Source organism: Grampus griseus, assembly GCF_964374135.1.
Source record: "Grampus griseus genome assembly, chromosome: 16".
Lineage (NCBI taxonomy): Eukaryota > Metazoa > Chordata > Mammalia > Artiodactyla > Delphinidae > Grampus > Grampus griseus.
The window spans coordinates 84548864-84837221 of NC_139010.1; the positions used below are offsets into that span (position 1 = coordinate 84548864).

At 48.9% G+C, this 288358-nt stretch overlaps 1 protein-coding gene across 1 annotated transcript; it reads right to left on the bottom strand.

Annotated features, from left to right (window-relative positions):
- Positions 1-21193: 21193 nt before the first annotated feature.
- On the bottom strand, positions 21194-214776 carry TCERG1L (transcription elongation regulator 1 like; the record flags this gene model as incomplete). The annotated part of the gene is made up of 12 exons (XM_082673840.1): positions 21194-21350; positions 24963-25081; positions 28974-29063; positions 40771-40906; positions 62672-62741; positions 75374-75528; positions 85789-85877; positions 89451-89542; positions 175011-175196; positions 211339-211519; positions 212268-212414; positions 214447-214776. The coding sequence occupies 12 exons, from the start codon at positions 214774-214776 to the stop codon at positions 21194-21196; spliced, it is 1752 nt and encodes a 583-aa protein (XP_082529966.1).
- Between the last annotated feature and the right edge of the window lie 73582 nt (positions 214777-288358).

A 288358-nucleotide genomic window follows, 5' to 3' on the forward strand; every position in this document is an offset into this window, starting at 1 on the left:
TGGCGCAGTGGTTGGGAGTCCGCCTGCCGATGCAGGGGACGTGGGTTCGTGCCCCGGTCCGGGAAGATCCCACAAGCCACGGAGCGGCTGGGCCCGTGAGCCATGGCCGCTGAGCCTGCGTGTCCGGAGCCTGTGCTCCGCAGCGGGAGAGGCCACAACAGTGAGAGGCCCACGTACTGCAAAAAAAAAAAAAAAAAAAAATTAAAAGAGCAATGAAGGGAAACATTAGATATTAAAAATATGATAAAGCATCTATGATTAAAACAGTGTAATATTGGGACATGAATCAAACAGATGAGAATAGAAATCTATACATCAACACAATTATATGTGGAAATTTAGTATGTTTTAAAGTATATTTGACTATCTCTCAAGTCTCTGGGGAGAATATAAATGTTGTTTAGTGATTTTAGGGACTTGACGGCCACTTGGAAAATGTGGCCATCCCTCTCATCTTTCATCATAACACAGTTCAGATAGATCTGAAGATAAAAATAAATATATGCAAACATTAGGGGAAAGCAGGGGTGAACTTCTTTGTAACCCAGAGATGAGAAAAGCTTTTCAATTTGGAAATAAAAATTTAGAAACAATAAAATGAAAGATTGATAAACGCAGCAGCATACTTTTAAAATTGTGTGGTACAAATCCCCATAAATAAATTCAGGAAAAGAGCAAACTGTGAAAATGTATTTCCAGCTTTACTCATATAGGAGAGTAATACGTTAAAACAATGTGTTGATCCCATTTCTCACCTCTCAGATTAACACGAATTCATAAGTTTGACGACACTCCCCTTGGCAGGTAGGGGGAGGAAGGGCCCCTTTCCCAGTGACGGTTGGTGTACAGAATGCTGCTTCCTTGTGGCGGGGAACTAAACTAAATGTCTAAGAAAATGGCATAACCACACAACTTGGCCTCAGGGTGCACGTCTAGGAATCCCCTCAAAGATGAACCCACCTTTGCACACATTCACCAGGGCAGCGTTTTTCCCTCTGGGAATAGTGGAAGCATCCCAAAGATAGTCATGTGGACCACAGCACCTCCTGCTGGTGGGAAGTCAGGAAACTGGAGAAATGACCAGGGGCCTCTCTACGCTGAGAGGGCAGGACCTGTTCTATTATTACTTTTACTTTTTAAAAAAAATTGGAGTATAGTTAACATACAATGTTGTGTTAGTTTCAGGTGTATAGCATCAGGTTTATATATATATATATATATATATATATATATATATATATATATATATATATATATATTCTTTTTCAGATTCTTTCCCATTATAGGTTATTATAAAATACTGAGTAGAGTTCCCTGTGCTATACACTAGGCCCTTGTTGTTTATCTATTTTATATATAGTAGTTTGGTAATACAAAACTCCTAATTTGTCCCTCCCCCCGCCTTTGGTAACCATAAGTTTGTTTTCTATGTCTGTAAGTAAAAACAAAAAGTACAAAAAAATGCACATAGTACACAATCACTTATTTTTTTTACAAAAGGAAGCCCAGGAAGACTGAACTGTGTGGTGTGGAAGGACACAGGGTGAAGGGGCAGGAATGGGTGTGAGGTTCCTCTGATTAATCTGTTTTATGATTTTAATTTTGAGCCATGTAAATATTTTCCATATTCAAGAAATGAAATTAGTTAAGAAAGAGGAAATAAAAGCAGCCATAAAACTGAATTCAAACAGAACTACATGGGCCCAAGTGTATATCAAATTTATAACAAAAAACAAACAGGAAAATAATTCAAAGATCTTTTAAATAGTGCACTCTGTCTACCCTTAGTGGGATATATTTTGAGAACGAAAATAAAAAAGTTTTAAGTTTAGTTAGGTTTATTGTTGAAAGTGGCAATGATGTAGTAATTGTGAAATGATTTTGTGTGCATTGTAGGAGAGAGCAAATGAATGAGAGCTCTCACTGTGGCGGAAGGGAAATAAAATGCAGAACGACAGAGGGTGTAAGAGAAACCTGTGATGCTGGCTTTGAAATAGTCGTGTCGGTATAGCCTATGATCTTAAAGGTATACATTCTATAATTAAAAATATAAAAATAGGGGGCTTCCCTGGTGGCGCAGTGGTTGAGAGTCCGCCTGCCAATGCAGGGGACACGGGTTCGTGCCCCGGTCCGGGAAGATCCCACATGCCGCGGAGCGGCTGGGTCCGTGAGCCATGGCCACTGAGCCTGCGCGTCCAGAGCCTGTGCTCCGCAACGGGAAAGGCCACAGCGGTGAGAGGCCCGCGTACCGCAAAAAAAAAAAAAAAAAAAAAAAAAAAAAATATATATATATATATATATATATATATATATGAATAAAATTCCATGTATCTCTGGTGTAATCGGGTGCATATATGTGTGATGTGTGTGCCTATTCGTGTATGTATATATAATCTCCTGTATCTGCCCAGTAAAAGGAATCAGCATTCCTTGGAGCCTGGTAGAGGGACAGTGGCACATGAACCCAGGACACCTCATTCTCCCAGAAATAAGGCAGAGCCCGAAGCCAAAGGACTCCATGGCAAAAGGACACAGATGCCGATTTCAAGGGCATCTGACTGGCCACATCTGAGACCATTTGAGCATCAAAAAGGATACTGGTGATAACGCATTGAGAAACCTGTTTGTACAGAAGACCACGAGAGAGGAAGAGACAGAAAGGGATATTTCTCTTCACCAGTGTAACACACGTGTCCCACTATTCTGCCGCCTGTCGTTCCCTAAGTGAAGGGTCGTGACCCTGGGAGGGAGGCGGCTGGAACCAGGCGTCCACGCAGGCTCAGCATCGCCCACTGAGTGCCCAGCACTGCAGAGCGCGTTTCCAAGGACACCTCCCACCTTGGGGACCGATGACGGAGCAAGCGCCATCATGCGCCTCCTGACAGGAGGCAGGGGGAGGATGACATAGTCGCGTTCTGGGCGAAAATGCTGATTCCGTAGTTAACCACGTGGGACGACCCGACAATCCCAAGTGCCGCTGCTGATCTTCCAAAGAACCAAGGTCCTGAAAAATAAACAAAATACTGGGAAGCAAAGGGAGTTCCGGATTTTTAAATGTCCAAAGACAACTGACCAAATCCAGTGAGTGAAATTGATTGTATCCTGAGGGAGGAAAAAGTCCGACTTTTTTTTTTTTTTTCCGGTACGCGGGCCTCTCACTGTTGCGGCCTCTCCCGTTCCAGAGCACAGGCTCCGGACGCGCAGGCTCAGCGGCCATGGCTCACGGGCCCAGCCGCTCCGCGGCATATGGGATCTTCCCAGACCGGGGCACAAACCCGTGTCCCCTGCATCGGCAGGCGGACTCTCAACCACTGCGCCACCAGGGAAGCCCCTGATGTTTTTATAAATAGAAAAAACTTGAATGTGGACCGTGAGCTGATGTTATTGCATTAATGTCAAGACGCCTTACGTGTGACAATGGCATTTCTGGCTAAGTGGGCAGAGTCCTTATTCTTTGGAGACTCATGATGAAGCATTTAGGGGTAAAATGTCATGATGTCTTAAATTCACTTTCAAATAATTTAGAAAAAAGGTAAGTGTGTTCGTAGATGTGTATGTGTACGTATGTGTATACATATGTAAAGAGAGAGCACAGATATGACAAACTGCTGAAAACTTATGAATTTGAGAAATACAGGACTGTTTGTTTTACAATTTTTAAACTTTTTTTGTAGGTTTCAAAATTTAAAACTAGAAGCCAGGTAACAAAGAATAATTCTATGTACACAAAGCTAGGTCATTTCTTTAATCGCTAATATGAAAGGTGAGTCAGAGCTGATTCTAGCTGGAAAAGAAGGAATCCCTCAGAAAAGCAAGTGTCTCAGGCCACCACCCGACAGGGACCGGAATTGCCTGTGGCCCTCTGGGACACGGGGGAAGAGTGGGCTCTGGGCACAATGTGGACGACGGCCGCATCCTCCTCCAGTCCTGGGCAGAGTGTCCTGGTCTCTGCCCTCCCATCCCTGGCTGGGTGGTTTGTTTTCAATGCCCAGAGATTCCTCAAAAATACCCCCTTCCCTAAGCTGTATCCCTCTAAATACACGCTTGTAAAATTTTTCAGCACGAATCTACTCGCCCATGATTCCATTCATGCAACAGCTACGTGATGTCCGATGTTTATGTGCTCGCTACGAAATATTTTTATAGCAAAATAAAATTCATATTTCAAAAGGAAGTAATGCCTTTAATCATTTCCGTACCCAAATTATCTCACACTTGCATTTCCCAGCGTGTGTGGGTGTGTGGACACAGGGTGCGCTGGGTCTTGTGTTGAATGAACACACATCCAGGGCTTTGTTCTCCCCATTGTCAGGAAACCATAGGCCCCGTCTTGCTGCTGCCTGCCATCCAATCCTGCAGTCCAGGTGTGGACAGATCACCCACCACGTGGCACTCTTCTCCTTTCCTTTCCATGCACACACACGTGCACACGCGCACACACACACACACACACGTGCGTCCTTGCTCCCCAGGTGCTTTCAACTCTACGTTGCATGTTTAACCCTCATAGCTCAGACCGTACAGCGGGTCCCTACAGCATCCATGCTTCCAGAGTGTGAGAGCTCAAAGCATCCCAGCCCAATGGGTCAGTGGTCCCTGCATCCTGGTGGCCCACACAGCTCGCGCTACCTCTACCCTGAGCACCCCTGCACCCAGCCTGGCCTGGCCTCCACTGCTGCCTGTCTATCCAGGCTGAGCTCAGTAAATGTCGTCCAGGTAATTGAGAAAAGCAGAGTGAAATTGTTGGGTTGGGGCTCATGGCAACAGGCATGAGTGGCTGAGAGCCACAGGTCAGCAAGGACAGAAATGACCCTGACCCAGATGGAGAGACCCCATGTGTGATGTTCCAGGGGAGGGCCCACCTTAGAGCCCCGCTGGGCATGTGCTCTGGCCATGGTCTCAGCCCCCAGGGACTCTGTTGGAGGGAAGGGTGTGGCATGTGTCCCTGCAACACAAAAGGGGCTGCTGTGGCCCCTTGAGGACCGGCACCAGGCTGTCTAGAACACGGGAGGAAAGAGCCCAGGAACACAGAAGTTTCCACCCAGAACCAGGCGGCTCTGTGGGGTCTGTGGGACAGCCTCGGGGCTGTGCTCCTTCCTGCACATGACCCCATCTTCAGATCGCTCCCTTCTCAAGCAGATCCCCGGCCCCTCCTCCAGATCTCTGCAGCCCATTCCTTTCCTGACGGCAAAGCACCCCGAGCACTCCCTTACAGAAGACCCTAGTCACAGGGAGAGTCCTCACGTCACCTCCACGAAGGCTGCTGAAGCCAGAGGCGCACACGCGTCACCGTCACCGGCACTGTCCCTCCAGCCTCACAATGGCACACACGACCCTCCCTGCAGGGCTGCACCCGGGCAGGGAGCGTGGCCTCAGTGAAGGGCCTGGTTATGATGGGGGGAGCTCATCCGGCCCTGGCTGCAGAGTAACCACCCTCCAGTCCACTCAAAGCACAAGCTTTTCGGTCCAGGGGTTTCGGGAGACATTCTTTTCCTGCGTTTCTGTATTGAGTCTGACCAAGAGAGTTCTCAATACCTCTCTCGTAGAAAGAAAAGTCTTTTAGTTAATCAATAGTTGTCTAACGACTCTGCTGAGACTATCAATAAACTTCTAAAGATGTAGGTTTTGTCCTAAGCTCATTATTGGCCCTTCATCCCAAATTTCTATTTCGAGCAGCTGATTCTAAACTCAAGGAACAGCAGGAAGGTCGGCTGACCTTGAGCAGTGCGGGGTCAGGCCCTTGATGACCGAGGACCCAGCAGGACCTGAGAGGCTGGGCCCACGCGGACGAGCGGTTTCTGCACCCGCTGAAGCTCGTCTCCCCAGGAGAACTGGGCCGGCCACACCCAGATGTCACCTCCATGGAAACTGGTCCACACGGCACAACGCCGCCCAAACAAGCGCACGCAAAACCGAAAACGAAAAGAAACATCAAACCAGCCGGTGCACAGAGGACCCGGCGGGCCGAGAGGCTGGATTTCCGCGGGCCTAGGGAGGAGGTGGGCTTTGCTGGGAGGTAGACTTGGGCTGGTCATCCCTCGGCAGCACGAGGCGGGAGCAGGGGCCTGGGGGCCGGACTGTTTCTCTCGTCATGTCACAACCACAGGGTCAGGGCCGTCTCCACTCCGGGCAGGGCTGAGAGGGGTGCTGATGCGGGCCTTGTGCCCAGGAGCCCTCCTCCGTCACCTCCTGACCCTAGGTGCTAGCTCTGTGGAGTCTGAAGTCTGGATCTGGAGGAGGACGGGGCACCCAAAGGCTCAGCTGTGGGGACTGGGATTTGGGGTCCTGGGGGTCACTGCTTTCTCTCCACTCTTCTACATGTTTGAAAAATTCCATCTTAACTTTTTTTTCTTTTTTTGGCGGTACGCGGGCCTCTCACCGTTGTGGCCTCTCCCGTTGCGGAGCACAGGCTCCAGACGCACAGGCCCAGCGGCCATGGCTCACGGGCGCAGCCGCTCCGCGGCATGTGGGATCTTCCCAGACCGGGGCACGAACCCGCGTCCCCTGCATCGACAGGCGGACTCTCAACAACTGCGCCACCAGGGAAGCCCGGCATCTTAACATTTTTTAAAGGCCTTAATTCATCCAGGTCAGCATCTCGTCTAGGTCCGTCTGAGTGTTGCTCAGAAACAGGGAAGGGTGAAGGTTAGGATGTGTAAGGACTTCGCCTTTCATTCTTCTGGTGCTGAGTCAGCCCTCGTTCCCTCCTGGGACCTTGCTTTCCCCGTCCTGGTCTCCAGCCGTGCCTCCATCCGCTTCGGGCCATCACTGCTTTGCCGAGAGGAGACGTGTTACTCACCATGCGGTCCCAGCCTCGCTGCCTCCTGGGTCCATCCGCTCCCGGGCTGAGCAACCCAGACGCGGCCAGAGCCTGCTGTGAAGGCGGCCCAGTCCTGGCCTGGGCCCCTCGGTCACCAGCGTGATCTGACCTGGCAGCGTCCCTTGCCTCCCTGCCTTTGCTCCCAGACAGCCTCTCTCGGTTTGGTGCCAGGACTGCTGAGAAGGTGACTAATTCATGAAATACGCATAAAGGTAACGAGAGGCTCCACTAAGCTCGGAGCATTCAGCAAGGCCTCTGCGGCGACCTCCTTCACAGCCCGGGGACGCTGCCAGAGGCTGGGAGCAGCACAGAACCCACAGAAGGAGGCTTGGAGATGATGGAACCCAAACCCTCACCTACGGGTGGAGAATTACAGTCCCACAGAGGAGGAGGGATCGGCCGGCTTGTGCTGCTGGATGCCGCCCCCCACGCCAAGCCCGGACCAGGAGGAGGCGGTGCTGCTGGGGGGGGGCGGAGCACAGGCGAGGACACCGCTTCCCCCCAGCCACGACCCCCCACCTGATCAGAGGCTCTTTAAAAAGCCACCCTGCGCCTGGCCTGCTTTCTCAGCCTGTGGACGAAAGGAGCAGTTAAATCCTAAATATTTTCACATAAATTTGTCTTTAGACTTAATACTAAAACCACAAATGATCGTGGAAGTGAACACCATAGCTGAAAGGCTGATTTTTTTTCTGGACATATTTTCATTATTTGATAAGGATATAAATGGATTTTAACTACCTCCCCAGATAGTTCTTTTTAAATGTTTTAATTTTAAGAGCTTCCTGGCTTCATATATTATATGGTACATAATCAGGTTACATATTCTCTATCCTAACTCTGCCTGAATAATAAGAAAATGGGATTATAATAGTATCTCTGCAGGGGCGATTAAATGCAGCAAGGCTGGCCTCCTCCCCATCTGAGCTGAGCGGGGGGAACCTTTGTCCCCATACCTGCCACCTCCCCGACCTCCTCTGCCCCGCTTCCACCGTCCGCCTCCGCAGGCCCAGGGTCCTGGCCACGCCCAGTGCAGTCCAGACCCCAGGGTTCCTTCCCTGAGATAAGGACGTCTTGGAGGCCTAAGATGTTTTGTGCCTGTGGCATCGGCTGGGCCTCTCTTGTGCCAGCCGCCTGCACGTGTGACCCCCTCGCCCTGCAGCCCTCACGAGACGGGAACCGCTATCTGGCAGCAGAAGAACCGAATTGCCTCTTCCGAGAGTTTGCAGGGCCAGCCCTAGCTTACTGGCTGCCCGCCAGCCCTCGCTGACCCTCTGGCTCTATTCCAAACAACACTGGACCTGAGTCAGCCCTGGAGGGACCACGAGGTCGGGTGTGGGCTAGGTCTGTGGCCCTAGGTATGTGCCTTCTGTCTGAGCCTCAGAAGGCCTAAGAAAGGACTCCTGAGACCTGGGTGAGTGCGGGAGGGGAGGGGTTAAAAGGATTGATGGGGCTCTGGGCCCAGAGTTGTCATCACAGGAAGGTCTCTCTCCCTGGAGGTCACCTCCCGTACTGATTGTGAGGGGGCTGGGTGGAACGGTGGCTGGACACCCAGGTCCTCGAGACAGCCCGCTGTGCTCCAGTCACCACCCCAGTGCACACGGCCTCTCCTTGACTCAGTCTGTCCATCTGTAAAATGGGGCGATAATCTTGACCAGCTCCTGGGTGCACGTGAGGATCGCAGGAGTCTGCAGTGTGAAGCAGAGAAATGCCTAGCAGGGGGTCTGCACTGAGGGCACTGAGGGCCATTGTTGCCTTCGGCCCATAACACCCTGGCCCTGGTTGCGCTAGGTCAGCAGGGCCCCATCTCACCTCTCCCTTGTCTCCACCGTGAGCCCTGGATGCAGAGGCTGGGTCTGCCCCTTCCCTCTCCAGAACGTAACAGGCCCTGACACTTGGTAGGGATGCAGCATCTGTTTTGCCAAGTTGCCACGTGGGACCTAGTTGTCCCACCGTCCACAGCTAGAGATAAAGGTGGTGGCAGGATTCGGACAGACGACAACCCCCTGGGCAAGGGGCTCCTCAAGTCGAGAACCCAGGGTTTGCTGAGCTGACCTCACGGAAACTGTCCCGGCTGCCGGAGTCCACAGTCCCCTGAATTGGCGCCAGGAACACTTTACGCTTTACTGCGAGCAGCCTGGAGAGAAGCAGCCCTTCCCTTTGCCTCCCCGGCTATGCTGATGCGTTCATGGCGGACTCACCGGCTTCTTTATGGGCTGTTTCCATTTCTAAAATATGGTGTCAGCTGACAAGTGACAATGCATGTGACAAGAAATATTTAGTATGTGCAGGACCGTAACAAATATTTCTTTTATATCCTAAATAAAACCTAAAACTCCTGAGCATTTTGTGGGCCTATTTTATGTCTTCCCATTATGGACCTTGTCCTGTGATTTAGCCAAAATGTAGTGGCCTTGAACGTGAGCTACCGTGGGGCTCCCCCGACCCCAGGCACTGTCAGCACTTGGTGCCCAGAGTAGGTTCCATCACCTTTGTCCCGAAGGGAGACCCCTAGGGGGGCGGAAAGCAGGGGGGCATGGCTGAGAGGGACAGCTTTCAAAACACGGGAAGTGGGGTTTCCCTGGTGGCGCAGTGGTTGAGAGTCCGCCTGCCGATGCAGGGGACGCGGGTTCGTGCCCCGGTCCAGGAAGATCCCACATGCCGTGGAGCGGCTGGGCCCGTGAGCCATGGCCACTGAGCCTGCGTGTCCGGAGCCTGTGCTCTGCAATGGGAGAGGCCACAGCGGTGAGAGGCCCGCGTACTGCAAAACAAACAAACAAACAAACAAAAAACATGGGAAGTGGCCTCTGATATGCTGATTCCTGACTTCAGGAGCCATGGTTAGATCAGGATTTCTGTTTTCAGATCTCGGAGGGCAGTGTGTTGTGTAAGAGGTAAGAAAGGTGAAGACAGTATGTTTGCAAATGCAGCTGGATTCAGAGAGCATCTCAGCGCTGTCGGTCAGACCTACAAAACGGGGGGTGCTGGTGTGGGCCTCAGACTTGCACATGGAGTGTGGGTATTGGCGGCAAAGTGGTAGAAGTTGTAAGGGGTGGAAGTGTGTGTCATTCCTCGACACACCTGGCCAGAAGGTGATTTATCGTAAGAGGCATATGGGACGCCCACATTCTAAGGTTTCACTGGCAGAATAGGAGGACGGGAACGGAGAGGTTCACCTCGGACGACGTGGAGATGAATTCCGATGAATCCAGCAGCGCTACCCACCAACGCCACCACCCAGTCCACCTGTGACTGTAGGGAGTGTCTGTCCTCCCCGGGGAACCATCGTCCTGTCTGTGGTCGTAGGGTCCTGGCTGTTATCCCCACGAGGTGGCAATCATCTCCCTAAGACTGGTCCACACAGGACCAAGACAGGGCCCCTGGAGGACGGCTCACGGAAGAGAGTTCAGAGAACAGACACATCCAGGTGGGGCACAGGGGAACCGGAAACGCTCATGGTCCCCAGCATCCTGCTGAGACGCTCACTCTAAAACAGCCTCTGAGGGGACGGACTGCCTCAGGACAGGTGAGCGGGCGACAGAAGGTGCAGAGAGACGGCGCTGTTTTGGTGCACACTTGTGCTCCAGGCGCTGTCACGGGGCTGTTCACACACACACTGCACACGCGTGTACACACAGAGACACGTGCACACACCTCACACACGGGGACACACACTCACTGAGGCGGGAGCAGCACGGGCTGCTGGGACCTCCGCCGCCGGCCACCGGGCACACAGAGGCCTTGATCCCGGCTCTGCTCTCCAGGGCAGCAAAGCCACAGGGCTATTTCTCCTGATACTGCAATCAATCCTCTTGAAATGAAAATGTTTCTACTCCTTCTCGCCGCAGCTGGCGCCTCGACCCCCTCTGCCTTCTCTTAGACAATCCCCTCCTGCGAGGGGTGGTGGAGGCAGTGAGGATGGTTCCGCGACCGAGGGACGACACGGAAGCAGGTGGAGAGTGTCCTCTTGCTCTGACCGGTGTCCAGTGAGCCCGTTTCCTGTAGCTCACAAGGTCATAGCCCAGCAAAAGCAGAGAAACAAGAATCCAGACCAAAGGACAGGAGTCCCCCCGTCCACAGAGACGTTGTTTTGGACCATCTGAGCCAGGCCTGCGTGAGCAGTGGATGGCGAGTAGGTGCCCATCTCACGGATGTGAACCTACCAGTGGAGATACTCTTTAAAATCCCGCCTCTGGTTCTCGCAGAAAACACACGTTCTCGCATGGAAAAGCCCTGCAAGGGAAGAAGCTGAGCTGCGCGGTGAGCTGAGCACAGAGGCTGTGGGTCCCCGTCTCCTCCCGGCAGGTGGAGGCTGAGACAGACGGTCCTGGAGGAGCTGGTGTTTGGCCCTGGAGGAAAGAGGTTCGGGCCGCGGTGGAGGATGTGACACGGGCAGGTGTCCCCCAGGCTGGCAGGCCCGCCGGGCACATGCACTCCCAGGCAGGGGCACCTGGAGCCCAGGGTCCCCGCGAGAGCAGGTGAAGGGGCACATGTGCTGCTGGCCACCAGGCAGCAGGAGGGTCACCTGGGCTCTTCCCATCAGCTCCGTGGCATTTCTGAAAACAAGGGACCTGCCGATATGTTACTCAATCCTTATTTCCCTTTCCTCCCGACCCCCGATCCACCACAAATTGAAAAGTGACAAAGTTCAGTGTGTCCTCAGAGAACCAGCTGGGTGGCCTGCTGGAGCCCGCGTCTGGGGCATTCCCACCAGGTGTGCGGGGGTCTGCTGACCTGAGTGTCTGGAACTCCCAGAGGATTGACGATATCCGCAAACAGAGTCCACCAAAGAGGCGGGTGGAGGGCTGGCCTGGACAGAAGGTTGGCAGACAGCTGGCTGAGGACTGACCGTGAGAGCACAGCAGCGCTGGCATGAGGCTTTACCTGCTGGGGACAGTGTTCCTGGAGAACGTGGAGGAGGGCATTCGGAATAAAGGGGGAATGGGGACGGCAGCCCCCAAGGACATTCTCCATGAGCAGCGGCTGGAACCCGGCCGGGGGGCTGCTAGGGTCGCCGGGAGAGTGGTACCTCCTGGGTGCTGCATGGGACACCCTCTGCTGTTCTCGGGGCGACAAGGATATCCCAGATCATGCCAGCCTGGGAATAGAGCCAGGATCCTGGGGACAGGGGCAAAGTGGAAAAATAGGGACCCTCTGGTTTAGGCCCAACCTGCTAAGGCATGAGCACCCTTGTCGCCCCCCCTCCACAGGGCGACATGGGCCATTTCTAAAGGTGTCGTCTGGCTTCACAGCAGCTCCGGGGAGGGTCTGTCACCCATGTGTTCGGGTGCGTCCGATGCCCTGGGCGGGATGGAGATGGAGTTGAGTTTCGGCTGAGGGCTCGGCTTCTGCACACTCCGTTCTCAGGTTATTCTCTGTGTTCACAGCAAAACGCGTGTGCCGGGCTTTGAAGAGCATGAGTTGATAAAGTCATCTGATTACAAGTTTTCTGTGTCGGGGCGAGGTGTTACGGAGCAGGGAAGCAGCTGTTTTCATCTGTGGTTTGCAGGAGGTCACCAGGTTGAAGGCCTCGGGGTGAGGTGACCGGGCTGGGAGTAATTGGTCATTTCAGGACGGTCTCGGCCAGCGCTGCAAATTCACAGCCGCCTGACACCAACTGCATCTGCAAACCCGGAGCCTGTGTGCTGGGTGAACGGGGAGACTGCACAGCTCATTGGCTTCACCGTTTCTCTCACGTGATAGCAGGGAGATGGGCGGAGCTGAGGAGCTGCCAGCTGGTGTCACCCAGGCCAGGGACACAGTGGATTTAAAGTCACCCCTTCCCTTTCCTGGGGTTAGAGGGAACTGACGTCCCAGCCCCCGGGGCCTGAGCCTATGAGACCGAGGGCAGGGCAGGGACCAGATGAGAATGGTCCCGTGACTGGACCCAAATCAGACGTGAACTGGAATCAGGGTAAGGGCAGAGATGAGACGAGATCTCGGCCAGTGACCAGCGAGGTCTGGCTCCGCCGGGATGGAGGGCTCCATGCTTCTAAAGAACAAGGGGGCGTGAGGCTCGGAAGACCTGGGAGAAAATGGGGCAAATACCAGTGGTGCTGATTCAAGTACCGTCCAGGGTAGAGGCTGGGTGAAATGACCCTGAGGACCATGGGCGCCTGGGGAAGGCTGTCCCCTCACAGGGGTGAAGGTGCAGCCCTCGCACCCCTGTGGCAGATGCACCACCTACAGAAGGTGCTCTCTGCTCCCGCCACAACCGCCGCATCCTCCCAAGAACCACGGCGCAGCAGGTTCACCGGCCCTGGGGTTCTGGACCCGGGACCCGCCCCCTCCCGTGCCTGCCCAGCCCCATCTCTGCTCCCTGGGACGCTCCCCGTGACTATCTACACTGGGCACATGCCCCTGGACCTCTGTCCCAGCCACGACCCCTCTGTGACCCCACAGACGGGCCAGGTCATTCCCAGAGGGCGGGGTCACATCTCTTCGTTTCCCCATTTCCTGCCTGACACCTCCTAGAAGCTCACCAATATCTGTGGGTCAAATGAATGAATGAGACCAACCAACAATATGACCTTGCTCTCCATGGACACACATGTGGCAGACTTTGAAGAAGCCTCCCGGGCCATGTCACTGACTCAGCCACTTGGTGTGTTTGTGCTCCATGCTTCCCAGGAGGGGCCGGGAACTGGGTCTTCCCTGGGCCTCAGGTGCGTGAGACATGCCCTCGCGGGGTCACTGATGCTGGGGCAGGATGTCGCGGGAAGTTCCCGGGGCTGACCTCGCCCCCCTCCTCTGAGCCTTTGCTGAGCTCTTCCCTCCCCCTCCAGCCCTGCCCCTCCTCACGCTGCCCTGCGGCCTCTCCTGCAGCACCTACCTAGCTCTGCATTAACCGCTCCATCACGGGCTGACCCTCCTGCTGGCCTGGGAGCCACTGCTGGGGTTTCCTTCCCGCAGGGCCTGGTGCGAAGACACACAGTACAATGTGAACGTCCCTGAGTAAAGCAAGGAATGACCACTTCCGACCACAGGAGCCTGAGTCCCACGTGCCCTGTGGGGGTCGGGGGTCAGGGAGGGTGGTGGTTTAGAGCACAGATTCCAGAGTCAGACCGACTTCTGTGCAAGCCCTGCCCGCGTGGCAGTCTAGGTGCCTTTGGGCAAAGTGCTCACCCTTCCAGACCTGAGATTCTCCTGTGAACGGAGGATGGTAACAGAACCCACCCCAGAGGCTGCCGAGAGGACCCGTGAGGCCCTTGGCCAGTGCCTGGCACGGAGCAGCGTTCGTGACATCAGCCACCATGATTGGCGTCTCCGTTATCTGCACGTCAAGTGTGCCGGTCACTTGGAGCCAGGAGCTTGTCCCGGTTACCGAGTCGCTCTGAACCGCGGCGGCTCCCAGCAAGGGCATGTCCCGATTTGCTCCCAGGCCTGCAGTTTGGGGGAGGCTGGTGTCTGTTCCCCCCAGGGTCAGCTGCTGCCTCGCTGAGGCCGGGAACCACGTGCATGGCCCCCAGCTGGGGCCGTGAGTGGGACACCCGCTCCGGGCCTTTCCCAGGGGCCAGGGCTTCCGCACGGCACGGCGGCTCCCCGGAGGAGCTAGGAGAGGCGGCACCCTCTCCCCTCCTGGCCCGGGGAGGCTCGGCACAGAGGCTGTCACTCTCTGCTGGTGCAGGCGGGTGCAGCCTCCCACCAGCTCCCACCTTGTTGGGAGCGTCAGGCAAGACGAGCAGGTGGGGCGCGAAGGGGGGCACTCATTTTGGGGAAACACGATTGGCCACAAAACTGCACCAGAGGGAAGTGTGTGGACTAAAAATGTCACTGCCATACCAGCAAACAAAGGATGTTGCTGCCATCAATCCGTCACATGGCAGCCGCCCCATGGTGAGCCCGAGGGAACTTGGGATAGAGGCAGGATTTGTCGCCCACTCCCCCACCTAGCTGTCAGCCCCTGCAGCCAGCGGTGCCCCGAGGGCACTCAGGATGGAAAGCACAGGACGCTGGCCCCAGAGAGCTGAGGTGCACATCAAAGGAAGGATTTCAGTGAGCCCGGGCTCCCGCATCTTCTCACACACAGAGAAGTGCTCCATTCCTTAACCTGAGATGTGTCTGGTTTTCTTTATTTGACAGTAATCTTTTGATGTTCTGACTGCCTGGTCTTTGTTGCAAAAACTCCTCTGTATCCTGGCTTCACCCTTACCTCTTCAGAGCAGTCCCTCAGGGCGATCTGAGATGCTGTGTCCCGGGATTAAGTCCTCAGTTTTGTCCACCGAATAAAATATAACTCGCATCTTCTAGGCTGTGCGTTTTGTTCAGTCGACAAGAGGATGCTGCTGGGCCCTGTGCCTGGGAAAAGCACACCCAGGTCCTAGGAGAGGTCAGAGCTCCCTGTTCTCCCACTTCTGCAAAGAGCATGGATCCTCTTCATGGTCATAAAAACAGTTTTAAATGTAATGCAATTTTTAAAGATTGTTTCTTGGGAAATAGAAAGTGGAGGAGGAGAATGATCACACGGCAAAAATCTCTAACGTTCCATTTAAACAACCCTGTTTGCCCCGCATTCCATTCTCCTGAGAGGCTGTCTGAGCCCCTCCCTCCTCTCGCTCGTGCCCACCTGCCCTCTTCTCTCCCCACATCATCCCTCTGCCCCCCACCCCCCGGCTCTGCCTTTGGACCTTCTAATTGTCTGCAGAGGCGAGCACGGTGGTTTTTCAAAGGCTTTCCCCTAAGCATCCTCTCATAGCAGTGACCCCCTGCGAAATCATCGCTTTGTTATCTCAACAGCTGTTTCATGAATCGTCAGGAGGCTTTAACCTAGTTGACACTTCAAACATTTTATGGGGAAAATATAAACAAAGCAAAGTTTACGTATTTGGGGGGAAAAAGACACAGGAACAACTTTCCCTCATTATTGTTGATGAATTGTTTGAAGCATGTCATCCCAATGAAGCAACCAGAAAATGAACAGTAAAGACAGTAAACATTTAGTAAGAAAATAAACACTCAGCAGATCAAGGACAAGAAATCTGTCACAGCTGCCAATAAGGACACAAGTGGGAAGGAATCCACTCGTGTTTGTCATTCTCGTTCGTGTCAGCAGACAGTTCAAAGGTCCATCCTAATATCACTGCTCCAGGCCAGTAAGACCCAGGTCCAGGCCCGCTGCCCGCCTTCCAAGGACCCTCCCTGCGGGGCTGGGGACCCGAGGAGGGAGATCAAAGGGGCTGAGCTCTCCCAGGACGTCTGCCCTGAGCGAGAGGTCCTAAGTTGATGAGGAAGTGAGGGACGTGGCATCACCAAGAAGGACTTGAAAACTGTCAGCTGGAGAGAGGAAGCGGGTCACTGCCGACCCGAGGACCGCAGACAGGACCCCACCTGTGAGTGGTGTGTGGCAGGATAGCGGGGGAAGCACGGTCTGGAGGACAGGTTCTTGTCTGGGTGACACACGGGAAGAGAAGCAAAGGGAGGGGGTCAGGTTGAAGCGGAGCAGGACCCTAGGGTCCTTCCCCTTCTAATCATCCTCCGCCTACCTTTGGTCTGTGGAAAAACTTTAGCCAAAGAATAAGTTTAATCAGAGAAGTGAGAAAATGCAGAAACAGAGGAAAACAGCCCAACAAGACTAAATAATAACAGTTTAGTCATTAAGCAAAGTCAAGGACCTTTAGTTCCTTTTCATGGGCTATAGATCATATTCTGAGCCATATCCCGTGAGCTGCCTTGTAGATACTGAAACCCTCCACCCACCAACTCCATGATGACCAGGCTGTAGCCGTGGCATAAGAGGCCACGATCCTGAGAACTGGCCTCAAGGAAATGGGAACAAACGACCCTGGAACTGAAGAGTCCCTGTACCTAAAACAATCAAGATGACGCTGGTCAGACCACCGATGACCAGTTTCAAGATGGCTGTCAGAGCTGCCTGGGCTGTTTCTGCGCGCAGCCTCCTCCCTCCGCCTGTAAACGCTCTTGCCCCCTGATGGGAGGGGGAGGAGGAGGGATGGCCGGGGCCGGGGCGACCTTTGGACAGGAGTCCGCTCTGCAACCCCACCCCCGCCCCCGGTTACCGGCATACAAAATAAAGCAAACTTTCCTTTCCACCAACTTGCCTCTTTATTGGCTTTTGAGCGTCGAGCAGCCGGACCCCACTTCCGGGTACAAGGTGACAGGGGACCAGGATCGGAGCCACGTGTCCTGAAGCTCTGGTCTCTGGGGCGTGAAAGGAGGTTTAATGCAATGATCAATGACAGAGAGACCCACCTCTTCTTCCAAAACTCACCTTTGTCCTTTGATTGGCTTCGGTGTTAACTGAGTGACATGCTCACAGTTTCCTGCTAAATTTTTTTTTAAGAGAAGACACGAATGAGGTTTATGTTTTTTCTCTACTTTTCACCCATTTCTCCCACCTCTACCCCTTGCCCCTGGCAACCACCAATCAGTGGTTAGTTTCCTACTAATTTTTAACAGCTGAGAAGTCACTACTGCGTTAACCTAATCTATGCTAGTGGCCTTTAAAACGAAAGTGAAATGTGCAAAAATTGAAATTACCATTTAAAAGAAATCTTTGTCTACTGTATTTTTACAATGACTTAAATATATACAGAAGTCTAAAAAATGGTGACTACTTCTGCAGCCCTGAAAAGGAGCAAGTATTTCAAATATAGTCCAGGTACAAAGATAAACCAGCTTTTTTGAAACTTGTGTTTCTCCTAGAGGGCTTGTCTGATTAGACCCTAGCTGCCCTTTCCCCTCCTGCAACATACTGATTGATAAGTGATAGGCGTGAATCTAGATGTAGATATAAAGACAATCATAGAGATGATCTGTCTATCCATCTACAACTTTAAACCATTTAATTTTCTTAGATTCAAAATCACGATTATTATGTGAACGAAAATGTAAGCTTCCAAATACTTGGGTGAAAAGCAAAAACGTCTAGAAATTTTCCTACAGGCCATCAGGCACTAAGATATGTATAATTTAAGCTTATAGGCAACATTCCTTTAGTGATTAACTTGTAGCAAAAGCAGTAGAATACAAAGGTTAAAGTAAAAGAAACAGATCCAATATGGAGTCAGCTTTGTTCTTCCCTGTTACAGTTTCAGTTCCAAGAGGAGTCAACATGGCCAGAACCCAAGCGCCTAACTGAGCAGAACCAAGGCGCTGGGTTCTGCCCTTGGGCACCAGGCCCTCCAAACTTACCAAGCTGTGGGCAGTGGGAGTAAGAATTCCCTGCGTGGGTAACTGAGAGGGGGCCGTTCCCCTTTTCCTCCCACTGCAGTCGACACGGGGAGACAGCCCCACACCCTAGCCGCGGGCTCACCACCTCCTGTGGGAATCACCCAGCCTCACGGGGTCTGTCCCTCCAGTGGCATCGTGTCCACACCGTCAGCGGGCTGTCCAGCACTTCAAGCCAGCTGCTTCCGGGGGATGAGACCCACGGTCGCACCAGTGAATTTGGCGGGCAGAGGCCCAGTGTTGCATTGTTTCCCTTAAAAATATTTCCGTGGTCAACAGGACGTTCTGTGGGAAGCCAGGACGATAGACAAGTCCTCCTGCGAGAGCGTGGACTGTAATGATGGCGGAAGCGCTTTGGGCAGGACAGGAATCTACATTTAGGGATTCATTTCTGCACGAGGAGAAATTGCTACCCCGTTAACAGCCGGAGGATCCACGTGATCTGCCTGGAAGGGGGCTGCAGTGGGGACTCAGAGCCACCTCTTGTGGCAACAGCTACGCCACGGTGACAGCGATGTTGCTAAACTCTCACACACACCCAGCATCGCAGTCTCTCTGCAGGTTGGACCACGGAGCAAGGATCCAGGGGAGGACGTGGCTGACATCCTGCAGGACTGCCCACCTGGCCCACCTGGCGTTGAAAGCTCTTTGTGACGCTCGTGGGGCATCAGTACCCCCAGCTCTGTGGTGACCTCATCATCACCCATCACCCCGGCCGCTGGTGCCGCATGAACCCCAGCCCAGAGCAGCGTGGATTCCTGCCTCGGGCCACCTCCCCCTAGTGCAGCGGATGACGCAGTTTCCAGAACGGTTGCTTGGAACAGCCTCAAGCTCCCCACAGAGAGACTCTACCTCCACTGGTGCTTTTGGGGTCTCTCCTGACCAGGGCTGCGAGGGGCAAACAGCAGCTCATGGCTGGGGCCAGCGGCACGTGAGTTAGATCACTAACCCAGGCTGCACCTTCTAGGTGATGCGCAGGAGGCAGGAGGCAAAGCCGTAGACGGGGAGAGGCAACCGGAGGGGGCCGTGGGTTCTCTTATGCCTCCAGAACGGCTGAGGCCCGGTCTCGGCTATAGTCGTTCATTTTATTTATTTATTTTTCTTTTGCGGTACGCGGGCCTCTCACTGTTGTGGCCTCTCCCATTGCGGAGCACAGGCTCCGGACGCGCAGGCTCAGCGGCCATGGCTCACGGGCACAGCCGCTCCGCGGCATGTGGGATCTTCCCGGACCAGGGCACGAACCCGCGTCCCCTGCATCGGCAGGCAGACTCTCAACCACTGCGCCACCAGGGAAGCCCTGTAGTCGTTCATTTTAAACGACGCTGTCATGCACATCTGGCGTTATGCTGCGGGATCAGACGGCAGTTCATGGAGGGCGACTCGGGCTGCAGATGTCTGGTGTTCCGTGGTCAGGTGGCCAACACCTCCCCACACCCCGGGCCAGAAGCAAGCAGCTGGCTTGCAGATGGTGCAGGTGGCAGGAGAGAGCACAGGTTTCGTGCAGAGCCCCAGGGCTCCCCGGAAGCCCCTTACTGCAGCTCCCAAGGGCTGGGGAGCCAGAGCCTCCCCTCCCAGACACCTTTCCTGGTGGTTCTGGGCAGAGTGCAGCTAATGACACATGGCCACAGGGCGACCTTCCCCCAGAGGGTGGCTGACCAGCAGCTCCCGTCGGCTTCCTGGCAGTCCGCTCAGCTGAGCTGTGCCCTCTCTGGCTGTGTCTGGACCTCTGCGCTGGTGGGGAAGCTTGTCTGAGCCGGGGCAGTGGGTGGGGATGGCCGCTCCTACCTCTGCTGTTCCCATGTCCTTCAGACCTGTCTCTACCCACAGCCCTCATCACCCCAGTTCCCTTTCTGTTCAGTTCCTCCCTTCACATTACAAGGGGATTTCTATCTCCTGAGGGATCCTGTCTGATCTGCCATGCATGTCAGAGCCCATTCCTGCAGCGCCGCAGACGCCCAGCCCCACCGGGTTATGGTCTGAATCTGAACCACAGCTCCGGAACCCACAGAGGTCGCTGGCATAGAAGGTAACCAGTTAACAAGACGGGCATTAAGACCAGGGCGTACCCCAATAAAGAGAGGATCCCTCCTTGCCCACTTCCCTCCTAATATGTGTGGCAAAAAGTGTTCTTTTTTTGGGAACTGACTGATGAGAAAAAGGGTAGGTGTGGAGGAGGTGCCACTGTGAGCTGGGGACAAAGACAGCGCATCCGACAGTGACTCCATGAACCTGAACTCTATGGACAGATGCTCAATAACTTACAGAATGCAATTAATTAGCTGGAGTTCTACCAAGTACGGTTCCACCCGGAACTCGTAATTTGAAAAGCAAGATTTCTATTTGAGTAGTGCTTTCACAGCCCTTACGTGCAATCGTAAATATTTGTATGAATCTTTCCAAATAGAGTATCTTTAGCTGAAACACAGTTTTGTTGCTTAAGATTGTGTTGGAAGTCTAAGCCACAAAAATACACCGGTTTAAAATATTTATTAATTCAAAAAAATTTTTAATTTTTTATACAAAGATGGTGAGAAAAATCTCATGCAAACTCTGGGCATACAAGAAAATAACTTAAATATTAATAGGATGATTTTGTACAAAATAATTCTTTTTTAAGTAGGACCTCCCACAGAAAGCACGGCCTCCTTCTCCAGGCCCGATGTCCCCGGAGGGGCCTGGGGCGATCGCCCTTTGACCTGTAGGTGGTCCACGGTCCATGTGTCCAACGGTCACAGGTGTCACTATGATGATGAACAGTCTATACACTACTACTCAGAAAACTAGACCCGGGGACCCGAGCCGGGACATCCCAACACCACAGAACTCCTGAAGGATGGAAGGAACTCATGAAGATTTTCAGAAAAGTTTCAGATAATCAGCTCGACTCATGAAAACACCTTGAGATGGTTAGAGATGGTGTCTGTCTCTGCTGAGGTACAAACCCGCAGCAGGTTTAGAATCTGTCTATATTACAAGTCATTTGCATAATTAAAGCAACGAAGGGAGCAACATATCATGGCAATTAGAAATGCATCAAACTCGGAAAGTTGTACCAAAGAGAGCTTCAATATGAAACAATAACCCTCTGAGAACGAAGCCCACGGCCCCTGGGGCTCCCGACCCGGCTGCGTGGGCGTCTGTCCGCCAAGCCCCTGCCATGCCCAGCCTGATGGCATCTGCACACACTCATCTCATTTTCCGCAGCCTGAGTCTGTTTTCCTTGTCCCGTTTCTTGAGAATAAGGATGAACTGGTTGAAAAAATGCTCCTGGTCCTTCCGTTTTTGGACAAGTCGAAACCTCTGATCCCGGCCGTACTTCTCAGCAAACTCCTTAAATGTGGTCCTGAAAGACCAAAAGCATCCTGTGACCCCTTCCTGGAGAAGAGCGGGTCCTGGGGCTCTGAGTACCTCCTGCCTGAGCTCAGGGTGGCGAGCTCCCTCTTCCAGACCTGGGAGCAGGACCCTTGGCAGGAGGACGGGCGGAAGAAAGAGCGCTGGGCCTCCGACACCACCTGCCTGCTCCCTTCACGGGCTGTTATTCCCCACTCGGCCCGGCAGGGGCCTGAGCCACGTAACTCACACACTTGCCCATCTCTGCATCCAACCGGCCCGTGGGCATGAGCCTGGCCTCACCTGCCTCCTGGGCCTGGTGTCACTCCGAGCTTCTCACTCCCCGGCCCCGTCCCCGCTCCGGCCACACAGGTCTTCTGTCCGCTACCTCACTGTGCTGCAACTTGCCGTGGTCTTTGCCTATGCTATTCCCTCTGCCTGGCACACCCTTCCCTCGTTTCTTCACTCACCATGTGAAGCCCTCTCCTCATTAGATGTCAGGACCAGCCTGTCTTCCTCAGGGAGACTCGTCCTATCTACGGGTCAGAGAACTGGGTATCATCCTGATGGGCCTCAACTGTGCAGTGTTACTCGCCTCTCCCTGCTCGAGTAGAAGTGTGTCACCTGCTTTGTTTTCTGTGGAGCATCTCGAATGTCTAAGCCCAGTGCCGGTGTGTGCTCAGCACCCAGATACTGACTGAATCCATGACTGCCAGGCCAGGGAGTCCCCCGTAAGAGACTCAGTGGCACCAGCCAGCCCAGGCCAGAGCGGGTGGGGCAGCTCAAAGGGCAGAAGGAGTGGACGTGGCTTTGCAGACAAATGGAACCTTTGCCGGCAGCAGCTCCCCATGGCTTCCTCTTCTCCCAGGCCGGAGCTTGAAGCCGGTGGTTGGGGCGGCTCCAGGCGGTGGGGCGGGGGCGGGAGGGGAGAGCGGAGGAGCCGGTTCCTGCAGACGCTTCCGCCTGCCTTCTGCTTGCAGAGAGCTGGGCTGGAGCTGCAGGAGGGGCCCTGGGTGAGCAGAAGCGTGCTCGCCCTGTGCCCGGGGAGGCCCCTTGCTCCTCCTATTTCTCTTTGTGGAGAAATGTATATTTCACTGCAGACATTTAATGGTTGCATTAAATTATTATAACTTAATGGTTCTTTCTTTATACGTGAATAACAAGATTATACTGACATGGCTGTTAGGAGACAAGATGAATAATTAGTAGACCCATCCTCACTGCTGTCACTAAACGATGAGTCTCATTCCTTCCTCACCAAGCACTGCTCTCCTCCCTGCACACCCCGGGATTCCGTGTGCCAGACGCTTCCCGAGGAGAGAAAACTCTTCTCTCCGGTTTTCAACTTTCTCCGTTCGTTCTTTCCTTCTTTTCCTCCCTCCCTCCCTTCCTTCCTTCCATGATTTCACAATTGCCATGAGGTGTGACTAACACACACTTATTTGAGCTTCCATCGCTGACCTTCTTGGGAAAAGCAAGATGCTGAGAGACACAGGGGGCTTGTTATTTTGGTCGCGTGTCTAGGGGGAGCCCGAGCACCTTCAATCAGGGGCTGGGCGGAGCCCCTTCTAGAGAGGCCCTATTCTGGGCACCTCTAAACAGAAGTATCCCTGAAAAGAAAAAAGAAAACTCCGACCCTTTAGCCGTGCCCACGGGGACAGCCTGGCTTACTGCTGACCCCGGTGGACCGTCCAGTGAGCCTGGGGAAGTCCTCTGAGTCACCTGCACTGCGTCTCCCTTTCCCCTGGGGACGAGGCCACCCGCAGTTGAAGGAGGTGGCCGCTGTGGCCAGAGCACCAGTCCGCCAGCCCACGGGGAGGTCCCCGGAGGCTCCTCTCCCCTCTCCAAGACCCCGAGAGCTGGGCAGGGCTGGGATCTGGCCCTGGACTATCCCCACGGCTAGGATCAGAGCCAGGATGACTGGAGGTGGGGCTGAGGGTACTCAGGACGCCTGCGCTGAGCCCGCTGGCGACCGGTGGACGCCTGCGAAATGGCGGGAAGAGAATGTAAGGAAGACCTGAAGAGGGTTGTGAAATGTCGCAGAATTAGCTACGTTTGAAATAAAAACTAGTTTTATAATTATAAAAGCAATATATGCCCAGTGTACATTTCTAACAAATGGCAGGCAATCAAATCTAACTTCAAAGAAGAGTAGCTTCATTTCTACCGCTGACTTTCCTTCTCTGTGTGCGTAATTGTTTTCGCAATTGCTGAATACATTCTGAACATTTCTCCTTTGCCTTCATAACATATTCATGGGAGGGGGACTAGGTTGGCTCTTGTTAACATTTTACCAATGGATGGACACAGACAGCACCAGTGGTAATGATGGGAGCTCTCCAGGACCTGCCAGGAAGCCCCACACACCATCCTCCTAGTGGCCCGGGGGGCAGGGCGGCTACACCCCCTCAGATCAAGACACCTGAGCTGTGAAGGTCCAGTGCCTGACCCTGCAGCGGGGGCCAAGGATGGGCAGGGCTGCTGTGCACTGAGGCAGGGGCTCTGGATCCAACTCCCCCCTCCCACCCAGGGTCACCAGCTGGGGGGACAGGGCAAAGCCATGGCTAGAACCCAGAGTTCTCACAGAAAATCACAATTTACAAGTCGTTAGGCCCACATTTGCTTTCCGAGGTTAGCATTTGGTGATGGGGACGATTCATGTGAATTTTTTTCCCATTCAGAAAGTATCTATCCTTTAAATAGTCGAAGCAGTTTTCTGAGGCCTATGTTACCAACACTGAATTATATTATCCAATTATTGGCCAATGAGTTAAGCAATTATTGATCAAAATGTAGATGGCTACATCTGCATGGAAGGCAAACATCAATTAATGTTCATTTAAATATGATTTATGCATTATTATTAAAAATGCATGATGTCAGCCTTATTATTAAAAATCATAATGTGTAAATGTCCATTTAAAAATAATGTCCCAATTTAAAATAAAAATACATCAAGATCAACCATTTTTCGCTCTTAAAAGTTGTACTTGTATAATTAAGTAGTTCTTGTGCATTAATTTTTAAAGTCAATTAAAGTTAATTTTAAAGTCGAGCTCAGCTTATGTATTCTTCTAGTTTCTAACATCGTTTTCATATTAGTTTGTTGTATTTCATGGGAATAATGCCTGAGTATCTCAGGTGAGGTTGACAGCCAAGTTCACTCAGGCCCTTTGCTGGTGTGGAACGTCTTCACTTCACACTCTGGACAGCTGCCCAAGCGTGTGGAACCCAGGGGCTGGTGGGGTTTATTTTGCTGTTGCTGTGTATCGTTTGTCTTGCATTTGTACCCCTCCATCATTAGATCAGGGGAATCAGGCCCCATCTCACGAGGGCTGACCTATTGATGAGTTATTTTGGCCTTAGAGTCAGGGCTGCTGACCTGTGGAAAACCACCACGTAAGCTGGACAGAGCTGCTGGGATGCCTTTGGTTAGCAAGCAGGGCTGGGAGGTTTGCTCACGGCCGGCACAGGGGAGAAGGGCTTACCTCTCCAAAATTACATGTTTGATGTCTATGGAACATAGGTCACATGATTTAACCCAAACTGACTTTAAAAGACCCCTTACAAAATTTGGTAAATTCCCAGCCCCAGAAATCGCCTGGCCTTAACTCACTTTCCATACCTGGGTGAGACTTTAGATTCCTCTAGAAGTTTTTTGAATTCTTCTTTGGCCAGCAGCAATTTGCTTTTCTTTTCCTTGTATTCTTCTTTTATTCTTGTCTTGACAAACTGTTCAAATATCTTAAGACACACACAAAACAGAACTATTACAAGAATGCGTATTGGAAATGAACTCCTGCGCTTCAAACACCACACAAAACACAGCAAGAATCTGAGATAAGCCTGTCTTTTTCACAGTTGCTGGAGCTAAAAACCAGAGCCTTTAATCTGGCCTCTCCGTGAAAGCAAGTGTCTGGACAATTACACCTGCTCTCCCACGAGGCCAGTGCGCTTTTCCACGTCCAGACACCATCTGGGGGCCAAACGCTGAATCAGCCTGCTTGGAAATCCTGGGTATGAGTGGGCGGCCCCCTCTAGAGGTGTGGCGGGAGCAGTGGACAGTTTGGAAATCCCAGCTCCAGTGCTCCGATATTTCTTGTTTTGGAACCTCTTGAGCACCACTTACCTGCACGCACTGTCTCACCGACTTTCACATCCTGGCCAGCGGTACCATGACACGTGAGAGTCTGTACTTTGTTCTAGTAACCCCTGTGGCAATGTAACTGGCATTTGAGTCTCCAAAATGACTTTGAACTTGTGAAAAGAAAGTCAACCCAGCATCTCTCATTTCCCACACTCTAGTCTTCAAGAAGACCCACTTGTGAACAAGGGTCTGGTTCCCCAGGGGCTCCTGTGGGCAAGGTGAGCCTCTCCTTGGTGTCATGGAAACACCCAATGAGGAGACCCGACCACCGGGCACTGCACTGCCTCTCCCCAGCTCGACGAGGATGGGCTTTGAAGGCTACCTCCACAGGAAAACCAGACCCTTAGCCCACAGGATATCGATATTGTCTGGTAGGCAAATCCATCCAAGACCCTGGGAAGGTTTCTCTTGGGTACTGGCAGCCGACATGACAAAATGCCAGCAGGGAATCATCCTTTGCAGTAGACCATAGAGTGAGCCTCCCTTGCTTGGATTAAGACCGCTCATTGTTCTAATATCAGAAAATTGTCATTTGTAGACTAAAGCCAAAGGGAGGTGGAGACAGCTGTTTCATTCCCAAAGCTCTCCAAGCCTCGAAAACGTTGAAAGGAGAATAAACTGGAGAAAATTTAGATGTGTGTACGAACGCAGATAAGAAGATCGGCAAAGAGCCCACATCTGATCCTATGAGGCCAATGAATAGCAATTCTGTACCAACCCAATCGGTGGCCACTGCAGATACTGGGATCTGACGAAGAGCTCAGGGAAGCTCCCGCCCTCCTGCCCAGGACATGGAACCAGGCGGTGGCGACTTGGCCGAAACCCCATCACTCCCCTGCAGAACGGGTGTCCCGGCTCTGCCTGATGGTTTCAGATTCCATTTCAGTCACGGCCAGCCTTTACAGGAGTATAAATACAAAATGCTACTCGCCTCCTGAAGAATCATCAGCGAAATGAAATATTCAGGAAGAGGCCTTAGATGGAGAGCGTGCGTATATATTTAAGTAAGAATATGGTTGGCTTATTTCACCTTCAAGGCAAGCGGTCATGTAAACTCTCCAGTTCTTCTATAATTTAAGCTCATAAAGAAGGTAAATGCAGGGTTATTATGCAAATAAAAGCGTGTGGGTCCATCATTAGTCAGAGTTTTGCTCTATTAATTCTAAATCTGGATAGAAACCCTGGCTGGTGGTGGGGTCAGAGCTGGTGAGAAAGGCCTCCTTCTCTCTCTGCCTGGAATCATTTATCCCTCTAATCAGATTTGCTCTCTCCTCTGCCTTTGCTCTGCTGCTTTATTTATGCCGCTATAATTTAATGTAACAGTTTTTTTCCCCCTCCTCTTTAACAAATTATACCAGTTTTATTCAAAATGGGGCATGACTTTTTAAAAGAGAGACCATTGGCCATTATCTCGTCATGGCGTGTCCCAGTGAAATAAGATGGAACACTCTGTGTTACCATAGAAACAGGTCTGACGAGCGCTCCCAGGACCCCTACTCTCTACTTCGGCTCAGTCACATCTCCTCTGCAGACCCCGTGGAAGGATGGATGCAGTGCACACACCATGAGCCTCGGCTTTTCCCACGAACACTATGTGACAGTAGGTCCCACACAGAGTCCATGTCTGGTGTTGCCGGCCCAATTCATTCATAAATAGGACTGTGTTTTCTGAATGGGGCCCAAATATTGTTTCCTTCATCAGTTCAGCTTCAGCCCCGTGCCTCTTAGAAACCACAACACTGTCGATTTGCTGGGGTGGGGTTTCCCTTACGATGCCGGCATGTAACCTGAGGCCTTTAGCTACGGGGAGCCCTGCTTCCTCCTCCTGGTGGGGCTCTGGGACCACGCTGTGGTATGAACACAGGCCTGCTGTTTCCTCTGCACGATTTCCCAGGGATGTCTGAGGGCTCCCCACCAAACGGCGGGCTCTGGCTGTGAGCTGACCTTCTAGTCTGATCTGTCTGCCCCGAGAGCACCCTGGCAGTCACAGCCCCTCTCGGTCAGCGCCTGTCTTTCTCACCAGGGCTGTGGGAGTCCAGCTGCCCTGCTCCCGTGGGTGAGTCTTGTGCCATGACCACCCCCCAGACACCCGGAGGGCAGGAGACCCTGCCCTGCCCAAGAGCCTGGTCCATTCCAGGTAAACAGCGCCCTGAGCTCCCTGACGTCTGAGAGATGGGGCTTAATAACTGAATCATCAGCTCGGCTTTTCTCGGGGGTGTGGTGGGAAGGGTCTTACTTCTTCACTTCTTCAGCTTCCTTTAAAGAGGCTGATGGCCTCTAAAACCATCCATGGACTAGAGATGGAAGAGCGTTGATCACGACAGTCAGTGACAGAGTCTGCAGCTGTGCTGACCTTTATCTGTTACGGTTTAAAGTGATCTTGCCACCAAAATAAACGGGCTTCCCTCTGGTCACAGCTGGAGAGCTGAACTTTGTGATTTGTAACAGGGCAACAAAAGGGTGAGATATTACCAATGGTTAAAATCACCGAGTTTCCTCGGCTGTGGGGAAAACAGATATAAAACACCCAAACACAAAGCGAGGCCCCGCCCGCCTGGCCTGCGTGCAGCCCCTTGGTCTACACCTCAGGGAATTTCACGAGTTGATGACAGAATTGAAAATAAAATTGCACTTTCCATCCCCCTGGCCCGGGCTTTCCCAGACCCTGCTGTCTGAAATCAGACGGATGCCGCCAGGGCCGCGACATCGGAGGCGAGATGACCCTCGTGGGCTTGTGTCTCCAGCGATGACGCCTGGTCACCCACTTTCCACATGTATCTGCTCAGCACGCAGAGGGCAGAGGGAGGGAGACGCGTGGCTGGGGCGGGAACGCAGACGCAGACGCAGAATCTGGATCCTTCTGGAATTTATCTCGGGGCCCTTGCTGGATGTGCCCCAGGAGCCACAGATCCTGGCAGGGTGTGAAAACTCAGGCGTCCCCACCGGTCAGCACAGCCCGTCCCTCTGTCTGCTTAATCCGGGAGACAGTTCTGGCTCCGTGACTTGACTTCTCAACAAGCCAGGGCGGACCCCTGTCACGTGTCCATTTAAAGTGACCTCCGGGCCAGCTAGCTCTAATCCATTCTTGCTTTTCTGGGGACCCACTTTCTAGAAAAGTCCATCCTTTACTTTTGCTACTGTTGTTCCCCGGACCCTCTCCGATTTCACTTTTATTATATCAGATCTTAAGTCTTTTTAATACAGTCACCCAGGATGTGGTCAATGTTCCCCAAAGCTGAGTTTTCACCTCTGTGTTTGTCTCATGGGGTCATGACCAGGCGGCTCGCCAAGAGCAGGCGCCAGGATAGCCTCCCGCCGCACCCGTAGCTCTTCCCGTTCACAAGCTCACAGGCCAGCAGTGGATTCTCATGGCTTCCCCACTGACACGGCAAAGGTGACAGGCACCTGCTCGTCCGCAGAGCTGTCAGGACGGAGCATCACTTTAACTCTGCGTCCCCGAGTCCGTCACCACACCTCCTACCACCTTACCTGTTTCCGCTCCTCGGAATTTAGCAGGAGATAGCGCGGATCAAACACGATTTTATGTAATTCTTTCTCCCAGGTAGAAAACGCTGACACCTGAAGAAAGATAGTCAATAGAGCTGCTTTTAGCATCTCATGCTGAGCCTGGAGTCACACTGAAACGATCAATGGTGAGACACAGCACTAAGGAACCGGGGTTGAGGGATGTAGCATTGTTTAAAAGTGTTCAACTTGTCAAACTTTTAAGAAAATCAATATTTAGAGCATTTGAAAATCGAATTTCTAGACTCATGACACTATTTCCTCCCTGGATATCTTCCAGAGCCATGCGTCCTGATCTAAAACCCCAGCTACGCCTGTGAAGCTGGGACATTCTGAAATGCCACATTGTGAAAGGACGTATTTGTAAAACTTTTCAGGACACCGCAGGTCGTAACAGAGGATAGTGTTTTAGAAATAATCAGAGTTTGGCACAATTTCAGTTGATTTTTAATCAACATTTAAACCTTCTTTAGGTAGGTCACCTTTTTAAACAAACTACCCTACTTTCTAATAGTTTTAGATTTATAGAAAATTTTCGAAACTATTAGAAGCTACCGTCTACCCCATACCCAGTTTCCTATATTGCTGACATCTTAATGTTAGTATGCTACGTGTCTACACTGTTATTAACAGGAGTCCACACCTTACTCAGGTTTCTTTAGTTTTTCCCTAATTTTTTTTTCTGTCCCAGGATTCCACGCAGGACACCACATCACTCACGTCTCCTCGGGCTCCTCTGGGCTGTACAGTTTCTCACTCTCCTTGGTTTCGATGACCTTGATCGTTCTGAGGAGTACTGGTCAGGTATTTTGTGACATGTACCTCTGCTGGGATTTGTCTCAGTTTTTCTCTTGGTTCGATCAGGGCTGTGGGTTTGGGGAGGAAGACCCCAGAAAACGTGCCCTTCTTGTCACATCCTATCAAGGTCCATACTGTCAATGTAACTTATCGGAGCTGACGTTGACCTTGACTGACCAGCTGAGGTCTTTCCTCTATGCATTTATCCCATGCTGTCCTCCTTGGAGGGAAGTCACAATGTATAGCCCACACTTAAGAGGTCCGGCTCCACCTCCTGAGATGGGAGTATCTGTATAAGCTCCTTGGCATTCTTCTGGATGGGATATTTGTCCATTCTCTCCCATTTACTTATTTGTTCAATCATTTGTTTATATCAATATGACTCATGGATATTTAGTTCATACTTTGGGTTATAATCTAACATGATTATCGATCTGCTCCTGGTTTGGCTGTCGTGGTTGGCTCCTGTGTCCCTGGGACGTACCCCATCATTTTGTTTTCTGGGCCCTTCAACATGCTCCAGGGTCATCTCATATCGCTCCTACCTTGGCCCTAGAATCAGCATTCTCCAAGAAGCCCTGGTCCCTCTTACTGGAGACCTGGGTGCCGGGTGAGCTCACTGCTGCTGGGATGTTGTTGATCCAGACTCCCTCAGCTGATGGAGCAGTGAAACATTTAAGTCATCCAAAAATAATTTATTCATTTAAAAGCATTGACCAAATATTGACTGTGCCTTAGGCCCCATGCTGGGTGCTGAGGGTTCAGAGAAAATAAATCAAGGCCACTGACATAAGGAGGCCCATGGTCCAGGGTGAGGCAGAAAAGCTATAACTCAGGATCTCCTGGGGGGCATTAGCGTCCTTCCAGAGACATGCCCAGGAGCCAAGGGGGCACAGAGAAGGGCCTGGGGAGAAGTTGTCTCGCATAATGACTGTGCTGGAACTGGGCCCATGAAGGGCCTGGGAGGTGTTCAGGAGGAGGTGTCTGTGGAGCGAAGGCCAGGCTCCAGGAACTGTGGGGAATGTGGGGATTACAAGGGTGGAACATGGTTGGGATGAAGGAGGCTATGAGGGGCTGGGAAGAGGCAGGAGAGACGGGCAGAGCAGATGTGCGAGACACTCCCAGACCTACTTAGGAACTAGGGCCTTGTCTGGAGAGCAACGGGGGAAGAAGAGCCAGATGTGATGTGTATCTAGGAGCCGGGGCAGGGGAGGGGCTCCCGGGACGTGGGGAGGTGAAGCCAATGGGCAGTTTACAAAACCAAGATCCCTTCACATTCTTACTTTGAGCAGGTTAGAATATTTCTGGTAGAGATATTATTTCAATAGGAATTGTGCTTTGCTTTGTACATCGTAACATAATGACTTTTCAAACTTGACAACTCCTATCTTCAGTAATAAAAAGGAAAGCCCTTTTTAATACTCATGAGCTCTTCTATCAGGCAGGGTGACCCAAACTCCACCCAGGGACTTTTTTCAGTTGACTAAAAACATGGTGAAATTTTGACACGTTACAGGGATTGGGGGTAGGGGCTCTGGAAAAGCGTCAGGGCAGAATGATTCCTCTGTTTTTCGAGAGCTGACACTTGACCACGTGAGCGTTAGGGTGGATTTGGAGAGAAGGAATGGCCAACTTCAATACAGCCCAATCAGGTGGGCATCTATCCACCATGTAGAGACCTGTAAACTCCTCCAAGGTCCTAGTTTTGTAAGGAAGGCCAACAATTGGTAAGAATTGGTGTCACATAACTGATGCCACTAGTTTTTTGAGAAGTTTTGGAGTTCTAGATGTAAAATAAACTATATTTTAAAAAAATAATACATTGTCCTTGCCTCCAGAGGAATTTACAATCTGTATACAAGGCAAGATGAGCCGTCTCCCCAGTGACTGTAATTTATGATAAAACAGACGTCGTCACATAACCTGACAGCCACACTAACAGATGCTCTTGAAGTTCAGAGGAGGGTGGCAGTTCTGGACAGAGGGGCAGCTGGACTTGGGACCTGTGACAGAGGCTGGAGCAGAAGGGAAATCTGGACAGTTGAGTGTGAAACGGGGCCTGTCACTGCCAGCGGGTGGACACAGCCTTGTCTGTGAGACAGACTCTTCCCAAAGAAGGACCCTGATGACTGTCATTCCCTCGACTGTGAGACTCACTCCTGACGGAAGCCCAGCCTCCCTGGACCTGTGTCCCCACGGTCACGTTGTCTGGTAGGTTCATTCCATGGGGCAGGGGCTGAGGCCTTCCCTTTCTTGCTGGAGGCCTGTGGGGAGCCTTTCTCCACTCCCAGGGGTCCCCAAGTTCTCCACGGTGGGCCCTCCACAATAGGCTGGCTTCCTTAAAGCCAGTGGGAGAATCTCTATATATGAGACCCAATCTTACATAACATGGTGTCACACCGACATGGTGGTGGCCCCCCCATCCTATTTGGAGTCCTGCCCACTCTCAAGAGAGGGGATTATTCAAGATGTGTGCCCCGGGGTGGGAGTCTTGGGGCCACCCTAGAACTCTGCCCACACAGCAGGTCCCCAAGACAAATGCATGTTCTTGCCTCTAACTTGGCCTTCGTTTCTCAACAGTGATCTCCATCCCTCATCTGCCCAACAGTCCTTTGAATCTTTGACATTTTACATGTGATTTGGTCCAGGACCGTGGAATTCTTCAGCCAGTTTTAGACCCTTTCCTGCAGAAGTCCCGTCCTTCCCTGCAGCCTGACCGTGTTGTGTAGTGCTTCCATCTCCCTTCCTGGGCCGTGTTCTGTGATGTATACATCATCTCCTGGCACTTGGCAACCTATTCCATCTCAGGGTGCTGACACCAGGTGACTCTGTGCCGTGGGCGAAGGTCAGCAGTAACTGTCTTGGTGAGAGTGTGTTTGGACACTGTCCTGGCCCACGCCGCTGGCCTCTGGTTAACACTCATGCACAGCTTTATTTAACTCCCCTCTGGAACATCACCCCCTATGGGCTGGGAATCGGGACACATGGGCAGCGGGTCCCTTGAGCTGTACTGGAGGCCAGCCTCCTGCAGTCCTGTGCTTCTCCCGCCGGCAGACTCCCCTCTGAGTCATCCTCGGTTGTCTGAATTGTGTTCCCTGCCATTTCTACAACAGAAGACACCAGAGCTGGTGGTCTGAAACACAGGCACAGAGAAGGAGCCACAGAGTGGACCGGCCAGGGCACAGTTCCCAAACCTGGACAGATGCCGCCATAAAGTGGAAACTGTCAGCAGGCGCCCGCCCCCGGCATTGGCCCGAGGCTGCCGCCTGGCTGGCTGACACGTGGGCATCCCGTGTGGCACTGTCTGCACCTACAGGTGTCACTGCTGGAGGCATGACAGTTCCAGCGAGGCTGGAGATCAAAGGGGAGACACGGGTACCCTCTCTGCGGCCACATACACCAGGTCCTTCCTGTCACAGCTGTAGTCAAGGTTCTCCCAGAAAAATAACCTTGTTTTAAAACCCCAAAGAATCGTGCCAGCACAAGTAGCAAAATGACAACGTCATCCTTGTCGCCTTTGGGGGTGGTCATCTCCTGCCTGGACGACCACAGTGGCCTCCTGATGGCTCCCCGCCCCCCAGCATCATTTTCCCTTGACCCGCAGCCCCCATCTTTCCAAGAGTCCTCAGACCAATGGGTCGGCCACTCGGCCAGCACCGAGGCCTCTCGGGTCTGGCCCCAGCTGTCCACCCAGCGTCCTGTCCAGCTGAGTGGCCCTGAGCGACCCCCACCAGCGAGGGTCCCATGCCGGGTGGCTGACCCCTCCACCCCCTCCACCTGCGGGGCACGGCAGGGTGACGCCCCGTCGGAAGCCACCATGAGATGACCCTTCCCCGGATGACACCGCCTCCAACCTCAGCCCCACCTTCACGGAAACCTCTCCAAAGGCCAAGGAGTGGGTCCTGCATTGCTCCTGGGGAAAGGGACTCCGTTAAGTAACGTGGTCTGAGAGCGTTGGGTTAAGGCTAAAAAGCGAGATAATAATGCAAGTCCCGTGGGTGCCACGGGGCCATGGCCGTCCCCTTGGGGTCCTGCCCCCAGGCTGGGCACCCAAAGGAGGCAGGCATGCTTCGTCTCCGAAACCAAAGGCAGTTTTGAGTGCTTGTCAACCCTTGGGTCACAGAAAAGGCCAGGAGCCGAAGGAAGAGAGGAAGGCACCCGTCTGCCTGTCTGTCTGCCTGCACGTGCTGGTCGGACCCTTGGCTGGCATCCTCTCTCCCCTTCCTATCACCTCTGGTCTCTCCTGGTCTCAGGGAAATGGACCAAGGCCTCAGCTGGGAGGTATGAAGGCCTCTCTCACCTGGGAAGGGGAGAAGCAGGTGCGGGAGTTCTGAGGGGGCATGAGGCCACTGGGTGGGACCTGACATGCTGAGCCATGCAGGAGGCCCAGTGGCCCCTGAAGACGGTCCCTGAGTCTCCCTCCAGCCTGAGCCCACTGCCCTCTGCTTCCAGGGGCCGGAGACCGTGGCCACAGCCCCTCCGTGCATTTGCCCAAGTTTGCCCTCCTGCCTTCTCTACCTCCAGCCCCCACCTGCGCCCCAACACCACCTCCCTCCGCCGGTGCTCACCTCACCCCTCCCGAGCCCAGACCCCCTCCCTGCCCACTAGCTCTCCCTGCGGGGCCACCCTCCTGAGCGCCCAGACCCTGCCGCCCTGACACTGCGGGTCACGTGTGAGGATGTGCGCAGCATCCTCTGATCCTCTGCTCTGTCCTCCACGCCGCCCGTAGGCTCCGCTGATGACAGATGGCGTGTTGCTTGTAATTAGCACTCACGCCATTACCCTCTTTATCCAATTTCCTGGAATGCACAGCTGAGTCTTCTATTTCTGGCTCTGGAGCTCCTGACAATTAAAGTGGCCTGAGGTGGACACAGCACAGGACGAAGTGAGCAGACTGTGCTCCTGGCTCATCCCGGACAGGAGGCCGTGTCATCTCCACAGTCATCTAGAAGCAGCCGCAAGAAGGGAGCCTGGGTGACGGCGGCGCATTGGGGAGGTGATGCCAGGCGTGCAAGACACTGACACGTGGAGGGAGAAGAACCAAGGATGGTGCCTAAATGGGCAGGTGGCCCCTGGGGGGCTGCAGGGCGCCGTGTCCCCAGGGAACCATGGAGACTCATGTAGAACACGCTGGAATCTGCCTGCAATTCATCCCACCGAAGGCGGGGGCGTGGGGGTTTGCCTCCCACTCCCACTCTCCCTGGTGGAGTGCTGCCCCTGGAGATGCTCGATCCCTAAATGTAGAGGGGGGAGTGGTCGGCATGTGGAAGGTTCCCCTGAGCCCAGGTGAGCCAGGTGACCCACAGGTGATCCAGAAGTGAGAAAGGGGCTGCGTACTTCCCCCAAACTCTGGGACGTGTCGATTCCCACCCTCAACTCCTAGTACTCATGGTATTTTGCCAATTTTGGCACTTTTTTTGGTATTTTGATTTGATAAATAAAATTTTGTACTGTTATTCCACCGTATCTCAGCTAATTTTGCTTACTTTTCTTTCACGTTAGGGACAGTTATAACCCCTTTCCAGGCATTAGAGTGGGTGGTCCACAACTCCCCCAAGGTCATCTTCATGATTAGACCGCCATCTACGCACTAATAGAGAGGTGACCACAGTAGTAACTGCAGAGCTGAATCGCCAAAGGCCATGAGAGTTAATTCAGGAAAGAAGAACCACAGCATAGAAACCAAGAGAAAACCCAAACCAAAGGTGAAGAAGAATGAGATTCAAAGAATAACAAACAGTAAATATTTATACGTCTTACTATTCAGTGCTGGTGGAGCACGCTGGTCAAACACCGCTGGGAGAATACAGTGTAAGAAAACGACTTTTTCCAAAACAATTTGGTAATATAGGTCAAATGTTGACAGCGTGTAGGAAACAATCCTACACACAAAAAAACCAACATCAAGGCATCGATATGGTCACCAGAATATTATTTAAACTAGCAAAACTGGGCAATAAACTAAATAAATGAAAAAAGGGATTTTTGAACTGACAATGAATTGACTACTATACCCTCATCAAAAATGTTTCCAAAGGTTTATAGTAATAGTTTAAAAATGGGTAAAAGGAGAAAACAGTATACAAATGTATAAGTCAGGTTGAACCTTATGAAATTGACTATATTAAAAAACTTTGGTTCAGCCATGTTCAACTACAGTTCAATCTTGGTTATACTGTATAAGACAAATGTTTATTTTTGCTATTTCTTTGTTTTTTTTTTTCTTTTTTGCGGTACGCGGGCCTCTCACTGCTGTGGCCTCTCCCGTTGCGGAGCACAGGCTCCGGACGCGCAGGCTCAGCGGCCATGGCTCACGGGCCCAGCCGCTCCGCAGCATGTGGGATCCTCCCGGACCGGGGCACGAACCCGCGCCCCCCGCATCGGCAGGTGGATTCTCAACCACTGCGCCACCAGGGAAGCCCTATTTTTGCTATTCCTTTAAAATCTGCTTTTAGAAAGAAAGACTGGAAGGAATGTACCCATTGATGATAATAACTGGGGCGGGGCTTCAGGTGATGGTTTTCGTCTTTCTTTTCTTTGGGTGTTGCCACTCTCCTATGATGAGCATGTGTTCTTCTGAGAGCACGATTCTGTCTTATTAGCTGTATGTGCCTGGTGAGGCTCTGAAGAGCTGCCATCGGAACACGAAGCGCACACGCTTCCCAAGGAGCAAAGATTCACCTCGTGGAAGAGACCCTGCGGGTGTCCACAGCTCCAGAGCTACAGCTCAGGCACCTCACCTCCAGAGCCGTCTCGCCTGTGATGTGTACCTGCACTGCGGGTGACCGAAACCCTCCCTCACACGTCTCGGCCCAAGGGCCGCTACAGCTCCAGGCAACACCACTTCTGCATCTGAGTGAAGGAGCGCCGGCCATCCCCCACCAGGGAGGGGGTCTTCCTGCCACATGGGAGAAGATGCAGCTTCCCTGATGGTGGGAGGACACCTGGTAAAGAACCTCTCCTTCATTTGGACCAACTTTGCACCAGAAACCTCATGGTGGATGCCTCTCTTAGCGCAGAGAGAGACCACCGTGGCTGGGCTGGCGAGGGCCTGCGGCCTGTGGGTTCCATATTTCAACACAGACTTGGACCCAAGTCCAGGGGTCTCAGCTGCAGAGCTGGCCGCTGTGCCAGTCAGTCTCCCCAAGGCTGCCCGCTGCTGGGAAGCTGGCTGGGGGTCACCCGCAGACGGACCCTGGAGTGCCTGAATCAAAGTCCAGGGTATGGAAGAGTCTTTCTTTCTCGGCGCCTGGGAAAGCCACTTCCAAGGGATACTTTGCAGAAGGAAGACACCTTCAATAAAATGTCTCTAATGCATTTATCTAAATAGACAGGGTTAAATTAATCCTCTGCTACTCAACGAATCCTGCCTCTTTATAGACCAAAGTTTAAAGAAAGCCCTACTGTGGTTTATACTAGTGAAACAGTATAAAAAGAAATCTTCCACTTACATATTTCAAAACCACAAAACCGAAGGCCCCTTCCCCAAGCCATAATCCCCATGGAATGCCCCAAACCATGCCCTTTTTAAACTACTAGAAATCCACACACCTAGTGCCATCATTCTATAAGCACATGGGTTTCTGAGCTGAAGCCCTGAACAAATGCAATTAAAAAATCTTATTCATCACCCAACCTATGAAAAAAGGGACCTTTCTCGGCCTCATTTTTAAGCAACTGGGAATCTGATGGGCTTAGCTGTCAAGCCCTCTTGAGCGTGAGTAACTCATGAGATCTGCCGGCACACTTCATAAAGTCCAGAAGTCATAAATGGGGCTTCCCTGGTGGCGCAGTGGTTGGGAGTCCGCCTGCCGATGCAGGGGACACAGGTTCGTGCCCCGGTCCGGGAAGATCCCACACGCCGCGGGGCGGCTGTGCCCGTGAGCCATGGCCGCTGAGCCTGCGCGTCCGGAGCCTGTGCTCCGCGACGGGAGAGGCCACAACGGTGAGAGGCCCACGTACCGCAAAAAACAAACAAAAACAAAAACAACAGAAGTCGTAAATGCTGGCTTTGCTTTACGACATCAGTGTGCATTCAGGTTGGCCTTTTCTCTTCGTGAACAGCATACGGGCTTCTTCTGAAACCCTTGTGAGATAGGGGTCTAGGCTCACCCCAGTGTCTCTCCAGAGAAGACCCAGAGCACTGCAGCTGGTGCCTCCCATTCCCAGGTGTTTTGCTGAGGATCACGCATGAGTACCTATGGAATGGGTGGGCGAATGGAAGCAGCCACCTCAACGAGACAAGAACACACTGAAAATCTCCTTAGTGAAACTGCTCAGCTGAGGCCACTGGGACACAGTCAGAGACGCACATCCTTGGGAAGGAGAGGGAGGCGTCTCCGGCGGCCCTAATCTCCCACGTGGCTTAGTCTGATGCTGTGCCGGGAAGATGGGCCTGGTTGGTTCCAAAACAAAGGGGTGGAAAACTTAGACGTTGATGAGAGGGATGCTGCATGTATTTCTCAAATGCTCACAAGGCCATCACGTCTCACGGAGGACGGGCCATGCCTCCCAGTTAATTCCACTGGGACAGACTGGCTGGGTCCATTCAGATACTCGGAATTATGAATATTTCTGCGCTGTCCTTGCAATCAGAAGAGGGGTGGCAGCAAAACTCGGGAGTGTCCCTCCCAGTGGGTTTGCAGAAGAGCATCGTGTTCTCAGTGGCTCTGAGGGCAGAGGAATCTGCTCCATCACATTCACGTGAGTGGTGCCACAAGCCCTGTCGTGCAGATGCTTTGGGGCCACACGAGTGGGGGAGAAGGAAACAGAAACGGCAGCTGCTCCAGGAGATAAACCCCCTTATCCAGGCTCACGGGCCCACTCCGGGATCAGTGCTGGGCCGGCCCGGGGCACGTGCAGCAAGACCAGAGCTCGGACACGAAGGGAGTCCTGGGAAATCATTGAGCGCCTCCTGGGAGCCAGGCCCTGGGAACCCAACGGCGCATTGGAGAGTCCCGCGTCTCCAGGAGCTGCAAGCCAGCACGGTGACCTGGCGACGTGGGAGGGACACAGAGCAGCCGTGTGGCATCGTGTGTCAGCTGGGCAGCCAGGGGGCGAGGGAGGGAGGGCCTCCCAGGGAAGGGACCCCGTGCCAAGAGTGGAAGGTGGGTGAGGGGGGCTGTGAGACAGCTGAGGGCGGCCACCAGGGATGGTGACCGGTGGTGACACTGGGTACAAGCCTCCAGGACCAGGAGGACACTGACAGCCACGGAATAAGCAACCCCGTCGAGTGGCAGTGACGACATCTAAATGGAGTCAAAGCCCTGTTGGCAGAATCCTCCCGGGGCGGCTGGAGAAGGGAACGCGGGCACTGGACCCATTTCTCCGCTGTAGGAACAGAGGGGCTGGATGGCCAGAGCTCGGAGCCCCGGCCTGTGTTCCTGGCCTCCTCTCCTTAGCCAGGTAGTGACACTGGCTTTGTCTGCACGTCTCTGTTGTTGAAGTGGGAAGGCTGAGAATGGGGCGAGGGCCGAGCAATGGGCAAAGGGAGAGGTCGGCCGGAGCCCTTTCCCAACTGCCACGCGGAGTCTTCAGTGTGTCGGGTAGGGAGCTCACACCACACACACAAACACAAGCATGTGCACTCACAGGCGCACACACACACATACACACAGAGACACACCTCTCACAAGAGTCAGTTGTTTCAAGGCTATTTCATCCTGCAGGATTTGTTTAATCAAATCATCTCTATGTCTTGGTAAAAAATAAAGGAAAGTTGCATGGGGAGGGAGTCTTTTTTTAAAAATAAAATTTTAGCCAAGTAAATATAGTTTTTAAAATTATGTCTTTTTACGAAAACACGTCCTCTATCTACACTAGGGACCACTCCAGTGTGCGTGTGTGTTCGCGGCCTTCCCATTTTGCACTTCTGGGTTACTCGGCATATATGTGAATATAGGCTTAATCCATTGCATTGCAGTTTTAAGCTCACAAGCCTACTTTTCCTTCCAGGTCCTTGTGCCAAGGGCTGTATTTTATTTTTGAGTGAGTCTCTAGACAGATAGAGCAATGCATGCATTAAATTTCATGGTGCAGAGGAAAAGAGGTCTCCCACGGAAGGTGCCTGAGATAATCTCCTTACTCCTAATTCTTAAGCGCTGGCACTGTTTAGTTTCCCTGTAGCCCCAGGGCCTCACCCTGCCCAGGTGCCAGCACTGCTCAGACCCGCTGCTCTGGGGGAGAGGAGGTCTCCCCAGGCCGCCCCCCGCCTCAGTTCCCAGCTGCACCTGCTCTGGGAAAGGCCGCGCAGGAAGCAGCCTTGGGTGGGTGCTGACTGCAGAGGGAATTTGCTTTTGAATTCCCAAGGCCATTTACAGTGTTCATTATAATTATCATTACACACCGGTTCCTATTACTGCCTTCTGCGTTCGGTCTCATTTTATGAAGAAATCCAACTGGGCTAAACTATTGTATCGGGCTCATTTTTTGCCCAAAAGCCAAAACAGGAACTACAGTCATTGGAAGGAGATTCAATTACAAACTGCTTTTTCCTCCTCAATTCAAAATGAGATTCAGACGTCAACTACCATTGAGACAGCCCAGGGGTATGCAAACTGCTGGTTGATACAGAGGTGTACGAGTCCCTCCCCTAGCGAAGGGGAGGGCTCGTCCCTCTGGGGGTGTGGACCCCGGAAGCCAGCAGGGCCCCAGCAGGAAGGCCAGCAACACAGACCAGTCATTTCTCACATGGCCCCGGGGACCGTCCCTTCCAGGTGACCCACACCTGTTCACCTCTCAGCCACCTCCTTGGACAGGTGGCGACAGCTGCCCCTTCAAAGCCTCCCTCCCCTTTCAGGACAAGAGGCGGGATCCATTTTCCTCTGCTTTGGCCTCACATCACGCGGCCCCTGAATGTCAGGCAGCGTGACTGCGGGCTCGGTGAGGAAGGGGAGGGGTCTTGGGCTGGGGGACAGTAGCTCAGCCACTCCCACCGAGGGGCGCTATCGTGTGACATCCTTACCCCTCTCTCCAGGAGCATGTCTCGGAAGTGGGTCACCCGCTCCTCCAGGGGCAGAAGGATCTGGGGCGGCGGCGTCTTGGCACCCGTGTCTTTTCTCTCCGCCTCCTCGGGCCCGGGACTCACGTGGCCTTCCGTCCTTCGGGGCACAAGACACAGAGAGTCAAGCGTGACCTTGGAGACGCAACTGCTTCTCACTGCAAGCTTTCAAAACCCTCTTGCCCCCTGTAAGGGGCAAAGATTCTTTGGACACGTTGCAAAGCCTGGAACAGTCAGCCCAGCAAAGCAGAGATCTTGCTCTTGGGATGCAAACAGCTCTGCTGCCTTCGGGGCGGAAAGTTGAGACTAAAGCCCTAACAGGATGGACGCTCTCGGGAGGGAGGCAGCGCTGGGAGCCCGAGGGCCGAGGGCACCCCGCTGGGCCACCAGGAAGGAGGCTGTGAGTCCCTCACCGTTTCACCGCCAGAGACCGGTCGTCACCCGAGGGAACGGAGCGAGCCTGTCACTTGGACCAAGCGGTGGAGCTTCAACCTGGTTCCGCTTTTGTTTTTAGATACTGTTTCATTTCGGATAAATGCATGGAAGACACTTATGGGGAGACTATTCTATCCACACTCAGGGGACAGAAAACATTGTCCCGACGTCTAACCTGCGAGAGACACTTCAGTGACAGCGGGGAGACGGGATGCCACCTGGGCGATCTGCACAGGGATGGGGACAGCTGGGCAACGTGTGCCCAGAGCCGGTCCGTCCCCCCCCACAGGGGTGGCCGCAGCCAAGGCCCGGACACAAGGGGCAGGGAGGAGGGGTCCCACCGCGGGCCCAGGGCAGGGGCCAGGCAGGGCGGCGGGGAGGGAGGAGAGAGCCTGCTTTTACGAAGCACCGGCGCGGCAACTTGCATACTTCTATTTAACTGGCCATTTGAGAGATCTCTTTATGGTTCTACGCCTTCTTCTGAAAGCATCTGGAAACCTCCTTCTAAAGCACCTTGACGTTTGCTGCTGGAAGAAGTCTTCTGGCCAAATGCAGACGTGTTACCCCCACTCCTGTCCGTCTCGCTCCCCAACCTGGGAGCGGGGTCTGCCCAGCCCCACCCCCGGTCTCCTCCCAGGCAGCCTGTTCTCAGCCAGGATGCACAGACTGGACCTCCACCTCCTAGACAGCAGCCCTGCTTAGACACCCAGACCCCTCTGCGGGGCCTCCTCCTGGCCTAGCCCTGCCCCCCCAGGACCTGGGCCCTCGGGCAGAGACTTCAACAGGCTGGTGCAAACCTGATCCTGAGGCCACCTTTCTGATATGCGCTCAGGCCAAGCGAGGCTGTCAAACCTGAAGAGCAGCCCGCTGGGAAGCACCGGGACCTCGTGTCTCCTGCATCCGCGACAGCGTCCTAAGTGCTTGGAGGTCCCGAACAGCAGGGCACACACACATCAGAAGCCTGGCTTTTCCCCCCCTCTTGGCAAAACCAGCCTCAACCCGGGAATTGCAGGGTTGAAGGTGCTCACGCCACGCACATCCGGGTTTTCTGATGTAGGTCAAGATCAGGGCTCAGGCCCGGGGGGTTTGTTCCTGGGGGACTTGGGCAGAGTGTCTGGAGACATCTGGGGTTGTCACCACTGGGAAGGCGCTCCGGCACATAGGGACAGAGGTCAGTGGTGCACAGGATCTGGGAACATCTGCACTCCCGCATTTCGGGAGAAGGAGACGGCCCGTTCAGCTCACACAGTCACTTAACGACTCAACCAGGGCAGCCCCACCTCCTGACGCCCACCAGATCTGCAGCTTTCTCACCTTTGTCCAGGGTGCTGTGAAAATATGCAGGTTACCAATTTGGGGACGTGATGAAAATGTGGTATCCCATGTGCTACGTCTCACAAGGGTTTTCACGCATCAGGGTTATAACGTGGGTTAATCAAACCTCATACAAAATGTGCAAAGAAAAAAACCTGCTTGCTCAGCCCATTAGGGAATCTTATTTATAGACCGACTATTGCAGGAGAACTTACATTCTTAGCTTCTTATGCAATTATGCGGAATTTTGAAAAAAGAAAATTACCAGTGGATTTGCCATTGAATCACACTCCAAAGGGTATAATTAGGATTTCTTTGTAATAAATTTTCATTAGTTAAAAATAGAAGTGTGGAAACAAGTCTCGCATTGTTGTAACTTGAAATAAGATTAATAGGAACGTTGTGAGTGTGGCAATGATCATGGATTACAGCTTATGCCACAAAATATTGTGTTCGGAACCACTGGGCACCTTCCAGACTGCAAAGCTATCAGTTCAATTAGAATTAATCAAAAGCAAATGAAAACTTGCTAAATATATTTTCAATATTCTTATGGCTGAAATATTTTGGTACAAAAAGTAAATTCCGGGAGGAGCTTCAAGATGGCGGAAGAATAAGACGCGGAGATCAGCTTCCTCCCAACAGATACACCAGAAATACATCTACATGTGGAACAACTCCTACAGAACACCTACTGAACGCTGGCAGAAGACCTCAGACCTCCCAAAAGGCAAGAAACTCCCCACGTACCTGGGTAGGGCAAAAGAAACAAAAGAAAAAACAGAGACAAGAGAATAGGGACGGCACCTGCACCAGTGGGAGGGAGCTGTGAAGGAGGAAAGGTTTCCACACACTAGGAAGCCCCTTCGCGGGCGGAGACTGCGGGAGGCGGAGTGGGGGAGCTTCGGAGCCGCGGAGGAGAGCACAGCAACAAGGCTGCGGAGGGCAAAGCGGGGAGATTCCCGCACAGAGGATCAGGGCCGACCGGCACGCACCAGCCCGAGAGGCTTCTCTGCTCCCCCGCTGGGGTTGGCGGGGGCTGGGAGCTGAGGCTCGGGCTTCGGTTGCAGCGCAAGGAGAGGACTGGGGTTGGCGGCGTGAACACAACCTGCAGGGGTTAGTGTGCCACGGCTAGCCGGGAGGGAGTGCAGGGAAAAGTTTTCTTGCCTCTTTGTTTCCTGGTGCACGAGGAGAGGGGATTAAGAGCGCTGCTTAAAGGAGCTCCAGAGACGGGCACGAGCCGCGGCTAACAGCGCGGACCCCAGAGACAGGCATGAGATGCTAAGGCTGCTGCTGCCGCCGAGAAGCCTGTGTGCGAGCACAGGTCACTATCCACACCCCACTTCCGGGGAGCCTGTGCAGCCCGCCACTGCCAGGGTCCCGGGATCCAGGGACAACTTCCCAGGGAGAACGCACGGCGCGCCTCAGGCTGGTGCAACGTCCCGCTGGCCTCTGCCGCTGCAGGCTCGCCCCGCATCCGCACCCCTCCTTCCCCCCGGCCTGAGTGAGCCAGAGCCCCCGAAGCAGCGGCTCCTTTAACCCTGTCCTGTCTGAGCGAAGAACAGACGCCCTCCGGCGACCTACACGCAGAGGCAGGGCCAAATCCAAAGCTGAGCCCCTGGAGCTGTGAGAACAAAGAAGAGAAAGGGAAATCTCTCCCAGCAGCCTCAGAAGCAGCGGATTAAAGCTCCACAATCAACTTGACGTGCCCTGCACCTGTGGAATACCTGAATAGACAACGAATCATCCCAAATTGAGGAGGTGGACTTTGAGAGCAAGATTTATGATTTTTTCCCCTTTTCCTCTTTTTGTGAGTGTGCATGTGTATGCTTCTGTGCGTGATTTTGTCTGTATAGCTTTGCTTTTACCATTTGTCCTAGGGTTCTGTCTGTCCATTTTTTTTTCTTTAGTATAGTTTTTAGCGCTTGTTTACATTGGTGGATTTGTTTTTTGGTATAGTCGCTCTCTTCTTTCTTTCTTTTTGTATTACTTTTCAATTTTTTTAAATAATTACGTTTTATTTTTTATTTTAATAACTTTATTTCATTTTATTTTATCTTTTCCTTTCTTTTTTTCTCCCTTTTATTCTGAGCTGTGTGGATGACAGGCTCTTGGTGCTCCAGCCAGACATCAGGGCTGTGCTTCTGAGGTGGGAGAGCCAGGTTCAGGACATTGGTCCACCAGAGACCTCCCAGCTCCACGTAATAACAAATGGCGAAAATCTCCCAGAGATCTCCATCTCAACGCCAAGACCCAGCTCCACTCAACGACCAGCAAGCTACAGTGCTGGACACCCTATGCCAAACAAAAAGCAAGACAGGAACACAACCCCACCCATGAGCAGAGAGGCTGCCTAAAATCATAATAAGGTCACAGACACCCCTAAACACACCACCAGACATGGAACTGCCCACCAGAAAGACAAGATCCAGCCTCATCCACCAGAACACAGGCACTAGTCACCTCCACCAGGAGGCCTACACAACCCACTGCACCAACCTTAGCCACTGGGGACAGACACCAAAAACAATGGGAACTATGAACCTGCAGGCTGCAAAAAGGAGACCCCAAACACAGTAAGAGAAGCAAAATGAGAAGACAGAGAAATACAGAGCAGATGAAGGAGAAAGGTAAAAACCAACCAGACCTAACAAATGAAGAGGAAATAGGCAGTCTACCTGAAAAAGAATTCAGAATAATGATAGTAAAGATGATCCAAAATCTTGGAAATAGAATGGAGAAAATACAAGAAACGTTTAACAAGGACCTAGAAGAACTAAAAAGCAAACAACGATGAACAACACAATAAATGCAATTAAAAATTCTCTAGAAGGGATCAATAGCAGAAAAACTGAGGCAGAAGAATGGATAAGTGACCTGGAAGATAAAATAGTGGAAATATAACTACTGCAGAGCAGAAGAAAGAAAAAAGAATGAAAAGAATTGAGGACAGTCTCAGAGACCTCTGGGACAACATTAAATGTACCAACATTCAAATTATAGGGGTCCCAGAAGAAGAAGAGAAAAAGAAAGGGACTGAGAAAATATTTGAAGAGATTATCGTTGAAAACTTCCCTAATATGGGAAAGGAAATAGTTAATCAAGTCCAGGAAGCACAGAGAGTCCCATACAGGATAAATACAAGGAGAAACATGCCAAAACACATATTAATCAAACTATCAAAAATTAAATACAAAGAAAAAATATTAAAAGCAGTAAGGGAAAAACAGCAAATAACATACAAGGGAATCCCCATAAGGTTAACAGCTGATCTTTCAGCAGAAACTCTGCAAGCCAGAAGGGAGTGGCAGGACATATTTAAAGTGATGAAAAGGAAAAACCTACAACCAAGATTACTCTACCCAGCAAGGATCTCATTCAGATTTGATGGAGAAATTAAAACCTTTACAGACAAGCAAAAGCTAAGAGAATTCAGCACCACCAAACCAACTTTACAACAAATTGCTAAAGGAACTTCTCTAGGCAGGAAACACAAGAGAAGTAAAAGACCTACAATAACAAACCCAAAACAATTAAGAAAATGGTAATAGGAACATACATATCGATAATTACCTTAAATGTGAATGGACTAAATGCTCCCACCAAAAGACACAGATTGGCTGAATGGATACAAAAACAAGACCTGTATATATGCTGTCTACAAAAGACCCACTTCAGACCTAGGGACACTCACAGACTGAAAGTGAGGGGATGGAAAAAGGTATTCCATGCAAATGGAAATCAAAAGAAAGCTGGAGTAGCAATTCTCATATCAGACAAAACAAATACTATTACAAGAGACCAAGAAGGACACTACATAATGATCAAGGGATCAATCCAAGAAGATGTAACAATTGTAAATATTTATGCACCCAACATAGGAGCACCTCAATACATAAGGCAAATACTAACAGCCATAAAGGGGAAATTGACAGTAACACAATCATAGTGGGGGACTTTAACACCCAACTTTCACCAATGGACAGATCATCCAAAATGAAAATAAATAAGGAAACACAGCTTTAAATGATGCATTAAACAAGATGGACTTAATTGATATTTAGAGGACATACCATCCAAAAACAACAGAATACACTTTATTCTCAAGTGCTCATGGAACATTCTTCAGGATAGATCATATCCTGGGTCACAAATCAAGCCTTGGTAAATTTAAGAAAATTGAAATCGTATCAAGTATCTTTTCTGACCACAACGCTATGAGACTACATATCAATTACAAGAAAAAATCTGTAAAAACTACAAACACATGGAGGCTAAACAATACACTACTTAATAACCAAGAGATCACTGAAGAAATCAAAGAGGAAATCAAAAAATACCTAGAAACAAATGACAATGAAAACACGACTACCCAAAACCTATGGGATGCAGCAAAAGGAGTTCTAAGAGGGAAGTTTACAGCAATACAATCCTACCTTAAGAAACAAGAAACATCCCAAATAAACAACCTAACCTTACACCTAAAGCAATTAGAGAAAGAAGAACAAAAAAAACCCCTAAGTTAGCAGAAGGAAAGAAATCATAAAGATCAGAAATAAGTGAAAAAGAAATGAAGCAAACAATAGCAAAGATCAATAAAACTAAAAGCTGGTTCTTTAAGAAGATAAACAAAATTGATAAACCATTAGCCAGACTCATCAAGAAAAAAGGGAGAAGACACAGAGCAATAGAATTAGAAATGAAAAAGGAGAAGTAACAACCAACACTGCAGAAATACAAAGGATCACGAGAGATTACTACAAGCAACTCTATGCCAATAAAATGGACAACCTGGAAGAAATGGACAAATTCTTAGAAATGCACAACCTTCCCAGACTGAAACAGGAAGAAATAGAAAATATGAACAGATCAATCACAAGCACTGAAATTGAAACTGTGATTAAAAATCTTCCAACAAACAAAAGCCCAGGACCAGATGGCTTCACAGGCGAATTCTATCAAACATTTAGAGAAGAGCTAACACCTATTCTTCTCAAACTCTTCCAAAATATAGCAGAGGGAGGAACACTCCCAAACTCATTCTACGAGGCCACCATCACCCTGTACCAAAACCACACAAAGATGTCACAAAGAAAGAAAACTACAGGCCAATATCACTGAAGAACATAGATGCAAAAATCCTCAACAAAATACTAGCAAACAGAATCCAACAGCACATTAAAAGGATCGTACACCATGATCAAGTGGGGTTTATCCCAGGAATACAAGGATTCTTCAATATACACAAATCAATCAATGTGATACACCATATTAACAAACTGAAGTAGAAAAACCATATGATCATCTCAATAGATGCAAAAAATCTTTCAACAAAATTCAATGCCCATTTATGATTAAAACCCTCCAGAAAGTAGGCATAGAGGGAACTTAGCTCAACATAATAAAGGCCATATATGACAAATCCACAGCCAACATCATCCTCAATGGTGAAAAACTGAAACCATTTCCACTAAGGTCAGGAAAAGACAAGGTTGCCCACTCTCACCACTATTATTCAACACAGTTTTGGAAGTTTTAGCCACAGCAATCGGAGAAGAAAAAGAAATAAAAGGAATCCAAATTGGAAAAGAAGAAGTTAAGCTGTCACTGTTTGCAGATGGCATGATACTATACACAGAGAATCCTAAAGAAGCTACCAGAAAACTTCTAGAGCTAATCAAAGAATTTGGTAAAGTAGCAGGATACAAAATTAATGCACAGAAGTCTCTAGCATTCCTATACACTAATGATGAAAAATCTGAAAGTGAAAATAAGAAAACAATCCCATTTACCGCTGCAACAAAAAGAATAAAATACCTAGGAATAAACCTACCTAAGGAGACAAAAGACCTGTATGCAGAAAATTATAAGACACTGATGAAAGAAATTAAAGATGATACAAATAGATGGAGAGATATACCATGTTCTTGGATGGGAAGAATCAACATTGTGAAATGACTATACTACACAAAGCAATCTACAGATTAATTGCAATCCCTATCAAACTACCACTGGCATTTTTCACAGAACTAGAACAAACAATTTCATAATTTGTATGGAAACACAAAAGACCCCAAATAGCCAAAGCAATATTGAGAAAGAAAAACAAAGCTGGATGAATCAGGCTCCCAGACTTCAGACTATACTACAAAGCTACAGTAATCAAGACAGTATGACACTGGCACAAAAACAGAAATATAGATCAATGGAACAGGATAGAAAGCCCAGAGATAAACCCATGCACATATGGTCACCTTATCTTTGATAAAGGAGGCAAGAATATACAATGGAGAAAAGACAGCCTCTTCAAGAAGTGGTGCTGGGAAAACTGGACAGCTACATGTAAAAAAATGAAATTAGAATATTCCCTAACACCATACACAAAAATAATCTCAAAATGGATTAAAGACCTAAATATAAGGTCAGACACTATCAAACTCTTAGAGGAAAACGTAGGCAGAACACTCTATGACATAATTCCAGCAAGATCCTTTTTGACCCACCTCCTAGAGAAATGGAAATAAAAACAAAAATAAACAAATGGGACCTAATGAAACGTAAAAGCTTTCGCACAGCAAAGGAAACCATAAACAAGAAGAAAAGACAACCCTCAGAATGGGAGAAAATATTTGCAAATGAAGCAACTGACAAAGGATTAATCTCCAAAATTTACAAGCAGCTCATGCAGCTCAATATCAAAAAAAACAAAGATCCCAGTCCAAAAATGGGCAGAAGACCTAAACAGACCTTTCTCCAAAGAAGATATACAGATGGCCGACAAACACATGAAAGAATGGTCAACATCACTAATCATTAGAGAAATGCAAATCAAAACTACAATGAGCGATCACCTCACACCAGTCAGAATGGCCATGATCTAAAAATCTACAAACAATAAATGCTTGAGAGGGTGTGGAGAAAAGGGAATCCTCTTGCACTGTTGGTTGGAATGTAAATTGATACAGCCACTATGGAGAACAGTATGGAGGTTCCTTAAAAAACTAAAAATAGAACTACCATATGACCCAGCAATCCCACTACTAGGCATATACCCTGAGAAAACCATCATTCAAAACGAGTCATGTACCATAATGTTCATTGCAGCTCTATTTACAATAGCCATGGAAACAACCTAAGTGTCCATCAGCAGACGAATGGATAATGAAGATGTGGCACATATATATATACAATGGAATATTACTCAGCCATAAAAAGAAATGATATTGAGTTTTTTGTAGTGAGGTGGATGGACCTAGAGTCTGTCATACAGAGCGAAGTAAGTCATAAAGAGAAAAACAAATACCGTATGCTAACACATATATATGGAATCTAAAAAAAAAAAAAAAAAAAGGTCATGAAGAACCTAGGGGCAAGATGGGAATAAAAACTCAGACCTACTAGAGAATGGACTTGAGGACAAGGGAAGGGGGAAGTGTAAGCTAGGACGAAGTGAGAGAGAAGCATGGACATACATGCACTACCAAATGTAAAATGGATAGCTAGTGGGAAGCAGCCGCATAGCACAGGGAGATCAGCTCGGTGCTTTGTGACCACCTAGAGGGGTGGGATAGGGAGGGTGGGAGGACGGGAGACGCAACAGGGAAGAGATATGGGAGCATATGTGTATGTATAACTGATTCACTTTGTATACAGCAGAAACTACCACACCATTGTAAAGCAATTATAGTCCAATAAAGATGTTTAAAAAAAAAGAGTAAATTCTAACACTTAAAATAAAAGCTAGCTCAAGCCAAAATTGTATGGACGGTGAGAGGCAGCATCCCCTGGGGCACAGTTGGGTACCCAAGCCTTGCTGGCTGTGGGGGGCTGGGAACAGCTGCAGTGCTGGGGTCTCTTCACTCTGAGGGGCTTCATGTTCCGTGCACCTTGTCCCCCTCTTGGAGACACCATGGTGGCCACACCCTCCTGGAGCTCTGCCCCCAAACACACCCTGCACTGCCCCTCCCCCAGTCCTCTAACTGCCACTGAGCTTACCCAGCTGCACCCCTAACGACGGGTGTGCATGTGCACACGTGTGTCTGTCCCATGTGGGTGATCTGTGGGGCCAGGGTTTTCAGATTCTGCCCGTGTGCACAGTGCAGCACATTATTCTGTCCAACGCACTAGACCACATGCAGTGCAACTGGATTCTAGACACAGCGAGTACTTTTACGAACAACGAACTTTCATTAGTTTATCTGGGGCTGAGGGGACTCGGGCCTCTGGACCTGGCACATCTGCTACCTGTCCACAGGCTACCTCTCCGACGCACAGACACACCTCCTTCCGCCTCCTGAATCTTTCCATGGAGCCATCCTGGGGTCGGAATGGTCACCCTGGCAAAGAAATTATAGCCACTGACGAGGTGCCTGTTACAGTTCAAAGGAAAGTGTTTTTTTTAATTGTCCAGTCTATGAGGGGAGGTGGTGAGAGAGAGAGAAGGAAGGAAGGAAGGAAGGGAGGGAGGGAGGGAGGGAGGGAGGGAGGGAGGGAGGGGAGGGCGAGAGAGGGAGGGAGGGAGGGAGGGAGGGGAGGGCGAGAGAGGGAAGGGAGACATTGATACAGAAGACTGCACTGTTTTTCCAGCAGGTGCACACTGGGGAGGTACATTTCTCAGCAAGTTTGAGGCCCCCCAGTTGACTAAAGTATCAATACAGTTGTGGCCCCTTATCCACAAGGGGTATGTTCCTAGACCCCTTGCAGACGCCTGAAACATTGGCTAGTATTGAATCCTAAAGATATAGATATATGTTATGCTTTTTTCCTATCTAGACATACCTATGACAAACTTTAATTTATAAATTAGGCACAGTAAGAGATTAACAACAATAATAAAATAGAACAATGATGACAATATACTGTAATAAAATTTATGTGAACGTGGTCTCTCTTTCTCAAAATGTCTTATACAAATTCAATGCCTTTTCCATCTTAACTTGAGCTCATCGCGCACTGTGGCCAGAAGTATTGCAGTGTGAGGTGTAATAGCAAAACTAGCATGAATTCCCTTTTTCCTTCTTCACAATTTCATGGATGGAAGATTCATTCTGACCAGAGATCTTAGCAACTTTATCATACAATTTTTTTTTCTTCCCTTATTAAGTCAAGAACTTTCACCTTTTCACTTACAGGAAGCACTTTCTGGCTTCTCTTTGGTAGATCTGAATTGCTATCCGAATTGCCAGCATCACTACTCTTATGCTTTGGGGCAGTTATTAAGAAAAATCAGGGTCACTTGAACACAAGCACTGTGACACTGTGACTGTGGGTCGGACAATCAAGATGGCTACCAAGTGACGACCAGATGGGACAGGCTGGACAGAAGGATGATTCACGTCCCGGGCAGGATGGAGCTGACGGTATGAGATTTCACATTACTCAGAACGGCATGTGATTTAAAACACATGAGTTGTTTATTTCAGGAATCTTCCACTTAATATTTTTGGACCTCGTTTGACCACAGATTAGCTGAAACTGCAGAAAGCAAACGCTCAGGTAAGGGGGGGGACAACTGCATACACATGTGTCGTCATCCCACCACCCAGATGGGCAGGAGCTCAGAGTACAGAGCGGAATGCATACAGAGACAACTGGGGCAAACTGCACACCTTCATGTCCTCATGTGGGGCATCAACAGTGCGCACCTTGTAGGGTCGTTGTGAGAATGCAATGAAGTAATCCAGGCCACTCCCTCAGGGCAGCCCCTCACTCAGCGGGTGCCTCCCTCCCTCCCTCCCTCTTTCCCTCTCTTCTTCCCTTTCTTCCTTCCTTCCCTCTCTCCTTCTTCCTTCTGTCCTTCCCTCCTAATACTATACTTTGAGAGACTTTGAAGAAATAGAAGGTTTTTGATTTGACCATTGCCTGAACGCAGAACTTGAGATGGGAAGAGAAATAAATGCCGACTCAGGCTGAGATGGGCGACTGCAGCCCTGGTGATTCCATCTTCTGTAAAGACAGTGCTGACATCTGAGCATCACCTGGTTCTGGAGAAAAAACCAAATGTGGCTGGTGGGGTTGAAGACGCTCCCCAGGTGGGGACGTCTTGCTGCAAAACCTGGGGCAAATGATGGGAGCGCTCTGGACCTTTTTTTTTTTTTTTGGTAAAACAGATAGTTTGGACAGGAAGCTCTTTACATGTCTCCAGGCACTGCAGTTCTGTGATGCAAATGCGACCCTGTTCTTTAGTCCTGTTGAAATATTTAAACATCTTGATTCTGCCATCAATTTATTAGCTCTGTCTCCCAATTTTGCAGTTCCTATAAATGTGATAAGCGAGCCTCCTGTCTCTTGGTCCAATCCATGCTTTCCTGCTGGTGATGAGCACGGACAGGGCGGCCACCGCGCCCAGAGGTCTGGGGGGCCCTGGTCTGCCTCCTGCACAGTCTGTGTCTGCTCCTGCCATGGCCACCGTCTGGGGTCCCCGCTGGTGGCCGGCCCATGGTGACCTCCGAGGCTGTGCAGCCCCGGGTAAGGAGGGCCACTGAGTGACTTGGGTTTTGTGCCAACCCACACTTACTCCCTCCCCGCCCCTAGGCTGCTCCCTCCCTGCTAGGGATGCCTTCCTGCTTAACCCACCAGCTGTCCATAAACAGTGACCGCTGGAGGCCACAAGCCGCCAGCCCCCAGGGCGGGTGAGCAGAGCGGTGTCCTTGCAAGGATGGTCCTATGAGACAACGAAGAATGTACCTGGTCTTTATCCCCGTTCCTGGCGCAGAGCTTCAAAAAGGTGTGAAAACTGCTGAGTGAAAGGAGCCCTTTTGGCCACACCTGAGTTGATGCCAGCAAGGCAATGCAGAGTGGGCCTGAGATGCTTTCAAAGGAGGGGTGGCCCACCCTGTGACTAGAGGGTTGGAACTTTCAGTCTCACACCCCCCACCTGAGGAAGGGCAGGGGGCTGGTGACTGAGTTCATTCACACAGCCAGTGATTGAAGCGCTCGTGCCTGCTTCACGACACCGGATGTAAACTCTGCAGAATGCGGCTGGGGATCTTCCAGGCGGGATCGCATATCCGAGTAAAGGGAGGGGCTGGCAGGCGCACACTGCGACTCCACGGGGACGGCAGCTCCTGTGCTCGGGCCCCTCCTGGACCTCAACCCCTGCTTCTGTTCCCTTTGGCTGTTCCTGAGCTGTACCCTTTATAACAAAACCGTCACCCTAAGCATAGCGCCCTCCTGAGTTCTGTGAGTCATTCTAGAGAATCATCAAACCTGCAGAGCGGACATGGGAACCCCTGAATTTACAGCCAAGTGAGCCAGAGGTGGGCACGGCCAGGGGACTCCACTTTCCACTGACATCTAAAGTGGGGCGGGGTCTTGTTGGGACTGAGCCCTTGACCTGGGGGTCTGCACTCACTCCAGGGGTTCGGGCCAGAGCAGTGCTGTCAGGAGGAGCGGCAGCTCAGTTTGTATCAACCCTGTGCAGCGGTGTGGCCCTCGTCAGCCAGGGCAGCCGGCACGGCTCCCGGGCGCCACCGTTCCCTCATCGGTGACCCCAGTGACCCCGGCTTGGCTGTAGGGCTCAGCTAATCTCCCTGCCCTGGAAGAGCTCCCGAGGGGCACACTTGTAGGATGGACACAGGCCCCCCACGGCCCCAGGCTCACCTATGTGAGAGAGGGGCAGAGAGCAATAACTAATCAACCTACTAAGTGTGCAGTTAGGTGGGGTATTCAGAGATGTTACCCGACTAGGAAGTTTAACACAAAAAAACCCAGATGCGGGTGGGATAGGGGCCATCATGGGGGCAGGCGGGACCCTGGGGGTCAGGGCTGCCTCCAGAAAAGGGTGCCTGGGAGCACATCCCAGAGAGTGAAGGAGGTCCGTGCACGTGTGGAGAAGGGGACCAGGGCTCTGCTGTGCAAAGGCCCTACAGAGCATCCAGAATGTTCCAGAGACAGCCAAAAGGAGGCCACGTGGCTGGAGCACCTGAGTGCTCACAGGGGCAGTGCTCACAGGTCCCTGGGGTCTCCTGGGCCACAGTGGTGGTGGGGGACACGGCCTGTTACCCAAGTGAAGTGGGGAGACCCGGAAGGTTAGGCGTGGTGTGTCCTACGGTCCCCGCTGCCCCAACCCCTGACTGGGCCCTCTTCCCCTTTGACTGCTCGGCCAGCGATGCCCCAGGTGTGAGGTCCAGGGCCGGCTCAGGCAGCTGACGTGGGGTCCCTACCGTGGCCTGCGTCTGGAGCACGTGGTTATTCATCCTCAAGACTCCGGGGGGCTGAGGTTTGCCAGCCCACATCTTCCCAAACGTTTCCTGGACATGAAACGATTCCTGAATGCCTGTTTCCTCGGTGTGCTTTTCCAGCTCCTTCATTATTCTAGGCGGCGCACAAGATGCTGCTGCTGCCTGCGGGGAAGTACGGAGTTGACAGGTGCAGCGCGTGCACAGAGACCCCGCGTCCCCTGCAGAGGCTCTCGGGGCTGTTAGTACCGTGCATTCCCCTTGCTGCTTTACAGACGCTCTGACCTGCTGACATCACAAGCTTCACGCAGGTTTGCACATGAGGCTGCGCCCTTTGGTCCATGCTTGTCACCCAGTTTGTGCATTTGACCTTGGACGTGTCCCCAAGGCTGTATTTTAGGGGCTCTGTTACCAGACTCTGAGCGATGAAAAGTCCAGCTGAGAGGTATTCATGTCATATTCCCTCAGGCATATTCCCGCAGGCAGAAGAGCCAGGAAGACAGCCCGAGACTCTGACGAAATCTTAACTGACTCTGAAAATGAGCTGAAGTTTTCAAAGCAAATGGTGGATGCCAAAAAGTAGCAGCATATGTCAGACAAATTCAGGGAAAGAAAGGCTATTGGACCAAAGAGAGGTCTGAAAAGACACCTCAGAGATCCAAGAAATTAGAAATAAAAAAGGAAAAAAAACACTTCAGAAATGAAGAATAAACCAGAAGTTGCACGAACTTGAGTAGAATAAATGCCACACAGGTAATGCCTTAAGACTAACAGAAGTTGAGGAGAGGAAAATCAAAAAACAGCAAGAAAATACATAAGAAGGATGCAAAACAAAGTGACACAGCAGAAGGGCAGAGAAGAACCAAACAGCATACTTGGAGCTGCCGACGTGGAAACTCAAAGCAAAGAAATAGAACGAATATTAAAATGTAATTCAAAAAAATACCTTTACATAGAAAAGATGCACACCTGCACTTCGAAAAGGTGCACATCACACCTGGGACAATTACCCAAGAATCACCAAGATAGAGACACACTGTGTCATTTAAAGGCTAAAACTAAAAACTAAGATGGATTGAAACACATCACCTGTGTGTCAATCTAGGGATTCATAATAAATTTGTCATCACTGGAGGATGCTCTTGCTAGAGAGCTGACACAGTATTTTGAAAATCAGTATGAAAGGGAAGGAACCGAGCATCTACCCTGCTTCTTCTGTTTGAACAATACCTCAGTGGAACCAAGTGGTTTATGAGGGTATGTTTTTCTTTATAAAAGTAGTTAAGGTAATAAATGCAAATGAAATAATATAATTAAAATATCAGCACAAAAAAGTCCTTCTAGAAATAGAGGATCTGGACAAGTCACCTGCTCACATCACAAAAGACAGACTACCAGACATCACATGCCTCTCGACAGAAGGAACTTAACACTACCATGAAGAATCCTTCCCCAGACAGTAATCAAACTTGAACTGATACAGCCTCCTGGTCTGACTACAGAGTTACAGAACTTACTAGGGCCGGGAGAACCAGTCAAAGCACACCACGGAGATTCAGTGCTACCAGTGGGTCAAGGTCCAGACTATGGGAAACTCCACAGTTGAGAAGAAATTCTGGTTTCTTTAAACACAAATGAAAAAAAAACCAAAAAACAAAAAACGCTGAGGCAGAAGGAAGGAAACTTACAGATTAAAATAGATTTAGGAGAGAGCCACAGAGGGCTATGTACAAACTTAATTTAGATCTTGATTTGAAAAATAAAATTGTAAAATAAAATAAAAGTCAAGGAAATCTGAACAATGTCTGGGATGCTCTTTGATAATAGAAAGGAATTATTATTTGTTGTTTATTTTTTAGGTGTGACTATGGTTGCATTAAAAAAATCCTTATTGTTTAGTTATGTGCTCTGATATATTTACAAATGAAATTTATATGACAGCTGGGGTTTGTTTCAAAACCATCTGAGTTGAGGGGGCAGGAGAACTAAAGATGAACATTGGCCTCGAGATAGTTGCTGAAGCTGGGGAATGTGTACCTGGGGGTTAAATATCCTGTTCCATTTTTTATATTGAAACTTTTCATAATAAAAGTTAAAAGGGACTTCTCTGGTGGTCTGCTGCAGAGGGCCCGGGCTTGATCCCTGGTCGGGGAACTAAGAACCCACGAGCCATGCAGTGTGGCCAAAAAAAAAAAAAGTTAAAAATGGGCAAATCAACTCTGATCTCTTCATTGGGCACATTGAGCCATTTCCACTGTGTTGGGCCTTTTCCAGCACCATGTCTGACAGTGGAATAAACTCATAGCCGCTCTCTGTCTCCCCTCCCATCATATGAAGATCTCTTTGCCTTACTAGACATCATCTCAGCTGGGCCTTTTGAATTTGCCTGAGCTGCCTCTTCCCTCAGCGCTCATTTCTCCGTGGCCTCTCCCTGCGCTGACAGCAAATCTCTCATCGTCCTCCATCCTCTTCAGGACCAGCCTCCATCCCCATCACTGGGGCAGCAAACATCGAGCTGAGCACGCTTTCCGGCAGAAGGCGTCGCAAGATTGAACAGAGCTAAACCATTAATTACCACAAATAGAGGCCAAATACGTGGAGATATGACGGAAGACTCTCAGCTGACTGCACAGTTATACCCCCAAGGGGCTGTACAGAATGGGCCGAGATTCTTGATAACCAGTCTTGGGAAGAGGATGGGGGGTCGACGTGAGATGTACTCCCCGCCTGGCGATGTCTCTCTGTGTCCCTGCGATGAGGTGCAACAAACCTCCGGCAGACCATAATCACAAAATAAATAGGGATTAACTCGATCACACAGAAGGATTGCTGAAGACACACCTGCCATCTGCAAGGAGGCACATCTCCTCCAGTGCCCACTTCCTAGAGTCCTCTGCTCCCTTGAGAAATCTGTCAAAAACCTACTTAATATTTAAGACTCAACTGACACGTCACCTCCCTGATTGCCTGATGTCCCCATGGCCTTGTCGAAGTCCCCGAACTGCTTTATCACGGATACAGCACTGGCTGGGATGCAATAGCTCCGGTGTTGATGGGAATCTCAGAGACCTGACCCCTGGGCCGTCCCTGCCCACGGCAGGAACTCAAATCAGACAGCAGCTACGGCTCCAAACATGCAGAGACCCAGGCTTGTCCACCCGGAGACCCTAAGGAGAAGCCAGGGGTTCATGTTTTATAATCCTTTTGTGGAGAGAAAATAAATGCCAGGTAATATTTATGCTTCAGTCTGAAAGGACAACTTAGAATACCATGACAAATGACTGCGCACACAGTCTTCTCATGGACAGGTATCAACGAGGCGTCCATCCCAGGTAGGATGTCCTAATGACACAGGGCACAGACTCCGTACGGTTTACAAAACCGCAGGTTTCTATAGAAACTAAAATCATGAACTATGTACAGAGACTCACTTACAAGGCAAGTGGATGTTAATAATTCATTTTCCATGCATGTCCAAGGCCACAAAGAGACGCACACTGCCCCATCTTATGAAGAAATCCAGACTCCGGCACCGGCACTGGACTGTAGATCATTCTCTTGTTATCTTGGGACACATCAAAGATGTAATTTTTTTTTTTTTCGGTACGCGGGCCTCTCACTGTTGTGGCCTCTCCCGTTGCGGAGCACAGGCTTCAGACGCGCAGGCTCAGCGGCCATGGCTCACGGGCCCAGCCGCTCCGCGGCATGTGGGATCTTCCCGGACCGGGGCACGAACCCGCGTCCCCCGCAACGGCAGGCGGACTCTCAGCCGCTGCGCCACCAGGGAAGCCCCCAAAGATGTAATTTTATAGCAATCTTAATTGGGATGCACACACTTCCTAGCATCACCTTATAGCATTTCAGAGGAGCCATGCTCTTACTTTCTCAATAGCTAATTTGTCTGGGATTCTGGAAATCATGTACGCGGAAATGAAAGAGCTGGTCTCACAGGTCATGTGAGGACAGGTGCAGCATGCTGGCGCCTCCTTGCTGCCCACACTCACTGACCATCCTTTGCCTTTGCACCTTGGGTGGCAGCAGCAGCAGCTGTCTATGAACAGAGGGTTTCCTTTCTTCTGTCACAGCTGACTCTCTCTAGGTGTGTGGGCTTGATCTGGGGACAGGCTCAGGGGTGGCGGCTACAAAACCTCCAGACACTAGATTGTTTGGTCTTGTCCTGTCTTTTGGATGGCGGTATCCGTTTTTTGTCCTAGACAGATGCCCCCTGCCCCAGGGGGCCCCCAGGTGGGATGCAGAATTGCAGGTGGATGGATCATAGCCTCACAGCTCTGTGAGGGCACCTCGGTGTCACAGATGGGCGTGGGGGCTGGGGACTACCTCCTCAGGCTGCCCCCAAATCCTTAAAGATGCAGCCTGGTCCAGGGGACACGCTTTCAGTGTGACTTGGTCACCTTGGTTTGTCAAGAGGGGAGTAATGGAGGGCGTATTTGGGGAAAGCAGACAAGGGCCACAAGGTCACTTCTTGCTAATTCCACGCTCTTGTGTCTCCAGCCGTGGCTGTACGTGACTCCATGGAAGCACCTACTGTAGAAGGTCAGCTTTACCCCTTACATCCAAGGCCATCAGCGGGGCTTCCCCGAAGTTTACGCGCTACCACAATAAACAATGTTCCAAACCAAGAGATTTCTTTTAGTCACTTACCGTAAAAGGCTCCTGTACCCAATGGCCTAGAAACATAAACACATTTCCAAAGCCGTGGGGCCGATGATATTGAAAAAGTCAAAAAAGTAACTGCACCCTGTCACACTACAGAAAACCACTAGTTTAGCAGGAATCCCCCGGCTCGGCAACCGGCAGAAACTGGCACCCCGTGAAGGGGCTGGAAGCCATACGTACCACTGACAGTTTCTTTACTAACGGGTTTTGTAAAGAGTGATCATTTCACTCTGGCTTTTAAACCAAATGACATACTTTTGCTGAATCCTTCAAATAATTCAACTCAATGATTTGAAATAAATTCTAAATTCTTTAAGTAGACAGCACGTTTGAAAAGCAGGTCTGAACCAAAAACAACCTACACGTCAGAAACCAGCCGAACCCCTGGGCACTGCACACAGCGGGGAGACGCAAACCATCAATTTTCCGGTCCCAGGGGAGACACACTATCGTGCGTCACAAACACATTCCATTAAACAGTAAGTAACACGCTATCTGGAACCGCGCTTACCAGGCAGTTGAAAATACTTGGGGAATTTGAAAGCTTGTCATTGTGACATATTTCCCTTCCCAGGGAACTTTAGGAAAAGTTATCATCTGGACCTGAATCATATGCACAGCTGATTTAATCCCATCTGTGTAAGAATGTTCAAAATGCACATGAACCGGGCCAGGGTGTGGAAAAGACGCAGGGAGCACAGAGCTGCGTCCAGAATGCGCCCTGTAGTTCAAAGGCCAGGATACGGCCGCTGAAGAGTCATAATTTGCAGAAGCATTTAAGTGCTTTCTGATGTGAAAAATTACACTATGGATACGAAAGGGAAGGTCAAAAGGGACTGATTTTGGCGGGTTCTCTGGAGCCTGGCCTCTTACTAGTTAGGCAGCGTCTACTAAATACACGTGCCCAGAAGCAGCTGGAAGCTTGAGGAGTCCTTGGGCTCCTTGGTCAGTAAGACAACAACCTTCCCCAAAAGGACAAAAGTGCCAAGACGATGCTGGTGTCTGTGCACCCGAGTGAAGAGCTCTGAGCAAGGGGCACGCAGGCCCAGGCTGGGAGGCAGCTTTGGAAGAAGCCACGAGGGCGAGGCTTCCCCTAGAGTGGGCGCAGTGTGCAAAGCGGCTCAGAAGTGAGTGACCAGGACTCACGGAACATTCCAGACCCTGAGTGCAGATCCCCAACTTCCGCTGAAACCTTTTCCCCCGGATCTCAGTGGCAGAACAGAGTGACCCAGGGACCGAGGCCTGAACCATGGCGGGAGCTGGGTGCCTGGGTACCTGAGGGCCGAGGGGGCTTGGAATCATATGATGGCCAAAAGCTTCATGCAAACACCCGTGTTGGTTTCAGAGTCAGTGCTGAGTCATGGAAGAAGTCTTTCAGGTGATGAAAACCGAGACTAATCCTTTGACATTATTTCAATGCCAAGTGTTCAGAGTTTGGGGCCAGTCGCACGGGAAAACGAATAAAACTGGGTGATACAGGCAGACATCCCCACTCCTTTGGAGCTAGCTGAGACCTCCCTCCTGCACGAGTTCAAAACGCATCCAGTAATGGCCAGAGTGCTGCTTCTCTTGTGTCTCAGGAAGCCCATCTTTTTTTAAAATTATATACATTTATCCAAAGATCACAGAGACTGGCTTAGCTGACAACCAGGGTGTGAACATAACAATAAAGAGATGACGCTTGATTTCCTTTCCTGGAGCCCTTGGTCCCCAATGAAGACACTTAGTGTCCATCCTCTGCGGCCCACGCAAGTGTCCTTTGACCCCAAAAGTGACTGTCTAAGCAGAGGATATGGGGGAGCAGAAAAACAGAGGCCTGGGCGATTGGGTGGGAGGTACCTTGCTCCAGCACGGCAGGGAGCCCCCGGTCCCGCCAAACTGCTGCCCCTGGTCTCCTTCACCCGCGGAAGGAGACCCCACCCTCCACCCAGACTGCCTTCCTGTCTTGGGAAGGACACTGCTTACCCTTCCCTGCATTGTTTCCAGAAAGTTCTGTGGTGTCTGCTTGGTACCAGTTAAAATGACAATATACCTGGGCCCTGGTCAGCGAAACAGTTTTGTGAGGGGTGCACAGTGGAAAAAGGCCAAAGGTGTTGAAATAAAAGGAATAATGTACCCACTTAGGACTAATTCTGTAGGCTTGTGTCTCCACAGGCACCCTGACCCCTGGCTGCCAGCCCTGCCTCCACTTCCTCTCTCCCTTCCTCTCCCACCATCTTTCACCAGGAAGCCACAGGGCAAGGGTGGAAGAGGTGAGAACGGGCACAGGTTCTGAGTCCAGACTGCATTTTGCTCCATCACCGCGAACATTTGTTACTGCAAAAGGACTTCTTCTAAGGCACATTTTTTTAAAGAGAAAATACGCACCGTGCAAACATCCTGACAGCTGCTCGGGGATTCCTGCCGCAGGCCGGGGGTGTCCCATGATGGGGGCTGATAAATGGGCACCCGGTACAGGACTGAATGCACTGCTAGGCTGGGATGAGGGCCATTCCCGCCGGGACATGGGAACCACGTTGGCTCAGGAAGTGGCCTCGTGGGTCCTGTTTTAGATTCGCTTTCATCCTTCCCTGCCTCGTGCCTCCCACCTCCCCCTTCTGGGAACTTGGACACACAGACCCCGAATTTTACCCCTTTACGTAGAACTCAGTAGGAAAGGGACCACAGACCGGGCCTTCCAGGAGGGGAAAGCGGGAACCACCATTCCCCGCCCCCGGCTTGAAAGGAAGGGGCGGAGTTCCCTCCCTCCTGTGCTGTGGCCACAGGTAAACCGTAACAAGCAAACTTGGACGGAGAACGTATTCTCCTGGGGCCACAGGAAGTCACACGGGCAACATCTCACCAGGGCATCACCCACTTTGCAGATGAGAAGCCTGATGTGGGAGTGAAGTTACTTTGCCCAAAGTCACTAAGCAAGGCAGACACGGAGCTGGACCTCCAGCCCGGGGCTGCCAGACGCACAACGCACCGCCCACCCAGCGCCACCTTCACCTCCGTGCTCTGTCCACTCCTCAGGGCCCCCAAAGCAAGGCTAGGGGTGAACGTGGCCCCGGGGAGGCCAGGGGAGGGGAGAGGACATCCAGTGTAGACCCGGGGCACCCAGAGCACGTTCTGCTAAGACAGACCTGGGACCCCCGCCCTCTGTTTAGGGGTTGGACCCATTCTTGGATCAGTCAATAGAGTCACAGTGATCCCTTCTCTTCCTCCACCACCTAGTCATCCCTCGAGAAAGGTGCGCAGGAAAGTATGTGGCCACCTACCGATTCCTCTTGGTTCTCACGTGTGGGTCTTCCCTGCCGTCTTCGGAACTTGATCCATCGCCGGGCGTGGCTGAAAGAAAGCCAAGGTCACCTGTTAACACGGAGCCTGTGGCTTTGACAAACCATTGGGAAGCATCACTTTCGAGCAGACTCATCTTGAAATTAAGAAAACAGACTTCCCTTAAAGATGGACCTCAAATCCTGTAACTACGCTCTCAGGGTGCACCCTTTTCATATTTCAGCAGAAGAGAAATCTGATGTGCTTTGGTGCAGAGAAGTCATCTCTAGCTGCTGGCTGTGTAGAGGCTGCTGGACCTTCCAGAAGGGCTGGAGGAGGAAGGGGCGTCCACCTGGCCCCACCCCTCACAGGACTTAGGCCCTGGACCAGCTCTGCTAGCCACGCTGCCTTCACGTCCTTGTGCTTGAACCACAGACCCGGACTCCCCACTTTGTCTCCTGCAATGAACCCGATTTCTCCTGCATGCGGCGTGCCCACCACTGCTGTCTACAAGTCTGCTTTCTAAAAGCTAAATTGATTTTGAAGTCGGGTCCCCTACTTACACCCTGAAGAGGTTGGCCCTATAAATGTTAGATGAGCTTTCGGAATGAGAAAGTAAAAAGGTGCTTTGGTGTTTCATATCTGTCTCCAAAAGGAAAGAGGAAAAATGAGTATAAAGATGGTTCTAGATCATCATTGTTTTGGTGTTGACAGGTTGAATGAGGTCCAAACACTCCCTGCCATCACAACGGCCTCCTTGCCTGCTTTTTATTCTGTGTCTGTCATCCCCAAGAAACCGCTTTCTCATAACCACGTCCTGTGTGGGCACAGGGGCAAGGTTCTGGGCTCTGCAGTGCGTGACCCATGTCCTCACCCGCTGCCCCCGTCCCCCAGGACTGCTTGAACCCACGTCCTTCCTGAGGACGCTCTGTAATGAGCTCATAATGAATGTGAAGCTTATGGGAAAAAATATGAATTTCCACGACTGCAAAGCCCTCCACACCTTTTCTTTCTATAAAACCTGACGGTTCTCCATACGCGCGGTTTGAAATCCCAGCAGTGCCCCCCTGCTCCGGCTCCACCCCCCATCTACTCTCCGGTTCGCTTTCGGTGCATAGCGTGGGGCTGCAGCGAGCTGAGAGGGTTGGGTTCTGGTGGCCTCTTCCCACCGACGGCCCGTCCACAGCGGGTCCTGCCCAGTACAGCACTGGGACCAGTGAGCGCTCCCTCGGCGAGAGCCCAAGCCCAGGTGGGCCTTTCAGGGCTCTCCAGTGGGGCTCTCCCCACCTTGGCTCCAGCGACACGTGGGGCTGGATGATGGGGCGTCCCGTGCACCATAGGGTATTGGCAGCATCCCTGGTCTCTGACCCCCAGACGCCCGGCACCCCTCCCGGTACTGACAACCACAGATGCCTCCAGTAGTTGCCAAATGTCCCCCAAGGGACAGAGCCTCACCCCACCCCCTGCCCCGATGAGAACCAGGGGTCTAGAGAGAGACCTTTGCGGTGACCGAGCTGACGGCCGGGGATGGGCTTTCTTCTTCACTCCCGTGCTCTCTCCCCACGCGCCCATACGTGGCGCCGACAGTCAATCCCCTCTCTGCTGTGCCCCCAGAAGGCGCACTTACCTCCCCGGCTCCTGCCCGGCTCTCCACCTCCGTGTCCCACGGGCCCCTCATCTCAGCACATTCCACCTGGATCCACCCTCGCTCCCACTCTCCCGTCTCAGCCTCCAGTCCACCGACACCCCTCCACGTAGGAGCTGCGACTCTCCCTTACGATGCCCCTCCTGGCCCCCACTGGCTCTGGCTGGCTTTTGAAGAAGGAGTGGGTTGTGTTTGCTTGTCCTTCAGGCGGATACGCAGAGACATCATCATCCAGACATTTACTAAGGTGTAGACGAGGCAGCCCTTCCCCGCACCCCGCACAGGACACACTCGGGAAGACCAAAGGCAAGCCAGGAAAACTGAAGAAATACTGTTTTTACGTGAGGTCACACAATTATAAAGATGTTGGTTACTTTCTAGGGTGTTTTTGTTCATTTTGAAGAATTCTATCACGAGTGAAGTTTCCTGATCAAGATTCAAAATTCAGAAGTCATAAAGGAAAACACAAATTTACTGCCTTTAAAAATACAAGACCAAAGGAATGTCAGGAAAAATGGTGGAATAGGGGACTCTCGGGTCTGTCCCTCCACCAAAACAGCTGCTGAACTGCAAAAGTGACTGGAGTCAAGTATTTGAGAACTCTGGAAGCTTCAACATCAAGGGCAGTGCTGGCTGCGGGGAGAGGCTGCTGTCCTTCAGCTGACCTCAGAGACAACGGAACAGAAACTTCAGTTTGGGGACTGAAAGTGACAAGGAATACACACATAAAAACTAGTTTGGAGGGACTTCCCTGGTGGTCCAGGGGCTGAGACTCTGCACTCCCAATGCAGGGGGTCCGGATTTGATCCCCGCTCAGGGAACTAGAGCCCGCATGCCGCAACTAAGACCCAGTGCAGCCGAATAAATAAATAAATATTTTCACAAACTAGTTTGGAAAAGTCACAAATGGGCGGCTCCAGCCCTCAACAAGCAGGAATCAGAAACCCTTGAGGAGTAGGAGAACCACGTTGCCAGTGTTGCCACATCGTCACACTCAGAAAGTCCAGATCTCGACCAAACCTACAAAGCATACAAAGAAATAAGAAAGAAAGTATGGTCCATTCACATGAAAAAAAAAGAATTTGACAGCAACCGTCTCTGAAAAAGCCCAAGTACCAAAATTCACTCAAAATGGCTGAAAGAGCTAAACTTAAGAGCTAAAACTATGCAAATCTCAGACAAAAACGTAGGGGCTAAAAGCCAAGATGCTGGATTCGAAAATGGTCTCTTAGATATGACACCAAAACACTGGCAATAAAAGAAAAAAAATAGATAAACTGGACTTGATAAAAAATTTTAAATTTCTTGCATAAAAGAACACTATCAACAGAGTGAAAAAGCAAACCACAGAATGGGAACCACATTTGCAAATTAAATATCTGATAAGGGATTCATGATATATATAAAACCCCTACAACTCAGCCACAACAACTAAAACAACAACAGCCCAGTTACAAACGGGCAAAGACTTAAATGGACCTTTCTCCAAAGAAGACACGCAGAAAGCCCATGAAAAGGTGCTCAGCACGGAGTCATTAGGGAAATGGAAACCAAAACCGCAATGAGGTACCACTTCACACACTCTGATGGTAATAAAATAATAATAAGAAGAATTTTAAAAAGGAAGACAAGTGTTGGCAAATAATATGGAGAAGGACGTGGAACCCATGGGCACTAATGGTGGGAATGAAAGATGGGGCAGCTGCTGTGGTAAAAGGTTTGACCGCTACTCTAAGAGTTCAACATAGAATTACCATGTGAGCCAGAAATTCTACTCCCAGGTATGCACCAAAAAGAACTGAAAACAAGGATTCAAACAGATATTTGTACGCCAACGTTCATAGCAGCATTATTCACAACAGCAAAAAAGTGGAAACAACCCGAGAGTCCATCAGCAGGTGAACCAATAAGCAATGTGTGGTTTATCCCTACAATGGAATACTACTCAGCTGTGAAAAGGAATGAAGCATTGACACGTGCTGTAACATGGATGGGCCTTGAAAACGTTATGCTAAGTGAAATAAACCAGACACAAGTGGACAAATACTGCATGATTCCACTTACATGAGGCATATAGAACAGGCTAATCTATAGACATGGGAAGTAGGATAGAGGTTACCAGGGGAATTATCAATAAACAGTTACAGGGTTTCTGTTTTGGGGGAGGAAAAAGATGGGAAATAATGGTGATGGTTACATAATACTGTGAAGGTATTACTGATAAATGCCTCTGAACTGTGCACTTAAAAATGGTTAAAAAGGCAAACTTCATGATATGTGTGTTTTACCACAGTAAGAAAAAAATTCAAGATCAATTCGTTTTATGGAAAAAGAAATCAAAAGAAAAATATTGGAATCACACTATAGACAAAATATCGATCTCCTTGATTTACAGGACTCTGTATAATTCAATACGGAAGACAAACACACACTTCACAGGAATACAGAACAACACAAATGGCCAATCAACCAGTTGAAAGGTTCAATTTCACTCACAATTAAAGAAATGCCAACTGACACAATGAATGGGTCTAAAAACTTAAGATTGGATGATGTACAGTGCTTATGAGAACAGGCAGAGTCTACTAGTGGGCATGTGAACTGGGTGATCTTTTAGGAGGACGATTTAGCAAAATATCTGTCAAAGTAAAATGCATGTACCTTTTGACCTGGCAATTCCAGTAATATGAATTTATACAAGAAAAGTACTCGTAAAAATGCTCCTAAGATAAATATATGTGTACAAAGGTGTTCATATCAGCATTCTGTGTGTGTATGAACAAACAGATGACCTACAAGTCCACCAACTGGAAAGAGTCATGGGTATCCAGCCGAGAGAGAGGGCAGAGAGAGAAAGAGAGAGAAGAGAGATGGGCTATGGGGGGAGCGGGGCTCAGAACACGGGGAGCCGGAAAGATACCCACAATGGTGAAAAGCAGAAAGTGCAACATGTCAATTCCTCAGCTGTCCTACTAAAAATATATTCAATACATACTCACAGACATCTACCTATTTTCAAAATTTATTGTCTTATGCCTTTAACCGGCAAGGAAAGGCATGTACATTTTTTTTAAAAAAGGCACTGAGCGGGCTTCCCTTGTGACGCAGTGGTTGAGAGTCCGCCTGCCGATGCAGGGGACACGGGTTCGTGCCCTGGTCCGGGAGGATCCCACGTGCCACGGAGCAGCTGGGCCCGTGAGCCATGGCCGCTGCGCGTCCGGAGCCTGTGCTCCACAACAGGAGAGGCCACAGCAGTGAGAGGCCCGCGTACGGCAAAAAAAAAAAAAAGGCACTGAGCATACAGTGAGGCTGGAGCAGGTGGTCAAAGCTCTTCTGAGTCTGTGAGTCAAATGTCTTCCTTTGGGCAAGTGGAGGTGATGACCCCTATCATGTTCGGTCCCCTCTCTCAGAAGGGAAGGCACAATGTCTGGTTAAACTTGCTGGAGAACTGCAGGAGCGGATTTGTTGGGGGAGGGCATGTTTGCATTCAGAGGAGAACCCTGGTATGCGGCATACACCTGTGCCCCAGGCAGATGCAACTTGGAAGAGTCCAGGGCTGTAGTTGCCCCCGGGGACCTAGGAACAGTGGCGCTCCGGCCTGTGAACTGCGCGAGTCCAAAGTCACTCCTGAATGGCAAGTGCTGGTCACCAAGGCCGGGGTCGCGTCCATCACCTGAGCGGGCTCCGCTCCTCCGCTTCCAGACTCACTAGCTTTTTCCAGGGGAGCCGTACGCCCTTAACACAGATGAGCTTCCACCTTAACACACGTGAGCAAAGCACGTGACCTCAGATCTTCGGGAAGTTCTAGGGGCGTCTGCAAACATCTGGCTGAAAAGACTGACAGCGGGTCAAATAGCCTTGATATTCAAGAAATGCACCGTCTGCTCAGCGGAACAAGACTTCAAAGTTCCTCCAGCCCTGGGAACGCCCACAGCCCACAAGGAGCTGGCCCGAGGTGGGGCTGTCATAGCAGTGGGATGGCCCCTCCGGCCGAAGCTCGGTCCTTTCACCGGGGTGTCTGCAAACAAGGCAGTCTGGGAACCTAGCAGACAGAATGATGCAGTGCTTCCATCCTGGTCTCTGCGAGTCATCGACCCCTAGTGGGTCGCCTGCCCAATGAGGCAGCGCTGAGCTGAAACCTTCGTCAGCTCCTGAGACTGTGGTCTGGGAACCCTGCCGAGAGAACGTGTGCTCTGCCCACCTGGCACGTTTGGGGAAAATGGCCCCGGGTGGAAGCCTGGCTGGGCCGTCCCAGCTCCACCGGCACAACGGCTGCCCTCATTCCCGGGCCAGGAGGGCGGGGCAGCTTGAAGCACTAAGTTCTGGGGAAACTGCTTTGAAAAATGCTGTCCCTGTCTCACCTGTTTAGCAGTCCTGGGTCTTGAAGGCACAGAGACAGGACATAACCCCTTTACCAGCACTAATTCCGGGTGGGATCCAGAAACCTGCATGAGCCCTGGCCCTGCCCGTCCAGCAAACTGAAGGCGAGTGTTACAGAGCATCGTAAAGACCCCGCGGAGCCTGCCCGTCCGGCTCCTCCCTTTGCCCATCACAGGCTGCCTGGTCAATTCTGTCAATAAGCGATTCTCTGGAGGGATGGCCTGTCTCCACTCACCTCCCTTACTTGCGGTCCTGTTACAGGGGCTGATCAGTGTGGGCACCGATGCTGGTAACGGCGTCATTCATTGTGCAAAGAGGAGGCGCAGGCCAGGCTGCCAGGTGGCGGCGGGCTGTGGACGGAACACAGGTCCCAGGTGATGGTCAGGGTTCCTCCCAAACAGCCAGGGCAGATGACTTCTGCATGGGGAGAGCCCCTCTCACCCACCTGAGTCCTCGCGGATGAACGAGGCACCTGTTTGCCACTTTGGAGAACACCCAGCATCTGCGTTTTCAGCAGTCCTGGGTCTTCTGGAGTACCGGGCACCTGGTCCCACTGTGTGGTGTAGATCAGTGCACCGTCCCTGGGCAAACAGTGCTCGGGATGGTGACCCGTTCACAAGTCCTAGCTGGGATTACTCACAGGGACGGTTTCATGTCCTCCTTGGTGAAACGCGTGTCATTGTCCATGTACATTTGTCTTGAATATAAACGACTGAAATGTTTACAGAGCAACTGAAGCCAAGTGACTTCCTGCCACGTGGAAGCGCCAGGCTCCCCGCACCCGACTGTCCTGTGTCAGGCGCAGGGAGCAAAACGATTTCCAGAAGCTCCTTTTTATCGTATGCTCGTAAGATGCCCGGCGAGGCCGCCCCTCCTTAGATCTGGAGTCAGACCCTCCGGGGTGCAAAACCTGGTCCCCCACTGGATAGAAGTGTGACCTTGAGCACGTCAGTTGGTCTCCTTTCTTTAATTCCCTCTTCTGTAAAACAGGTATAAAGATGATGGATTGCAGAATAATGGCCTCCAAAGATGTCCACAACCTGATCCCTGGAACCTGTGAATACATTAGGTTGCGAGGCGAGGGGGATGAAGGTTCCTAACCGGTCGACCTTGAGACGGTGGTGAGCCTAAGCCATCCAGAAGGGCCCAGTGTCATCACAAGGACCCTGAACAGTGGAAGAGGGAGGCGGAAGACTCAGCCAGAGAAAAGGGCTGAAGATGCATTGCTGCTGCTTTGGAGCGGGTGGGCAGGGCCATGGAGCCCAGGAAACCAGGGGGCCTCTTGAAGCCGGAAGAGGCAGGGGAACGAGTTCTCTCCTAGTGCCTCTGGAAGGAATGCAGGTCCAACAACAGCAGTGAGACGTAAGCTGGGTTTCTGAGCTCCAGGACTGGAAGGTAATACAGTGGTGTTGGTTTACACCACTGAGTTTGTGATGATGTGTTACAGCAGCAAAAGGAAGCTGATATAGATGGTGCCCACCTCCTGCAGCTGCGGTGAGCATGAGGAAACAAGCGCCCCTTTTCCCTGCAGGTTCCCTCCCCGCTCCCCCCTCCGCACTTCTCGCCCCCCCCCCAACGCTCCCCGCCCCCCGCCCCAGCCCCGCTTCCTGTCCTCCTCATCCACTGGGAGGCACCCGAGGGAGACGAAAGGCAGGAGAGAGGGGCTGGGAGACACTCCTCCTAATCTCTGTCCCCGCCTCCTGTCTCCCCCACCCCAGAGGATGGGCCCACAGGCGTTTCATCTGATCGCCCTCTGATACACCCCACCAGACGGCGCCAAACCCTCCCAGCAGAAGGGACGGAACCCCGCTGTGGACGGTGCAGGTGACCAGGCAGCAGGTGCCTCAGCCAGACTGCAGGGAGATTTCTACCTCGGACAAGAAAAGAGGTCGCCTGCCATTGCAGTCAACGAAGAATGTTTGTTTGACCGCTGACAAGCCATGAGCCACAGCAGCTGTCCTGATCGTGGGCCCTGAGGGGACTTCAGGATGGAGAAAAGCAGGATACCGGCCCTAGATAGTTGAGATGCATATCTAAGGAATGATTTCAATGAGCCCAGACTCTGGGATCTTCCCACAGAAAAGCACTGGAATCATTAACTTGAGATGTCTGGTTTTTATGATTAGCTGTAATCTTTGATGTTCCATTAAATGTGTGTGTCGTTTTTGTTTTTCCTCAACAAAACCTCCTACATACGCTGGCTCCTTCCCTGGCCTCTTTGGAGCAGATCCTCAGAGCCATCTGAGAGGCTGTCCCCCTGGCTTTCAGTCCTCAGTAGGTCCTCGAATAAAACGTTAACTCACAACTTTCAGTCTTCCTTCAGTCTACACTCCCCATCGCTCAGAAGAGAGGTCTTTGGTGCTGCACGTAAATACAGTGGAAGAACTGAGTCTCTAAGAGATCTGAGAAATGCTGAAGCTGGCGGAAGAACACACATGGGCATGGTACCCTCCACGCTGCAGAGCCTGTAGCAGCCCCGAGAACATCAGGACACAGAACGGATGCGGGGTGAAGGCGGTACTTCTCGTTTCACGTTAGCTCAACGGGCCCTTATTCCCAACTAGCAGTGTGTCTGCTAGAGACCTAAAAAATCTGGATGTGCTGCAAGATAATTAGGAAATAATTCAGGCCTTCATCTGAACCTCTCAGCAATGAAAACAGGATGGAGAAAAAGGCGACTTTTCCCTTAGTTGCCGAATGATGAACCGCTTAGCACTTTTGGCATCCCTGTATCCTTTCCCCGTAGTTGTCTGACACTCTTAGCTCTCCCTTCCACAGCTGACATTCCTAGTACACACACACACACACACACACACACACACACACACACACATGCCCCTTCAAACCTACTAGCAGTTAAACGTGGCAGTGATTTTGTCAAGTTCATTTATTCCATTTGTCTATTGAAAAATAATCAATATCAACTGGAATGTTTAATGCTTCCATTTCAGGAGAGAAACAGGTTTTAATACTCAAATCTATAATGACTCATAGTTGAACAAAATGTGAAAAACAAAATTCTACACTGAGAACACTCTCTTCTAGAGCTGGTTCTTATAATAATTAGGGTCAAATCATTGGGTGAATCATGATGGATGACCAGCCAGGGAAAAACGCCCCTTGCTGGTGGCCTGAGGTCATCCACTCTGCCTGCTCTTTGCTAATTAGTCCTCCAGAAATACTTCCTGTCCTCTTTCGCAGCAAACAGAACAATTGAGGTGAGTGGCTCTCAGAAAATTAGAAGTAATGCATTTAAATGCCAATTCTACTCTGCAACAAGTTGAGAATTGAGGTCATTTGCGTATCTTTAAGATTCAGGTTAAAATACACTGGTTTAAGGCAGTGTCTTCCTCTTTTTATAAGAGTAAGTAAGGTTAGAGCTCATTTTGTAACTGCTTGTAAGTTTATAATTGCACATCTATCTAGATAGAGTAGTTAAGGGGCCGCCATTATAAAGGCGGCACACAAAATGACTTGATATGTTAAATCTATGAGAATCAGGTATTTCCGGTTGTGTCTGTTAGATTTAAGGTTCCATTCTCCACCTTTTTAAGTGTAAAATGAGATTCAGGTCAGCAGAGTGAAGTGGAGCCATGATCTATGATCCAGATAATTCAATTAACTATACAAGGAGGCCATTGGGCCAACACCTAAGCCAGCAGAAGCCTCAAGGTTACAAATCGATGGAAACGCTAAGGAGGACCAGGCTCGGCAGCTGGCCGGGCTTTACCTGCCGCCCATCAGGTGATCTCCTTTCTCTGCTTCTGCACCTTCACTAGGTCAGCCTTCCCAGGCTCTAACCACGTCCAGCCTGGTGCTGCGGGATTGGAATCGATTTTTGCTCAAATGAACTCCTCGCGTTTCTGACATGCCTGTTACTCTTTTAACGCTGTCTTCCACGTACAGTCCTCACAAGCCTCGAAAGGGCAGAAGACTCAGTGGGGGACTCTGCAGACCCCTCTCTGCTCTCGCAGCCCTGACTCAACTTGGTCCAGAGGAGAGAAACAGGCCAACAACTGTATACTGACCGCTAATGAGTGCCTTCCTTTCTCAATCCTTCCAGGCCTTGGGAAAGAAAAAGAAACAGCACCCAATTATCTCCAAGAATGACAGCTGAAGAAAGGAGCAAGGAATCTGCCTGCATTGTTTGCGTCTACCAAGAAAATAAACATCATGGCTACGACAAACTGCACCCAGGGCTTCCCTGGTGGCGCGGTGGTTGAGAGTCCGCCTGCCGATGCAGGGGACATGGGTTCGTGCCCCGGTCCGGGAGGATCCCACGTGCCGCGGAGCGGCTGGGCCCGTGAGCCGTGGCCGCTGAGCCTGTGCGTCCGGAGCCTGTGCTCCGCAACGGGAGAGGCCACAACAGTGAGAGGCCAGCGTACCACAAAAAAACAAAACAAAACAAACTGCACCCGACTGTCCTTGAGGTCTGTAGGTCTCAGGACACCCCCTCCCAGGGTGTGCTGTTCTCTCTTGCCCCAGAGTGAGGGCCTTGGGATATGGGTGTCTGTGAGGGGTTTGGGGTTCAAGCCTCCATTCAGCATGCAAAGCGCCCCTTTGCATGGATGCCACTGAATCAAAGGAGGAAACAAGATCACAAACCCAATTCTTACTGTCCCTGAGCACAGCTCAGTGTTACAGACTCAGTTGGATGTGCACCTAGAACGTTCCTTCTTCTCCACAGCAGTTGACCTGAGTTGACTCTTGGCAGCAGGTGGGGTGGCGGGTACGGGGGTTTACTCTTTATCTTAAGTGGGGGGGCCTATTAACCGTGTCAATCTCTCCATCCTAGCAAACTGCTACCAGCTTTGCAAGAGCAACCTTTCCCATGTCTTTCAGCACTGATAAAAATGTTAAAACTTTTATGACACCTTTTCCTAAATTCCCATGCAAATGCCTCTGGCTCTCACTAAAAATGGGGGCTGGTCTCTGTCATCTGTGTTAGCCCCACCTGAGGCGGAATCAAAAATGTCACTGCAAACCCAATAAAACACCCACAAAAATAAAACAAACACTTCTTCAAGGGGTCAAGATCCTACGTCCGGGCCTTTCAGCCAAGCTGTGCGGGTCAGTCGGGGAGAACCGCTGATCTCAAGTTTCCCCAGTGAAGCCAGTACTGTTGCAACCCCTGCGCTCAGGGAGTGGGCCTTTCCCAACACAGCAGCTGATTAAAAATGTACGAGATCGAATCGGAAAGGATCCTTTCTGAAAGCGTTAAGTGCTCGCCTCTGACTCTTGGGGCATCATCGGGAGCAGTCAGCGCTCTGCGGGCACCCGAGTCCTCTACAGCTGAGGAGAAGCTTCCTCCTCTCCACGTGCACTTCCACTGAGATCAAGCATCCCTTCAAATAAGGAACGGACGGATTTCATACAAAGCTCTGAAGTGGGAGTGTGAGGAGGAAGGGTTACGTGCTCCCATTCGTGACATGCGGTCTCAAGGGGCGTTCCTGTGACATTTGGAACAAAAATTAAATGCCGGAGAAAAAAAACCAAACAGGAATTAGTACCTCAAAATGACCACCATGCGTGAGCTTGAAGGGTGAGACTTTTCTGCATTTTCTAAAATGTTTAACCAGTACACGCTAATTTGATAGTAGAAAACAGATTTTAAAAGCAAAAAAAAAAAAAAAAAAAAGTTAAATGCAGGCTAATGTCTGTGCTGGAAAGGAAGTTTTGAGTGGCTGACAGATGAGAGGGCTTCCCCAGGTTAGTAACTTCATGCGAAAAGAAAGTCATTAGAGAAATGCAAATCAAAACTACAGTGAGGTATCACCTCACACCAGTCAGAATGGGCATCATCAGAAAATCTACAAGCAACAAATGCTGGAGAGGGTGTGGAGAAATGAGAACCCTCTTGCACTGTTGGTGGGAATGTAAATTGATACAGCCACTATGGAGAACAGTATGGAGGGTCCTTAAAAAACTAAAAATAGAACTACCATACGACCCAGCAATCCCACTACTAGGCATATACCCTGAGAAAAACATAATTCAAAAAGATACATGCACCCCAATGTTCATTGCAGCACTATTTACAATAGCCACGTCATGGAAGCAACCTAAATGTCCATTGACAGATGAATGGATAAAGAAGATGTGGCACATATATACAATGGAATATTACTCAACCATAAAAAGGAATGAAATTGGGTCATTTGTAGAGACGTAGATGGACCTAGAGACTGTCATACAGAGTGAAGTAAGTCAGAAAGAGAAAAAAAATATTGTATATTAATGCATTTATGTGAAATCTAGAAAAATGGTACAGATGAACCAGTTTGCAAGGCAGAAATAGAGATGTAGAGAACAAATGTATGGACACCAAGGGGGGAAAGCGGGGGCAGGGGGTGCGATGAACTGGAAGATTGGGATTGACATATATACACTAACATGTATAAAATAGATAACTAATAAGAACCTGCTGTATACAAAATAAATAAATTAAATTAAATTAAAAAAAAAAAAAGAAAGCCAGAGCCTCCCCCTTGGAAGGATCAGTGTTTCTGCAGAAAGCACCACAGAAACTTAATGACTAAATTCTGAAACAGGGAACACGATTCCTTCAAAATCAACAGCCGACATAACCGGGAGAACCCTGCTTCCCTTTCACGCGCACTGGGAATGTACAGTTCAGACTCTTATAAAACTGGGCTCACAGGGCCCGTCTCTTAGTTACTTGTTGCTGCCTCCAGCTTGCGCTTGTGGGGAGGGTCTTCGATGATCCTGTTGAGGTCCCCGCGGTTTCTCAAGTCCATCGGCTTCTCCCAGACGGACAGCTGCATCGTCGGGTTGAAGAAGAAAACCCGGTCATCGCCCGTCCAGACCACACACCTGTGTGAATCGAGAAACTCCTCTAAGTTTCCCTCGAAGACCCTCGGCATGAGCCCGACCTCAAAAAGCCCTTCAGGGCTGAAATCCACACATTTGCGAAGGTTATTTACGCAAAGTATGAATGACAGTAGCCATGTCTGGCTTTCAGGGTGATTTACAGCTATTTCTCATATGTGATCTCATTTGATTCACAGGTAGACATCGTCCTCACCTTCATTTTACCGGTAAGGACACCAAAGTTCAGAGAAGCGAGCGGCTTAACCGGACCCCAGGAGGTCTGAGCTCTTCCTGTAGGCCAGCTCTCTCCTTTTAGCGGAATTCCCGCTCTGGCCCTGGATCCAGGGACCGAGTAACACGGAGCGTGGTGCCCGGTAAACCTCCCCGACTGGGCGCTGCCCGTGCGGCAGGGTTCACAGGCCCTGGAGGCCCACACAGGCGGGCAGCTCACCCCTGTCCAGCAGACAACTAGCACATGGGCCGCTTGAATCAGCAGCTCAGCCTCAGCTCAGGCCTGGTGTGTTTTCAGAAGAGCAGGGAATTAAGCTTTGCGTTTTCACGTGTAGGATTCTAAAATCTCCGAAAGGAATAGTATGCAATTTTAAGACCTCTTATCTGTGAAAGGTTATCAGGGAGGAGAAAAGGATTACAAAGGAAAAACAGTGAAGAAAAGAAAAACAGAAGAAAGGAAACGCTTCCTTCCTAAGGAATACGTCTGTAACGTGGGAACACACACAGGAATCCGGATTTGGCCTCAATGTATCCCAACAAACAAGGCCAGTTAAGGCCACCAGACCGGCCTCTGGCTGTGTCCTGTGACCAGTCTTGTGATGGTGCAGAGAAATGAGCTCTGTACCTGTTTCTGGTCTGGGCCTTCCAGAAGATTCCTCTTGGGCAAGGCCTCTCCCCCTCCTGGACCTCAGCTTCCCCCAGTGGCCTCTGAGGGCCCTGAAAGCTCCAGGACTCTCCTCAGGCACCTCAGAAGCTGCGGGAAGGGGCAGGACAAGTCCACGTGACCTGAAACCCTCTGATCTTTGATTACTCTCTAGGGGGAGACCAATCAGGGACACTTCTGGGCGGTGCCAGGGCTCCCAGCAACCAGCTCCGGCCTTACCAGACAGACACACGTGGGTGTCTGCCCTCTCTCTGCATCTGAGCCAGCACAGCCACTCTGCTTCCCAAAGAGAAAATCATTTCCACCCTTGAATCTCCATGCTCAGCCCGGCCGGCCACTTCCTGTAGGCCGGACAGAGGGTTCAGGGGATGAGCCTCATGTTAGGGAAACTCTGTACAGACCAGGTTCCTTCGTAGAAATGACCTTGAGATGGTCTGTCTGATTTACTACCCGGCCAGGCCAGGTTCATGGGAGTGGTGGACCGAATAACGGCCCTGAAGAGGTCCACATCTGACTCCCTAGAACCTCTGAATGCTACCTTACATGGCAAAAGAGACCTCGCAGATGTGATTAAGTCAGTATCTTGAGATGGGGTGAGTAGCCTGGACTGTCCAGGGGGTTCAGTGTCATCACACGGTCCTCATAAGAGAAAAGGGGGGGGTCCGAGTCAGAGAAGGTGTGAGGACAGAAGCAGAAGACAGACAGACAGACAGGCAGACACACGCACACACCTGGGGTGGGTGGGTAGAGGGAGAGAGAGATCGGAAGATGCTCCACTGCTGGCCTTGAAGTTAGAGGAAAGGGCTAAGGAATGCCGATGCTTCTAGAAGCTGGGAAGGCCTGGAACAGATCCTTGCCTGGAGCTTCCGGAGGGAACCAGCCCTGCCCACACCTGGATTCAGCTCCGTGGGGTCCGTGTTGGATTCTGACCTCCAGAGCAATGAGATGACAGATTTGTGGAGATGAAAGCTCTGAGTCTATGGTAGGCTACCCAGCGCGCTTCACCTCTGGCCCCTCTCTGTCCTGGGTGCCAGCATCCGGGCCTGCCTCCCTCCAGCAGTGACCCAGACCCCAGCACTGTGCCCACAGCATTGGCCCCTGCTGGCCTGGTCAGCCAGGTGGAAGGCCACGACCCGCCTCTTTGGTGGACACACCCTCCAGCTCTAGACCTGCCCTTGACCTTCAAGTGATCTTGAGAGCCACCCTCACCCTCTGTGGCCTTCGTTCCATCATCTGCATAGGCGGGGGTTGGAATGGAGATTTGTGTTGTTCTGACATGCTCACCGCTGTGGGAAAATTCAGGCAAGACACAAGGGTCCCGCCTTTATTAGACGTTGGGCGGCTCCTGGGCCCACAGGGGCTGGAAGTCGAGGGGCAACGCAGGCAAACTGGACTAGATCCCTGCCTATGGATTGGATCGCCTCCAGCCCCAGCGAGCCCAGGCAGGGGACAGGTAACCTCTCGGGGCCTGGAGGAAGCTGCGTGTCTTTTGGTGCAGAACTCAGCTGGCATAAGACGTTTTTATCGAGTGTAAAGCTGCAGGTAATTATGCTGTGCTGTAGGTTACGTATAGCTCCGCCCCGAGTGAATGTCAAGTAAGAGGCGAGCAGACCGGCAGCAGCACAGGGGTGATGGCAGGTCCCACCCGGGCGCCTCCCTCCCTGTTGAGCTCATCAAATCAGGTTTGTCTGGGGCACAAAGGCAGCTGCCCACTCGCCCAATTCAGGCTTCTGAAGCCTTCTTTGGCTGGGCTGTGGCTGGAAAGATTTGCTCCAAGACCAAAGCTCTTGGCAGCCACCAGGCTCCGTTCGTAACAGTCTGGCTTGAATTTTTTTTTTTTCATGATGTTTGACTTTACTTGGCCCAAGTGAAAACTTCTAGAAGCATCATTGGCTCCCTGCGTCCCTGTCTATACACTTAAAAAATTTAAGAGCTGCTGTGTGGACCCCAGGACCCCTGACCTCGCTTGTAGGACAACGAAGTTCTGCAGTTGATACACCTGACAGGGACCGCTGTCCCGGCAGGAAGTCATCCTGTCCCCACCACCCATACACACAAACACGCACACACCAGAGATCTGGGCTTCACAGCCCAGCCCCCAGCAGCCTCATGCCCACAGCCGACTGGTCTATTCCCTCCTCTAAGAGTCATAGAGGGGAGCTGGGGGCGGGGGCGTGCACGCAGGAGCCCAAGGGCGTGGAGACCTGCCTTCCAGGACGGGGAGCTGGGGGCGGGGACTGCACGCAGGAGCCCAAGGGCGTGGGGACCTGCCTTCCAGGATGGCTCTGTCTCTCTGTGTCTCAACAGCTCAGACAGCGAATTCAGTCTCCTGGGCCTCAGTGGGCGAGGCTCTAGCCCCAGGTGATTTCTTAAATCCCTTCTGACTTGTATTCTAGCTTCTGTTCTTGTCTCCTAATTTTCCAGTTCGGTCCAGGGCCCCAGTCATGGTCAAGTCGGTGCCCGCCCCCTGGATCAACCTTATGGGCAGGTGCACCCGCCCCCAGCCCCCCGAGCTGGTCTGCCCTGGGCTACGGAGAGTCGTGCTCAGTGAGTCACTGCCTCACCTGGAGACCACGCCCACCCCAGGGCCGCCTCCCCTAACAGCCAGGGGGTGATAGCATGGGACAAATCCAGGTGTTCATGGCCCAAGGCACCCAAGGTTTGGCCTCCAGCTGAGACCACATCCTCGCTTAGCCCAGCCCCCTCCTGCCCTGCGTCCCCACTGCCCCCTCCCTGGAAATCATTCCTCAGGTAACTGGTAACTCACAGGCACCCAGAGCGCTGTCCCAGGTGCTGCTTCTGGGGACCCCGACTCAGGACAGACCCCAAAGGTGAGGAAGGACTAAGTATTCAGAAAGACCTTTCGAAAGCAAGGCAGCAGGTGGTGTCTGGGACGGGCCACCCTCCCCCACCACCTCCCTCTTCCCTAAAGACCTGCACTCTGGGTTTTCAAAGATGAGACCCGGTCCCACCAAACCCAGCACTGCCATCGCTACAGCAGCTGAAGGACCCAGGGAGTGATGCGCCTGCTGAGAAAGTGCAGTCAACTAGGATCTGCCCACGTGGGAAATGTGACTCCATCCCACAGGGGACAGGGTATTTCAGCGAGAATTACTGAGGAGCCGGCAGCCTCGGACGCAGAGGCAGGGAGGTGGTCATGCGTCCATGGGCGCAGAGAGAGCAGCCCCAGGGCAACCCCCCAAAGGCTGTGAGAGACCAGCCTCAGCACACCCCAGTCCTCCCACTGGCTCTGCAGGGCGTCCTGAGGTCCTGGAGCTGGGGGTCTGCCAGACATGAGAAGGTTCCGATCGGCAGGGGCAGGGCCTGGGTAATAAGAAGCAGCTGGAAGTAGGTGAGTGAAGGTGTCCCGGCCCCTGGCTGCGGGGAACGGGCCCCGTCCTGTGCTGCTGCGGGGTGAAGAGCAACGGAGTTTCAACTTTCAGCCCCGGCAGATACTGACAGATGTCACCTCCACCTGATGCTGGGCTGAGGGCAGACGGCTCAGCTGGGCAGGTGTCCTTCCCCGAAGAATCGGATACACTCAGACACAGGGAAACATGGGCTCCAAAAAGTCCCCCTGACGCGAGGCCCCACATGTTCTTTATCAGGTGGACACAGTTCAGCAACTCAGTTTCCTGGGTACCCGCCCCTCTGGCTCCAAGCCTGGCTATTAAGAAAGAAGCTTTCCACTGGGGGATCGACTTGGGCCAATTCTTCCCCGATGCTGGATGGGTCTGTGTTGTACCTTCGCTGCCTCGGGGATGCACTGGCTCTGTAAGCGCCCGGGGCTGCGTCCATGGACGCCCACACCACACCTTCATCGCAGGGAAGAGCCAGTGCCCAGGACCACGGTGTAGGAAACATTCACAACCTCCTACTTTCACCACCCACTGAGCCTCTCCAGCAAGGGAAGAGAGGAGCTAATTAGGGACTTAATAGGGGATTATTACCTGGGAGATAGAGGAGTGGCAACAATTAGCACGGCACATGTTCCTAGCTAGGCTACAAAAAACCCAGTTCCTGTGCCGTAGGGACACGTGTGGGACTGAAGCAAGGAGCTGGTGGCCAGGTAAATAAACGTGATTCCCCAAGAGAAATCTGCTTATCCACCTGTTATGGTTGGTCTCAACTAGACCAAGCCAGCTGTGACATGCAAAATTAATTTTATGTATCGTTTTATGCACATTTTAAGTAATATGTATACGTTCCTCTGCTTTAATCACCGCTGTAAAATTTCTGGATGGTTGCCACATTCCCTCTTCTCTTTATCTGTCCGCAGTTCCCAGAGGACATAATTAGTGCACCAGAGTTAGTTAGGTCCAGTACAAAGCATCCAGACTTAGCAGCCCTATTATAGGAAGATCTGGATTTTAGCGCATGGAATCAGGGACTGCTGGTTTGTCATACAAAAGGATCCCTGCACTCACTTTCACATTGCAAATCCAGATGTTTATGGGTTCTGCAAGATGGAAGTCATCTTTGCTTCTCTCTCCAAGCGTCCATCTCAGCCCAGTGGGGAGAGGGGTACATGCCTTGCCACCCCCGACAGAGACACACCTAGGTCCCTCTCTGCACCTGTTGCTTGCCCCCAAGCGCCCTGTCCCAGGAGGAGTGTCCCATCTGCAGGACATTCACTGGGTCACATCCCCAGGGCTGAGGTCTCTGAGCTGAAAAGGCAGCACCTCCGTGTCCTTTGCTCTCTGTTCCTTTCCTCCTTCTGCCCACCTTTGTCCCTGGGAAAGGGCTGACCTGGAAGGACTGAGCAGCCCCGGCTTCACGGGGCAGGTTGGGTGAGGCACACTGGGGCCCGCAGACATGAAGATTTGAGGGAGAGTAGAAACCTCGCTCCCACTTTCCCTCCTGGGATACCGTGATTTATGCCCAGACATGTGTATCTGGTCCCCGTCCCTGTTTCTGCGCAGAGCTCCTAAACTCTTCCCAAGGGAGGAGGGAGGAGGGGTCGAGGTGGGAGGAGCGTCTTCTTACTCACATCCCAGGCTCCTTCCTCCACGCCCGAGTTCATGTCAGTGAGGGACTCTGGGAAGGTCCTTAAGGAAGGGGGCTGGTGACCAGGGGACCAAGCCTGTGATTAGAAGGTGGGAAATTTCTGCCCCCTCCCCAACCTCTGGGGAGGGGAGAGGGGCTGGAGGTTGAGTCAGTCACCACCGACCAATGATTTAATCAACCGTGCCTATGGGATGAAGCCCCCATAAAACCCCACAAGGACTGGAGAGCTTCCAGGTTGGGGAACATGTGAGATCTGGGGAGTGTGATGCCTGGAGGGGCCATGGAAGCTCTGAGCCCCTTCCTCATACCTCACCCTGTGCAGCTCATCCATCTGGCTGCTCCCCAGTTGTACCCTTGTATAACAACCGACGACCTAGTAAGTAGACGGTCTTCCTGAGCTCTGTGAGTCGCTCTAGCAAATTAACTGAACACAGAAGGAGGTGCTTCGAACCTTGATTTAGAGCCGGTCTGTCAGAAGCACAGGTGACAACCTGGACTTTCACTCGGCATCTGAAGAGGGGGTACAGTCTTGTGGGTCTGAGCCCTGAACGTGGGGTCTGACAGTGTCAGATGGGTTGACCTGTGGGACACCCAGCTGGTGTGCTGCAGAACCGCTCCATGCGGGTGGACCACACAACCTGTGTCCGAAGTGAGGTCAAGGTTCAGGGGGGCCTTGAGAGCACAGGACACACCGGCATGTTGTTTTTCACCCTCTAAGCCTGGTCTCCAGCTTGGGCATCTCCGGCTGCCGCGCCCACTGACACCAATGTGCGTTTAGTGACCTGATAACCTGCCGGCTGGAGATGAGGGCAGTGACCAGCCACAGGAACGCCTCGCGTGTGCAGAGGAAGCACCCGCGGGTCCTCAGCTCCCAGCTTGGGACACAGGCGTCTGGAAGGGCCCCAAGACCCTGGCAGTGTGGGAGCTGCCTGGAGGAGGGGATCCACCTGTGCCCCTGAAGACCCCACTTGCTTTAACTTCTTTGTGTAGCTCCTGAAAGATGCTGCCTGCCAGCCCTCAGTCACTGACCATGAACTTATGGTCCCATTTTCAAGTGGTGGAGACAGGGGACAGCACAGAAGCGTCAGGCAGCCCTGCGGAGAGAGTGGCCCCCGCAGGAGGCTTGTTCTCACATCAGAACGTCGTCCAGGACCCCAGACCATCTTCACGGAACAAACGCCTTCCGGGCGGCTCCATCTCGACCAAGGCTCAGGGCGTCCAGGAGAATCCGCCTTCAGGAACAGTCAGTGTTTCCTCCTCTGCTGTTACATCAACCAGCCGTTGCCCTCAACCAGGCAGAGAATGTGCCGGGGACCTGCTGCAGAGTCCAGCTTCCTCATCCTGGGGGTCTTTCACTGCAGGGAAGTTTGAGTGCTGGCTTCCCTACCAGCCTAAGAGGGCAAGATGGGGGTCGGCTCGGCGGGAGCGGGCCCGGAGTTTGACCGGCTAGGGACCTCCATGGAGAGGACGCACCGTCAAGGGAAGAACACAGTGACTTCAGACACAGAGGCACTCCGGGCGCTCGGCTGTGAGAGGTGGAGACCCACTCGGGGAGACAGCCGAGCCCTCCCGCGGCCCTGCCCCCTCCTCTGGTCACCACAGCCTCTGACAGCGCCTGGAGACCCGCCGGGATCCCTGGACTCACTTACTCTTACAGACCCAGTCACCTCCCCCAGTCTCCCCAGTGCACTGTCGCGTGGACGCCCCACTGTGAATCCCTGCTTACCAGAGAGTTAAAGGCAGCGGGTCCCTGGCACGTTCTCGGTCTGGGCGAGGGCTTCCTCAAGCTTCCTGGCCTGCGATGGCCGGCGGGGACGACAGGTGGAGGAGGCAGTGCTTTGGCCTCCCGCACCTCCAGGAGGTCTCTCTGTCCTTCGTCTCCTGAGGACCTGGCTGACCCCAGGCCCAGGCTGATGACTAGCCCGCTCCCTGGAGGGGGTCGTGGTGGGTGACCCGAGCTCACTGGGTGCAACAGGTGCAGCCCCCAGGGCAGAAGAGCTCTTCCCAGAGGCACATTGCAGTCACGCAGGGCGTGTCCTCACCAAGGCTTCCGTGGGTGCAACACCAAGGTTAAGGGCGTGTCAGACCACGCTGCACACAGCCTCCCCCAGTCGGGAGGGAGGGAGGCTGCAGTAGAAGCCGGTCTGGTGCTGCCCCTACGCCCCCCTGCTCCCTGCGAGGTCCAGGTCCCTCTTCCACTTTTCAGGGGATGCACAGACCCAGCCTCCCAGGTGTGGGGTTTTTTACACACTGGCACCCTTTACCCCGGGCTGCTCAGTGAGGCCGGGCAGCCTCGCTCAGGTGGGACTGAGTCAGGAAGGCAGGGAAATAGGGGAGCAGAGGTGGGAAGGATGCCCAGGTCCGGCCGGCGGGCCTAACTCCCACTCAGAAAGCGCAGCACGGCCTCATCTGAAAGTCCGGACCGCGGCCTGGACACGCCTGCCCTGCGGCACGACTGGGGCTGGAAGCCTGATTAATAATTCAAGGCCAAGGACCCACACAGAGGGGCAGCGGCAGACGAGGACGGTGTGACTCCAGGACCTCAGGAAGCATTTTGTGCTGTAACACAGTACTGTTGAGGAATTGACACCACAGCTTCCACAATCAGAAGCTTCTCGGGCCCAAGGTCATGTCTTCTCCCCAATTATAATCCCCAAGGGCAGCATCACGTACACAGTAACAGGGCCACGTGCCCGCATTGAATTTATTCTCACCCCCAGTACGATTTGTGGCAAAGTGAGCTGGCCTTAGAAACACATGTGAGGAGTCTGGTTACAGAAGACCCCAAACAGCATTCGTGGCGTCATAAAAAATAAATCGTTTAATTTTGTTTTGTCCCCCATTCGGTTCCTGGCACCAGGCTCCTAAAGCCCTTGGCATTAGCTAAGTGACTGAGCGTCTGTTTTTACTCACAAGGAGCCCCTCTGAGCACACTCGAGTCTGCTCCCATGCCCCATGTGGTGACTCTTGGAGGACGGGGCTGGGCCCGGAAGGACCCGCTACGGGTCGAGAGGGTTGGTTTGTGGCCTCACCTCACGCCCTCCAGGAGGGGAGAGGGCGTGCCTAGTAATAAGACGTCCATAAAACCTCCTTCAGGTCAGAGAGGCTGAACGTGGTGACCACGTTGGTGTCCTGGGAGGGTGATGCCCCCAAGAGGGAATGGGGGCCCCGAGACCCCTCCCACACCTTGCCCTGTGCCTCTCTTCCACCTGGCTGTTCCTGTGTTGTGTCCTTATAATAAAACCGCTATCATAAGTAAATCACCCTTCTAAGTTCTGTGAGTCGTTCTAGCAAATTCTCAAACCGAGGGGAGGTCGTGGGAAGCCCTGAGTTCGCAATCAGCTGGACAGAGATGCCGGCAAGCCGGCTGGGTCTGAAGGAGGGGAAGAGGGGTGGGACTGAGCCCTCACTCAGCCTGCGGGGTTTTGGCTAACCCAGGAGTTGGTGTCAGAAACCAACTGAATTCATTGCAGGACACTCTGCAGGCGTGTTAGCACAGGGAGCCCGGACCCGTGAGGCATCCTCAGGGTGCCGAACATTTCAGCTAAAGGCAGAGGGCGGGGGGCCCCCGGGTGCCCGCAACACCGACCATTGACCGACCAGAGGAGCGGGTGCCCCGCCTGTCCAGTTAAGAGCACAGGTTCTCGCAGTGAGCAGGTGACCGGGGCAGGGCTGCAGGGCAGGACAGATGCCAGACGTCACTCAGGACACCATGGAGGGCGAATGCCACAGCCTGGGACCACGGACGGCTGCTGCTTCCGCCCTGATGGTGCATTAAACGATGCCAATGGTTCTACTTCTGTTCTCTAAATTAGCTGTTCCTCCCAACTGTATCCTGCAATCTAATCTTCAGGTTTTAAAGCTAATTTTACTATAATAACCTTTTTTTCTGCTTCCAAATTACTCCATTATAAAAGGACATTTAAAAAAGCAAAGCCAGTGGCTCCCTCGTGGAGGGCGCTTTGAGTGTGGCGTACTCAAAGATCAGGAATCCTCACAGGGCAGCTGCAGAGAGCCAGACACATCTTTAATTAACAGCTATTCAGTTACGCTCTTCTTGGAGTAGAGGGAAAGACCTTTGAAGCTCAAGGCGTGCTGCCGTCTCTTCAGACGCTGCCTTTCACGGATACATATGCAACAACATTACTATTTGAATACATATTTGCAAATATATTCGAGCAGGATAACTTATCACTTAAATGCTATTTTTCGGCAGAAGGTGGCCACAGTGTGGAGAGCTGCCTGCCAGGAGCTGCAAGTTAATTTTTTAAAACAGCATTACCGACGGAGTATGCATTTCTCTCTGGTGACAACAAGCAAGTGCTGGATCAGACAGGGCTCCCGGCCTCCGGGCGTCTTACCAGGGGGATCCGGGCACCGGGGTGGAGGCCACGGGTCTTGTGCCTTTGGCCGCTCTGTCTTCGCCCGTCACTAGGATCGATGGAACCTCCTTTCAGCAGAGAGAGAAGGAGAGAACTTTAAAAAAATTAAACAGTCCTCTTCAGCTACAGGCAACCGAGTAAAGAATAACAAGTCTTCTGCAGACAGACCTGCCCACAGCAGCTATTAGGTAATGACCTGCTCAGCAGAGCCAGCTAATGGGACCCGGCAGCCACATGAGAATTTAGAATTAATGGTGCCACTGACCGTGTTGAGTGATTCAGACTAAGGCTTCCCTCTAATTATCCCAAATGGGCTCAGCTGCCTGCTTTTGTAGAAACAGACACAGGTGGTGGTGGCTGAGAGGTTGCTTCCAGATGCCTCAGTGTCTTGGGGGCAGAAACTCCCACTGGATTCGTCTCTGGAGATGGGCTGACCCAGGGGCTGGAGTCACTCTACGGCCAAACACTGCCTTCAGCGGCAGAGAACCTTGGAGCAGTGAGGGTCCCAGGTGTGGCTGGGCTGGGCCGTCCCGTCCCTTGACGGCAGGGGAAGTGACAAGCCTGCGTCCTTGCAGTGACTCCCCCCACCCCCTCCTTCTAGAGCATCCACGTGAGGGCAGAGTTCAGGGCGTGTTCTACATTGTGCAGGTGACTGTGGTGCACAGCTGGGTTTGAAAATCGCTCTGTCTCTGTCTTCAGGTAGAAAATAAAGAATGTTTGAATATGACATCACCCAGAAGAAAATGAAGATTATTCCCTAAAGTTAAAAAAAAAAAAAAAAACTATGGCTGGGACACTTGATCATTGTTCATTATGGTCAGAATCTGGAGAGAAACAGAAGTTGTTTGAGATTAGAAAACATGGGCAATTATGACGCCAACATAAACACGGATCCAAGATTCAGATGAACTTATTTAGCTGCACTGATGTACGACAGGTATCAGATTTTCTTAAACAAAGGGAAACAGAACCAAACTCCTACAGGTGGAACTGAAGAATTACCATGAGGAATTTTTGTTTTTTTAAAGTCAGTGCCATCTCACTTTCGGAACAGCTATAAGAAAGAAATGAAACCGTAGTTAGCACAATAAATTCTAGTGGTGAGGAAACACTGTTTTTTCTTCTACCAGCTGTTTCCATGGTTTTAATCTCAAATTTAGAACAGTATAATAAGGACTGTGTTCTCTTTCACAAAATCAGGTGAGATTAAAAGATACTAGTGCATAATTATTCAACGCAGCAGCCAGGTTCTGAGCTGAGAAAGTCAGGAGCGATCAAAGCTCTAGATTCGTTTTAAAAAAATTAAATGTCACCTAAACTCTGCGGATCTGTTTCTACCATCATCAGTGTCAGCGCTTTATGAGGCGGTGTGGGTGAGGAGACGGTTAGCCATTTGTGCGAAGGATTCAAAGTCAAGGATGCCAATGCTGCCACGCCCCACGTGGGCACCGCTGCCAGGCCGGCTGCACAAGGACAGGAGTCCACAGGCTCGTTCCAGGGCCCCCGAGGGCCACACCGGGACCAGCACTCATGCCCACCGTCCCAACCTCCTTTGAAACAGAATCGTTAGCGAGCAAAGTGCTACGTTATGAGAGCACTGAAACATAAAATTCAAATATAAAGTTAAAAGATCACCAAGGGTCTATAAGGGTAGGAAAACCCCCCAAACAAGTCACGTGAACTCTGGCAAAACCACAGGCAACGGAGTGAACCTGCCTCCTGTTCACTCGGGAGTCGAGCCCGCGACATCGGAGAGAACGGCCAGTGCCGGCAGAGCCAGGCAGAGGATGGATGGAAGGGCCAGGATGAAGAGCTCATCCGGACCAGGTCTAGCGCGGCCTCTGCGCAAGGACCATGGGGAACCGCGTCAATTAAAGGTTAGACAGGTAAGATCCATGACATGAGGGGTGATCTCTTTCACGCCTGTCCATCCTGGTCTCTTACTGGGGGCTTCCTGGGGCCCTTCATTCATTGTGACGTACAATTACACTGACTAAATGATTTGTAATTTACGTGATTATCCCTAAGTTCATAAGTTGAGGAACGATCTTTTTGTAGAATTTCGGGGTGGTAGAAAATGTCTTTGTTTCCTGTGAGAAAATAGCATAACTGGGAGTACTGAGAAACAGTTGTGTTAGAAATATATGATTATATCAAGACCAGAGTTTACATTACTAATCCAAGCAGAAAAACGAGGAGGGATTTTCACTATGAAGCTAACTGAAGAATGAAACCTAACGAGGGGCCTCTGAGTAGTAGATTTCCCCCACTAATTATTCAAGTAAATACGGTGGGACGTGATTTCTGATGGGGACTAACATTTCAATTTGGCAAAGCTGGGGTTCTCTTGGTAATTCTCAAATTACCAAAGTCGCCTTCTTGAGATGCACGCTGGTTATGATTTCCTATGGGTGATAAAAGTGGCTAATCATGGGCTTCCCTGGTGGCGCAGTGGTTGAGAGTCCGCCTGCCGATGCAGGGCACACGGGCTCGTCCCCCAGTCCGGGAGGATCCCACATGCCGCGGAGCGGCTGGGCCCGTGAGCCATGGCTGCTGAGCCTACGCGTCCGGAGCCTGTGCTCCGCAACGGGAGAGGCCACAACAGTGAGAAGCCCGCGTACCGCAAAAAAAAAAAAAAAAAAGGCTAATCATGGCATAAAACTTTCCTTCCACACTGAAGTAATAAAAGTGAATTAGAGGCACAGAGCCCAGAGATGAAGAAAGCAGCTAAAACAGAAGAAAGACGATCTGTTTAATAAACATGTAATTCTGACACGGATGTTAATCTCTTACAGAGAAATCCTACATCAGGGAGCAACAGTTTAATTTGCACTAACGTTCGTGATCCATTTATACCATTTAGCATCGGCACTAATGATGGGGAGGAAGGCGTGGCCCACAGGTGAGTGTGTGCCCAGGGACGTCACTAACAGGGAACCGGTAGGACAACCAGCGGGAACGGGGACGTACCAGGCTGAGGCAGAGACACACCTGGTAACAGCAAAGGAAGAGAGAATGTTCACACGACACCGGGGCAGGCCAGAGGCCAGCAGCGTAGCTGACAGATCAGGCCAGAGGCCAAAGTGCCGTTTGTGACTTTCAAAAGCAGCAATAAACGCTGATTTCTTGGGTTAGTCGTGGGAAGAGAAATGCATCCAACGCGTTCACAGTCTATAAAATGCCGTCTGGTAAACGAGCAAAGGGAAGGACCTGAGACTCTAAGGCGTTCAGGAAACACAAACATGTGCTGGTTTTCCTATAACAGTGAAACCAAACGCAGACCGCAGCCTCGCCTGAGGGGCGTCCAACTGCACGGCCTGGCTGCCCGCGTGCCCGTGCCCGTGCCTGCTGAGATGTGAGGGCGGCGGACCCAGAAGGCCAGGGTCACTACTCCTCTGAGCAGTGCTGGCCAGCGAGCTCTGGACCCAGACCAGGAAGGGAAGGCCAGGCTGCTTCTGCCCGGCTCCCGGATGCCCCTTCCCTTCCACAGGGCTCTGGAGCTGTCCTGCTGGATCCGGCCCTGTTCCACACAGGGGACCGCAAAGCACCACTGCCGAGAGCCAGGTGGGAAAACAGGGACGAAGGCCGTGCGGGCCCCGCAGCCCCCAACCCGGGGTTTCACATCTTCGCAGCCCACTGACCTTGGCTGGTCTGTCTCCCGCCGGGCTCTTCGTCTCCCCGTGCAGCATCAGGGCCGGCGGGCAGGGCGTCCGGCTGTGCTCTCTGCTTTTATCTGCGGGGCCAAAACAACCGTCGTTAGCATCTGTTTGTCCTGCCAGTTTGTAAAACTGAACAAGACAGACAGTGGCTTGGAGAATTCAGAGTGGTGGTGCGCACGGTGCATCCCACGGGAAGCTGTGCCGACTGGTACTGGCCACGCCTCCACTGCGACTCCATGGTGAGGTCCTGGCAACCGCATCTGAGCCTGCACAGCACTGTCCACGGAGCACTTGGCCACGCACGCATCCTGGACCAGGCCACGTGGGTCACAATGGACGGGACTCAGGTCTCCCTGACAAGGGGCCCAATGTGGGCAGCAGAGGCAGGCTTCCGTAGGCTTCAACAGCCAGTGGCCGTGATGGGCCACCCTGAGCCCTGTCCCAACAGGGGCTGGGGGTCCATGCTGGCCAGACTTCCTGTTACCGTTGTTTGCCCATCACTAAAGTGGACTCTGGCGCCCATGGGTGGCCTGCACAGTGCTTTGACTGTGCAGACAGTGACTGTCTGGGAGGAGGGAGGGGAAAGTGGAAACAACCTGACTCCAGATATGAAAACAGACTTAGGCTTCATCTCATTCAAAGGCGTTGTGTAGCCTCAGACGTCTGCGGGCAGTGACGGACAGCAAGATTAACCACGGTGTTAGGAGCAAGGATTAGTGGAAACACCAAGCCACCTAAACACACCAGCCTCACAAATAGATAAATTCACCGAGGAGACCCTGGAAGGGTCTGGAAGGGATTGCTTGACCTGGGGCTCCTGTCTGTGCAACACAGTTGAGCAGGTCCCAGGGTCTCTCCTTCCCAGTGGAAGGGAGGAGAGAACAACAAGCACTGCTCTGTGTGTGTGCGCGTCTGTGTGTTCTCATGAATGTACGTGTGTGTACGTGTCTGTGTGTGTGCGCGTCTGTGTGTTCTCACGAATGTACGTGTGTGTACGTGTCTGTGTGTGCACATCTGTGTGTTCTCACGAATGTACGTGTATGTACGTGTCTGTGTGTGCACATCTGTGTGTTCTCACGAATGTACGTGTGTGTACGTGTGTGTGTGCATGCTTGGGCTTGGCTCACACCTGGGGCCCGGCCATGGTGCCACAGTGGGCATCGGTACCTGGCACCCTAGTGGCTGCAGAGCCAGGTCCAGGCTGCAGGGCAGTCGCCCCAGAGCCTGGGTGAGGGAGCAGGCACCCCACTAACAACTGTACCTCAGAGGTGCAGCAGTGCCCCGGGGCCAGTTCTGGACCTGGACCAAAAGTTCAGTCCCCACAGAGGTGCTGCGTCTGGACGAGGCGGAAGCACGCGGGAGCCAGCCCTGAGGCCCCGCCTCCACCTGTCACGGACATGGATGGACGGACAGAGGTTGTTAGGACCGCAGCCAGGCTTGCTGTCACTCTGAAGCGTGGCCTGGCCTGCAGACTCTCCCCAGGGGCCAGCTGGCTTGTCCTGGCTCTTAAAGGAACCTTAGCTCAGGCTGGTGGCAAACAGACCAAGCGTGGACCCCAGACCTCGCGGCTTCCGGCTGCCCTCACATCTCCAAACCGCGTGCGTCTGGAGCCTGGAACGCACATCCCCTTCACACGGGGGCGGTAAGTGCCGACCACTGGGGTCCCGGGCAGCCGTGACCACCACCCAGAGGCTCGCCTCGGGCCTGGCAGCACCACTTACAGGGCCATTTCACCGTCGGCCTTGGGGAAGGGACTGTAAAGCAAACCTCAGTCAACCAACCACACCCCAGCCTCGAGGAATGCGGGTGGTTCCACTGAGTCAACAGTAGATTCTCTGATACCCTGTCCCCACTCGTCCTGCAGAGCCCGGCCTGTCACGAGGTCTAGAGCCGGGGACCCCCGTCTGGGCTTCAGCTCAGGCCCTGATCCCACCAGCCACCAACTCCGTGCCAGACGGGAACGGGGGTTTGCCAGGGGGCATCCGCAGGGCAGTCCCGGAACCCAGCCCTTCCCGCCGCTGCAGCTGAGGAACAGGGTGGGAGGCTGGTGCCCAAGGTGGGCAGAGGGGCTTTGCAAGGATGCCTGGGTGTGGGCAGCCTTAGCAAGAGGTCTACACCGGCCAGAAAAGCGCAAGGGCCTGCGCCGGGGTGGGGACACTGAGGACAGAGCCACGGAGGGTGGTGTCTGAACAGGCCACCAGAGCAGCTCTTGTGCGAAAGAGAGGCCGGGGACACAGGGACACTGCCTTGCCCAGGAGACCAAGCCTGCAGAACCTCCCCAGAGCCGCCCGCAGGACCTGGGACGCTCGACCCCTGCTCTGTGAAGGAGGCCAGAGAACAAAAAGGAAGCTGAACTCTCCCTGCTCCCACCTTGCCTCCTGGCAAGGCCCAAGGAAAGGGGAGAAAAGCTTGAACTTGCAACGAAGTGGAAGGGCCTGGTTATGACCCTGGGCTCTACTTTCGAGCTGCTGGACCGAGACCTGAGCTGTGAGTAGAAATGAGCAGCTTTCCACCGCCTGAGCACACGGTCTGGGCTCCTTCCCAGTCCGCACGGGCCGTGCCCGGAGGGAGGGGCCGTGTGCCGATGCGGGGTCTCCGCACAGAAAACAAAGCCATCGGGCGTCGCTGGAAATGGGAGGATCTTCTCATCTCATGCAAATACTACACGTTGTAAAAACAGTGCGAGGAAACTGACCGCAAGGCCCTGTGTGCCCACCGTAACGCAGTTCTCAGTGAGAGTAGTCTTGCTTACGTGTGTGCCCTCATGATTCTGAGAAAGTATATTCATTTTTTTCCTTTATTGAAAACACTTGATCTTTGTAAAACTTAGCTCTTCAAATCTGGCATTTGGGCTACATGCACGGCGCTGCTCGCTGTGACGGCTCCTTTGCAAAGACGGCCCTGATCATCACGCTGAAGGCCCTCGCGGCACACGCGCCCCCAGAGCGCCTGTGACAGACGTTGAGCCTCGCCCTGCGCGGCTTCCGTAAGAGCCCACCCCCCTCACAGCCGTGGCTCGTGCAGCCTCGCTGCTTGGCTCAGCTGGGGCGCCCAGATCCCTCTCGTAATAGCCTGGGTCTCCACGTTCGTCCTGGAAGAGCTGATGCTACGTCTCCCCGAGGGCCACTCCGGGGCCCACTCTGACCTGCTGAACCACCCTGTGCTTTGGGCCTCTCCACAAACCCCGATGATGCTGCCATCAGATGCTCCCTTGGATGTCAAAGAGAACTAGTTTGTGGAGGAGAATCAACAAGTCTGAAGACCTGGTGCTGAAGTACTTAGGGGCGTGTGTGATGCCCTTCCACCCTGTGAGGGGGGCAGGATGGTCAGATCTTTGGGGGCGGTTGGTCTATTGATCAAGCCCAGCCCTGGGAGGGGAAGGGCTCGCAGATAGTTTGCTTTTCCTCCTGGCAGGGCTGAGCGACAAGGAGGTCCAGAAAGGTCGCATGGAAGCCGGGAGGAAGAAAGGGGGCCTGTGTGAAAACTGCCTGTACAGAATCCAGCACAACCCTGGCTGTTCGCGGGGAGAAGTGGGGGGAAGTGGAGTGAGCAATCAGACAGCACCTTCCCTCAAAATGCTGCAGGAGTTGGCAAGGGTGACGGGAGGGGATACACAACAACCCTCGGAAGGTGAACAGTCGGCAAAACTTGTCCCATGGAACAAAGGGGACAGAAAAGCCATGCTCCTCATAGGCGAGACTTAGCCGTGGAAACGTCTAGCTCGGCAATCAATCAACCTCGTTTCCCTAGAAGAAGAGCGAGGTGGGCTTGCTGTGTCCTAATCTGAGGTCAGGGGTCCATGTCAGCTTCCCAGCATGTCACCTCTTGGTCATCAGTCCCCATCTAAGCCACCTGTTCCCTTAGAGTCCCGGGGACGTGAAGACTCAAAGTTATCTGGTATCAGGCCTCAGAGCAAAGATAGCTCATATACAATGGTAATGGGACAATTACTATACACCCAAAACTATACTGAATAAAGCACTAGGATTGTCTTAAACATTTAAAAGTTGCTTTCTTAATTATTAACATAAAGAACCACTGCAGACGAGTCAAAATTGTCTAACTTGTCAAAAAGATATAAAAACACGTCCGCATCTTTTAATTCAAAAGGTGACTGAAATTCAATCTCATTTTAATCCAATAAAGTTTGCCCTCCCTTGGTCTAAGTTTCCTCATCTATAAAATGGACCGATCTCCTAAGTTTCTTCCAATTCTGGGATTCTGAAAGTCAACAGGACATCTGCAACTGCTTGGGGTATATTCCCCCAAAATAGAAGATATAAGCAGTGAACTTGGAGGGCCAGAATAATCTTCTGGTTTCCTGCTGGGGAAGAAGGAAATGGATTAACCCCAAGGAAGAGGGCAGAAGAGACAGTTAACCTTTTCTATCCTGAAAACCAACAGTGGCTTCTGACGAATTTGGAATTAGTGGGGCATCTCCTCTTAGACCAAGGGGACCCCTGATCCACAGATGGTCTGCACCACACGACCCTGATTGTGACCTCCTGGGGGAGCCCGTGAGGCTGGGGGGACAGCAGGATGACTTGAGTTCCCTGGTCATTGCAGACCACTGGCCACGATGGGAAGGTTGACAAAGCCAGTCCACGCCACTAAACCCCACGTGCGCACAGGCCTCCGCCTGCAAAGACTGGAAGTGAACAGACGGGACCCTGCCGGGGAATGTGCTCAGAAACAGAGGTTTCTCCCCAGTGACCGCCCCCCCCAGTCCTGGAGAAGCCTGTGTAGGACATGGGGTGCTAGGGGCAATCCTGGAGTGCTGGGGTCCCATTTTCTGTGTCTGCCACGATCTAGTGACCCCACTTCCATACATGAATGTTCTCACCTCCAAGAACCAATAGCGTATCACCCACTTAAAGAAATGCCTTAAGGAGAGTAATGAATGGTATTTTCATCTCGAATACTGTCTCCTGTAAGTGCTGCCTTAAAATAATTTCTGCGATGCTTAAGCAAAGCAGAAACAGTCATCTCATTTCACACCTAAGAAAACTAGACAAGGCCTTCCAGCCTCCACTGTAACTGAATATCATTTTCAGGCAAATGGCGTATCATTTGTGAGTCCCCCTACATTTTTCATACATTCCTGTAGACTGCGAACCATCATTTAAAACACTTCTCTTTGGTTCAGGTAGAGCATATTGCAAAAGTGCGGCGTTCAATCTTTTCCAAAAAGCATAAATCCATTTCACAGTCCCAGGCTGAGTTATGTCAGCAACGCCCACCTTTCAAGGCAGCACAGGAATTACAGCTGCGGAAAGAGGGAAAACATCCTCCCATCACTCGACCTCACCCCGGGGATGCCAGAGAGCACACACCTGGCAGTGCTGCTGCCACCAAAGTGGGTGTCACAAGGGTCACGGCTGGGCTTGTCATGGCGGTTACCCTGAGGACCCGAGCTGGCACCAGGGGCTCAGGTGCCCATCCACCTGAGAGGCAAGGGTGCACCCCCAACACACACGGGCACATGCTTACACGCAGACAGACAGACATACACACACACGTACCCACACACACAGAAAAGACTACTATTTTGATGACTTTCCAGCCATCGCAGCAGTTAAATGCATTACACAGAAATCCACTACTTAGTTAGGTTACTCTCTGGTCCACCCATGTCAGAAAAGAATGACACATGAGTGCAGGAAGTGTGATGACGTTTTCTACAGCTGACATCAAAAATAAGTTGTCTGTTATAAGAACTATATAGACTATGCATTGCTTTCAAAACACGGACAGCGTCTTTGAAAATTGTCCTACGGTCTATCATTTCCCCTCTTCTGCCTCCGAGGGTGCTCTGTCACCTCCTCTTGCTTGGGCGCTCACGCCTGCATGCACGTGACGGGTGGAGTGTGCGCCGTGCCCCCGCCTCCAGCAAGCCTCCCGCGGCCACAGCTAACAGCCACCTCCGGGTCTGGCACTGAGCAGCAGGCATGGGACAAACGTCAGCTGGTGGGCAGGTGAAAAGCTGGGGGGCGGGTTCCCAGGACAGGACTCCCCACGATACCCCCTGTATGCTCCCCCCATATCTCCCGTCTCCACCGACGTCTGACCGTTCTAGATCCAGACTACATTTTCTTTTTGTCTTTAATGACACTTGTGCTCCCAGACTGTAGCCGTCCAGCCCCCAAGCCCCTCTGCCGTAGTCCTTTTCTCTCCAGTAACAGGGCCGGCATGTTGCCATTTTTTACCTAAGTCGCCTCTACCTTCCTGGACAGTTATTAAGTCTCTTCCTTCTCTTTGTTCTGAGGCTTTTTCAAGCTCCCTCATGTCCTTCTCAGAGCTTTAAGAAATCGCGGCTTCCACAGGGGACTGAAGTGACAGGGGAGGGAGGTTCTGACCTAGTGTGGTCAAAATGGCAAAGCCGGACGCCTCCCCGCCAGGCAGGTGCAGACCTCGGCCCATCCCTGGACCCCTGAGAACTCTGCCTCGCAGCCGAAGTCTCCTCGGGAGGGCCGCCTGAGGAAGCTTCGTCCAGCCTCTGCACCCCGAGGTTACCTGTTTTAATAGGACATTGAATTTGAAACCAGACAATGGCCAGAGAGATGCTCGTAGGAGCTTAGTGGTGAGATTCTCGTGGGCTGGTGCGAGAAACGAGAACGCCCGCTGGCTGAGGTCCTTGCAGTCGTTCTGGACAAGGATGACGTGCTTTGCAGTTTGAACGTCTCTCGTTCCATCAGCTGAGCTTCGACGAATGTAACGATGAGCATCTCACGACTGCTGAGAGCTCCTCAAAAGGCCTGAAGGAAGCCCCTCGGGGCTGAGCATGATTCCAGGGTCTCACTCGACAGGCAGGGCTCCTCCAGCCTCGGGGACAGGACCCCCAGCTCTCGCGGGCACTGGCTTTAATGTAGAACCTGGTCGTGGAGACTCTCCCCCATCCCCCAGACGTGAGGTCTCCCCAACGCTGGGGCTCCGGGGGAAGCACACGACACGGGGCGGCCTCCCCCCGCCCCACCTACCAGGTGTCTCCAGATCCCTCAGGATCCAGCATCTGCCTCAGTGTAAACGCTGCCAGGTTGACCGTCCAGTTTCCACACCTGCTGGCTGTCTCTTTCATCAAGTTAAAGAACAGAACCAAGAGACAGGACCCTACTGTACCCCCCAAAGAGCCCCAGATTAGTTGTTTAATGAGGAGACACAGCAGCTCCCAGAGAGAAGCGTCAACTCCTTCACTGGACTCCAGCATTTAATAACTCGACATGATCCCTGACACTGGTTTCGGTCCCTTGGGGACACGCTCCTGTACGGTCCCCACCGAGGAGGGCCTATGATTCTCTCTCGTGGGGACACCAGGCAAACATCTCTCCCTGGGGCACCTGTGTGGGCACCTGGCAACACCTCCCCCTGCCCTCCCTGCGGTGGGAAGGGTGAGCGGGGCCCCGTCACAGAGTGGACAGGTGGGGTCCCCAGGCCACCTGGGTGGGAGCTACACGCGTGAGCAGCCCCAGGGGAGAACCTCTCTGTTTCCTTTCCTGGGTCCTGGTGGCAGCCCACGCTGTGCCCTAGGGCAGGACTGGCTCCAGTTAAAAACACAGAAACATCAAATTGGTATCATTTAAGTTAATTTTTAAACTTTCTTCTTCTCTATTCGAGAATGCACTAAGCAGAGGTGTCAAGACTCCTCTGTTTAAAGCGCTGGGATGTGAAGAGCTCAGCCTGTCCCGCCGCACAGGCCACTGGGTCCCCCGGGTTTCCCTGGGTGTCAACCTCACAGCAGCCAGGAGGCCGAGCCAGCCTAGGCCCAGGAACCTGGCAAGTTCAGGCACAGCCCAACCACCAGTAAGACCACCGTGGAGGGCTGGGAGACGGGGGCTTCCAGCAATTTCTTCAAATCCGAGGTCATTAAAGCAAAAGGATCCCAGACTTTTATTTGATTTGGGTTTTGAGGTTAATGGAAAGGTTACTAACTTCTGATCTACAGCAGACGAACAGAACGTGCACTGGCGCGTCACGGTGACGGGAACAGTGTACACGCAGCGACGGTTTTGTCACACCGCTGATCAGGGCAGGTCCTTCCGTGAGAGGGGGCCCATGTACCCTGATTCCCCAGAAGCCACTTCTGATCTGACCGCAGAGGGGTGACTGCCAGTAGGTTCAGTAGTCACCACATTCTCATTTCTGCACCCGGTGACAGCAGTGCTCCAAAAGGCTCATGACAGTTTCTTCATTTTTTGGTCAAAACATGTGGCAGGTGTGGCCCTGCTCTAAGGTGGCAGGAGGTACAAGGTGGGTAGAGGGAAAAGAAAGGCACGTGAGGACTTGAGGACACAGGGAGGGGGAAGGGTAAGCTGGGACGAAGTGAGAGAGTGGCATGGACATATACACACTACCAAACGTAAAATAGCTAGCTAGCGGGAAGCAGCCACATAGCACAGGGAGATCAGCTCAGTGCTTTGTGACCACCTAGAGGGGTGGGATAGGGAGGGTGGGAGGAAGACGCAAGAGGGAGGGGATATGGGGATATACATATGCATATAGCTGATTCACCTTGTTATACAGCAGAGACTAACACAACAATGTAAAGCACTTATACTCCAATAAAGACGTTTAAAAAAAAAAAAAAGAAAAGAAAGAAAGGCACGTGAAGCCAGGTGAGCTGCAGGCCTCCGGACCAACCAACCCTGAGGCCAGGGGCACCTGGGAGAGGACAGGACAGGTTCCTCTGGAGCTGGCAGGTGAATCGACAGGTGGAGGGAGGGTCCAAAGATGGACAGGGGTTGGGACAAGGGGGCGGGAACAACTTATGGAAACAAGGAATAGCAAGTCCCAGAGCTGAGACCCACATCCGGGACAGGACTCGGACCACAGGTGCCAGGGCAAGTGACAGAAGGCAGGGCCCAGTGGGGAGATAAGGCCACGCAGGCCAGCGAGAGAGCAGCCATCCCCCTCCCCCCCACCACGTGGATATGACAAGGAGCAGTGAAAGCTAAAAATACGCGGACAATGGCATATGAAATTGTCAATATAAATAATGTTATACATACTGCATTATACATAGTATATCATAGAGTGCTTTATACATGTAACAAAATAATTACATTTTATTTTCACACTGAAGATTTTTTCAAGGCTACTAGCTACTGTTACTATTATTTCATAGAAAAGGAATCTCAAGTGAGGCCTGTAGCAGTCCTAGGAGCCTTCTGACAATGCTAAAATTAAGCGTTAGAGTCTTAGAGTTCAGATATCGTATTTAACACATTAGTTACCTTGGCATAAGTATTCATGGCCTCAGATTTTAAAACATCCTCAAAGTACATTTTTTATATAACCGTTAGTTATATATGGAAGAGAAACGCATGATTAATTATATTCATATTCTAAATTACATCATTAAATTTTATCGAATAGGAACATTTATGTAAAAAAATTCAATATTAAAGCAATTGTAATATAAAAGGGAGATTTGTGAAACCCTTGTTGCTGGAATGGGAATTATGATCACTGAGCATGTTCTATTGTTAGCAATGTCCAGCCCCATGAAGAGGAGGTGTGTGGCTGGGCCCTTGGGTTTGATGTAGCCATTGGAGGGGATTCTCATCTTGGGGAACTTTAGGGCTCAGGACAGGGGGGCACAGACTCCCCTCAACACACTGCCCACCATGGAACTGAAGCAGCCGTCCTGAGTCTGAGGAATCTCCTGGGTCTGTGTGGTTGGGACATACCCTCTGGTTCTCCTGCCGGGGTTGGGCCCTCCCCCAGCAATGGGTCCCTGGCCTGGGAGGAGGGAGCTGCAGTGGGGTTCAGTTAGGGACAACACTCTCCCTTCACCTGGTTTGGGAAGCTCAGGGACCAGGGAGTTTGGCACAGCAGCCACTGCCTCCTGGGGTACCAGACTGGTGTTGGGCTCCACACAGAGACTGGGGTTCGGAATTAGGCAGGCCTGGGAGTCTAAACCCAGCTTAGCTACTTATTTTAGGCCTGAAATATGGGGACAATCTCTCACCTCCTTTGAGTTTCAACTTTTCCAACAGAATAGGAAAAATAATACCTTAGTCAGCTCAGGCTGCTATAACAAAATACCACAGATGAGGTGGCTTAAACAACAGACATTTATTTTTCCAGACTCTTCTGGAGGCTGGAATGCCAAGATCAGGGTGCTGGCATTGTGGGGTTTTGGTGAGAGATCTCTTCCTCTACAGATGCCACATTCTCCAAGAGTTTTCATACGACAGAGAGACAGACTGCTCTGTGTCTCTCTTATAAGGGCACCAATCCCATCATAAGGGCCTCACCCACATGACCTCATCAAACCTAATAACTTCCCAAAGGTTCCACATCCAAATCCTATCACATTGAGGGTTACAGCTTCAACATATGAATTTGAGGGGGGTGGCAGGAACATTCAGTCCATAGCAGTACCACATGAAGGTTCTGGCTGTGGACAGAGATACTGAGTATACTATAGTGCTGAGCACAACGTCTGCCAAGGCAGGTGCTCATGAAATGGGATCCCAGCAATAATTGGGGCAACATCGTCCTAAACTAGCCTCGTCTACTGCACAGGGTCTGCCTGCCATTGAGCAGGCAGAGAGCACCCCAGGCTGGATGGAGACCCAGGAGGGGCCCTGTGAGTCAGGAGCAGAGGGGCTCCCTGCGTCCCTGCTCCCCACATGTGTAAACTCAGCCCCAGGTCCAGTTATCTTCCATGCAAAATACAGCTGGTTCTTCTGGCCAGATCTTCAAAAAAATTGTAGTAGCAACTATTCTATCATGAAAATTTTAAGGGAAACTTGTCAGCCCTTTGCAAATACTATAGGAAAGACCATTTATTGCTCCAAAGCATCATCGCTCATGTTAAGATGTAGCTGCAAATCAGAACACAGAAGTCAAAACCATTCTGGCGGACCCACCACCAGTCCCTCCCATCAGGAAGCTTGCACAAGCCTCTTAGATAGCCTCAACCACCAGAGGGCAGACAGCAGAAGCAAGAAGAACTACAATCCTGCAGCCTGTGGAAGGAAAACCACATTCACAGAAACATAGACAAAATGAGAAGGCAGAATACTTTGTACCAGATGAAGGAACAAGATAAAACCCCAGAAAAACAACTAAATGAAGTGGAGATAGGCAACCTTCCAGAAAAGGAATTCAGAATAATGATAGTGAAGATGCTCCAGGACCTCATAAAAAGAATGGAGGCAATGACTGAGAAGATGCAAGAAATGTTTAACAAAGACCTAGAAGAATTAAAGAACAAACACCTAGAAGAATTAAAGAACAAACAAACAGAGATGAACAATACAATAACTGAAATGAAAAATACACTAGAAGGAATCAAGCAGAATAACTGAGGCAGAAGAACGGATAAGTGACCTGGAAGACAGAATGGTGGAATTCACTGCTGCAAAACAGAATAAAGAAAAAAGAATAAAAGAATGAAAAGAAATGAAGACAGCCTAAGAGACCTCTGGGACAACATTAAACACAACAACATTCACATGATAGGGGTCCCAGAAGGAGAAGAGAGAGAAAGGACGCGAGAAAATACTTGAGGAGACTAGAGATGAAAACTTCCTTAACCTGGGAAAGGAAACAGCCACCCAAGTCCAGGAAGTACAGAGAGACCCAGGCAGGATAAATCCATGGAGAAACACGCCAAGACACGTAGTAATCAAATTCACAAAAATTAAAGACAAAGAAAAATCATTGAAAGCAACAAGGGAAAAAATGACAAATAACATACAAGGGAACTCCCATAAGGTTAACAGCTGATTTCTCAGCAGAAACTCTACAAGCCAGAAGGGAGTGACATGACATATTTAAAGTCATGAAAGGGAAGAACCTACAATCAAGATTACTCTACCCAGCAAGGATCTCATTCAGATTTGATGGAGAAATCAAAAGCTTTACAGACAAGCAAAAGCTAAGAGAATTCAGCACCACCAAACCAGCTCTACAACAAATGCTAAGGGAACTTCTCTAAGCGGGAAACACAAGAGAAGAAAAGGACCTACAAAAACAAGCCCATAACAATTAAGAAAATGGTAATAGGAACATGCATATCGATAATTACCTTAAACATGGATGGATTAAAGCCTCCATTCAAAAGACACAGGCTCGGTGAATGGATACTAAAACAAGACCCATATACATGCTGTCTACAAGAGACCCACTTCAAGCCTAGGGACACATACAGACTGAAAGTGAGGGGATGGAAAAGGATATTCCATGCAAATGGAAATCAAGAGAAAGCTGGAGTAGCAATACTCATATCAGATAAAATAGACTTTAAAATAAAGAATGTTACAAGAGACAAGGAAGGACACTATATAATGACCAAGGGATCAATCCAAGAAGAAGATATAACAATTATAAATATATATGCACCCAACATAGGAGCACCTCAATACATAAGGCAACTGCTAACAGCTATAAAAGAGGAAATCAACAGTAACACAATAATAGTGGGGGACTTTAACATCTCACTTATACCAATGGACAGACCATCCAGACAGAAAATTAATAAGGAAACACAAGCTTTAAATGACACAATAGACTAGATAGATTTAATTGAATTTATAGGACATTCCATCCAAAAACAGCAGATTACACTTTCTTCTCAAGTGCGCAGGGAACTTTCTCCAGATAGATCACATCCTGGGTCACAAATCAAGCCTCAGTAAATTTAAGAAAATTGAAATAATATCAAGCATCTTTTCTGACCACAACACTATGAGATTAGAAATCAATTACAGGGCAAAAAACGTAAAAAACACAAACACATGGAGGCTAAACAATACGTTACTAAATGACCAAGAGATCACTGAAGAAATCAAAGAGGAAATCAGAAAATACCTAGAGACAAATGACATTGAAAACACGATAATCCAAAACCTATGAGATGCAGCAAAAGCACTTCTAAGAGGGATGTTTATAGCAATACAATCCTACCTCAAGAAACAACAAAAATCTCAAATAAACAATCTAACCTTACACCTAAAGGAACTAGAGAAAGAAGAACTAACAAAATTCAAATTTAGTAGAAGGAAAGAAATCATAAACATCAGAGCAGAAATAAATGAAATAGAAACAAAGAAATCGATAGCAAAGATCAGTAAAACTAAAAGCTGGTTCTTTGAGAAGATAAAATTGATAAACCTTTAGCCAGACTCATCAAGAAAAAGAGGGAGAGGACTCAAATTAATAAAATTAGAAATGAAACAGGAGAAGTCACAACGGACACCGCAGAAATACAAAGCATCCTAAGAGACTCCTACAAGCAACTCTGTGCCAATAAAATGGACAACCTGGAAGAAATGGACAAATTTTTAGAAAGGTATAACCTTCCAAGACTGAACCAGGAAGAAATAGAAAATATGAACAGACCAATCACAAGTAATGAAATTGAAACTGTGATTAAAAATCTTCCAACAAACAAAAGTCCAGGACCAGATGGCTTCACAGGTGAATTCTACCAAACATTTAGAGAAGAGCTAACACCCATCCTTCTCAAACTCTTCCAAAAACTTGCAGAAGAAGGAACACTCCCAAACTCATTCTATGAGGCCACCATCACCCTGATACCAAAACCAGACAAAGATACTACAAACAAAGGAAACTACAGACCAATATCACTGATGAATATAGAGGCAAAAATCCTCAACAAAATACTAGCAAACAGAATCCAACAACACATTAAAAGGATCATAAATTTGTATGGAGACAAAAAAGACCCTGTTTAAAAATTTTTTCTTAGATATAAATCATGATGTGTGATAAATTCATCCTAACCTAACCCACTGGTGCGATTTAAATGAACAGATACTTACAAGGGTGTATGCCCAATGCACGAACGTGTCCTTATGTTTCTTAAAGCTCTGCATGGCTAAAGCAAAAGGTGATTTGGAAAGAGCTATGCAGATTCCCTGCATAGTTGATGTGGTGGCCATGGATTTATATAGCCCCCGCTTTAGCATTTGTAGGCTGGTTATTCTCCAAAGAGCTCATACGGAGGCAGCTCTGACTTTCTGCAGACTAATCTATATGAACCTTCAGCCCTGGTCGAGCTGATTTATTTTCACATTTAGATGTAATAAAATTAATAATGCAGTTCTATGTCAGTTGATGAAATTAACTCTGACTTTTTTGGGGGGGCAGCCAACATCTTTCAGTTATTTTCTTTATTTTCAAAAGGGAAGTCGTTTCAGTCATTTGATACAAATGGCTTTAATTAGTTTAAGGCAAACATAACCTTTAACAAAAATACAGGCTGGGGACTGCAGGTCTGTGCGCTACGGGAGAAGAAACAGTGCAGCGCCCACAAGTTGGTTTGTCACGGTTGCTGTATAATCCAATTTGGTTCGACGTCAGAGTAAACAGCCCGTTACCTGGGAGAATGGTTCCTCTGTTGAGGCCATCAAGAAGCCAGCCCACTCCCGCACACAGATGTATTTTTATGACAAGTGCAGGTGCCTGGAAGGATGGGGTCGAGGAGACCTACTGCATCCATGTCCTGTCTATTCTGCTCGGTGCCGCCCAAGACAGGGCTTGCACTGGCTGAGAGCACAGGAGAAGTTTTCTAAGGGACTTGCATTTTTAATGACTAGCTTTTTTAAAGGTATTAAAAATTAAAAACAGTCAATCCTACACTTACCATGAAGCACCTGGTAAAAAGAGACCCTTTGTTTTGGAAATACTCAAATGAAGGTTCTTATCCTAGGTTTACCCTTCCCCAGTTCTGTGGGGCTGGTTACCACCTGGATCAGCTCTTTGTCAACTAGAATCAGAATTATTGGTCCAGAAATCAGCCCTTCTGTTGTAAATCTGACCTTGGACCTCCCATGCCCTTCAGTGGCACCCCTTTCTCCACAGGACAGAATCCAATCCGTTCTTTCCTTGTCCTAGGACTTGTCAATCTTGTTCTCTAGGACTCCTGCTGCTCTGAACCCCTCCCCAGAATAAGCACAGGGTGCAGTTTCATGTCCCCGCTGTGTCTGCAACGATTTCCTGCAAAAGGGGCTCAGGGCTCATCCTCTCCGACGCTGTCCATGACTTTCCACGTTGAGCAGAGCATCCTTGCTCTGCCCTGTGCTCTGTCCTTTTCTTATCTCTTTACTGAAATTATTGGTCGATGCATCTCTCCTGGAAGATAAACTCCATAAGGTAAGAGCCATGTACCTACTCTGGCACTGGTGTTCAGCAGGGATCATCTGACCCCTTTGGCCAAAGTCACCTCCCCACTTTGACTATTCCTTCTCTTTGCGTCTGGTTGGGCTGGGATGTTGGCTTTTCCACACTGCCTGTGTCTGTGCCTCTGCACTAGAGTTTTCTGTTTGCTGGAATTTGCTTCCCTCTCTGCCTGACAAAGTCCTTCCCTCCTCCACAATTGTCAGCACCACTGTTCCTTTCTTCTGCACTCAGTGCCACTTGGAGTATAGACTTCATGTCCTTCTGTGTTTGAAAATCCGTGATAGATATTTCTATTCCCGCATATCACTTTTAAATGACTGATTTCATAGCTGTGAGCTCCTTGAAAACAGAAGGAGCTCTTTTTTTTAACATCTTTTTTGGAGTATAATTACTTTACAATCGTGTGTTAGTTTCTGCTTTATAACAAAGTGAATCAGATATACATATACATATATCCCCATATCCCTCCCTCTTTCGTCTCCCTCCCACCCTCCTTATACCTCTCTAGGTGGTCACAAAGCACCGAGCTGATCTCCCTGTGCTATGCGGCTGCTTCCCACTAGCTATCTATTTTACATTTGGTAGTGCATATATGTCCATGCCACTCTCTCACTTCCTCCCAGCTTACCCCTCCCCCTCCCCGTGTCCTCAAGTCCTCTCTCTATGTCTGTGTCTTTATTCCTGTCCTCCCTCTAGGTTCTTCAGAACCTTTTTTTTTTTATAGATTCCATATATATGTGTCAGCATACGGTATTTGTTTTTCTCTTTCTGACTTACTTCACTCTGTATGACAGACTCTAGGTCCATCCACCTCACTGTAAATAACTCAATTTCCTTTCTTTTTATGGCTGAGTAATAGTCTATTGTACATATGTGCCACATTTTCTTTATCCATTCATCTGTCAATGGGCATTTAGGTTGCTTCCATGTCCTGGCTATTGTAAATAGTGCTGCAATGAACATTGTGGTACATGGCTCTTATGGTTTTCTCAGGGTATATGCCCAGTGGTGGTGTTGCTGGGTCCTATGGTAGTTCTATTTTTCATTTTTTAAGGAACCTCAGTACTGTTCTCCATAGTGGCTGTATCAATTTACATTCCCACCGACAGTGCAGGAGGGTTCCCTTTTCTCCACACCCTCTCCATGCCTTTTCATCTTTAAATCTACTTTAAATCAACTGTGAATGACACAAAGTAGGTGCTTGATAAGTGCTGAATGGTTGAGTAAATGTGCACACAGATGGATGAATCTACCCTGGAAGAGGTAAGTGTGCTTGTCAACTGCCCTCTCCCCTGCAGAGAGCAACCAAACGAAGAGGAACAAATCAGCAGACAAGCCTGAGACTGGACACGACGCCTGGCAAGAGCCGAGGCAGCGGGTGTGGGGTTTCTGCTCCAGAGCAAAGCCCTCCGCACCAGTCAGCTGAGGAGCCCACTACCAAGGGGTGAGCTCCAGCACACCCACACCAGCCTCAGGTGAGATCTGTCTACAGAGGCTCTGCGGGAACGCAAGAGACCACAGCGGGAGCTCACTTTTCTACTGGCTGATTCTAAAGTGTGGATGGGCAGCCCAGGACTGCCGGACACCTGAGCAAGTCTGCTGTGTGAAAGAATAAGGTCAACTGTAAACACAGGGCAAAGAGTGGCAGTGGATCTCAGATTACAGAGGAGAAGGCAAGACATCCCACCTAGGGTCTATTCACGTTTACATAGTGTCCTTAGAGGGACCAGAGAAGGTACTTTATCCATGAAACAAGAACAAAGTGCTATCAAAAAATAACAATCAGAAAACGTAAATAAGCTCTAGGAAGCTATATATATATATATATATATATTTATATATACTTATGTTTATATTTCCCAAAGAGAACTTTCTTACTCTATAATGTATATAAATATAATATATGTATATATTTATATTAACATTTGTATATTAATATAGATATGGATATATATCATCCAAACAGAAAAATAATAACTAGAGGTTTGAAAGGCACTATCAAGTAAATATCCCCAACTAGAGAGGAATGTGATAAAGATTTTAAAAAGAGAGACATGAACTTGGACTTGGCAATGGGTTCTTAGATATGACACCAAAAGCATGAACAACAAAAGAAAAAAAGTAGATAAATTGCGCTTCACCAAAATTGAAAACTTTTATGTATCACAGGAGAATATCAAGAAAGTGAAGAGACAACTTGCAGAATGGCAGAAAATATTTCCAAATCAGGTATCTGATAAAGGTGTAGGATCCAAAATATATAAAGAACTCTTGCAACTTAACAAGAAAAAGACAACCCAATTTAAAAATAAGCAACAACTTAACTAGCTATTCCTCCAAAGAAGATACATAAAAGGCCAACAAGCACATGGAGAGATACTCTACATTACTAGTTGCTAGGGAGATGCAAATCCAAACCACGGCTAGAGACCACATCACACCCACTAGAGACCACATCACAGACACTAGAATGATAACAATAAAAAAAGGAAAGTTAAGTGTTGGTCAGGATATGGAGAAATTGGAATCTCTGTACAGTACTGGTGTACTCTGTACAAAATGGTGTAGCTGCTGTGGAAAACAGTTTGGTGGTTCCTCAAAAAGTTAAACATAAATCAACATGAGACCTGGAAATTCCACTCCTAGGTGTGAAATTTTCTCAAAAAATTGAAAACAGGTACTCAACAGACACTTACAGACAAATGTTCATAGCAGCTCTATTCATAATAGCCAAAAGGTGGAAATAACACAGAAGTCTATCAATGGGTGGTTGGATAAACCAAAAGTGGTCTATCCATACAATGGAATATTATTCAGGCATAAACAATAATGAAGTACTGACACCTGCTGCAACATGCTTGAACTTTAAATAGTATGCTACGTGAAAGACGCCAGACACAAAAGGTCACCTTATGTGATTTCATTTACATGGAATATCCAGGTTAGGCAAATCCACAGGACAGGCCATAGCTTGGTAGCTGTGTGGGGCTGAGGGAGGGAGGAGTGGGGAGCACTGACTAACTAATGGATGAGGGGTCTTCTTCTGGGTGATGAAATGGTTTTGGAAGTAGACAGAAGTCGTGGTTGCACATTTTGTGAATGCACCAAACACCACTAAATTGTTCACTTTTAAACTGTTAATTTTAAGTTATGTGAATTTTACTTCATTCAAAAGAAAAAAGAGAAAACGTAAGAAACAAGGAGACATAGAAAATTAATCCAGGAAGTTGAACATCCAATTAATAGAAGGCCCAGAAAGAGAGCAGAGAGTGACGGGGAGGGTTTCTGACAGCTTCAGAGTTAATGGCGACAGAGTTACATCTGTATAGATCAAAGAGACATTTTGGAGCAGCAGTGATAAGGATCAATCTAGAAAGTTCCAGAAAGAAAAATAAAACCTATTTTCCTAGAAAAGGATGAGGACAGGTTGCAGGTAGCCGAGCGTTAAACGTGGTCGATAGGAAGACCCCTGTCCTTGTGCATCAGGTTTGAGGACAGGCAGAACGGCCTCAGCACAGAAGCTTCTAGACCTGGGTCTGCCCCTCTACACTGGGCATCGCACACACCACTGAGATGCCCTCAACATCCTTGTTGCTCATTGGCTGGTTTTTGCCTTTTCTCACCAGTCTCACTGGGATGAAGATAATACTTTTGTTTACCCCACAGGACGGCTGTTAGCCTAATGCAAGGTGATATTTATGCAAGAGTTTTGAAGACCTGGAAGCTGGGGAGGAGAGAGGCATCTGGGGAGCCGCCACTGGCTATCTAATCCCCAACCCACACTGCCAGCTGTAGGCCAGTGGCCCTTCACCCCATGAGGGTCCTTTCCCACCCAGCCCACTCCCTCACTCCCTCCAGCACACAGCTCTGGCCCTGTGACCAGAGGCAAGTCCACCAGAGCTGACACACACAGTGGCTCCAATGGTAACAGAGAAGCATAGGCTGAAAGCTGGACAAAGGACAGAGTCTGGAGATACCAAAGACAGTGACCTCGGTGACGGCAGGGCACCTGGGTCAAGTTCACTGTCACCGCCACCCTGACCCCAGCTCTGGGGGCAGGAGGGTCTTTTGGAAGAGGGGGTGATTCACGGAGGATCAGGTATTTACTAGGGCTGCGTGACCTCGGAGTCAGTGTCCACGCTAACCCACAGCTGTCCTGGACCCTCCCGTCAACCAGGACACGACAATGGACGTCCCAGAGGCCCAGCAGGGAGCATCCCACCTGGCGCTCCGCTCTGCTGATGGTCAACCTGGTGGCCTCACTCAGGACTGCCCGGTCCCTCCCTGTGCTCCTTGTAAGGAGGGCAGGTTTGCAGGAGGCAGCCAATCTCTCCGGCACTGTGTCCTTAACTCCGAGACGGAAAGCCAGAGGCTGAGGTATGTGCCTCTGTGGCCGGGGTCTCCTTGGTCTTCCTCAGGTCCTCAGTTTCCCAACTTCCCGCCAGCCGCCTCCCTATCCCTCACCCACAAAACTGCCCTAAATGGTGGTGTTTGGGTCACTTGGGGACTCTCACGCAGGCCCGTGCTGTGCTCCCCTGTGACATGTTCTGTCCCCTGCTTTGGGGGACTCAAGGTGAACAGGTCAAAAGAAGGAAAGGACCACACGGTCTCCCACAGAGGGGGTGTCCCACACAGCCTACATGGTCAGCACGAGCCCCACAGCTTCCCAGCCTGCCTCCTGCCTAATGGATGGAAGGGGGTCCATTTGGAGGTGAGTTAAGTGCACGCTCTGCATCCCAGCGTGTTCCTACTCTCCTGAAAGGCAGCCTGTCCTTTGTCCCCAGCACACTCTGTGCTGGGAGCCTGCAGACACCTCCGTCGCCCGCCTCGGTGCAATTAGAGCCAGGAGCACACAGCCTTTGACAAGAAGATGGAGGGCTTGGCTGTCGTGGCGGCTAATTGGGGGCGTTATTTATGTGTTTTGAATGGTTGTGATGTTCCCTGGCTGTTTCTGATGCAATTCGTTTCATTGACGGCCAGGTTTACGAGTTGAAATAGTGGGAATCAAAGTACCGCCGGATACAATACAATAAAAATGGGCAGGCTCTGCTGATTTCCATGCAGAACACCTAGAAAATGGGTTTCTAAGTTTTTACAGGGAGATAAAATCTCCCTCTTGCCTACACAATTACTTTATCTACTTTGGAAATATATGGGCAGCAGTCAGGGAGAAATGAGCTTCTGAAATAAGAGGTGAACATAAACGAAAATAACTTTACTGGTAAGGCAGCCGCAACATCTAATTAGTGTGGCAAAAACAGCTAAATTTCTACATTTCACTTACTTCTACATTCAGTAATGGGCACATAATTAACATGAATTCAGGACAATTATTACAGAAAAATTCAAACGATGTCTCACGCAAATGTTTCAGTGGTTTGACTTTGTATTTTTTGCATGTGTAAGTAGGACGGGACTCTTCTTTTTAAATCAATTAAAATTTTTATAGATATACTACTGTGTCTTTGGGATCCAGGTGAATAAAGCACACACTGACCTTTTAAGCAGCTCAAGATACCCATTTCACGGATGCACCAGCGTTTGTTTTCTCTAGTCTTTTGTTGTAACATGCAGCGCTGTACACACCCACCCGGCATCAGGGAGTTTACTGAAGCCCAGTCCCCTCAGGGGAGTAGCTGGGTCAGAAGCTACACGAACTTGTGATTTTGATAACGTGGCCAAACTGACCGTCTCATCTTTAATTGTAATGAATGACTGAGCCTCCCACCTGGAGGCGAGTCCCTGGCTTCCTGCGTCCTGGCCTCACAATGGGACATTCATGACCTGTGCCAACCTGAGAAATGAAAATGCAGGTCTTAAAAGAGATTCACCTAACTTTCACTCCTCCATTCAACAGATACTTTTTGAGAACTTACTGTGTCCCCGGCACTGTCCTTGGCCTGGAAGAGCACAGAACAGATGAAATTCCCTGCCCCGTGGAACTTACATCCTGATGGCGGCAGACAGTGTATCATTGCGATCGAGTCTGAGCACCTCCCCAAGGCTGACAACGCCGCTGTGCTGTGCCTCCTCTTCTGCGACCTACACACTCGTGCTTCTGCTCTTCTCCCTTTTGGGTTGTGGCTCTATCGTCTTATAGATTGAAGGGCCCTTCTGTCTAGGATAAGAATGGCAAAATACTGCTTTCCTTCTGACTTTCCTTGTGATTAGGGTTTCTACGCCCCCAGTTTTTTAAGGGGTTTAATTTACCATTCTTTTCTTTTAGAGCTTCCGGGTTTTTGTTGTCTGGGGAAAGACCTGCTTCACTCCAAAAGTTGGTAATAATTCTCGCGTGATTTTTCTCTGGGAGTTTCACGGCTTCATTCTGCATATGCCATTGTTAGGTCCATCTGGACTTTATTCAGGTGAAGGTGTGAGGTGTGGCTATACCTCTGTACTTCAGCAGGTGGCTTCCCTGTTTCCTCAACACCATCGCCCTGACAATCCATTTCGCCCCTTGCTTTGAAATGCCTCATCGTACACTAATTGCCCGCAGGGACCTGAGTCTATGCCTGGACCTGTACGCACATAGATACAGGCAGACCTCACTTTATTGCACTTTGCTTCACTGTGCTTCGAAGGTGTGGTGTTTTTTTTAACAAATTGAAGGTTTGTGGCAACCTTGCACTGTCAGACGATAATTAGCATTTTTATAACAGAAGTATTTTTAAATTAGGGTATTTCCATTTTTTTTTTACATCTTTATTGGAGTATAATTGCTTTACAATGGTGTGTTAGTTTCTGCTTTATAACAAAGTGAATCAGTTATACATATGTTCCCATATCTCTTCCCTCTTGCGTCTCCCTCCCTCCCACCCTCCCTATCCTATACCTCTAGGTAGTCACAAAGTACGGAGCTGATCTACATTGTTTTTTTAGACATAATACTATTGTACACTTAATAAACTGAAGTATAGTGTAAACATAACTTTTATGTGCACTGGGAAACCAAAACATCTGTGTAACTGGCTTTATGGCTGTATTTGCTTTATTGCAATGGCCTGGAACCAAACTTGCAAAATCTCTGAGGTGTGCGTGTACTGTCCATATATTTTTGCACACACACACATGCATGCACACATGCTACTTTAAGATGGTAAAATGTGGCTGATGATACACGTTACTAAATCCAGCCCACCAAGGTTTTTACCATTCCGTTTCTCGAGGTCCCTGACAGAGGCAGACAGCCCTGGAAAGCCAGCCCTTCTGGTGTCTGTAGAATTCACCTTCGAGACAATGGCCCAGGCTGTGTTTCAAGGTCAAGTGCTTGAGGTTCGTGCTGACAAGTGCGGGGAACAGAGGTGAAATGGGGATTAGCAAACCCACGCGGGAGCCTGATGCTATGAACACCATGCCCGAATCACAGCCTGTTCGTCCTCACCTGGCAGGTGGGCGTGCCGTCTTCCTTCCATGTGGGTGCACATTTCAGTTCAGAAACAAGTGCTGACTGACAGAAGGGCACCTCACCAGATCCCTCGTGTCAAAGGCTTAGAACATCGTGAGTATAACCAGACCGGCCAACGAAATCAAACTGACATTGAAACAAGGAATGCCCCTAATTTCAAGGTTGATTGGCATTGGGAATCCCTTCCTGAAATGGACCACAAGAAGGCTGACTTATTTCTAGAGGCCCTCCTGGATGGTCTTCCCAGCTCCCCTCCCTGAGGGCTGCCCGGGAGGGGCCCACAGGACCAAGACAAGCCCCGCCTGCCCCTGGGTGCCTGGAGCACCCATCAGCGGTAGGATGTGGTCCCCACACACCAGCCCTCTTTGTGGGCTTGGTTCTTCCCCTGGCCTGGGATGCTTCACTGTGGTTCCCCAAGCCTATCCTTTCCTCCTGCTCTATGCACCCTATGAGGGATGCCTGGCTCAAGCGTCGCCCCTCTGCAGAGCCCCCCTGCACAGCCAGGGCCGTCAGCTCTGCTTACGCCTCTCTCATCCCTCTGGCAGTGCAGAGGGGGTGAGCACAGCCGCTTGCATCCCAGTCTCAACTGGACTGGGGGTCCTCGAAGAACCATGTCACATGGGTACAGGAAGCCCGTCCCCAGAGCCTGGCCCGGGGCTGGTACGCAGTGGACACACTAAACCAGGATGAAGGTCAGCCACCCTGACCACTGGCTGTGCCCACATTTTCGTTAGCCCTACGGGGCTGCCAGGTGGTAAAGAGTCCAACACTCATGAAACTCACATTGTAGGGGACACAATGACAAGGGAAAATTAATAGAGAAATGAAAGTGATAAGATGTTCTGAATACAGTATAAACTAATAACAGACAAAGCCAGCTCACGACCCGTCCCTGGGTGGATGCCAGGGTGTCAGGGCTACAGCCTCTTGACAGCCTGCCCCCCGGACAGCTTCAGTTTGGGGGTAGCCTCTGTCTCCAGCAGCTGTGGGTACGGGGTGCTTTATGTCAGGGAAGAGAGTAACTTCCATGCACTGTAAAGTGCGCCTCCGTCTGTCCCAGCAGATGGAGATCTGACCTCTGCCCTGGAGACGGGGCTTTCATAGGCTCGGCGTCATCTGCACACCTGGTGACAACACCCTCCGGTCACTGCTCGTCCAAGCCTGGGTGATCACCGTCTTCCTTGAACCCGAGACAGAGGCGCAGGCATGTGGCCTCTGTACAGTCACCTCCCACGTCTGCAGGTGTGCGGGCCCCTCCCAAGAGGAAGAGGAGGCAGGACGCTGGAGGCCTGGGTCACGGGGGGCGTTCGTGGGATGGGTGCACCCACGCCTGAGGCTGGCGTAGTCCCTGCAGACGGCCCAGATGTGCCGGGGGCGTCTCCGCTCTCTGGGCTCGGAAGGGCCAGGCTCCACGGTCCTGAAAGTCCGTGAACAGGGCCTGAGCTCCAGCGCAGACTTAGAGACAGGGCAGGAGGGGCCGCGGGGGCAGGAGCCCACCTTCCCACCCCTCGGGGTCACTGCCCAGAGTCTCAGCTTTTCTGCGGCCTGAACGGATTCACTTTGCCTGGCCAGACTGGCTGGGATGCCACCACCAAGCAATTTGTAGAGTAAACATTCTAAAGACAAGCACCGATCACTTCTACTAACGTCACGTAGCTTATTCACCTCTCAGTATAAGCGGGTCAGTTTGTGTTGTTGATACCAGCGATACTGAGAGAAGAGAAAGAACTTTTTAGAGTAGCAGGTACTTAGGAAGGGCCCTAATAGGGAGGCAGAATGAGGGAACTGGGCAACAGGACAGTAAAAGAGTCGGGGCTTCTCCAGGGAAGCAGAAGGGCAACAGGAGGCTGCCGATGGGAGCACAGCCCGGTTGGGAGACCCAGCCGCACACGCCTCCCTTTGTGCACACGGCATTTCCCTCCCGCTCCTTCAGCATCGGACACAGCTTTCAGTGGGGACCCAACTCGGTTCCCTCTTCCTAGGCATCACCCAGGGCTTCCCTTCTCCCTCTGTTTTTCTCTGACACTAACCGCAGAACGTTTGTCAAGGATCAAAATGCACAATGAAGCGGAAAAAGAAAACTACCCATAATCCAGCATCAAGAGACAATAACTAAACCCTAGTGAATATTGTGTTTACATTCTAACCTCTACCGATAAACACACCAACCCAGTTGAGATGAGTCAGGGTAGAAGGCTCATGCAGATGCTGGGCCCTCACTACGAAAAATAACATAAAAGTATATGTATACGTATATATATCACCAAATGTTGTATATATGTATCACCAAGTCCAGAAAAATGACATACTATTTACATCAATTCCCTTTCATTTTTCTAAAATTATTTTTGCTCCTACATCTTCAGGCTGCATCCTTGTCAAATGCTGCTTCATATGATCATTTTGTAACATCGTCGCATCGCTCTATAGGAGAACAGAAATGTAATTCCATTGTCCTGTAGTCTCGCCGGTAACAGTCGCCGCACCTAAAGCTGTTTCCACACGTGCAGACATGCTGGGCGGGTGCAGCGTCCCCGCCCAAAGGCGCAAGCGTTCAGGTGAATTGTCTTGTGGCATCCCCGTCACTGGGCACACGCTGTGTTATAGAATATAACTGGACCAGAGAGGACTCGCATTTGAGTGGTGTGGTTGAGAAATGAAGCCTCCTCTCAGCTTCTACGTCATACAGTTTCTATGTCACTGTATTTTGGTCTTCGAGGTACACTGCTAAGTAAAAAGTCAGAAATACATGCACTATACAGCCCCACGCTAGTTTAAAAAAAAATCCTTCCTATTTTTAAGAATACATGTGAATGCCATGAGGAGTAGGAAATATTTGATTATCACCCCAAATTGCTAACAGAAGTCTCCTTTATGAGAAGAATAAGGTGGAGAGGAGCAGAAGCTACATCTAAATTGTTTCCATGTCTGAAACAGAATATATTCACAATTTATTGTTTAATTAGAAAAAATGTAAACATTTAAATCATTAAGTTTCTAGTCTACAGAGACACACATCTCAGCTTAAGATTGCCTTGTGACTTATGTTAATCAGTCTCCATCCTAAGTGGTCGTTTGGGGTGAAGAGGCTTCTTCTGATTCCTGGACGATGAGAGGTGGGGGGCGGGGGCAAAGGCCACGCGGACGCGCATCCGTCTGCTTGGTTTATCGCAACAGCGCTGGGAGTGCCACTTCTACACTCGAGGATCCCTGAGAACAGCGCTTGCAGAGTGTGAATGACTGTGACAGCTTCTCAAGGAGCAGCGACCGCACCTATGAGTGACGCCTGAGCCCCACTGCCAGCCTCAGAGCTCCGCGCACTCCACTCCCTGAGAGCGGCCGTGTGGGAGGAGGGTCTGCCTTACGACTTGCAGCATGCTCCACGGTGACGCCCACGGGGGCCCGGCTCTTCAGACCAGCTCATCTTGGTGAAGGACGGCGTGTTTAGTGAGGTTGATGACTAAGCAGTCCCCAAGCCTGCTCTTCTGTCATAAGACACACCATTTCCGGTGGAATACCCAAGTTGGCGCCAGGCACGCATAGATGTTTTCACCTTAAGAAAATGCAGTCTAGGCCTTGTTAGCTCTGCCACGAAAATGTCGCTCTGTGTCAACCCACTCAGGTTGGAGATTAGTCATCCCGTGTAAGAACCAATGACTCAGGGACATGGTCCCTTCCTTTGGGGGTCCTGCCAGCCCCAGAGTCTCAGAGGGGTTAGAATGAAAGTTAGGTGGGGGACAAGAGTGGAAAAGGCAAGTCCTGTTCTTGGCCACCGTGCCGGGGAGCTGGTCTCACCACTCTGCTCAGTCTGCCGGTGTGTGGTCCACGGTGGATGACCTCAACTCAGGGAAGCAGGGAAATGCAGTCCTGAGCCAGCAGCCACATTCCAGCTACAAGCCTGCACCTGGCAGGGGGAGCAACCTTGAGTGGATGGCTAGTGCCTCAGCACAGCACAGCTGGCACGGAGCGGGGGACATTAAGTCACAGACCAAGAAGTGGGCTGATGTCACGGGCTCCACCTCTCAGGTGTCCACAGATCACCAGGGCTCCTGGGTCTTGGCATCGCTGGTAACCCTCATGTAGGTCCCCTTGAGCATCCAAGATGGGGGTCCGGGGCATCAACATCATGCCCGCAACTCACTTGGTGGCTCTAAGTGCTACAGAGGGTCACTACTGTAGACACTGGCTCACCCAAGGACAAAGTGGATATTTTTGTAGGAGACAATGAATTATAATGTTTGCTTTTTTTTTTTTTTTTTTTTGCGGTACGCGGGCCTCTCACTGTTGTGGCCTCTCCCGTTGCGGAGCACAGGCTCCGGACGCGCAGGCTCAGCGGCCATGGCTCACGGGCGCAGCTGTTCCGCGGCATGTGCGATCTTCCTGGACCGGGGCACAAACCTGCGTCCCCTGCATCGGCAGGCGGACTCTCAACCGCTGCGCCACCAGGGAAGCCCATAATGTTTGCTCTTAATTACTGTCATTTTAATTGGGTCATTTGGCCTTTGGGTGTGCTGCCACCCAGCGTGAATTCTATTACGTCGTAGAAATAAGTGGAATATTTTGACAAAGTCGGCCGTGGGCATGTAGCTAGGATATCCAGCCCTACTGGGCTTCTCTGTTGAATTACGTTCACTTCCAATGTCACGGCACCTTCATGAGCTGCCAGTGCTGTTACCAGACCTCCAACAATAAAAGGTGCTTGGGCCGCAGGTGTGCACCACCCTCTGTGCAGTGGGAAGGGTCCCGCTGGGCCCTGGCTGGGAGGGGCTGGGTCAGCCTGCCTGGAGGGGTCTGTTCCCTCCCATCTACGATAAGCTTTCTCTTCTCTGTGGCCTGTGCAAACTGAGCGTATTCCGGGTGGAAGTGAAGGGGGTGGCCAGGGACGGGTTCCAGGAGAGGATGTTGACCATGAACCAGAGCCACAGAGAAGAGAAAGCTTGTTTTCGGCAGGTTCCGAAAACCCTGCCAAGTGATTTGTCCTCGCCACCTCCATACGCACGACTGAGAAACGGGGTGAGAGGGTCAGACCCGTCCCAGGCGCTAGCAAACACCTGTCCAGCCCTTTCCAAAGGGAGGAGTCCTATCAGATGGCAGCAGAGCTCACGGCTGACCGTCCCTTTAGCTCTGTGGGTGGAAGGATGGGGTGAACCAAATGCACGTGTCCTCAAGTCGAAGGACTTTGGTGGAACATTCTTCCTCTGGAGGATACAACAAACCAATAAACCTGCAGTGTTTTCAGAGCAGAAGCCTTCAGGGAGAGGCCCCTCTTTTTTTTTTAATTGGGGTATAGTTGTTTTACAATGCTGTATTAGTTTCTACTGTACAGCGAAGTGAAGTTCCCTGTGCTATACAGCACGTTCTCATTAGTTATTTATTTGATACATATTAGTGTATATATGTCAATTGCAATCTCCCAATTCATCCCACCCTCCCCCTGCCCCGCCCGTGTGGGGTGTATTTTCCATCAGCCCTTCGCAGCTGGCCTGCAAGGGGACCAGACCTGTGAGAGCCTGGACATCAAAGGGTCTCTGCATAGATAGAGCCGCGCAGACAGACCAGAAGATGCAGCAACACCTGGGGAGTGGGGGGAGATGTCTAAGGTGGGGGGTGGTCACGATGTCCTGTGCTGTGTCATATGCATCACACACACCCCTAACTTTTCCAAACAATGTCACATTGTCCAGTGTATTAGTGTCCTGTGGTTGCCAAAATAAATGACCACAAACTGGTTTAAACAGAAATTTATTATCTCACAGTCCGGAGGCCAGAAGTCCTAAGTCAAGGTGTCGGCGGGGCTGAGGTCCCTCTGAGGACCTAGGGGAGGGTCCTTCCTGCCCCTTCCAGCTCCTGGCCGCTCCAGGCATCCTTGTCTTATGGCCCCATCACCCCCATCTCTGCCTGTCTTCACATGGCCTTGGTCCCTAGGTTTCCGTGTGTCCTTCCTTTTCATGTAAGGACACCAGTCCTTACATTGGGCTTATGGTCCATCCTAAGTCCAAGATGATCTCAAAATCCTTAACTAACGATATTACAAAGACCCTCTTTCCAAATTAAGTCCCATTCTGAGCTTCCTGGTAGAGATGAATTGGTGGGAGGGGATGCTATCCAACCCCGTACACCTTCTGAAATAGATTTCTTCCTAGAATAGGTTACAAGGATGGTTCCTGCTTCCAAGTCGGTATAAGTTGAGACCATCAAGGGGTTTGCACAGGAATGAAAACACTGAGATAGTCAAAGGTGTAAACGTTACTTGGTCCTTTGAACTAAGAAGGGATCTGGGGAATAATGCCGCCCACCTCCTGGCTTTATCAGTGGAGGAAGAGGTTCCTGTCAAGGCTGGAGACTCTTGGACTCCAGGGTCAGGTTCCCGCAAGGCCAGGGCTATATTCGGGATCCAGACTCCGTCTCTGTCTCTGGGACTGACCCCCCAACCCTGCCCCTTTGCTTGTCCGGGGGTGGCTCTGGGAACCCAGCCGAGTCAACTGGCTCATTTTGTTAGCAGACCCATCCTCCCTCAATCCAATCTCATCACAGCTGGTTTATTGCCTTTTGTTCCTGATAAGTGATTCCCTTAAAAAGAGAAAGAAAATGTTCATCTTAGTGCTTTATCCTTTCATCCCAACAGATCTCTTTTGTGGGAAGCTGCATAATTAAAAAGGGAAGGAAGGTCTCATTGTGCAGCATAAATTAGACACATCCTGGCTACTGGCTGTGTCACTTACTTCTAAAATGTGAAGCGATGAAATCTAAACAGGTTTTCAATTTCTCCTAATGTCAAAAACTGGCAATAAAATCAAAAAGTGAGAGAAAACGGGGGAAGGAGAGAGACTTGGGAACACTGTCTGCCCCGAAACGACATCAGTGTGAATTATTCCCACGATGATTTCTCTGTAGAATTGCCTCATTCCTGCCTCTCTCTCACACTGAACTGCTTTCACAGGCTGAAATTTTATTTGGAAAAAAATAAAGACTTCCTCCTAAGGAGCCCAGCTGCAGGGGGCACTGCCTCCTGGGACCGCAGCACCTCACCCCCGACCCAGGGGCCTCCTCGCTGAGGACACCGGCCGTTCAGGCCCAGCATCGCAGGGACTTGACTGTTTCTAACATGCAGTGCCCAAGGGGACCAGAGGCACAGGAGCCCCGGACACAGCGTCTGGCACGTGGCCGATGGCGTAGGGCCCAGGTGACAGCTCTCTCCCCATGCGCCCCACCCCTGAGCCTCTGCGGGGTCTGCAGAGCCCTGGGGATCTCTGCAGGGGCAGAGATGGATGGATGCTGCAGACCCCTGCACCTGCCCTTAAGATTCCCCGGTCTGGAGAACCAGCTGGCAGCCCTGCATTCTAGAACAAAAAAGCACAGACGCACCTAAACAGTGCCTTGGGCACCAACCGGCCTCACAAGAGAGGGGCCTCCCAAGAACGGCTGAGGGGTCCCGCCAGAACAGCTGGGCTGGTGACTGGGGTCCATGACCCAGTGGACTCAGGCGGCAACGAACGGCAGAGGGTCCTCCGGGGGGACACAGGCTGCTGGTTCGGACACGGGCATGTGGATAGAGAACAGTCTCAGGGAGCTCGGACCCTGCCTCCACGGCCCTCTGACGACTGGGACGGACGGGACCCGGCTTCAGGACACGACAAAAGGCAGAGTCGTGGTCCTTTCGTGCGCGTACCGGCATTTGTGGAGGCCAACTGTGAGCCAGGCGGTGGGGCTCGTGGTCCCAGACAGGGACCCGCGTGGCTGAGCTCACGGCCAGTGGGGAGGGCGGCTGTATCCCCAGCGAGTGACCATGATGGGAGCCAGAGAGCCATGAGAAAGTGCTCCCTGCTCCTGGAGCCTGGAGGGAGGGCTGAGATCAACGAGGGGCCGAGGGGAGCCTGGGGCAGCCCCGGGGCACAGACCTCCCGGGAAGCAGCTCGAGGGCTGGGTTCACTGCGCAGAGGATTAGGAAGGTGGGGGAGAGAATGGGGTGCATCCAGGCAAGGGGTGGGGCACTGTAGGGTTTGGGACAATCACTTCGCGCCCAGGGAGGCCACGAAGGGCCAGGGAGCAGACGGTCTGCCAGACTCTCCTAACCGCGGAGAGGTCTATGCGGCACCCGTGGCTGGCGCCTTCCTCAGTGCCCGGTCTCAGACCCGATCCAGGAATCTTCCAGGGGTGCTGTGTCCCTGTCTGTGACTCTGGGACTGGGCGCTCCACACACGCTGCCCGTCGGCAGAGCCCAGAGAAAGCTGCATGCTTATTCGTGGGGAGGTTACCCCTCTCTGATCCCAACACCTGGGTCCCCACTTCAACCTCTGCTCCAGGCAGGGTGATGCCAGCTTCCCCGAAGGAAGGAAGGTTCTGTTGGAGACACGGTGTTGTCACCTGTGCTTTCCAAACCAGCTGAAAGCAGCAGAAGTGTTGCGCATGGAGAGGGGGTTGCTGTTGACCGAGGCCGTGCTGCCAGGCGGGTCCCCAGGCACAGTGCCATCTCAGTTCCTCCACCAGAAGCCAGTCACAAAATGCCCCCTTCCACTCAGGCTGGAGCATTCTCTCGCCTCAGTCACATCCATTTTATCCTGTCCTGGCTGCAACCAGTGGGCGAGGAAGAGCTGCATGGGGTTTAAGAACGCGGACTGGCAAAAACTAAAAATGGAGAGAAGGGTCACGCAGATTGGGAACGTGCACCCCAGCCTGGACGCGAGCACCGCCCCTGCAGATGCAGGGCACTCCCGGTGACCACCCTCCGACCCAGACTCAGCAGGCCCAGGGGCAGCCAGCTGTGAAAAACCAAGGTTCCCCAGTGGGTCTCTGGCAGGGTGGCACTGACGTAAGGAAGAAAGAGGGCACCAGTATCAGCTGGGGACAGGCTTGACCTCCGAACGAGAGCCCCCCCAGGCCAGGCAGCTTCAGGGCTGAGGCAGGAGAAGCAGGGCTGGGAGACCCCCAGGGGCCTGAACTGCCCCGCAGGCCGGCCCACCCCTCCCACCTGGCCTGTCCCACCCTGTTCTCTTGGGCACCGTTGGTCTGTTTAGCCTCCATGGACCACAGGGCCAACCTAACAACTTCTCCTGGAGTCTCTGGCCTGGAACGCACCTTTCTGAGCACACCAGCCGACCCAGAGTCTACACCGCACAGCCATCTCCCAACCTGCCTCCACAGCAGTGCCGTCTCCCCTGCTGAAGGAGACCACCCGCACCCAAAGCCCACCGAGGACATTCAACCCAGCGGTCCTGGGCCCTCTCCCCAGGAGCCACCACGAAGGCTCTGGCCTTCCAGTGGCACTTGTCTCTCCATGGGGTCACAAGTCATCTCTATGAATTAAATCCCAGACACAATGTTAACCAGCTTCACCCAAGCCCCCAGGACCCTGAGGACTGCAAGAGGACAGGCCTGAACTTCATCAGCCACCACTGGCCGCATCATCTGAGTCACACTGGCTGCAGTGCCCGGGAGGGTCAGCAAGCCTGGCCTTCCTCCACCGACCTCTGCTGCGGCCCCGTGCAACGCCCCTCCCCCATGAAGGATCCCCAAAGCCAGTGACCCTCCCCCTAAGGGGTCCCCTAATCCAGTGCCCCTCCTGCAGGGAGGAGCTCCAGATGACTTCAATTGGAAAAGCTCTCTGCCTGAGCTGTGACAGCGCCGTCACCTGAGTCGTCCTGGCCGCCATGCCTGGGAGGGTCCACGGTCCTGGACTTCCCCAGCTTGGCTCCCCCATTCCAGCCATGTCCAGAAGCACCAGGTCGGTAGAGATGACGCGCTCCAGCCTGGGCTCTGAGTGGGCCTCTGTCCTGCCTGACCACAGGGAAACATAGTCTGCCTGCAGCAGAACCCCCCTTCTCAGCCCATCCTTAACAGATATGAGAAAATCTGGGAAACCATGAACCATTTACGTACAAACGCAAACTTAGTTCTCGGATAATTTCCAGTGTAACGGTAAGGGGAGTGTTTACCTGCATACTGTAATTGTGATTAAAAATAGCAGTTTTGTTTAAAAATCATTAAGAAATCACTATTACAGCTTAGAGGAATGGAAATTTTTATATGCACATGGCATGATGAATACAATAATTCTATTATCACAAATGCAAATGTTCTAGATAAACGTACTTAGCGGTAGAAAATAAACAATCGCTACCCCTTGTGAGACCTGCCAACCTTCTCTGAACAGTCACTCAAATTCTGTAGGTTCTGACAGCTAAACACCCCTATCTGTCTTCCCCGCATAATGACCGGCACCACAGAAGAGCATTACAATAATCACTATGTTTTATAACTATTTAAATACTTATTAAAATAAGTTATGAAATAAAACATTTTAAATTATCTAAATAAAGTATCGATTTTAAGCTGAGAGAATACTTTATGTTTTTAATATTAATTTTCAGAAATAAATATCGCTTTATAAATATCGTTGTTTAATATATCAGAATCTTAACGATACGTCAGCCCAAATAGCTCTATTTCGGATATATTGTGTACCTGCAAATGCAGCATTCATGGATCAGACTGTATGATGAAGATACCATAATTTCACTGGGCTGGTCAGGTCACACCAACAAAAGTGAGAATTTTGAAATCTAGAAAAATACTTTCCCTAGTTTTCAAAAAGGTATTTTTGTAACAAATATCCAGGAGATAAAGATTAGCAGGAGAAATATAAAAGGCCTGATCTGAAATTTAGTATAACACACTTTCACGCATCCTGACACCCTCTCTGTCTCAGTATAGCCATCATTTCAAGAACGCTGGGAGCTGTTCTTGTGCCCATTTTGCAGATGCAGACACTGATGCTGGAGGGACGCGTTTTCCCCAAGGGCTCCAGCTTTGTAGGGAGTGTCAGCTCACAGGCCGACACCAGCACCTCCTGGTTCCTCGCCAACCCCCAGCCCTGATCCCACCCCAAGCAGAGCTGAGAAGCTGCCGTCCTCGCTTTAGTCCCCGCTCTCACCTGGGCCACCTCTGAAGGGGCCCTCTCTGCAAAGCCCCTCCTGTCAGAGAGACAGCAAAATGGGAAATGCCAAGGGGGAAACAGGAGAAAGAAGATCATTTGGGGAAACTAGGGGGTGTGCATCCAGGCTTTGCCCCTTACAGGTGGTGTGGCTTTGCTGAGCCATTTAAACCTGGCGACTCTTGACACTGCGGACACTAAGAACATGCTTAGCCCTGGGAGCGTTACAGGATGAAGTTCTAGGTCAGGAGGAGCCCGGCAGCTCCGTCCTGGGGCCGCATACTCCTCTCCCTCTCCCTCGGGGTGCCCACCCCCTCGCCAACATCTTAGTATTCCTTCTTCCGGCTTTGCTAACCACCCCATCAGGCCCAGGTTACAAACATATTTTGCTCATTAGCAAAATTAAATCTGCCGTCGATAATTCATTTTCCGAAAATTAACTTGGGAGCAGCAATACCCAGCGCCCTATGTAAACTCAAGCAGGCGCGTCAAGCCTGGGAAACACGAAGCCATTATTTCACGTTCTCCCTGTTTTCTCATTTTCCGCCTGTGAAGATTTACAATTTCCATGAGGAGCTGCCACACACTTTAATGTTTTAATCAAAATAAAATGTCTGGAGACTTTGCGTTCAGTCTCCCCTTCTGACTCAGTCCCACCTGGGGACCTGCTGATGCTTGTTTTCGGACTCTGCCTGCAGCGTATGCATCTGTGCTCTGAGGTCGGCAGCAAAGGGTAGCGCAGCAGGGCAGGGAAGACTGTCCAGGGATGCCGTGTGGCTGGTGCAGTGCGGTCAGGCCCAGTGTGGCCCAGGGCTTGATGCCAGAGGCACTACAGCCCTCCAGCTGCAAGTACAAAAACTAGGACGGCCTGGTGGGGACAAGGGCCATCCTGGGCCCTCAGGCCTGCAGCAGGTAGGACTAAAATTAGACCAGATGCCCCAAATCAGGACAGTGCCTGGGCACCTGAACATGCAGGTACCCACGGCTCTGTCTTACCCCACCATCGCCCCAGGAGGTGACGAAGGGCTTCCTGCTGCAATTCCTTTCCTGGTGTTCTGGACCCAGACTGTGATGGAGCCCTGCCCTTAAACACAGCACTCCTACCAACACTGACATACATCATCCACCACTGCCACTACTGCTACCAGATCCGCCTCCATCACCATCACCACCACCATCAGCCTCATCATCATCACCACCATCATCACCACTACCATGACCACCATCACCACCACCATCAGCCTCAACATCATCACCACCATCATCACCAGCACCATGACCATCACCACCACCATCAGCCTCACCATCATCACCACTACCATGACCACCATCACCACCACCATCACCACCACCATCACCATCATCACCACTACCATGACCACCATCACCACCACCATCACCACCACCATCACCATCATCACCACTACCATGACCACCATCACCACCACCATCAGCCTCAACATCATCACCACCATCATCACCAGCACCATGACCATCACCACCACCATCACCATCATCACCACTACCATGACCACCATCACCACCACCATCAGCCTCACCATCATCACCACCACCATGACCACCATCACCACCACCATCAGCCTCACCATCACCACCATCATCACCACTACCATGACCACCACCACCACCACCATCAGCCTCACCATCACCACCATCATCATCACCACTACCATGACCACCATCACCACCACCATCATCATCACCATCACCACCATCACCACCACCATCATCATCACCATCACCACCACCATCACCACCACCATCATCATCACCATCACCACCACCATCACCATCATCACCACTACCATGACCACCATCACCATCACCATCAGCCTCACCATCACCACCATCATCACCACCATGACCACCATCACCACCATCACCACCATCATCACCACTACCATGACCACCATCACCACCACCATCATCATCACCATCACCACCACCATCATCATCACCATCACCACCACCATGGCAGCTGCCATCACCATCTTCACTATAACTGCTCACACTTTTGGAGCTTTACTTGGTACAAGGCCCTGCATTAATTATCCTCACTTGTAGCATTTAATTAAATTCTTCCCTCTACCCTCTGCACTATAAATATCCACATTTTATAGTAAAGAATCTGAGGAACAGAGAGGTAAAGTAACTTTCCTAAGATCAAACAGCTTTTACATGATAAAGCTTAATTTTGAACCCTAGATCTCTGATTCTAGGACCATGGTGTCTAAGCCCTAAACCATTCATTAGGGCCCCGACACTGTCCAGTGCTAACCAGTTTCAATCTCCTCATCTCTGGGCCAGATGTCTCTTTTCTAGTGCGAGACCATCATTGATGGGAAGGTGAGGTTGCCAGCCCCGACTCCCCCTTGACCTGTGACCTGTGGCCTGGATGCCCATCCAGGTCCCCCTCCGGGGCATCCCTCAACTCTTGCTCGTGTTGCTGTGTCCTGGAACTGAGCTGGAGGTGTCATGGTCCTCTGGACAGTGGCTGGTTTCCCTGCAGGGAGATGAGAATCAGCAGAGCCAGTTCTAAACGCCCACCTCACCTCGTGTATCTTCTCCCTGGAGCCTCCTGAGTCTCCCTGAGCTCTGCCATGCACATTTGACTATCACTCCATGTGGTTCCCAGGGAGCAACTCCTGGCCAGAGACTGAGCACGGAGCCACAGGATCGGGGGTTCCAGGGTGAAAGAAGGGAGTGCACTGGACGCTGACACAGGCCGGCCTCCGCCTGGAAGTCAAGGCACCCAGAGGAGAGAGCCCATCCCCCATCAAGGCCCTGCAGGGGATGGCATCCTGGAAGGAGAGTGTAGATGGGCAGCACAAAAGACAGGTTCCCATGGAGTGTCCCCTTTACATGGCCTAGCACCTCTCCCTCCCTCCCTCCCTCCCTCCCTCCCTCTCTCTCTGTCTATCTCCCTGCCCCGTCTGCTCTGCTTATCTATGGACCCATATACATAAGGCTGGGAAGCAGGTACCTCCGCCACAACCTGCCATATCCCATCAGCTAAAGGAGACAGTTTTAGAATGAAATCAGCCAACAGGCAAAGTGATACAGAGAACCACAATAATTGTTTGCACGTGGACAAGTTAAAACCCACTGTTGGAAAAGCTTACGACGTTTTGAGGGTCCATCAATCCAATGTCACCAGGTGTTCTCAGAAAGCTTCTTCCCCTTTCTGCTGAGTGCCTCAGTGAAGTTCTCCTGCACTTTGAAGTTAGTAACTGAAGAGCAGGGGCTATCAAACTGAGGAAACAGCCCCCAAGTCTGGAGGGGTGGGGGGGGCTTCTGGACCATCTTGCATGTTTCAGAGAGCACAACCCTCACCCATGAGGATCCTGGGGCGACAGTGTACAGGTGAAGTGAAAGAGCTCAGCGCACTGGCAAAAATGGTGAACTCTCCGAAAGAGAAATTAAGGAAACAAAATCCCATTTACAATCGCATCAAAAAGAATAAAATGCCTAGGAATCAACCTACCTAAATGAGGTACAAGACCTGTATTCAGAAAACTATGACACTGGTGAAAGCAAGTGAAGATGACACAAACAGATGAAAAGATATACCATGTTCTTGGATTGGAAGAATCAATATTGTTAAAATAATCATACTACCCAAGGCAATCTACAGATTCAGTGCAATCCCTATCATAATACCAATTTTTCACAGAAATAGAACAAATAATTTTAAAATTTGTATGGAAACACAAAAGACCCCAAATAGCCAAAACAATCTTGAGAAAGAACAGAGCTGGAGGAATCATGCGCCCTGACTTCAGACCACACTACAAAGCTACAGTCATCAAAACAGTATGGTACAGCCATAAAAACAGACACATACATCAATGGAACAGAATAGAGAGCCCAGAAATAAACACTTATGGTCCACTTATCTATAACAAAGGAGGCAAGAATATACAATGGAGAAAAGACAGTCTCTTCAATAAGTGGTGCTGGGAAAACTGGACAGCTGCCTATAAAAGAATGAAATTAGAACATTCTCTAACACCATATACAAAAATAAACTCAAAATGGATTAAAAACCTAAATGTAAGACCAGATACTATAAAACTCCTAGAGGAAAACAGGCAGAACAGTCTACGACATAAATTGCAGCCATATATATATATATATATATATATATATATATATATATATATATATATATATTTGATCTGTCTCCTAAGGCAAAGGAAACAATAGCAAAAATAAACAAATTGGACCTAATTAAACTTAAAAGCTTTTGTACAGCAAAGGAAACCATCGACAAAATGAAAAGACAATCTATGGGATGGGAGAAAATATTTGCAAATGATATGACCGATAAGGGGTTGATATACAAAATATATAAACAGTTCATACAACTCAACATCAAAAAAAAAAACAAAAACCCAATTAAAAATGGTCAGAAGACCTGCACAGACATTTCTCCAAAGAAGACATACGGATGGCCAACAGGCAGATGAACAGATGTTGATTCAAATCAGAACCATTCATATCCAATTCAAATTGGAAAAGGAACTATGCCTCTGATGCAGTTTATTTTGCAGGCAAAATCCTTTAAAACAAGAATCCATGGTGTGGAGAGGTGCGGCACAATGGGAGACCCGTGGGTGGTAGAAAGTTGCAGGGCCCAGGACTCAGGTGCTCGATTTGATAGAACCTCATAAATTGCCACGAAGTGTTACACCTTGGGGCACAGCGACACCTTCATTCACCTCCCAGACCCATGGAAGAAAAGCCAGGCTGCAGCCCAAGTTCCAGCCAGAGGTGGGAATTTGTAAGAAAGACTTTAAGTGGCTTCTTTCATCCACACAGTGCACGTTATGAACATTTAGAGCCTCGAACTGCCCTAATGCTGCGCTACCTGCTCAGCCACGGCACAGGAATTGCCCAAGCGGAGGAAGATGACTCTGGGATGTGGACTCAGGCCTGAGGGTGGGCTCTGCCCCAGGAAGCGCCAGAGAGCTGGCTACCTGGCCACTCACCCATAGGCACCTCCTGGACACCCAGTGGCTGGCAGCACCCATTTCTCTGATTGAAAGGATTATGCCAGAACTGTAGAGCATCCAAGTCATCAAACAGACAGAAGTGTCCACAGAACTAGTCCTGGGGAAGATCCTCTTGGTGCTACTGCTGAGCGGGTATACAACCACTCATAGATTTTCTTATTTTCTCCAGGTTATGAAGCAACGACAGATGATAAGACACGGTAAGTCTAAGTCTTCGTGCAGACATGTACACAAACACACTGAGGGCCATGCATCCTTTCTGTGGAAGCTGGTGCTGCCTGGGGAAGCACAGGGAGGGGACTCCATGGAGAAACCACTCTGGCCCTCTGGCTGTGTGGCCCCAGGAGAGAGGCACAACCTCTCTGTGCCTCAGCATCTTAATCTGGGGAGAGAATCATAGCAGCACCTACCAGTGCCTTCCCCAAGGGCTTGCAAGGTGAGCAAGATAAATGCTGTTACTACGATTATTATTCTCATGGGATTATTAAAAGTTTCACCAGAGAAGCCTAGATTATTTTAGGGGAGCACTTTAGCATCCTGAGTTGGCTTGGACAGAATTGCATTTCTGGGCTGCAAGCTTACGTTTGTACCCACTGCTAAAATCTCCCAGCTACATTTAATTCTTGGTTTGGCTCTCACTCTAGCAAAACTCAGACACAACACACAAAGGCTTTGAGACACAAGGTGCAGTGAGCCTCGTTACCCTCATCTCTCAGGTGGACAGGAGACCGTCTCATCCCCTGAGTGATGCACTGAGGTGCGGGTAAGGTCAGCCAAGCTGTGTCTGCTTCCCTGTCCTCTCTCTCTGCCTGCTCACACCATCTTAACTCAGCCTCAGAGACCAGGCAAGAAAGCCGTCCCCTCTCCCCATTGCCCTCAGACCCATGGCTCAGTTTATTTTGCAAGGTCTTATAGAAAAGATCTCGAAAATCCTCCTCAACGTCCATATCCATGACCTGATATTGAGTATCCCGAGTGCATGATGGGAAACTCATCCATCCAGCCAAATGCATGATGGGAACTTTCATTCATTTAGAAATGGCACCTGTAAGATGATAATTATTAGACCTTACCTAATGAACCCATAATTAAATTTAGCATGCAGAAAGGAAGGGAAAATAAAAGAGGCGAGGTTCCAGGTGATTTGACAAATGTGTGTAGATAATTCTTTGAAGGGTCTCCGGGTCCCTCTAATTTGCACATATAGAAGTCTGCTATTCCAAGATTCTTAATTACACCTGAAACTACTAAATTAGGCCTGTTGTTTACTGATGGCTGATAAAACAACTAATTAACTTGTGAATGCTGAGTAACCACAGATGCAAATAAAAGCTCATTTTACAATAAGATGAAAATTGCTAAGGCGTGAGTAGTTAGGACTGTTTAAGAGGATATGGTGCAGGCCCTGGGTGACACATGCTATGACAGGTGACAAAGGTGCCCCTGCGGGGCTGTGTCCCTGGAGCACTCTTTATAGAAAAGTTCCAAATACACCCTCCCCACAGCCCATTGTTAGACCTTCAGCGCTTGTCGGATCTGCAGACTTTAATCACTAATCAGCCCCCAAATGCCCCTTTCCACCCCTGCGAGGCAGGCAGCCCAGAAAACCATTTCCTAATCGGCCTCAATCAGGGGCGGCATCAGCAATGGGGGGTGTGGAGCGGCTGCAGCCGCCTAGAGTCCAGGCGGGGCCCCTCCTGTGGCTGGTGCAGTCCTGACACCCCGGAATGTCTTGCATTTCAGGGTGGGAGAAAGGATCACCCAGACTCTACAGAATCAGCACCTGCATTTCGATCTTCCCTGAGATGCTGGGAGGGCTGGAAATCCAGGACATTTCTACAGAAATTCAAACAGTGAAAACAGATGTAATTGAAGCCATAGCTCATATTATAAAATAATTCTTCACTAGGACCAGCCATTTGTGAACGTCTATAAGGTACTTAAACATGATTCTGTTCTTCAAATTCCTAGTAAACTGTCAGAGAGCAGCTAAGAGCTCAGACTCCGGGAGCCCCGCAGACTCAGTCAGGTTCTGGCTCAGATGGGGCCGCTCTCTGTCTGTCCAGCCAGGCTGTGTCTCAGTCCCTTTCTGCACATCTAGACAATCCCCAGAGCTGTGTCCAGTGCTGCGGGGGAGGTTCAGTGAACTCCTTTAAGCAAAGCACTTACAAGGGCATGTGGATCAAGGTAAGCCCTGAACAAATGGCGGTTGCTGTATCCTGTCTCTGCTTTGTTTGCTCAACAAATGCCTGATTCAAAGAGCGATTGACACATGAACGTGAGAACTTAGGTCAGCAGAAGCTTAGGGCTACTGATGTGCTGAGCTCCAGAGACAAAAACGGGGAAAACCGGACACCTGCCCCGCAAGAGGCTGGGATGCTTAGTGGGAGGACTGTGCATTCCCGGGTCCTGAGAAACCCTCCCAGGTACCGGTCTGTCCTACAGTGGGGATGCTGTGAATCAGTTTAACCCAGCAGAGGTTCCCTGTGTGTCAGAATGGGGACGGACTTTCCATGTAAAACAAACAAAACGAAACAAAACTCAGTGACTCTGTTGACTGAAGAACTGGGCATCTTTTGTGTGAATTCCCAGCTCCTTGCAGATACCCACAGGCTTCCTGGCATCTCCTGCACGTGGCTCTGAGGCCTGCCAAGTGAAGGGTGAGGTTCTGAGGGGCCGGGGCTCACGTCTGAGCCAGGTCGGCTGGTCCTGAGCTCCCACGTGAAGCTGATTCACCAGACCTCAGTCCCTTCCCCTCTTCAGTTAGCCCTCAGTGGGTAACTGTCTGACCATCAGTGTCAAGGGACATTTGGGCAAAGCCGGGCAGGTTATTGGAGTAGCTCTGCTGTCCCGGATGGACCCAGATCACTTCTAAAGTCACCATGTTGTCCTCCACAAAGACACAAGCACGTGCTCGGCAGCCCTGGTGCATTCCGGCCGCACTGAAAATTCAGAGTGGCCAGAGTCCCCTGCTTCCCAGACAGCCCTTGTCCCTTAGAGAAGTATAATACGTCCTGTGCATCCTTCAGACTCTGACCCAGGTGCCACCTCCAGGAGCTGCCCATCCTCCTCCCGCCAGGCAGAGCCCCGGCCGCGCTCCTGGAGGACCAGACCACTCCTAGACGTATGTGCACGCAGGGGCTGGGTGGTGGACTTCTGGTCTGAGTCGTCCCCACCAGCAACAGGCTGCCTGGACATTTCCTTCTCTCCCAGGTGATCCCTGTGCTGGTCATGGAGCCTGGCACACAGTAGGTGCTCAATAAATATTTGCTGGGGGTTGCATGGCCCTTGGCCCAAGACCAGTCAGCAGCCCATGGTCTCCGACCCTGAGCTGCACAGGGTGTGGTGCTCAGGCCCCTGGGCGGCTTCCTCTCTGCTCTCCGTCCACATCCCCAAATCCCCCGGGAAAGCTTCCCCAGCCGCTCCCCCCGAGGAGGCTCTGGGGCACAGAGTCCACCTACGGGCAGGCACCCCAAGGCCACGGCCATGGGAGTTAAGGCTCATCTACCTGCATCTCCCATTTATGCCACACTAAGTGATTTAAACCAGAGTTGTCACCACAAAACAGTTATGAAACAACTGGAAGGCAAAATTAAAGTCGATTGTTACCGTAAAGGCTGTGGTTGAAAGACCGCCCTCTGCCGCCCTAGGACCCTCCTGGGGGGTGGGCTGAACCCCAGCCCTGGTGGAGCTCTGCCTGCTCGGCAGGTCCCTGGCACCCAGCACAGAGCAGAGTGCGGGACACACCCACCCACACCCACACCACACACGTGCACAGACAGGCACTGTCTAGATCCTGCCTTTGTAACCTGGACAATGTGCCTGGGTCTCATCCCACGGAGACGCTGGCGAAATAAAAACAACCCAGAACAGACGCCAGCGCTGCCGGTGACGCCTTGCAGCCCTGCCTCCCTCCCAGCTCCCCAGACCCACTGGGCATGTTTTACATCGTGACCCAGAGCACGGACTTCGGCTCTGGACTCACCGCCTCGGAGTTCTTCCATAAGCTACCTGGGCTGTGGCTTCCTCTCCTGTAAAATGGAGATAAGACCAGCACCTTGCCCCGGGCTTGACTTGAGGGTCACAGGAGGTAAGACGTATAAAGAGTGCACATCACGAAGTAAGTGCTTCACAGGTGCTGAATGAATACTTAGTTAAGTAAGTGCTGAATAAATGCTCGATGCTCTGTAAGCAGGATTTTACAATACTGGCTGATGCCCTGTCTTTCCTAGACTTGATTAACACCCCAGGCACGGACCAAACGGGGGACCGTTCCCTGTCGGCCTGGACTGATCCGAGAATGAACAGAGAGGACACTTTGACTGGCAGCCTCCACTCTGCAGACACCAGAAAACTGACCCCAGAACACGAGTGTGGGTGGGCAGGTCACACGTCAGCAGGTCACCTCAGATGCAGAGCAGCTTCTGTCTCCAAGTAACAGGTGAGGATAGAGATCCTGGTCTCCCAAGGAAAGAAGGAAGTAAATTCAAAAGTGTTTTCCTCTCCATGACTGAGACCCAATGTCCCACCTAATTCTCCGGAACGTTTTCAGCTCAAGGAAAGTGCTGTTTCCAAAGTTCATCAGCCGATTTTAGAGAAAGAACACATTCAGAATTTTCAAACCTATGCCTTTTAGAGATATTTTGAGCAGAATGCGTCTTAAAATTTTATCAAGGAAATCATCTCTTTATTAGCAGCCAATTTCACTGGTAACACCAATTGTATATTTCTATGCATTTAATTTATAAAGATTCCTAACGGAGATATTTCCTGTGAATTAAAAAGTTTAACCACACTCTTCTTTTATGCTACGCTAGTCTACTTGTGTTCATACAAACAGTTTTTATGCTGAGAAACATGCTGTTATGCGTTAGGGAGGAGATTCAGTTCTGAGATGGTAACACCAGTGCCTAGAACCAAGGGGCTTTCCTCTCAATGTCAACTTCTACAGAAACCGCCAAGAGATGCCACGAGAAGAACCCCCCGGTGGGGGCAGGGAAGGCAGTGGAGAAGGACCCTGCGCAGGAGAAAAGAGCACCATCCCCAGAAACCCACCTCCTCCGAGCAGCAGCAGGCAGCCCGCAAAAGACGGGCTCTTCCAACCAGGTCTCCAAGTGGGAGATTTCCAAAAGGTATATAACAGGCATACAGCATCCGAAGGTAGTACACGCTTAAAATACGCCAAACAGGTTAAAAATTACATGTGCTTTTATTGTTCATTAAAAACAGATTTGAGAACTTCCCTGGTGGCTCAGTGGTTAAGAATCCGCCTGCCAACGCAGGGGGCACGGGTTTGAACCCTGGCCCGGGAAGATCCCACATGCCGCGGAGCAACTAGGCCCGCGCACCACAGCTACTGAGCCTGCGCTCTAGAGCCTGAGTGCCGCAACTACTGAGCCAGCGAGCCACAACTACTGAGCCCGCATGCCACAACAACTGAAGTCCGTGCCTAGAGCCCATGCTCTGCAACAAGAGAAGCCACCGCAATGAGAAGCCGGCGCACCGCAAGGAAGAGTAGCCCCTGCTCGCCGCAACTAGAGAAAGCCCGTGCGCAGCAACGAAGACCCAGTGCAGCCAAAAGTGAAGAAATAAAATAAAATATTAAAAAAAAACAAAACACAGATTTGAGCTCTTTGCAAAATGAACTTGGTACCATGTTTTTTACAGCCAGGCAAGTCCCCGGGCTGCCACTAAACACAGACCCCAGGATGCGTCATCCTCAGACAGGAGGCAGCGTGGTCACTGTCTGCTGCACTGACATCGTCCAGGAAGCAGTGGGGGTCCCTCTGCGGATTGCTGGCCCCGTCTCGCACAAGAGCCTGTGCAGCCCCCCCACCTACAGTGACCTCAACCTGCGGTGAATGGAGGAGCCCAGCTGCGGCCACAGGGGGATCCCTTCCACCCGGGTCCTCCCAGGCCCACAAGTCCTAGCCCTCAGGGAACACGGAAACGCACTGAATCCCTCAAAGCCCTGGCAGTAGTCCACATTCTGCAGCAACCCAAACCCGGGCTACCTTCCTCCGTCTGGAGCTCAACGGTGTAATGTGTTACGTGGTAAAAATGAAACAGTCACAGGTCCCAGGCCGCTGAGATGCTGTCTCTCTGCAGGTGCTGGTTTTATCCTGGCAAACACGATGACTCATCCAAAGATGTCCCACCTCTGACAAACACTTCAGAATTACTCACACAGGGTGTTTCTGTTTGGAGAGCGATGGCTGTATTTGGAACCACATTCTGCTTACTATTCGTGCGTGAATTTGTGCTGTTCTAAAGGCCCATGAGTCTGAAAAGTGCGTGGGCTCCTTTACACAAAATTCAGCCTTCTGAGAAAGGTGCGTATCTCTATTGGCAGACGGGAGACTCACTGTAATGTCTCCATCTAAATCAGGAGGCACCCACAGGGTGTGTGTGTGGCCAAGGTACTAAGTTTCCTGATGAGAGAGGAGAAAGTTCGAGGTTTTCGGGTGCCTTGCTCAGTGCAGGGGATCTCTGCCAAGTGAAGCTCTGTGAAACAATGAAGATGTGGCCTGGCTGTGTGGGACCGTCCCTCTCAGCAGAGGACATCACGCACACAGCCACCGGCATGGCCTGTCTCACGTGGGCATTCTCGCCTGGTCCCCTCCTTCCCCCTCTCACATGTGGGCAGGGTCCTTCCCAATTCAGAGCCTTCTGGGGAGGTCATGAGAGGAGCCCTGGGGTCCCGTCAGGCGGGGGCAGTGGCTATGTCCAGTCTGATCACCTGCCCTCCCTGTCCTGTGTCATTGACCTTGGGGCAGAATTCCATCCTTGGTGACGACCTGTCCCCAGCCCCATCCCTGGGGCCACAGAGCATGCAAGCATAGTTCTTAATTCCCCATGAATCAACTAGGAGGGCCGGGGACCCCAAAAGTTCCCAATCAGCTGTGCGTCTAAGGGAGCAGAGACCAGACCTGATCTGTGCACTTCGTCAGAGCTGCGTGTCACCACTTCCCTCGGTCAAGCACCTCACTGGTAACTAACGGCTCCTCATCAGGCCTTGGCGGCCACGGGCCTCAGAGATGCCCCAGTGGGCAGCGGGGCAGAGGACCAGCTGAGCGGCGTCCCACTTGGCACAGGAAGCCCCGCCGGAGGCCCACCGCCGGGTGCCTGGGGCCACCTCGCCTCTCTGCTCCCCTGGGCTTCGCCCCGAGGGCTCCCCCATTACGGCAGCTGGGCTTGTGTTCTGCCCCAGGGAGGGTGAAGCGACACCACTGTGATTTATTCAAGTTTTCTTTGAAGACCACCCTTTTCTGTGTCTTCAATTGCTCTCTGTTGACTCTTAGAATATAAACAGATCCCAAAGTCTTTACCCTAAAAACCAATAACTACAAAAATTAAACAAAGTATGTGTGTGTGCACACTCACACAGGGTCACACGGCACTCCGACACGGAGGCTTACGCACGCGCACACACTTTGACCCAGGTGGGGTCCCGTAACCGCTTGGTCAGCTTTCTTATTCCAGGGCACTTTCCTGAAACATCAGACTCTGCTCTGAGTCTGTGTCCTGCCCCCTTTAACCCCCGCCCCAGCCAGTGACAAGATAATCAGATAAACTTTGCTCTTACTGCAGTGACTTTACAGACAAAGGGCGCAGGGTCTACCCTGGCTCTGCCTGCATGGCTGCTCTGAGACTAGATGCTGGTGACGGGCGTCCTGGGGAAGCATCGTTGGGACCCATCGGCCTGCAGGTCTGGTTCAGCTCTCGGGTCAGGGTCAGGGTCACCCCCTCATAGTCTGCCCCTCGCTCACCGAGCCCCTCCAACACCCGGCGTTGCCCAAGGGTCCTCCTGGTCACTCTGTCCCGAGTCCCTCCCCCAGATCTCCCACATAAAACATAAGAAAACACCAATAATCTGTGCAAATAACCAAAAAAAAAGCAAGTCTGGCAAATTTCAATCTTCATAAAGTCACTGTTTCTACGCTAATGAGAGCACTTCTGCTTTAGGAATTGTGAATACAGTGGTAAGTAGAAAGTGTTTCTGATCATTGGAGACAGTAATAATAATTTGGAGATAACACGACAATGACAACATGGTGTATAATAAGAATAACCCACATCACTCTGCAGTGTGTCTGTCCCTCTGCAGTGTGTCCGTCCCGCACCAAGTCCTGGTCTGGGCACTTTTGCTCATTAATGCCATCAGCATGTCACTGAGGGGAAACCTGCTCATCCCATTTCACAGGTGGGAACAAGGAGGTGCTGAGGGCACAGCCCTTGTCCAGGATCCAAGCTTGCAGCACTGGGATTCCAACTCGCTCCCCTTGGACGCGCGCGGGCTTCCTTCCGCCTCAGGCATCTTATCAGCTTAGCAGAGGACAAACACTGCGAGGACAGCCAAACTGCTACAGGCTGATGAAGCTTCCTCTGTGACGGACCACATACCCCAGACACGAACATCCAACAGCGAAGCCCAGAGACAGTGACCTGGCCAAGCTGCTCAGACCGGAAACTATAGCCCGAATCGTCAATAATGATCTAAGAAGACTGGCACCTGATCTAAGAACAAGCACATTCAGAACCGGGGGGTGGGGGTCGGGGAGAACGCAGGCGTCCTCATTTTCTTAACGAAAGGACTCCAAGGACACCAGCTCAGAGCACTGCCCTTGTGACACTCCCACTTGTTTTTATTCCAGACAACGATATGCTTCGATTAATCTCAAGACCCAGTTGCCATTTAACGCTGACACCCGAAGCAACACATCAGAAGGAAGCCCCCAAATCTCACAACCAGTACAGAAGGGGTCCCCCCAAAGCACTAGGATATGGACCCCTGAGATGCAGATGAAGAAAAGTTCCCAAGTCGCTGCACATCCCTGGATATCACACACCGTCCCTCACATGAGCAGTGCTCTTCGTGTGTGTAACGGTACCCAAAGTTAGGCTAAAATAAGTGTTCTCGGCTGCATGAATGCAGATTCAAAATTAGTGACTTTGTTTTAAATCATTATAATGAGATGAAATGACTTAAAGGATACACACCTCAGTGTCACAAACCCCAGACTCCACATACGAATGTCCCTTAAGCACCTAACTTGCCCTGTGTTTCTCCACTCGGCAGAATTCTTGTCAGTCTTAGAAACAGGTGACCACCTTTCAAAGCACAGTGGAGAATCCAGAAAATGATTGGGTTTTCAAGTTTTCCTTCAGAGCCATAAAAATTAAGATTAGAGCCATGGAAATCAGAATTCAGAAGAAGCAGTTTTTCCTGCTCCGCAGCTGAGGACCTGAAGCATGGTCTTATTAAGCAGACAACTAAAGGAAGTGAGAAATAATCAGGGCAACAGCTGGTGTGAAGGAGAGAAAACTACATCCACAAATTCAATTTCAAGGCATTCAAGGTAAATTAGCCACACAGTAAATACACATAATCAAAAATAATAATTATCGTTTATAAGTTTAAAAGCCCAAGCAATGAAAACTGGGTTCATTTTGAACAAAGAGGAATCCTGTTTTTGCCTCAGGGCATATGGACAGAGAAAATGTTGTGTTTTAATGTTTGTGCAAAATTTGGAAGGAACTGAGCTTTCCTGCTTCAAAATAAAAGCACAGAAGCCAACAAAGACTGGAACGTGGGACATTCTTACACCTGCTGGCCTCCGTGTCAGCTCCCAGCTGCGGGAGGTCGCTGCGCCGGGCCAGGTGGGCTCCGGGAGCAGGGGGGACACGCCTCCCACTCCCTCCCCGCTACTCACGTCCTCCCTCCGGTGTGTCCCCTGCCTCTGGCCTCCTCACCACAGCAATGCTGGCAGCCCCAGGAGAGAGCCACAGCCCATCAGAGGCCTGCTGTCCAGAACTTGCCATGGCGGTGGCCACGGGTCTCAGGCAGGGAGATTCCCTTTAGTGAGGAGTCACCACCAGGTGTGAGCCGCCAGCACCTGTCCCCGTGGAGGGCTCCCATCTCTGTGCCCGGGCAGGGTGGTCTGGGGAAAGGCCGCCTCCATTTCTCATCCTCCAGGGCTGCACGCAGAGCTGAGAAACTCAGGAGCGGGATGCACTTGGGGGTCAGGAGGTACGGGCGGCCATGGACACAGCCCCCCCACGCAGCCCCAGGCTCTGCCCGCTCCCAGGCGGGGCTGTGGATCCCCGGTGTCAGGGCTGGAGCAGAAGGGAGAGCCCACCCATCCCTCACATACACCTGACACAGACCTGAGATGGCAACGCCTCCAAGGAGGAACGGGAGCACATCTGAAACCACAAACACTGTGCTTTTCACTGAACTGACTCTCCACCGAGCCAAACCGGTCCAGCCGAAGCTTCAGAGTCCATCAGGCTGGCTGTCTCTGAATTGGTCATTTGGGACTGAACAGATGAACAGGTTACGGACAGGAGCACACGGCCTAAGAGGCGTGCTGTGATTATTACAGAAAGATTACAGTCATACTCGCTAAAACACTGATTACTTACGAATGTTTTCTTTTTCTATAAAACCTCCGTTTTATTGTATATTCTTGTGTTTGCATTATTGCATAAGAAGCACATGGCAAGTTAAGGCTACCCCGGCTGCATTCACAGAAGTTCAGACTTACTGAAATATTCCCAATTAATCTATCAACCACAGATACATATGCTGAATATAACAACAAGTGCCTGGCAGAGTTATTAGAGGATATTATCAGAGGATTACAGACGCTGATAGTGTATGTAACACAATGCCTTGCATATTAATAGATGCTCAATAAACTGGACTATAATAAAATATATTCAGCAATGACAATAGTCTTAATTATTATTTACTGTACTTACTAACAAATTTATATCATTATTAGATAATTCAGAAGTTAACTCAGAACCTGGAAGTACCTCAAGGTCATTGTCCCCTAAATCCAGTTAGTCACCAATAATGTTCTTTATTTCTCATTTTTTAACAGAAAAGGGAAACTCTGCTCATGGTGTCTGTCTAGCATTTTCATCTGGGCACGAGCATCTTTAAAGTCGAATTCAGCAGCAGCCTGGACACACCTGCTGGAGACACTCAACCATGTCTCACTCCCGCTGCCCTGGCAGTTCCCACCTCTGCCCTCATCAACCCAGTCCTCCCTTCATCCCGACTTTGATCCTCTCCCCCCGGCCCCCCAGTAAGGCCACCGCCTCTCCTGCCCAGCCCCACCTGTCCTTCGCTTTCTCAGTAACATCCCAGGAGTAAGACTCTGGATGATTTCCGTGTACTTCAGAGTAAGGAAACGGTAGCTCTCAGTGACCCTTCGAATCTCTCCTCCCGGTGTAACCTCTGGTCAGAGTCACTCCAAGCCGGCAGGGGCCACGTCCCAGGACAACAAAACTGGGGGTTAGCTCTTCCTTCAGAATTCCACACAGATTTTTTATTTCTCCCCAAATAGATGGATTGGGGAGGAAGCTAAATGCCTTCAATAAAATATCAAGGTCTTTAAGCAGCACGAACGTCGGCAGTCAGCGACGTTCGCGTGTTTTATGCTTCCCGCCCTCACCTGCCGCCAAAGTGCCTACTGACATTCATCCTCCAGCAAGAAGGCTGTTCAGCATGGCTCCCTGCACACGCCTGACACGGAGCAACGGAAAGGCTGTGTGCCGGGAAGCAGAAATGCCGACGACTAATTAGCACAGTCATGAACCTCTGATTCCGGGAGGGGAGTGAAAGCCTTAAATCACCCAAGAAATAGAGGGACAGTCTACGTAGAAAAGCGAACGACTAAGAATCAAGGGGTGGATGAGTAGCCTTCTAATTCGAGTACAAGTGTGACCTTGGAAGAACGGGATCCCGTCTGGCTCCCCCCCACAACCCTTACTGCGTTTAAGAGAACAGAGCCTGCCCCCCACAACTGGCCCCGAAGTTTCTCTGATCTGCAGAGAGGGGAACGCTGGTCACGGATAATCAACAGACTCGGCCCCCAGCCCCCAACACGATGAGCTGACTGTCTACACAGCCCAGCGGGAGCACTTTTTAGAGCTGTGTTCCTACCAGGCGTCAGCAACCTGAGAGCAAACGGCCACCAGGGAGCGGCAGCCTGGGTGAAGCAGCCTGCGCTCCCCGCGGGGGCGGGGGGGCCGTCCAGCAGCCTGGGTGGAGCAGCCTGTGCTCCCTGCAGGTGAAGTGGGGGGGGCATCCAGCAGCCTGGGTGAAGCAGCCTGCGCTCCCCGCAGGGAGCGGGGCCGTCCATCGCAGGGGCCCAGATGGAGGGAGAGAGTGGAGGAAGGAGCCGCGCTCTGCCTGAGCCGGTGCTGGGGTGTCCTCTGCTCCTGTCCTCGTGCTCCGGTTCTCAGGCCTTCAGACACGGCTGGGATCCGCCTTCCTGCTCTCAGGCCTTTCAACCTCCCACCCGCTCTCCTGGGCCTCAGCTTGCAGCCAGCAGATGGGATGGTGGGACTTCTCAGCATCCGTAATCACAGAGCCACTACTGTACAATAAATCTCACTATAATCCTACAATCTCAGGCTATAGAACCCTTAATAATACAACATACGTACAAGCGTCTGCACGTGTCTGCACGTATGCACGAGTGTATGAGATGTACATGTGTATGCATGTATCTGTATGATGCATGTGTATACCTTTAAAGTGAAGCGGGACCTTCACTTTCATGGACAATTTTGAGATTCTAATTGTTAATATGTAAATATGTGTCAAAGGGAAACCTCACTCATGTGTGATGGAGCATTTAATGGCCGATCTTTCCCGACGTCAGGGACCACAAAGGCTGGGCGCTGCTTCTGGGTGGCCTGAGCGGCAGCAGCAGCCTGAGACCATCAGGCCTGCAGGCTCTCAGACCCCCCCAGACGCGGGAATCAGAACCTGCACGTCACCCAGATCCCAAGGGCATGGCAGTGTGAGTCACGCTGGCTCAGAACGTTCCCTTCAGCCTGGAGAAAGCTCTGAACCAGCGCCCAGTGTGTGCCCCTCCATCTGCTGTTGGGCAAGCAGAGCCCTTTTCCCAAAGGACAGGCCATGGGGGCTGCAGGACCCACGCAGCTGGGACACAGTGCAGCTCAGAGCCGAGCTGGGACAGCCCTGCACTCTCACCAGAGACACAAGTCATATCTGCAGCCCCCTTTCTGAAATGTAATTCCACGCCTTCACTTGAGGCAGCCTTTATCAGACATTAAAAAAGAAAAATGAATAGCAGTCCCTAACTTGCTTGCTGATACGGAAACCAAAGATAAGCAGACAGAGGTACGGCCGCCGAAGACATGTACGGGGCACCCAGAATAAAACCGAGAATTAAATGTCACTGTATATCTTATCTCCCCAAGATAAAACCACGTCAAACAAAGAATATGTCCTGTTTGTTATGTTTATTTACTACCTCAAAAGAAATCTTTTCATAGATTTTGACAAGTGGTCAAATAGTGGAAACAACTTTGTTAATGATCAGATATCTTTCCCAAACGTCACGGTCCACAATTTCTATTTGCAGGGACTGCCAAACGCCTCTGCCATTCAGAGCTCAACTGCTGAGACACAAAGTAATGAGAGGTCAGCGGATCAGCAGAGAGCAGAGGGGTTTTTATGGGATTGACCTCAAAGCCCTCGACGCCAGGCATGCTGGCGAGAAATTGCTTCCTGTACTGTGGAAATCTAGCCGCTTGACTTTCACCCAGGATCCTGCAGAAAGGGGGCTGTGGCTGCTTCCTAATCTGCAGAGACCCTGCACCAGCTCAGCTCAGCACCGAGACCCTTCCGGGGTCCTCACGACCCCCTACAATGCGGGGGGGGGAGGTCATAAAGTGCCCAGAAAACAGAGGATTGCGATCCCAGCCGGTCGGGCACAGGTCAGGTGGGGTCAGAAAATGCGACCCTGGGGTTGGGGAAAGAGTCCTTCCCCTGGACCACTCTCGCTGCCCATCCCTGTGATGGGAGGTGACCCTGGATCTTAGAATGCCGTCCCTGGAAGCCCAGGAACACCATGTCACCCCCGACTTTAATTCTGTGCAGAGACATGGCCTTGTTTGGGGGACACAGTGACCTGCCATGCCAGTCCTGGGCACAGAAGCTGCTGAGACCAGAGGCAGTGCCCTGGCCATGTGGCCGCCCTGGCTGTGTCCTCCCTCTGGCTGCAGGAGTTTTGTTACCAGCACGGGAGTTAGGGATGTATTTCTCGTGCCCAGTGCTGTCCCCTTCGTTCATTTACTGAGTACATTTAGGGGCTGATTTATTGTGTTTACTATCTACCTCCTCTTGCTACCCTGGAAGCTTCCTGAGAGCAGAGAGTTTGGCCTTTTCCATACACTGACAACCTCAAGCACCCGACACAATCCCTGGCAGCAGTAAGACCTCGATAAGTGTCTGCTGAATGAATGAATGATGGTCTATTCCTGAGACGAGGTGTGGAGATGTGACAATGACCACCAACGCAGTCCCCACCCGGATGGAGTTGAGTCTCGTGGGAGGACATGAATCCACTGCTCTCAAGGACTAACGCCCATCCTGATGCCTCGAGGTTATGGAGAGGTGCGTGTGCCTGCTGCCCATCCCTCCCGAAATACAAGCACCAAGGGGATGAAGCGATGAGAGGAGGGGGAGCCGGGGTCCCTCTACCAGGAGGGTCCACAGGGTTCAGGGAGGTGAGGGGCAGATGCAGCCAAGGCCTCAGGCCCCGGGGAGGGGGGGGCAGGGGCATCGGGTAATGCGGCTGAAACCTGAGAGGCTCTGGCCGCGTTACTCCAGCGCAGAGGAGACCCTAGCCTCAACTAGGAAAGAAGAGCCGAGCACGGGAGGGAAACGTGAAGAGACCCAGCAGTGAGGGCAGATAAGGTGGGGAGCTGAGCAGAGCTGACAGTGAAGCAGGATGAGGGACCGCATCCAGGGCGGGCGGGGCAGACACCACGTGAGCCACGGGAACAGGAAGACGCGCTTAGAGGATGCAGAAAGGTGCTATGACGTGCAGACAGACACTGAAAAACATTCAGTAGATTTGGGAAACAAAGACAAGGAACTCTCCCAAAATGTGGAAAAGAAGCCAAAGTGGCAGAAAACATGAGAAGAAAGAAGAAGAGACCAAGGGGAACAATCCAGGACAGCCAGCAGCCCAGAGATAGGGACCCAGAAGCAAAGCACACACACGGAGGGGGGAAATCGCGTAGAACAGATCATTTATGTTATACTATATGTCATATGCATTTTATACTATATGGTATACAATATACTATGTTATACTATATGTAGTATATAAGCTGTAAATATAGCATAAAGATATAACATATATATTAACGGCATGTGTGAATACGTGTGTGTATGTGTGTGTGTATAAATGGAGGAGAATTTCCCAGAGCTAAAGATTATGAAGCTTTGTATTGAAAAAGTTCATAGAATTTTCCATGAAATTAATATTTTTAAAATGTGTATATATCATTAGAAAATCACTACACGTCAAAGAGAAATGTGACACCATTACCACTGTATTATTTCACATAGAAAACACAAGTCACCTACAAAGTAACACCAACTGGAACGCGTCTTTCCCTTTGAGAGTTCAGAATTTAGGAGATATTAGAGGAATGTCTTTAAAATTTCTAGGGAAAAACAATTCAAGCAAATGTTGTATAACTCGACAACCTATCAACCAAGTTTGAAGGCAAATGAGAATTTTAAGCATCAAAGAGATCAGACGTATTGGGACGTTATTTCAGGATACCCTCCGGGAAAGGGTGGCCGTGGACGAGGAAAGGAGAAGCTCTAAATTCGAGAGATGGTGGCTCGGAGCCAGCAGAGCAGTGACACGGAGCTCTAGCGTCCCAGCCCCGAGGGAACTGCCAGGAGGATGTGAATAGATGCTCTGAGGAAGGAAGGGCCCGGGGGAAAAAGAAGAGGAACAGAATAGAAAGACACAGCGAGCAATTCGAAAAAGATATCGGCAACATGTGAGAGAAGAGAAACAAGGAATGGCAGCACAACCAGCCAAAGACGTGAGAAAGCCATGGCTTTACCTGGCATAATTTTAAGCAATTATAGGTGCGTCACACATCTGTCTGGCTCTGATGATAACGCGTAGTCCCAGGGGGACTCTCTCCGGAACAGCATCTACTTAATTATAACACTGAAAATGTACTTATTTACCTACTTATTTATTAACTTGTAGAACCAGTCTATGAATGAATCCAGAAAATCTCCATGGTTCCTGTAGAACATACCCTTGACCATGTAAAAGTGTCGCTGACCAAGGTTAGCAATGGGAAGGCTGGCAGGGAAATGGGGAGGCTGAAACCCTCATGTTATGCAAAAGAGAGTCACCACGTTAGGGAAGAAACTCGCCATCTTATGGAAGAAGAATTGGACGTTTAAGTGTTTTATTTACCTATAATTTATTGAAAGAGTGCTTAGTTTGAAATATCTAAGACAATATAAGCATCATGGTTGGGACTGTGTAAGTGAACTCAATTCTTGAGAGGCAGTGGCAGTAGACAGCGGACTCCTGTTTGCTCACGCCTCCCTGTGTCCAAGCCCCTTGGATGTGCACACACCCCAGCCCTCACCTTGACCATTAGACCTGCATCGCCAATGGGACAGGAGCAAACGTGACACGAGCAGAGACTTGAAAAGTGCCTGCAAGTGCGGTTTGCCCCCTCCTGCTGCTCCTAGCATCCTGCAACCTCCATGTGGAAAATGCGGTCTCAGAGAGGAGGGGCACGTGGCCCATCCCCCTTCCTCCCAGCTGAAACCAACCGACAGGCATGTGGGTGACGCCACCCTGGATAAGCCACCACAGGGCAAAACGGCAGCTGACAGCGATGCACGAGGGACCGGCCGGGCGCAACAGAAGAACAACCCAGCTGAGTGCGGCCCCAAGTGCTGACCCAGGGCACCGTGGGCTAAATCAACAGCAGCTGTCTTCAGCCACTAGGTTTTGGGGTAGTTTATTATGTAGCAGTAGGTGACTGTCACAGAAAGTGGGATGGAAAGAGCCGCCAAAGCAAAAAGCCTAAAAAGCGCGGCATTTACATCAGGACCGGTCGGAAAGCGGATGCCGGGTCCTGTTATGTAGCATCGAAACCATCAGCAAGGCCACGGCCTGTGGTCATTTGGAAGATGGAAAATACACTCAGGGACCTGAGTCACTGACCTTGGAAGACGATTTGCAGGCCAAAGGCTGCAAGTGCCAGACAGCCCACTGTCTGCGGGTGACGAGATGTGAGAGGAGGACACAAGCTACAGGAAGAACTGTGCAGTTCGCGAGTGGGACTGAGAGGGGCTATGACCTGCTGAGCTGGGAAAAGCAAACTCCTTCTCATTCCCTCCATGCTGGGAGGTAAGTGGTCACTCACCCCCAGCTGGTAAGTGATCTTCAAAGTGAAGTGAAGCCTACGCCAAAGGCCAAATAAAAGAAGTTACTGGAAAACCCTTTGGTAATAAGACCTCTGAACGATTTAGGGCGATGCCTGGCGGCTAGATAAAGAGGCTTCCAAGCAGTTTTGCAGCTGCAGTCATACAGAAGCCTAACCCTGTGACTGTTGACAGGTCTATCTTAACCCACGTGGGTGTGGCTTTTGTTGAATCTGACGCGTGGAAAACCCACAAAGTTTTTGAGCGTTGTACCAGCAGAAGAACCACCGGCCTGAACCCAGCCCAAATCGCTGACCCACAAAGTCATGAGTTAAATGAGTGGTCATTCTTTTAAGCCGCTACACGGGCTGTTTGGTTAGTCACCAAAAGCTCACTTTTCCATTATGCAGCCGGAGATGACCAACAAAATTCTTCATCTCTCATATGACATCAATAGCCGTTGTCTAAAGTTGAGAAATCAAGAAATAAAAATATCAACAGTCTAGTTACAGTGGAAAAGTTAACTGACAAAAATACAAAACTGAAAAGTAGCGGCCATAGAAAGAAGCTGCCTCTGGGGTGGGGCAGGAGGTGGGTGAGGTCCTGCGGCAGGAGACCCTCACTCTCCGTCTTGGTCTTCTGTCCCCATGTGCCCAGAGGCATAAGTAAAAATACATGTGCAAAACCTATGGCCTTAGAGCCACAGATGAGAAGTGCTGGATGCGTCATGCCATGTGGCGGGCACATGCTATATCTGGGAGTTTGGGCACATGCCCACGAGAAAGGGACATGTGGGTTCAAATCGGGCAGCCCCAGGGACTGAACTGTGTAAAGTGGGAGGGGTGGTTTGGGGTACCCGAGGGAGGCAGCCTGCAAAGGTTATTTAAGGTGTGATGGGTAGAGGATACGAGTGTGATGTCACCAAGATTTACAGAAAGGGGGCTGGAGGTACAATTACAATTAAAGTTTGCCTGGAGAGTAGCCAGCAGCCAGCTCGCTCCCGACGCTGTGTCCCCTACCGCCCAGCCGGTACCTCAGTGTCAGCGTGTCCCAGTGTGCTGGGACATCCTTGATGGGTTCTGGTCAAGATGACTGGCTGGGGAGGGCTTCCTCCAGCTCACGGCCATTGAAATCATGGAGCAATCTGAATTTTCTTTCCCTCTGGACAGAGTCATCTGTGTGGCCACAATAGCGCCATAGACTAAAGGGCCCAGGTGTCCCCAGCCCGGCTCAGCTGCTGCCTAGACTACTGACGTCCTTCCCCTTATGGGTTGGGGGAACCACGAAAGACCTGGTGCATTTCCGATCTCACGAGCTCAACTGGGGCCGGGTGTCTTCCTAGCCAGGACAAGGTGGCTTTGGGGCAGCAGCCCGGGAGCAGCAGAAGCTGAGGAGATCACGGGAAGAAGCAGGTCCTGCAGGGGACCCAGGAGAGAGAAGCCCCATTCAGGGCTGTTGTGGTGACGTCTGGAAAAAGCCATGTTCCAGCCCCAGAGACCAAGATACACTGGTGGCGTCACTGTCAACCACGCCCAGATCCTAGGCGGGCTCGCTGGAAATGAGCCTGCCCTCAGTCCCATCCTCCCCGCTGGAGAAATCAGGACTCCTTGGTGACAGATCTGCACTGATGAAAGGCCAGCAGGGCCTCACGCTTCCTCGAAAGGGCCTCATTGGTATTTCTGCCACTGGCGTGAGAAGCAGGGCGCGATGACCCACAACACACTGGAAGGAGTGTTGGTGAAACATAGTTACAGAGGCAAGTGAAAGGAGGCTGCAGGAGCGATATTAACCACAGCATTTAATCCATGGGGCAGTGCTGCCAGCTTAACCTCTTCGGAATTCTGAGTTCGATCAATTGTTTTTGGAAGTAACAGCCGACATCACAGCTTGTTAACAGGTTTAAAATAATAAATTACAGAAACACTGTGAGAGGTTTGCGTCGGCTTTAGCTTCCTAGCTGCCCGCAGCAGTTTCCCTTGTAAAGCCAGCCCATCCCCTTCCTCCCAAGGCATCCTCCTGCATCTGCATCCTCTCCCCACAAAGGCGCAGCTCTCCTAGTGCGGCAACAGCAGGTGCGTGAAGTGAGCAGCGCGTGACCCTCCCAGAAAACCACGCGCGGTTCTCCGCGGTCCAGACCAGAGGTGGGGCCGCCCAAAGCTGCCAGAGTGATTTGTTCTGGTTAACAGTTAGTACCGAGTCCTCACACAGGGCTGGCCCAAGGTGTGCGCTGGCGGCGGGGATACGGCGGCGCTGCGCGCGTTTAGGAACTGTGCGTGGGCTGCTGTAATCTGTGCGTTGGGGATGATAGTACTTGACTAGAAGCCTGGCCTGGGCGGCAGAGGTCTCTACGGGGGGCAGACGTGCGGGCGGAGGGCCTCCGACAGTCAGTATCCCCCATGAAGACCGAGCACCTCCAGGCTCTGAGGTCTTCGCCCCCAGGGTCACTGCTGGGGGCGATGCTGCGACCGACGTGCAGCATGTTCATCCCAGTCACGGTGCTGTTGGCCACCTGGGTGCTGGGCTGGGCCGGGGCAGCAGGGAGGGTCACACTTCATCCGGGCCCTCAAAGGTTCAGTTTGGTGACAATGGACAATCAGGGACGGGCACAGCGCTGAGCACAGCACACGTAACCCACGTGCACCCGGGGAGGCTTTCTGGGGCGACACCAGCTGAGCGTTCAAGGCTGAGCAAGTGTCGGCCGGGACCACTGTGGAGAGAAGCCTGGGGGTTCCCAGCAGAGAACGCTGGGCCTGGAGAGAAGAGCCAGCATGGTGGGCAGGCTGGAGGGGGAGCAGAGGCCGGGGTGGGGACAGGTCCGCATGCCAGGCCAGGACCTGATGCTGGAGCCTGGGGAGCGGTGGGGGTGCAGGGCGGGGCCCACATGGCTGGGGCAGCCCTCGGGCTGCAATGTACGCCTGGCTGTGGATAGAGTGGGCAAGCCGGCCGGAAGAAGCCAAGGGGCTTTGCCAGTGGCAGAAAGGATGGTGGAGCAAAGGGGAAGCGGGGGGCCATGAAACTCCCCTCCACACCCTCACCTGCCTTCATGCATCAGCTGGTATCCCGGGTTATACTCTCCAAGGACAGAGTCACCAGTACTTGGTGCTCAAACATAAACGCAGACCCCTCCCCTGACATCCTTGGCACCCAGCACTCAGGAGCCTGGGCTCAAAGAATTCCCAAGTTCACGCGTGTGCAGAGATGCAGACACGTGAGTTCACTGAACACTGCGCATGGATGAAACACAGCACCATCTCAGGTAGAGATGGAAACATGAATTCTGCATGTGCACGGCCATGAGAGCACACACCCAGCACGCCCTTCCACACCACACCACACACACAGCAACTGGCACACTTTCACTAGAAGGGGCACCTAGTGCCATGACTCAAACCTGCCTTATGCTGGGCTAGGGCAAAGTGTCTATGTGCGTAATTTATTTCAATTAATTACTAGAAATTATGTATTTCAGTATATGCGTTAGCTGTTCTTGTGCACGGTCATCACACTTTGAGACGTGTGTACACAGATCTGTGTGTCCACAGGGCACGTGTTTATCCCCTGCTCCCTCCAGGGGTCCCTCCCTTAAATGACCTCACACACCCATAGCCCTGACAGACGAGCCCCATGGGGCATGGAAACAAGACAGGGTTTCTGAGGCAGAGGAATTTACCACTTGATAAGAAGCACAAGATAGGACAAGATGGGACAAAAGCGAGGAGAAGAAGCACGAGTGAGTAAAGCTCCTCCCGGACGAGAGCACATCAAGGAGATTTTAGGACAGATCCTCTTGGACTTTTCTCCCCACATCCATCCTGGACAGACCCCCAAGCCTTGTCCGTGCACTGTTTCCCAAACGGCTCCCAAATCTGCCCCTTAAAACTCCCGCTCTCCACCGCCCACCAGCACCAGCAATGGCCACCTGGCCTCCAGCCTCGGCCTAAATCACACCTACACACACCACCTCACACCCTGGGACACACAAGCACACACACGTTTGCACACAACTGTAAATCTGTGTGAGTCACTGAGCAAACCGGAGGAAACATTATGGATTCTGGAGAGAAACGCCAGGTCCTCTGATCCCTATATAATCTCTGAAATGAGTAAGAAAGACCAACACAGTTCCCGGTTCTGGCTCACACGTGGAATGAGCGTGAGGTTTCCCTGAAGGGTTACGGATGCGGAGGCTATGGAGACGCATCCCCCAGCCACATCCTCACCCTCGGAGCGGGAGCCACGACCCTGAGCATGTAGGGGCCCGGCTTCCTCCACAGCTCCATGGGGCCTGCCCTCCCTCAAGAGACAGGAACATTCCAGAATGGCTGACGGAGGGAGCAGACCTGCAGACACAGGGGTTTAGAGCCGGGGGACAGGCGGCTGCCAGGAGGTGCTGGAATCCATCCTTTCAGCAGGCGGTGCTGTCAGCCACGTCTGGGCAGCGCTGGGCAGGAAGGGGGCTCCCTGTGGATGGACGCCCGGCCTCTGTCTGGCTGGAACCTCACCCAGCCCGCCTCTGCTCTGCCCTACTGAGAAGGATGTGGCCCCTCTTGTGTGTTCTCTGGGGAACAACGGGGGCTACCGCCTGTGCCGACCACAGCCAGAAGCCTCACCGCCAATGTCCAGTCCGGGGCACTGGGGAGGGCAGGGCGTTACACACACAGGAGGGAAAGGCTCCTTGGATTAAAGAAAAAAAGGGAAATAAACAGCAGCTGTGGTAAACTCAGCCCCTCCCGCAGGCAAAGCCTGTGCGTTTCCGGATTTCACTCCTTCTCTAAGTCAATGAAGGATCTTCAGAAGGCTTTAGCCGGGACTGTTAGCTACGAGCAAAGCTAGACTATAGGTCACCTCCCCATGTTATCTCTACAGAAAAGGGACATGGGGAACCGCTCCCATAAATGTGCATAGAAATGCTAAAATAAGTTTATGTGCCGTTGGGAAAACCATAAAGTCAATTTCAAGTCACAGGTTCACCAGTTACTTCAATGTGCCTGAGGATGTGTGCTGACCAGAGGTGCGTGCACCTCTGGTCCGGGTACACACGCTGGTTACGGGTCCCCTCAGCAGCGCTCCTGGTCTCGCCTGTAACAGGTAATGACGCATTCCAAAAGAAGGGCCCCGGGAGGCCCTGCCGGTCACAGCGCCCCCTGTCTTCACTGCACAGGCGCAGACGCTGCCAGAGAGGTCAGCATCCTCCTCCCGCTGACGGGATCCGGGCGCTGCCCAGGCCTGACATCCCACTGCCTTTGAGTCCTCTCCCCCATCCCCCATCCCTCCACCCAGCTGACCCACAGCCTCTCCTGAATCTCCACCCCTCCATCCCAGCGCCCAGGGGACCCTCCCCCGAGGACGAGGGGCCGGAACCTCAGGTGGCCAGGCCAACACAACGGGGCAGCTAGCATCCCCCCTCTCAGGGCCCGAGCGCCCCTTGCTAAAGGACCCCGGCCTCAGAGGTAACAACGGCTACGATCATGCAGATCTGCAAAGCTACCAGGAAAGGGCTGGAAACGACCTGAAAACGTATTTAAATAGAAAAATCACTGAAATGAATGGGCTTGACAGACCACGCCTGCTCTCCCTCCAGGACGGATGTTTAACCCCTGGGACCTGAAGCGGTTTTCACACGTCACCTTATTCCAGAAGGACGCACTGCAACTCCCCGCGGAGCTGCACACGGCGGGGGGGAGGGGAGCGAGATGGGGTGTGTGTGTATTTGTTTTTCTACTACAGCTTTGTTGAGATATAATTCACATACCATACAATTCACCCGCTGAAAGCGTCCGAGACACTGGTTTTCGCTAGATTCACAGAATGGCAACCATCACCACAAACGATTTCAGAACATTTTGCCACCGCCCCCACCCGCCAAGCAAAGAAGCCCCGGGCCGCTAGCACTCGCTCTCCTTTCCCACAGGTCTCCCTCGCACCCTCACCCAGGCGACCACTAATCTCCCTCTGTCCCTGCGGACTTGCCTGTTCTGCACACTTCATATAAATGGAACCGTACGATGCGGTTTTTGTGACCGGCTTCTTTCATTTAACGTAATGTTTTCAAAGTCCATCCACGTTGTAGCCCGTGTCAGCGCATCATTTCTTTTTATTGCTAATATTCCATTGTTGGATCAACTACATTTAATTTCCCCATTCATCAGCTGATGAACACCTGGGTTGTCCCACTTTGGGGCTGTTATGAATAACGCCGCTGTGAACGTTTGTGTACGGTTTTGTGCGGACATACGTTTTCATCTCTCTCAAGTATATACCTAGAAGCGGAACTGCTGAGTCTTAACGGTTATTCTCTGTTTAGCCACTTAAGGAATTGCCCGGCTGTTTTCCAGAAGTGGCTGCACCATTCTGCATTCCCACCAGCAGCGTATGAGGGTTCCAGCTTCTCCACATTTTCACCAACACCTGTGCATCTTTTTACTTCAGCCATGAAGTGAGTATGAAGTGGCGTCTCACTGTGGTTTTGATTTGCATTTCTTGACGACAAATGACGTTGAGCGTCTTTTCACGTGTTTATTGGCCATTTGTATGTCTTCTTTGGAGAAACATCTATCAGATCCTTTGCTTATTTATTAATTGGGTTATTTATCTTGCATATATCCTTTTATAAGTCCAAATGAATCTTTGACAAATGTCATAACTCTATGACGTGGCAAATGACAGCTACATACACATAGTTAACGCAAATCAGATGGCTTGGGTAGTACACACAAGCTCCTCTCTGTTAGACCAGGGCCTCTTACCAACGTCCACACAGCCTCTCCAGGAACAAGGGCACAGTCTCGGTGACCACAAAACTACTACCAAAGGATGCCCAAAGAGCCACAAGTGTCCCTGCCTCCCGCCCCCAGCCGCTGCCCCTTACACACTGTCCACTTTCATACCCTACATCCCCTTTCTTTTTATTTTTCCCCAGTGGCTGCCTTGAGGAAAAATGAGTGCAATAAAAATTATAGCTTATTTGTTGGAATTATAAGGACACTTGGGCACAGTTTGAGATCTGTTCAGTGCGAGGTGGTTACTAAACATACCGGTAGGAATGTCGCATGGACTTTTGGCCACGCGCATCTGGAATTGGGGGGACGCTGTAGAGGTGACGATGTAGCCATGAGACTGGGCGATTTCACTGGAATTTGTACCCATCAACTCAGGCGGCTTTGTTGGAGAAGCTGAGTGGAGACTCTGAAGGACTGAACACAGGTTGGCTCCGTATTTGGAGGATGGGGGTCACCAGAGACACACAGCACAGACAAGGGGAGGTGCACCCAGGAAAGTGGGGTAACCAGGCTCATGGTGACCTGGAGGCAAATCCAACAAGGGTGTGTCAAGGAGGAGAGAGTGATTAACTCCGTCAAATGGCATAAAGTTCAGTAACAGGAGGACAGAGAATGCACCATGTGAATTCAGGAAAATCCACGTTGCTGGTGACGTCTATAAGAGCACTTTCAGTGGGGTGGAGAAGCCAAGACCTGCTTGGATTGAGCTCAGAAGAAAACAGGAAGACAGAAATTATAACCAGGAATAGGCGGCTTACTTGGAGGAAGGTTGTCTAAGGAAAGAGAGACGCAGGCTGGTGCTACAGGAAGAAGCAGGGTCAGAGAAAACTCCGGATCTGCCTTCCCAGGACAGCCCTGCTCAGATGGCCCCTGTGTGATGCAGGGCGTTTCCATTCGCTCAGTTGCTCAGGACAAATCTTCGATGCCACCCCTGACTCCATCCTTCTTGCACATCCACAAACATTCAGCACCTAGTCTGCTGAGTGGACCTTGAATCCAGACCCCAACTCAGACCGCTCCCCAGCCCCCATCATGATCTGCTTGGTCCAACCTCTAGCATCTCACACTCGTGTCACCTTGGTAGCCCCCTCCCTGCTTGGCCGTCCAAAACAGAATAAACTAACCCAATAAAAACTGCACAAGACCCTTAAATACACTACAAAGACCCAACAGGGTTGATGCAAGAGCATTGAACCAGGAAGACATTCACAAAATGTACCTGGCATCCTGGCTGTGGTCTGCCCTGACCTTGGAAGGTGCCAGGCTCCTGCATCCCTGCACCGGGGTGCACGGACGCTGCTCTGCGGTCTCATGGCTCAGTAGAGCCGGGGGCATCTCAGGGATGACCTCACTCTGGCGTCTCATTTCACCGCTGACCAAAGCAATGCCAGAGAGAGAAGGGGATGGACCCCTTAAATTTCTGAGCCCTTTTGAACAGGGTCCCCAGGCTGAAATCTCTTTCTGCCAAGATCTTTAACATCACGGCACTCTTTTGCCATGGGGCTCTTCCTGGCTTCGCACACACTCCAGGTCCCCACTGCCGCCCGCTGTGGGGCTGGGACTTGGACCTCCGTAGACCCCTGCTGTCACGGTGGTTCTGCTGGTGTTTTCTTCTTATGTCCACCTGTTTATTCAATGGGCACTCACTGAACACCCACCGTGTGCTGGATGGTTCCATGGGCTAAGCCCAGTCCTGGCACCCATCACTCAGCAGAGCCGCATCGGCTGCCTCCCCTGGCTCCTGTGTCTGCCTGGCCACTGCTGCCGCCCCGTCACCCGGAAAGAGGCTGTCCTAACGGTCAAGAGAAGCCTGGGGGAGCCCTGAAGGACGGCCTGGAAGCTGAGGCCTCCTTCCCCGGCCAACATCTCAATTCACTGTGAACCACGGGAGTCCCCTTCACTGTTCACACACAGGACGGCATGCAGGCCCCACAGCCACACCTGGTAAGAAACGTCACAGCTGTGAGAACAGTCCACAGGTCTTCATGACCTCACACTTCATCTTTGGTTGTTCTGACCTTTAGAGAGGTCAGGTCACAAACCAAGCGCACCGCATCCCTCCCTGCACCCCTGGGAGCTTGGCTCCCAGAGGGTCCGCGGTCCACAGGCTGCCCCACCGCGCTCCAGAAGCCCTCACCTTCCCATGATGCCCAAGGCCTCCTCCTGCGACCACGAGGACTGACTCTCTCTGCCTCAGGGCTGTGTCTGGTGGGGGGCGGTTTTGGCCTTGGTGTGGGGTGAGCAGAAATGCCAGGAAATTGGAGCCACCCGGAGCTGCCCTCAACCAAACGCAGGCAGACGCTGATGGGCAAGAGCCTAGCTTCCTCCCTGCTTTGCTAGAAGAACGTGGTAGACCTCCTGCTGCCTTATTGCTTTCCTATCACACGCCCCTTCCTCCCCGCAGGCTCACATAAAATCTCCATCCCAGAGCCGCCTTCTGGGGCCACCCAACCTGAGACAGCCCTGCAGGTCCTGTGTGCCTGGGCCAGCTCCCGCGTGACGACCAGCCCCCGGGGCGCGATGCAGTGGGCGCTGACCTGCTCAGGACACGTGGGGTGGCTGGCTGATGTGTTGAGTGGGGAATGGGACGCATGAATCTATTTAAGAAAATTCAGATTCTTTCCACTCCCTTTGCCCCTGCAGAGTCCATGATCCTAAGCAGATCTGCGCAGTTGTCCCTGCCACCTTAGCGAATGCAACGTCCCAGTTAAAAAACAGAATAACAAAGGGAAGACGGCCCGCTCGGGAAAGCCATTCTCCAGGCTCACAGAGCATTTAAACGTCAGTGCCACTGACAGCGGGCTCCGCGGGCTCCAGGGCATCGTTTTAAAGCCCAGCGTCTGGGAGTCCCAGACAAGAGGGGTCCTTTTCAGCACAAGAAGCACGTTCTGTTCTTTTGGTCACTATCACAGTTTCAGTTCTTTCTTGAAGAGCCTCAGATGTGCGTGTTTTCCTTCCCCGTGTGTAAATTAGCAAACTACATACATATATCTGCTGTCAGAACCTGGGGCGCATGAGTCCTTGCCGGCTCTCCTGGCACGTCCTGACCTTGGACTCCGCCCGCGCGCGCACACCGGTGGCTGCTTCAGGGGACAGTTAGTGGAAGCCGAGTCTCCTTCCTTTCAAATCTTTGCAGGATAACAAGAGCAGCTGGGGACCTGGGAGCAGACAGTCCTGTACGGTGCTCATAGAATAATTCAGACACTGCTCTCCTCCCCTGAGAGAGCTCTGCTCACAGAAGTCAGCTCACACCTGCCCGAATGCCCAGACTGGACCCCGTGCACAAGCACTGCCCCTGGGCCTGTGGTTTAACCACGTGCTTGACCACGAGGGCTGCCAGCGGACCTGACCAGAGTGGAGAGCAGGAAGCTTTCCCAGGCTGGGCATAGTGGAGAGGGCGGCGTGGGGTCTGGACCATTTTGTCAGCTCTTTTCTAGACGATCAGGAACTGTTCCTCTGTCCTGAAGCGATGGGCTCCCCTTCGCCTCATCTCCTGGGAGCCAGACCTCCCTGGCTCTGAGGTTCCACCTGCCCAGCCTTCCCTGCACCCCTCACCCCTTGGGACCAGTGGGACGTAAACACCTGGCACCTGGCCGGTCCAGGCTCCTCTCCAGCCCACGCTTGAGTGCACAGAGACAGGTGATCCTGGGCGACTTCCCAGCCCCAGTCAAGGTAAGCCCCCAGATGTGGGTCATTTGTGAGCACCGTGGGCCTTCTCGGGCTCTGTGCCTTTAACTCTCTTTTATGTTGAACGGCCGCCCAGAGCATGGCTGTTTTCTCCCCAGCAGAAAGCAAATGAGAGGTAGCCGATGCCTCCTTCTGTGGCTAGAGGTGCGATCGTGAGTACCCACGTCTCCCCAGTAAGGCTGAGCAGCTGTGGGCAGGGAAACACAATAACACCTTTAGGAGGACATGTACCGGATGATGACTGTTTCTTTCTTCAGTCAGTAGGACTGTATTTACACAGCGGAGAACAGGAAAAAACATGTTCTCTACATGCTGTATAAACAAGGAGGGGGCTAGTCTACAAAGCGATTTAATTGTAACAATTCAGCCTAACTTGACCGATGGAAGTCACTGCCTGTCCTCTAGTGGCCGAGCCTCCCATCTGGGAAATATCCTCAGAGCTGGTTTAAGTGCTGAGCGGGGAGACAGCCAGCCCCGTGGCCCGGCCCCGTGGATGTTCAGCGTGGAGATGAAGCGCACTCTTGTGAACAGCTTGGCTGTCAGTTAAGTGACAGGTGAGACAAGGACAGCACAGGAGTCTGAAGGCTGGAAAGGTTTTGGTGGACCGAAGGGGTCAAGGCAGTCACCACGGACAAGGTCAGCTCTCAACTGGACTTCCAATGAGAGGCCAGGATGTGAACAGAGCAAGAGGAAAGACCATGCAAGCAGGGCCAGATGGGAGCCCAGCAGTGAGCATGTAGGTGGTAGTTCTACCATCTTATCCTGACTCCTTTCTGAGGGTCCTCCCAGGAGCATCCTTTTCATATCCCTTTTCTCATGAAGGTGGGCCTGCAGCCATCCGTGGATGGGCCCAACCTGTGCTGAGACAAGGTGCCAGGGGGAGCCTGGGACCCCAGCACAAAGTGGGGGCTCCGTGCTGCTCCCCCACCGTCAGTCCTCCCAAGTGAAAACGTCCTGTGCATCCGAGCTGGAGAAGTCTCCTCCCAAGAACCCTGGGAGCTCTGGAGACACACGGATGGTGAACCGAATCTTGGACGTCGGTCATAACCTAGGTTCGAGCACAGCCATTCTTAAATACATCAGGGAAGGAGAGGCGAGTGGTTGAAGCCAGCGCTGCCCAGGGTCTGCTTCAAAGCAGCGCCCTCCCCTCTCCACTCCCTGCAGTGGCGACAGGTACAGCTGTTAGCTGAGCTCCTGAGGAAATGAGGAGCTCGTGTGTTGTTAGCTAAGTAAGCTCGCTCTCTTAACTATCGGCGTCTATAAACTGCAAACCACCAACAGGACATTTCAACAGGGCATAGCTTCCTTAGCTAAAGTTTCCTAAGCGCTCACTTCTTTCTCGCGTGACCCAGCGTCACACGCAGGGCGGACACTGACCCTGTGCTGGTGTCCTCGCCCTTCCTTAGCTGCTCTCCACAGCTGGAGCTGCCGGAGGACTGGGCGCCCTGAGGACGCTTCAAGCAGCTCCCCGTGGGCTCCAGAAGTTTAAGCACCCAGGGGCAAAATGCCAGCTGCCTCCCTGACTTGGGCCAGTGAATAAACACAGACCCCGCACTCCCACAAGGCAGTGTCCTCTGTGTGTGTGGCCCAAAGCAGCTGGGCCCACAGATGCTCCCAGGTGCTTCCTGGACCACGGCCTCCAGTGAGTGCCCATCCGGCACCTCATCCCCTCCCGCATCCTCAACTAGATGCCACGGATACTGTTTCCAACAGCGCTGTTATCACAGATCACATGAGACAGCCCAGCCCAGGAGGGGGTGGCTGCTCTCGTTACCAGGAACTCACCAAGACCAGGCTCTGACCTGTGGCTGTAGCAACGGGACCTCATGCGGCAACCAAGGATGCGCTCTTAAAGGATGCTCTCCATTAAAGCGACAACCGTCAGGGCTCCTTCCTCCTTCCTCCGTCTGCAGACCAACCTACCTTCTCAGTCTTTCTAGGGTCTCTTCTAAAAATGCCCACCCGCTGGAAGAGCTCAGGCCCGTTCCAGGGATCAGACCACACGCATCACGTGTGTGAGTGTGGCCTGGCCACCCTCTCTGCCTGGGCTGGTCACAGAGCTGAATTTGGTCAATGTCCCTATAGCGCCAACAGCCCAGCCAAAGCCTCAGTCATCAGGTCATGGGTTCTAGCTCAATGGCTCTATGGCTCAAGGTGAACTGTGGCTAGCGGGAGGGATCGATGGTAGGAGGGGTTGATGGTGATGCCTATGAAAGAAAGGCAAGGCCCTCAGGAAACGGGGCTGAGTCCCAGGTTCGCTCTGCCCTTCTTGGCTTTGGAACTTAGGTAAGGAGGTCTTTAATCACCTCCCACTCTGTCCCCCCGTTTAAAGAATGGGATCAGCTGCATGGGATCCGTGCAAACTTTCAGGGTGAAAATCTGGGGTTTCAGGACACACCCGTCTTCAAGGATGTCGCACCTGGGTGTTGGCCGTCCTTTGAAGTCCTTCACAGAGTAGCCTGGTTTTCTGCTGGGCATCCTGATTGGACGTCCCGATCAACGCCAAGATGGAGAGCGACGTCAGCAGCCAGGCTCTGCGGCCGTGAGCACCACCGAGGAGCCCTGGCGTGTGGACGGCTGCCCCGATTCCCACCTTGTCTGTGAGGACTCACTGGGCTGGGGCGGGGGCGCTGAACGAACATCTTCAAGCAGGCCCACCCCCTCCTCTCTGTCTTCGAGAACACAGGGAGCAGACTGCCCCTTCCGCAGAGGCAAAGGGGAGACCGTTTTGCCCCAAGCACTGACCTTGGCCCTGAACTCATCGTGAATAAGACCCAGAGGCCCTTGTCATCCTGGATCTCACACATCCGGGGATGGGGGAGGGCAGCAGAGGGAAACAAGCCAGGAACAGACACTGAGGTAATTCCAGACAATGAGAAATGCTATCCAGGAAGTAAACAGGTGATGAGAGGGAGTTGATTCCCAAGGGTCCTTAGGATGAGCAAGCAGGGGTGCTTCTCAGCTGGGCCTGAACGGTGAAGGAGGGCCTCTAAGGCAGGGCAGTGGCCAGTGCAAAGGCCCCGAGGCAGCCAGGCTGGGTGTGAGGCTCGCTGGGAGAAGGGAGAGTGGCCAGCAGCGGCGGCAAGAGCACGGGCTGGGGCCACAAAAGGTGGCTTCCAGAGACTCTGGGGAGAAGTCTGGGATTTGTTCTAAGCTCCACAGGAGACAGTCACTGGGAGTCTTAAGCAGGCGCAGGCTTGGCCTGCTGTACGTTTCTGAGAAGGGAACTCTGGCTCCTGTAGGGAACAGTGGCTGATAAGGGTGAGCGGAAGCAGAGAGATTTTGTGCGGCCACTCAGTCAACAGACGGTATCGGTCTGGACGAGGAAGTTGGACTTGGGCTGCAGATTAGGAGGGAAGACAGCGCTGATGGGTGGATGTGAGGTTACCAGGCAGGAGGAACCAAGGATGACCCTGGGGTGTTGGGTGCAGACACTGGACAGACGAGTGCTACTTATGAATGAGAGAGTGCTAGTGGAAGAGGGGGCTTTCCCAGAAGCCTCCAGGAGAAACCAGGTGTTTTGCATTGTTTCATAAGCAGGACCACGGGTAGGAAATCAATACTGCTTTTATAGAAAAGTGCAGCTTGAGGTATCCATCAGAAACTGCATGTGTCCAGTGGGAAACTAGCTCTATCAACCTAGCACTCAAGGGAGAAACAGGGACTGAGATGAAGTTGGGATTAGTTACTACCTAGGATAAGAACACTTGGGACGCCAGAGAGGGAGGGTCCTGCACACCCCAGACTCTACAGATCTGTGCAAAGACCCCCCCCCACCCCAAACCTGGAAGGACTATCAGAAGGGGAGGAACGTGCTTCAAAAAGGAAAGAGGGGGCAATTGTTCCTGACATTTCAGGAAACAGTCCAGATGCCACCAGTAGCGGAATGGATGATGCACTGCGTGGATTCAGACCAACCAGCCAATGCTATGCCGCAGTGAACGTGACGGCATCACAGCTACAAGGCCCCCCTCGGCGGGGACTTTACAAAGAAACAATACATCGTTTTGAGCAAAAAAGGCAATCACGGAAGAATGCACGGACTATGATGACGTTTATGTAAAATTCAAAAAGCGCCTAAACTATGAAATACATTGTTTAGATATAATGCTTATATGTAAACAGATTTCTCAAAAGCAGCACAGCAACGACTGGCACCTGTTTGGGAGAGTAATCGTTGCTGGGGAGGGCTGAGGCTCCCAGGAGCGCTAGGGGTACAGAAACATCCATTTCTTGGGCTCAGTGAGAGGTACTTGGGGGTCTACTGTATCAGTGTTCTTTTTTTTTTTTTTTTTTTTTTTGCGGCACGCGGGCCTCTCACTGTTGTGGCTTCTCCCGTTGCGGAGCAACAGGCTCCGGACGCACAGGCTCAGCGGCCATGGCTCACCGGCGGAGCCGCTCCGCGGCATGTGGGATCCTCCCAGACTGGGGCACGAACCCGTGTCCCCTGCATCGGCAGGCGGACTCTCAACCACTGCGCCACCAGGGAAGCCCGTATCAGTGTTCTTTATACTTGGCATAGACATAGACATGCTTTTCTGTGCGTGCTGGGCTGCCAATTTTTCTTTTCAAAGAAAGAGTGAATTGGAGCTAACAGTGCAGACGCAGAATACAGCTCAAGTGATGGCAGCTCCTCAGGGAGGCTGCGGCAGACAGGTCACAGGAGGACTTTTGTAGACGGACAACCTTAAACAAGCTGACTTGCTGAGAGGAAGGGCTCACAGCTGGATCTCCATTTAGACACTTCTGCACCCGGCACGGCCCAAACGCGTTACCACCTGCTTGACTTTGTATCTCGCATCCGTAGTATGAGTTCACTTGTGGGTAGCAAACTATACGAAGTCCTTTTTTGTTTGTTTAAATCCAATAATTTTTCTACTAAAAGCAGCTCATTCTCTCATTAGAAACACATATGTCTTTCTCACAGAAGCCAGCTGAGTCTCAGGCACTCTGGGGTATAAGTAATTACATTGCAGCAGTATTTTTGCCTCTACGAATCTCCAAAATGTTAATATGTATTATGACATTTTTTATTATACTGGAGGAGGAAACAATTCCTGGATAAGAAGAGAAAAGGCTGCATCCCCAAACGGCTGGGTTACTGTGGCTGCAGAGCCCGTTTCAGCATCCTTGGATTCGCTAATGGGATGAGTGGACAGCCCCACAGAGGCTGCACGGAGAGTGGCTTGGAGACTTTCCTGCCTTGTTATGTAGCCTGGCGGGTACGTTCCTCATTGAAAAAAGAATCGTCACTTCCCAGCTGTTCTGTGGCAGGACAAAATGTTAAATTTAGACCATTAAATTGTTCTGGAAGCAAAAGAACAGGTGGTAAATGGCTTCCAAGGCAGATGGTACTTTTTAATAGTTGTATTTGCTAGTCACTTGCTGTACTGGAGGCCACAGCTCTCACTCATACTTTATCCTTTTCACTTCGATGCTTATGAAATGGTGGGCTAAGTTTTGAAAATAGCTACCATCATTCTTAAAAAAGAATCACTTCGCTTATTTCATCAAAGAGGGGCAGACGCTGGAGTTGCCTGGTGCTTGTATCCTCCCGAATGTGGGCTCCCACTTCCCACTTCCCTGTAACATCGAGGGGGCAGGTGAGGGGGTGCGGGGCAGGTGAGGCGGGGCGGGTCCGGAGGGCTCCAGCCTGCAGAGGGCCAGGAAAGTAGTCCCATTCCCTAGGGCAAATCCTTCCGCACGTCTTCCATTCCCCCCAGATAAACTCCACCTTCTTCTTAAAAACTAAGAAATAGATAGGATACAAGACATGCTTTCCCCCCGAAAGTGTTCCTTCTATAACCTGAAATTCCAAGGCTTCAAGGAATAGATGGGAACGAGGCAAAGTGGATTAGCTGAGACCTGCCGGGAGGAAACGAAGAGAGCACGCCACCCCCGCCCCTGTCTGCTCATCCTTCAACCGCTGGCTCCCAGCCCACGTGTGAATGCCCTCCGACGAGACCTCTAACAGTAAACGCCCCGCTCTGCCCACGCTTCCCTCTGCCCGTGCCCCTGATTCAGGAGCAAGCGTGAGAGAAACAGTGTTAGGGATTACGTGGATAAGTGGAATCAGCTGGATTCATCCTTTGGCCCTGAGGTTCGGGAACCCGCCCGGAGCCGCTGCAGGCTGGGCAGGGACAGGGCGACAGGGCCCTCCAGCGGGTGACTCACAGGCTGGGAAGGGGCAGGCGAGTGAACAGACTGCCACGAGCACGAGGCCAATGGGAAGCCCCAGTGTGCACGGGCTCCTGCGGAACAGCAGCAGCAAGGACTAACTTGGCTGCACACGCTGGCGACACTCTGGAAGAGAAAACCCACTTTCCCATTGAGTTTGGAACTGGTCAAGGGGTTTGTATGTATGTATGTATTTATTTACTCGCCTTTCCTCAGGTTTATTTTTTATTTTTTTACAGCAGGTTCTCATTAGTTATCCATTTTATACATATTAATGTATATATGTCAATCCCAAACTCCCAATTCATCCCACCACCACCACCCCGCGGCTTTCCCCCCTTGGTGTCCATACGTTTGTTCTCTACATCTGTGTCTCTATTTCTGCCCTGCAAACTGGTTCATCTGTACCATTTTCCTAGGTTCCACATATATGCATTAGTATATGATATTTGTTTTCCTCCTTCTGACTTATTTCACTCTGTATGATAGTCTCTAGATCCATCCATGTCTCTACAAATGACCCAATTTCGTTTCTTTTTATGGCTGAGTAATATTCCATTGCATATATGTGCCACATCTTCTTTATCCATTCATCTGTCGATGGACACGTAGGTTGCTTCCATGTCCTGGCTATTGTAAATAGAGCTGCAATGAACATTGGGGTGCATGTGTCTTTTTGAATTACGGTTTTCTCTGGGTATATGCCCAGTAGTGGGATTGCTGGATCATACAGTAATTCTAGTTTTAGGTTTCTAAGGAACCTCCATACTGTTCTCCATAGCGGCTGTATCAATTTACATTCCCACCAACAGTGCAAGAGGGTTCCCTTTTCTCCACAACCTCTCCAGCATTTGTTGTTTGTAGATTTTCTGATGATGCCCATTCTAACTGGTGTGAGGCGATACCTCACTGTAGTTTTGATTTGCATTTCTCTAATAGTTAGTGACGTTGAGCAGCTTTTCATGTGCTTCTTGGCCATCTGTATGTCTTCTTTGGAGAAATGTCTATTTAGGTCTTTTGGATTGGGTTGCTTGTTTTTTTAATATTGAGCTGCATGAGCTCTTTATATATTTTGGAGATTAATCCTTTATCTGTTGATTCATTTGCAAATATTTTCTCCCATTCTGAGGGTTGTCTTTTCATCTTGTTTGTAGTTTCCTTTCCTTTGCAAAAGGTTTTAAGTTTCATTAGGTCCTATTAGTTTATTTTTGTTTTTATTTCCATTACTCTAGGAGGTGGATCAAAAAAGATCTTGCTGTGATTCATGTCAAAGAGTGTTCTGCCTATGTTTTCCTCTAAGAGTTTGATAGTGTCCGGTCTTACATTTAGGTCTCGAATCCATTTTGAGTTTATTTTTGTGTATGTTGTTATGGAGTGTTCTAATTTCATTCTTTTACATGTAGCTGTCCAGTTTTCCCAGCACCATTTATTGAAGAGACTGTCTTTTCTCCATTGTATATCCTTGCCTCCTTTGTCATAGATTAGTTGACCATAGGTATGTGGGTTTATCTCTGGGCTTTCTATCCTGTTCCATTGATCTATATTTCTGTTTTTGTGCCAGCACCATATTGTCTTGATTACTGTAGCTTTGTAGTATAGTCTGAAGACAGGGAGTCTGATTCCTCCAGCTCTGTTTTCTTCCCTCAAGACTGCTTTGGCTCTTCAGGGTCTTTTGTGTCTCCATACAAATTTTAAGATTTTTTGTTCTAGTTCTGTAAAAAATACCACTGGTAGTTTGATAGGGATTGCACTGAATCTGTCGATTGCTTGGGGTAGTATAGTCATTTTCACAATATTGATTCTTCCAATCCAAGAACATGGTATATCTCTCCATCTGTTGGTATCATCTTTAATTTCTTTCATCAGTGTCTTATAGTTTTCTGCATAAAGGTCTTTTGTCTCCCTAGGTAGGTTTATTCCTAGGTATTTTATTCTTTTTGTTGAAATGGTAAATGGGAGTGTTTCCTTAATTTCTCTTTCAGATTTCTCATCATTAGTGTATAGGAATGCAAGAGATTTCTGTGCATTAATTTTGTATCCTGCAGCTTTACCAAATTCATTGATTAGCTCTAGTAGTTTTCTGGTGGCATCTTTAGGATTCTCTATGTACAGTATCATGTCATCTGCAAACAGTGACAGTTATACTTCTTCTTTTCAAATTTGTATTCCTTTTATTTCTTTTTCTTCTCTGATTGCCGTGGCTAGGACTTCCAAAACTATGTTGAATAACAGTGGTAAGAGTGGACATCCTTGTCTTGTTCCTGATCTTAGAGGAAATGCTTTCAGTTGTTCACCATTGAAATGATGTTTGCTGTGGGTTTGTCATATATGGCCTTTATTATGTTGAGGTAGGTGCCCTCTATGCCCACTTTCTGGAGAGTTTTTATCATAAATGGGTGTTGAAATTTGTCAAAAGATTTTTCTGCATCTATTGAGATGATCATATGGTTTTTATTCTTCAATTTGTTAATATGGTGTATCACATTGACTGATTTGCATATATTGAAGAATCCTTGCATCCCTGGGATAAATTCCACTTGATCATAGTGTATAATCTTTTTTTTTTTTTTTTTTTTTTTTTTTGCAGTACACGGGCCTCTCCCATTGCGGAGCACAGGCTCCAGACGTGCAGGCTCAGCGGCCATGGCTCACGGGCCCAGCCGCACCGCAGCATGTGGGATCCTCCCAGGCTGGGGCACTAACCCGTGTCCCCTGCATCAGCAGGCAGACTCTCAACCACTGCGCCACTGGGGAAGCCCCAGTGTACGATCCTTGTAGTGTGTTGTTGGATTCTGTGTGCTAATATTTTGTTGAGGATTTTTGCATCTATATTCAACAGTGTTATGGGTCTGTAATTTTCTTTTTTTGTAGAGTCCTTGTCTGGTTTTGGTATCAGAGTGATGGTGGCCTCATAGAATGAGTTTGGGAGTGTTCCTTCCTCTGCAATTGTTTTGAAAGCATTTGAGGAGAATGGGTGTTAGCTCTTCTCTAAATGTTTGAGAGAATTCACCTGTGAAACCATCTGGTCCTGGACTTTTGTTTGTAGGAAGATTTTTAATCACAGTTTCAATTTCATTACTTGTGATTGGTCTGTTCATATTTTCTATTTCTTCCTGGTTCAGTCCTGGAAGGTTATACCTTTCTAAGGATTTGTCCATTTCTTCCAGGTTGTCCATTTTATTGGCACAGAGTTGCTTGGAGTAGTCTCTTAGGATGCTTTGTATTTCTGTGGTGTCCTTGTAACTTCTCCTTTTGCATTTCTAATTTTATTAGTTTGAGTCCTCTCCCTCTTTTTCTTGATGAGTCTGGCTAATGGTTTATCAATTTTGTTTATCTTCTCAAAAAACCAGCTTTTACTTTTACTGATCTTTGCTATCGATTTCTTTGTTTCTATTTCATTTATCTCTGCTCTGATCTTTATGATTTCTTTCCTTCTACTAACTTTGGATTTTGTTTGTTCTTCAGTTCCTTTAGGTGTAAGGTTAGCTTGTTTATTTGAGATGTTTGTTGTTTCTTCAGGTAGGATTGTATTGCTATAAACTTCCCTCTTAGAACTGCTTTTGCTGCATCTCATAGGTTTTGGATTATCGTGTTTTCAATGTCATTTGTCTCTAGGTATTTTCTGATTTCCTCTTTGATTTCTTCAGTGATCTCTTGGTTACTTAGTAACGTATTGTTTAGCCTCCATGTGTTTGTGTTTTTTACGTTTTTTGCCCTGTAAATGATTTCTAATCTCATAGCATTGTGGTCAGAAAAGATGCTTGATACTATTTCAATTTTCTTAAATATACTGAGGCTTGATTTGTGACCCAAGATGTGATATATCTGGAGAAAGTTCCCTGCGCACTTGAGAAGAAAGTGTAATCTGCTGTTTTTGGATGGAATGTCCTATAAATTCAATTAAATCTATCTAGTCTATTGTGTCATTTAAAGCTTGTGTTTCCTTATTAATTTTCTGTCTGGATGGTCTGTCCATTGTTGTAAGTGAGGTATTAAAGTCCCTCACTATTATTGTGTTTCTGTTGATTTCCTCTTTTATAGCTGTTAGAAGTTGCCTTATGTATTGAGGTGCTCCTATGTTGGGTGTGTATATATTTATAATTGTTTTATCTTCTTCTTGGATTGATCCCTTGGTCATTATGTAGTGTCCTTCCTTGTCTCTTGTAACATTCTTTATTTTAAAGTCTATTTTATCTGATATGAGTATTGCTACTCCAGCTTTCTCTTGATTTCCATTTGCATGGAATATCCTTTTCCATCCCCTCACTTTCAGTCTGTATGTGTCCCTAGGCTTGAAGTGGGTCTCTTGTAGACAGAATACATATAGGTCTTGTTTTTGTATCCATTCACTGAGCCTGTGTCTTTTGATTGGAGGCTTTAATCCGTTCATGTTTAAGGTAATTATCGATATGTATGTTCCTATTACCATTTTCTTAATTGTTATGGGCTTGTTTTTGTAGGTCCTTTCCTTCTCTTGTGTTTCCCACTTAGAGAAGTTCCTTTAGCATTTGTTGTAGAGCTGGTTTGGTGGTGCTGAATTCTCTTAGCTTTTGCTTGTCTGTAAAGCTTTTGATTTCTCCATCAAATCTGAATGAGATCCTTGCTGGGTAGAGTAATCTTGGTTGTAGGTTCTTCCCTTTCATGACTTTAAATATGTCATGTCACTCCCTTCTGGCTTGTAGAGTTTCTGCTGAGAAATAAGCTGTTAACCTTATGGGAGTTCCCTTGTATGTTATTTGTTATTTTTCCCTTGTTGCTTTCAATAATTTTTCTTTGTCTTTAATTTTTGTCACTTTGATTACTATGTGTCTCAGCATGTTTCTCCTTTGGTTTATCCTGCCTGGGACTCTCTGCGCTTTCTGTACTTGGGTGGCTATCTCCTTTCCCATGTAAGGGAAGTTTTTGACTATAATTTCTTCAAATATTTTCTCGGGTCCTTTCTCTCTCTCTTCTCCTTCTGGGAACCCTATCATGTGAATTTTGTTGTGTTTAATGTTGTCCCAGAAGTCTCTTAGGGTCTTCATTTCTTGTCATTCTTTTTTCTTTATTCTGTTTTGCAGCAGTGAATTCCACCATTCTGTCTTCCAGGTCACTTATCCGTTCTTCTGCCTCAGTTATTTGGCTATTGATTCCTTCTAGTGTATTTCTTTTTAAACATCTTTATTGGTGTATAATTGCTTTACAATGCTGTGCTAGTTTCTGCTTTATAACAAAGTGAATCAGTTATACATACACATATGTCCCCATATCTCTTCCCTCTTGCGTCTCCCTCCCTCCCACCCTCCCTATCCCACCCCTCTAGGTGGTCACAAAGCACTGAGCTGATCCCCCAGTGCTATGCGGCTGCTTCCCACTAGCTATCTATTTTACATTTGGTAGTATATATATGTCCATGCCACTCTCTCACTTCGTCACAGCTTACCCTTCCCCCTCCCCATGACCTCAAGACTATACTCTAGTAGGTCTGTGTCTTTATTCCCGCCTTGCTCCTAGGTTCTTCATGACCATTTTTTTTTTTTTTTAGATTCCATATATATGTGTTAGCATACGGTATTTGTTTTTCTCTTTCTGACTTACTTCAGTCTGTATGACAGACTCTAGGTCCATCCACCTCACTACAAAAAACTCAATTTCATTTCTTTTTATGGCTGAGTAATATTCCATTGTATATATACATGCCACATCTTCTTTATCCATTCATCTGTTGATGTAAACTTAGGTTGCTTCCATATCCCCGCTATTGTAAACAGAGCTGCAATGAACATTCTGGTACATGACTCTTTTGGAATTATGGTTTTCTCCGGGTATATGCCCAGCAGTGGGATTGCTGGGTCGTATGGTAGCTCTATTTTTATTTTTTTAAGGAACCTCCATACTGTTCTCCACAGTGGCTGTATCAATTTACATTCCTACCAACAGTGCAAGAGCGTTCCCTTTTCTCCACACCCACTCCAGCATTTATTGTTTGTAGATTTTTTGATGATGGCCATTCTGACCATTGTGAGATGATATCTCATTGTAGTTTTGATTTGCATTTCTCTAATGATTAATGATGTTGAGCCTTCTTTCACGTGTTTGTTGGCAATCTGTATATCTTCTTTGGAGAAATGTCTATTTACGTCTTCTGCCCATTTTTGGATGGGGTTGTTTGTTTTTTTGATATTGAGCTGTATGAGCTACTTGTAAATTTTGGAGATTAATCCTTTGTCAGTTGCTTCATTTGCAAGTATTTTCTCCCATTCTGAGGGTTCTCTTTTTGTCTTGTTTATGGTTTTCTTTGCTGTGCAAATACACATTCTTTTCAAGTGCACATGGAACATTCTCCAGGATAGATCATATCTTGGGTCACAAATCAAGCCTCAGTAAATTTAAGAAAATTGAAATCGTATCAATTATCTTTTCTGACCACAACGCTATGAGACTAGATAATAATTACAGGAAAAAAATCTGTACAAAATACAAACACACGGAGACTAAACTATACACTACTTAATAACCAAGAGATCACTGAAGAAATCAAAGAGGAAATCAAAAAATACCTAGAAACAAATGACAATGAAAATACGACAACCCAAAACCTATGGGATGTAGCAAAAGCAGTTCTAAGAGGGGAGTTTATAGCAATACAATCCTACCTTAAGAAACAAGAAACATCTCGAATAAACAACCTAACCTTACACCTAAAGCCATTAGAGAAAGAAGAATGAAAAAACCCCAAACTTAGCAGAAGGAAAGAAATCAGAAAGATCAGATCAGAAATAAATGAAAAAGAAATGAAGGAAATGATAGCAAAGATCAATAAAACTAAAAGCTGTTTCTTTGAAAAGATAAAGAAAAATTGATAAACCATTAGCCAGACTCATCAAGAAAAAAAGGGAGAAGAATAAATCAACAGAATTAGAAATGAAAAAGGAGAAGTAACAACTGACACTGCAGCAATACAAAGGATCGTGAGAGATTACTACAAGCAACTCTATGCCAATAAAATGGGCAACCTGGAAGAAATGGACAAATTCGTAGAAATGCACAACGTTCCGAGACTGAACCAAGAAGAAATAGAAAATATGAACAGATCAATCACAAGCACTGAAATTGAAACTGTGATTAAAAATCTTCCAACAAACAAAAGTCCAGGACCAGATGGCTTCACATGAGAATTCTATCAAATATTTAGAGAAGAGCTAACACCTATCCTTCTCAAACTCTTCCATAATATAGCAGAGGAAGGAACACTCCCAACCTCATTCTATGAGGCCACCATCACCCTGATACCAAAACCACACAAAGATGTCACAAAGCAAGAAAACTACAGGCCAATATCACTGATGAACATAGATGAAAAAATCCTCAACACAATACTAGCAAGCAGAATCCAACAGCACATTAAAAGGATCATACACCATGATCAAGGGGGGTTTATCCCAGGAATGAAAGGATTCTTCAATATACGCAAATCAATCAATGTGATACACCATATTAACAAATTAAAGGGGAAAAACCATATGATCATCTCAATAGATGCAGAGAAATCTTTCAACAAAATTCAACACCCATTTATGATAAAAACCCTCCAGAAAGTAGGCATAGAGGGAACTTTCCTCAACATAATAAAGGCCATATATGACAAACCCACGGCCAACATCCTCCTCAATGGTGAAAAACTGAAACCATTTCCACTAAGATCAGGAACAAGACAAGGTTGCCCACTCTCACCATTATTATTCAACATAGTTTTGGAAGTTTTAGCCACAGCAATCGGAGAAGAAAAAGAAATAAAAGGAATCTAAATCAGAAAAGAAGAAGTAAAGCTGTTACTGTTTGCAGATGACATGATACTATACATATAGAATCCTAAAGATGCTACCAGAAAACTGCTAATCAATGAACCTGGTAAAGCAGCAGGATACAAAATTAATGCAGAAAAATCTCTTGCATTCCTATACACTAATGATGAAAAATCTGAAAGAGAAATTAAGGAAACACTCCCATTTACCATTGCAGCAAAAAGAATAAAATATCTAGGACTAAACCTACCTAAGGAGACAAAAGACCTGTATGCAGAAAACTATAAGACACTGATGAAAAAAATTAAAGATGATACCAACAGATGGAGAGATATACCATGTTCTTGGATTGGAAGAACCAACATTGTGAAAATGACTATACTACTCCAAGCAATCGACAGATTCAATGCAATCCCTATCAAACTACCACTGGCATTTTTCACAGAACTAGAACAAACAATTTCACAATTTGTATGGAAATACAAAAGACCCCAAATAGCCAAAGCAATCTTGAGAAAGAAAAACAGAGCTGGATGAATCAGGCTCCTGGACTTCAGACTATACTACAAAGCTACAGTAATCAAGACAGTATGGTACTGGCACAAAAACAGAAATATAGATCAATGGAACAGGATAGAAAGCCCAGAGATAAACCCATGCACATATGGTCACCTTATCTTTGATAAGGGAGGCAAGAATATACAGTGGAGAAAAGACAGCCTCTTCAATAAGTGGTGCTGGGAGAACTGGATAGCTACATGGAAAAGAATGAAATTAGAACACTACCTATCACCATACACAAAAATAAACTCAAAATGGATTAAATACCTAAATGTAAGGCCAGACACTACCAAACTCTTAGAGGAAAACATAGGCAGAATACTCTATGACATAAATCACAGAAAGATCCTTTTTGACCCATCTCCTAGAGAAATGGAAATAAAAACAAAAATAAACAAATGGGACCTTCTAGTGTATTTTTCATTTCAGTTATTGTATTGTTCACCTCTGTTTATTTGTTCTTTAATTCTTCTGGGTCTCTTTTAAACATTTCTTGCATCTTCTCGATCTTTACCTCCATTCTTTTTCCGAGGTCTTGGATCATTGTCACTATCATTATTCTGAATTCTTTTTTCTGGAAGGTTGCCTATCTCTACTTCATTTAGTTGTTTTTCTGGGGTTTTATCTTGTTGCTTTATCTGGTACGTAGCCCTCTGCCTTTACATCTTGTCTATCTTTCTGTGAATGTGGTTTTTGTTCAACAGGATGCAGGATTGTAGTTCTTCTGCTGTCTGCCCTCTGATGGATGAGGCTATCTAAGAGGCTTGTGCAAGTTTCCTGATGGGAGGGACTGGTGGTGGGTAGAGCTGGCTGTTGCTCTGGTGGGCAGAGCTCAGTAAAACTTTAATCTGCTTGTCTGCTGATGGGTGGGGCTGGGTTCCCTCCCTGTTGGTTGTTTGGCCTGAGGCGACCCAACACTAGAATTTACCTGGGCTCTTTGGTGGAGCTAATGTCGGACTCTGGGAGGGCTCACGCCAAGGAGTACTCCCCAGAATTTGTGCTGCCAGTTTCCTTGTCCTCACGGTGAGACACAGCCACCCCCCGCCTCTGCAGGAGACCCTCCAACACTAGCAGGTAGGTCTGGTTCAGTCTCCTATGGGGTCACCGCTCCTTCCCCGGGTCCCGATGCGCACACTACTTTGTGTGTGCCCTCCAAGAGTGGAGTCTCTGTTTCCTTCAGTCCTGTTGACGTCCTGCAATCAAATCCCGCTAGCCTTCAAAGTCTGATTCTCTAGGAGTTCCTCCTCCCGTTGCCAGACCCTCAGGTTGGGAAACCTTACGTGGGGCTCAGAACCTTCACTCCAGTGGGTGGACTTCTGTTGTATAAGTGTTCTCCAGTTTGTGAGTCACCCACCCAGCAGTTATGGGATTTGACTTTATTGTGATTGCACCCCTCCTACCATCTCACTGTGGCTTCTCCTTTGTCTTTGGATGTGGGGTATCTTTTTTGGTGAGTTCCAGTGCCTTCCTGTCAATGATTGTTCAGCAGTTAGTTGTGATTCTGGTGCTCTCGCAAGAGGGAGTGAGAGCACGTCCTTCTACTCCGCCATCTTGAACCAATCTCCTTCAAGGGGTTTTTTAAATAGGGTGTCTTACTCGAAATCCTAAACCTTGTTAAAGGCAAATGACTCAGCCACTCTCGTGGCTGACCTTCTTTCCAGCACAGAGCCTTCTTCCTTTTGGGTCCTACAGTTACTGGACCAGAACTTCTTCTTCATACACCAGTCCTGGTTTCCGCGGTTTAAGTAGACATCTAGAGCATGAACTAGGGTTTCTTGATGGAGCCCCTACTAACATTTGGGGCCAGATAATCCTTTACCACAGGTGCTGTTCTTTGCTGTCAGATGTGTAGCAGGATCCCTGGTCTCTATCCTCTAGATCCCAGTAGCAACCACCAAGTTTCAATGACCAAAAAATGTCTCTGGTCACTGGCAAGTATCTGCTGGGGACAAAACTGCCCCTAGTTGAGAACCATAAAGCTGAACCACATAGGGCTTCTGAGGTTATCTGGCTTTTATCACCAAGCGTAGGGTGTAAATAAAATAGTCTAACTCATTTATCTAAAATGGGAATTATTATCTTCTGAATAAAAGCAGGATTATTCATCTGTAGATAAAGTTCATGTGCTTTGAATATGGAGCAAACTTCCCAGAGAGGTGCGTTTTTCTGGGCCTATGAAATCTCTCTTTCTGTCGATGCCATTCTATCCCCTTGGCCCCCCTCCCTCCACCAGCCGTCCTTTCTCCTATCCCCATCCCTCCTCCACTCCATCTATTTTCAGGGGGTTAGGGATTTCTGAGCAGAATACCTGGACCTCCACTGAGAATCAGGACAATCCACTCTTCAGTCTCACTGGCTCACATTCCATAGGGCTACTGACGGGGGTTAAAAAAACCCAGCTCTGATGGACAAACTGTCTGCCCTCAGTCTCCTTCAAGGCTTGGTTTTCAGAAAGTATTCAAGGGAAATTCTGAGAAGGTTTTCATCAGGGACCTAGCCAGTCTCTCTCAAATGCCTTCTTCTAACATCAAGAGGAGAGCCAGGGCTTCCCTGGTGGCGCAGTGGTTGAGAATCTGCCTGCTAATGCAAGGGACACGGGTTCGTGTCCCAGTCCGGGAAGATCCCACATGCCGCGGAGCAACTAGGCCCGTGAGCCACAACTACTGAGCCTGTGCGTCTGGAGCCTGTGCTCCGCAACAAGAGAGACCGTGATAGTGAGAGGCCCGCGCACTGCGATGAAGAGTGGCCCCTGATTGCCACAACTAGAGAAAGCCCTCGCACAGAAACGAAGACTCAACACAGCAAAAATTAATTAATTAATTAATAAACTCCTACCCCCAACATCTTCAAAAAAAAAAAAAGAAAACCACAGTTTTACTCCTTTAAAACAAAAAAAAAAAAAAAAAAAGAGGAGAGCCAGGGCAACACTTCTAGGTGGGTAGGTGGTCCTCCCTGCCAGAGAACCACTTACAGGGGCAGCCCTGGAAGTACCATATCCAACACTGGGATCGGCCAAAGAGCTCAGGGACCACCCACTGGGCTGGGGTCACTCGTCCAGACCCGCAGCCCCAGTTTCAACCCCTGTAGTTTCAGATCAAAGGGACCAACGCCAGCAAGACAAAGGCCATATCAGAAGCACCTGTTAAGTAGGGCCCCTTCATCTTCTGACTGTCCACTTTGGCAGTTTTGTACAAGATAGATCACATGGAGGTTGTCTGTTTCTAACTGAATGCACATTATGGCAGATTTGATTATAGAGCCTTATAAAATGCCAACATGGAAAGACGTCTAATGATTATGTCACTTTATAAATCATATAAGAGACATGAAGAGTGAAGCCGCCCCTGGGGCACACAGGGCTTGGTTTTGGGTTCTTTCTAAGATTAATTTGCTCAGAAAATAGTAAGTCATCCTTAATAAATGCCAGTGGACTGATGGATTTTAAAACCAGAATCTTGACACAGCTGTAAATTATGTTCCACACAGGAGATTATCCATGTGCTTTATTTATTCTCCCCGTCACACCCTAACTGCATGTTCACTAACACGCTGAAATAGAAATAAGATTTTGTTCTTGAGAATACAACATTCTATTACCAACGAATTTATCAGGTCAACATAGAAACACAGAAGCCAAGGTCCAGTGTTGAGAAGACCACATCAGATTTACTAGAAACACGACCAGAAAACCAAAAGCACTCCCCAAACTGGAAAGTAATGAAACCAGGTTAATCTATTTCTACCATGAAAAAAAGATTATGTATCTCACAATCGAGAGATGCTTCTATCACTGATAACCTAGCAATTAATGATATAGTGCTAATATACAATTCTAGGGTTAACTCTAGTATAGAATTAATATTATAATTCCACAGAATTTCTATCCAAGTCTTACTGTATCATGTGAAAAACTAAAACTCAAGTAATAGTGCTGGCTCCCAAGACTCCAGTACTTACTAAAGGTTATTCCAAGTCAACGCTGTTTTTGTGACATTTAAGGACAGACCCAAACATGCACTCACCAGGACAGCTGGGACACGTGGAGTGCTGGTGACAGTTAGCAGATGTGCGCGTACAGCTGAGAACATGTTTGGACAACAGAGTTGCAACCAATCCAGGACCAGGCCTTCTGCATCTCATCCTGCATCTCAGCATTGCTCACAACACCAGAATGTAAGCCAGCCCCGCCTCCGCCCCGCGGACTTAGAATAGTACACCTGCTGAACGGGTGAGCTCCAAACCTTGGTGGCTACCCTGTCTCTTCCTCAGCCATGGGCTTCGGTGGACCTCTGCACCAGTCCCGCCGTGGTGGGGAGGACCCCACTCCATGTGTTCAGAGCAGGCCCAGCTGGCCAGCCCAGGAGGGATGGCTCAGTGAGGGCCCCATGCGAGTCTGAGTTTTGTACTTTTTTGTGTTTCATTAACTCCGATGCTTAACTGTTTTCCATCATGTTGCCTTTGCTTTTTTCAAGCCCCACACACAAAAATTAGAAATTTCTCAGTCATGTGCATCACTCCCCATGAAGAGTAAGTAAAGGAATGTCTCATTTCTTCAAACAGAAACTTTACACTTTGCTTTATGGCAGAAAACGCCCGGGTTGACTAACATGACCTTGGTCAAGGGAACTGAGGTCCGTTTGCGTGATCTGAGGATGAGCCCTCCCCAACGCCCCCAGCATGCAGGGAACCATGAATCTGGGGGACGGCAGGTCCCCGCCTTGGTCTCCATGCTGTGGACTCCGAAGCAGCCCGAGGCTCTGAGAGACCAGGCTGTGCACTTACCAGAGAAGGGTGTGGTCCGCAGGGGTATTTTGATGGGCGCCAGGGTCAGGAAGTGGCAAGGCTGCACGCTGGAGGGGGACGGGCCCCCAAGCCCGTCGGGGTCCACGGAGACCATGGTGGCGGTGGCAGTGGTGATGGCAAAGGTGGGGCCGCTGCCGACAGGCTTCAGGCTGTTGTGATGACCACCTGCAGAGGGGGGACAGGGAGGTAAGCACAGGATGCCCGGTGTCCCCTGGAGACGATGCCATTTCATCATGCAACATACGAGCAGCCAGAAAACAAGGCCGTGGTAACCCCCTTTCTTGGAAGCCTGTGCCCTGGGCCACTGTCCCTGAAATAAGTGTGATGAGCTCTTTACCCACCCGAATGTCACCTGTGCACAGAGCTGTGTGTCCTCATAAGGCTCACAGTCACCAGGGGACACTCCTGCCTCAAAGAGAAGCACGTTGCTGCAGCTCACAATGCGACGCTCAGTAAACACAGCTGATTATACAGTCATTTCCATTTCTACACTATACAGTCACTCGGTCAACAAATTTCACTGGGTCAGTTAGATGCCAAGCATGTTCTAGCTCTTAGGGACAGAGTCACACGTCTCTCACTTTAAATCAAAAGGGCACGCTCACTCCCAGATCCTTGAATTTCTTTTTATTTCTGTTTTTCTGTACTTTCCAAACGTCCTATGATGGGCATTTACAGATTTTTAAAATGCAATTTAATTTTTTTATAGAGCAGGTTTAGGGTTACAGAAAAACGGAGCAGAAAGTACAGAGAATTCCCACATATTCCCCCACACCCGGTTTCCCCTCTTATCGCCCTTTTGGGTTGGGTGCTACATTTGTTACCATTAATGGATAAACCAGCACTGATACATTATTATCACCCAAAGTCCATAGTTTACATTAGGGGTCACTGTTTATGTTGTACATTCTATGAGTTTTGCCAAATGCAAAACTAAAAATCCCGTGTGCTCTGCCTGTTCATCTCCACAAGCTAGAAATGACTGAGCTCAGTGAGGAAGGTATGTCGAAAGCTGAGACAGGCTGAAAGTGGGGCCTCTTGGACCCTTAGCCAAGTCGTGAATGCAAAGGGAAAGTTCTTGAAGGAAATTAAAAGTGCTACTCCAGTGAATACACAAATGATAAGAAAGAGAAACAGCCTTATTGCTGATGTGGAGAAAATCTGAGTGGTCTGGATAGAAGATCAAACCAGCCACATCATTCCCTTAAGCCAAAGTCTCATCCAGAGCCAGTCCCCAGCTCTCTTCAATTCTATGAAGGCTGAGAGACGTTAGGAAGCTGCAGAAGAAAAGTCTGAAGTTAGCAGAGGTCGGTTCACGAAGCTTAAGGAAAGAAGCCATCTCATAACACAAAAGTGCAAGGGGAAGCTGCAAGTGCTGACGTAGAAGCTGCAGCAAGTTGTCCACAAGATCCAGCTCAGATCATTAGTGATGTTCAGTGCGGATTAAACAACCTCCTATTGGAAGAAGATGGCATCTAGGACTCTCATAGCTGGAGAGGAGAAGTCAATGCCTGGCTTCAAAGCTTCAAAGGACAGGCTGACTCTCTTGTTTGAGGCTAATGCAGCTGGTGACTTTAAGTTGAAGCCAATGTTCATTTACCATTCTGAAAATCCCAGGGCCCTTAAGAATTATGCTAAATCTACTCTGTCTGTGTGCTATAAACGGAACAACAAAGCCTGGATGACAGCACATCGGTTTACAACATGGTTTACTGAACATTTTAAGTCCACTGTAGAAATCTACTTCTCAGAAAAAAAATTCCTTTCAGAATATGATCGCTCCTTGACAATGCACCTGGTCACCCAGGAGCTCTAATGGAGATGGAGAGGAGATTAATGTTGTTTTCGTGGTAACACAACATCCATTCTACAGCCCATGGATCAAGGAGCTATTTTGACTTTCAAGCCTTATTATTTAAGAAACACATCTCATAAGGCTATAGCTGCCATAGACAGTGATTCCTCTGGTGGATCTAAGCAAAGTAAATTGAAAGCCTTCTGGAAAGGATTCATCCTTCAAAATGCCATTAAGAGTACTTGTGATTGGTGAGAAGGGATCAAAACATCAACCGTAGCAGGAGTTTGGAAGAAGACGGTTCCAACCCTCATGGGTGACTTTGAGGGGTTCAGACTTCAGTGGAAGAAGTTACTGTAGATGTGGTGGAAACAGCAAGAGAACTAGAGTTCAAAGTGGAGCCAAAGATGTGAGTGAATTGCTGCAATTTCACAATAAAATTTTAATGGATGAGGAAGGAGTTGCTTAGGGATGAGCAAAGAAAGTGGTTCCTTGAAATAGAATCTGCTCCTGGTGAAGATGCTATAAAGATTATTGAAATGAAGACAAAGGATAAAGAAGATTACATACACTGAGTTGAGAAAGCAGTGAAAGGGTTTGGGAGGACTGACTCCAATTTCGAAAGAAGTTCTACTGTGGGTAAAATGCTATCCAATGGCATTGCCTGCTACCGAGAAATCATGCTTGAAAGGAAGTCAACTGATGCGGCAGATTCTCTGCTGTCTTTACTTTAAGAAATCGCTGCAGCCTCCCCAGCCTTCAGCGACCACCACCCTGACCAGTCAGCAGCCGTCAACGTCGAGGCAACGCCCTCCAGCAAAAAGATTATGACCCGCTGAAGTCTCAGATTGTGTGGGCATTTTTAGTAATAAGGTATTTTTAATTAAGGTATGCACATTGTTTTAGACATTATGCTATTGTACAGTAAACAGACTGTATTAAGTGCAAACACAACGTTTACATGCACTTGGAAACCAAAAAAATTGCTTTATTGCCATATTCCTTTTACTGCAGTGGTCTGGAACCAAACCAGCAACATCTCAGCGGTGTGCCTGTATGTACCCAAAGTTCCTTTGTGTCTTTTCATGGCAAGATAGCTCATTTCTTTTTATTACCGAGCAATATTTCATTGTCTGGATGCACCACAGTTTACCCATTCACCTATGGAAGGACATGTTGGTTGCTTCCAAGTATTTACGATTATGTATAAAATTGCTATAAACATTTGTGTGCATGTCTTTGTTTGTACATGAGTTCTCAACTCATTTGGGTAAATACCAAGGAGTGTGACCGCTGGGTCATATGGTAAGACTAACTTCTGCTTTGTAAGAAACTTCCAGACCGTCTCTCAAAGTGTCTGCACCGTTTTGCATCCCCACCAGCCATGAAGGAGTTCCTGTCAGTCCACATCCTCAACAGCACTTGGTGTCAATGTCCTGGATTTTAGACATTCCAGCAGGTGTGTCGTGGTGTCTCATTGTTGTCACAGACAGATTTAAAGTCAGCAAAAATACCACACTATTCAATATATATTGTCTTAATTAACAATAAAAGCACATTCTAGAAAAGGTATAAAATGGAGTAAATAAGCATCTAAAAATGTCCCTATGGTCCCCCAGCTGAACACTGTTGATCTTCTGTCATGCAGCTAACCAGAAGTCCCCAGAGGCATGGTCTGGCTGTACCGGTGACGGACCACCAGTACGCTGCACACACTGCCCTCCCACTTCTCCTGTCATTAAATGGCCTTCCCAAGTCCAGTTATTAATCAGAGACTAGTATTCCAGGCAGTGGAACCGCCACACAAATCTGCCATGCTCCCTTAACCAGCCCCCATCATAATAGGTGTTGCCTATTATAAATAAACATGACATAAACAACTGTGTGCAAAAGGTTAATTTCTGCATTTATTGCCCATTCCAGGATGCTTGTTCAGGGCCAAACAGGGTGAGCATTTTGAGTGTGCATGTGTCAGTTTAATGAGGCAGTTCTGTGAAAGTCCACACACTATGGAGCTGTACACAAATATTTCTTTGTAAATTCAGCTTCCCTCCTTCAAGATTCCTTTATTTACATTATTTTACCACAGGTGTTTCCACTGCAATTTAACCACTTGTTGGCCCTGTTCAGAGACAGCTCCACTGGTGTGACACAGGGCTTCAAAGAACTGTGATTCTCAAAGCCAAGTTCAATGACCCCAGTGATAGGCTACCTGATGAATTTGTTGACTGAACTTGATCTTTTGTTCAAAACGAAGATGACCCTTCAGCAAAGAATGAGAAAGTAACAACAGTGACTTAAAAGAAACAGTGCCACGGCAAGAGCATTTTACAGATCGAAGTGTGGGAACAGTTTTATCATCGCATGACTTTGCTGTCAGAAATGATAAGTCAACCAAAAAGGAAAAAAGAATAAGTAAACCTTATCTACCTCTTTAAAAAAAGACGCTGGAAAGACAGTTTTTAACCTGCTTCGAATCCATCTGGGTCCATATAAAAACGCACCACTCACCAGTTAGTTCACAAAATCGACTGCATAATATCAGTGGAGATAAAAAGTTAATAACCAACGTCGACAAAATTACTGTCGTAGTTGGTGGATGAGATGAGATGGAAAGAAGGGGTCTTATCACTGCCAAGCTCCCACCAGCTTCAGGCCTTGCGCAGGTGCGTTGTGTGTCGATATTAGACCCAGGCACCTGGTGTGGGAACAGGATCTGGCTCCCAACCTCCAGGGCACAGATGAGCTCAACCCTGGCCGGCAGGTGGAAGAGGTAACTTGCAGACTGGGAGGGGGGGCTCAGGAACCTCCTCTGACCAATGGTAACCCCTGATCCCCATCTGGAGCGCCGTGTGGGCGGGAGCTGCTGGCAACTTCCTGCTTCCCACTCCATCCCCCCGCCCCCAGCTCAGGCATTTACGGAGCATCTCCACCTGCCAGATGGCACACAGCTCGGCCAGGAAGACGCTACCATAGGAAACACTGCTGCAAACAGATAATCACCCGCCAGGAGGCAGGCGGGGCCGAAGGGGCCCTGGGACGCCAGCTGCTCCCAGTGAGATACCTCTTGAGCTGAGTCCTGGAAGATGAGGCAGGCACTCAATAAACTGTGTCGACTGGTAAGTAATTATCATAACTTGCTTTCGCCAAAGGACAGCACTGAATCCCTTAGTTGAGTAAATAAACTGAGATAAGAGGCCAAAAAAACCTGCTAAGCCAGCTAAGAGATAAGCCAGCAATGCAATCCCATCAGCATCACTAATAAAAATCAATGTTTTAGGCAAAACAGTAATTAACCCTGTGCTTCTCTGCAGGCAGGCAGCTGCGGGGTGGGGGTGGGGTGGGGGGGTGGGGGGGTAGGGGGGGACTGCAGCCATCCCACCCTGTGCTGCCCCTTCCGTCACGTCACGGCCACCTCCCTCCAGATCCCTCTCTGATGGCCTGACCTGCAAAGGCGCTTTGTTCGCAGTTTTCGTCTGAGTGACCCCAGGACAGCTGGACGAAGGAGAACTTCTGCGGTCCCTGTCTGTCGCTGGAGAGCAGGACTCAGTGACTGCCTCAAGGCCAGGCGTGTCTGCCCAAATTCCTCTGCAGGGCTGGCACTGGGGCCCCACCTGGCTGAACGCGTGCCCCATCCCAGCTAGACTCCTGGGCGGGCTGGAGCGTCTGGAGGACTTTCTCCTTTGTGCCACCAGAGGCCACCCTGCTGTCCACACAGGGGCCTTCGGTCACTGACACACTGATAGACTCACAGGAGAGGGCGGGCAGGCTCTGCCACCTGTGCTCACAGGCACCCTGACCACTGACCTCTCCCGGTACCTGCCTCCAAAACTGGAACCCAGCCAGCAGCTGGATTTGCTTTTCCCAGGATTCAACAGAAAAAAAAGGAAGAGAAAGGCTGGTGGGCCCTGGGACGGCGGGACAGGCAGGGGCTCTAACCATCCGGCCTCAGGCTGAGATGCTAACTGGGGACTGTGCAAGTTCATGGGTGTCCGCTCAGGCTGGATGGTCTGGTCTGTTCCTGCTCCCTTGGGTTTTCTCTTCCTCTTAGGCCTGCACTGGAACAGAGCTGCTCTCAGCCCCAGGTTCTCTGTCGCTGGCCGCATTCCCCAGAGGAAGAAGGGAAGAGCAGTGCTGGAGACAACACTGACCTCATCCCTACTGGAGGAATACTTGGTGTGGAAGGCACCAGAGGAGCCCCAGAATTATAACCACTAGTGGGCTGCAGAGTAGATAAGATGCTAGACATTTAGCTTCCAAATCTTTACAAAAGAGCAGGACGGAGGCCTCGCCTGTAGCGTCTGGCACTGAGGACACCACGCAGAGAGGAAGACCTTTATCTTGGGATGCAGAGTGTATGGAGGAAACACCAGGATGGCAGCAGGTCTTCCGATGAAGAGGAACCTCACCTGATACACAGGAGATGCTGTGCTCTCCTCTCAGCCACGTCCTCAAAACAGCAAACAGTCATCAGCTAATTTCGTTTATTACGTCCGTTTAGCATATGATTCAGCTCTGGTGGAATCCTTCAGGCGGTGTATCTGCCAACTGGTAATTATTTCTGCAAACAGGACCGGTCAGGGGGTGACTTCAGGCAGTGGTCCATATGTGGAGGCTTCGCCAGGAGGAGGGTCTGGGGTCTCTGGCAGCATGTGAGGCTTTGACAACAGGCAGAGGGGAGGGAGGGGGGACAGAGTCAAGAGCACAGGCTCTTCCTTCCTCCCCTGTGCTCTGAGGGCGTCGTGTCCCTGTGCCCTGACCCCCAGCTCCGTCAGTGCTTACCCGGCTCCTTTTAGGAAGAACAGTGACGGGCCTTGGTGTCTAAGTTAAAGCCGGTGCCAAGCTCCCGCACACGTGTTTGATTTTGCTTTGCCTTTCTTGGTGTTTGCCATTCCGGCAGTTTTCTGAAGGAGACATCTGGCTCCTGGTGCTGGTAAAGTTTTCCACGTTCCGAGGAAGCACACCCGTAAGCTGGGCTGGATGGTCACCCAAGCTCCAAGGCCGCTCTCAGCTTGCCCAGCAAAGTATCTGTTTCGTGATCGGCTCTGGCGGGTTGTGAGCTGCACAAGACACGCACCACATTTGTCTTTTCTGTCACCCCGGCACCTAGGCAGCATCCCGGTGCTGACGGAGTGTCTGTCTGCCAAGAATAGCCACGGGTAGCGGGTGGGCGACCCTGGCAACCTGCACTCGCAGCTCACGACATCGCCCTGCCCCTTCTCCCAGACTGTGCCCTCCCTCGGAGCCCTTGTAACCTGCAAGCTGGATGGGGGGGCTCTCCTCTCCTCCTGACAGAACCGCCAGCCCCCCATACCATGGAGCAAGTACAAACGCCTTCCCAGGCGACACCTCTCATCTCCCCCAAACCCCCCTGTTACATGCTGACCCACAAGTAACAGAGTCTCGTACCTTGCTGCCTCCTGCCCCCGAGGGAGGGCTCTGACAATGCCCTTTGACCCAAGAGTCCCCTTTCTGTGTCCCCTTTTGACACAATCACCTATGTGTGCATCTGCCTCCCCCAGGGGACCCAGAGAGCTACAGCGCTCAGCTGGTGGCCTAGCTCAACCGCGACGTGAGCCCGGGCATGAGGGGGTGCGCGGTTGCCTGGAAACCCCTCTTCTCCATTTTTTCAGGAAATAGGAAAATGATGTCAGGATGTGTCCCTAAGGAAGAGTCAGCAGTGAGAGGGATACGTATGCACAGTTTGCTGTGAGGAATGCACCAGGAGAAGTAAAACTGTTTGAATCTCCCGTTTCCCACTGTTTGGATGCTAGAACAGCAGTGTGTTGGTTTGGCGTGCCATACAAAGTGACAGCCCTCTGAAGTTTCGCCCCTCATTTCCCCTGCTGGGCTGTGACTACACCTACCTCATGGTCCTGCACCTAGAAGCACTGGAAAGGGAAGACTGGGAAACAGCATTTCTAGAAGGACCTACGCCTTCACTTTCTAAAGCATCGTTCAGTTCCTAAAATGATGCTCAGCACAGAGTCCAACCTGTGGACCGACGGAGCATCGCAGCACCACCTCTCAGGGCGACGCCTGCTCGCGGGAGATGCACCAGCGTGGCCAGAGCTGACACTGGATCATCAATCGGAACCCGTCGCCTCCCTGCCCCCCAACAGGAACTAACGTAAATCTTTAAGTCTCGGGGTCTGGAGATGAAGAAAGGAAGCTACACGGAGAGAAAACCAAAAACCAGATGGAACCAGCTGGGACCAAGACGGTGATGAATCTGACCTCCCACAGACCCGGGGTCTCATGCTAGGCTGATTTTACTACATTAGCGACTAAGTGACACACCCAGCGGAATGATGCCATGACTGGAAGTCAGGGACTGAAAAAGGATACAAAGGGGTGGCAGCCTGCTCCCTGGGAGAGCCCTGCCCTTCCCCGGAGACTAATGCATGGGCCTCCCCATCTTCGGCCTCACCCCTCCTCCCTTTGTCTTGCCTCTAAAATCAAACCCCTCCCCACGTGGGCAAGAAGTCGACCTGTGAACCAAGTTCCCGCTTCTCCATTCTTTGGCCACACAGATCCGAAGGGCAAAGAACCTTTTCCCTCCCAGGCAACTGGTCCAGCCGGGCTGGGGGTTAACCACACAACTTAATTCGGTAACACAAGCCCGGCTCCCAAATGCACGTGTTCATTTCTGCTAAACCCATCTGGGCTGCCTCCCCTCATTTCTGACATTTGGAAGAGGACTTTCCCGTACAAATCCTCCTCATCTGCCCACAGAGCCTCCTCTTGGTTCTTCTCGATTTGCAGGCACGTCTGGCACAGAACTGCTCTGCAAAGGGTGGATTTCGGTCTGATTGCCTCACTTAAAACTTCATCAGGAACCAGCCCTTCCCAAGGAGGCACTGCCGCTGTTTGACTCATTTTACTCCAGCTTTCTGTCCGCACATCCGTACACACTTCCAGCTATGCCCCAGCACTGGGACACCCCAGTGACCCCTGATACATCTAGTCTGTGGGCACCGACCCTGAAGACCCCTTGGCGGTGCTCGGAGCCCCCACCCCAGGACTGGCGATCCCTCCAGGTCACCGACCATAGGATGAAAGGTGCTCCCGGCCCTGAAGCTGGCGCTGAATCCCAGCCAGGATCCGTCCGGCCCCTTCCCCTCTCAGCCGGGTCCCCTCCCACAGAGCAGAGAAGCACATGGCATGGCTTTGATGTGTGTCTCTGTCAGCGTCACTGATGGCACAAGCGCCAACGGTGTGCTGGACCCACTTGGTCACCGTGAACCTGCACCCACCTCCACGGGACAGAAGTCCATGCACCGCAGCAGAGTCACCCCTCGGGAGGGTCACGCGTGGACCAGCCCTCCCCCGCCCCACCCCCCATGGCAGACGGTGACAGGCAAGAACATATGAGTTACCTAATGCTAAGACGGGGAAAATTCACTCAGCTTCGTGCAGCAGCTTAGAAATCCTAATTTATTGTTATGTTTATGATTTCATGTAACTTGGTACACAATAATTTGAATATTCACGTTATTAAAACTAGAGATTAATTACACTGCCCGAAGAACAAGCCGCCCCTGATACTGGGTAATGGAACTGTCCTGATGCCGTCATGAGCCGAGTCAGTGAAGAAGACGGGAAGACAGCAGCGCAGGAACCATCTTCGTGAGGAAACAACGGACCGGCTGACACTGACATCTAAGGAGCCCCGGCAGCGTAGCCTCCCGCTCGCGGCCCACACCTGCTCTGGAATCCCAGGTCCGCTGCGGAAGGAGTCGGGTGTGCAGCTCAGGGGCCTGGGGTGGGAAGGGGCTGTGACACGGCCATGCACTCTGGCCAAGCGGACCCCAGGGCTGGACCCCAGGGCGGGCTCAGCAGAGCAACTGCCCCTCCCACAGACACACTTTCCACCAGAACGCCCAGACCACACACTCATGAACTCCTTGAGGGCAGGACTGTGCTCATGGGACACATCCAGGTACCGGGTATAGAGCAGGGGCTTAACAAACCCACAGCAACCGAGTGGCTCCCAGGCAACATTTGTCTCCTGAAGGATTCATCTCGTAAGTGGTTTCGTGGGTTCAGTGGGTCCAAGCAGATTCTACAACCTCTGAGTTTACTCTTAGCAGGGTCACCCTCGGGGGTCCGGCCACACCTGTCCCATGGAGGGTCCCAGGGTGCACGTGGCTGTCCCCAAAAAGAGTGTCATCTTCCATGGAACGCAGTGGCATTGGCAAAAACGTAACCTTCTGCCTTGAAATAAACGCGTTTCCCCGTGAAAGCTGCAGCAGATGGATTCTATCCGTCACAGGCAGCCCGAGGTTTTGTTGACCTTCAAAGAGGACACAATCCCGTCTGTCTGCACAACAACGCAAGTGTGGGAGGGGCTTCTGCGAGGCGTTTACCAACACCGTGCTGTTCGGCACCAGGCAGCTCTCTTCCAACCACTTCATTCTGCTCAATGCACACGATTTACGCTCACCTCTTACCTGCCTCGTAACGTCCAGGCAGTAATAAAGCACAGGAAATACGCTCAGCTCGCGTCTTTCTCTTCAGAGACGCATTTAGACAGCGACGTGATCAACCAGCGGACGATGTTTAGGAATCTTCCTGCTTGACGGCGTCTCTCCTCATTATGAAATTAAGATGACTGACAGCCTCGCAATGGGGACCCCAAACCCGCCTTTCCCTTCAGCACCTGCCCAGGGTGGGTTCCGCCCCGAGCCCCACTCGGGTAACGGCGTGCGGCCCATCACAGGACTCGTGGGGGCGGCGAAAGGGGCTTTAATGGGTCACGTCCACACTGACATCTCCACTCCTCAAAACCCAAACACACTCCCAGGAAACAGCCACTGGATCAGGGCTCCATACATAACCCCAGGGAAGACGCCCGGTGTTTGAGAATAGGAATGTCTAAGACAGGAATTTGCAGAACAATGTTCTCATCATATGCAGCTGCTGCTAAACTGTGCTGCACTGAGCCCACGTCTCAGCAAATAGGGGGCGTCTGTGCCTGTCCTTGTGGAACTGACGCCCTAAGTGAGACGAGTATTTGAGTTTGCAGAGTCAAGGCATCCATCGGTGGGGATGGGTTGGGAGGTGACATCCCTGCTGACGCAGGAACAGGAGGGAACAGAATTCTCCCCTCACACGCAGACCCGGCCCAGGGAGCCTGGGGCAGGCTCAGAACTGCCAGTGCCGGCAGCCCACGTGGATCTGGTTCAACACTGCCCTCCCGGAAACTGGCCCAGCCTCACCGCAGAACGAGTGTCCCCCAGGGCAGGTGAGGACACTGTTACCTGCTCCACAGAGGCCTGTGAGGGTTTGGTGAGGTCATCCCCGTGCACAACAAGGTCCTTATAAAGTGTCTGCAAGTAACTCGTGCTCAAAGAAAAACTCGTCATTTTTCTTACAATTTTAAGGCATTCTACACGTGTTGACTTTACAAAGGGACAGAGGAAGGGAAGGGGGAAGAAAGAAGAAAGGAAGGCAGCAGTTGGCAGGCAGGCAGGAGAGTAACTGTTTGCTGCAATATATCTACCTGTAACTGTCATTCCTGCCAATAACTTCCAGGGATCCTGTCACACCTAGATTTCTTATGGCCTAAAGCATCCCAGGAAAGGCCAAAGGAAAGTCACACCATCAGAGCTGAGAGCAAAGTGAAGGGTCCCTGGGAGAAGTGACACTGGTGAGACAGACTTATGTTGCACGTTTACTGTGCCCAACACAGAGAAGACTGTGTCCACGTTAGCCTGGAATCCATGGAAATTCCAAGCAAAGAAGGTAGAAAATCAAGACGGACCTGGAGGAACGCCGGCCATCCAGCATCCCCGAGAGGATGGCCACGCTTCCACAGATCCACCCCGACCGTGACAGGGAAACAGCCCATCAACAGTCCGAAGGCATAAAACATGGATGTGTTCACGGCTGCAGCGGGTCTCAGGTGGCCGTGACACCCAAGCAAACGCGTCCAAACCCACTTCCAGCCCCTCCTCCGCCTTCCATCGTCCCGGTGAAGCCACCCTCTCAGGCGGTGTTTCCTCTTCCCACCGGGAATTCCTTGATGAGAGAGTCTCCCTTTGTAACGGAGCCGAGCAGAGCCAGCTGCATCCTTAATACTAAGCTACCTGTGACATCGGTGCCTCTGGGAAGATACACACGCACCTGTTTCCTTCGTGTGGAAACAGCCACATGTTTACCTGCGTAGCCTTGGAGAGCCACCTGTGGCAGGCTCAGGACGGGCAGCAGTGGGACTTGTCACCAGAGGCTCTGCGGCCAGAGGCACCCCGAGTCAGGGCTCCTGGGCCCTGTCTTTGCGCATCCCTCCAGCATACAGAAAAGGTTCGTCATCCACGGAATCCTGCAGCCCTGCCCCTCCTTTTGTGTCTCAACATTGATATCTTGGCCTTCAGCGTCCATCACAAGGTTTCAGTTATAAAGTTGCCGTGTCCTCTGAGGACTCCTTTTCGCTCATCCGTCAAAGTCCATATGCCTCTTAGGATGTCAAGGGCAACGATCTACCACCAAGAGCCACTAGCCTTCTTCTTTCTATTGCAAATGGTAAAACCCCATTCTCTGCAACCCACATTGCATCCAATCTTCCTTTTCCTGAATCAACGGACATTTGTGAGTGTCCGTCACGTGCACGGTCTCGCAGTAACGCCTCTGACGAGTGCCCTGCACTGCCTGCGTGGCATGAGGAAATCTACAAGTAGGTTTGTCTCTCTATCACAGGGAATGGATGCAAATAGGCTAATTAGTTCAGAAGAGATTCAAGGTTCATTTCCAATGCAAAAAATCCACTCTACTGAGGATAATACTGCCTGAAATGAATACTTATTTTCCTTAAAGATTGAATAATATGTTGTTTATATAAACGGCATTTGAGTTGATGCCAGAGGAAAAAGGAAACTGCAAGTAAGACTCAAGACCACCAGGTCATCATCACGAGAAAAAACGCAAGCCTTGATTATTGGGAAACACTCATATTTCTGTTCTTTCCAAAGGCAGATAGATCTGCCTTAAGTTGACGAGGCTTCAGCTCCAGGGTCTTCATTCATACAAACTCCACCAAGCCTCCAGCCCTAACTCCGACCAGGGATTTTGTATTCTTTTCCTTAAAGAGGACAGAGAGTTTCATAAATGTCATGGTCCAAAACACCTGGTCTGCCCCTGCTTACCAACTTCAAAACCTAAAGGTAAACACTGCTGGATACAAATGCAAAAGGCACCGAGAAAGATTTTACCCAAATCTTCATCTCCGAACCCTCACGTGATAGCTGGAGACTGAGACCTTAAGCTTTCAAGCTTCTCAGAATTCTAACTGAAGCCACATTTACATGCATTCAAGAAATACAGTGATGACACAGATGGCCATGACATGCAGGGAGTTTTAGGAACATACATTATTTTTTGTGATTCCTGATGCCGTTTTTTTTTTAAGATTGTCGTGTTGGTGATATTTGGAAGCAGAAGGGAACTGATTCTTCATTACAGAAACCAGGGACAGTAGCCCCAAGGGTCACACCTGAAAGACTAGGTCTCCCTATCTGAAAACTTCCCACTGAGAGTATTTTAGTCTAGTAATACAAGTTAGGCAGTAAAATAGTAACACAATAAGCTGGGCTGTAAGACCTAGGGCAGCAGAAGTTTTCATCGGTTTTGTTTACTGCAGTAACCACCAGCACGCGTGCCAGCGCGCGGTCCACGGTAGGGCTCAATCTGTATCTGTGGTATTGATTATTGATTTAATATTTGCCACGTGCTTGTCAGAGACAAGACACTCTACTAGGCACTGGAGGTTCAGTAGTAAACTAGACAGACAAGGCTACTGCCCTGTTGAGAACACATCTTCTTACCTGAATGACATGGACACTGAACGCTTAAAGGAAGAAAATCACGGTAGGGGAAGCGGAATATTTAATTTTCACCAAAACATTATTTCTCACCATTTATTTCTTATAGGCCTTGAACCTAAATTTTGACTGAAATAAAGTCGTGGTGATCATCTGTAACTCAAGAGAAATCTAAGAACCTATCTATCTAGCTCTTTTCCTGGCTATCAGACCACAGGGTATGTAATCTGAGAAAAAATGTATACTCTGATGAATATTTCTTATTACACAATTCTAGAGATAAGTGGGTACGGGCCACTGAGCTGACCAGTCTTTTCAGTCATATCTAAATTACTATAACAAAACGTAACCACTGGCGAACTGGGAATGGAATGAGCTTTCCTAAGCTCGAGGAAAGGTAGTTAATAAAATCTACAATCCATGTCACTGACAGAGGGAAGGGTTAGCAGCACCCCTTGGAAACGGGAACTGCAGAGTCCCTACCGTCACTCCTGCATGAGATGCCGCACCGGGAGTCCTAGACAGCAAAGGCAAAAGCGGAATTTTAGAAGTGAAATTAGAGGGCTCGAGAGTAGAAGGAAAGAAACAAATCCTTTTCCTGTTCATCAACTCTTCTGTGGCTCTGCAAGGCAGCATTGCATCCTTTAAAGCAGGTGAAAGACTCTGACGACTTAGATTAAGACGCCTATAAGAAGTCTCAGAAAGCATGATCACAAAATGATGCCAACGTGCCTACAAAATATTTTCAGACAGAATCTGGAAATCGTTTTCTCTGGCTACTGATGTTAAGGAAACTCTGCCTCATCTGCTGGATTCTGAAACATTCATTCAAGACAACATTTACTAATTTATGCTATTATTGAGAAATATATACTAAAATGGTAAATCACAGTAGAATGCAAAACTGTGTTACAATAGCGCATCACGCGCGGCAAAGCACCGATACACTAGCGATGTTTGTAAATATTTAGTGGAGTTGAAGCGGAGCAGGACCCTAGGGTCCTTCCCCCCCCCCCGACCCCACGTCCTCAGCCTGCCTTTTGTCTGTGGAAGAAATTTAGCCAAAGAATAAGTTTAATCAGAGAAGTGAGAAAATGCAGAAACAGAGGAAAACGACCAAAGGAGACCAAATCATAATAGTTTAGTCATTAAGTATAGTCAAGGACCTTTAGTCCCTCCTCAAGGGCTATAGATCATATTCTGAGCCGTATCCTGGGAGCTGTCTCGTAGATACTGAAACCCCCGCCAGGTGGAGGAAGTATAGTCAAGGACCTTTAGTTCCTCCTCAAGGGCTATAGATCATATTCTGAGCCGTATCCTGGGAGCTGTCTCGTAGATACTGAAACCCCCGCCAGGTGGAGGAAGTTAACTCCATGATGACCGGGCTGGAGCCATGACATAAGCTGCCACGATTCCGAGAACTGGCCTCAAGAAAATGGGAACAAACCTACCCTGGAACTGAAGATTCCCTGTACCTAAAACGATCAAGATGATGCTGGTCTGGAAGTGAAGATTCACTGTACCTAAAACGATCAAGATGATGCTGGTCAGACCACCGATGACCAATTTCAAGATGGCTGCCAGAGCTGGCTGTATTGCTTCTGCACGTAGCCCCCTTCCTCAGTCTGTAAAAGCTCTTACCCACTGGCTGTCACGGGGGGAATCGGCCTTTGGACAGGCGTCCCCCTGCCCCGGTTGCCAGCACCCGAAATAGTTTGCTCAGGAGCTGGAGGGAGGCATGAGTACAGCTGGGTGGAGGACAGGCACTAAATTGGCCACCACAAGGCTGAAGTGCCCTTGCGGGTTTCCTGTTGTCTCTAAGAGTCAAACACATCTGCATCTTCTCCTGAAATATCTGTTTTTCCATGATAGGAAGGTAGAGTGTCTCCCCCAACTTTCTAAGTAAAATTGGGGATCTGAAAGCTGTATCTGTTTATCCTTTTCCTCCAGAAATCGCGAGGCATCGGGTCACCCCCCCCACCCCCAGTCTAAGGGCTGAGGCAGAGGGACAGCGGGGACATCATGGTTTGACTTCCTAGTGAGTGGGGCTGATCCCCGGCTAGGAGTGAGTAGTCTATTTACACTTTACACTCCACACCCACACCGGCACCAGCACCTGGACGTACGATCTCAGGTGAAGTCAGACCGGACCGTTCAGGAGGGGCGCTCTGTGGGGACACCATTGCACTGCCACCTGCGCTGGACCCCAAGGCCCCACAGGGTAGTTCTAAGGAGGAAACGAGAGACCTCTGCCCAGCGTTCTTCCAGACGTCTAACGCTGCGGCTGTAAGATGGAGAACTCCTCCTTACCCAGATATGAGGAGTGGCTAAAAGAAATCAAGCTTTGCCTCAGCGGGGCTGTTTCTTTGTGGAAACAGCAACTCCAAGATGGACACAACTCCCTTACAGGGCTGTCAGAGTCACACGGGTGATGAGAGCTCAAACAGCACCGAATACTCTCATTTTCAATGGCACGAAGAAGAAAGAAGTATTTTCATGTATTTTATGGCATTCTGTATTATACTGTATAAGTAAATTCTGTATAACCTAAGTAACGCATGCTCATTAAAAATGAAAAATAAAAGATATTACATCCAGCATTCAGAAATTTCCATTATGAACACTTTCGGATGTTTCCTTCCGTCTTTCATCAGCATGTGTGTGAACTGTGTGTGTACGATGCTCTCAAAACTGGTACCATCCTGTTCATTCGTGTTGTAACCTGCTTCTAAAAATTTACGAAAACAAAAGCATTCTTTCGTCTAAATAATCTTCCGAACGTGATGCTACTAATGGCTGAAGACTGTTCATTTTTACTGCTATGTTGTAACTCACTTAACCAGTTATTTAGTCGTGGACATTTGAGATTTTATTTTTCCTTTTGGTATAAATTACGAGGTGCTGAATCACTGTGCATACATATTTGTTCTTCCTTTAACTTGCCATAGAAGGAGAAACACTGAGTGAAATTATATTAATTTTCTCAGAGGATCTGAAAGCCAACTTCCATGACCCAGTACACACTACATTTAATACCATGTACGAATGGGCGTACATTCTATTGCCCCATTGCGAACACCAAGGAGCACCAAGGCTTTCTGAAAGTCTGTGCTAATTTAATATGGGAGTATTATATTCGGTGGTTTAAATTTGCATTACCTGAATTACTTGTGAGTAAACCATATATTGCATAATGACCATTATAATCATTCTGTGAGTCATCTGTTTATGTCTGTCTTTTACTATGGTATTAGAATATTGTCCTATATAACAATTCTCTTAAAACTCATTGCATTAATCTATATGTGGATTAGTATATCAGTACCACATTTTTAAAAAATGAGGTAACTTTAGAATTATAAGTTGGGGACTTCCCTGGTGGTGCAGTGGTTAAGAATCTACCTGTCAGTGCAGGGGACATGGGTTCAAGCCCTGGTCCAGGAAGATCCCACATGCCTCAGAGCAACTAACAACTACTGAGCCCTCATGCCACAACTACTGAAGCCCGTGCATCTCGAGCACGTGCTCTGCAACAAAGAGAAGCCACCACAATGAGAAGCCTGCACACCACAACGAAGAGCGGTCCCCGCTCGCCACAACTAGAGAAAGCCCGCGCGCAGCAACGAAGACCCAACGCAGCAAAAATAAATAAATAAATAAAATAGAATAAGTTAAGTCCTTCATAGATTTTTTAAAGTATGTATTTGTTCATCTCATGCGTATTTCCATGATCAACAATTTTAAATGATCTTCTCATGTTCTAAAAAGTAATATAATTAGCATTATATTATATCCATAAATTAATTTGAGAAGAATTGATATGATCACAATGTTCCATTTTCCTATCCAAGCTCACAGTGAGTCTCTCCAAAGTCAGCAAATTCTTTGTTTTCTTTTTTAGGTTTCATTCATAGTGAAGGCTCTGATCTGTACACCTGTGTTGACAGTGTGCCCAGGAACTTTATGCATTGCCCATGCTGTGTGAACAGAGGCTCATCCCTGCTGCTATATTTAAATAACTATTAATAGGTAGGGACTGTGTTGTCTTTTGTATGTTTATATTTTATCAATCCATTTTGATGAACCGGCTGTTTAATTCTGAGAGTTTTTAAGTTGAATTTTGTGAGTTTTCAAAATACAAAAAAGTATATAAACCCCAAGTGGTGTTTCTGTTTCATTTCTTACTGCACTGGCTGGAACTTCCAGAAAACAGCCGAAGTAAAGAAAAAATAGTGACTGATTCTCATGCGAACGGCAGTGATGCCCGCCACGCGACGTGGCAGTTTTTAGAGAAATATTATGTATCATGTTAAGGAATTACAGTTCAGTTTTTACTTTCCTGATTTTTTAACGGCTGTTTACTTTTATCACACGGTACATCTTCCTATAGTCTAATGAAATGAACACATGGCCACGATGTTGTTGTCAATGCCTTTCTTACTGTGACACAATTTCTACAATCGTGAAATGCACTCCAGTTAACCTTGGCAGATGTTAATGTCACTATACAGTTAAACTTTCAATAATACTTTTAGGATTTGTACAGCTAACTTTACAGCTGAGATCTGCCCATAAAATATGTTTGCTTCTTCTTTTCTCTTATTTTTGAAAAACATGGGTAAAATGGGTAATCAACCTCATGATCTATATTAATGCCTCACCGTTTTCTATGTTCTGAAAAAAACTGGATCAGGAGAAGATTCTCCTTGGAGTTTGAGAGATTTTACCCATACAATCCATGGAGTGTCAGGGTGTAGAGGGGACTCAGGCTAAGAGAAAATGTGAGGATAAGGTCCCCACGCACCTGCCCAGGTAGAAGAGGGAGGAGACCTGTGGGCGTGTAGATGGGCTGCTCCATCGTGATTCAAGTTGAAAAGCTGCCAGAAATCAGTTCATCTAATTGTTAAAAAGCTGCTGATATCAAGCAGAGATGTCTCCATTGAATGCGTTTCTTTTTTTCTGATCACGGGAGGGGAGATTTTCATCAATTTAATTCATTTCCGTTTTTGAAACTATAAATGTTTGCCTTTACTTTTTATCATTTGCTTCCTCAGATTTTCCTTGGTTTTCGCTAAGGAAACTTTTCTAATGCCTTGATTTAAGCTGATTTATTCTGTGCCTGTGCTCTCATAGTTCACACATCACTTCTGGCTCCACATTTGCCTTGTAGTACTGTTGGCTACATATTATGACTTCTAATATGGGCACATCATGTTTGGTTACTTTATAGAAGGTTTATTTTGTAATATTGATTTCTGCCTCGTTCATTTATTTTGGGGGCAGCCTTTTAACTTCAAGACTGCTGGGCATCTCTTTATAGCTTATTTTAAGGTTTCAGTTTTGTTGCACTGTGGCAGGTATATGAAATCTATAAAATCACTCTTTGCAATTTCTTGAAGTGTCCTTCATGCTATTACTTTTTACTCTTTTTTCTTTAATTTTTATTATGAAAGTTTTCAACAGTAATATAATAGAGAATTATATAATGAATCCCACGTCCCATCACCCACCCTCCACGATTATCAGCTCATGACTGGGCTTGTTTCATCTTCACACCTGCACTCCTAGCAACCACACCTGGATTACTGATAAAACATACAGATTTTACTTCAGCTGTATATGTTTCTGCAGGCATCTCTAAAATATACAGGTTCTTTTTAAAAGCATGAGCATAGAACTCTAACAACACTTACAAATTAACAAAATTAATAATTTCTTGGGCTTCCCTGGTGGTGCAGTGGTTAAGAATCCACCTGCCAATGCAGGGGACATGGGTTCAAGCCCTGGTCTGGGAAGATCCCACATGCCGCGGAGCGACGAAGCCCGTGTGCTACAACTACTGAGCCTGCACTCTAGAGCCCGCGAGCCACAACTACTGAAGTCCGTGTGCCCTAGAGCCCATGATCCTCAACAAGAGAAGCCACTGCAATGAGAAGCCCACGCACCGCAACAAAGAGTAGCCCCCACTCGCTGCAACTAGAGAAAGCCCGAGTGCAGCAACGAAGACCCAAGGCAGCCAAAAATAAAGATAAATAAATAAAATACATAAATTTTAAACAATCATTTCTTTAAACTGTTAAACACTTAGTCAACTGCTCCAGTTTCTCCTGTTGTCTCACAATTTTCTGTATGCCTTGTTCAAACAAGGGTCAATAAACGCCACACACTTTACTGGGTATGTCTCTTTAAGTCTCTCTTTTTCTAAAAGTTGGGTGCATTCAGGTGTAATTTATCTACAGTGGAATTCATTCTCTTAGTGTACAGTTCTCTGAATTTCTCCAAAGGCAGTCATGTAACCACCACCACAATCAGATAACTGTCCACAACCCCAAAACCTGCCCTCTGCCCCTCTGTGGTCAGTACCCTCCTCCCACCAATCCCTGGAAACCACTGATCTGTGTTTGGTCTTATAGTTTTCCTTTTCCTATAACGTCATGAAAAGGGAATAATCGGGCTTCCCTGGTGGCGCAGTGGTTGAGAGTCCGCCTGCCGATGCAGGGGACACGGGTTCGTGCCCCGGTCCGGGAAGATCCCACATGCCGCGGAGCGGCTGGGCCCGTGAGCCATGGCCGCTGAGCCTGCGCGTCCGGAGCCTGTGCTCCACAACGGGAGAGGCCGCAACAGTGAGAGTCCCGCGTATCGCAAAAAAAAAAAAAAAAAAAGGAATCATCTATGATACAAACGTTTGACTCTGGGTTCTTCCGCTCAGCACGATCTATTAGGATTCAATCATGTCACCGCGTGTGTTAGAAGTCCATTCGTGGTGGTTTCTGTTGTGGTCCATAGTTTGGATGTGCCTGAGTGTGTCAATCTATGCAATAGTTAATGGCTATTTGGACTGTTCCCAGGTTTTGTTACTCATAAAGCCATTATAAACATCTGTGTACAGGCTTTCGTGTGGAAACATCCCTTTATTACTCTTGGGTAAATACCTAGGAGTGAGATTTCTGGGTATAGACTAGATAGCCCTTCCAGTACGTGTGTAGGGACTCTTCATTCCGGATTTTATTTGCGTTTCCCTAATGATAGATAACATTGAGCATATTTTCATGTGCCCATTTGACATTATATATCTCTGTTGGTGATGTGTCTGATCACATATTTTGCTGGGTTACTTGTTTTCTTATTATTGTTTTATGAGAGTTCCTTGTATATTATGGATATCAATTCTCTATTAGATCTATGCTTTGCAAATATTTTCTCCCAGTATGTGGCTTTTCTTTTCATTTTATTAAAAGTCATTTCAAAGAGCAACAGTATATAATTTTGATGAAATCCAATTATCAATGCATTTTATTCTATGGTTCATCTTTTGATGTCATATCTAAAAACATTTTGCCTAAATCAAGGTCAGAAAATTTTCTTTTATGTTTCCTTTGAGAAGTTCTAGGACTTTGGTTTTAAAATCAGATTTATAAGCTATTTTGAGGTAATTTTTATATATGATACAAGGTATTTATCAAGGTTTGTTTATTTTAAAGATGAATGTTCAACTGTTCCAAAACCATTTATTGTAAAGGCAAGTTTTTCTCTACTGAATGCTTTGTAAAAAAATCAGTTGACCATGTATGCGTGTGTCTGTTTCTGAAGGGTCTATGATTGTGTTCTACTGATCTCTGTTCCCCCGATTTTGCCAGTTCCACGAAGCCTTCATTCTTGTAGCTTTATCATACGCATTCACATCTGTTCCATAGGAGACCTCCACATTTGCTGTTCATTTTCAACACTGTCGTGGCCATTCTACTTCCTTTGGCTTCCCATATCAGTGATAGAATTAGCTTGTTAATTTCTGTGAAACTGGGATTTTGTTTGGGATTACACAGAATTTATAGATTAATTTGGAGAGCACTGACATCTTAACAGTATTGAGTCTTCCAGCCCATTGATACAAAATATCACTCCATATATTAGTCTTTGATTTCTCCACTCAATGTTTTGTAGTTTTCAGGATTCATATTTTGTTAGATTAATCCACAAATATTTTCTGGGTTTAGTGCTTTAGTGAGACTGCTATTTATTTTAATGTCTAGTTGTTTATTACTGGTCATACAGGGATACTATTGAATTTTCACACTGACCTTGCATCCTGCAGCCTTGCTAAATTCACTTATTGGTACTAGCAGCTTCTGGTAGACTCTTTGAGATGGTCGATATGGCAACAATTTTGTCTGCACATAGAGACAGCTTTATTTCTTCCTTTCCAATCTGTATGCTTTTCATGCTTTTTTTTTCCTTTTCTTTTTGCCTTATTGCATTGGTTAGGTCTTCAAGTATAATTTTGCAAAGAAGTGGTGGAAGCACAAACCCTTGCCTGGTTCTCTATCTTAGAGAGAAAACATCAGGTGTTCACTCTTACATACAACGTTAGATATGGTTCTTTCATAGATGTCCTTTGTCAGTGTAATATTGAAGTATGGCCCCTGAATATCCAGTTTGCTGAAGTTTGGGGGTTGTTATCACAAAAGAATGTTGTATTATTGTCAAATTCTTTTTCCGCATCTATTGACATGATCATGTGATTTTTATCTTTCATTCTATTAATATGCTATATCACATTTATTGATTTGGATATGCTGAACCAACCTTGCATCATAGGGATAAATCCCACTTGATCATGGTGTATGATCCCTTTAATGTGCTGTTGAATTTGGTTTGCTAATAGTTTTTGAAAATTTATTTTTTAATGTAGGCATTTTAGTGCTATAAGTTTCCATCTGAACACTGTTGGAGCTATGCTCTGTGATAATATTTTTAATATTGATTTTCATTTTTATTCAATTCAAAATATTTTGCAATTCTCTTTGCCACTTCCTTTTTGGCCCATGGGTCATTCGGGAGTATTTTTTTAAATTTCCAGATATTTGGCAATTTTTCTGGGTATTTTTCTGTTATTGATTTCTAATTTAGTTACACTGTGGCCAGAGAACAAATTGTGTATATTTTCATTTAAAATTTGTTGACTTTTGTGGCTTAGAATAAGGTCTGTATTGCTGAATGTTCCATATATACAAAAAAAATGTATTATATTATTGTTAGGTATTCCATAAATGTCAATTTAATGAAGTTACTGGATAGTATTGTGTAAACTCTGTAAATCCTTATTGGTAGTCTTCCTTCTTGCTCTATTAATTTCTGGGAGATGAGTGTTGAAATTTCCGAACATGGTTATGGACTTGTCCGTTTCTCTTTTAAGTCTGATTAGCTTTTGTTCGCGTATGTTGAAGTTCTTTTGCTAGACACACACACATTTACAACTGTTATGCCTTCTTGGTATGTATTTAGTTATGAATTTTAGTTATGGAGTGTCCCTTCCTATTCCTGCAATACTTCTGGTTCTGAATTCTAATTTACCTAATATTAATACAGTACTCCAGTTTTCTTCTGATTTGCATGCTGTATCTTTTCCACGTTTTTACTTTCATCTGCTCTAGGTTTTTATATTAAAAATGAGTTTCTTGTGGACATAATATATATAAGGATGAAAATCTTTCCTTTTAATTATAAAGTTTATACCTTTGTATTTCTTTATTTCTTTACTTTGGCTTAGTTCTATTTTTATTGAAGTATAGTTAATTTACAATGTTGTAGTAGTTTCAAGCGTACAGCAAAGTGATTCAGTTATACAGATATGTATATATTCTCTTTCAGGTTCTTTTCCATTATAGGTTATTACAAGATATTGAGTATAGTTCTCTGGGCTATACAGTAGATCCTTGTTGTTTATTTTATATACAGTAGTGTGTATATGTTAATCCCAAACTCCTAATTTACCTCTCCCCCCATCCCCGCTATCCCCTTTGGTAACCATACGTTTGTTTTCTAAGTCTGTGTGTCTATTTCTGTTTTCTAAATAAGTTCATTTGTATCTTTTTTTAGATTCCAAATATTAGTGAAATCATATATTATTTGTCTTTCTCCATCTGACTTACTTAATATGATAATCTCTAGGCCCATCCACATTGCTGTAAATGTCATTATTTCTTTCTTTTTATGACTAACATTCCATTGTATATATGTACCACATCTTCTTTATCCATTCTTCTGTCCATAGACTTTTAGGTTGCGTCCATGTCTTAGCTATTGTAAACAGTGCTGCTATGAACATTGGGGTGCATGTATCTTTTTGAATTAGAGTTTTTTCCAGACATATGCCCAAGTGTGGGATTGCAAGGTCATAGAGCAACTCTATTTGCAGTTTTTTAAGGATCCTCCACACTGTTCTCCATAGTGGCTGTACCAATTTACATCTCCACCACCAGCGTAGGAGGGTTCCTTTTGCTCCACACCCTCTCCAGAATTTATTATTTGTAGACATTTTAATGATGACCATTCTGACTGGTGTGAGCTCATACCTCATTGTAGTTTTGATATACATTTCTCTAATCATTAGTGATATTGAGCATCTTTTCATATACCTGTTGGCCATCTGTATGTCTTCTTTGGAGAAATGTCTATTTAGATCTTTTGCCCATTTTTTTATTGGGTTGTTTGTTTTTTGATATGAAGCTGTATGAGCTGTTTTTATATTTTGAAAATTAATCTGTTGGTAGCATCATTAGCAAATATTTTCTCCTAGTCTGTAAGTTGTCTTTTGTTTTGTTTATGGTTTCCTTTGCTATGCAAAAGCTTTTAAGTTTAATTAGGTCCCATTTGTTTAATTTTGTTTTTATTTCCATTACTCTAGGAGATGGATCCAAAAATATATTTCTGCAAATTATGTCAAAGAGTGTTCTGCCTATGTTTTCCTCTAGGAGTTTTATAGTATCCAGTCTTACATTTACGTCTTTAATCCATTTTGAATTTATTTTTGAAAATGGTGTTAGAGAATGTTCTAATTTCATTCTTTTACATGTAGCTGCCTGGTTTTCCCAGCACCACTTATTGAAGAAACTGTCTTTTCTCCATTGTATATTCTTGCATCCTTTGTCATAGATTAATTGACCATAAGTGTGTGGGTTTATTTCTGGGCTCTCTACCCTGTTCCATTGATCTATGTGTTTGTTTTTGTGCCAGTACCATACTGCTTTGATTACTGTAGCTTTTTATCAATAGTATAATTTAAAGTAAGGGAGTGTGATTCCTCTAGCTCCATTCTTCTTTCTCAAGATTGTTTTGGCTATTCAGGGTCTTTGTGTTTCCATACAAATTAAAAATTTTTTTGTTCTAGTTCTGTGAAAAATGCCACTGGAAATTTGATAGGGATTGTACTGAATCTATACATTTCCTTGGGAAGTATGGTCATTTTAACAATATTGATTCTTCTAATCCAAGAACATGGTATAGCTTTCCATCTGTTTGTGTCAGCTTCAATTTCTTTCATCAGCATCTTACAGTTTTTGGAGTACAGGTCTTTTTCCTCCTTAGGTAGGTTTATTTCTAAGTATTTTATTCTTTTTGATGCAAAGGTGAATGGGATTGTTTCCTTAATTTCTCTTTCTGATATTTTATTGTTAGTATATAGAAATACAACAGATTTCTGTATATGAATTTTGTATCCAACAACTTTACCAAATTTGTTGATGAGCTCTAGTAGTTTTCTGGTAGCATCTTTAGGATTTTCTATGTATCTGCAAACAATGACAGTGTTACTTCTTCTTTTTCCAATTTGAATTCCTTTTATTTCTTTTTCTTCTCTGATTGCTGTGGCTAGGACTTCCAAAACTATGCTGAATAAAAATGGCAAGAGTGGGCATCCTTGTCTTGTTCCTGATCTTATAGGAAACGATTTCAGCTTTTCACAATTGAGTATAATGTTACCTGTGGGTTTGTAATATATAGCCTTTATTATGTTGAGGTATGTTCCCTCTATGCCGACTTTCTGAAGAATTTTTATCATAAATGGATGTTGAATTTTATCAAAAGCTTTTTCTGCATCTACTGAGACGATCGTATGGTTTTTATTCTTTAATTTGTTAATGTGGTGTATCACATTGATGGATTTGCAGATATTGAAAAATCCTTGCATCCCTGGGATAAATCCCACTTGATCATGGTGTATGATCCTTTAACACATTATTGACCAAGGGATTTTTGCAGAAACTAATGCCTGTGGCAATAATATGTCTACAGTGAATAATGTTAATGTATTGTTTGAGTTAGTGGGCTAGTATTTTGTTGAGGATTTTTGCATCTGTGTTCATCAGTGATATTGGCCTGTAATATTCTTTTTTTGTGATATCTTTGTCTGGTTTTGGTGTCAGGATGATGGTGGCCTCATAGAATGAGTTCAGAAATATTCCTTCCTTTGCAATTTTTTTTGAATAGTTTCAGAAGGACAGGTGTTAACTCTTCTCTAAATGTTTAGTAGAATTCACCTGTGAAGTTAACTGGTCCTGGACTTCTGTTTTTTGGGAGTTTTTAAATTACTGATTCGATTTTGGTACTGGTAATTGATCTGTTCACATTTTCTATTCCTTCCTCATTCACTCTTGGGAGATTCTACCTTTCTAAGAATTTGTCCATTTCTCCCAGGTTGTCCATTGTATTGGTGTATAGTTGCTCATAGTAGTCTCTTATGATCCTTTGTATTTCTGCAGTGTCAGTTGTAACTTCTCTTTTTTCATTTCTGAGTTTATTGATTTGGGCCCTCTCCCTTTTTTTCTTGATGAGTCTGGCTAAAGGTTTATCAATTTTGTTTATCTTTTCAAAGAACAAGGTTTTAGTTTCATTGATATTTTCTATTGCTTTTTAAGTCTCTGTTTCATTTATTTCTGCTCTGATTTATGATTTATTTATTTAAGGTTTATCATAAATCTTTACGATTTATTTTCTTTTATTAGTTTCGGGTTTTGTTTGTTCTTCTTTCTCTAGTTGCTTTAGGCATAAGGTTAGGTTGTTTATTTGATATTTTTCTTATTTCCTGACATAAGCTTGTATTGTTATAAGCTTCCCTTCTAGAATTGCTTTTGCTGCATCCCATAGGTTTTGGTTCATCATGTTTTCATTTTCATTGGTTTCTAGGTGTTTTTTGATTTCCTCTCTCTTTTTTTCAGTAGCATATTGTTTAGCCTCCACGTGTTTGCATTTCTTTGCAGTTTTTTTCTCTTGTAGTTGATTTCTAGCCTCATAGCATTGTGGTCAGAAAAGACGCTTGATATGATTTCAGTTTTCTTAAATTTACCAAGCCTTGACTTGTGACCCAGCATGTGATCTATCCTGGAGAATGTTCCATGTGAACTTGAAAAGGTTTATTCTGCTGCTTTCAGATGGAATGCTTTATAAATATAAACTAAGTATATCTGGTCTAATGTGTCATTTTAAGGCCTGTGTTTCCTTATTGACTTTCTGTCTGGATGATCTGTCCATTGATGAAAGTGGGGTGTTAAAGTCCCCCCCATTATTGTGTTACTGTTGATTTCTCCTTTTATGTCTGTTAACATTTACCTTATATATTTAGGTGTTCCTATGTTGGGTGCATGTATATTTTAAATTGTTATATCTTCTTCTTGGATTGATCCTTTGATCATTATGTAGTGTCCTTCTTTGTCTCCTGCTACAGTTTTTATTTTACAGTCAATTTTGTCTGAAAAAGTATTGCTGCTCCAGCTTTCTTGTGATTTTCATTTGTGTGGAGAGCCTTTTTCCATCCTCTCACTTTCGGTCTGTATGTGACTCTACACCTTTTTATTTAAATATACCACGTTGTAGTTATTATTTTTTTAATTATTTACTTCTTCTGTGCTTTGATCTTTTGTTCTCTTTTTCTGACTGAATTTGGGTTGAGTATTTGTTATGATTCCAATTTTATTGTTTATTGTTATTCTATTGTTTTATTAGTTATAACTCTTTTTAATTCTTAAGTGGTTGCTATATGCTTTATAATATGTATTTTAATTAATTAGAGTTCACCTTCAAATAACATCATACCACTTAATGTATGATGAGAGCTTTGCAGTTATATCCTTCCAATTCCTTACTCCCATCTTTTGTGATTGTTGACATCGTTTTGATTTCACATATGCTATATGCACATACTACATCACTCACCATTACTTATCCTTATACAGTTAATTATCTTTTGGAGCAATTAAATACAAGGCAAAATATATATTTTACCTTAATGTATTCTTTATTTCTTTGTACAGATGCAAGTTTCTCTCTGCTATTAATTAGTTCTGCTTGATAAGCTTCTTCATAATTTCTTGAACTGCAGGTCTACCGACAATTAATTCTTTTCAGTTTTATTTTGGGAAAAATCTTCATTTCACCTTAGTTTTTGATAATTGTTTTTGCTTTGTATAAAGTTCTTGACTGAGAGATTTTTAGTTCAGTCTTTTAAAGATGTTGCTTTGGGGTTTGTATAGATTCTTACAATACAACTCCTGCAATTTTAAATTTTTGTTACTGGCTGTGTAATGTGTCTTTTTTTCCTTGTTTGTCTTCAAGATTTTCTCTTAACCTTGGAAACAGTAGTTTGAATATGTTTTGCCTCATTTTCAGTCTTGGGGTTTTCTAAGTCTCTCGGATCCATGTTTTGATAACTTTTATTAATTGTTTATTACCTTTGGTCACTGTGACTTCAAATGTTTCCCCCCCCCATTTTCTCTCCTCCTGAAACTTCAATTATATGTATGTTAAACCATTTGATATTATCTCATAGCTCTGGGAAAGTATGCTCCATTTTTTCACTGTTTTCTCTTTGTGTTACAATTTTAGTAGTTTCTGTTGACCTATCTTTAAATTCATTCATACTTTCCTTGGCTGTATCACATCTACTCATGAGTCCACCAAAGTAATTCTTCATTTCTGATACCACGCTTTATTTTTTCTAGGAGTTCAGTTTGGCTTTCTCATCTTTTCCATATCTCTGATGAAATTCTCTATCTTTTCATGCATGTGGCCCGCCTTTTCCATTAGACTCATTAATATATTAATCATCATTATTTCAAAGTCCCTGTCTGAGAGTTCCAAAATACGTCATCTTAGGATCTGGTTCTATTGCTTACTTTATCTCTTGACAATGGTTTATCATTTTTTGCTTTGTTTGTGTGTCTTGTAACTTTTTTATTCAATGCCAGACATCATGATTAGAACGATAGAGAATGAGGTACTTAGGATTTACTCCTGGAAATGGGCACACCCCTTCTTCTGTCAAGCTGAATGAGATGTGTCAATGTATTCAGGTGTTGACCTGGATTTGAATTTTGTTGCCACAGTTTCCTACTATGCCCCAGAGGCTTCAAAATCCTTTAACGATGCCTTTTTCTTAGAGTAAGTTCTAGAGTGTCTGATAGTCTTAATATTTGTGTCCCCCTAACTTTCAGCCATCCCCAAATTCCTGCATCACAGAAGAGGGTCACTCTCCATACCCGGTCCCTGCACCAGTGGTAGGTGGCTGTTGCTCTTACTCATATTTCTAAGGCTGGCTGTGGGGCAGGATGTCTTGTCCCGTGTCAGTCTTAAATACCCTTGTTTTCTGGGCTTCCAGCATGAGAGTTTCCTAGTGTCTCAGCTTCTTTTAACTATATGAGGGATTTTGAAATAATTTCTGGGCTTCCAGCATGAGAGTTTCCTAGTGTTTCAGCTTCTTTTAACTATATGAGGGATTTTGAAATAATTTGTATCCTCAGATTTCTCAATTCTCCTCTTCCCAATTTTACCAACATAATTTGAGGTTACGTATTCAGATTATAATTATTCTTTTCAGCTTCAGTTTGGGGGAAAAAAGTTGCTTAGAAATTTTCAGTCATTCCTGTAACCAAATTAATGAACATTTACATATATTCTATGTTATTGACAAAAATTGTTGACGATTATAGATAGTTTGAAACCTGACTTCCCCATTCTTAGCTCTTGCTTTCGATTAATTTCTCAATTAGTGGAGGAAACTGAAGAGAAAAAAAAATTATGATATAAGTTTTTCCCAAATTTTTCATAGTCTATAAAAGAATTCTAAAGTGAGAGTATTGTCATAATTTGAAAATTAAGGGAAACATAAAGCTTAAATCTGTTTCTTTAAAAATCTTACTGGTAATTGCTTGAGAAAATAGGATCAGTATGAACATATTCCAAATCACCATATAAAACAAAAATAAACAAAATCAAACAAAACATACATGGCACAGCAAAAGAATAAAAACAGACTAAAATAAAGAAATAGCAAAACACTATAAAAAACAGGATATAGGGCTTCCCTGGTGGCGCAGTGGTTGAGAGTCTGCCTGCCGATGCAGAGGACACAGGTTCGTGCCCTGGTCCGGGAAGATCCCACAGGCTGCAGAGCGGCTAGGCCCGTGAGCCATGGCTGCTGAGCCTGCACGTCCGGAGCCTGTGCTCCACAATGGGAGAGCCCACAACAGTGAGAGGCCCATGTACCACAAAAAAAAACAAAAACAAAAACAAAAACAAACAAAAAAAAACCAGGATATAATAATATGACAGAAGAAACATAAAAATAGGAATTCAAATATAGGTACACCAAACTCCATTTTTAAAGGCAAAAGAAGAGACTGTGCCTTTAAATGACTGACCTAAGCTTAAAACAAAAGACAAGGTAAACACTGATAAGCAACATAAAAGAGAAATGTAGAGTGACAGCAACATTAACTTGAGACAAAGTAGAACTTGAGGTGAGAACATTAGACGTGAAGAAAGTCTATCCATCGGTTGTTTGAGGTCTTTTCCTTGCTTATGCGTATAGATGTCTTTCTTGTTGGGCATATATTACTTTGATCACAAACGTTTTTCCTCCTAATTCTCTAAAGTTTTCCGCATCAGGTGATCACATCTAGTGCTGTACATTGATCTGAAGCTGTGCCCACTTCGGTGTTCCTGGAAGGAGTGGCTCTCCCATTCGTAAACTCCACCAGGATACAGTGAGCAAGGTATATGGCATGGCCACATTTAATATGTCTGTCACATTGTGTTTGTTTTTCAAGGAGATCACATCAACATCGATGTGTTGTTTGCTCTCTACCTCACTGTCACCTTCTCATGATTACCATCCCTTTGTTCACTGCCACAGCTACACATGCTTGAGAATCCGTCTATGTTGTCTGCCATCATCCAGTTCAAACCGTCTTGCCACGTGATTTCATGCCTCCGCCAGCTCGCTTTCGATTTTTCTTTTACTGCTTTTCTATAAAGCCCTTTTGTTCATATTAAGGTAAACTGAAAGGTGATTTATGCAAAATGCTTACAAGCTCCTGTACAAAAGCTGTTTCCCAGATTTTTCTTTCTTCTGCATCTTTTGAGTAAACAAATCTTTCATGAAGCAGAACAGTTTCTGTTGTCCCACCTCATCTTCCACTTTCCCTCCCTCTCTCTCTAGTCATCTTTGAATGGCACAGCCAGTATTTTTTTTCCAACAAGATATTGGTAGAACCACGCTCTTTGATCTTCAGCCAAAAGGCAATGTGATATACACAACTTTTAGACAAATCCCCAGTTTCCAGCAAACTATAATGCCATGTGTCCTTATCGGACAGAAGCTGAGTAAATTATTCTCCTGCCTGATACTCTGAATCTAAGCACTTGTATTTCTGAATAGCTTGAAGGACTCTGAAGTTCTTATTTTTAGAAGTGAAGCACAGGGATGCTTTGGAAAGCACGATTTCCACGCTGGCCCTACTCCCACCTCTACTTGTGATAAACCTCATATCCTTAGAAGCAATGCAAGCCCATTTCTCCCTGGGATGAAGAGGGACTTAGCACTGCATGGGAGAAGGGAGATGTTGAGATTGGAGACAAAGTGATGGGGTCTCAACCTAAGTGCAGAGACTCCTGAAGAGGAGGGGGTGCCTGTGTCCTCATGCGTCCTCGCCTTTCCTGCATCAGCCTCTGAGGACTGGGAATGAATGAGTCCCAGCTTATTTCTCAGTTCAACCCATTCACACTGTAATTAGGGATAATTCCTTAAAAAGCCACTAAGTTATTCACTGGAGACTTTAGTTTCCAGTACAGTTGTAACTTTGCATATTTTTGGACGCTTGCATTTATTTTTCGGTGAGAAGACTCGGCCCTTTCTTTGTCTGCTCTGCTTCCTGAGGACAAATTTACACTTTCCTAAAGAAACCATGGCTCCCAAGCTGAAAAATGATGGAACATCCCAGGATACTCTGGACAGCGCCCAGGACTGACTACACAGGTCCCGTGGGATGATGGGATTCATCTTGCATGAAGTGGCCCTGAGCTGGGCCATCACTGCCGCATCCCACCACCACTGCCGCACCCCACCACCACGGCCGCACCCCACCACCACTGCCGCATTCCACCCCCACGGCCGCATCCCACCACCACGGCCGCATCCCACCACCACTGCCGCACCCCACCCCCACGGCCGCATCCCACCACCACGGCCCCATCCCACCACCACGGCCCCATCCCACCACCACTGCCCCATCCCACCACCACTGCCACACCCCACCACCACTGCCGCACCCCACCACCACGGCCGCACCCCACCCCCGCTCTCCTCCTTGGTTTAGGCTGCTTGACTGCTTGTCATCACCTGATGAAACATCTGTCATGAGTTTGTGACTTTACATGTCCTACTCCTCCATTCCCTCCCCTGCCCTGGTCAGGTTCTGCTGATCTTTGTGGTGTGTTTCAGGTACATCATCCCTGGAGACCTTCCCTGATGACCCTCCTGAGACCCCCCTTGGACGCCTGCAGAGAGCCCCTAGGAAGGCAGTGCTGGGTAGTAATCTAAGAGTGCACTTGCCCAGGAGAACATGTGCTGCGAGGGCGCCTAGCAGAGCCCATGTCTGCACCGCCTGCAGGAGCTCCTCTGATGAATGCAGGGGGGAACACGACTGACCTTCACGCTTCTAAGTGGCCAACAGGCTTTCTTCAGGTCTGAGTATAACAGCAAATCATTACCTCTATCGTTAACATAAGTGAGTCTAGTATATATCAAAAATAAAGTCCTTCAAAACATTTATTAAATTTTAGATGACTTACCCAAATTCGTTCAGGTTGTGCTAATATTCTATGAGACGTTGCTGCAGTGCAGCTACTTCTTAACCAACCATAGATCAGGAGGGGAGCAATATTAACATGAGCCTCAGAGGTCACCCACCTGACATCTCTGCCCATCACACCTTCTAACTCAGTTCAACAGACCACATGCTTACTGAAACAAAACCACTTTCTAGTGTCACATCATTGGAGCTCATGCTATGTAATGCCATTGTCAAGAATGATTATTACACAAATGTACTATCTATCCAAGAAAGGAAAATGTAATGAGCCTGTTTAAAATGAGGCGAGTCTGTCAGAATGGACATCATCAAAAAATCTACAAACAATAAATGCTGGAGAGAGTGTGGAGAAAAGGGAACCCTCTTGCACTGTCGGTGGGAATGTAAATTGATACAGCCACTATGGAGAACAGTATTGAGGTTCCTCAAAAAACTAAAAATAGAACTACCATATGACCCAGCAATCCCACTACTGGGCATATACCCTGAGAAAACCATAATTCAAAAAGAGTCCTGTACCAAAATGTTCATTGCAGCTCTATTTACAATAGCCAGGACATGGAAGCAACCTAAGTGTCCATCGACAGATGAAGGGATAAAGAAGATGTGGCACATATATACAATGGAATATTACTCAGCCATAAAAAGAAACGAAATTGAGTTATTTGTAGTGAGGTGGATGGACCTACAGTCTGTCATACAGAGTGAAGTAAGTCAGAGAGAGAAAAACAAATACCATATGCTAACACATATATATGGAATCTAAAAAAAAATAAAAATGGTTCTGATGAACCTAGGGGCAGGACAGGAATAAAGATGCAGACGTAGAGAATGGACTTGAGGACAAGGGAAGGGGGAAGTGTAAGCTGGGACGAAGTGAGAGAGAAGCATTGACATATATACACTACCAAATGTAAAAGAGATAGCTAGTGGGAAGCAGCCGCATAGCACAGGGGGATCAGCTCGGTGCTTTGCGACCACCTAGAGGGGTGGGATAGGGAGGGTGGGAGGGAGGGAGACACAACAGGGAAGAGATATGGGAGCATATGTATATGTATAACTGATTCACTTTGTTATACAACAGCAATTAACACGACATTGTAAAGCACTTATACTCCAATAAAGATGTTAAAAAAATCTAAAAAAAATATTAAATTAAATTAAAAAAATAAAATGAGGTGAGTCTGACTCACTCTCCTGGTTCTCCTGGAGTTCTAATAGTGCTTCATTGATTAACTGAAAGGGGATCAATAAAATATATCTAAGATTCTAAGGCCATTTGCTTCTGAATATAACAATTTACAAATGGATCAACTTAAAATATCAATCATATAATATATTCATACATTATATATTAATATAGTGTGTATAAATATTTATATTTATAAATGCGTAACTTTATATAATGTAAACCAATATAATATTTCAATTTATCAATATATAGCAAGATATGACTTAATAGCAATTATAACAATAACTTTTAACAACATATCTTAAAATTTACATGTAAAATGTTTTAATGAGGCTATATTTCTCATTAATTACATTAAAATTGAAACAATGTACCTTAACTTTTAACTGACTGGGAGCTACCCTACCTTCCACCTTTACTTGCTCCCCCTTCCAGGTTCTCGGTTAAATAGTTAGTAACATATAAACAACAAACATGTAAACAACACCCCTAAATGTATTTTTTGGACTAACAGTCACTTAACACGTTTCTAGAATAGTAATTTCTAAGAATCTGAAATGTATCAAAAAATCAAAATTTTCATGAAGCAGTTCAGAAACGCCATCTCAGAACAAATGCATATACGACTGTTAGTAAAATACCTCTGGGCACAGATACATTATTCTCCAAAAGATAAGTAAAGCATGTTGTATTCTTACGGTTCATGAATCCAAAAAAAAAAAAAAAATCCAAGGAAGAATAAAAGCAGAAATTTGATAAATGTTAGATGGGGTGGACAGTTATTCTATGATCGACCATGTTAGTAAGAAATATTGTTTTATTTTGTCCTTTAAAAAGGTTTAGTCAAAAAGTCAAAAGGTGGGGCTTCCCTGGTGGCGCAGTGGTTGAGACTCCGCCTGCCGATGCAAGGGACACGGGTTCGTGCCCCGGTCCGGGAAGATCCCACATGCCGCGGAGCGGCTGGGCCCGTGAGCCATGGCCGCTGAGCCTGCGCGTCCGGAGCCTGTGCTCCGCAACGGGAGAGGCCACAACAGTGAGAGGCCCGCGTACCGCAAAAAAAAAAAAAAAAAAAAAAGTCAAAAGGTAAAATTAACATGAATATGCTTTAAGTATGAAATAGGTGTCACACAATGGCAAGTCAAAATGTCCATATGATATAAAAGCTATGATAATTTGCCATAAGCTTCTTCGACAAAATTGGTAGTTAGCGTGTTCACAGTATGAGTTTTCTAAGAGGACAGAGGTATAATGCAAATGTCTACATGCTATTCAAGAGTGAGCGGACAGGAGGAAAGGTCACTCAAAGCTTTTGTTGGAACAGTTAAACTAATTTCACTGTTTTTTAAACTAAATGTGCTGATTATTTTGGTGACAGCATTGCCAGTGCATTAGGAAAGTAAAATATTATCCTTTCATATACTGAAAAAGACGTCCAAAGCCCTGGAATACCATATATTACATGCTATCTGATCATCCTTTGTCATCGTTCAATTAAAAAGGATATGTGATCATCTTCGTGTAAAATGTTTATAAGTGTATGTATGTATGACGCTTATTCAGATTTTAACAACTCAGTAACAGATGATCACAAGGGCAGAAGGCAAGTTTCAGTCAAGAATCATTAAGGCCTATGAAAAAACACAAAGAGTTGAGTGTTCTTCCTGACTTATTACTAAACAGGACACAGCAAATTATAATACATAAGGTAGAAAGAGAGAGAAGAAAGTAAATACGTCTCCTAAACCAGCACTGAACTATCCACAGATACACATCCTTATTACTAAATTTTAGCGCTACATATTGGGACAGTCTTGGTAGGTAGGAAATTACAAGGAAGATAATATAGTTCTGAAGTCATAAAACATTCCGTAATGGAAGGTGTTGCAAGATAATTTGCGCATGAGCAACATCTGCTTCTCTAATATCATATGTTAAGGCGATTTTAAAAATCAATTAAAAAATTCATAAGATGATTTTATTCTCTTGTTACTATATAGGTTTATTATACCATCTTTCAACCAGGGGTTATTTCATGGGAGTCTGTTCCAGGACAGCTGTTCCTTTAGGTCACTAGACTCCAGAGAGAACAAAACCCATCTTCCCAACAGCACACATTTACAGACCATCGCCAACATCACCCCATATTCGTGAAGGCAAAACGTATAAAAACCTTACATGTGCCCGTGTCCTGCGGACCAGGGAGCTATGCACCTCACCCCACATAAGGAACATTTTTTAAATGAGTTGCCTGATCAATTAGGGCTCCTACTAAGAGCTATCAGCAGAAGATTTGGTCCAATTCTAAAAACAGAGCACCAAAAACATGATTCTGTACGAATCCCCTCAGCCATCTCTTCGCCTTAAAGCAGATTCCATCCTCCAAAAACACAGCGAATAATCTACCCCAAACTCAGTGTCATTATGAAAAGGAATCACGCCCGTGAAAACAGAAATTATATTTTACTGAAAGAACTGCTTCATTAAAGTGACATAGTTTTCCTACCCAAAGCTAATTTGTAGCTACAGCAGAAGCAAACAAACAAAAACCAACACACATTTTTACAGCTATTTGGGCACCAACCTGGGATAGGCTGAGGTGTTAACACCACTGTGGGAAGAGGCCTAGAGGCAGGAGCGGGCCTGGACAGAGACACGGCTACTTGATTTGCCAACAGTTGAGGCTTCTCAGGCCCATGGAACAATCTTGATTCCTCAGGATAGATCCATGTTGAGTCCAGAGCAAAGGAATTATTAAAAAAGATCTGTCCAAAGAGAGAGCAAGCATAACACTTAAGGCCACGCACAGAACAAACGCTGAAGACTGTAGAATACTTGTCTTACGTTGAACATTGGAGATGCTATGCATGGAGATTCTATAAGGCCGCTATCTTAAAACCTGAGGATCCACAGGGCTCTGACACCAATCACCTTCTAGTTAAGTCTCCTGGGCTGGTCTTCAGCTATTGACTTGGTTAGTTCATCCCAGCCGCCAGTTAACAGATATAGAATCACCCCAGGGAGATAAGCAGTGTGTTGTAGAACAAGTCACTGTACTGCTTTCTATTGGTTTTCAGGTAAACAAAGTGTAGCCAGTATATTTGAATTCAAAAGCCAAGAAAAGCCATCCAAAAGATGAACACTCAAAGCAATAATACCAAGGAAAACTTACTTTTAAAATGTACACTTGAGTTATATAAGGTTGAAGCCTAGATTCTGAACAATAGTTATGGATTTAAAAACTGAAAAATTCAAAAAGTAGTATTTCTGATTCAGAAGTAGGAATTTTATATTATCCTATGGAAACCAAATATTTTAAGCTAGAACAAAATCCCCCACCACCACCATCTACTGGTGCTTTTGAACAGACCGATCTTATTCTGAAAAGACTTTTCTCCAGACCGAGATGTTGCAGTTAGAAACTAAAAATACACAGTGATTTCTGTTACGGCAATACCCGACAACTTAAAAATTAACAGCCCATTTATCCAATCAGGCTAGCTGCATTTTTACCTTACAATTAGGTATCCTTTTGTCTATCCAACTTTTCCCAATGGGAAGTGGAAGAGAAGATGGGCAGACATGTGGGAAAATGGGCACCAATTCCACAGTGGAAGAGGGGGACAGTCCAATCGATGGAGAATGACCACCAAACAGCCACTGAAACCCAAGAAAAGAGAAGGGTGTGCTCATTAGCCTACATCCATCAACTCTCCTTTGTACCAAAAGATGCTGGGATAGCTGCTTTAAAAGGGAATTTTAAAATGCATGTATTTGATTCTGAGAAAAATCTCCTTTTTCCCAGTACAAAAAACCCCCACAAACATTCAAAGTTCTAAAAATTTGTAAAAATTTTCATATCTGAATCATCACAATGCATTTACAACACTGCTTTCTGTAATATTAAGAAAGAACTTCTAAGCACAAAACCATGAGAACATGGGAAGAAATGGATTTCTGCCCTGAGAATATGAGAAACCACAAGGGAAAGGTGAGATGCTGGGTGTTCCTTTTATAATTCTTGAATTCTTTTTATAAGCAAGCAGAGAGCTATATTTTACGATATTCTTTTCCATATATCATTTTATATTAATTATATTTATCATTTTTAAAACAGGCACAAGTAATATTTTTAAAATAAGAGGCTAGGATTCAAAGTTTCCCAAGGTTCGCAAATGCAAATAGATTCCAAGGCAAAGAAAACATAAATGAGCTTAACACGTAACTGAAGACCCCAATGCACAGAATAAAACAGCAAACGCTGAAAGGGGGCAGACAACTTAGGAGACAGTCTCTCTAATTAAATTAACTGAATCCTTATCAGTGGAGAATAAGATCATTGTTCAATGGTACGGAATACTTCAATACGCATTTGTTCTAAAATCATAAAAGCATTTTTGAATTTCCTGTTATGTGAAAATGTTCTTCTGGTTTAAATAGTTATTTAACAGAAAATATGGTAGCACAAAATATTTTAAAGATTAATACTAAGTTTGGGGGAGATTTTTCGTTTTAAATTTACACAAGAAAAAAAAAAGCATTTTCTATACGGAAAAAAAATAAAAGGTAGTTCCTTGACACCATATACCTCTAGTGGTAGCACTCGCATATGACAACCCCTTCAAAATATCAAAAAAGCTACCAACGCTTATTCAAAAAAAACCCCAACGTGAACTGCATCACACATCAAAATACCATATCCAGTACCACATATGTGATGTATCATTACATGTAAAGACCAGTTTAGGAGAGTTAACATCTTTTAGAAAAGCTCACGATATAATATTGGAATTAAATTAATTATGTGGTGTATTCTAACATCCACTCATTTGAATATGCTAATTAGGACAGTTATTGGAATAAAATACATGTTATTCCCTGATTTAAATGCATCTGCCTAGTTAGATAGCAAACAATGGATCTTGCCAAAACCAGCTTCCCTTGCTCTGTTACACCATTAATCAAAGGCACAGTCACTTTTCCTTTTTAATTCCCGGTTTTAAACGCCGAACTCCTCTAAAGTGCAGTATGACACTAGGTGATTTGGTCGACTCAGGCAGACCTAGGGGGGGAGTGGAAATCACCGGTAGCATTTCTCAGTACTAAAGGCAGGATTTCCCTGCAGGCTTCCATTGGTTTGAATTTTCTTAAGCATTGTCCTGAGTCTATTTTCAAATGAAAAAAACAGAAACAGAAACAAAAACAAAACTAGATCAGAATCAGAAACAGCTCTTGATTCCCAGCTTGCTTTCCAAGCCTGTCAGAGACTGTAAAAGTATTAACTTCTATTCGGTAAGTCGGCCACAGTTGGCAGCTGCAACGCCGGGCTCCGGAGGCGATACTTAAGCACCGCGCTCTGGACAACGACCCCGGCCCGGGCGAAAGTTGTGGCCAAGGCGGTCCCGACTCTGGGCTTGGGGTGCGGGTCTCCAAACTGCTCGTCTGAGAAACCGGGAAGACATACTGCAAAAACTGCCAAGAGGCAGAACGAGACGTCGAAGCATGAACTTTGTTGCCGATGCATGGCTGCCAGGCTGCGCCGTGATGGGCTGGGGAGCCGAGGACCACCGCGGGAGGAAAGAGCGCAAGCCACAGGGCCGGAGCCGCCGGAGCGGGGCGAGGGCCGCGCCCAGGGGCCAGGGGGGAAGCCGGCGACCCCGAACCCGGGGCCGGGGGCCGGGGGACACATTACCTGCCCGTTGAGCAAGGGGTAGTGGTGCACAGCTGCGGCGGCGGCGTGGTCTGGCGCAGAGGGCAGCGGCAGCAACGGCAGCCAGCCGGGCAGCCCCGGGAGCAGCGGGGCGGCAGAGGGCTGGGCCGAGGCAAGCAGCCCTGGCGGGGGCGCGACCCCGGCTCCCAGCCGGAGCAGCCCGGCCGAGCCGGGGACCATCCAAACCCAGGGCGGCGGCGGCGGCGGCGGCGGGTCTGCGTTCATCGGCCAGAGGAGAGGCTGCCGCCGCCGAGGCTGCTGCGGCTGCTGCAGCTGCCGCCGCCGCCGCTGGAGCCCGGCGCCCACCAGCATCCTACATCCCCGCGCGGGCGGCGGCTGCGGGCGCGGCGGGGGCGGCGGGCGCCAGAGGCACGGGCCGCCGGCGGCGCGGGCTCCGGTGCGAACTCACTTGGTTCCGCTGCGCGGCCGCACGCTCCGCCCCTGCCCCGCGCCGGGAGCCCCTCCTCCTCCTCCTCTGCTAGCGCTGCCGCCCGCGCCGCCGCCGCCCCCCAGGCCCGGCCCCGGCTCGCAGCGTCCCCTGGTTCCGGGCTCCGGCCAGCACTCACCCCGGGACCCCCGCGGCGGCGGCGGCGGGGGTGGGGGCGGGGAGCAGGCGGAGGGGCGGGGCTCCCGCGGATTGCGCCCGGAGCTCAGGTTCGGCCGCTGGAGGCCGCCGGCTGTCGCGGACGGAGCGCACGCCGGGGAAGGCGCACCCGGCCAGGCCGGGAGACGGGGTCCACCAGCAGCAGCGAGGCCAAAGTGGCGGCGCCTGAGCCAGGCACGTCCAGCCGCCGGGCGGTGCTGGGGCCGCCGACGGGGACCGCGCGCGGGCCGCTCTCTGCCTGGCGTAACCTGGGTCGAGGGCGGAGGGTGCCCAGGGGATGCTGCCTGCAGCCCCCGACGCCCAGCGGGCACCGATTGCCACTGGGGACAGGTAGATTTCTCTCCCTGGAAAATCTGCCAAACACTTTCCTGAGACCCCAGCGGGTCCTCTGCCCCGGGGGCCCCTACCCCACGCCCTACTAGTTCAGGCGCCACACACTCCAGGCGGGTCGCCTCTGGGCCTCTGCACGGGACAAACGGTTCTCGCTGGGATTGCCCACTGTGAACTGGTCCTGGATTCTACCGGGCCCAGAATTGTACTCCTCCTTTACCCACCGCACGCGGCCTCTTCAGTGCAACCTGGGCTGCCTGAGGCCAAGGACCACCCCTCCTGCGAGAACCCTCGCTCGGTCCGCACAGCAGAGGCTGGTTCCGCGCGGGTCACACGCAGTCGCCGCCAGGCGGCGCGCGCCCCGGCTGACCTCCCTCCTGCCGCAGACCCCGGTCCCGCGCGGTATCTCCTTGTGATGCCGGGGCTCTGAGACCCCGCCCAGCTGTGGGCTGTTCGTCGCCGAGCTGGTTGGAGACTTCCACGTGCTAATAAACTGCTTAGGTCGCTACGCCGGAGGAACCCCACCAGTCAACTGCGCAAGCACGGTGTTTCTTAGGAGCATTTGGTGAAGGGCCTTCCTGCCGCCTAAAGCAGAAGGAAGGTATTATGAGGCATGCTTTTAAGAGCTTGTATGAAAAGCCCACCCTGACCTGAGCAGGAGAGCATGCACCCACCCAGGTACACCACAGACACACCTGGGACTCTCCAAACACGGGCTCTCCTCACCTCTGGACTGATCCGTCGACCTCTCTCCTGAGATAAACTAAAGCACCAGAGTGCTTTCAGTTTGCTTCTAGGGTTGTTTCCTCATTCTTCTAATTTGCTTATTTCCTCCTGGCCTGGCATGATTTCTTTTAGATCCTGGCATATGCTAATTTACATAGCTGGCATCTCCGTGTTTTCCTCCAGGCAAACCATTTTTCAATTAGCAAGTTTATCTCTCTCTTTGATGCAAAAGTCCTGGCAAGATTTTGTTTTTTCTCACCTACAGTCAGAAAGCTCTGCAGATTAGAAGACTGTTACTATTCAGCTTAAGCCCTTAATTCATGCGCATATATTTGTATGTGCACACACTCGTGAAATGTGTCTTGATCTTGGTGGCCACAGCCAGACTAAGGAATTGGGGCAGGTGGCTTTGGGCAGGCTAAGGTGAACCCTTAAAGGGTCCTGTTTGCATGGGAGTTATTCATCCCTCCTCCATTGTTTGGAGGCTGGCAGTGCCTTGCTTGCATGCTGCCCTCAGCGAAAGCAAGTGCAGTGTGCGCAGAACCCACACTCCCAGGAAACAGGATTTAGCCATGAGCTGGGGGTGCTTCAGCAGGTGCTCTGGGGGAGTCTCACCCGTTCCCACACAGCCCAGTCCTTGAAGTGGTTCTGTTAAAGTATGCTTCTGTGAACTGGTTGTATTTATTCCCTCCCTGGGCTTTCCAGTGCCCTGAGCACAGGATGCCTTGGGCAGCTGGTCGCTCCGAACAAGAGCTGGGAAATTACAAGTATGTTCATTCAAAGAACCTCAAAGTAGCCCAAACTCCTTTGCTGCTTCCTGCCATGGGCTTGACTGTATTCATTTATTACAGTGTTTTGAACCCCTTTCCCTACCATGCTGTGCTCTGAATTCTGGGAACACAGCAGAGGACAACAGAGGTGCAGAGCGATTTTCACTAATTAGTTAATGGATATGACAGGGGAACCAGGAGATGGACTTATCCCCTATTTCTGGCTCTTGTTTTAATCACATTCATCTCAAGGTTTTCCTCACACACCCCACTCAACCCAGGAACAACCAGACACCCCCGTGGATAGGAGAAGCCCCCTTTCCTATGGGTACTGTCTTTCCAATGGGTATTTAAGAAGACTCTTTTAAAGCAGGAAGACTTGTTCTCCATGAGGACCAGAAATCAGGGGATCTCCCATCTGTGCACAGAGGCTCCATGCCAGGTAGACCTGTGCCACTGGTGGACAGGTGCGCTTACCTATCAGTGCCCCCAGGGCGTTAGCACCCCATAAACTCAGGCCCTTTATCTCCCTGTAACAATCAGTGACAAATTCTCCTTGGAATGGGTTTTATACACAATCTAGTCTCAAGTTCTCCTAACCAATAAAAACAACCTTAAGTCCGTCTGTATCATTCAGGCAAAACCAGCAGAAATTTCCAGCTAATCTGTGACAGACTGAAGAAGGACGAGATCCGCAGCACGAGAAAAGTGCGAATTATCCTCATATGCTAATGAGTTCTGAATTGTTTATCACCTTTTTGGAAAAAAGAATGTTGGGTGTTAGGGAGAGATGGATGAAGTAAGATTTTGCAGCTTGTAGAAGGATTTTTTTCAAGTTTTTTTTTTTTTTACTCTTTTTCTAAGTAAAATATAAGAGAAACTCCCACCTCAAAAGAAAGAGAGAGAGAAGCATGAAGATGCCTTCTCCAGGCCTGCCGAGTTAAGATAATTCCCAGAGCAATGGGGCAGGCGGGAGTGGGGACATGTGGGGTGGAGAACTGAGATGTTGCCTCAGCAGCGGCCCTGTCCTGCCCACCAGCTCACACTGCCAGGACATCTTTCCAAAACCAACGCTGATCCGACTGGGTCCCTCCCTGCTGAAGACTCGCCAACTGTGCTATGATGAGGCCCTGGATGAAAGCCACGAAAGCAAACCACCGCCTCGGGAGACTGGCATCTTCAGGAGGAGGAATTGGTGATTTGATACCTGACTCGGTGTGGGCTGACACGGAGCGGGCGTAAGAGTGATTTTTCCAAAGTTCTGCCAAACTCGGGAGTCTGCAGCTGAGCATCCCTTCCCAGATATGAGGGGCCTTTGGGGATGGGCAGCAGAGAGGAGAGGTTGCTCCAGACAGGACGACTTGGAAGTCTCCGAGGGACACCTGGAAAGATCCGTCCGTGTCGCGGTTGCCTGGAGTCAGGAGCAAAGTCTTCGATGAAGACACGGAACTGGAATTAGCACAAGGATGGAGAGGGGTAGCCTTCCGCGGTGGTGGCTGAGATCAGAGATGTGGATGGGGTCACCCCAGGCGAGCACAGAGCGGGAGAGGAGAGGCCGTCGGGGGGGTCCCTGTCATGGGGAGTGAAGCTCTCTAGGAAACACGGAGGGGAACCGAGGCAGGTGGTAGCACGAAACCACCCTGGACGGGCAGGAGTGTGCTCGTTTGTTAAAGGGTATTATTATTGTTTTTATTATAAATGTGGTATTGCAGAATATCTGGAAAATATAGAAAAGCATCATGAATCAAACCCACTCAGGGAAAAGGAATATGAACCTTTTGTTGACCTCCCCTCCATAGTATTTTTTTCTTCTCATCTCTCTCTATATAGCATGATAATGTATATTGTATATATATTACATATAGTAATATACGTTAGCATATATTATAGCATCTTATCGTATTACATTTTATATTAAATTGCATTTTATAATAATTCGTTTTAAACCTTATTTTTCACTCAGCATCATAGCATGAGCGGGTTCCCCACATTGTTGAAAATACCTAGAGGAACCCCGTTATCAACAGCAAAGCAGAAAGCTCACGGAGGACATGTAGGAGTGGAGGTGAGTCTGCCCTGAGTGGGAATCAGTAGCCCACGTGGGACAGCAGCGCACCCTACTCAGCAGCTGGTCCATTTTGTAGCTATAAAGAACTACCCTTCTACCCACCTAACTTCCCACCATCCATCGATCTAAGTCATAGGTAAAATGTCGCAAACACTGGAGTGCATAGATGCCGTGTGGGACACAGTGAAGACCTTGAAAACCAGACACCCCGGGCAGTTATTGAGGGATGCTCAGACAGCGCAGAGGCCTCCCTCCCTGCGTCCAGACCCGCCGCCCTCCGTGGAGCACTTCCCAAGGTCCACCCTGATCTCGGGTCGGCTCAGTAGAGGCCCTGGATGGCAGGAACCGCGTGCTCTCCCCTCTCCTCTCCACAACAGCTGAGTGTCCAGTGACTAGAACAGAATACTCTTCATGCTGGATTGAAACCCCAGCCTGGGATCATTACTGAGCCCCCAGTGGGTGCAAAGACAGGCCAGCTGTCTGACCACGTCCCATCCAACAGACAATAACCCAGCCAGGGCTTTGCAGGTTGTGTCCTGCATAAGGGTGCCCGGCCAGGAGAGGGACTGGGGTCCAGCCAGGCACAGGAATGTGTCCCCCCAGAAAGACAGCTTCCTGGGACCCACACCAAGACAGCCTGGGCTCTGGAGAATGATGGTGAGGAAGACAGATGTCCCCCATGAAGCTTAGAGTCTGGGAGATGGTGACAACCCCAAAGAGGTGACAACAAAGAGCAGTGGCCCTGCTTATCCTAGGTGCCCCGGGTCCAGAGAGCCAATGGTGGGAGAGGACCTGGCCCAGCATCCCCTCTGAGGTCACCCCACCTCCAGCTCATTCTTTCTGCTCCTGGCCCCTTCCTGTGCCCTTTCCTTTCCCAGGGCTCTCTGGTGATCCCAGCTGCTGGGGGAGGGGACGGAGGCCTTTAATCTCATCAGAACATGATTTACGGGCACTTAGACAAGGAGGGACAGGAAGACCTTTGATGCCATGCGTTCGCACAAGCCACAGGATTCATCGCCTTATTCTCGGCACACACATCTCGTGGCATGATCTGTGGGGTCTGGAGACATGAAATCGTGTGCGTTTTCTCTACAGAGCCTGACCAGACAGCTGGAAAGCCGTCATGATGTGTGCTAAGTAGGGCTTTGCCAGTCAGAAAACCCCCGAACTTCCTACGTGGACACAAACATTTGTGCTCGTGTATAGTTTTATTTTATTTTGTCAAAGCATGCTGATCTCACACCAGGTGAAGCCAGTGTGTTAACCCTGCTCCAATCTGTCCCACGTGAAGCGCTCGTTCCCTGGATTTCCTAACTGGAGCGAGAAGGGGGCGGGAATTCCCACCCTCCGTGTCCCTTGAAGGGCACCCTTGGCTGTCACTCTGCTTAATTATACGGTGGCCAGGCCACACGCTGGCACGTAAGAGGGGCCACAACTGGGAGACTTGTTACAACAGCCCTGCTAATTGGAAATAATTCAGGAGGAGAAGCAGCTTGGTCTGAAGTGGGAAAGAATGTAGATTATCAAGTGCGTTTTTAACGTAGTCTTACTGTTAGGAGGCGAAACCGGGAGCACGAGGTAACGGGAGGTCGGGGAAGCCCCACTGTGGCGGACTCGAGCAGGTGAGCTGCTTCAGCAGTTAGCGCCCCGAGAGGATCCCTCTGCCTTCTCAGGCTCATCAGCCTCCTCTGTCCGAGGCTACACTTTGCAGTTCCAACCAGGTTCAAATTAGCACCAACTCCAAAGCACAGGGCCTGAATGCATGACATAGTCCAGAACACGTTTCTTTAGAGGCACCCGAAGAACGAGATTCCTGGGGAGAGGATGGCCCTCACCGTTCCCAGTAGCAGAGCTGACTGGAACGCCGAGGATCACAGCACCCCTCCCCTGCCTGCCAGCAGCAACCAAGCCACCAGGATGCCAGGCCTGCCACGTGGGCTCGCTGGGCAGGGTGTCCTTCCACGTCTGGATCCAACCCGTCGTGTGAGCCGTGTGCCGGCGCTCAGAGCGCTGAGGAGGGCGGGAGTGGGGTCCTTCAGCAGACCAGTCACCAGCGGTCGGTTGTGCTCAGGCCGGGGTGACACGTCGTCCATCCTTGACCTCCCACGTGTTCACACGCTTCCCTTCATGTTGGCAGGGCACAGCCGGGCAGCTGTTCTCTACAAGTCTTCGATTTCACCAGCAGCTGCTTTCCTGAGCCCAGGGACCATCATCCTTCAAATCCAAATTCTCTAACCTCAGCGGTGAGTTATGTCTCAGCAGAAGGAAAGGTGGAGATGCCTAAAGTGCTCTCTGCACCGCTGACTGTCTTAATAGTTTTCACCTTGATAAAATATTCTTAGGGTAAGGAAAAAATACAGCTTCACAGAAGAGTGTCTGTGTTTTTTCTTCCCTGAACTTTTCACTTGAATAGCTCTGTGCATTCACCACGTTCTGCCACTTAACCTTTTCTCCAGCTCATTAATAAATGTACTGAAATAGCCTTGCTTTGGGACCAGTCTCGGGGGCATCCAACTTCTGACCTTTTTCTATGTTCAGAACTCTACACAGGGCAGAAGTTTTGATTATTTAAGGAGCTAAGTAGTAAAATAGAGGTGCATACATGAAACCGGGGGCCAGGAGTGAGGTTTTCGTAGGGACGCCGGTGGAAGGACAGCTGGGCCATCTCGCTGCTCAACAACCTGTTCTATGAGCTTCCCAGAGCAACCAGGAGATCAGACAAGGCAGGATGACTCAGCAAAGTGGCAGCCTTTGCCCTGCACACAAGCCATTCCACAGGATGTCTGTAAGTGGTTGTGGGGGGCAGAGACCCCACGGCCCAGCTTCCAAGCCCTATCAGGCAGTTCAGGGCCCTCCTGCCCCCGGCACCTGCTGGCCGAGTCCCTGACATCCCTGGGCCTCAGCTGTCCACACGTGAGACAGAGTTGGATCAAGCCAGTGTTAACACGCAACGTGGGATCTCTGAGCTCAGTCTGCGATCCATGTGTCCTGAGTGGCTGCCTGCTTCTGGACAAGTCCTGCCACCTTTGCAGGCTCAGTTTCCCCCAACGGAAGCTAGAGGTAAGTCACATCAACTTAGCAGGGATCCGATGGAGGCAAAGCCAGGGAGACCATCTGGGGATGTTTGCCAGCCGATCCACTGAGTAGGATGTCGCTGAGGCTCATGAAGGGTCAATAAAGCACACGTGTGCCCTTCTGCCCTCGTGTCTCTGTCCAGCAGCATGTATACCGCTCCTAAGCCGCTTTGTCGGGGCTGTGTCCCCACTGCCTGGAACACAGTAGCTCAAGGAGAGACAAGGTGTCTCAGTCCATCAGCTGCTACAACAGAATATCATAGACTCGGCTTGTAAAACAAACCTTTGCTTTCCATAGTTCTGGAGGCTGGTGCTGTCAGATTCCGTGTCTGGTGAGGAACTGCCTTCTGGCCCACAGATGTGGCTGTCTTCTCGCTGTGTCCTCACATGGCCGAGGGCAGGAGGAAAGCAAGCTCTCTTGGGATTCTTATAAGGACACGAATCCCGTCATAGGGGCTCTCCTCTTCCATGAGCTCATCACCCGATCACCTCTCAGAGGCCCTACTTCCAAACAGCAGTACATGAGGGGCTAGGCTTTCAACCGTGATTTTAGGGAGGCACACAAATGTCGATAATAACAGCACGTGTGTGCAAAAGTTTCTGAACTCCATCCCGAAATAAAACAACATGTGCAAAAGCCCAAAGAGCTCGTGCTGTTGAGGGCCATTCCTACCATGAGACGGTGATCGTACAGCAGACTTTCTGCGCTCCCAACCGGCAAAACTGACGCAGGGCCTCGCCCACCCCTGGGCACCCGAACTCTGGGAGTCCAGCTCACTGCCTGGGGTCCATTGGCTAGGTACCGGGCCAGCCAGACATGGCCACCCTCTTAGGGATACCATCCTCAGCACAGAGAACAAGGCAAAGGTCCTACAGTACAAGACAATACGACACAATACGACATAGAGGAGAAAACAGCCTTGAAGGAGGGAAGCAGGTAAATCATCCCAGACCCCATGCTCTTCATTTCAAGGTGAGAGCTCCTTTCGCTCGACCAGACACAGATTTGTGCATTCCAGAACCAAGCCCAGGCCGGGCCCCCAGACCCTTCTGGACGCTGCCGCGGCCTCTGCTTTGTGGGAGAGGAGACACCCACGACGCTGGATGCTGGGCTCCAGGAGCCCGGGGAGCTGTGCGCTCCTTACCAAGTCCCCGCTGCTGCCCCGGGTGCCTGAGGCCCCTCCAGCAGCCCAGTCAAGACCAGTGTCCTTGTTCCTGGGCAGCTAGTCCAGAGCTCTACCTTCTATCAACAAGACCAGGACGAATTACAGATGGACAGACTTGTCTGGGGAGGAAAGAGGGCACCCTCGGGGCCGTCGCCCCGAAAGGCCCAGCCCGGCGGGACCCAGACCCGCCCAGAGCCTGGCAAGGCCCCGGGAGCCCAGCCCAGCTGTGTGGTTCTAACCAGTGGCGCCTGCCCTCCCCCAGCCTCTCCTCTCCACCCTCTCTTTCTCTGAGCAGGGTGACTGTTTGAGTCTGTGAAGGTTAAATGTTCACCTGAAGTGACAGCCATGCTGCATCACCACGCTGCTGGGAGGCTGAGTGGGCCTCTGCCCCGGAGCTGCTGTGCTTCTGCCCGAGACCGTCTGCGCGAATGCAGAAGCCAGCGCTGGGGAGCAAGTCGTGTCCGTGCCCCTCGGCCGGAAGCAGCCCTCAGCCCAGCGCAGCAGTGTCACCTTTTCTGATTTTAATATACAATTGGGTAGCGCGTGGGTGTGGGCACTGCACAGGGGTTCGCTCAGGGAGCCTCTGACCTTCACCGGGACCTGCCTAGGCATGGTGGGCCGGGGGTACAGGTCAGCTCAGTGACCGGGGCTGAGCCGAGGAGCGGGTCTGAGCCCCAGGGTGGCCGGCTCTCCCAAAGGCCCGCTGCCTCTCGGATGGTCAGAGCCCCCCACCTCCCCGAGTTTTCCCCTTTCCTCTTCCCGCACAGCCCTCAGAGGCTCCCTGCGGCCCCTGCTCCAGTTGCACTCCTCCAGTAGCCGCTGAGAAGCTGCCTGCAGGCGCCTGGCCCCCACGACCTGTCCCAGGGCCATCTGTCACCCCCTCATCCTCCTACTTCAGGTGGAGCAGCTGCAGGTGCCCCAGGACAGTGACAGTGACTCCCCAGGGCGTGGGGAGGAAGAAGGGCACTCGCTGGGGTTCCCGAGTCATCTGGACACTCCCTGCCCTGAGCACAGGAATCTCTAGACTGTAAGCCGCGTGCACTGTGTTCTTGGAACCAGGAACACAACAGACCAGCACTCATCCATACACTTGTCAAATGAAATGTGTCTTGAACAGAGTTTCTAGTATGAAACATTTTTTTTAAAGTATGATTAAAACTTAAAAAAAAAAAAGAGAGACAGGGCTGAATTGGGGAAAAAAGAAAAGGTAGAGAGATTCCTAGAAGCTAAAAATGACAAGAGAACCCAAAATGGAAACATGATTAAGCTGAATCCGTCATCTGACCCGGACTTGCTGCCCCCAGTAACCAAGTGCCCCTGCTTTCTTGTGCTGCCGCTGTGGGGAACAGGCTGCCCGCGAGACTCCCAGGCGGGTCTGGGTCCGGCCGGGCTGGGCCTTTCGGGGTGACGGCCCCGAGGGCGCCCTCTTTCCTCCCCAAACAAGTCTGTCCATCTGTAATTTGTCCTGGTCTTGTTGATAGAAGGAAGAGCACTGGACTAGCTATCCAGGAACCACACAGCCACCAGGAAGACTGTCCTGCAAACAGAGATAGTCAGAAACTTGCTCTTTGTGCATCGGATTCCAGCTGGTGGGTGGAGAATGCCTCCTTGGATAATTTATAACTACGGACTGTCCCACATGAAAAAAAAAAAAACATATTTGAAGTGGTCCCTGATGGGAGGTGGCCCCAGGCACCTGGCAGTAAGGAATACAAACCCTCTCGAGGAAGGCATAGTAAATGCAGTCCCCAGAGACATGTCACAGGAGACGATCAAAGGGACATCGCAAAGCAAGAAGCACAGGAGGAAAGAGGCGATGGAGGTTTGCGGGAAAAGATTAAAACAGAAGCGTCAGACCCCAAAAGATGAAGAGTGTTAGAATGATAAGACATGGAATATAAAATAGGTGTGCTTGACATCTTCAAATAACATTTAAATATTTTAGTGAGCTCTTCCAAAATAGTTTAAAATAATGCACTAAAGTTGCCTCTAAAAAATAAGAGATAATAAAAGACAGGCAGGTGAATTTGTAAATTGATTTAATAAACCTTTTAGAAATGAAAAACACAGTGTTTGAAGTTTAAAACACAGCATGTGGATTAAAAAGCAGATCAGACACAGCTGAAGAGGCAAATGAACGAGAGGAGGAAGGAATCTCCCAGAAAACACCGCAGTGAGAAAGCACCGGATGACGTGCAAGTGATGAGAGGAAACATGGAGGACAAAGGGAAAGGGCTAATGTGTGTCCAGTAAGAGTTCCCAGAAGTGAGGAAAGAGAAAAGGAAGAGAGGAGAGACACGATATTCAGAGATGATGGCCAAATATTTTCCAGAGTGAACAGAAATCACAAGTCCCCGGTGTCTGGAAGTGTGACAGACCCCAGCTCATCCCCTGTGTGCTCTGAAGCAGACTTCAGAGTGTGATCACCGCAAAGGAAGCCCAGGGACAAGCTCTGAGTGGCTCATTGGAAGCCAGGGATCGTGGCCAGCAGCACCGACGGAGCAGTTTCTGGAGTCACGATGCAGGAAGTAACACGCACAGTATTAAACCACAGAGACGAGAGACGCGGGCTGGTCCAAGCACACAGGTCCCCAGGGCCACACACTGCGAGTCACAACAGCATTGCCATCTTTTTCTCCTGTTGGGAAACAAGAAATTGGCCAGGAATGGTGCCCTTGGCAATAAATAACAAAGAGAAGATTCCTGGACCTGAACAGGAAGAGATGGTGTCTCCCAACGACCAAGCATCTTCACGTAACCGATTGGAGAATAAAGCTGCGTCTCTGTCCATTGTTCTAAATCTTCGTGGATAAATCATGGTACCTCAAACGGACCCATGGGTTTCTAATATATATTTAATTTAAATTAGTTTTATAGATAGCACCCCACATAAAATACTTGCCCAGGGCCCCACAAACACTAGGGACAGCCCTGGCTACAAACACCAGCCGAAAGAAAGTTGGTTTAGGTACACTGATATCGAAGTATACTCTAAAATAAGGAACATTATTAGAGATTGAAGAGAAGCGGCACATAATGACGTAAGAAGATAATTCCGTTCTAAATGTGTATGTACCTAATAACATAACCTCAAAATATAAAAAATAATTATCAGCAGAATTTTTTAAGTAGACAAAATGAGTAAACACACCAGGAAGTTTTAACACATCCCTCTTAGTAACCAACAGACCAGCTAGACAAATACAGAAATCAGCAAGTGTGTAGAAAAAATTTTAAAGGTGATAACAAAATTCACCTTTTTTGATAAATATGGAACACGGTACCCAACATCCGTGGAATGCAAAAACAAGGTCAAAATAAGAACTTGTGAAAACTGATAAAAACGGGAAGTGCTTACTTCAAGGGCCTCTCGCTAAAGGGAGTTACAGTGAGGTTCTAGAGAAAGAAGGGAAATGATGCCAGGAGGAAGGTCAGGGGCGCCCCAAGCAAGACTGAGCAGAGTAAGTATTACAGTAAAGGTGCGGGCAGGACATACACCTGCACCAACGCAACCATACTTGATGGGGGTAAAAATTAACTTAGAACTACCTCACTGCACAGAAGTAGCATGGAAATCTGGGGTGAAGTAAAGATATTTATTAAATTTTAACTTTAAGTTAGATATGCATGCTAGAATTTCTAGAGCAAATACTGAAAGAATAAAAATAGAGTTTGGCAAGTTTTGAAAAATCAGTATATAAAAGTTATTTGCATTTTCATCATAAATGCAAGTGGAGCATATAATTTAAAATTATGTAGTATTTAAAATAGTAACAAAAATGATGAGGTTCCTAACAGTAATCTAACAACAAAAAATGTATAGTTTCTCTATGGCTGAAATTGTATAACTTTCTTGAGATATTTATTTAAAAAAAAAACCTTTAAAAGTGGATAGACCATATATATGGATAGGAAGACTCAATATTTTAAACCTGTCAATTCTTCCCAAAGTGATGTATAATTTTAATGCAAACAAAATAATCAGGGGCTTCCCTGGTGGCACAGTGGTTGAGAGTCCGCCTGCCGATGCAGGGGACACGGGTTCGTGCCCCGGTCCGGGAAGATCCCACATGCCGCGGAGTGGCTGGGCCCGTGAGCCATGGCCGCTGAGCCTGCGCGTCCGGAGCCTGTGCTCCACAACGGGAGAGGCCACAGCAGTGAGAGGCCTGCGTACTGCAAAAAAAAAAAAAAAAAAAAAAAAAATCAAAGGTGAGGATACATACATACTTTATATATACCTGATATGCTAATTCTAAAATAGATATACAAGTGTAAAAAGCAAGAATAGCCAAGGTGTGACAAACTGTTCAATAGGGAAAACTGTTCAAAAGTCTTTTCAACAAATGGTGTTGAAACTACTGGATAAAAGTATGAAACACAACACAAGAAAACAAGTATTGGGCCCCTACCTTATACTCCATAAAACTTGATGCAAGATGTGTCATAGAACTAAAAGTAAAATCCAAAAGTATTAAGCCTTTTTAGAAGAAAACATGTTTGAAAATCTTCCCAACCTCAGAGCTGACAAGAATATAAGAGGATGCAGAAAGCATGAAATATAAAAGAAACAATGGATAAATTAGTTTCCATCAAAATTTAAAACTTTTCCTCTTCAAAAGACACCACCAGGAACATGAAAGCACAACCCACAAACTGGTAGAAAAAAATTCATAACACATATATCTGACAAAGGAATCCAGAGTATATAAAGAATATCCATTATATATAAAGAACTTCCACACATCAACAACAAAGAAATAACAATCCAGTAAGAAAAGACCTGACTAGTCATTTCACAGAATCAGGTATACAAATGACTGATGCTAGTTAAATATTAATATGCTCATGAAAATTGGCAGAATGTCACTGATTACCAGGGAAAATGCAAATTAACACCCAATGGAGATATCATGTCACACCTCCCCAGGATGGCTAAAATCAACAAAGAAACCAACAAACAAAACTGACCAATTGACCGTACGAAACACCATGAGGCTGTGAAGTAACCAGAACTCATGCGTTACAGAGAAGAATTTTACTGGTCGTTTCCACTTTGGGAGTTTGCCATGTGACCAACAATCTCACTCTGAGCTACGTACCTGAGATACAGGAAGACATAGGTCTGCAATAGACTCGTCCAAATTGTCTTAGCAGACTTAGTCATAACTGTCCCAAATTGGAAACACCCTAAATGTCCATCAATAGGAAAATGGAAAAACAACTTGTGGCTTATTCAGATAATGGATTACCACTCATCAATAAAATAGTATGTTATTGATACCTACAAGATTGATTAATACCAAAAAAGATACACGGAATGAAAGAAACCAGACATAAGAGAATACAAACTTAATATGTCCATATTTTACAAAATCCAAGAACAGGAAAAATTATGTATAGTGACAGAAATTAGGACAGAGGTTGTTATGGGGGTAGAGATTGACTTGAAGGGGACCCAGAGGAACCTTCTGGGATGATGGGGGAGTCCTGTATCTTGAGTGGATGGGGTTACATGGGTGTGAACATTTATCAAAACTCATCGAATTTTACGCTCAAGATCTATGTGTTTCACTCTATGTAAGTTTGTCTCATAAAAGCGTAAGTATTATAAATGACTCCTAGGGAGGGTAAGTTCTATTATATGGAAACGCTTGTTTTATGCTTTTAAAAATTAAACTTTCTGTTTGAGATAATTGTCGATTCACATGCCATTGTAAGGAATAATACAGAGATCATGTGTACTTTCACCCGGCTTCCTCCAATGATAACATTTTGCAAAACTATAGAATGTCATCACAACCAGGACACTGACAGAGCTACAGTCAAGAAACAGGACATTTCCACCATCCCAAGGACCCCCGCTGTCACCCGGTTACAGCCACATCCACTTCAGTGCTATGTTGGCTCTTCCTCAGCTCCCGGCAAACACTAATCTATTCTCCATTCCTATAATTTTGTCATTTCAGGCATGTTATGTAAGTGGAATCATGTGGCATGTGTAGCCTTTGTGGTTGTTCTTTGTCGCTCAGTGTAATTCTCTGGAAGTCTGCGCAGGTTGATGTATGTGTCAGGAGTTTGTTCTTTACAGGTAAATAGTATTTCATGGTGTGGATGCATTTCCACACCATGGAATTTCTTTAGCCATTTATCCATGGAAGGCCATCTGGACTGTTTTCATGTTTGCCTATTATGAATAAAGCATCCATAAACATTCCTACATGGGCTTTTGTATAAACATGTTCGCATTTCCCTGGGATAGATATCCAGCAATGCAATTTCTGGGTCATATGATAGTTTAGCTTTTTAAGACACTGTCAAGTTGTTTTCCAGAGTACCTTCCCCATTTTACATTCCTGTACGAGAAATCCAGTTTCCCCTCAACCTCACCAGCACTTGGTGCTCTCACTTTAAAATAAAATTGTCCATCCTGTTAGGTGTGTAGTTGATGGTTTAAATTTGCATTGCCCTAATCGGTGATACTTTTGAATTTCTTTCATGTCCTGATTTTCCATCTGTATATCCTCTTTGGTCAAATATCTCCTCATATCTTTGCCCATTTTCTAATGGGATTGTTTGGTTTTTTTAACATTGAGTTATGAGTGTTCTGTGGATGGTTTATATAACAGTCCTTTGCTGGACAGGTGATTAGCAAATATTTTCTCTCAGTCTTTATTGTGTCTTTTTATCCTCCAAACAAGGTCTTTCATAGAGCAAAATATTTTAATTTTGTTAAGTCCATTTTATTATTTTTTTCCCTTTTGTGGGTCATAGTTGTAGTGTCAAGTGTAGGAACTCTGTGCCCAGCCCTAGACATAAAATATTTGTCCCTCTGCTTTTTTTTCTTTCTAAAAGTTTCATGGTTAATATTTTACATTAAGTTCATGATTCGCTTTGAGTTAACGGTTGAAGAAGGCATGAGATCTAGGTAAAGGTTCATGTTTATTTGTTTGTTTTGCTTTTACATTATTTCAACTGCTCCTGCACCGTTTGTTGAAAAGAATATCTTTCCTTCCTTGAGTCGCTTTTCCACCTCTGCAAAAATCAGTTAGGCAGGCAGAGAGAAGCTGAATGTCCATCAGCTGATGAATGGATACACAAAACGCGGCACATCCATACAGTGGAACCTTCCCCATAAAAAGGAAAGGAGTACCAACACCTGCTACCACATGGATGAACCTTGAAAACAGAATATGCTAAGTGAAGGAAGCCAGTCGCAAGAGATCACATATGATATGATTCAACCTTTATGAATGGTCCGGAAGAGACAAGTCTTTAGGGACAGAAGATAGACTGGTCATTGCTTAAGGCTGGAGGAGATGTAAGGATCGGGGAGGGATATCTACATGGTCTGGGGGGCGTCTCTTCTCAGGTGATGAAGATGTTCTAAAATCAATTGAAGTGATAGTTGTACCTATCTGTGAATATACAAAAAGCACCGAAAGATACGCTCTAAATGGGTGATATATTGTGTATCTCAATGAAGCTGTTACAAATGTTTTTAAAAAAACCTGGAATGGGGGCTGTCCTGGCCATTGTGGGATGGTTAGTAACTTTAGCCTCTCCCCAGTGAGTACCGGTAGCAACCTTCCAAGTCATAGTTATCAAAAAATGTCCCCAGACATTGCCGTTGAGGGGAAACATCCCTCCACCCAACACTGAGAACCAATGTCACGGAATAAGAAAATAGCAAAAGAAAGGAGATCCTTGAAGCCATGTCCATAGACCTATCATCAAGATGACCACAACAGAGCCATTCTGTGGAGACTCTGGAACAGGTCCAGTAGTTATCACATACGCCTACACATCAACACTTACGTGACCTGGAGCAACGTGGACCACTTGGTAACCGTCTCTTAAAACTTGGCTTCCTCCCTCCCTGACTGAAGTCCCATCTCTCTATGTCCACCCCGTGAGACACCAAGTGGAGGTTAGCAAACAGGACCCTAAATCTTCCCGTTGCTAATTTTAATGACAAGGTGGGCATGACCTTTGCACTATGACCTAAGTCTGCACCATCCCAGTGGTTGTCCACATTTTCCTGGTTTCATTTTAACCAGGACGACTCAGGCTGCGGTGCTTCCATTTGCCGTGGTGAAGACCTTCCCCCGGCTGATGAAGCATCCTGCCCTAAAGGCGGGTCCAGCTTTGGTCCTCTTATTCTTCTGCTGTGTTGATACACAGAATGTCTCCACTCTCAGGGAACATCTGGCAGCATTCCTCCTGAAGAGGAAGGGGCCTCTCTTAAATGACATCCCAAAAGGGGAACTCCTTATTCAGATACATTAAGGAAAAACATAAAGCCACAAGCAGCCACCAAAGATATCACACCCGTTATTCATTCGAACTTGACCTTCCGTAGGGAAAAGCATTAACAAGTCATATTTAGCAATTGATGAGTTGCACTGCAAGAATGATTCCACTTTTACTATCAACTGGCAAGATGGTTTTAAATAACATCACTCATGCTGTTGTGGACGTCCCCTGGGAGCCTGCTTCATGACGGGCCTATGAATAAAAGATGCCAAAGCAGGCAGTCTTCGCTGGGCTCGACAGAAGCTGCAGGGGGGCGGTGGTAGGAGGTGAGATGGGACCTCACACTGGAAGCCGGAGCACCTTCCTAACACCAGGAACGAAGCAGCTATCCACCTGTTCAACCTCAGGGGTGTGTCTGTTGCCCTGAAGACCCCCAGAGCAGCCCCTCACTATGGAAGGAAGCTTCTTTCACATCCAAGTCCTCCTGATGGAAAGGATGGTGTGTCCCCCAGGTTCCTCCTGGTGGGCTGAGCCCAGGGAGCAGAGGGGAGCTGCAGGACAGAACTCCCTAAGAAGGATGATGAAATTCTCAGGGAGGGTCAATGGAGAAACATGTTGTGTGGTCACACAGGTACAAACCTTCCTTGGAAGTCATGGAGAGGAAGAATAGGCTTGAAACCATGTGCTCCACTGAGATTTCTGGAGCCAGAGTTTCCTCTTCTGCTCTCCTTCTAAAGGCTTCTTCCCTGGGACAAGCCTTTCTCCCTAGAAGCAGACACTGTTGTGAGAGTGAAGCCAGGAACCTACACCAAAGACACACAGAGGGCAAGTCTCAACGAAGGAGGGCGATCGGCCCAGAGGTCAGAGGAGGGCAGTGTAGCCCTTACAGGGAGAAACCAGGGGAGCCTGGGCGGCCACTGGGGCACCCCAAAGGGTGATATCTCCATCCCACAGACCTGGACAGGGCTCTCCTCTCCTGGAATGCGTTGTCCCATCTATGTTAACCCTCCCCTCTCTCCAAGTCCACCTCAAAGTCACTTCTGTGTGGGCCTGGCACATCTAAGCAGGACTAGTCACCGCCTTTTCCACGATCACATAGTGTTGGCACAAGTGGCCATGAAACACTTGTAGTGTTGGTCATCTCTTCCCAAACTGGAAGACCTTCAAGTCCCCAGGACCCAGTGCAGAGCTCGACATACAGCAAACATTCCACCAATACGTTGCAGATTAATGGGAGGACGAGAGAACGTATGAATGAAAGGATTTTATGCCGTCAACATCGCCTATGGAATAGGTGATTAGTGACGCAATCAGCTTGTTAAATGCACACCCCGCCACCTGAAAACATTGTTATATATAAACAAACAAACAAGAAGATGCACAGTCTCTAAAAAATAAATAAATACCTTCAACAAACAAGTAATAGAAAATGGCACTGTTCCTCTTTTAATCTGTCAGTCTATACACAAAACCCTTTCTAGCAAACATAAGCTGGCTTTGTTGCAACAATAATATCAAGTATCCAGACAGGCAATTTCAAAACCAAAAGGTATCCCCTGGGCTGCTCTGGGTATCAGGTGGGAAGGCTCAAAGGATGGGAGACCCACCCACCCAGCTGCACCGCCAGCACCAAGCAAAACCCACACTCCCTCCGCTGATCGGGAAGGAATCTTATTTCATGCCAAGGACAGACTTTTTCTGAGGCGTTAATTGCCATCAGCCCACACACTATTTCATCATTTCTCACAGATCGCCAGGGAAGGGTTGCCGTGTGAAACCTCAACATCAGAGGACATTTGGTAAGCCGATCGCTAGAAGTTATTTAGAATATTTGGGGGGGGGGCAGGTGGTGGGAGGCAGACACTGAAAAATGGTATGTGTACCTATTTTCCACATCGTCCTTACAGCTACTTCTGTCCACCCAGGGACCAGCTCCGCCTTGGCAGAATGCACACGTTTCAGTACCCCCAAAGCAACTTGCTTCACCCCCTCATTTACGCTTCAGTTTATGAACTTGTTTTTTTCTCTTTTCTTCCTGTATCTTTCCATAGGGAAGGTGCCTGGTCCAATGCCTTCATTTACCTCCACTTATGTTCTTTTGATTTTTAATTTTAATTTTTAAAAACTATGGTAAAATACACAAAACATAACCCTTATCATCTCAAACATTTTAAAGTGTACAGTTCGGAGGCATTCAGTGTACTCACATTGTTGTGCAACCATCACCAACGTTCCTCTCTAGAACTTTTTTCATCCTGCAAAACTGAAACTCTCTGCCCTTTAAAGGACAAATCGCATTGCCCCTCCCCCCACCCCAGCCTCTGGAAACAAGCATCTGCTTTCTGTCTCTGACTCTGAGAACCCTAGGACCCTCACAGAAGTGGAATCCTACAGCATGTGTCCTTTTGTGACTGGCTTCTTCTGCTTACATAGCGTTTTAAAGGTCAATCCGTGTTGTGCATGTGTCAGAATTTCTGCTCTTTTTACAGCTGAATGATGTTCCATTGTGTGTATAGATTACATTTCATTTATCCGTCATCCATGTTCAACACTTGAATTGCTTCCACTTTGGGGTAACTGTGAATAATGTTGCTATGAACGCAAATGTACAAATATCTCTTTGAGACCCCGTGTTCAGTTCTGTTGGGGATATACCCAGAAGTGGAATTGCTGGATCATATGGTAGTTCTACTTTTAATTTTTGGAGGAACCATCATATTGTTTTCCATCGTGGCTGCACCATTTTATTCCCACCAACAGGGCACGAGGATTCCAATTTCGTCACATCTTTACCAACACTTCCTATTTTCTGTTTTATTTTGTTTGGCTTTTAAATAGTTGCCAGCCTAGTGGGTATGAAATGGGAACTCGATGTGGTTGGATATATGTTTCCCTAATGCTTAGTGATGTTCTGCATCTCTTCATGTGCGTATTGGACATTTGCATATCTTCTGTGGAGAAATGTTCTTTCATGTCCTCTGTCCCTTGTCTGATGAGGTTGTTTGTTTTGTGCTGTTGAATGTAGGAGTTCCTTACACATTCTGGATATTAACCCCTTATCAGACGCATGACTTGCGGATATTTTCTCCTCTTCTGTGGGCCGCCCTTTCACCCTGTTGATTCTGTCCTTGGTCGCACGGAAGATTTCGTTTTGATGTAGGCCAGTTTACCTATTTTTCTTATGTTGCAGCCTCCCTTCCTTTTTGCAACCTCTTAGCTCTCTTTGCTGTCATCCTCTCCTTCATCCTCAGTGAGCTGGTGATCTCCAGGAAACCTTGGGCTTTCTGGACAACACGTGCTTTGGAGTCTGACTATCAGGGTTAAAATCCTAGTTCAAATGCTTTCTGAGTGGCATGTAACACCTGCAACCCTGTCTTCTCTGGGAAACAGGACAGACACCCTAACATTCACCTTAGAACGTTGTAATGACAGTGCCAAGCCAGGGTAAATGTTCCCTCTCAGCAGAGTTCTTTGCATCCTGTTTCCAGGAGCACATGGGCTGGGTCTTTACGGTCACAGAGGCCCCATAGACATGCTATGTTCAGTAACCATTGGGTAAACAGGGAATCCTGTGCCCTGCCCCCATTTCACATTCTGTACTGATGCCTTAGGATCCCCTTTCTTTTATTCTCTGGCCCCACTCCATTTATACATAGGCCAGGTGATTTTCTCTATAAGTGCATCTGATAGAAATACTTCACAGTTAAGATAATCCTAAGAAATAAAATCGCAGGTACTTTTCTACCAACAGTTTAGATTAGGTTCATATAACTAGTAGCAAAAACAAACATCTATCTGCTTTGTCCACCTATTTTGTTTAAGCATTAACGTTTGGGGTTTTCTTTCTTACGTGTAGAAGTGCTGAGGGCAGCCATCCAGGGCCAGGGCTCTGCTCCCAGATAACTTTGGGAATGAGCCCTCTGGGTGTGTCCCAGATGGTCCCACGTAGAGCTCCAGCTAAAGGATAAGCAGAATGAGAAAGGGCAGAAGAAAAGTCAACAGGTGCATGCCAGCTGGTCTTTAAGGACGGTTCCAAAGACTGTCATATCCACTGAGAGCCTATGGTGCACTGTTTAGTCACATTGCCATACCTATCGGCAAAGGATTCTGGGAAATTCAATGTTTGGACTTCAGGGGAAGGTGTCTCAGCTGAAAACTTTAATTACTCTGCAGGAAGGAAAAAGGGTGTTAGATAACAACCAGCAATCTTAGCCACGGAGAACATCCTAAGGGATTTTACACTTTGCAAAAAATACAAATCTACAGTGAGCTATGTTCATGGTTTCAGAGCAGCCTCGCGTGGACAGTCACACACAGAGGATGAACTACAGGAGACAGGAATATCCCTTCGGGAGATACCACACTCTACACTTCCTGGTTAATTGCCTAAGTCTGCATCCTGACTCATCAGCTGCGTGACCTTCAGCAATGTCCTTGAGCTCTCTGGGCCTGGCACGTTGCAGGCATCCACATTCAATGTGCACAACACACTGCCACTGGGGTCATATTTTTGTCTTATACACCAAGTGAAACAGAGACTAAGAAGACCACCTCGCTGGTCATGCACATGTGCTGAGAGGCGAACAGCTTGCTTTGTGCTGGTGGGGGCCAGTAGAAGCGGCCTCCTGAAGCTCCAACACCCAGTGCTTTTGTTGGTTGATTGTCTCAAGATAAAAAAGAATGAAATCATGCCATTTGCAGCAACGTGGATGGACCCAGAGATTATCACACTAAGTGAAGTAAGTCAGAAAGAGAAAGACAAATACCATATGATATCACTTATATGTGAAATCTAAAATATGACACAAATGAACTTATTTACTAGTTAGAAGCAGACTTACAGATACAGAGAACAAACTTATGGTTACCATAGGGGAAAAGGGGTGGCAGAGGGATAAATTAGGAGTATGGGATTAACAGATACACACCACTATATACAAAATAGATAAACAACATGGATTTACTGTGCAGTACAGGGAACTATATTCACTATCTTTTAATAACCTATCATGATAAATAATCTGAAATATAATGTATAAAATATATATTCAACTGAATCATTTTGCTGTACACTTGAACCTAACCCAACATTGTAAATTAACTATACTTCACTTTTTTAAAAAGCCTCCTTTCCACTCACACCTTTTTGAAAGTGAACTTTTATTTGATGATGTCTCTGTCCTGTAAGCACCAACAGGTCCTCCACAGAGGTTCCCAGGTGCCGCCATCAATTCATCCACTTAGGGACCAGGGATGGCTAATTAGTCACACGGCCAATCTACCGTTCTCTCAATGTGGTTGATTCTCCTAGAACTTTGGGAAATATATGGCGTTTCTCCAGTTAAAGTTCTTGGATAGGTGAATTTGCTATAGGAAAACACTGTTTTGGTTTTGCTTCTTTAGTTTCTTTTTTTTTTTTTACTTAAATTTTAACGAAATATATTTTATATGCAATGAATACATCCATTTTAAATATCTTCACAAATGCAAACACCAATGTGACCACCACCACAATCAAGATCTAGGACATGCCCATCACCCCCCAAATTTTCCTTGAATTCCATCTTCTTAAAAGCCCACCCCAGGCTCTAGGCAAACACTGACCTGCTTAGTGGTCTATTGGTAAGATTTGCATGTCCCAAAATTTCACATAAAAGCAGTTTTGCAATATTCACATATTTTTATCTGATTCTTTTGCTCAGCACAATGTTCTGGGATTCATGAATATTTTTATGAGGATGATCGATACATCCTTTTTATTACTACTCAGTGCTCCACTATGTAAATATACCCAGATTCTGTTATCAATTCACTTGTGGATGGACTTTTTGGTTGTTTCCAGTTCGGGGTTTAATGAGTAAAACTGCTCTAAACCTTTGTGTACGGTCGTTATATGGATGTATGTTTTCATTTCTCTTCAGTAGATATACGAGTGGAATTTCTGGGTTATGTATACGTTTCTGGAATTTCTGGAAAGTGTATGTTTAACTTTATAATGAACTGCCAAACTTTTCCAAAATGGTTGTACCTTATTTAATCTCCAGAACTACAGAAAGTTTTAGTTGCTTCATGTTTTCCCCTAAAATTATTACTTGTACATTTTATCCATGCCAGTCCTTCCCCACTGGAGCTTTATTTTGCCTTTTGGTGATTACTAACGATATTGAGCATCTTTTCACGGGCTTATTTGTCATTCATGTGTATTTCTTTGTCAAACGTCCCCTAAAATATTTTGCTGAGGTTTTAATGTAAAATTTGAAATCAGTTCCACTGATATTTAACTTACATAGAATAAAATGCACTCATTTAAAGTGTATAGTTCAATATGTATAACTTAATACTTTCTCTGTCGAAGTGTCTGTGCAAATCTTCGGCCCATTTTTTATTGGAGTGTTTATCTTCCTCTTATTGAGTTGTATGAGTTTTTTAGGTTTCGGATACGGGCCTAAGATTCAGCGATTTTTCTTGAATAAATGCTTCTCAGATTGTTGCAAGTCTATGGTTAATTTACAAGGTCCTGAAAAAAATTGATGTTGATGTTTCTTTAGTGTTCTTACTGCCTGCATGGAGTAGTGGATTTCCAGAGGTCCTACCCACTTTGGAAGTGTTTTCTGAAAAGACTGTTCTCCAATGAATTACCTTGACATTATATTCTGTTCATTTGCTCTGTTGATCTACACTCACGCAAACTGGACATTTTCTTGATTAAGAGAAAGTCTCGGAATAAGTGTGATCACATGACAATTAAAAATAACCAGAAGAGGGCTTCCCTGGTGGCGCAGTGGTTGAGAGTCTGCCTGCCAATGCAGGGGACATGGGTTCGTGCCCCGGTCCGGGAGGATCCCACATGCCGCGCAGCGGCTGGGCCCGTGAGCCATGGCCGCTGAGCCTGCGCGTCCGGAGCACGGGAGAGGCCACAAAGTGAGAGGCTCGAGTAACGCAAAAAAAAAAATAACCGGAAGAGCCAAAACAATTTCAAAAAGGAACAAAATCAGAGAACTTATAAATGAATTTAGCAAGGTCAGTGTATACAAGGTCAATAGTTTATTTTAGATGCCCTCGAGCAGAGTGAGGAAATTCCCTTCTACTCACAGTTCGTTGTGAATTTATTTCTTGTTCCTCAGGGATGGATGTTGAGTTCTGTCAAATGCGTTTTCCACATATATTAAGGTCACTTTTTTATTATTCTTATAATATGGTAAATTAAACTGATTGATTTTTAATGTAAAATCTCTCTTGCATTCTGAGAATAATCACCATTTGATAATAATGTATTTTTCTTTCATATATTGCTTGATTTGAATTGCTAATATTTAGCTCAGCATTTTTACATCTATATTCATGAGGAATATAGTTTACTTTTCTCATAATTTTTTTTCATAAATGACTTGGGAAGTGTCCCCCCTCCTTCATTTTCTGAGGGAGCCTAGGCAATGTTGGTATTGCATCTTTTCTAGACATGAGAAAATTCACCATTAATGCCATCTGGGTTTGCAGTTTCCTCTGTGAGTAGGTTTTAAATATAAATTCAATTACATTACCAGTTAAGATATATTTATTTTGTATCATTCGTGGTACATTATTGCTTTTCAAGGAATTTGCCAATTTCATTTATCTTTTCATGTTTATTGAAATATAGTTGTTCTTACTAACCACTTATTATTCTATCAACGTCTGTAGGATCTATAGTGAAATCACCTCTTTCACTCCTGGTATAAATAACTTGTATTTTTTCTGTTTCTTAAAATAAGTCTAAGTAGAGAGACATCAATTTTATTGATACTTTAAACTGTCACTTTCCATTTATTTCCTCTCTTTTTTGTCCATTTTAAAAATTTCATTTATTTTTTTCTCTTACCTTTATTATTTCCTTTCTTCTACATACTCTGGGTTTATAGAATACCTCTTTCTCCCAGCTTCTTAGTGTAGCTTTTGATTAATTAAAACTTTCTTCTTCTCTGATATAAGAATTTAAATCTATATGTCAGCTTTACCTGTATCCCACAAATTTTAAGACACTGTTTTTTACATTAATCTTAAAATATTTTCATATTTTCGAGATTTTTTGGATTTCTAGTTTATTCAGAGAAAATAACCCTTGTGACTTCAATCTTTTTAAATTTATTTTGATTTGTTTTGGCCCTGCATACATTCTATCTTGGTGATGTTTCATGTGTACTTGAAAAGAAACGTGTGTTTTACTATTGTTGGGTGCAGTGTTCGATGAACACAATATTTATCTGGCTGAAAGCATTGTTCAAGTCTTCTATGTCCTTACTGATTTTATGTCTACTTGTTCCTAGATAACTGAGAGAGGAGCTGAGAAATACCTAACTATAGTTATTGATTTCTCTATTTCTCCATTGAATTCAGTATTTACTCTTTGTTGAGACCTTGTTATTGGGTACATGCACATTTAGGACTACTGTGTCTTCTTGATGAACTGATCCATTTATCACTGTAAACGTTTGTTATTTATCTCCTGTGATAGACCCTCTTTCTGAAAACTTTGACTAGTAATCATAGAGCCACTCTGTAAATTATAAAGCCACTTAATTATTCACTATCACTAACATGAACGTGGCAGAATTTGTCATCGTTCTATTTTTTAAGTGCTTCTCCCTTTTTACGTTTAAGGGACATTGCATGAACACAGCATGTAACTGTGCTGCATCTTTTCCAGTCTAATGCTTTCTGCCTTCTTGTTTTAATTTAGACCATTTATACTCAGTGTACTTATTGATACGGTTAGGTTTAAGGCCACCATTTTGTTATTTCTTTTCTATTTGTCCCATCTGTTCCTCTTTAACTTTTTTTCACTTTGCTTTTTTTCACCATTCTTTTGGGTTGATTGAGAAAATTTGGTATTTATTTTTTCTCTCCCACCAGCTTATTAGCAAAACCTCCTGGTTTGTTTTTTACTAGGAGCTATATGCATAATTAAAATGACAACCAGCCTTTACTGATCTACAAATTCTCATTTAATGTAAGAAACTTAGATCAGTATATTTCAGTTTTCACTTTTACTTTCATGTTATCTTCATTCATTTCACTCCATTACATGTTGTCTACCACATATTGTTGTTTTCCCTTATGTCTTTGATGAATGATCTGGTGCTAAATAAGGCCCCCCTCCTTTGATTGGCCAGTCAAACACCTGCCAGCTCTGTATGAGGTGTGAGAATTGTTCATTTTACAGCCATGCAGGAGTTAGTGTTTCACTAATTTTATAGAGTTCCACCTTGTGCCTGTGCACCTTGATATTCACCCAATATACGGTGGGGATCCCATGAAAATTTCTGGAGCTCCTTTTCTGTATAGCTCCTTCCTCTCTGGTAAACTGCTCTGTGAATTCCAGCCACGGCAGCCTTGTTAAACGCTGTGTCCTCAGCTCAGCTAGATCGTCATGCACCACTTAGGTTCCACTCCTTGTGCCCTAGTCTGGAAGATGCTTCCAGGGAGAAAGGGGAGGGCAGCATAGGGCTCTCTAATCTGTTTACCTCCTCTCAGGGACGGCAATCTCAGGCTGCCAGTTAATGACAGACTCCAAAATGTTGTTTTATATATTTTGGTAAGTTTTCTAGATAATGGAGTGAAGATGAGTCTATATAAGCTAATCTATCATGGATGGAAGTGGAACAGGAACCATATTATACTTTTCTTTTACTTTTTCTTTTATTTTACTTTTCTTTTATACTTTTCTTCACCACATTCTAGTTTTATTTAAATGCATTTATATTTACAATAGTCTATTATTATTTCTAACCATTATATATATTGTTTTTAAAATCGTACTCTACTTTTTTTGCATGCTGTCTTTCACAAAGCTTTATTCATATAACTTGCCTTTATTTTTAAATTTTCCCTGAAACCTGGTCTTGGCATCTATAGCCCTCACCGCCACTGTCAGCCTGTCATTCTATGGAAGTCCTTAAGGAAAAAGACAAGGTAAGTTATGTCTTAACTACGTAAGACGTGTAACAGACACACACCTTATCTACTCACAGCTTCTAAAATATCCATTTTCAGTGAATGCAGGTGTTCTAACGGTTGCTCGTTACAGACAGTCAACACAAATCTCACATTGTACTAAAACTTCTTCATACAAGTGCTTCTTTTAAAATTATCGTTTACTTGTTCTCTGTCTTTAAAATAAACTTATACTGATGGAAAATATTTGTAAGCATTCAGACACACAAAGAAGAAAATGAAATTCAACCCTAATCTCACAATAACCTAGAGATAATTACTGTTTATTTGGGGGGTGTTATTTCTTCTTTTTACTCCAAGTGTATTATGGGAAGATGTTGGTTGTCTACCCAACCGCCATTATTCCTCTGTTCACAATCTTTACTGGCAGAATTCTTGACCTTGTTCAGATGTCAGGTGGCAACGTGCTCAGGAAACCTGGCTCCTTCCCACCATAAGAAAGTGAGTGTTAGATTTGTCTTGTCCATTCCCCTAACCAGAAATAAATTTTGGCATGGACATATTGAACCATGGTCAATAAAATGCAAGCTTGTAAGGGCTGGTCTAATGGGACTTGGTTAAAAGAGGAGAGTTAAAGGAAGAAAATATATTTTATATTTTACAGATATGTAAAATATATATGAGAGAGAGAGAGATGGCTGTGTGAGTTTGTGTCACTGGCAGTCATCTTGTGGGCAGCAAGAGGGACCCACCTGAGGATGGGGCCATGATAGTAAGACTGACAGTTTGGAAAGATGCAAGTGCCAAGTGCTTAAAAGTGTAACATCCTAATTCTAGGGCATCTACGTCCAAATGTCTTGTTATAGAGGATAATAAACTTCTTATTGTATAAGATACTCTAAGTCACACAATGTTACTTGCATCTGACAGCATACGCCCTGATACACAAATTTTATGGGACTATGATAACAGTCCTTGTGTAATGTTGTAACGTGAGTTTTATTTATACCATCATTATCTTTCCAAATCACTAAACATTTCTTACAAACATGATTTTGAACAGCCTCCAAATAACCCACGTTATGAGCGTTCCATGTTCCTATGTTGAATATTTAGGGCTTCCCAATTTTTCTGACGTGCACAGAACTGCATGACTGTCTTTTGTGTATAAATCTTTGTCTTTAGATTGTAGCAGACCAAAAGGTACTCACCCTATTAAAATTCCTGATACGTATTACTAGGTCATGGTGTAGGAGTGTGGTCGTTCATCTCATGTTCTCACGGAGGGTTACCATTTTGAAATCCTTAGAATCTGGCTGGCAACAGGGAATCTCTTTTTGTAGTTTTAATTTACATATATTGGATTCCTGCTGAGGTTGAATCATTTTTTAAAAGATGTTTATTTGCTAGTGTCCATATGTATGTACTGTGAATTACTGGCCCTTGCTCATTTTTCCATGGGACAAATGTCTTTCCCTTATCTGAACTCTGCCTGAGAAGGTTACGCCATGTTTTATTCCCCTCCTCATACTTCGAGGCCTAAATCAAATATCTTCACCTAGGAAGCATTTTATTACCTCTGTGGCATTTCTGATCCCACACCTCACTCTCCTGCCATAGCTCGTTGCATGTCTGGATTACACCACTGCATACTCTTTCTTATGCTTTTCTTGAAGACAGAAATGTTATTTCATCTGCTCACACACAACTGGCCCTCAATAAATGCTGCCTGGATGAAGAAATGAAGGAATGAAGGAATGAGTGTGTGCCGCTGCCCTGCTGGTGCTGAGCTCCTGTAGGGGCAGGGATACCTGTTTCTTCAGCCTGGGAGATGCTGAGGAAACTGGCCATCGTTCTAGTGTGGCAGGTTTGAGGAAAAATGGGGAGACTGGCCTTAGGCAAGGAGGGAGGCAGAAACAAGGACCACAAGAATCTCAAAGAGGGTAGCTGGAAAGCTGACAGTAGCTGCTTTTCAAGTTCTGCCGGAAGACATCCTGGGAGTCAGGACTGCGTCACCTCCCCCAGCAAAGCACAGTCAGGTGCTCAGAGGGGAGGAGGTGATGGGACACATTGGTGACACTCTGTCATCCCGCTGGTCTTCCTGGTCCTGCAGACGCTGTATCTGGGGCAGGCACTGCAGCCCAGGGTCCACAGAACCCCATTCCTGGAGTTGCCAGATAACGTGTTTGAAAGGAACCAGGGCACAGGTTCTCCCTGAGAATTCAGCCACCCCAAAGCTTCACCTCAGGGCCTCCCCTCTTCTCCTGATGAATTTCCTGAAGGAGTCACATGCTCTGGGGTGCTGGCTCTACAGGAATTTCGCCTTTGTGCCCCTATGTCCATGAAAAATGTTCATTTGCTCTTTCTCTCCCTCCTCTATTTTGATTATGGAAAAGCAAGATTACTGTGATATTTTTCTTAATTCTGAGAAGTACTTTTAAATGTCAAGCAAATGAAAGGAAGAGTGAACATCGGATGACACAAGGTGCAGTATATTTCACATAATGGGAGGTTTCACACAAGGTCAATAGTCTATGTAGATTTTCCTCATTAAAATAGAGTCATTTTTATGTTTTCCTTTAGCACTGAATAGTTAAAAGAAAGCTGTTTTAAATTGCTGGCTTGTCTCATTTTCAAGAGTTATTGATGTCATACAGAGTGAAGTAAGTCAGAAAGAGAAAAACAAATATCGTATATTAACGCATATATGTGGAATCTAGAAAAATGGTACAGGTGAACCGGTTTGCAGGGCAGAAATAGAGACACAGATGTAGAGAACAAACATATGGACACCAAGAGGGGAAAGTGGTGGAGGGATGGGGTGGTGGTGGGATGAATTGGGAGATTGGGGTTGACATATATACACTAATATGTATAAAATAGATAACTAATAAGAACCTGCTGTATAAAAAATAAATAATTTTTTCAAAAAAAGTAATTGAGATCCTGAAATAACAGGATGAAATCTTTTTAAAAAAGGTTTACAGAAATGAACTTTTTCTATAGCTCAAATAATAGGAAGTCAGTGTCTATTTTGTTTCAGATTTTTGTTTAATTTAATTCCACCAATCCCGTTCTTCTTTGGTTCATCACTGTCCAAATGCATCATTTTACCTTTTTAGTATTGATTATTATATCACCATGCTGTAAAAGCTTGTCAAATCATGCAGCTGCATTTATGGTGAGATTAGACACTCCATTTCAGAAAGAAAAATCAGGCTCTGCCTTCCCTGTATTCGTGACTGTGATTCACTCTGTCCCTGGAAGTACAGTTGGCTCCCAGGAAGGTGTCCATCTCATTTCGTGAAAGGAGGCACGTCCATCCTTGGGCTGTTCTTTCCCCATAAAGTACTTGGTGTGATCATTCAAACCACAGAAAGGAAAAGAGGAGTTCTCTGATCACCACAAGGGAATCTACAACAAAACTGTATGGCAGGCAGTCCCTGTCCCCTTCTGCAATAAGCAGGGTCCTCCAACCTCCATCCTAGGCAGGTGGATGACTCAGGTGCCCTCACAGGCAGGTCTTTCCCATCCCAGCTCCTCTGGCCTCGATCAGCACCTGGCTCCCTTGGGAGAGACACCCTGGGCCTGGTTTGCAGCTGTCATTCCCGAAGTGTATCAGTTATCTTCTGCCACAGGACCCGCTGTGTAACAAAGGACCCCCACACTCAACGGTGTAAAACAATAAACATTTATTTAGCTCATGAATCCATGGGTGGGGCAACTGGCCAGATTCACATGTCTGGACTTTGGATGGCTGCCACTGGGTCTATAATGGTCTATCAAAGACCCCTGAGGGACCTGGCTCCCATCTGAGTCTCATCCTCCAGCAGCAGCAGGAACATGGCAAAGGCAGAGGGAAAGGCCGGGAAGCCCAGCCCTCTGGGCTCTGCTGGCAACATGTGGGCTGACAGTCTGTTACAGGGTCAGCCAGGGAGGCACCATCAGGGAGGATGATGGAAAAGCCATCACAGCAGGATCCTCTTCTGGTGGGGTCGGGCTTAGGAAAGAGCCCACCTCTGCACATGGTCCTCGCAGCACTGCTGGCTTCTGTGGACCTGAGTAGCTGCTGGACTCTGGGGAGAAGGGCCCGTGTGTTCATTCTCTGAAAACTTCGGTGTCCCCAAGGGACACAGCTTCTCTCAATGTGGAGAAAAGTTCTTTTAGGATCCAATAGCTGCTCACTTTGCACTCTGGCTCTTTGGTTACTGGCTTTGTGATCCTAAGTTACGTACAGAAGATCTGTGGCTCCTTCACCCCATCTCCAAAATGGCAGATAGAAGTCCTACTTTTCAGGATCTCTGTGAGAAACAGAGATTTTATATATATGTGTGTTGGGGGGGGTGTGTCTGTGTGAATAGAGACACATACATATACAGATATATTTGACAGAGAGCAAATGAAATATCAAGGACATGTTATTTTAACTTTCAAAATCACAGTGTCCTCAAGTCACATGGAATGAACATGTTTCCTAGATTTGGGGTTGTCTTTGTGTTTTTGCTGTGCTACTGCTGTTTAATAGTGTGGGGTACAGAGAGGTTCAAGGAGAACTACCTGCTCAGAGGAATGACACGCATGTCTGACCATCAGCCTCAGCATGAAAGCTCACTCACCTCAAACCGGGAACTTCTGAAGGAACATCACCAGGGCCCCACCGGGCGTTGGGATGAGATGACAGAGGCCCCGCTTGCAAAGCTGGGGTCTTCTCGTATTAAAGGGGGCCTGGGCTGGATGACTCAGGTGCCAGCTCAATCAAACAAGGCAGTAGGTTCTCATTAGTGTCTATTTTATACTAACACCATATTGTAAAGCAACTCTACTCCGATAAAACTAAAACAAGAGAAGTGTCAATAAGAACAAATAATTATATGGCATTAAAAAAAATCAATCGAGGCAGTAGTTTTGTTCACATCATACGCTGGCAGCCGGCACAGAGCTAAGTGGAGAAAAATCTGTTAAGAAGTATTTGCTGAACAATCCAACGTGTTTATTCAATAACAGACATTCATCAGACACCACTGGGCCAGCATCGTAGAGGTTAGAGTCTTAGAGGGCGGGGATCGACAGGCGGCTTTGAGGAGCTCACGGACGATGCACCTGACAGCAAAGAGCAGCCTCCCCGCCATGTCTCTGCCTCTTCTTTCCTTACCCCTCCCTTATCTCCTCCTTCCCTCCTTCCCTCCCTCCCTCCCTCCTTCCCTCTGACAACCCCTTTCCAAGCCCTGCAGGCCAGGCTCTGGCTGACCTGTTCTCAGTTCAGGAATCACAGGGACGGTAAAGACAACCACACAGGCAACAGCTGCTGATGCAACTGGAAAAAAAAAAAAAAGCCTTTCTTTTCTTTTCCTTTCTTTAAAGTCAGTTACAACTTATAAAGCAGATGTCACATGACAGAAATTTTCCTGACCACTGTAGCTGGTTGGAATGCACAAGTATCTAAAACTGAAACTGCGTTCGTTGAAAAGCACAGGTGCAGTGGTAAATAGGAGGAATTGCCGGTGCAGAGGTAAGCCTGCTGGGCTGGCTGGCTTTTGAACGTGATCACGTGCTTTGCATCAAGGCAGACAAAGTTCATGGCAAAACCTGTCTTCCTGCAGCTCTTGCCCACAAGCCTCTAGGGTTTCACAGCAGGAGAGCAAAAGCACAGGGACCTTCAGAAGATCAGCCCACCTGCAGACTGGGAGCCCCAGGGGCAAAGAGGAACAGGTGATTGATGTCTTAGGAAGTCTTCACCGTGTGCACCTGCGCAGAGGCTCACCTGTAGCTCCCCCACCTGAGCAACCCTGCTCTTGGACACAGGCCTGGGGCTGGGTGCCTGTGGTCAGGGCTTCGTCATCAACAAAGAGCCCCTCAGGGACACTCTGGTGGTGCTGGGATGGTCAGGAGAAGGCATCTTGGTCCAGGCTGGCCACTCTGACCACCCTGGATAGAGTCCTTCCACTGGGGACTCTGGCAAAGACCCACCAGGCCTCCGGTAAATGACGTTCAGTTACTTTAAGGTCAACTTGGTCCCAGTCATAACAAGGCAACATAAGCTTCCCAGGCAGAGCTCTCTGGCACTGTCGGCCTCCTCTTGCCAAGCTGCCAGGTGTTTCCAAGAAAACCAAGTGGCAGCTGGAAGTAGGGCCTGCGGGTGCTGACCTGCCTGAAGTGCATCAACTGGTTGCCTCCCTCCCTGGCTGCGGCTCCTTATCCAAGAGCAAGTGAGGCCTCTGGAGGGAGCTGGAGGTGGGGCCAGAGCTGCCCCTGCCCTGCTGCAGTCTGGCCTCATCCACAGGCTTGGCTCTAACAGCCGCTGCTCGGGTGCCCTGCCGGGGTCCAGGGACTCCTCCCCACACAGGACTCTGCAGGTGGTGTGTGCAGAAGATCAAACTCCCCTCCATTGTCCAGAGTGCGCTCACTTTAGGAAAATTCTTACCAGTAATCCTTCCACACGACTTCTAAGGTGGCCCGTCGGGGGCTGGGGGCTGAGCCCAAAGCCTTCTACCTACCTCGGCCTCCTGGCATGGCCACCCACCTAGACCATTCTGGCCATCCCTGAGCAGTCGGGCTTTCTGGTCAACCCCTGAGGAGCTGCTCTCGTCCGGTTCCCCCCAGCCTGCAGCAGCCCCTCTCTTCTTTCTGACTCTCGAACCTCAGGCCCCTTGGCCTTGGTGCTCTCCAAGGAAGCAGAGCTTAGACTTCTGGACGAGCAGACAAAGGAGGCTCACCCTCACCCTCACCCTCCTCTGAGGCAGCGTCTTCACAGCGTGTCTGCGGCCTGTTGCGTCTGATTCTCCTACCTGCACATTCATTATGACGCATATTCCGGGGCCCCACCCAGGCTTTGGAAGTCAAAATCTCTATTTTAACACCCTGGCTAATTGCCGTGTGTGTTACAAGCTGAACGTAAGTGCTCTAAGTTCTTATTTTCTCTTCAAAACATCCCTTGCCCCCTGCCCCTGGCCCAACTGGAGGGGGAAGAATGCACTTAGGACACAGAGCAGTGGGGACTTTCAGCCTGTAGTGGCCAGGAGAGGCCTTTGACTTGCTTTACTTATTGGCACCCTGTAGCCTTGGGTCAGACACGTACAAATATAGCGGCATCAAGCCAGGCCCCTCATCTGGTGGTGGCTTTGCAGAGGGGAAATCAGTCTAACTTTAAGTTACGCAGTTCACCTTTGAGGGAAACCTTTGTGCGCAGTCTTTATTTCCCAGGGGTCAATCGCACTCCAGGGGGTGCTGTTTGGTATAATATTTATCCACAGACCCTGGGCTGTTGTTCTGTCAAAGCCCATTTCTCCCCAGAACCCTCTGATTGTCTTCCAGCTACTGCGACCCGCGGAATTATGATGCATTTACCTGCCTCGTCATTGATGTAACCAGCACACCCGGAGGTTAAAAGGTAGCTGGGATAACAGAGCGACATCTCGGAGACGTTTCTCCTGCTCTGCGCTGCACTGCTGGATACGTCACGTGGCTGCTGTGAGCATTTCTCTACGGGGGCAAGATTTTTTATTGTCCATAAATCCTGAAGAGCCAAACTGCAATTGTCCTTGTTGGAAGGAAATAATCTCTTGATGAAATCCTGTAGTCTCTGAAGATGCTACTTATTCCCAGAAGTGGAAGAGAGAGCTGTGGGCAGGATGGGGATCGTCTGGGAGGGCTGCGTTTCTCTTAGGGGGTGGCTCTCTTAAGCTCCCCTGCCCCACACAGGAGTCAGGTGGAAGTGGGGAAACCCTGGGAGGCTCACAGACCGAGTGATGGGCAGGGAGGGGCTTCATCTCTGTCTCTTGTGTTCCTGCGGAGGTGGAAGGGCAGAGCCTTCAGGCACTGGGTGGGTGGAAACCCTGCCAGGACAGGCTTCGTTTCTGGTGAGGCAGCAGCCCTTTGGTGAGGCCGATGGGCTGTGGGATAGAGCTCGCAGCTGCGGACTAGCCACCAGCCCCGTCTCTGTCCCAGGTGAACACCCAGCAGACCAGCGATCTTCCACTGATGCCTGACTTGGCCCTGCCTTTTGAGGCCCTTCCTAATCCAAACTCTTCTTTCCTTCTCTCAGAACCTGATGAGAAGAGCCGAGGGCTAATTAATGGGTTGGAACTGAGTTATCAATGGGCAGACATTCTGCTTTATAAGTGTGTGTTAGACAGATGTCATTGCTGAATGTTCAGGGCATGTTATCCTCCTTTCCTCCCCCTCCACCATCCTGTCCCCATCTTCTAAGGACGAAAACATCTTCAAAACCAGAATTTCTTTCTGTTGTTATTTTAACTGATTTCGGTCTTTTTCTGTGACTGAGGCATATTATTGAGAATGGACCACGTGGAGCTCTGTGGCTTTTTCAGGTCGCCTGGGGGTAGCAGGAGGATGGGTACCTCTATCAGCCCCTGAGATGTGGCTCCCCTCTCTACCTGAGACCTGAGCCACGGGTGTGTTTTCACCATAATTTCCAGATACTTAAAAGAGTGTCCTGAAGAACAAAGGCTGATTAGAAGCTGGGCCACTGGATCTCAAACAATAACAGCTATAACACATACGGTGCACAATGGTGCCGGACACTGTTCTGAGTCCTCTACATACATAACGCCTTCTAGCCTCACAGAAGACCTATGAGGCAACTGCTCCCATTATTGGCATCCCCATTTGAGGAACCTGAGGCACAGAGAGGTCAGGTAATTTGTATAAGGTCACACAGCTAGGAAGGGACAGACATGGGATTTAAAAAGAGCCTCAGAGTCTGTTTTTACCCCACATTCTACAGTCTCCAAACACATCATGAAAACTGCATGAGGTCAAGACGGCAGGTCCGGGCTTGCGTGTGGCTCACAATTGGTGCAGCAAAGAGCAAAGCAAGTCCGCTTGCTGCCCTGTGAGTTCACCCAACCAAGGACATCAAAAGCCGTTCCTGTACACGGCAGGAAACACAGCGGCAAACACAGCAGCAAGTTTAATCCAGCCTCCTGGAGACCAGCTTTCTAAAGAAATAATCATCTTGCTGAACAGACAGGAAGTTTGGCATCAGATGAGAATGGTCCAGTTCAAGACCATTTCCCTGTCCCATCAGTGCAGACCTCCCCAGAGGACAAAGCTGCTCCTTGGGACCTGCAGGCTTCTGGCCATGACGAGCTGGAGTCCATGCGCAGCGCCCTGGAGGAGTGGCTAGAGGGCGCCCTGGAGTAGGGTGAGGGGCAGAGGAGCGCTGGTGCGGGGAGAGCGGGCAGGGTCTGGAAGAGGAGAGGGTGCAAGAGCCGATCCCTCCAGCCCAGGAGCACAAGCAGGGCAGGCTCAGCCGCGGCCAGCTTGTCTCTGGAGCTAGCCTGACCCCTGGAGACTCTCAAGCCTGCATCTCGTTGGTGCCCAGCCCTGACCTCACCTGTGGGGCTGTTCTGGGGGCTCAACAGAGGCGTCACGGGCTTATCTTCACTTCTGACCATCACCGTGATTTTAAACTAATACTATCATTGGCGTTGATCTACTCCTGAATACGAGAAAACAAACAAAACCCTCCTGTAAGAAACAACGGAAGAGTTACGTGATTGCTGCTCTTGTCTTGTCTTGTCTTTCTTTCTTGGCTACTTTGTCGGAGGTGGGACGTATCAATGCACGAGATACCGAGTCCTCCATTTCTGACACAACCTGCCAGCTTCCGGGGAATAAATCGAGTGGTGAGAGACTTGGACTCAAGAACATTCAAACAATCTGTTTATGTATAATTTTGCTTTCAGAATTAATAATTTCACATAAAATTCTCCCACATAAGGAAGAAGCCCAGGGTGACGTGGTCCTTTCTGAAGCAGGTGACAGATGTCTCAAGCTCCCTTTGCTCCCGGCTCCCGATTAGATTCACTCTGTCTGACATCTGGGCAGACGTTTGGGAGGGAAAGGTTAAGATGCTTCTGATATTTTCCAGGAGAAATTAATAGGAAGTCCATTTGCATTTATATGTCTTGTTATGACTGATTGTATCAATTAGGAGTTCTGAGAAACCACCAGGAGTGAGTGTGAGTGTGTGTGTGTGTCTGTGTGTGTGCGCGTGTGTGTGTGTGCGTGTGTGTGTGTATGGATGCAGCTAGAAATGTAGATATAGACACAGAGAGAAATATAAATGTAGGTGATGCAGTTAGAGATGATGTAGGTAGAGGTGTTATAGATTTTTCAGAAATTAAAGCATTGTGGGGCTGGCGAGACCTAAATCTATGTGATAGGCTGGGGACTCAGGCAGGAGTGATGCTGCAGGCTTGATGCAGAATTCCTTCTCAAGGAAACCTCCGCTTTTTCTCTAACGCCTTCCCCTGATTGGAGGAGGCACACACACTATGGAAGATGACCTGCTTTACTTAAAGTCAACGAGGGAAGCGTTAACCAGGGTCCACAGAATGCCTGGCCAAGTTGACAACGAAGTCTGACAATCACCCTACTCAGGTGTTTACGGTCCAATGTGAGAATAGATGCAGCCCTGTTTTCTTCTCTGCAGAGTTAGAAACAGGTTAAGGGTGTCCCTGCAGACGCTGGATCCATCCGGAGGGAGCGTGGAGCAGGGGTGCTGCACTTTCAGGCAGGGCCCCAGGTTCAGCCTGGAGACCCTCGCTTCTCTGTTTTCATAGCCAGACAAGGGGGGTCCACCAGACCCCCATTAGGCAGACAACAGAAGTCATTCCCTTCGAGTGACCTTGGGACCCACACAGGCAGGGATCCCCGTGTCTGGCGGGGGGGCAGATCTGAGCCACAGGTGCGACTGACCCGGGAGGGCTCGGCCCTCACAGCACAGCCCCTCCCGTCTCTCGGCACAGAGCCAGCCTCGGGACCATGGCCGGGGCTGCTGTCACCTCCCAGACACTCCTGCCTCCAGCCAAGTCAGCCAGGCCCTGTTCTGAACTTCATGGCCACTCCTCAAGGGCAGGGGTTTCCCTAGCCTAGTGGGAAGAACCTAAGAGGCAGCGGAGAAGACCCAGGTCTGTGTCCCAGCCCCACTGGACTGGCACCTGGGTGTCATTTCAATTCTCTTAACGTCAGTGTCCTGTTTGAATTCAGGATCAGTAGTCCTAGCCAGCCTTCCCGGCAAGCAAGGACAAGCAGGTGTGTGAATCAACTGGAAATGCTACCCCCAGCAGTGTACAGCACCCGATGACGGGCTGCTTCCCCACCCCGCCCTCCTTCCTTCCTTCCTTCACGCCACCTCCCAGCCGGGGGCTGCGGACGCAGCCCACCCGCTCCCTCCTCCGCCAGGAGTCGCAAATGTGCAGGCGGTGGGAGCACGGAGGGCGCGCAGGGCGGCCACTGCACAGCAGCTTCTGACGCAGCTCCTGTGGCTTGGTCCGCGCAGCACCCACGGCCCGCGGCCGAGGCCTTCATGCTCACCTGTGGCTGGGGAACATCAGCCCATCCCTCAGCTGCAGGAGTCCCCACAGCAGAAGGGGCTCCGAGGTTTGGCTGTCAGTGTTCCCACGCTTCAGAACAGCCATGGCCAAGGTCTGGTCTGGTGGCCCCCACCCACCTTCTACCCTCGTTTCTCGATGAATTTCATTCCTGACTCACTGTTGCTCTCTCCCGTTACCCCATCTTAACCTGTGGTCGTTTCAATTTCCACCTAAGAGACCCACTCAACACACAGGTTTCCTGCGCTTCTTTAGTCCAGAACCTTCTCTCCTGTCCCGCTGTGGCTGCTCTTTTCGACGTTCACATGCTTGGCCCCGTCAACGCCAGGAACCGCAGCTCACTTACAATCACGACGCCCAGGGTGCTCATCCCTGAATGCCACCTTCTTTGCAGCTGGATCCTCTGATACACGGTACCAGCCGCCCACGGCCCACGCTAATACTCCAGGGCCCCTTGCTCCTCCGCCTGTGTCCTCACCTCCCTCCCGTCAGGCTGACTCCAGCTACACCACCACTGCAGTCACTCCTCTGCAGGTGCCCTCCCTCCTAGGCCCTCCTTTCGGCCAAGCCGCCAACTGGATTGAACCCAGCCCATGCTGCTGCTTGCTGCCCCTCTTCCTGAATGTGGTGGAGGGGACACCATGCTGGGTGGAATGTCCTCACCTCAGATCCAGGATCCAGCCCTCACGTGAGCTGACCACTACCCAGTGACCATTCTGCACTCACTGTCTCCCTCTCCTTCGAAGCTCAGGCTGCAGCCTCCGTGCATTTGGTTCCTCTCCTGCCCTCAAACCCATGTCCACTCCATCAGCACGCACTCTCTGTGCTCCCGGCAGATGTGGCTGGGTCCCAGATCACTGGCTCCCGCTGCCGCTCTCACCTCGCTCCTGCATCACCACAGCTTCCTTCCGCCCCTCCTTTGCTCTCCCGTCTGTGCTCACAGTAGAGGGCCTTCCTGTTGGTCAGGACAGGTCCCAGCACTGCTCAGTCAGAGCCCTCCCGTGGTGCCCATCTTCTCAGAATGAAGCCAAGGTGTTTCTGTTGGCTGCCCAGACCCTGCTCAGCCTGCTCCGTCCCTCCCTCCCTTACTCTACCGTGCCCCCTTCCACATGGCCTCCTCCCTACCCCTCTGGGTTGCCAGGCACCCACTTACCTTGGCCATGACCTTGCTGTGCACAGGTATGCCTGTGGCTCACCCCTCCTCCACACCTGCTTTGTTTTCCCCATAGCATTTACCATTGGATGTATCACAGCCTCTGTGTACTTTCTGCCTATTGTCTGTCTCTATGCACTGAGATGAAAGCTGTAAGTTCTAGTTGCTGTTGTTGGAAAATTTTTGTCTCAAAACATTATGCATTTATCACTGCTCAAGAGCGTATAGGTTAGCATATGGTCTCGTGACCTGGGCCAGTCTTCTGGTTGGATTCCTTCACGCCCCTCATGGAAGACAGGGGGGTTTAATGTTTTTCATTCCTGGCTGTACCTGCAGCACCTTGGACAGCGCTGGGCACCAAGGAGGGGCCTGGTGAGTTCTTGTTAATCAAGGAAGTCTGGCTCAGATCTCTAACTGCAGGGTGGGCTTTCTTTTCGCTGCAGCCCAGTTTTGCATCCTCTCTAAATTTTGGGCAGCAGCTTCCTTTTGTCATCTCATCACTTAATGACACAAATCTAAGTGATCTGCAGCGCTAGGGACCCACTGCTCTTCTGTGCTTGGCAGAAGGTAATGATCATGGTCACTATACCAGTTTGGGGCTGAAAGTCACAGGGCAACTCAAGAAGCATCTAGATGATAATTTAGAACCTCTTCACCTAACATTTGGACACATTTTTATGGCAGGGAATATCTGAAGAGATTTTTCACTTTCTGAGTTTAAAGAGAAATTTGCGGTTATTTTCAATGTCACCTTATTAAAATAGAAGCTGAAAATGCTTTGAACCGATGCCAAACACAGCGAGCTTCTCACTTACTCAGGCCTTCTTTTCCAGCGTGAGCCAATAGTTTCTCTTCCCCCCTTTGCCGTGTTAGGGGATAATCGTCCTCCTTCCAAACTTGTTTATCTCAGTCCACAGCAGCTTACAGCTCAGTGTCAGGGAGACAACCCTGCCCTTGGAAGTGTTTCAGCACAGAATGGAGGATGACAGCCAGCAAATACCCTAAACGTGCCTCTCCCCACCCCATCCCACCCTCTCTGTAGGAATGAGAGGTGAGGTCCCACGCCAGGGAGGGGCAATCTGTGATTCACAAACATGATTTCCACCCTGAACTCAAGCTCCCACCTGAGGGCCCATCACCGGAATTCTCTTCTCCATCCCCATTCAGACTCATTTAGGTTTTCTCTGGGACCATGGACCAGCCATTCCCTCATTCTAGGTTTTAGAATTATCACCCCAAAGTGGCTAGCTCAAAACTGGGATTTTGGGGTTAGCAGATGCAAACTATTATATGTAGAACAGATAAACAACAAGGTCCTACTGTAGAGCGCAAGGAGCTCTATTTAATATCCTGTGATAAACCATCTTGGAAAGGAATATAAAAAAGAATGTATATATGTGTATAACTGAACCACTTTGTTGTAAGCAGACATTAACACAACATTATAAATCAACTATACGTCAATAAAAAAGAAAGGGAAAAAATAAATAAAATTGGGTTTATATTTTTTAAAATGGAAAGTGCGCTGTGCCGTTGCGTCCCAGTGTTTGATAACCTTCCCTCTCTAACTCCTGCTGATCTGTTTTCATAACACCAAGATTTTGATGAGTGGGAATTTGATAAAGGTCAACACAGAGGAGACATCCCAGGGTACAAAGATCCCAGGAACACTGACCAACCAGATCCTAAAGGCCAGAAACCAGCCCCACAAATCCTGTGCTGTTAAATTTACTGGGCACCATTAAAATTGTAAACCAGGGGTGGGTTAACACGACATAGTTTTTATGTTCCTTCAGTGGGGAGGCTTTCTAAAAACATACAAGTTCAACCGAAATGCAAGACTAACATCTCCCACTAGCGAAAATGCTGTTCTCATGGGCTCGTATTTCTGTGTTCATAACATCGGTTGTCTGCACCCTGACTTGTTACCGATTCTCATCCAACTTGAAACTCCGAGGGAGGGATGCAGGCCCCCACTAAGCACCACGTGGGCCTCAGTTCTCCTGGCGCTGCCCTTGCTGTCGGTCTGATGCTAGACCCAGAACAAATGGTGATTATCACGGATGACAGCACTCTGGAGATGCTGTCACACACATGCTTTTAGAGGAATCGCAGTGTGCTCACATCTACATAAGGGGATGCCCCGGAATTACCCTGAATCACACAGGCAGCTCATTGTAATCACAAGGTTTAGCGTGGAATCCTGATGCCTCTTGAGGCCAATCTGATCGTTCCAGATTCGGGTTTCCAAATGACTATCACAGGTTCAGGAGATGGAACATATTTTATTTTGTAAAGAGATATTGGGTAAACAGAGCCTTTCCTTTTACTAATTGTTTGTCAAGCATCTGGAAATCAGTCAAGCATTCACATCATGTCTCTATCATTTTGTAAAGAGAGTCTCTGATTCTTGATATCCAGCTCTACTCAGGCAGGCCCGCTGCTTACGAGTGAACGTTTAGGTGAAGAAATATGAGGGAATATCCTGGCAAAAGAATCTGACAAAATCATTAGTTATTGCATAGAGATGTAAGGGGATAGGACCAGAAATGTGCTCACATGAAACTGTATTTTAACAACAGAGGAAAGAACAGGAAAGATAGCCTTTTCTACAGAAGCTTTAAAAATCAATTACTGCAGATTTTCGGGGAGGAAATGTGTCTACTCAGCATAGCTGCTTTCTTTCTCTACATTAACAAGAAATATTCAGCTGATTGTCTGGCTCTGCAGCTCACGATCAAACACGCCCCAGCTCTGAGGGACGTCTTGTTTGCCCCAAAAGGGAGAGGGCGGTGGGCTATTCCTCCCCCACTTACATTTGGAGTTCAATCTTCCATTCTCTGGATCACAGGCTTTGTCTCCCAGGCTATCCCTTAGTCTCAACAGCATACAATGTGTGAGTGCCGTGGAAGTGGGCAGGGAAAGGCCCAGAGGAGAATGTGCTGCGCCATCTCTGTGCCCCTTGTTAGCGTGGCTTCCTCTCTTGTCGTCGCTTATTTGTGGCCGTGGGGAAAGAATAAAGACTGTGGCCCTTTAGAGCAGAGCACCTCATTCGCCCGGCCTTGCCATCCCCGCACACCCAACATCAGGTGCGCTGTGTTCCTGACGGAAGCCGGGTTGTGCCCAGCGAAGACCAGGCTCCCCAACGTAAAGGGAGCAAAACATTTGGTAAACCTTCATAGGTGCCACAAGGGGGCTCCACACCTGAGGGCTCTCTTCACGCTTTGTATTCTCCTTTCCAGAAACTATGATTCCAAGTCTCATAATAGAGCCGTTTCAGTCAGTTCCCACTGAGTGGAAAATTTCAGACAAGTAAAATGAGAGGCGCCCTCCTTAACTTCAGAAGCATGACTGTCTGAGTCACCTGCATGAGCACCCCTCAGTTTTTAACTCTCTCTTAACTAAAGAGATTCGCGGGAGCGAAAGGGCAGCCCGCGGGGCAGCTGGCCAAGGTGGCCTGTCCCCGTCGCTCTCCGAGCGGTTTGTCGCGTCTCAGCGGTTTTCCCTGTCGAAGGCAGTCGATTATGTCTTCACATGGTCTGCAGGCTGACTGGATTTTCTTCTGAAGCTGAGAAGGAAAAGCACTTGGTGAAATTTCTGAGAGCAGATAATGTCCCTTCCGTTAAGTCGTGATTGCAGTATCGGTGCTCAGAAAAAGTGTCAACATATCACAGTGACAGCAGCGCTACGACATCGCTGAAAAATAGTCCATGGCTCCTCTGAAGGTTATGGTGGAAAAGATTTCAGGCTTAGGTGCCCTGAGCAGTGCCGTGCTTTCATGCTCTCCCACTGCCACGGGTACCCTGGATGCAGCAGCCCACTTCCATCACACTGAGTCTGAAGGCGTGTGTGTGTGTGTGTGTGTGTGTGTGTGTGTGTGTGTGTGCATGCAAGTATGTTGTATCTCTGTGAATGTATGTTTATGCCTGTGGGCTGTGTGTGCACGTGTGTCCTTATATGCATGCATGCATGTGTACCTGCATATGTGTGTGTGCACATGTGTGCATGCATTTTTGTGTCTCTGTGAGCAGTGTGTATGTGTATGCATGTGTGTGTACAAGTGTGTGCATGTGTTCTGGTGGGGAAGGGCTGTAGGTCGATGGTCTAAGGATATAGAGAACCAGAGAAAGAACTTCCAAGCACCTTGATGACAAGGGATGTGCCTTGTTCAACATGGATCTCAAACACTGACCCACAATGAGTTGAAAAGTGAGTAAATGAGTGAATATGTGGATGAGAGAGCAGTTAATAGAGTCAGACAAGACCCTGCACCAAAGACTGACCCCACATCTCATCCTTTCATCAGGCGTGAGAGACACCTCTCCCCACTGCAACTTCAGCTCTCCCAGCCCGTCTGATACCCTGGAATGCGAGCCACCACCCCGACACCCTTAGGAGTCCCACTTAGAAAGCCCCACATCTGAGCTAACTACACTTTGAATCAAAAGCAGATATCTGTTCATGAAAGTGAGGGCATCTTCCAGTCTCCCTACGGCTGGAGAGAAAGTAACAAGCAGAATTGCTCAAGAACAACAAGAGACATTAAAAGATTAAACCAAAAACAACTTTGGCAGAAGTGTCTGCTTAATTAAAACTAAATTCTAGCACTGGTAAAATATGTGTATCCCATTTAAAACAAACCCAACATAAAATACTCCTAATTCACACAAACAGTGAATTAGTAAGCAGTCGTTTGTATCATGCAATTTTTCTTGTCTTTGCAAAACTTTCATTCATTCATTTGTTTAACAAACATTCCTGAACACACACTGGGGTTGAAACAATAAATAAGACAGGCACAATGCCTGTCCTTAAGGAACTCTTGCCAGAGAGGGAGAGGCAGACATGCAAATAAGCAGTGGTGATAGTGTGTGACAAAGCACCCCATGAGAGCTCAACAGTAAGCATGGCTTTGGATTCAAAGTAAGAGCAGGATCCCAAAGGATCAGGGGAAGATCAGCGTGACGGGTGTCAAGGGAAAGAGCATGTCACGGGGGCAGAGATGATAGGTGGTATTCGGAAGAGGGAGCTGTAAGCGTCCAAGGCAGGTGTATTTGTCAGCATACGTGAGGTTAGGCCATAGTAACAAACATCTCCCACAGCTCAGGAGTTTGCAAGCAAAGTTGAATTCCTTGCTCATGCAAAGTCTGATGTGGTTCTGGGAACTCTCCAGGGCAACTTTCCTTCAAGTGGAGACTCAGCAATCAGAGATAAAGACCAGACCCAGAAGCTGCACCACCTGGACGCTCCATCTGTTAGCACGTCGCACGTTGAAGATTAAAAACTTGGCCTGGTGGTGATGCATAACAATTCTGCCCCCAACTAGTCGTGCAGCCCACCTAACTTTGAGCAGTCATGGAAGGATGCTCCTTGCGTTTATTGGGAAGGAGAAAAGGACTGGGCATGGGTGAAGAGCAGGAATGCCTATCCCAGCAAGAAACACAGAGGCACAAACCACCCTATAGAGCCCAGGCCCTATGAGCAAGTAGTGTTGCTGTCTAGAGGATGTGGTGGAGAGATGTGACCGTTTGTGAGGCTGAGGACTCAGCACTTCCTAGGGGTTCTGGCTTGCCATGCCAAGGACCCCTGCCCCATTATCGGTACAGGGCCATCCTAAACTGTCTCACGGTGCACAATAAGACCTGGCCGGTGCTCAGGTCTGGAGGCAGGATGGGAATTACCTCTTGCCAAAATTAAGGTTCATCGGCATTTGAGAGGAAAAAACATGCTAACTTATGTAGAAAATATTCCGGGTTCTTCCATCTCATCTTTATGTGTTCAATAATATTCAGACAAGAAGTGGTTCATGGACATTTGGTTCAGCTTCAAAGATGTTCCTGTAGGTAAGAAACGGAATGCTTGAAGGAGGTTCTGCTGTCAAAAGGCAATTACTCGTTAAGAGAGAGATTTCAGAGGTCATTGCGTTCCACAGCCCCACCTCCAAGCTCCCACAGATGAAGTTGGGAGGAGCTTGGTTCCTGCGAACCGCCTCGGCTCTAAACTGAGACACCCCACAGCCAAGGGGTCCCTTGGGGACAACCACTTTGGATACAGAGCTGTGGTTACTGTTGAGCCCCGACTTGCCAGGGGAGGCAGAGCTGTCCTGTCTGCGGGACCCTAGCAGCGTTGGGGGTGAAGTGGGGGTGCCGTCCATTGGGAAGCACGGCAGCTATGTCTGGGGCCCCAAAGGGAATGGCGTCACAGCGTCCTAGACGCAAGATCAACTGCACCCTTGATGTTCACCGGCTCTGGTACCATCATATAGGGAATCCCCTGCATTGCTAATTCCCAGATTGTGAATGCCCTGGGGTAGTGGTCTTGAGAGTTTTAATGGCAATGCTTATTCTCAATTTTCTGCCACAAGAATCAACTGAGCATCTTTCAAACTGAGGATTTAATGGGTGAAGGTTTGTACCAGGCACCATTTTAAGCCCTTTGACAGAGGCTGTGGCTTACACCTCACTCTTACAGGGAAGGGAGGTTCATTCCTGTATTCACTCATTCAAAATATTTTTGAGCCCCTGGACTCCAATCCAGACAGGAAGACATCATGGAACATTCCACACTTTGTACCTCCAGTGTCCAATTTGTCTAGTGGGGTCCCAGCTGACCTCTGTCCCCAGCGTGAGGACAGGTGTTGGCTTTTCTCCACCCGTTCACTTTGCCTCTCCTGCCTCACCGAGTTCCCCAGCCCTGGATCCTCTCCTCTCTTGGGGCCCAAGTTTTCAGTCTCTTTTCTTCTCCAACCACATCTCAGGACACTACACATGGTCTCTCCCAGCCAGAGCTTTCCCACAGGGTGTTTCTCAAATCCATCCACCTTCTGCCATCTATTCCCTTTTGATATGTCTTTCCCCGAATGACCTCACCTACATGCCACTGAATCTCCAAAATAGAGCTGGTCCTGACGTCTCCCCAGAACTCCAGGCTCTCTGAAGTCCAGCGGCACAGCTGACGCCTCCAGATAATGTCCAGAGCACATTATTTTTTTCCCAGACCCCTAAACATCTGTTTCCTCCTGAATTCCTACTTAGCTCGAGATGCCACAGCTTCCCAAATGCCCACTCTAGACATTTCGGCACCATCTTCTCTACACATGCGCCCACCTCTAGTGCATCTAATTGGTCTCTGGGTCCTGCACTGTCCATCAAAATCTCCTCCGTCCTCTCCATCTCGCTGCCTGTAAGTCCAAGTCAGAGACAACAGGCAAATCCTCCCAGGTCTCCCCTCTGTGGGCTTCTCTCTGCATATCATCTTCCACATGACTTCTAGACTAGAGTCCCTTCTATCAAACCAACACCTGGGGTCACGTCCCAGCTTAACAGTGTCTAGTGCCTTCCTGGTAGCTTTGACATTGCCTGTGCATCTGTCCCGTGTCCCAACTCCCCTCCTGGGTCCTTCCCGGTCCTCCCCACCACATGCTCTGTACTGAACAGCTGTGAGTTTCTCTCTTCTGCCAGCCACGTGCCCCTCCTCCATCATCCACCAGTCTGATTCCTTCCTCAAGATCTAGGTCAGATATACCTTTCTGGTGATGTCTGTCTGAACACCCCAAACAGGGGCTGCCAACGCCCCTGATGTGTCTCACAATAGCAGAACGCGCATGGTAGACGCTGCTTCTTCCTGTTGCTGTGACCAGCATCATTACTAGATGTGTTTAGTCGAGAGACATTGGTTGGCACCTGTTATGTGCCAGACACTGCGCCACATGCAGGGACCCGAAGGTGAGTCAGACGTGGCCCCGCTCGTGAGAACTGACTGCAGGGACATGTTCTAACAGCGCGGGTCCTCCAATCTCACTTTTCTAGACGCCGAGTCTGTGAGCCGGAATCTGCCTTCTGAACACACTTAACCATAGAACACGGTTTGTAACAGTCCCCAGGTGTCCCTCCCTCTCTGGACAGCCGCCGCCGGGGCAGCTCACCACCAGCGCCACCGCACCCTGCGTGTCTTCCTAGGGGAAGTCAGGGGCCTCGTGGTGACTGTCGCCGCTTCCCTCCCTCCCCTCCCTCCCCCACCCCGTGCATGGGGTTCCTGGGACTTTTCCTTTTGGGCTCTGCAGAAGTCGGGGGAGAAACGTTTTCTTTACAAAGTTGACATGAATTTTTTTTTTTTCCTGTATGCGGGCCTCTCACTGTTGTGGCCTCTCCCATTGCAGAGCACAGGCTCCAGACGCGCAGGCTCAGCGACCATGGCTCACGGGCCCAGCCACTCCGCGGCATGTGGGAACTTCGCGGACTGGGGCACGAACCCGTGTCCCCTGCATCGGCAGGCAGACTCTCAACCACTGCGCCACCAGGGAAGCCCGTAGAATGATAATTTGTTTCTAAGGTAAGCTGTCTCATTTACTATAACATTTCTCCTCCCCCTGAGCAGTTAGCTGTGCACTGTGCTATGTACCTTAAAACAGGACTTTGAGAGAATTTGTCACTTAGGACGGCTGTGTGTGTGTTGAGGGGAGAGGCTGAAGTCATGAGAGCACCTCTCATGACATCTGCGATGACAGGGTTCTAGAGTTCTCTCTTTGGTGTGAAGCGGGAGGGCTGCAGTGTAATTAGGCCACCGTCAAGCACTTAGCAACCTTGAGAAAAGCAAAGTGTCCAATTAAGTAGGCAAATTAGGTCTTCCGCTTTGCCAGGTAATTGTAATATTTGAAAAATAAAAACAAAAACCCTTTTTATAAAAACAGCATGAACTAGAGGCAGAAACATGGAGCTTGAGCGTTTGGAATTAGAGTGAGTGGTGTCCAAACTAGCTGCTTCACTTAACAGAGTGACTTAATTGAGTGAGCCCCAACTTCGTCATTTAAAAATTGTCATAGGCAAAACTATAATTTGAAAAGATACATGCACCCCTATATTCATAGCAGCACTATTCACAGCAGCCAGGACATGGAAACAACCTAATTGTCCATTGACAGAGGAATGAACAAAGAAGATGTGCTACATATATACAATGGAATACTACTCAGCCATAAAAAAGAATGAAATAATGCCATCTGCAGCAAAATGGATAGACCTAGAGCTGATCATACTAAGTAAAGTAAGTCAGACAGAGAAAGACAAATATCATACAATATCACTTATATGTGGAATCTAAAATATGACACAAATAAACTTATCTACAAAGCAGAAACGGACTCACAGACGTAGAGAGCAGACTGTGGTTGCCAAGGGGGAGGGGGTGGGGAAGGGAAGGATTGGGAGTTAGGGATTAGCAGATGCAAACTATTATATATAGAATGGATAAACAACAAGGTCCTACTATATAGCACAGGGAACTATATTCGGTATCCTGGGATAAACCATAATGGAAAAGAATATGAAAATATATACATATATGTGTACAGCATATGTGTTAATTTCTGCTGTACAGCAGAGTGATTCAATTATACATATGTACATATATGTGTATAACTGTGTATGTATATATGTATATATATGTATAACTGAAGCACTTTGCTGTACAGCAGAAATTAATACAACATTATAAATCCACTACACATCAGTAAAAAAAAAATGTCATAGGATTGAAGATAGATCTCCTATCTTCTCTCTTAGGTGTTTAATCATCAAGAACAGAAATCTGGGGCTTCCCTGGTGGCGCAGTGGTTGAGAGTCTGCCTGCCGATGCGGGGGACACGGGTTCGTGCCCCGGTCCGGGAGGATCCCACGTGCCCGTGAGCCATGGCTGCTGAGCCTGTGCATCCGGAGCCTGTGCTCCACAACGGGAGAGGCCACAACAGTGAGAGGCCTGTGTACCGCAGGGGAAAAAAAAAAAAAAAGAACAGAATTGTGAAGTTGAGGAAGGAAACTCTCTGTCCAGTCTGCTGCCCGGCCTTTCCCTCCCAGCCACGCCCTTCCGTGCAGCCTGCTGGGTGTGAGCACGCACACCCCACTTCCCTGGTCCTTCCCTTTGCAGACACTGCAGGGGCAGCACAAATCTTACCGCGGCAGCAGGGTTTCCAAGCCTACTTTTATCCCTCCCTTTGACAGAGGTGTGTTTCTTTTTCTTTAATAGTATTCAAGATCACTAATTTTGAATAAATGGTATTCTGTATAGAAAAAGTGACAAGTGTGAGCGATTGGCCAAGTGAGCAGGTGTTCCTGTCTGGGACTCAGGTGAGGTGGGTACCTCCTCACGTGCGGCCCCTCCCCCTGGTCCTCTGTTCACCTGTGTGCTGTCATCCCAGCTCACATCTGTATAGACTCACTCCTATTATGTTTGGCCCCTGACTTTCTATCACATTCTCTAAGTGATGTAAAGAGAGCTACTGATTTTGGGTGATGACATTGTATCCCTTCCCTTTGCTAAACTTATTTCGTTTATTATAAATGCAAAGATAAAACAGCTGGTAAATATCGAATGTGCTAGGGAAAGACCAATAAAATGTGTCTCTCCCCACACAGCCAGTTAGGGTCCTGGGAATACTCACACAGCTTTCAGTGTCAGTCATGGCTTATGCCTGCATATATAAGAGCACACATGCAAACAAACATGCCAGATTGTTCTACAAAAAAAAAAAAATCAATGGTCAGATCCATCAAGGGTCCATCATGATCGGGGGCTGTTTTCTGAGTTTCCAGTCACCTTCCAAGTCTCCTGGTACCTTCACACAGACCACAGCACTCTCCTCGTCCGCTTAGGCTAATATATTTTCAGCCCAATTTCTATTTCTTGAATTCCAGTAAAATATTTTAACCATTACTCTATTAGGACCTTTATATATTTGTGTGTTTTTTGTGACATTCTATTGATACATAAATTTTTTATTAAATATATTAGCACTCAGAATACTGCACACATCATAAAAGTATGGTGTGATGAATCTTCACAAGACCGACAATCTGTGTAACTTCAGCCAGGTCAAGAAACAGTCATCACCACATTTACAGAAGCCCCCCTCCAACCCGGAGTCCACTTCCTATCCCCACACTCTCCCACCCCAGGGGAACTCAAATCTGCCCTGTGACAGCAGGGTCCGCCTGCTTAGTTTGGGGCTCTGTACCACTAGACTCACACACTGTGTGTGTGTGTGTGTATGTGTGTGTGTGTGTGTGTGTGTGTTTGTGTTTGTGTGTGTGTGTGTTTGTGTGTGTGTTTGTGTGTGTGTTCGTGTGTGTGTGTGTTTGTCTTACCATCAGAATTAGGTTTGTGATATTTGCCCACGCTACCCACGCAGCTGCTAATTTGTCTGTTTTACTCGCCATACAGTATTCTGTTGTAATCCTTGCGACCACGGATGGGCATCTTGGTTGCCTTCAGTTCGGAGCTGTGGCCAATAATGCTGTCGTGAATACTACAACCCATACACTTTGTTAAACACGTGTATGCGTTTCTGTTGGACTCTTTTCTGGAACTGGAATTGCTCAGGTATATGGGGTTTTCAGCGTAGTAGGACCACCACACAGATTTCTAGAAGAGTCGTTCCAATTCACATTCCTCCCAGAAGCATACAAGGGTTCCAGTTGCTCTAGGTTTCCTCAAACCCTCTACTGTTTTAATTTTAACAATTAAATTTCTATTGAGTGTGCAGTGGTACAATATTGTTTCTTAAGTTTACTGAAGTACAATTTACACATTATAAAACACACTTATTCTAACTGAATAGTTGAATGAGTTTTGACAAATATACATTTCCCTCACCTTTAAAAGGCCCAGATGCTCCTTCTGGTCAAGTTTCCCATCGCTGTGCTGAGTCAGGCCCTGACCCACCTCTGTCTCTGTAGCTTGTCTCACTGATCTAGAATTCCGTGTTAATATAAGTGCAGTTATGAAATATGGACTTTCTGTGTCTGGCTTCTTTTCACTGAAAATCATGTTTTGAGATTCACGCATGTTGTCATGTGAATCAGCATTTTATGCACTTTTATTGCTGAATATTATTCCATTGTATTATGAATATTCTGAAAACTGTTTAACCATTTTGTCCTTTTGGAAACATGGAGACTATTTCTGCTTTTATACTATTTGAGCCAGGCTGACATGGACATTAATGAACAAATCTCATTTGAGCTCAAGAGTTCTTTTCTCTCAGATAAATTCCCAGGAGTGGGATTGCTGGGTCAAACGGTGAGTGTTTACTTAACTTCATAAGAAATTACCAAGCTATTTTCCAAGCAGGCTGTAGAGTTGTTACTCTTCCAACCTCGGAAGTATAGATTTCCACTTCTTCCATGTTCTTACTTTACTTGGTATTGTCATTAAAAACATTTTAATTAGCCTTTTTAGTAGATGGATAATGGTAGTTCACTGTGGGTTTTGTTTTTAGTGGAGCTTTTTAAAGAGCAGTTTTAGATTCATAGCAAAAATTGAATGGAAAGTGTTTCTTGTGCTTTAAATTCTCATTTCTGATGACTGATGGTGTTATGTGTCTTCTATGTGTTGACTGGTCATCCAAATACCTTCTTTTGAGGAGTACCTGCATCTGCCTATTTTTAATAAGCTTACTATGGACTGAATATTTGTTTCTCCCCAAAATTTGTATGTTGAAGTCTAAATCCCCGATGTGACAGTGTTTGGAGGGGAGGCCTCAGGGACATGATGGGGTCATGAGTGGGGGGGGCGGCCTTGTGAGGGAGTTAGTGCCTTTATAAGGGGAGGATGGAACAAGAACTCTCTCTCTCCAGCTTGTGAGGTGAAGATGGGAGGATGCCACCTGTAAACCAGGAAGACCAGACCTGCTGACACCTGATTTCTGTCTTCCAGACTCCAGACCTGTGAGGAACGAATGTTTGTTCGTTAAGCCGCCCAGTCTGTGGCATTGTTACGGCTGCCTGAGCTGGCTAAGACATTGGTCTTCTCTTACATCTTTTTTACGTGCTGAACACAAGTTTGTTCCCAGTTACATGTATTGTAAATCTCCTCTCCCAGTCCATGGCTTATTTTTTCTTGTTTTCATGGTATTATTGGACCAAGGGTAGAACTTTTTTATTTTAATGAAGATCAACTCATCAATTCCTTTCACTTATGATTAAGAATGATTCAAGGCTCTCTGCTCTATTTTCTTCTAGGGGTTTTATATTTTTAACCTTTTACACTTTGGTCTACTCTGTTTCAAGCTAAATTTTGTGTTTGCAATGAGATAGGAGTCAGTTATTTATCTGTTATTTGCTTGATTTTATGCTCTTTTGGAGCAGGTCTAGAGTAGTTATTTTTAAGGTACGACTCTTCTCAGTCTCTAATGAGACCAGTAAGCGTTCAGTGCAGCCTCTTGGTCCTCACTTATTGGAGGCTGGATGCCCCTGTGAGCTTAGGACCTGCTCACACGCTGCCCTCAGCCGCTGGACTTTGGCCAGGCTCACAGAATCTAACCCTGTGAGCCCTCAGTCTAGTGGTCAGTCAAGGACTCAAGGGGACCCCAGAGTGCATTTCTGGAGCTCTTTCTCTGAGAAACTCCCTCATGTGAGGACTTTGCCCTGTGAGTTCCAGCCACCTCGGCCTCCAGCATCCCTTTCCAAACTCTTGTTTGTTGTTCATTGAATTCTGCTTTTTTCCATGTATGCTACCTTCTCATCCTGGAGCTCCAATTGTAGAAATTTGAGAACTTTACAGCATGCCTAGTTTTGCTCTTCAACTCTGTATTTTCACTGAATCTTTCTCTCTCTGCTTCAGTTTGGATGTGCCCTGTTGACTTGGCTTCCATATACATTCTTTTGCCCTTTGAAATCTGCAGTTGAGATCTGCAGTTACACTCACCCAACAAATTCTTTATTTTAGTTAATATTTTTTCAGTCCTAGAATCTCTATTTAATTCACCTTTATAAATTCCCACTCTTTGGTGGTAGCATTGCCCAATCTCTCTCTCTCTCTCTCTCTCTCTCTCTCTCTCTCTCTCTCTCTCTCTCTCTTTTTGCATTGGAGTTAAAATTGGTATGAAGTTGTATTTTCCAAAATGTGTTTTCCACAAACTGGCCCCAAGAGATGCCTTGAAGGAGAAAAAAAGGTCTGTGGATGTATGAATCTAGGAAGTACTTTATAGGATCTCCCTCTTAGGAATCCAAAATGCCTATTAGCTATGGAAGGTTTTTCCACAGAGAAAACTATGTATTTATTTTTTAACACAGAGTTTCCAAAACTTCAGCACCCAGCATCTGTGGTCCTTCCTCCTGGACTGCGATATCAGGCCCTCCTGGGGAAAACACACCAAGGTTGTCTAGGATTGAAGAGTGAGCTGCGGCAAGGGGAAACCCCAGCACGGGAGTGTGGCTGCCTGGGGGTCCACATCCTCAGCAAGTCCTCCTAACTGTGCGTCTAAGCTGGTGGCAGGTAACCAAAGAGGCCCTCACATCCCTCTCATCTGGATGTCTGTGGGTATCTTTACAGCCGTCCACACCCCCTCCAGCCCCGTCACTGGCACCCCTTTCACTGCAACCCCTGGACGATTGAGGGGGCCTCCCAGTGGGGGCTGGTGAACAGAGGAAGTCCAGGCGGATCTCGGATAGCAGCACTGATGTCCCCCGTTTATCATCCTCCCCTTGCAATGGCCTCGCCCTCCCACGGTGTGGGGACTGGGCTCTAACTCTGTTTCCATTTACGCTCGTGCTCTGCTCCGGTGGTTCTATCCTCCGGCTCCCCGTCAGCGTGACCCAGGCAGCTACTGACCTGCGTTTCCACCAAGCGCCGTGGAACCCTCATCTCAGGCTCCTATTTTGCTCCTCAACAAACATGCAGTAAGATTCCTAAGAAACTTCAGAGTCGCAAATGTCCATGCACAGCAAGGCCTTCCATGGCCATGTGGGAGCTGGCCTGAGCCGAGGTGGACTGGATGCAGGGGTCGTCCAGGCTCGGGAAGGCCCCCTGGCCCCGTGGAACTTCCACAGCCTCTGCGACCAGTGAGGCTGCGACGCTCCAGGGCCCGCCCTCCTGGAGGGGATGTGTGGCCAGAGGCCTGGGGAGACAGGAGGCCTCTCCCGCCCCACCACCTGCTGCCCTCCGCCACCCCTCCCTCCTCCCCTCCTGTGTGCCCTCTGCCCAGCACTCTCCACACACCCCCAGCCCTCCCTCTGGACCCCTCCACCTCCTCTGTCAAGTCCCCGCTCTAGTGTCACCTCCACGAACAGGTCTGTCTCAGCTGCACTTGGAATCCCCCGGGGGCCCTAAAATGCCACTGCCCGAGGCCCTTCCCCGAGATTCTGATGCAATTGTTCCAGGTGTGACTGAGCATCAGGATTTCCCAGCTTCCCAGGTGATGCTACTGGGTTGCCAAGGTCGAGAGCCACTGTCCCCCGGGAAATCTTCCTCGCTGCACCCTCTGTCCCCAGTAAGGGCTGGGGCCTCAAAGTCCTGTGTGTGCCTCTGGGATGGCCTTGATCAATCAGCCTTAAAGATGGAATCTTACCCAAGTGTGGGTCAGCCCCTCCCCAGCCCAGCCCAGCCCAGCCCAGGACCTGCACAAAATGTATGGGGATGGGAGAGGGGGTAGGGGGTACAGGAGTGGAAATAGTGGGGGGGCTTGGGCTTTTTGGGTCTTGGGCTGGGTTGTCTCCATTATACAACGTTTAGAATCCAAACCTCTTAAACCTTTTAAGGTTGAAAGAAACGTGAGCGTATAAGTTTATCTTTCTTTACTATTTTAAATATTACTCACATATTGCAAAAGAGTTAGAGCTTGTGTGTGTGTGTGTGTGTGTGTGTGTGTGTGTGTGTGTGTGCGTGTGTGTGAGACGCTCTGCACAGTGAACTTTCCTCATCTTCCTGTCTTGAAAACTGTCCCCTGACACTCAGGTAGCAAGCACCCCCCAGTTTCCAAAAAGGTGACCTTCTGACTCAAAGGGTGTTTTCCTGGAGTGAGAGGCAGCCTGCACAATGAGGGCAGCTTACAGGGTCTTGAGGTGAAAAGAAATGTCTTTTTTTTAGCCTCTGACAAGCATTTCCCCAAACCATAATAAATGGAGAAAAATGTTTCATCACAAAATAATTTTTAAATATACTAAGCTAGTTGCTAAATATGATTCCTGTAATTATTGGCATGGTCTTATTTGATATTATTAAAGCTGAATATTTTAAATGAGATTTTCTATCCCCTGAGCAGCCCAAAATACAGAGGTTTTTAAATAATTGAATTCCTCTCCATTTTGATTAAACCCTTAACCAAGATCACCGTATATGAATGGCAAAACAAAATTCCTTTTAAAACTATAGGTAACTTCAAAACTTCCGCCGATGACCTGACTTTAAACGTAATTTATTTACTTAAAAATGTAGATGGAGAGATGCTACCACAGTTGTGTAAGTGTCCGGGCGGCGCACCCACCCCTCACCATCATCTCTCGCCAGCTCTCCTGGATCTTGGGCTCCAGCCCACCAGCCTCCTGCAGCCCCTTTGCACGTGCTGTTCTGTCTGCATTTCTGCTCCCCACAAAGCATCCTTCCTACTGTCCCCTGCTCATCACGGGGCCCTCAGCCCACAGAGAGAACTTCCCGAGCCCAGCCCTCCCCCAGCCTCGCTCAGCCCCTGCCCCGTACTGCAAACCTCCCCTCTGAGCACTTACAGCACTGAGCCTCAGGGTGGCAGCTGCTCTGGGAAGTGGAGGTGCCCCACACCCAGGAGCAGGGGTTCCTGAACAGTGGGCAGGGCCCCTCTGCAGACCCAAAGGCTCCGCCCATGGGTGGTCTACAGAGGGAGAGCTGGGCAGGCGGGGAGAACCCTGAGGCTGGGGAGAGAAAGGGTGTCAGGAAGGCAGGTGCCCTGCAGCTGGCATTCAGGTAGGAGAAGCGGGAGGGGCTGCTGAGGGGTGGACACTCCCTGCAGACCTGGGCACCGTGTGAACAGCCCTCTCTGCTCTGGCCCTGTCAGGGTGGTGAGGGGCAGGGTCTGAGATCCAGACATTTGAACTTGAACCCGGGCTCTGCCCTTGCCTATCCATGTGACCTCTGTGCCTGAGTGTGCCCTCCACACAGTGGACATGATGGAAACTTCCTGGCTTAGAAGTAATACATGTAATCTCCCCACTTGGTTCTGCTGGGTCACTGTTGGGCACTGCACCAGGGAACAGGGGGTGGTCATAACTGTCCCAGCAGGGTGTCCAGCAGAGGAGGGGTCACAGGGCCACCCTCATCTCCATCTAGGTCTTCACCTCCCACCCCACCCCGTCCACATACCCTATCTCTTACCTATCTGCCTCCCCTCTGACCTGTCCGGAGGCCGTCAGCCCGCCCACGGCCATAACTCTCCCCATCCCTGCACTGAGTGGACCCTGGCCGCCAGCCCCCAGATCCCCCTTTGCCCACTCCACACCCTCACTAGTGCTTCCCTGTGCTGGAAACCAGCCCCACGAGGACTTTCTCCCTGTGGTCTGGGTGCCACACGTGATAGGCAATGTCACCAGGGACCCTCCAGGAGCAGCTGGCTCCGTGACCACCTGAGCAGCTCCCCGCATGCACAGCTGGGCCACCACGTTACCGTGAACTTGGAGAAGCCGTCCAACCAGCACCCACCTTCAAGAGCTGGCTCTCAGTAACCCAATAGCCCAATATCGGTCCATTTTCTCTATGGACTTTCTGGAAGCAGATAATGCTATCACCAGCGCCAACTCCTTTTACACTCTCCAAAGTGAATGACTATTGGTAAAGGCAAAAACAAAACCAAAACCAAATTAAGTCTCTTTTACTGCTGTATTAGTTTTCTGTCGCTACTGCAGCAGATCACCACAGACATGGGGGCTTAACTAGCACAGACGCACCTCCCACAGTCTGTAGGTCAGCTGTCCAGCACGGGCCTGGCTGGGCTGAAATCCAGGCTCCAGGGGAGAATCTGTCCCCTCGTCGTTCCACCTTCCAGAGGCACCTGTGTCCCTGGGTTGTGGCCCTCCTCCATCTCCAAAGCTAGCACTGTCACGTCTCCTGACCCTGCTCTGGGGTCACGTCCACCTCCCGCTTTTAAGGACGCTTGTGATGACATTGGGCCCATCTGGATGATCCAGGATAATCTCCGTGTTTCAAGGTCTGCTGATTAGTAGCCTTACTTCCCCTTTGCCAGGTAAGCTAGCATATTCGCAGGTTCCTGGGATTTGGACAGGAACATCTTTGGGCGTATGTGTGGAGGACATATTAGTCTGCCTATCACAACTCTTAACTGCTGAAAAGAAGTGACAAAATAATATGTCTATATGACAGTAGAATGCTTAATATTTCTTTTGCAACCTTTCTAAATAAAAGAAAATAAATAGAAATAGTTAGACAATCATTTTTAAGAATTTTTTTTTTACTACACGTGAAAAGAAAAGGATAAAAAAAAAAAACTCCGTCTAAGACAGGACGAAGTCATCTGTCCAGATCTTTGGTGTCAGTAAGTAGCTCTTTGTTTACTTAGGGTCTAAGAGACTTTGAACAGCCATAAACATTTCATAGGGAATGACCCATGATAGCTCCTGGTCTTAAGCTCATCAATGAAGTGGATCAGACTGTTTCCAAAAGTCTCTGTTCCCAATCGTGTTCTTACCAGTATTACAACGAAATGTCATCCCCAAATTCCAGGAGTGAGGAAGAGTGTGTGTGGGGTTGAGGCGGGGGCAGTCAGGGAGACAGAATGACCAGCCATCCTGGTTTGCTGGGACTGAGGGTTTCCTGGGATGGTCCCAGGAACACTGGGACAATTGCTCACCCTGGCTCAGATGTGAGATGCCTACACAAAGCAGAGAACTAGGTGCCAGGAAGCAGAAGGGGACGCTCTCAACTCCTACAAAGTGGGAACATGAGTTTACCAAATGCTAGCTACTCATCCCACCTCCTAGGGGCCTCACAATAACCCATGAGCGGGGAAACTGAGCTCAGACTCACACATCTGTAACATGGCAAAGCTTAGGGCTCAACCCCAGGCCTGTCTGGCCCCAAAGTCCACACCTTAATCTCCACACCCAGTGGCTCACGTCAAAAACTGTCGGGTACTGATCTCCCGTTCTACCCTCCAACCTCCAGTGAAGTGGCTGTTAACATGGCTGTTGACAGGGCTTCCCTGGTGGCGCAGTGGTTGAGAGTCCGCCTGCCGATGCAGGAGACGCGGGTTCGTGCCCCGGTCTGGGAGGATCCCACATGCTGCGGAGCGGCTGGGCCCGTGAGCCATGGTCTCTGAGCCTGTGCGTCCGGAGTCTGTGCTCCGCAACACGAGAGGCCACAGCAATGAGAGGCCCGCGTACCGAAAAAACAAACAAACATGGCTGTTGGCAACCTGTTTCCTACCAGAAATTATTTGCGTCCTACATTTTTTTTTCCAGATTCAGAGCTGGAGTCTGCAATTACACAGCTCTGCAGACTTGGAGTTGAGCCACCAGAAATCGGGCGCTGGGGAACTTCATCCGGGTCTGCCTCACATTCTAAGACCTTCGCTACAGATATTGGATACCTGAGGCTCAAACGGTATCCTGCTGAAAAATAAGCAAGTTTAGTAAAAGGTGTATCGGATTTAAGGGGAAAGAGTCAGATGTAAATAATCACAAAGGGGAAAGAAAGGCGCATACATTGAAAGTTTAGAATAATGTATAACTATCCAAAGATTTTGAAAAATTCATTTTATCTGTGTAATAATCTCCAAGGTAAAAGGGGCGAAGGATAACAGCCTCCAGTTGAATTACTGCCTTATGTTGTTCATAACCAGCTGCTTTCAGGATCCATCCAGCCCGCATGCTTTTCTATTCTGTGAAATTCTTCTTCTTTTCAAACTTGCGTGGCAGGAAGACTCCTGTCCTACCTCACAGACCACATGGAACAGGTGAGCGGAGATTTTTAATTGGTGAGCCTTCGGCTGGGGAACTGCATTATCTCTCTAACTGTGGGACTATCAGTAAGACGTTCGAACTCCTGCTAGAAGTAAGAAGTGAAATACCTCTCAGTGGAAGGTCCTGCCTAACAGCTGTGTTCAGCGGCTAGTTTCTGGACCAGGTGCTCTGACGGGGGACCTCAGCCAGCGGGGGACCTCACCCAGCGGGGGACCCGGCGTCCTGAGCAGCGGGTGGACAGCTCAGCTTCTCCCCAGCTGCGGCTGCAACACAGCCTATGGTATTAACCTCATCCCAGCAGCTCACGAGTATTTCTCTTTCCTTCTGCTGACAGTTTAAAAAGCCCAGGTGTATATACACAGACACATATACACACCTGGACACACACAGTGTGTTCTCAAAGACACAAGTCCCGGCAAAACGGATGAATTCGTGTCAAATATGATTTCTGACCCATACATAAAAATAAAGCCTTGTCTTATACTTGTCTTTTTCTTTCAAATTATAAAAAGCGTGTGGCTCTCTTTGCTATGAGCATATTAAAACTTTTTTTTAAAAAAAGATCCTATTTTACTAGACTCGCAGAATTCTTAAAAGATTCTTGCCAAGGGGTTTAGATTTGCAGATTAATTTGATCGACGGTGTGTGTTCCTCCTGGCATGATACAGCTTATTTACGAGTAAAAAAAAGCCAGAAACGTGTCCTTCGTTCCTACCAAAAATGACTGGTTTCATCATTGATTTGTATCAGAGGTCCCCTTTCACTCTGCACATCTGTGGAGCAGACAGAACTTGTGACCTGGGAACAGTTGTCAAAATCTGTTTTTAAACAGTCGAGCACCTAGCCAGAGTGCTGGGAGAGGCCCCCTGCGGGCAGACCCCGTCCGTGGCCCCTGTACCTCAGTCACCCCTTCATCCGCCTGCCCATTTCCGAATCTCTGACACAAGCCCTGAGAACAAACACGGGGGTGTGCCATGTCCCTCTTTAGCTATTTATTTTTACGCCAGCTTCTGTCGACCGTCCTCAGCGGCAGTGAGCCCAATCCTGGGCGGGCTCCCACTCTGCTGTCTGCCTTTTGTTGATGGAAAGAGCTCCCTGGGGTCAGTGCGGCGACACCCTGTTTCTGGGGCTTCCAACTCCCTCTTCACCTACTTGGTCCCAAGCTCCTCTCATTCCTCCATCAGCGGCCTCTCCCTCCAGGCCTGAGAAAAGGGCCCTAAGACAGTCAGGAGCAAAGACACTCCCTGTGCACCTTCCACAGCTCATCCCACGGGCCCTCGTCTTCTCAGCCTCCCCTGGACCATCCCTCTTCATCCACTCTGTCCCCAAAAGATGCCGACATCTGTGCCCATCAAAATCAGTGCCGTCTAACCCCCTGAGCTCTGACATTTTCAGCAGCTAGAAACCAGGACCACCACTAACTGAAAGAGCATCGCTGTGTGATTGCGGAAAGGGTCCCTTTCTCAACGCACATGAATGGTGTGTGCTCTGATGTGGCACCGTGACATCACAGGGAGGTCATGGGATGCTCCCCAGGGTCATACACTTTAAAATGATGCTTCTGTACGGGCTTCTCTGCTTAAGCCGCGGCGTCGTAATAGTCTAGCACTAACAGAGCCGGCTGCGTCCGTGAAAAAGAAGGTTTGGAGTACATTATACGGCATCCACGTTGCCCTATTTCTCACGTGGTTCACACACGAGTTTTCTCAGTAGTTAAAGTGCTTTCTAGAATTAGTTTGGCAGGTTGTCTGATGAATCTGGTCAGGGTGTTGGAGATTCTTCCAGAAGCTACGAGGCCCCATACAATTGCAGTTTTCTGTGGTTTTGGCAAGCCCCTAACTCCTATCTCCCAAATACTGGCATAAGACGGAGGGCTCGTTTTTGAGAAGGTAGATCTAGCGGGTGTAGACATCCAGTACGTGCTTACTGAACTGGGTGTGAGTCCACTTCTCCATCACCACCAGGGTCCTGTGGCTCTTCTCAGACTCCCAGGGGCTTAGAGACAGACAATGTTCCTGGTCTTTGATTTACAGTCACTCAGCAGCCCCACACATGCCGTGTGCTATGGGCGTAGGTGCACGGCACATGGACACACCATGGTTTGCCAAAAATATTTTCCTTGTTGAAAACTGAGTACAGGCAACGACGCAGCAGAGCCAGGCCACCTGCTCTCCCTCCCCATGTCCCCAAGGTCTCCAGGTGCAGAGCTAGCAGACTGGGATCAATTAGAAATTGTGATTGAAGCTGAATGTAATTAATTATTTAATTTAAGTGATTCGGGTTTTAATTATACTAAAATTGCCTCGTACACCCAGGGCATTTGGAAGGATCCCCAACGAAAGGCATACAGGTAAGAATCAGCCCCTGCACGCACCTGCTTCTCCTTTGCGTTACACCTCTTACTGCGTTCGAACGTGGACCACTCAGCTGCACTTAGGAACAAACATGTGACCTGCGCGCAGGGCCCCTCACTCCCTGGCTTCTGAGGGAACGTGGGTGCTGGAGCCCGAAGCTCTTCAGCCGTCAGTGAGTGGAACTACGTGAGGCAGAGTCAGTCTGATTGCACTGTCCTTGGTACAGAGACGGCAGAGGCAGCACCCTTTCCATCTGTGCATCTGAGGTTTCAGTTGCTGTAGGTAAACTGCCACTGTGTCCTCTTCAAGCCAAAGCTTAATCCGAGCTCCAAGCGGTCAGTTGTGTGTCCTACACTTACCTGGGCTGCTCTGGGGAAGAGCCATTGATTAGTTGATGTTAATTCCCATGAGATTAATTTCTGGCACATATTTGGAAGTTTCTGGAAAATAGGACATTTGTTCTGTCCTATTTTTAAGAACCAAAAAATTGCTTCTTATTCCTCAGAGGGATCTCAGACATGGTCACATGAATTGGGCCATTGCACAGCCTGGATTTGCTCCAGTGTCATTGGAGAGCAAGTGTCACCAGGAACGAGTGTCCCCCAGGCTCTCCGAGGGTCTCCATGGCTTCGTCACCCACTGCGCGCAATATCAGACCTTCCTCGTGGACGGGGCCCTCTGCGGTATCCTCCCCTCCACATCAGCACTGCCAACTGCCAGGTAACATTGCTGAGCCATTACTGGTTACAGCAGTCACCTCTCTGGCCATTGGCCTCTCAGGACTGCATTCTGACATAGCAGGGTCAGTAGTAGCCAAGGGGAGAGCAGAGAGGCACCGTGCCCGGAACATGTGCCCACACAAGGGAACTCTGGATGTGGGTCCCAGTGCCTGGCCCTGGGCTGCCTCTTGTCCCCGGAGGTAGCTCAGATGGGCAGCACTCTCTCCGTCTCAGCACACAGAATGCTGACCTTGGTTCCCCCCCACCCCAGCTGGTGCACTCACTCCATCATCCTGCCTGCAGCTTTCCGAAGCATGTGAGACCCGTCGAAGAGCCAGCCTGGCCTCATAACTTCATCTTGGTCCCTTTTAATCCGCTCCTTTCTATCCGCCTGGACTTCGGACCACCTGCTTGTCCTTGGCTCTTCTGGCCTCAACCCCCAGAATCTGTGCTCCAGGGACGATGGTTTGCAGAAGGTGCCCTCCGGGCTCTCAGGAGCACAGGGCCTGTCACCTGGGCTCCGGGGTTAGTAAGTGACTAAACACCCATTTCCCGGGAATGGCGATGCCGTGGCTGCCTCCCCGGTGTGGGAATGGAAGCAGGTGATAGATGCTAATACTCTGAAAAATCCGAGAGTCTTAGTGTTTTGCATTCTGTATCAAATTCCCTACCATCCCCAAAGTACCTTCAAGAGTGTTGTACCAGTAGATGGAAAATCGAATTGCTCGTATGCTAAAATATCAGAATGCTCAGCTGTAAAAACTCGGAGCGTAGTCTGATGCCCAAGTGCCCTCACTCACAGATGCGAGCCTTTAATTCCTCTTAAAGCCACAGAGACATCTATTAGCCGACTGAAGCGTTAACTAGGTGTCCAAAACAGAGGAACCGGGTGACTGTCGTCCAGCTCATGTTTCCAAATTCCTAACATTAGTCAGAGCTTCCTAGGTTAAAAAAAAATTGCTCAAAAACAATGTCGATGCAATGTATTTCTATTCGGGTTTTGTTCTCTCCAGCAGGATGCTTAGCTGTGCAGGGGGGCAAATGGGCATCATCTCAATCGTGTTTGCTGATTCAGCCTTATGGGAAAGCGACCTTCATAAATAATAATTACCAACTTTGGTGATCTTCTTGCATTCTAATAAATTACATGAAACAAGTGACAGGATGCATCGATTTGTACCTCAAGCCGTATCTTAGAACATCAGCCCCCGCTAGCGCTACCCTCAGGCTCCTGAGCTCAGCCCCGTGTCTGTGACACATCTAATTCATGGAGCTCCTTTCACGACGTGAAATGAGACCATTAACGCCGTGACTCACATCTTGCAGACCACTTTCTACAACGTGCAGAAGCATGAATATTGCTGCCCAAAGGTTTGAGACAATGGCACTGACAGGCATGCGTACCCTTTAAAGTGATCGGAAGATATGTCAGACTCTCTAAATCTCAGGATACTCGCTGAGAAATGAGTTTTGCAGCCTCACAAATAATAGCGCTCACGGAAAATTGTCCGTTCTTTGTCTGAGTTCATTTTCAGGAAGCTGAGATCCCAGACCCGATGCAGTTTCTCTCCTCAATAAAGCAATATGCCAGCAAATTATAGACAATAAGTCTGATTGAACTGGCATTATTCGTAAGCACACTGAGTGGTAAAAAAGGAAATGTTCAGAAGCTGATGGTGCTAACTGTCAGCTTGGGTGTCGTGCCTCGGACGGCCTGCTGAGCTAGTTCCCCGGAAGCCGGCGGCATGGCACTGGGGGATCCATGCCGCGGGGACCCCGGGGCGGCGGCTCTGGCCTCTCAGGGAGGCCTCCTGGCTCGCCGCCTGCGCAGGTCAGCTCTGCAAGCCCGGGTCCTGTCACTGGGGCGTCTCTGTGGATCCGTTTTGATTCCTTTCAAACGCTGTCACACATTTGAGAACTCTGCCGGGCAAAGCACAGATGTGCCTTGGTCCCTGGGTCGTCTCCATTTTGAGGGTCTAAAGTGGGGTGTCTGTGAACCTCTGCTGTGCCCTTGCGTGTGCGTCCCGCCGGCTCTGCCACCCGCGTGAGCTGTCGGACTCCGCTATCTGGCCTGTTCCCTTTGGGCGCACGTGAAACCAAGGCTGCGTCTGGGGCTGTCGTGGGGGCATCAAAGCCTGTCCCGCCACGAGGGCAGCGCCGAGCCCCTGGCACCACGGTGTCCGTCTCTGCCTTGTAACCAGTCTGTGCGGAGCTGCTTTGTTACCCCCAAGAGTCACAGCTGCAGGGACAGCCCGTCTTTTCCCTCCGAGGGGACGTCCCCCTGCATCCACCCTGCGCCCCGGCTCTGAGCACCGTGCTCTTCCTGACACAGGGCTCACTGGGCTCTGAGGAGTCGTCAGGAACCAGCTGGAGAACGGAGACCAGCCCAAGCCTGGTGCGTCACAGCTTGTTTAGTCAAAAGCCCCCCTTTTAAGCCACTGCTTTCTGCAGAATGGGGGCCGCGTGCACGGGAGCAGCGTGGGAGCTACGACGGAGGCCTGAGGGGAGAGATGAGAGCGATGGGAACAGCAGGGGAAGGCTCTGGGTGGTCGACTTTTTTCACAATGAGCCTTCAGTGCTCTGAAATTGGAGATTTAGTAACTGAACGTTGCACGTGGAAGTGATTTTAGCGTGTGAAAGACAGAAGTGAAGAGTTGACCCCTTTCGGACGTTAGGCTGTGTCCCCTCGGCTGCCCCCTTCCTGCTGGGAGCTGACCGTGGAGCATCTGGTGTCTGTGGGTGGCGGCCCGGAGCTCGAGCTCAGGGGGCATGTCTGCAGGTCCTCGGGGTATTTCTAACCCAGTGCTCTTGGCTTCTGAAGCCAGAGCGGCCCTTTTTGTGAAACACAGACACACACTTGCAGTAACTCTTGGTGCGGCGTGAACCCAGGTCATAGCTCCTCCCCACGGTCCGCGGGCCGCCCCTGCGCATCGGGCCTGGGCCTCCCCGACCCTCTGCTTCCCGGCCCTCCTCAGGTTCTGTCTCAAGATGGGCTGTGCGGGCCCTGACCTCCCGGCCTGGACCCTCCCTCTCCCTATGCCTGCAAACTTCCCATCTCACCCACCACCCACCTTTAAAATCTCAGCTCAGCCACTACTTCCTTCTGGAAGTCCTCCCTGGCTCCACCTCTGTGCCAGCCTGGGGAAGTGTCCCTCCATGGAGTACTGACACCCTGTCCCAGCCCACTGCCCTCGCTGTTTTAACCCTGTCTGTGTGCTTGTTTCCTGAGGCTGCTACAACAAACGACCACAAGCTGAGCGGCTGAACACAATACAGATTGATCGTTTCACAGTTCTGAGCACCAGAAGCCCAAGGGCAGTTCACGGCAGGGCTGAGCTCTTTCTGGAGGCTTTTTTTTTTCTCTTTTCCAGCTTCCAGAGGCCCCTGCATTCCTTGGCTCGTGGACCCATTCTCCACTTTCAAAGCCAGCTGTGCAGCATCTCCAAAGCCCTCTCTGACCTCGCACGGCATCGCCTTCTCTGACCGCCCCTCCTGCCTCCCTCCTATAAGGACCCTTGTGATGACGATGGACCCTGCAGGTGCTCCTGGATAATCTCTCCGACTCAAGATCTTTAACCGAATCACATCTGCGAAGCCCCCTTCTCTGTGTAAAGGGACATTTTCACAGGTTCCAGGGATGTGGATGTGGACATCTTTGTCGGGGGCAGGGGGCATTAGTCAGCCTACCACAGTGCACCTCATCACCTTGTAAGCTCTGAAGAGCAAGAACTGTGCTATCTCGCATTCACTCTGTTGTGACCCTGGCGTGTGGCACAGGGCCTGGCTGGGGAGGTGCAAAAACGTGTGTTGAATTAAGTAAGTTAATGGGTGGATGAATGGTTGGGTGGAGGATTGGGTGGGGGGGTAGATAGGTGGGTGGGTAGATAGATGAGTGGATGAACTTCCATGAGATCCACAGCTCACCCAGGAGCCTCAAAACCAGCCTTAGTACAAAACAGCTCAGCAGGGACCCATTTTGGTTTGGAGCGGCTCAGTCCAGGTACCTGCTATTTTCGGGCCATATCTAAGTGGACCTGAAATGCTGGCTCCACATCCCCAACTCTCAGCCTTACCCCAGAGAAGTCCCCGTTCTCCATGACCCAATACACTTACAGAGTTAATGCCAGTTTACATGGATTTATATGACCATCCTTCTGGAAGCTGAGCTGGGCAGGGTCCAAGCCAAGGACACCCATCATAGCAAGCGGCAGAAAACCCACTGCTGGACAGACAAAAGCATATGTCACTGCAGATGTTCCCTAACACACACACTAAGCTGTGTGACAGCCATTTAACCTGAAAAAACCCCAAGAGCTTGTACCTAATGCAAGTTTAAATCTCAAACCAGGCTAGCCTAATTCAGTTACTACTATCTAATATTTTTAACATGAAAAGAGGTAACGTTAAAAGGAATGAAAGAAGAAGTTCAGTCCCTGGTATTCCGGAACAGGCAATCTGCTACTCATTCAGTGAGACTCAGTGCACAGAAAGCAGTCTGGTTCTCAAAGTGCTCCCAGCGAAGGTCACAGACCCCAAACTCAGGGTTCCACGTGCAAAGACGTTTTGGAGGAAGGAAATCACAACACAGATTCATCAGATAGTCCACTTTGCCGGCACCAGTGCTATAAAATTCCCCCTCCTGGCTGTCTAGACAAAAGCCAAGCAGTTGGGTCTGATGAGAGCCTAACTTGCCTTGTGCCTCGGCGTGCAGCTGAGGTCCAGGGAGGCTCAGCCCCTGTTCCCACGGGAAGGAAGCCAGCAGCCTCAGGGCTATGCCTTTGACACATGTCCCAAGTCATATACAAATTGAACTAATAAATTCCAGGGTGAGATTTTTGAAAGCAGGAGTTTGCCTCTCTGCATCTGAATCACTTAACAATTGTTTGTGACCCAGAATATAACTGACAAATTTCCCCCCAAGAAGTTAAAATTAACTTGAGTTCTGTGTCTGTTGACCTTCTTCTCTTCAAGCTCTCAGTCCTTTAGATGGGTCCTGTCATCTGGCCATATTACCCAGGGGAGGTCTGTTCCCATGAATGTCTAGTGCCCTAAAGATAATATTTGGGTATAAATCCTCCATTCCTACCACTACAGCGGACATGGTTAAAATGTAAACAACATTCTAATAATATGAAAGAGACTACAGAGAGGTCTACCGAGAGAGAGATGCTTCCAAAGTGAGCTTGATCTAATTTATTAGACGCTGCTTATCTTTGTCTTCCACAAATAACACAACAAACCAACAGCACAGAGAGATCACCTGCACAGCCCAGGGAGGGGGCTGGAGGGACAATTTGTCACAACCTAAGTCACCAACGCAGTGACCTCATCTTAAATTAACGTTCACATTTAAGAGAAGTCATGTTATCTTAATGATGTTGCTCATTTTTCCTGGATGATAGCTTGGGGAAGGCTGTCCTGAGAGACCTTAGGGATGGCATCCTGGGACACTCTCTGACTATTGAACTGTCTGCTGGGATGTGGCAGGTCGGGAGACGAGCGTGCCTGCGAGATTCTTCATAGCCAGCATTTAAAGGACACCAGCTTGGGTCTAAGCTATGTGTGACCTTGCATGTGGCATCTTAGCCTCTACTAGGGGGAAGGAAGTCAGCCAGCCATGGAAGCAGAAATGCCATTTTCAGAGAATGCCCTGGTTAGTGAGGCCCTGAGCTTTCTGGGGCTTGAACGTCCTTGCAAGGCCCTGGGCAAGAATCTGTCCTTACAACCGCTTGACCGCAAGTCTAACTTTTGTAGGATGTGTGCTCACCGAATCCCTGATCTTTTGTGTCTGCATGTATCCTTGCTACATACTTGTAAATCTTTTGCTTTCTTGGGTGCGTTTGCCATGGAAATTTTTTTTTAAAGTTTATCAGGTGTGTTGCACAAGTAGAAAAAACTTAGCACTATAGTGTACTTTTTTTTTTTTTTTTCATTTTTGCAACTCTGGTCCATGCCCTGGGGTGCTAAGGTCAGAGTCAAGGAGGTGGGTGGAACTCTCAGAGTTGGATGGTGACGATGGACTTGCTGTGTTGACTCCCGTTTTGTGTTTATGTTTTGAATGACTGTGTTTAAAATCTCTGCAAGTGAACCAGGAGATGCAGCTGAAATTAAGAACATAAAGATGCAGTTACAGTTTCCACATATGAAACATTCAATAATATTGTGCAGAATGTCATATATGGTGGATTAAATGAAAATATTTCTGCTGAGCTCATGGTAAGGGTCAGGATAAATGCCAGCTCACCCTTCCCAGCACCCGCTCTCCTCATTCTCCACCCATCTCCTGATTATTTATTTGCACTGCTTTTTCTAGGAAAGCGTTAATCCTAAAGTTCCAGGTGAGTTCTAAGTTCACAAGAGTCTTGAGGACAGAGCTAAACAGCTTATCACAGCCCTAAGCCCACCCCTCCACATGCAGCTCTGAATTTCGAACTCAGTGACGCCCCCTTGCTTGAAGGAGGGTGCATTCTGTTAGGGCTCGTGTAGCAAGCAAGGAGTAATAGGCATAAGGGTTCGCTCCCTAAACGTTTCTCACGCATCATGTCGTGTAATCCTTACAGTAACCTAAAAGCTAAACTCTGTTATTACCCTCACTTTACAGGTGAGGAACCTAGAGGCAGAGAGGACAGAAGTAACTTGCCCCAGGATATCCTGCTAACACAGGGTGGACCTGAGCTCTACTGTGCATACTCTCAACCACCAGGATATGGTGCTGCCCTCACGAAACGAGTGGCACCCAGTCCCCACTTCCTGCTGTGTCCCTCCTGGTCCGCGACAGGAAGCTGGCACCCCCAGGCACTTGCTCCTGGGTGGGCGTGGCTTCCCATGGGTAACGGGTCGTCTCCAAGCCATGGCGTGGTGACTGCTGAGCCCAGCTTAAGCATATGGCTCAGTGGGAAGCTAAGGTCCAGCTGGTTCTTGAAGCTTCACCAGAAAGAGCAGGATGGCTCCTTGAGGGTCCATATAAGACCAGGGTCCACAGGCTGGTGCCCGCGTTGGTGCCATGACTTCCTCACCACCCGCGGCCATCTCTACCCGCTGCCATCTTCACCCGTAAAGATTCCTCACACAGGTGACCACGTGCACACTACACCTTTGACTGCGTATCTTGCCTAAACCCCAAACCAAGAGAAGGAAGTAGTGTGTCCTTCACTCAGAAAGGCACATGTAAGTCTCAAACACTTCTCACTTCCTTCCTCAGGCAGGACCATCCTGACGTCACGTCTGCCGCTCTGCCGCTCTGGTAAGCTGACTTTTCTGTTCCTTCTTGGATGCCCAGCACACGCACCACTGCACTGTCTGTTGCATTTGCAAGAAGAATGCAAACAAATGATTAAAAAGTCATCACAGAGGATTTGTTTGCTTAATTATTAATCTTTCAGTACAACAGGCTTGCAGGTGAAATGGGACCAGAGAGGCAAGAAGCATGCCATCCAGATCTGGCCTCCAAACCCTACTTCCCTAATTTCAAGGCCTAAATTGATGGTAAATTGATGAAGTGTAGCTGAAAGAAAAACTCCAATTCCCAATGCAAACATTAACTCTGTTACAGAGTGAAGTTTTCTTCCGTTTCTCGGGCTGCATTGGAGGGCCATCTGCGTAAAAGGCTGCATTGCCTGTGCACTGAGAATTCAGCCAATGCAGACAACGGTCTGAAAACTCTCTCAAGAAAGATGAGGTTTCCGTGGAGAAAGGGTCTACCAAGACCAGACAGTGATCCAGGCACTGAGCACAGGTGTTTTCTGGGGAGGGGACCACCTGCCGTGGGAAAGCCAAGCAGCAGAGCGTGTGAACCCAGCATCAGACAGGGGCCTCGGGTTGATGAGATGCAGAAGCAATGAGGACAGCAAGCCGAAGGGTAAGGAGGACGAAATGATTCCCAAGAAGCACCCACTCCTCCCAGCCCTCGGGGCACACTAAGTTATGGCTCATGGGTCCTCCCGGCACCGGGAGCCATTCAAATGCAGAGGGTACCCTGCGCCCTGGAGCTAAGAGGAAATTCTTGGTGTGTGCTGGGGGGTGGGTAGCAATGGTTATTGGTCGGGTTGGGCTTTGTCTCCATTTCAGACCCCATCCTGAGAGCTGAGCTGGATCAGACCTGGACTCTGCCCTTGAGAGCAGCCCCCAGGCTGAGAACAGGGCAAAGGTGGGACAAGTCCCCCAAGCCAGCTGCCAAAGGTGGAGTGGACGCGTGCACAGGGCAGTGCAGAGGAGAACCCGTGGGTGCCAGGGGAGGTGGGGGACAGCGAGCTAATCATCACGCACCTGAAGGTGAGGACGAGACTGACGTGAAACCCACCACGTAGAACACAAAGGGTTCCAGCAGCTCAGGTGACAAACCCAGGTAATGCGTCACGGGAGCGAGTCTTGGTACTCACGGAGCCTGTGGTGGTTAATTTTGTGTGTCCACTTGGCTGGGCCATAGGGTGCCCTGTATTTGGTCAAACATTATTCTAGGTGTTTGTGCAGGAGATGAACATTTGAATCAGTAGACAGAGTAAAGCAGATTCTCCTCCCCAGTGGGGGTGGGCCTCATCCAATCAGTGGATGGCCTGAATAGAACAAACAGTCTGACCCTCCTCTGAGTAAGAGAATTCTTCCTGCTTGACTCCTTTCAGACTGGGACCTTGGTTTTTTCCTGCCTCCAGATTCAAACTGAAACCTCGGCTCCCCTGGGTCCCCAGCTCATCAACTTGTCCTGCAGACGTTGGGACTTGCTGGCCTCCAGAATTCCCTGCGCCAGTTCCTTATAATAGGTCTCCTTATGTGTATACATCCTGTCGGTTCTGTTTCTCAGGAGAGCCCTGACTAATACCCTGGGGACATTTGTATTCAACCCGCATCAACAGCATATCCATGTGGTCCTTGAAAGATGGCCCAGGGATGATTTAAATGCTTTACTCTGTGTTACTAGGAAGAGGTAATAAATGATTGATTTTTCCTAAAAATAGGGCTTGAAAAACTAAGGAAGCTATCTTCTTGTAGCAAAGCTAGCATGATATGGCAATGGGACAGCACCAAAAGGCACCAGGGAGGCTCGGGGTAAGTGTAGGCTGAGACCCTGGGAAAGGACCTGGGTTATGGGGACGGGGCCGTGACTGAAGCAGCCGGCAAGCTCGTGACCCTATAGCCTCCACGGCAGTTCACTCCTCAGCATTTCCCTGTGCCCTGAACCCTATCCTCTTACACCATCTCATTTCCTATCATTTTCTGTCACACACTCGGTCATTTACTCGCCCTGCAAAGCAGTGTGGATTCAGACGCCGTGTCCTGACATTTCTTCACCACGCTCCTGTCCTCCTGTGAAAACCCTTCAAAGCTCCCAGGACCAAGTGTGGTGCTTGCTGCTCTCTTATGAGTCTGGGGACGGTCCAGCCCAGACGATTCCTGCATCTTGAATCTTCTTAATATTGATCCCAGCCAGTTAAATTTCCCCTAAATCCGTATCCAACTCTTCTGCTGAAAATGGGCAGATTTGCAAGATGATGGGCTCATTCCCAATTCTAAATGGTGCCAGCGAGGTGGAGTAGTCATTTTTAATCTAATTAACATGCACAGATGTGACAAGAGCGGCTGATTATTTTGTTGTCATAAACAGGAGCGCTGGCAACCTTTCTGTTGATGAAACAGTGACATTAGTTTAGATCAGTCTTGGTAAACACGTCACTGACTGCCAGAAGAAAGAGTTCAGCATTAGTTACATTGAAACTGAAGTTATTTGCAGTTGGGTGATGCTCGGTTACATTTAGAGAGGGGGTCTCCAGCAGCTTGCTTTGTTTAGCTCCTGTGCAGCTAAGTTATCCCAGTGGGTTTCCAAAGGCATGAAAGTAGAGATGGGTATTTTTATGGATGGAGGAAGAAGTCGACCAGAAAAGTCCTGAGCGTTTTGTAAGATTGTCCCTTCCGGGCACATTCCAGGCAATGTTTTGACTGGATGCGGGGAGGGGGTGGCATGATACCCACACACACAAGAGGACGTTTTTAACGAGCCCATCTGAGCCTAACATGCTAACGTTACTGAAAGTTGGGTACGGGTGCTCGCCGCTCAAAAGCCAGTACTCGAGAGGCAAGGTTGGTGGAAAGGAAAGTTTGTTTTATTTCAGAGGCTGGTAGCCTCGGGGGCAGGGAGGACAGACTCCTGTCCAAAGGCCAACTCCCGCCACTGACAGTCGGTGGGCAAGAGTCTTTTAGGCAGAGGGAGGGGGCTACATGCAGAAACAGGCCAGTCACCTCTGACAGCCATCTTGAAATTGGTCATTGGTGGTCTGACCAGCATCATCTTGATTGTTTTAAGTACAGTGAATCTTCAGTTCCAGGGTCGTTTGTTCCCATTTCCTTGAGGCCAAGTGTCGGAATTGTGGCAGCTTATGTCATGGCTCCAGCCTGGTCATCATGGAGTTAACTTCTTCCACCCGGCAGGGGTTTCAGTGTCTACAAGACAGCTCACAGCATACAGCTCAGAATATTACCTATAGCCCTTGAGGAGGAACGGAAGGTCCTTGACTTTGCTTACTGACTGAACTATTATTATTTTGTCCTATTTGACTGTTGTTGTTTGCTTCTGCGTTTCTCACTTCTCTGATTAAGCTTATTCCTCGGCTAAAGTTTTTCTACAGACAAAAAGCAGGCGGACGACATGGGGGAGAAGACCCATAGGTCCTGCTCTGTTTCACTGAAACCTGGAGAGGCCAGGATTGCTCAAGCCAGCTCCACTGTGAGTGTGGAAGAGCTGGGTGGCCTTCCAGTCTCGAGGATGGTGCCGGGCTGGCCTCGTGTCCTGCAGGAACCCCAGTGTGGGAGGCCCTAGGAACAGCACACACATCCAGCTCGGGCCCAACCTTGAGAAGCGGACGGCAACTTCACTGCAGCGAGGACCTTAGGGGCGAAAGTGACTCCTGGGCCCCTCCTGCCAGACCGTGAGACTCCGTCCCATCTTCAAAGCAGGGGTCTGGTAGTTCCCTAAAGAGAAGAACAAGGGAACATGCAGAAGCAATTGGCACTGTGGTCACGTCCCATCTGCCACTTTGAATGATGGGCTTCTTTCTCACCAAAGATGAATTTTAAGAAGTCCTTAATCAGACAAATGGGGAGACTTGACCATCCCCCGGTCCAGAGCAGGCTGTAGGCGGGCGTCAGCTGCCCTGTGATTCTTTCCAGAAGCTTCACCGAGTCAGGACGGATGGCTCTCCTCCACAGCCTGGTCCACAGCCCTGAAATCACTTGACCGGGGATTACCTGCGAGATTGACCCTGAAAATCTTCTGGCATTTTCCATTTTTAGATCAAAAGTTGTGCAGGGTTTGATGCACAGAGGAAACCAGATGGGTCCCCAGACTCGGGACAGAAAACCCCAACTATCTGGAGAGCAGCTTATGAGTCTGAGGGTGGAAAGGTGCTCATTTAAAGCGAAATCTTCCTCCTAAGAGGACCCTTTCTGGCTCTAGGGCCGTTACGGCGCCGCAGTCACCATAGAAGGTAGAAAGCTGCCAGTTCTGATTCTTTCGGGTCCCACAGAGCAGGGTCTGCCTACTGACTCGCAGCTCCGCTCCAGGGAGCAGCTCCTACCTGCTCCTGCCGACGACTCGAGGAGGGAGGAAGGAAGCCACGCCGTGAACTTCACCCCCAGATTCCCCTCCAGGAACCAAAGCAGCATCACGGAAAAGTGAGCTCCCAAGA